This window comes from Lissotriton vulgaris, unplaced genomic scaffold, assembly GCF_964263255.1.
Source record: "Lissotriton vulgaris unplaced genomic scaffold, aLisVul1.2 SCAFFOLD_1926, whole genome shotgun sequence".
NCBI lineage: Eukaryota > Metazoa > Chordata > Amphibia > Caudata > Salamandridae > Lissotriton > Lissotriton vulgaris.
In genome coordinates, this window is record NW_028248033.1 from 170379 (window position 1) to 458736 (window position 288358).

General features: G+C 49.8%; 1 protein-coding gene and 1 long non-coding RNA gene across 2 annotated transcripts; both read left to right on the forward strand.

The window, feature by feature from the left end:
* The first annotated feature begins 32479 nt into the window (after positions 1–32479).
* On the forward strand, positions 32480–137729 carry LOC147664948 (uncharacterized). Its single transcript, XM_086949867.1, has 3 exons — positions 32480–33306; positions 50126–51132; positions 137281–137729. Exons 1-3 carry the CDS (start codon positions 32519–32521, stop codon positions 137727–137729), a joined length of 2244 nt encoding a protein of 747 aa, XP_086805993.1. The 5' UTR covers positions 32480–32518.
* Positions 137730–178472: 40743 nt separating this feature from the next.
* Positions 178473–217841, forward strand: LOC147664949 (uncharacterized). Its single transcript, XR_015305077.1, has 3 exons — positions 178473–178618; positions 185077–185136; positions 217712–217841. It is a non-coding gene; the product is annotated as an uncharacterized LOC147664949 (long non-coding RNA).
* The last annotated feature ends 70517 nt before the right edge of the window (positions 217842–288358 follow it).

The following is a 288358-nucleotide window of genomic DNA, read 5'->3' on the forward strand; positions in this document are numbered from 1 at the left end:
CCCCCCACCCTGCACCCCTGCATCAGACTATAATCCACCCCAACTAGCAGTGTGCCTGTCGCCCCTTAACTAATCTACAAGAAGTCTACAGAGGAGAAAGGAGACATCCTATCGCCCCCCGTCATCCCCCATATTAATGACAAAAAGAGTCAAAACCAATAGCAGCAAAGTCTGAAGTTGAGGTCCCATACGGTCACCCAGCTAGCGGAAAGTCAAACTGAAAACCATCACTCCCGTGCTTCCGCACCTCCGGTGGCCTCCTCCGTCTGGTCAGCCGATTCTTGTCGCTCCTGGGGAAGGGTGTCCAGCCAGTGTCCCACCTCATCCGGAAAGTCAAAAAACGAGGTCCGGTGGTCACGCTCAATCCGAAGCTTGGCTGGGTAGAGCATGGAGTACCGCAGGCCCATTTCCCTCAGTCGCCGTTTCACCCCAGTAAAACTCTGACGTTTTTTCTGCACGGCCTGGGTGAAGTCCGGAAAGAAGTTAACTTCGGAGTTTTGGAAACGCAGAGGGCCCGCGGTCCTCGATGCCTGCAGGATAGCGTCTCTGTCCCTAAAGTTAAAGAGCCGTGCGATAATAGGGCGAGGGAAGGCGCCCGACTTCGGCGGTCCCCCCGGTATCCTGTGAGCCCGTTCCACCGAGAAGAACTTACTCAAGCCTCCGGGCATCAAGTTCTTAAGCACCAGATCCTCCACGAAAAGTTCCACCGAGTCCTCCTCGGCCTTCTCTGGGACCCCAGTAATGCGGACATTCTGACGTCGCGCACGGCCTTCGAAATCGTCCAGCCGGCGCGCCAGCATACCGTTCGCCAGTTTCAAGTCACGCACCTCCGTCTGTATATCCGACACATCGGTGATCAGGCTAGTCGTTTTGAGGTCCAGCGATTTGACCCTGTCGTTGGTTTTTCCGAGGTCAGTTCTGATGAGGTTCAACTCAATCTTCAGGGAGTCGACCTTGCTGGACAGTTCTTCCCGGAGAGTATGCATTTCTGATTGCACTCCCGTGATTGCACCCATAACGTCCCGAAGCGTTATCTCAGAGTCCTCCGGCGATCGATCCCTAGTCGGGTCGTTAGCACGGCCTGCCAGAACCGGCGAGCCTTTCGACTGGGAGAAGCGCTCTGGGATGGTAGATTGGGACTGGGACGGTTTTCTGTTGACCCTTTGGGACTTGCCTTTGTCCAGGTCCCCCCTGCCCGCCATGTTGGCACGTCCAACAAGATGATCAACAGGGACCAAGAAGTCCAGTGGGAGGTGCGCCACACACTCGATGATGTTACCAGGGTCCGATACACCGGCCGAGTATCAGGGCGTTCAGATACTGGAGTCACACACCGCAGGGTCCAGGCGTAGACAAAGAAGCGCCCACATGGGAGCACCGCTGCGCACCACAGCAATAGACCAGTGTCACGGGCGGAGCCACCGAGGTCCGTCGAGCTAACGGGGTCCAGGAATGTCCGATTTTCACTCCGAAAGCGGGCGCCGCATCAGGACCCACTCAGCAATCGATTCCCACAATTGTGGGACAGGATAGGCATCAGGATTATTGCGGAGGATCGGGAGGTCTTCGGAGCTCCGAGCTCACGCGGCCATCTTGATCGCCGGCGAAGCTCCTCCCCCTGGGACGACTCTTGGTGGCCAGAGTCCCTTGGAAAAGCACCCATCCCGACAGACCACGCTCGGAACCTGGGCGTCATCCTGGACTCCTCACTCTCGATGACCAGACAAGTCAACGCCGTTTCATCATCTTGCTTCAACATTCTTCGTATGCTCAAAAAAACATTTCGCTGGATCCCCACCGAAACTAGAAAAACGGTCACCCACGCACTGGTTACTAGCCGCCTGGACTACGGAAACACCCTATACGCCGGTACCACCGCAAAACTTCAGAAAAAACTCCAACGCATCCAGAACGCATCAGCCAGACTCATTCTAGACATCCCGCGTAACGACCACATTTCTGGTCACCTGAAATCCCTCCACTGGCTCCCCGTCAATAAGAGGATAACATTCCGTCTCCTAACCCACGCACACAAAGCACTTTACGAACTTGGACCCGAATGCCTCAACACACGACTGTCCTTCTACACCGCCCCCGCCAGCTCCGCTCCTCCAACCAAGCCCTTGCTGCTGTACCTCGCATCAACAAAACCACCATGGGAGGAAGATCCTTCTCCTACCTGGCGGCTAAAACCTGGAACTCACTGCCCATTCACCTTCGCCTCACTCAGAACCACCTAGCATTCAGAAAGCAACTTAAAACCTGGATATTTGACAAGTAATCCCCCACCCTTTTCCAAGCGCCTTGAGACCCTCTGGGTATGTAGCACGCTATATAAATTTTGAATTGAATTGAATTGAATTCCCAAACCGGGAAAGGACCGAACGCAATGCGGGGCCTACCACCCTATCTCGTTACTTAACGTAGATCTGAAGCTTTACACCAGTATACTGTCGAAGCGGCTGGGTCAACTTATGCCGGGTCTGATTGATCCGGACGAGGCCGGCTTTATACCGGTGCGCCAGACGGTCGACAACACAAAAAGAGCACTCCACTTAGTGGAACGGGCCTCCAGGTTGCCGGGAGAGTTCATGATGTTGGCAATTGATGCGGAGAAGGCCTTCGATCGTGTCCACTGGCCGTACTTGGAACAGGTGCTCATCAAGGCAGGGTTAGGCGCGAGATTTCGTACGTGGGTTCTGAACTGCTATACCTTCCCCACGGCGTCGGTTCGGGTGAATGGCTGCTCATCGCCCGTATTCCCCATCGAACGCGGAACTCGGCAGGAGTGTCTGCTCTCGCCCCTGCTCTTCGCGCTGTATATGGAACCCCTGGCGCAGGCCATGCGATCGCATCCGACCATTAAGGGGATTAAATTCGGGGCTTATATCCACACGATTAGCTTATATGCTGATGACGTCTTGCTTTCCTTTGCTTCTCCTGCGGCATCCCTGCCGGCCGGGGCGGCCATCCTGGATGCGTTTGCGAAGGCCTCTGGCTTTAAGGTGAACATGACGAAATCAGTAGCACTTGACCTTTCCTTGGAGGCACACACGCGGGCCTCCCTAGAAGCACAATTCCCCTTCCAATGGGCAGACGGTGCAGTCCCCTACCTGGGCATACAATTGGCGGCCACGCTACCAGAAACGGTGCGTCTCAACTACGCTAACCTTAGTCGCACTATCCGCGCGGAGGTCGGGCGGTGGCGGCACATCCCACTATCTTGGCTGGGCCGAGTGGCAGCAGTAAAGATGACAATCCTCCCCCAAGTTTTATACGTTTTTCGGGCTAGCCCGCTACATCCCCCGGAGGGATGGATTCGCCGCACGCAATCGGAGCTGGCTCAGTTTGTGTGGAACGGGAAACGGCCCAGACTCAAGCTGAGGCTAGGGATGCTTCCCCCGGAGAGTGGTGGGCTGAGCCCGCCGGATTTGCGTCACTATTACCAGGCGACCCAACTCAGGACCCTAGTGGAATGGAGCAAATGGGAATCGGAGCGCCATTGGTTGTTCCAGGACCAAGCGGTCGCGGGGCGTCCACTCCAGGAGGTGCCTTTCCTGCGGGGACAACACCGGCGCCCTAACCTATACGCCTCCTTCGTCACGAGGGTACCGCTAGAGGTATGGGATCAAACATGCGTCTTACACGACCTGACGACCTTCCCGTCTTCCCTCATACCCCTGTTAGAGAACCCTGACTTCGGCCCGGGTAGGGATGTCCAGGCCTTGTGCACGGTGGCTCCCAGCAGGATGCCGATGCCTCTTTCACATGTATTCAGGTGCGGGAGTGATGCCTTTTGAGGAATTCCGGAAGACCCATGACCTCCCGGAGGCTGAACGCCTTAGGTATCTACAGGTCCGACATTGGGCGCTTTAACCCCAGATCCGTGGAGACGCTACACGCAAGCTCAGTAAATATGAATACTGGCTTCTCTCGCGCACCACAGATAAGCAACTCATTTCAGACATATATCGGCTCCTCTTGGACAGATACTCGCACGTTTATAATGCAGGACGGGCTAGATGGGAGAGGGAACTGGGGCGGACTCTGCGCAACAAAAAATGGGAGGACATTTACTACCGCGCCAGACACTCACGAGATGCGTGAGGTTTGGCACCTCACGCGAGATGCGTGAGATTCGGTATCTCACGCGAGATGCGTGAGATTCGGTATCTCACGCGAGATGCGTGAGGTTTGGCACCTCACCCGAGATGCGTGAGGTTTGGCACCTCACCCGAGATGCGTGAGGTTTGGCACCTCACCCGAGATGCGTGAGGTTTGGCACCGCACCCGAGATGCGTGAGGTTTGGCCCTTCACGCGAGATGCGTGAGGTTTGGCACCTCACGCGAGATGCGTGAGGTGTGGCACCTCACCCGAGATGCGTGAGGTTTGGCACCTCGCCCGAGATGCGTGAGGTTTGGCACCTCACCCGAGATGCGTGAGGTTTGGCACCTCACGCGAGATGCGTGAGGCTTGACACCTCACCCAAGATGTAAATGTAAATGTATGTAAATGTATAGGCATTTATATAGCGCACTACTTACCCGGAGGGTCCCAAGGCGCTTCGACCGCTGCGAAACCCTTCCTGGCTTCCCTTAGAGATGGTCCCTTAATGGGTATCTCCAGGGTGAGACCAGGCATCCCCGGCGGTCTGGTGGGGCCGTTAGTGAAGATGAGGCAAGCTAATGCCCAGAGTTGCCGAGTGTGATCGCTGATCAGAGTGGGCACCGAGGCGAGAGAATTATCGAGTCCGCTGACCCTGGTCCAGAAACCTGCCGCGCCGGGAATCGAACCCTGGTCCCGGGCCGTCCTCTGCTCTCGGGTCTGCCGCCTCTAACCAGTGAGCCACAATACTTCACTGAGGTACGTGTGTGGTTTGGCCCCTCACCCGAGATGCGTGAGGTTTGGCATCTCACCCAAGATGCGTGAGGTTTGGCACCTCAAGCGAGATGCGTGAGGTTTGGCACCTCACCCGAGATGCGTGAGGTTTGGAACCTCCCCGAGATGCGTGAGGTTTGGCACATCACCCGAGATGCGTGAGGTTTGGCACCTCACCCGAGATGCGTGAGGTTTGGCACCTCACCCAAGATGCGTGATGTTTGGTACCTCAAGCGAGATGCATGAGGTTTGGCACCTCACCCGAGATGCGTGAGGTTTGGATCCTCACCCGAGATGCGTGAGGTTTGGCACCTCACCCGAGATGTGTGAGGTTCGGCACCTCACGCGAGATGCGCGATGTTCGGCACCTCACGCGAGATGGGTGTGGTTTGGCACCTCACGCGAGATGCATGTGGTTCGGCACCTCACGCGAGATGCGTGAGGTTTGGCACGGGGCGTGCCTACGATGATGTCAGCGGCCGCGCCCAGTTCCCCGTGCTCACTATTCAGCGTCTTTTGGTGAAGGAGGAAGAGGATCTTGGGGCCCCGTTTCTCTGCGAGGCCAGCTTAGAATCTGCGGAGACTTCTCTTCTTGATGGGCTCCCGGTGAGGCTAGCTTCTGGGGGGATTACCTGTCACTAACCCAGATTCAGAAGTAGAGTCAATTCATCAATCAGGAGTTTGTTAAAGCGCAACTACTCACCCGTAAGGGTCTCAAGGCACTAGGGGTGGGGGGGTGCAGGTTCCATTCCATCAAGGAAGGGGTCTGTCGAAGAGCCAAGTTTTGAGGTTTCTTGCGAAGATGGGGAGCGATGTTGTCTGTCTGAGGTGGAACGGAAGGGCGTTCCATGCTTTGGCCGCGAGGAAGGAGAAGGAGCGGCCTCCCGATCTGGTCTTTCTGGTGCGGGGGACCACGGCGTAGGAGAGCTGAGCTGATCGTAGGGTCCTTTGGGGTGCCTGGAATTTGAGCCGGCTGTTCAGGTATGCTGGTCCGGTGCCGTGGAGGGCCTTGTGTGCGTGGGTGAGCATCTTAAAGGTGATTCTCGCCTCGACGGGGAGCCAGTGGAGTGTGCGCAGGAGCTGGGAGATGTGGCAGTGTTTTGGCAGGTTGTGGACCAGTCTTGCGGCGGCGTTCTGGATGTTCTGTAGCTTGCGGATGAGGTTTTTGTTTATTCCGGCGTAGAGTGCGTTGCCGTAGAAGAGTCTGCTGGTGACCAGGGCGTGAGTGACTGTCTTTCGGTGTTCGAGGGGGATCCATTTGAAGGTCTTACGAAGGAGGCGGAGGGTGTGGAAGCAGGAAGATGAGACAAGAGTTGATCTGGCGGTCCATTTTGAGCTCAGAGTCCAGGATGATTCCCAGGTTGCGTGCGTGGTGTGTGGGGGTTGGCGGGTTTCCGAGGGCGGTGGGCCACCAGGTGTCGCTCCAGGCGTCGGGGTTTGGGCCTATGATGAGTACTTCTGTTTTGTTGGTGTTTAGTTGTAGGCAGCTGTTTTTCATCCATTTGGCGATGGCTTCCATGCCTTCTCGAAAGTTGCGTCTGGCGGTGTTGGGCTCGTTGGATAGGGAGAGGATGAGCTGGGTGTCGTCTGCGTATGACACGATGTTGAGTCTGTAGGTTCTGACGATGGGGGCAAGTGGAGCCATGTAGACGTTGAAGAGCGTCGGGCTGAGGGAGGAGCCCTGGGGGACTCCGCAGATGGTAGGTGTGGGGTCTGAGAGGAAAGGGGGAGTCTGACCCGTTGCGTCCTGCCGGAGAGGAAGGAGCAGATCCAGTCGAGGGCCTTGTCCTGAATTCCTGCGTCGTAGAGTCTGCGTATTAGGGTGCGGTTGGAGACTGTGTCGAACGCCGCTGATAGGTCTAGGACAGAGGTCTTCAAACTTTTTGATGCCGAGACCCCCTTGTAAAACCTTTTTAGGCGTAAGGACCCCCTACCGACAAAAGTTTCTAGAAACTGGTACTCCTCATCATCAACTTTTGACAACCATAAATGCGCCTGTTAGACCTCATTGTGAGAAGGTGGCCTGATATGCAGTGCTCACTATTCTAGTGAACACTATGTATCAGTCCAGCAACCCTTATTGATGATTGGTTGTAAGTCAACCTTATAGACCAGCTATCCTAGTAGCGTGGATACGAGCAGTCTAAGGCTAAAGACTCGAGAGGGCGTGTTAAGCCAGCTGTTTACCACACATATACCCCTTGAATACCCAGTGAAAGGACACCACACAAGTGTTATGAAAATAAACAGTTATTTATTAAAGATCACAACAGCCCTGTACTCTTTATGAGGACAGGGTACTAAGCACAAATCAAAACTCTTACAAAAATACTTAAGTTCGCACAGTATATACAAATGCCCGAGGGGCACGGAAAACCATATACTTGAAAAGTGGAATGCGAAATTACTAGCAGGTAAGTACAGTACTAATAGCCTTTGGAATCGCTAGGACTTGACTAGGGAATCGTTAGATTACGTCTAGGAGACCCAGGGGACTCGGGTGCAGTGTGTGCACTCTCACGCGAGATGCGGGACAAAGTCTATGGTAGCTAGGAATTGCAAAGTTAGTGTTCTCGGGCGAACCCGACCTGGTAGGAGGAAAACGAAAGTGGATCCTGACCCTTAGATAGTGAGGCTATGCTGGGGCACCGAAATGCCGAAGTTACCTAGCCCAGGGGCTGCAGCTGCATAGGTCTGAAAGGACGTCGGGAATCCTCGTAGACGGACCAGGAGCCGGAAGAAAAGATGCTGGCCGGTGACCAGTGAAGAAAGTTCAGTCGGATCCAAGCCTGGATCTGGAAGAGGGATGACACCTGAAAGCAGAGGGGACCAAGTTCGAGACTACTAGCCAGTAGTCAGTGGGCACCAGGAGGGCACCGGATGGTAGCCACCTCGACTAGGTGAGTGGGTGACGCTGTGCTCGGAGATCTCACGGACCAGGAGGCGTTGTCGGCGACCAGGATGGAGGATCGAGCTGTCCCACGAAGATGGAAGCTGTCGGCGTCGCTGGACCCAGGATTGGGCAACAAAGCCTTGGCAAATTCAAGCCCACGCTGTGGACCTAAAATGGCGTCTGGAGTGGACCAGGAGGGTCCGGGGTGCCTCTCTTGAAAAAGGAAGCAAGGGCCAGCCTGGAGCAACCAGACCAGCAAAAGAGATGTCGTCGGGCGTCGTTCAGAAGGCCACAAGCCAGCCGGCTAGTAGCCAAACAACGCGGTGCACAGCAAACAGCAGAAGGGCCCCACGCAGATCGTGGAGATGCAGGGAGGCTGACCTTGGGTGCTGGAGCTGCGCAGGGTCGGGGCTTCTCGGACCCCAAAGCACTCACTCGTGGAGGACACGGGGGGCTTGCAGTAAAGATGTCGTGCAGTCTTGGCGATCGTCGGTCCCTCGAGGTCTCGTCGCACTCACGGTTCTCAGCTTTGCTGTAGAGGTGAGTAGAGGTCAGAGGTGCCAGGGAAGCCGGGTCTCGTCGAGCTGGGTCGTCGGATTCGTGATGAAGGACTTGCAGCAGACCGCAGTGTTCTTTAGGATGGTGCCCGCTTGATGCAGGGTGACTACTCCTTAGCCACAAGGGAGAATCTTGAAGAAGAAATCGTGAAGTCCTTTCGAAGAAAGTCGTGTCTTGATTCCAAAGATGATCTAATTTGAACAGGGGGCCCGCTCCTATCTTTATACTAAAAAAGGGGGCTGACCCGGTGACTAGGTCCTGCCTATGGGTGGGACTAGGTGGGGGGTGGTTACACCCCTCTCCCCTGCCGGACTTCCCCAGGCCAGGGGCTGGTGTGCCCCTGGAACTGGTTCTGACTGGCCTATGCGTAGTGAGCACCGGGGTGCCACTCAGCAGTCACCTTCCTGAAAAGCCCTGCCTACCCAGGATACACAAAACCATGTCTGGGATGGTGCTAGCACCGCCCCGGACAGGAAACCCTTTGTCCAAGCCTCCCTCGCTGGAAGGACTCTCAGCAGCAGGAGGTCAGACTCGTGTCTGTGGTGGCAGCATCCATTTTGTGGAGCTGAGGCTTCAGTTAACTTTAACCGGGGTTCACAGTTACGTACATGTCGTGTCCCTCTAGAAGGGTGGAATGCTAACCCCGTCGCCAGAATTGGCGAGGGGTTAGTATTCCAATTCGTATGACACCTTACTCGACATGTTTTGATAAAGCAATACCAAAGTTAGCATTTAACCGCGAGGATTGTAATGCACTTAAGAGTATATGGTATGCGATATCATGGAACAGCTATTAGGACTTGGTTCCGCAAGCTGCAGACAGGCTCAGCTCATGCCAGAGCACCATCTCACACGATTCCAAGCACTCTGCCTTCAGGATTGTCAAGGCCTGCCATAGGAGTGACTGATAGGAATCTGTGTGTCCATTTTAGGGTTAGGTATAGGTATACTACACCTACAGCAAAGCGTGTTTACACGACTTTGCCCCAGCTGTCATGCAGCCAGTTGTGTCAAATTTAAGAGGCCAGCCAGGGGTGGCATAATACATGCTGCAGCCCCTGGCAGCCCTGGGTACTCCTATGCCCTGAGTTACAGGGTCTGATAAGGTGGCCCAGTACCAATTGGTAAATGCACCTAGGGTACATGTCGTAATTTTAAAGAGAGAGCAGTAGGCCTGGGGTCCTGATTGGCAGGGTCCCAGGTCGACTATGTCCAAAACCAGCTAAAACACAGGGCAAAAAGTTGGGGGCAACCATAGTCAGGATGTACCTTCCTACACAACCCCCCCCCCCAAACGAAAGGAGATAAGGCTATCCTTGTCCAGGTAAGCCTCTATTACCTAAGTGGCCATATAAGGAAGGACCAGCTCTGGCTTGGTTTCCCCCTGTGTCATGGTCCACTAGGCAACCCCTCACCCTAAGGGTATCTGAGGGTCTCCACCATAGGGAATCTCTGTCTCTGGTGTGTCTTGGGAAAGTAAAAGGCTGATGCTGGGATGGAGTGCTGAAGTGAGGCTCCTCTACCTTTGGGCTCAACTTCCTCCAATCACCATCCATCATGTGTGCCTTTCTTTCTTTAGCTGAGATGCACTGAGCTCTCAGGGTCAGCCTCTGGCTACCTAAAGCTGGAGGCTGAGTCCCTCTGTTTGGCTTACTGGAGGGACAGGTCAGGTCTGGGGTTTTTAGGCCCCATGTTTGGCTGTGCCCAACAGTGTCCAGCTGTGGGAGGTCCCTAACTACTTTTAAGGGGGATCCCTCAGGAGTCTGTTCTATTTTCACTTGGCTAGGGTTACCAGCTTCAGTGATCCTAATCTTCTGATTAAGGGGTTCTTTTGGACAGGGGGCCCTTTGGGGTCCACCACTGGCCTCCCTGATCTCTTCAGCCCTGGGCTGACTGAGACAGGGTAGAGAGGTGCAGGTTACCTGCTCCAGACTGGGTCCCACCTGGGAAGGGTCTACTGCCATCAGGGGCTCTGCCAGGCTAGGCCTGACTACCTCTGGGGCAGTTCCTTCAACAGGGGTAGAGTCAGTTCCCTGAGGAGGCTGGCTCTCACCTAGTGTCTGGGAGGGGGAAGACTCTTCTTCCTCCTCAATGCTCTCTGTTTGAGTGGAGTGATCCATTGTTTCAGGCTTCACAACCTCACTATCTGTTTGAGTAGAGGCTGAGACCATTTCAACCTTGCCAACCTTTTCAGGAGGGCACTCAGTCTGTGTTTGGGCTGTGACTGTCACAGCCCTCCTATCCTGTGCTGGAAAATCTGTCTGAGCCTGGGCAGTGGCTACCACTGCCCTTCCAACCTTTTCAGGGAGGAATGGTGCTTGGACTGGGGCTGTAGCTATTACTGCCCCACTAACCTGTCTGGATAGGCCTATCATTCTGGAATGAGTTTCTTATTCCACCTCAGCCCATGCTGAGAGTTCCAGGTCATTCCCCAGTAAGCAATCTACAGGTAGGTTATCTGTCACTGCCACTCTCATGGGCCCTGTGACATTACCCCAGCTGAGCTTGACTACTGCCATGGGATGCCTTCTCTTCATTCCATGAATGTCTGTCACCTGATAAGTAAAACCAGGGGTCAGTTGAGCAGGGGGGACCAGATGGTCACTCACCATGGTGAGGCTGGCCCCTGTGTCTCTGAATGCCTCAACTTTCTGACCATTCACTAAAACTTCTTGTCTATACTTTCCCAAAATGTGGGGTCCAGTAGTGAAGTTGGCAAACCCCATGCCAGTCTCACAGACAAGAGTGTGGTCAGGGAACCTGGCTAGGCCATAGTCCTCCTGATTGCCCAAAGTAATGCCCACCACATTCTTGGGGGCACTCCCACCACCTGGGGGATTACCACTAGTGGTAACAGGAGGTTTAGGAGTATTACCTGGGGGTATATTTCCCTTATTACCATTTCTAGGGCAACTGGCATCACTTTTGTAATGACCCACCTGTTTACAGGTATGGCAATAAGGTTTCTTCTGTTCTGAAGGAGTGTTCTGGGACCCACCACCCTTGTTGGAGTTTTGGGGCCCTTGGGAAGTCTTCTCTGTGGATTTATCCCCACCCTTCTCTTGAGGCTTGGTTGATTCCTTTTTCTGGTCACCACCCTGGTTTTTAGGCCTAACCCTGGTTCTGACCCATTTGTCTGCCCTATTACCCAATTCCTGTGGAGAGGTCAACTCAGAGTCTACCAGGTGCTGATGTAATAGCTGGTTCTGACAATTATTTAAGATTTGCTCCCTCATAATCAGATTATACAATCCTTTAAAATCAGTAACCTTACTACCCAGTAGCCAGCCTTCAAAAGCCTTAGTGGCACAATCAACAAAGTCAGTCCAATCTTGAGACTGAGTTTTCTGGGTGTCTCTGAACAGCATCCTGTATTGTTCAGTGGTTAAACCAAACCCATCAACCAGTGTATTCTTCAAGACTTGGTAATTGTTAGCATCCTCCACCCTTGTGGTGAGGAGCTTATCTCTACCTTTACCATCAAAGGAGAGCCACAAGATAGCTGCCCACTTACTTTGGGGAACACCCTGCACAGTGCAGGCTCTCTCCAAAGCAGTAATCCATTTGTGGATGTCATCCCCTTCTTTAAAGGGGGGCACTATCTTATTCAGGTGCTTTGTATCAAAACTCCTTTCCCTATTGCTAGGTATGCTGCCACCAGTGGGTTTTGACCCACTCAATTCTTGCTCTCTAGCAAAGGCAAGTCTCTCTTTGGCCAGGGCAAGTTCTTCCCTTTTAATCCTCAGATTGACTTCCCTTTCCTTAGCTTCAAAGATTCTTCTCTGAGGGGAAGTCATCCTCCTCACAGCAGAATTCTGAGAGCCATTGGTGCGAATGGATCTGCCAGAATCTCTTGATAGAGACCTAGCTCGTCCATTCCCAATGTTAAGCTGGCCTGAGAGGGATCCCAGGGCTCTCCTAGTGTCACTCTCATGCCTGCTTAAGTTGTCCCTAGTTAGCTGACCAACTACTTCTGGACCTTTGTCTGCCTCATCCCCAGAGGGATCCTCATCCTCATCATCCTCTACATCTTCAGTCTCAGTTGAGAGGTGGATGAGGTCAGGATCGTCTCTGGTTCCCTCGAGGGGAGGCATGTCTCCTTCTGGATTAGAAGGGCTAAGAAGTTTCTCAGCCTTTCTGGCATCATAAGTCTCCAAGAGACCAATCAGAAAGGACGTTGTGGGGTTAGACCCCTGCTTGATCTTCCTGGAGTGACACAGCTGTCTTAACTCCTTGAAGCTCAGCACAGTATATCCTGAAGGGATGACCTGTGGAGGGTCAACTGACACAAGGGGAGACCCAGAGTTTCCTCCTTTGTCCGACATACTGTTTCTAGTGTGGTGTAAGTGATGCACCTACCTACACTATGTGTTTGCCTACTGATCCCTTGCTAAGAGTTGCAGCCAAGGTGTGCTAAGCCTTGAGGAGCTGCAACAGCTGGTTCAGTAGAACTCAGAGTATTCTAAGCTTGATTATATGTACTAACAGTACTTATGTGATCTTTCAACAAGATATTCTTAGGATACGTGTGGTAAAACAACAGCAAGCTCAAATCCCAACCGCTGCTCACCAATGTGAGAAGGTGGCCTGATATGCAGTGCTCACTATTCTAGTGAACACTATGTATCAGTCCAGCAACCCTTATTGATGATTGGTTGTAAGTCAACCTTATAGACCAGCTATCCTAGTAGCGTGGATACGAGCAGTCTAAGGCTAAAGACTCGAGAGGGCGTGTTAAGCCAGCTGTTTACCACACATATACCCCTTGAATACCCAGTGAAAGGACACCACACAAGTGTTATGAAAATAAACAGTTATTTATTAAAGATCACAACAGCCCTGTACTCTTTATGAGGATAGGGTACTAAGCACAAATCAAAACTCTTACAAAAATACTTAAGTTCGCACGGTATATACAAATGCCCGAGGGGCACGGAAAACCATATACTTGAAAAGTGGAATGCGAAATTACTAGCAGGTAAGTACAGTACTAATAGCCTTTGGAATCGCTAGGACTTGACTAGGGAATCGTTAGATTACGTCTAGGAGACCCAGGGGACTCGGGTGCAGTGTGTGCACTCTCACGCGAGATGCGGGACAAAGTCTATGGTAGCTAGGAATTGCAAAGTTAGTGTTCTCGGGCGAACCCGACCTGGTAGGAGGAAAACGAAAGTGGATCCTGACCCTTAGATAGTGAGGCTATGCTGGGGCACCGAAATGCCGAAGTTACCTAGCCCAGGGGCTGCAGCTGCATAGGTCTGAAAGGACGTCGGGAATCCTCGTAGACGGACCAGGAGCCGGAAGAAAAGATGCTGGCCGGTGACCAGTGAAGAAAGTTCAGTCGGATCCAAGCCTGGATCTTGAAGAGGGATGACACCTGAAAGCAGAGGGGACCAAGTTCGAGACTACTAGCCAGTAGTCAGTGGGCACCAGGAGGGCACCGGATGGTAGCCACCTCGACTAGGTGAGTGGGTGACGCTGTGCTCGGAGATCTCACGGACCAGGAGGCGTTGTCGGCGACCAGGATGGAGGATCGAGCTGTCCCACGAAGATGGAAGCTGTCGGCGTCGCTGGACCCAGGATTGGGCAACAAAGCCTTGGCAAATTCAAGCCCACGCGGTGGACCTAAAATGGCGTCTGGAGTGGACCAGGAGGGTCCGGGGTGCCTCTCTTGAAAAAGGAAGCAAGGGCCAGCCTGGAGCAACCAGACCAGCAGAAGAGATGTCGTCGGGCGTCGTTCAGAAGGCCACAAGCCAGCCGGCTAGTAGCCAAACAACGCGGTGCACAGCAAACAGCAGAAGGGCCCCACGCAGATCGTGGAGATGCAAGGAGGCTGACCTTGGGTGCTGGAGCTGCGCAGGGTCGGGGCTTCTCGGACCCCAAAGCACTCACTCGTGGAGGACACGGGGGGCTTGCAGTAAAGATGTCGTGCAGTCTTGGCGATCGTCGGTCCCTCGAGGTCTCGTCGCACTCACGGTTCTCAGCTTTGCTGTAGAGGTGAGTAGAGGTCAGAGGTGCCAGGGAAGCCGGGTCTCGTCGAGCTGGGTCGTCGGATTCGTGATGAAGGACTTGCAGCAGACCGCAGTGTTCTTTAGGATGGTGCCCGCTTGATGCAGGGTGACTACTCCTTAGCCACAAGGGAGAATCTTGAAGAAGAAATCGTGAAGTCCTTTCGAAGAAAGTCGTGTCTTGATTCCAAAGATGATCTAATTTGAACAGGGGGCCCGCTCCTATCTTTATACTAAAAAAGGGGGCTGACCCGGTGACTAGGTCCTGCCTATGGGTGGGACTAGGTGGGGGGTGGTTACACCCCTCTCCCCTGCCGGACTTCCCCAGGCCAGGGGCTGGTGTGCCCCTGGAACTGGTTCTGACTGGCCTATGCGTAGTGAGCACCGGGGTGCCACTCAGCAGTCACCTTCCTGAAAAGCCCTGCCTACCCAGGATACACAAAACCATGTCTGGGATGGTGCTAGCACCGCCCCGGACAGGAAACCCTTTGTCCAAGCCTCCCTCGCTGGAAGGACTCCCAGCAGCAGGAGGTCAGACTCGTGTCTGTGGTGGCAGCATCCATTTTGTGGAGCTGAGGCTTCAGTTAACTTTAACCGGGGTTCACAGTTACGTACATGTCGTGTCCCTCTAGAAGGGTGGAATGCTAACCCCGTCGCCAGAATTGGCGAGGGGTTAGTATTCCAATTCGTATGACACCTTACTCGACATGTTTTGATAAAGCAATACCAAAATTAGCATTTAACCGCGAGGATTGTAATGCACTTAAGAGTATATGGTATGCGATATCATGGAACAGCTATTAGGACTTGGTTCCGCAAGCTGCAGACAGGCTCAGCTCATGCCAGAGCACCATCTCACACGATTCCAAGCACTCTGCCTTCAGGATTGTCAAGGCCTGCCATAGGAGTGACTGATAGGAATCTGTGTGTCCATTTTAGGGTTAGGTATAGGTATACTACACCTACAGCAAAGCGTGTTTACACGACTTTGCCCCAGCTGTCATGCAGCCAGTTGTGTCAAATTTAAGAGGCCAGCCAGGGGTGGCATAATACATGCTGCAGCCCCTGGCAGCCCTGGGTACTCCTATGCCCTGAGTTACAGGGTCTGATAAGGTGGCCCAGTACCAATTGGTAAATGCACCTAGGGTACATGTCGTAATTTTAAAGAGAGAGCAGTAGGCCTGGGGTCCTGATTGGCAGGGTCCCAGGTCGACTATGTCCAAAACCAGCTAAAACACAGGGCAAAAAGTTGGGGGCAACCATAGTCAGGATGTACCTTCCTACACTCATCACATCCCTCCATCATTCATCCACCCACACTTTCACACATCCATCCATCCACCCTTTCATCCTTCCATCCATACATCCATCCTTCATCCATCCACCCTTTCATCCTTTCATTCATACATCCATCCTTTACCCATCCACACTTCCTTCCATCCACCCATCATTCATCCACCCACCTTTTCACACATTCATCCATCATTCATGCAACCTTTTATCCATTCATACATCCATCCACCCTTTCATCTTCCCATCCATACATCCATCCACCCTTTCATCCTCCCATCCATACATCCATCCTTCATCCATCCACCCTTTCATCCATCCATCCACCCTTTTATCCATCCATCTACCCATCATTCATCCCCTCACCTTTTCACACATCCATCCATACATCCTTCATCCGTCCACCCTTTCATCCTTCCAGCCATACATCTATCCTTCACCAATCTATCCTTCATCCATCCACCCTTTCATCCTTCCATCCATACATCTATCATTCATCCATCCACCCTTTCATCCATCCATTCACCCATCATTCATCCACCCATCTTTTTACACATCCATCCATCATTCATCCATCCACCCTTTCATCCATCCACCCTTTCATTCTTCCATCCATACATCTATCCTTCACCAATCTATCCTTCATCCATCCACCCTTTCATCCTTCCATCCATACATCCGTCATTCATCCATCCACCCTTTCATTCATCCATCCACTCATCATTCATCCACCCACCTTTTCACACATCCATCTATCCATACATCCATCATCCATCCATTCACTCATCCTTTACCCATCCACCCTTCCTTCCATCCACCCATCATTCATCCACCCACCTTTTCACACATCCATCCATCATGCATCCATGCAACCTTTTATCCATTCATACACCCATCCACCCTTTCATCCTCCCATCCATACATGCGTCCTTCATTCATCCTCCCATCCATACATCCATCCATCCTTCATCCATCCATCCACCCTTTCATCCTCCCATCCATCCATCCATCCTTCATCCATCCACCCTTTCATCCATACATCCATCCACCCACCCTTTCATCCATCCACCCATCATTTGTCCCCCCACCTTTTCACACATCCATCGATCATTCATATATGCAACCTTTTATCCATCCATACATCCATCCACCCTTTCATCCTCCCATCTATACATACATCCATCCTTCATCCATCCACCCTTTCATCCTCCCATTCATACATCCATCCTTCATCCATCCACCCTTTCATCCTTCCATCCATACATCCATCATTCAACCATCCACCCTTTCATCCATCCATTCATCCATCCATTCACCCATCATTCATCCACCCATCTTTTTACACATCCATCCATCCATCATTCATCCATCCACCCTATCAATCCACCCTTCATCCGTCCACCCTTTCATTCTTCCATCCATACATCTATCCTTCACCAATCTATCCTTCATCCATCCACCCTTTCATCCTTCCATCCATACATCCATCATTCATCCATCCACCCTTTCATCCATCCATTCACCCTTCATTCATCCACCCATCTTTTTAATCATCCATCCATCCATCATTCATCCATCCACCCTTTCATCAATCCATCCTTCATCCGTCCACCTTTCATTCTTCCATCCATACATCTATCCTTCACCAATCTATCCTTCATCCATCCACCCTTTCATCCTTCCATCCATACATCCATCATTCATCCATCCACCCTTACATCCATCCATTCACCCTTCATTCATCCACCCATCTTTTTACACATCCATCCATCCATCCACCCTTTCATCCATCCATCCTTCATCCGTCCACCCTTTCATTCTTCCATCCATACATCTATCCTTCACCAATCTATCCTTCACCAATCTATCCTTCATCCATCCACCCTTTCCTCCTTCCATCGATACATCCATCATTCATCCATCCACCTTTTCATCCATCCTTTCAACCTTCATTCATCCACCCATCTTTTTACACATCCATCCATCCATCATTCATCCATCCACCCTTTCATTCATCCATCCACTCATCATTCATCCACCCACCTTTTCACACATCCATCCATCCTTCAGCCTTTCATCCATCCATCCACTCATCATTCTGTCACCCACCTTTTCTGTGCCTCTCTCATGGGGGGGGGATCAGTATCTCTCTGTGTCGTCGTCCTTCTTCTTTCCCGCTCATGGGAGGGCATCTCTGTGCCTCCCTGCTGGGGGCGGGGGACGTGTCACGGGACCCACAGCTCCAGGTGCGCAACATCCATTGAACTCAAAGGGCTAAACTACACGCACTCCCCCAGCCCCCCCTCCAGCTTCCCCCAGCTCGTGTATGTGAGCCTGGCTGAAACAGCTTCAGGGACACACACACACACAGTCACACCCAAGTACTTGACAGGTCTTTAAAAGACCTTTTACTTGTTAATGAGGCATTGATGTTTTTCACACGGTGTGAATTAGGCCTCCGCCGTGAGCACCCTGGATCAGCCCGACGCCAGGAACTGCACTCTGCAGAATTTGTCTGCGACCCCCTTCCCAGGACTCCACGACCCCCCTGGGGGTCGCGCCCCACAGATTGAAGACCGCTGGTCTAGGAGGATGAGGGATACTGTTTCTGCTTTGTCCAGTTGGGTGCGGATGTCGTCTGTTGCGGCAAGGAGGGCAGTTTCCGTACTGTAGTTTTTTCTGAAGCCGGATTGGGAGGAGTCGAGGATGTTGTGTTCTTCAATGAATGTGGCGAGTTGGCTGTTGATGGCTTTCTCGATGACTTTCGCTGGGAAAGGGAGCAGGGAGATGGGTCTGTAGTTTTTGAGGTCGGTGGGGTCCGCTGAGGGTTTCTTTAGGAGGGGGTTGACCTCCGCGTGTTTCCAGTCGTCGGGGAACGAGGCGGTCGCCAGGGAGCGGTTGATGGTGTGGTGGAGCATGGGTGCGATGGTATCGGCGGCTCTGTTGAAGATGTGGTGGGGGCAGGGGTCCGTGGGGGCCCCTGAGTGGATTGACTTCATTGTCTTCAGTGTGTCTTCGATGGTGAGGGCTGTCCAGTCATCATTCGCTGGTTTCCGGGTGTCGGGGATGGTTCGTGAGGGTTCAGTGTGTTGGTTGTCTTTGTCGAAGTTGTCGTAGATGCTCTTGATTTTGTGGTGGAAAAAGGTGCTGAGTTTGTCGCAGAGGTCTTGTGAGGGAGGGATGTCAGTAGACTCGCTGGTGGGTTGGGCGAACTCCTTGATGATGCTGAAGAGTTCCTTGCTGTTGTGTGCGTGGGTGGAGATTTTGTCTTCAATCGCTTTTTTCCTCGTTTCTCTGATGAGTTGATGGTGGGCGTTGGTGGCGGCTCTGAAGTTATTGTGGGCTTCTGTGGATTTGGTGTTTCTCCAGGCCTTTTCGAGGTGGCGGCATGTGCACCTGGGCTCTCGAAGTTCGGTGGTAAACCATCTGGCTTTCTTGGCACGGGTATTGTTGTTTTTCTTGAGGGGGGCTATGGTGTTGGTGCTGTCCGAGATCCATCTATGCAGGGTTCGAGCTGCGGTGTTGGGGTCGTCGTTTTCCGCGATGGTTGGGTTGGAGTTGTTGAGTGAGGAGGTGAGCTGGTCGTTGGTGATTTTGGTCCAGTTTCTTTCTGGAAGCAGGTGCTGGTGTCTGTGGATGGTGTGTGTTCTGAAGGTGGACGCAACGATAGTCGGTCCATGGGAGTTCGGTGGTGTGGCTGAAGGTGATGGAGTTTCCTGTAGTGAAGAGGGGGTCGAAGGTGTGTCCTGCTGAGTGCGTGGGCTCTGTCACGATCTGGCAGAGTCCAATGTTGTGGAGGTTGTCCAGGAGGCATGTGGTGTTGGGGTCCAGTTGATTGTCGAGGTGGAAGTTGAGGTCTCCCAGCAGGGTGTAGTTGGTGGATGCGATGGCCTGCGGGGAGATAATGTCCGTGATGGAGTTGGCGAAGGGTCCGCGGGGTCCAGGGGGTCGGTAGATGAGGGTTCCTCGGAGGGCGGCAGTGGGGCTGGCCAGTATCTTGAAGTGAAAGGGTTTCCATCAGTTTTGTGGACTCGTCAGGGAGTGTGCTCAGGCGGAGGCTGGATTTGTGGATGATGGCGATTCCTCCTCCTGGGTGGGTGGGGCTGTCCTTCCTGGAGATCTTGTATCCTTGGGGGATGGCGATGGCGATGTCCGGTTCCGAGTTGGCGTTGGTCCAGGTTTCGGTGAAGAATGCTACGTCCGGGGTGGTGCTGTCGAGGAGGTCCCAGATTTCTGTGGCGTGTTTGTGGAGGGATCGGACGTTGAGGAGGATGCATTGCAGGGTCTTCGGTTTGGTTGTGTTCTTGGGGGCGGGTTGTGCTGGATCCGTGTTCTTGGCGGTGCTGCAGGTGTGCCGGCAGCGGTGACAGCTGAAGGGTCCATGGGTGTCGGCTGGTGATGCTAGCTTGCAGTTGTTGTTGCAGCCTGGGTTGAGTGCGTGGAGTGCTGCTGGGTCGTAGCGTTGGCGGGGCGGAGGTTCAGGGCTCCTGGTGCTGGTCGCGGACGGGCGCAGACGTGCGCCTTCGGTGCACCAGTGGCCGCCATTAAGTAGGGGTCGGGGAGGGCTGGGAGGCGGGAGCGGGGAGAGGAGCTGGATTGGGCCGGTCGCGCTGGGGGGGGGGGGGGGCGCGGGGGCAGCAGTGGCGGGGAAAGGTAAAGGGAGGAAAGAAGGGATAAAGAAAAAAGGGAAAATAAGCAGAAATAAGGCACAAAAGAGCAGAGATGCAGAAAAGGGCAGAAAGGTGAAAGATGGAAAGGGTAGAAAAACGAGTGAAAACGAGTGAAGGAGCAGAGGGAGAGAAAGGGAAAATGGGCAGAAATAAGGCACAAAAGAGCAGAGGTGCAGAAAGGTGAAAGATAGAAAGGGTAGAAAAACGAGTGAAGGAGCAGAGGGAAAGAAAGGGAAAATGGGCAGAAATAATGCACAAAAGAGCAGAGATGCAGAAATGTGAAAGATAGAAAGGATAGAAAAACGAGTGAAGGAGCAGAGTGAGAGAAAGGAGACAGAGGTCCACTCTACAGATAAGATTGCGAATCTTGTTAAAACCATTTCAGTGATTTATTAGGAACATTCAATTTGATTTTCAAGATCATTTACCTTATTCACAAGTGTGATTCTTGTTCAGTAGTGTTAAAACCATTTCAGTGATTTATTAGGAATATTCAATTTGATTTTCAAGATCATTTACCTTATTCACGAGTGTGATTCTTGTTCAGTAGTGTTAAAACCATTTCAGTGATTTATTAGGAACATTCAATTTGATTTTCAAGATCATTTACCTTATTCACGAGTGTGGTTCTTGTTCAGTAGAAATTCTATGCATGCTTTCTCTAGCTCATTACCATATTCACGAGTGCGATTCTTGTTCTATAGTAGTTCCATGAATGTTTTTGAGAACACTTTTAAGTCACATAAAATAAGGAAATATAAGACACTGATTGTTTAGGTGATTGAAAACCTAGTCATAGAAAGACCTAAACCAAATTCTGCCGCTTATGTCTTTGAGCAGTTGATACTGAAGTGAAGTATTATCGCCACAATATAGCGGATCTAAGAAAGGTCAACTAAGAGTCTGATTGTCTGAATAAATGCAAGCCACAAAGCTCTTAAGCTAGTTCCTGATTGAAGGACAGAATCTGATGTCCTAATTTACGTCTTTGTGCGAAGGAAAGTGCGTGTATTTTTCTTTGCGAGTAACTTTTCCTTTTCAGATCTCCTTCCCAGCTGTTCCCTTCCTAATTCCCTTTCCCCCGCTTAATCACTTCAATACTCTGTTTAATCATTACAATCAGAGTTGGAGGTATTGAGAGGTGGGCCCCTTATATCATCACTCCAGACCCTGAGGAAGAAGCAATCTGACAGAATAGTGAGCGCACGAATAATATTCCTCCCGGTCTGAGAGTTTTGACATTATGGCCACCATGGATGATTTAATGAGGGTTATTGTTCAGATGCAAACAGATTTAACTGAAGCTAGGAATGCCACTGCAATGCTCTCTGATAAAGTAGATAGGATACAGCGATTAAGTACTCCGCTTCCTCCTCTCCGTTCTCTGCAGCATACAGACTGAGAGAAATTACGCTGTTGGGGCAGCCGTCCGAACCAATCGGTGCTGGCTGCGGTGGAGGGGAGGGAGGTTGCCTGCAGCCTTCCTGTTGACGAGAGCCCAGACCACGTCAGACGCATTCAAAATCCAGGACGGCGGGAGTCGGAAGTCTGCAGTCTCGGGAGTCAGCGCGGGAAGCCAAGGTAAGTTTTATATAATATTTTATTATGTATCATTATCGCATATCGCAGACTTACATGACCATTGCGCGCTGCAGAATATATTGCCGCATTGCTGTTTTAATTATTTTAATCTACTTTACTGCGCGCTCGCGCTGTCGATCTTGGCAATAGGCGCTACCTCTCTCATAGCTTGTTATTAGTACCACTCTTACCCGCACCATAATTGTGACCTCATTCCGCACTTTGCGGGAATTCGAGCGCTTCAGGGCACCTTAGGGCTCCTGCGGACATCGCGCTGCGGTGTTGGTAGCCGCCATCTTGGGTGAGTGAGGGAACCAGGGAGTGCCGAATTGCTGGCGCCATCTTGGTTGGGGGGCTAGTGATCGCACTACAGGACAATTGCATCTGGAAGTGCATAAAAGCAGAACTTCCCCATCGACAGGTCAGACTTACATGACCATTGCGCGCTGCAGAATCTATTGCCGTATTGCTGTTTTAATTATTTTAAAATTAATCTACTTTACTGCGCGCTCGCGCTGTCGATCTTGGCGCTAGGCGCTACCTCTCTCATAGCGTGTTATTAGTACCACTCTTACCCGCACTATAATTGGGACCTCATTCCGCACTTTGCGGGAATTCGAGCGCTTCAGGGCACCTTAGGGCTCCTGGGGACATCGCGCTGCGGTGTTGGTAGCCGCCATCTTGGGTGAGTGAGGGAACCAGGGAGTGCCGAATTGCTGGCGCCATCTTGGTTGGGGGGCTAGTGATCGCACTACAGGACTCTTGCGTATACGGCTATATATGATAAACGCCCTAAAGCGTGCAGCGTAGGCGCGCAGCGGGCGCGCCGGCGGAGTGCCGGAGGTGCGCCAGAGGTAAGCCCGTTTCCACCCGTTAGCGCACAGGACGCGCCGGGCGCCGAAAGTTCTGCCTCTCGGAACCAAGATGTAACTTCTTACTCTTATTCCCGCGATGAACTTTTACGCCTTAATCTCGGTTCACTCAGTAACCGAAAGTATAATATCACCAGTAAGCACCCAGTTGCCTTGTCCTGTGGTTTGTTGAATGTGAGATCTCTCATCAAACACTGTGAAGAAATTGCGTTACTTATCGAGTCTTACCATCTAGACGTACTATTCATGACAGAGACTTGGACAACACTGACTAGCTTGGTGGAACTGGGGACAGCTTGTCCCACTGGCTTAAAAATAAGGCATAATCCCAGGGTGGGAGCCAGAGGAGGTGGAACTGGATTAATTTTTAGGCAGACTCTTGACGTCTCCCAGCTTATCATCAAGGCAATCGCTGGGTGCAAAACATTGGGTTTCTCCATCAAGGACCAAGGAGGCGTGCTATTCACGGGTCTACTATGTTATAGACCCCCGGCTAGCTCGTTATCTGCTGTACCTGAGCTCATAGACTTAATATACGATCTCTCCCACTCCCACACAAAGTTGATGGTGTTAGGGGATTTCAATCTTTGGTCAGAGGGACCGACCAAGACGGCCTATGTAGAGCTGGTCCAAGCTTGTCATAATATTGAGCTACAACAACTGGTACTCTCCAAAACCCATTCAAAGGGCCATATTCTTGATCTACTTTTTGCTGACGCTTGTCGAGCGGCTATACGTGACGTCCTGCCTCAGTGTTGGATGGATCACGCCCTCGTCCAGTTCTCCATCTCGTGCACTAGTGCTCCATTAAAGAAAGGGAGTGTGGGGGGCACTAGAATGGGGAGACAATGGTCTAGACTCCTCAAACAAACGATCTTGCCCTCTCTGCTGCCAGATGGCTTTGTATTGGGAGCGAATGTGGACGTAAGTTACGAGACTCTCTGTCAGCGAATCTCGGCTTCTCTGGACTCTTTGGCCCCGCTGCGAAAAATCAAAGATAGGACTAATCTTGCTATGCCATGGTACTCGGAAGAACTTCGGCAGCTCAAGCTCCAATGTAAACAGGCTGAGCGGACCTGGAGGAAACAGTACCTGGAATCACATAGAGTCCTCTTCAAACAAGCACTGGCGTCCTATAAAATCCAGATCAAGCTTGCCAAAGCTAGATTCTTAGAAGAATCTTTGATGGCAGCTGTAAATAAATCTCAGGCCTTATTTAAGATCGTAAAGGACCTGGCCCATCCTGGCTGTACCAAAAATGTCATCCGGGCCTCTCAAGCTCTCTGTGATTCGCTAGCACAGGCCTTTGAGGATAAGATTGCCAACATCTTAAACAATCTTCCCTCGTCAACTGGCCGTGCTGTGCACGATTCCATCTCGTTTGAGAATAGGAAGGAGTGGACTAAATCAGGTGAGCTGAGCAACTTTCCTCTACCATCTTTTGAGGACTTCTGCTCTTTGGCTGATAGGGTGTTCTCTGGCTCACCTTCTGATCCTCTTGCACCCAAATTCTGGAAACTTTTTCGTGAAGAGCTGTTTCCCCCACTTTTTTCCATCTGTCGCCAGTCTCTCACTTCAGCACGGGTTCCAGACTGCTGGAAATTGGCGGTGGTCTCCCCACTGCTTAAAAAGGAGAATCTGGACCCCACATGCCCAGCCAACTTTAGGCCCATCTCACTCTTGCCATTCCCTATTAAAATTCTAGAGAAACTGGCCACAAAACAACTCTCCAACTTTCTTGAGACTACTGATTGTTTGGATGTGGCTCAGTTTGGGTGTAGACCGGCACATGGGACAGAGCCGGCATTGGTGACTGTTCTCGATGACCTTCGAACGCGTGCCGACCAGGGTCGAGTAGCTCTTTTAGTGCTGCTCAACATGTCGGCCGCGTTCGACACGGTCAGCGATGCAATCCTGATCAGGAGACTGACGGAGGCTGGGGTGTCAGGCTTGGCCCTTGAATGGCTGGTGTCATATCTCGATCAAAGGCACCAGGTAGTTTCCCTGCCACCCTTTAAATCCAACATCAGGACGGTTGGTCAGGGAGTACCCCAGGGCTCGGCCATCAGCCCCATTCTTTTCAATCTTTACCTCCGTCCCCTGATCACGCTGATTAAATCTTTTGGCATAACAGTCACCAACTACGCTGATGACACCCAACTTATCTTCTGGTTTGAGGGTAAGGACGGGGTGTCACAGGAGGTCTTCCATCGATGCATGAGCACCACGGCAGAATGGCTGGGTAACAACTCCCTACAATTTAACAGCTCGAAAACCGAGGTGCTACATTGCTCTATGGATCGGACCCCCAGACCCCTACCACAGGGTTTTTGGCCTCCTGATTTCCAAGGTACTAGTCTGCCTGCCGAATCCATTTGGAATTTGGGGGTAATGTTTAGTTCCGACCTACAGCTGGACACATCAGTGAACAAAACGGTGGCCACTTGTATGGCATTACTTGGATCATTGCGAAAGATTCTACCCTTGCTCCCGGTACAGGCCAGACCAGGGGTAGTGCGGAGCATAATTTTAAGTCGTCTTGACTACTGCAACGCACTGCTGCTGGGGTCACCAGTTACTCTGCTAGGAAAACTCCAACGAGTACAGAATTTTGCTGCCAAACTGGCACTCTCGCGACGCCGCCTGGACTCTTCTGCCAAGGCACTTAGGGACCTCCATTGGTTGCCAATCTCTCAACGGGTGAACTTTAAAGCTTTGTGTTTGGTTTTTAGGGCTCTACACGGACAAGGCCCGTCTCCTCTGCAGGACCTTTTCTCATGGTACATCCCTCTAAGACCACTCCGGTCAGCCTCGGCTTACTTGGTGGTAGTACCCAAGTTTCTGAGGTCCCGGATGGGTGGTCGGTCCTTCAGGTTTACCGCAGCTCGGGTGTGGAATTCTCTACCGCTAGGTCTGAGGGGCCTGGAAGATTTTTCTTCCTTTAAAAAAGCATTAAAGACCCATCTGTTCCCCAGAACAATGTAAATAGATTGGAAGCTGGAAACATCATGTATTGTGTCATAACAGTCTAAGCGCCAGGATGCCCGTCGGGTGACAGTTATAGCGCTATAAAAGAACGCCTATACATACATACATACATACATATCGCATGTAAATTATACTTAAGTATTTAAATGTTGCCTGTCTCTGCCGGCTTCGGAGTGAGGGGGATTTCGTTAAGGAGGCGGGTTTCAGAGGGGTGAAGAAGAAGCTCTCTAGTCTGGGGGTTGAGGTGGTTTGTGTTGCGCCACGCACCGGGACTCCTTTACCCTGTCACCCGGGATGCTCAGCTCATGCATGCCTCCTTGTGCGCCAGCTCGGGTCCGTTGGCAGCGGCGTGCAGGTGCTTGGTGCTTCTATGGATGCTCTGAGCTCTTCTTGCGGCTGCGTTTGGCAACCCGTGCCTGACTGTGATGGGGCAGGTGGGACTGCGATATCGCCGTGCCACCTGCCCTTGCTCTGGGAAGAGATGGTCCTGTGCAGTGAGAGCGCTCACGCCTGATTCTTGGTTTCCCGTTCCGACTTCCTTCGCATGTGGTGAGTGCCATTGTGCATGTGCATACATTATAATTAAAAATGAAAACAATATAACATCGAATAAACTCTGAAGACTGTACATTGTTGGCACGTTCCTTGGGTTGCCTTATATAAGGGCCTCTGTGACTGTGTGTAAATGAGTTGTAACATGTAACCCAATTCAGCCGAAAATACAGTCATGCTTTGCATTCTGTATAAAAGTTCCGAGTAAATAAAGTGCGAGTTTCTCTCATCCGTTTGTGGCAGTAGTTTGTATGTTTGTTTCCATCTCTCATAGTCATAGTGCCAGTAAGCAGGCACAAACGCGTGTCTCGTTAATTCACTGACACAAGAGAACTGGCGTTCCCCTGCACACCGAACAAGTAGGGACATCAGTGGAGTGACTGGCCTCTGACTAGACACGAACTTGTCAGCACCAGCACCTTCGTCACTCGCCTGATTCACACAGTTTAGCTCAGTCATGCTGGTGCCAAATTGTATATTTGGGAGTGAGAGGATAAGGAGGGGCTGACGATCGACGGAGTGTTAAAAACAGTATCTGCGATAGGTTAAACATTAATTAAAATAATTTTAAATGGCGTCACTGGAGTCAATTGAGAGGGCTGCTACGGTTTGCACAGCGAACACGTTATGTAAACAGCTCCGTGTGAGTGCACCTCCGACCCAGCAAGAACTCTCTCAGTTCGGAGTGACACTGGACCAACAGGGCAATTGGAGCCACTGGGGGTTGAGTCATGTGTTATTTATTGATAAATTCACTCGGAATACGTGGAACAGCCAGGGTCGGACTAGCACAGCAAATACATCTGGGCATTAAAATGAAAGTGGCCCTCATTAGCGTGTTTCAGCTGGAAAAAAAAGGATCCCACATTTTCAAATCTGGGCAGTTTTCATCGCGTAAATTTAGCCTGTATATGTATTTGCAAGGTATAGAATATACAATGCATTGGTGCCCGCTGCAGGCAAAATTTGCTGTAATACCTGTTTTGTGTTTTCATTCTATTTGAAGCTACTCATAAGCTAAGCCTCTAACCCTGCATGATGGTTTCACAAAATGAATATTTTCTAAAATATGTGATCACTTTATGAACATGCTGAGTTCACTTTCACATAGCGCGCTTCATTAGTTTTGATGTGGAGTTGGTTTCTATTCTTTGTATGGTACTGTGTGGTGTTTGTTCCTGTATTTTGTTCTCCACCGCCAATTTTACGCCACACCAATTTCAAATGTCACCAGCCGCCACTGGTGACTCTGTCCGCAGATCGCAAACTATTACAGCTATGACAAGGGAATAGAGACCTTATTTCCTATTTGTCACATTTCAATAGGTTAATTGCAGAAACCTCGTGCCCTGAAGAAAAGAGGGCAGCACTCTTTTATCAAGGGTTAAAAGATGATCTGAAAGACGTTCTTGCGCAAATCGATCCTCAACCAACTACTTGTTCAGAGTTAGTCAATCTAACTTTACGTCTGGATCATAGACTGTCCGAAAGAAGAACTGACAGGAAAAAATATGATAAATCAAGTTGGAAGTTCGACAGTAAACCCAGAAATCAACTTAGTAGTTCAGAAACAACTACAGAACCAATGGAAATCGGGACTCTTAGGCAACCATTGTCTAAAGATGAAAAAGATAATAGACGTAAAAATGGCCAGTGTCTTTATTGTGGTGGAAAGGGACATTTCGTGAAAGATTGCACAATAAAACCTAAAGGTAAGACTGTGAGTGCTAACAAGTCTGTGACTGTGACTACAACTGAGCAAACGTCGGGAAACTATTGTGCCCAAGATGTTTAGAAGGGGATCTCTTGGGAACCATCGCCTTCCCTTCAATAAATTCCTGTGTATCCAACTACAAATCTCACTTTCGTTTGGCAGTACAAATTCAGTTGACTTCAAAAATATACCAAATGGAAGTCCTAATAGACTCAGGCGCAACAGGGAATTACGTAGATTTTGAAACAACTCAACGGTTACAAATTGCTTGTGAGAAAAAGGTCACTCCAGAAATTGTGCAAGCAGTAGATGGCAAAATGTTGTCTGGAGGCCCTGTTACCATGCAAACCTCTAAAATTCAGATGTTCTGCATAGATACAAATAACCAACAGCATAAAGAGGAAGTTCATTTCGATGTAATCTAAGCCCCACAATATGGCTTTATTTTAGGAATGCCTTGGCTTTGCTTGCATAACCCTTTAATAGATTGGCAAAAAAGGGAACTTATTTTTCTTTCTCAATATTGTCACTCCACATGTTTAACACCTTGGGTGCTTGAGAGATTCCCCTCCTGTGCTGCATTTCCTGAATCCCCATTGTTCATGACGAGCTCAGCTCGTCATGAGCACAGCTCAACCGTGCCTCGTGACGAGCTGAGCTCGTCATGAGCAGCGAAGGGGTTAAAGACCAAAGAATCTACAACGGGACAAATTGCAACCACGGAAGAGAAAGAAACCGTGCTACCAACTCCCTATGAGGAATTTAAAGAAGTCTTCAGTGAAGCAAAAGCAGCGACCCTCCCTCCTCATTGGTCATACGACTGTCAAATTGATCTTGTGCCTGGTTCATGTGTGCCTAACTGTCGGATATATGCATTATCAGAAAAAGAAAACCAACATTTGAGACAATATCTTGATCAGTACTTGGAAAACGGATTTATACGCCCATCTAAGTCACCTGCGGCCTCTCCGGTGTTTTTTTATTCCTAAGGCAAATGGGGAATTAAGAACTTGTATTGATTTATAGAGCATTGAATAAGATCACAATAAAGAACAAGTACCCCCTTCCATTGATCCCAGTTCTTTAGAACCAGGTGAAGAACGCTGTGATCTACACCAAATTAGATCTTCGAGGTGCGTATCATTTGGTGCGCATTCGTAATGGTGACGAATGGAAAACGGCGTCTAAAACCAGATATGGGGGGGCGTGGCCAAGATGGCGGTGTGAGCGGATGTGTCTCCGAGAGCTCCCACCGCCGGCCGTCTTTATAGCACCATTGCAGCGCTTCAATCCCCCATCAGTGGGCCCCGTTGGAGAGCGCTTACAGCCGGGAGAGGTCTGCACCCGGAGGAGAGAACCGAACGACGCTGGGGCCACCCGGAACAGAGGGAGAAGTGCCGCTGTGAGCGAGGCCGGGTTGGGCCTAGCGGAGAGGAGCCGCAGGGCGTGGCCTTGGGCCCCGGCGAGGCAGTCCGACTGGGTGGCGCCAGACTACGCGAGAGCCGACTCCGGAGCGGAGGGTCCGGCCCGCGCGTTGACAGCACGAGGCCCCTGGGACGACACTGTCCGGGGGCTACTGCGGACCCGCGAACACACGGTTGCGGTGGTAGCGGCAGAGACAGATCTCTGACGGCGGACGGGCTGGCGGCCAGGCGAAGTGGGCCCGACCGTGGAGCACGGCGGACGGAACACAGAACCCAAGCCCCAGGGACTGAGGTGAGGAGCAGCGGGGAGGAATTGTACCCGAGTGGTGGCTGAGAGTGTCGGCGCGTCGACCAGGCCCAGAGGGTTTCGGATGCGCCGAGGTAGAGCCCACAGGGGAAATCGAACGGAAGCGCCTGATTCGCTCTGGAGTTTGCTTCCGCTATTTTGAGCCACTCGCTTGTGTGGCATCCTAGAATCCCTACTAGGCCCCAAGACTGCGAGCAGAACACAGAGGCGCTCGGTGGGCAAATAGAGGCCAGTGCCCGGACAGGAGCAACCGGACACCAGTGACTGGTGTCCTGGTCCAGCTGCGGACACCCTGGGGTTTGGGCAGTGACAGAGTGTAGTCTCCTCGGCACCGGAGCGGGGAAAGGCGGGCTCCTGGAGCAGCCCTAGGTGAGCTCCCCTGAATACCGGACCGACCGTCGAACACCCTCGTTGCCGGAACCGACGCTGTCAAGCAGCACTGGTGGTGTCCGGGCCGGGGAGGCCCTGAGTGACATGTCCTCGGGGAGAATCCAGAAGGACAGGACTATTAAGGATCTATTCACTCCCAGCACAATGGGGAAGCGGACAGACACCGCCACATCCAGCCAACGGACCGGCACAGAAAAGAAGACCAGGGACTCTCCACCCTCTGGAAAGGCGGACATTGAGGAGACTATCACAAAGACCTTTCTAGAATCCCTCTTTGCTGGCCTGCGAGAGGACATCCACGCGTTGAAGAGGGAACTACAGGAGGAAATACGGGAAGTCCGACGCGACACTGACGCCATAGGAGAAAGAGTGGCGGACCTAGAGACCAAATGCGATGGGCGAGATGTAGAAATAGAGGCGCTGCGGCAAGAAATAGTCCGTATTCACGACCAACAGGTGGACCTCCAGTCTCACGCCGAGGACCTGGAGAACCGCTCCCGGCGGCACACCATCAGGATTCGGGGAGTGAAGCAGGCTCCCGACACAGATGACCTCTTCCATTTCACCCAAGGCCTCTTCAACCACATCCTGGGCCGACCAGCGGACTCAACGCTTCGGTTGGACAGGGCCCATAGGACGAGCCCGCCCAGGGCGGCCTCGTCCCAACCGGCCCACATCATGGTCTGCGTGCAGGACTTCCGCACGAAGGAGGAGATCCTTAGCAAAGCGCGCCAGATGGGAACCATCTCATATGGTGCCCACTCGCCGACTCTATATCAGGACCTCGCCTCCATCACCCTGGAGAAACGACGGTCATTCCGACCGATCACGGCAGAACTGCGACGCGACATCCCTTATAGCTGGGGTCACCCCTTTCGCCTGGTGTTTAAGCTGGACAACAAGGTTCACCAGTTGCGGTCTTTCAGGGATGCATGCAAATTGCTAGGCCTCGAGGAACCGACGGAGGATGACGATCAGCCTGGAGGGGGAGCAAATGGCACGGACGGCCCTGGGCAGTGGAAACAGCAACGGCGACGACGAAGACCGAGGCGCCCGGCCGCGCAAGAGACGGAAGATGGTCGCCGTGCTGCGGTAGAAACCGTAGCGCTGGGACTGGCAACCTCCAACAGCGGATAACTAACGATGAGGTGGCACGAGGGCTTTTGATGAGACAGTGGCGATTGGGGCCTACTGAGTCGGCGGCGGGGGCGGAGGTATTGGACTCCGACACATTCCCCCGAAGGTGTCCCAACCTCCTCGTCTACAACTATGGACGTTGGACAGGACTATTATCCAGTATTAGGGGTGTCTTTCATAGATTCACATGCCTGAATCATTCCCGGTCGTCGAGACGGGAGCCTCCGGTACATAGAAAAGTAATGTCCTATAGACATACATAGAGAAAATAGGCCTAAGGACCTCACCTTAGTAGCCTATCCTTGTCCTTATGCAAAAAGGACCAAAGTCTTAGAGTCAGCCAATCAGCTATGACCTCCCTCTAGAACCTTCCTGGGAGGAGCCTCAGTCCCTCAGATTTTCTACCGCACGTTGTGCTAGGGAGTCTCCAGCCTGAGCTCTCCTCAGGATTTATTTCAAACCATCTACTTAACTTTTGGAAGTGTTTCTTCATTCTACATCTTCAAGGATTACTTCAGTCCACTTATTCCTGCAGTAAGTGTTTTCTTTCAACTGCTTCTACAATGTCTGAATCCCAGAAGAAAGCCCTTTTCAGGGCCTGCACTTCATGTGGAAAGAAAAGGCTACATGTGGAGGATAAGCATGCCCTGTGCTTATATTGCCTCTATCCAGACCACGTCCCTGCAGACTGCAGAATATGTAGGTCTTTCCCTAAGAAGACCGTAAGGGACAGAGAAGGTCGCCTGCTCATCTGGCTTGACAGGCTCAAGGAGAGAGACAACTTGGAATCTTCAGAGGGCAGCGTTTCCAGGACCTCAGAAGTCTCTCTAAAGAGGCCAAGGGTAACTTCCCCTAGCCCCTCAGACACTCCTCCTAAGAAGGCACAAAAAAAGTCTTCAGAGGCAAGATCTACGACATCTTCAGTGTCTGCCAAAGATGCCCAGACTTTTAAGAAGCCTGCTCAGTCATCTAGCAGGCATGCGCAAAGGATTACCACGGCGACAACCACTGTGTTGACGACGACAGCGTCGACGGCTGCCTCATCGACGACGACAACCCCATCATCGTCGTCAGCAGGTAGACCTATTTCATCTATTGTCCTGCTAAAATCGTCATCGACGTCGAAAACCTCGTCGACGACGAAGATTACACCGTCGACGACGGCGTCGTCGATGAAGAGCCCACCGTCGACGACGGTGACGTCGATGAAGAGCCCTCCGTCGACGATCGCGTTGACGACGAGGGCATCGACGACATGGCATCGACGACGAAGGCGTTGACTACGAAGACGTCGAAGACGTCGACGACGGGCTCACCGTCGACGAGTGTACCGACGACGACCACACCGACGTCGAGGCCATCGTCGACGACCAAAATGCCGTCTATGGAGATACCGTCGACGAAGACCTTACCGTCGACGAAGACACCGTCGACGGATGACTCGTCGTCGACACTGGCCCTTTCTGAGCCATGGAAGAAGTCCAAGCTCGTAGAAGTGTCGTCTCTAACGCTGCCACCGTCGACGACACCAGCGACGACGGCAGGAACTTCTACATCAAGTTCTGCGTCTGGCAAGGTAGCCAAGCAGCAAATTACGCCGGAAACCACGTCTCCGAGTAAAGTGGAAGCGCAGTTGCCTTCAGAAATCTTCCAGAGTGAGGAATCTGAGGAAGAGGAACTCCTGGATCCAGCTACTACCATTTCGGACCTTCATGTCAAATGCCAGAGCACAGACGAAGAACAGGAGGAGATGACTTACCAGGAACACTCTGTCCACACTAGTGTTCACACGGAGGTCACCCCGATGATATGCCTGCCGGCATCTCTTGTCAGTGACCTGAAATACCATGTACAGGATTACAAGCAACGCTTCCCGGAAACACCAACAACGGAAAGTGGGAATCAGACGCCTGCAGTGAATAAACCAGCGTCAGCCCCAAAACAGTCTCAACCTCTCCCTCAAACCCACCGTGAGAGAATCCAACCTCAGGTGGTAGTATCGTCCGACGAAGATGATGATGAGGATGAATTGGAAGAAGGAGAGTGTAGGAGAGTAGGGTCTGCAATCCTATGATCACCCAGATTTTTTGCTTTTGTTTCACTGGTTTACGACTTTCTCTGGCTGTGGGCCTGCCAATCAGACCCACAGCCTGGCTGTTCTCTCTCTAAATTACGACATGTACCCTAGGTGCATTTACCAATTGGTACTGGGCCACCTTATCAGACCCTGTAACTCAGGGCATAGGTGTACCCAGGGCCTACCAGGGGCTGAAGCATGTATTATGCCACCCCTGGCTGGCCTCCTAAATTTGACACAACTGGCTGCAGGACAGCTGGGGCAAAGTCGTGTAATCACCCTTTGCTGTAGATATAGTATACCTATATCTAACCCTAAAAATGGGCACACAGATTCCTATCAGTCACTCCTATGGCAGGCCTTGACAATCCTGAAGGCAGAGTGCTTGGAATCGTGTGAGATGGTGCTCTGGAATGAGCTGAGCCTGTCTGCAGCTTGCGGAACCAAGTCCTAATAGCTGTTCCATGATAACGCATACCATATACTCTTAAGTGCATTATAATCCTCGCGGTTAAATGCTATCTTTGGTATTGCTTTATCAAAGCATGTCGAGTAAGGTGTCATAAGAATTGGAATACTAACCCCTCGCCAATTCTGGCGACGGGGTTAGCATTCCACCCTTCTAGAGGGACACGACATGTATGTAACTGTGAACCCCGGTTAAAGTTAAACGAAGCCTCAGCTCCACAAAATGGATGCTGCCACCACAGACACGAGTCTGACCCCCTGCAGCTGGGAGTCCTTCCAGCGAGGGGAGCCTGGACAAAGGGTTTCCTGTCAAGGGCGGTGCTAGCACCGTCCCAGACAGGGTTTTGTGTATCCTGGGTAGGCAGGGCTTTACAGGAAGGTGACTGCTGAGTGGCACCCCGGTGCTCACTACGCATAGGCCGGACAGAACCAGTTCCAGGGGCACACCAGCCCCTGGCCTGGGGGAAGTCCGGCATGAGAGGGGTATAACCACCCCCCTCCTAGTCCCACCCATAGGCTGGACCTAGTCACCGGGTCAGCCCCTTTTCTTAGTATAAAGATGGGAGCGGGCCCCCTGTTCAAATTAGATCATCTTTGGAATCAAGACACGACTTTCTGCGAAAGGACTTCAAGATTTCTTCTTCAAGATTCTCCCTTGTGACTAAGGAGTAGTCACCCTGCATCCCCAGGCACCATCTTAAGAACACTGCGGTCTGCTGCAAGTCCTTCCTCAGGAATCCGACGACACAGCTCGACGAGACCCGGCTTCCCTGGCACCTCTGACCTCTACTCACCTCTACAGCCAAGCTGAGAACCGTGAGTGCGACGAGACCTCGAGGGACCGACGATCGCCAAGACTGCACGACTTCTTCACAACAAGCCTGCCGAGTGTCCCTCTGGTGAGTGCTTTGGGGTCCGAGAAGCCCCGACCCTGAGCAGCTCCAGCACCGAAGTTCAGCCTCCCAGCATCTCCACGATCTGCGTGGGGCCCTTCTGCTTTTTGCTGCTCACCGCGTTGTTTGGCTACTAGCCCGCTGGCTTGTGGCCTTCTGAACGACGCCCGACGACATCACTGCTGCTGGTCTGGTTGCTCCAGACTGGCCCTTGCTCCCTTCCAAGAGAGGAGCACCCCGGACCCTCCTGGTCCGCGTGGGCTTGAATTAGCCAAGGCTTTGTTGCCCAATCCTGGGTCCAGCGACGCCGACAGCTTCAACCATCGTGGGACAGCTCGCTCCTCCATCCTGGTCGCCGACAACGCCTCCTGGTCCGTGAGATCTGCAGAGCACAGCGTCACCCACTCACCTAGCCGAGGTGACTACCATCCGGTGCCCTCCTGGTGCCACCTGACTACTGGCTAGTAGTCCCGAACTTGGTCCCCTCTGCTTTCAGGTGTCATCTACCTTCAAGATCCAGGCTTGGATCACTTCGAACTCTCTTCACTGGTCGCCTGCCAGCATCTTTCTTCCAGGCTCCTGGTCCGTCTACGAGGATTCCCGACGTCTTTTGAGACCTATGCAGCTGCAGCCCCTGGGCTAGGTAACTTCGGCATTTCGGTGCCCCAGCATAGCCTCACTATCCAAGGGTCAGAATCCACTTTCGTTTTCCTCCTACCAAGTCGGGTTCGCCCGAGAACACTAACTCTGTGAAATCTAGCTACCATAGACTTTGTCCCGCATCACGCGTGAGAGTGCACACACTGCACCCGAGTCCCCTGGGTCTCCTAGAAGTAATCTAACGATTCTATAGTCAAGTCCTAGCGATTCCAAAGCCTATTAGTACTGTACTTACCTGCTAGTAATTTCGCATTCCACTTTCAGAGTATATGGTTTTCCGTGCCCCTCGGGCATTTGTATATACTGTGCTAACTTAAGTATTTTTGTAAGAGTTTTGTTTTGTGCTTAGTACCCTGTCCTCATAAAGAGTACAGGGCTGTTGTGATTTTAATAAATACATTGTTTATTTTCATAACACTTGTGTGGTGTCCTTTCACTTGGTGTTCAAGGGGTATATGTGTGGTATAACAGCTGGCTTAACACGCCCTCTCGAGTCTTTAGCCTTAGACTGCCCGTATCCACGCTACTAGGATAGCTGGTCTATAAGGTTGACTTACAACCAATCATCAATAAGGGTTGTTGGACTGATACATAGTGATCACTAGAATAGTGAGCACTGCATATCAGGCCACCTTCTCACATTGGTGAGCAGCGGTTGGGATTTGAGCTTGCTGTTGTTTTACCACACGTATCCTAAGAATATCTTGTTGAAAGATCACATAAGTACTTCAGGTACATATTTTATTTATTTATTATTTATTAAGCAATTTGTATTGCGCAGACTAAACCCGAAGGTATCAAGGCGCCTATCAAAATCAATAAACAGAAAATATACAGAATATAGAATGCCACTAATGCAGAATGCCACTAGGGGTATGCAAGTATGAAAAGATGAGTTTTGAGCGCAGATCTAAAAGTTTGCAGAGAGGGGCTAGATTTTACTTCGAGAGGGAGGGCATTCCACCACTTGGGTGCCAAAAAGGAAAAGGCCTTACCTCCCCATCTTACTTTTCTGACACGAGGTACAGAGAGGAGGAGTTTGTGACCGGAACGAAGATTTCTACTAGGGTTGTGCCGAGAAAGAATGGATCCCATACTTGTAAGGTTGGGTTTAGCAAGAGCTTTATACACCAGGCACAAGGATTTGAAATGGATCCGGTATTCAACGGGGAGCCAGTGCAGTTGTTTTCGGGCTTCAGTGGCAGAGGCACGCTTAGGTAGGTCAAGAGCAAATCTCGCTGCCGCGTTCTGGACCACCTGCAAGCGCTGTAGATGACTCTTGTTCAACCCTGCATACAGCGCATTGCAGTAGTCCAGACGCGAGCCCAGAAAAGCGACAGCAAGTTGCTTTCTTGCCTGGGGTGACAGGAAATGCCTGATTTTCCTCAGTGTGTGGATAATCCCCCAGCAGGTCATATAACTTAGCTTAGAATACTCTGAGTTCTACTGAACCAGCTGTTGTAGCTCCTCAAGGCTTAGCACACCTTGGCTGCAACTCTTAGCAAGGGATCAGTAGGCAAACACATAGTGTAGGTAGGTGCATCACTTACACCACACTAGAAGCATGTCTAACCTCGGAGAGTCTACTGAGACCCCTCTGGTGGTTGAGGACCCTCCACAGGCCTCTTCTAGATATGCAGCCCTTAGCTTCCAGGAGATGAGACAAGTGTGTACCTCCAGGAAGCTAAAACAGGGGTCTAACCCCACAATCCCATTTCTGATTGGTCTCTTAGAGACTTAGGATGCCAGAAAGGCTGAGAAACTTCTTAGCTCTTCTCATCCAGAAGGGGACATGCCTGCCCTAGAGGGAACCAGGGGTGACCCAGATCTCATCCACCTCTCAGCAGAGGAGGATGATGATCAGGAGCCATCTGAGGACGAGGCAGACAAAGGTCCAGAAGTAGTTAGTCAGCTAACTAGGGACAACTTAAGCAGACATGAGAATGGTACTAGGAGATCCCTGGGACCCCTCTCAGGTCAGCTTAACATTGGGAATGGACGAGTTAGGTCTCTATCAAGAGGCTCTAACAGATCCATTCAAACCAATGGCTCTCAGGCCTCTGCTCTGAGGAGGATGACCTCCCCTCAGAGGAGAATCTATGAAGCCAAGGAAAGGGAAGTCAATCTGAGGATTGAAAGGGAAGAACTTGCCCTGGCCAAAGAAAGACTTGCCTTTGCTAGAGAACAGGAATTGAGTGGGTCAAAACCCACTGGTGGCAGCATTGTACCTAGCAATAGGGAAAGGAGTTTTGATACAAAGCACCTGAATAAGATAGTGCCCCCCTTTAAACAAGGGGATGACATCCACAAATGGATTACTGCTTTGGAGAGGACCTGCACTGTACAGTGTGTCCCCCAGAGTCAGTGGGCAGCTATCTTGTGGCTCTCCTTTGAAGGTAAGGGTAGAGACAAGCTCCTCACTACTAGAGTGGAGGATGCTAACAATTACCAAGTCCTGAAAAATACACTGATTGATGGGTTTGGCCTAACCACTGAGCAATACAGGTTGCTGTTCAGGGATACCCAGAAAACTCAGTCTCAGGATTGGTCTGATTTTGTAGATTGTGCCACTAAGGCTTTGGAGGGCTGGTTGCTGGGCAGTAAGGTTACTGGTTACACAGGATTGTATAATTTGATCATGAGAGAACAAATTTTAAACAATTGTCAGAACCAGTTGTTGCATCAGCATCTTGTTGACTCAGATCTGACCTCTCCCCAAGAATTGGGAAGGAAGGCAGACAGATGGGTCAGAACAAGAGTTAAGCAGAACCAGGGCCAGAATCAAGGTGGTCAGAAGAAAGCAGACCAGAAGGGTAAAGATTCTAAGGGGGAACAAAATGACCAGAAGTCTTCGACAGGTCCTCAACAACCCAAAGAGGGTGGGGGTCAGGCTCCCCAGAAAAAGAAGAATCAAGAAGGCCAATCTAAAAGGTGGTGCCAATACTGCAAAAGTAAAACTCACTGGTTTAGTGAGTGCACCAAGAAAGGAGGAGGGCAGACTCCTGCCACTGCAGCCCCTAAGGCACCTGTGCCCCCTAGTACAGTCAGCAGTGGTAGTGCACCTCCCAAGGGTTTAGTTGGGTTAACCTTGGGTTCTGAGGGGTATGACAACTTAGTTGGCACACTCACTCAGGCTGTCCTTGTCTGTACAGGGGATGTGGATATATCCCCTGATATAAGTCCCAATACTTTGGGCAAATACAGGCAGACACCTTTCATTAATGGAAAAATGGCTCAGGCCTATAGGGACACTTGTGCCAGTGTCACCATGGTGACACCTAACTTTGTGGACCCTGGACAGATCATGCCAGGTACAGATTTCCTGGTGACCAATGCAAGCAATGTCACTACCAGTCACAGTATGGCAATTGTAGCTTTCTCCTGGGGAGGGGTAACTGGCCAAAAGAAGGTTGTAGTTAGTTCAGACCTCCCAGTGGATTGTTTGTTGGGCAATGATTTGGAGTCATCACAATGGTCAGAAGTGGAGCAGAGGACTCACATGGAGATGTTAGGCTTGCCAGCACATGTGTTTGCTGTGACCAGGTCACAGGCCAGAAGATGCCCCACTGAACAGGTGCTGGATCCTGGAACAATGGACCAGACACCTCCCAAGAAGAAGAGCAGTAGGGTTAAGGCATTGCCTTCCCCCTTGCCCCAGGTTGTGGATCAAGTCTCAGAGGAGGCTGACCTACAGGAATTGAGGGAAACTGAGCCTAAAGAGTTCGAACTTGATCAAGTTGAATTTCTGGGTTCAGGTGGACCCTCAAGGGAAGACCTGGGGAAGGACCAGTTAGACTGCCCTTCCGTGAACCCCTGAGACAGCAGGCTGCTGCTGAGGCTGCTGGGAACGCCACAGGTACCCACAAGGTATACTGGGAAGGTGGACTCCTGTACACTGAGGCAAGAGACCCCAAGCCTGGCATGGCCAGGAGGCTGGTTATCCCCTTGTCTCAGAGAGGTTTCCTTCTTACCTTGGCCCATGAGATTCCCTTAGCAGGTCACTTAGGCCAGACAAAGACTTGGGACAGGCTTGTCTCACACTTTCACTGGCCTCACATGAATGAGGTCTCCATGAGGATACCAAGGAGTTTTGTCGCTCCTGTGTCACTTGCCAAGCCAGTGGTAAGTCAGGTGGCACAACAAAGGCCCCTCTTATACCAATGCCTGTGGTGGGGGTGCCCTTTGAAAGAGTGGGGATTGACATTGTTGGTCCAATGGAACCCCAGACAGCATCAGGGCACAAGTTTATACTGGTGGTAGTGGATCATGCCACCAGGTATCCTGAAGCTATTCCACTTAGGACCACTACAGCACCTGTAGTGGCAAGGGCCCTAGTTGGAGTGTTCTCCAGAGTGGGCTTCCCTAAGGAGGTTGTCTCTGACAGAGGTGTAAACTTCATGTCAAGCTACTTAACTGCTATGTGGAAGGAATGTGGTGTCAACTACAAGTTCACCACACCCTATCACCCACAATGCAATGGGCTTGTTGAAAGGTTCAACAGGACCCTAAAAGGGATGATTCATGGACTACCTGAAAAGCTCAGGCGAAGATGGGATGTCCTGATTCCCTGCCTTCTGTTTGCTTACAGAGAGGTCCCACAGAAGGGGGTTGGCTACAGCCCTTTTGAACTTTTGTATGGGCATCCTGTAGGAGGACCCCTGTGCTTGGTGAAGGAAGGATGGGAGAGACCTCTCAAAAAGCCTGCAACCAGCATAGTGGACTATGTACTTGGTCTCCGCTCCAGGATGGCTGAGTATATGGAGAAGGCATCTGAAAACCTTAAGGCCAGTCAAGAACTACAAAAAGCTTGGCATGACCAAAGGCTGTCCTGACTGTTTATCAGCCTGGACAGAAGGTGTGGGTGTTGGACCCAGTGGCCCCAGCAGCACTCAAAGACAAATGGTCTGGGCCCCACACAATTCTTGAGCAAAAGGGAGAGGTCACCTACCTGGTGGACCTTGGAACTCCCAGGAGCCCCTACAGGGTGCTCCATGTCAACAGGCTCAAAGCATATGTCGACAGGAAGGACATGAGCTTGCTCATGGCCATAGATGAGGGACAGGAGGAAGAGAGTGACCCTCTCCCAGACCTGCTCACTCAGAATCCTGATGATGGGTCAGTAGATGGTGTTGTCTTTTGTGGCAGCCTCTCTGAACATCAACAGAAAGACTGTAAACAGGTTCTTCAGTCTTTCAGACATATGTTCTCCCTGACACCCAGTCAGACCAATTGGTGTACCCATGAGGTTGACACTGGTGACAGCCTGCCAGTCAAGAGTAAAATCTACAGGCAGCCTGATCATGTTAGAAACTGCATCAAAACTGAAGTGCAGAAAATGTTGGAGTTGGGAGTCATTGAACCCTCAGATAGCCCTTGGGCTAGTCCAGTAGTTCTAGTGCCAAAACCTCACACCCAGGGTGGTAAGAAAGAGATGAGGGTCTGCGTAGACTACAGGGGTCTCAATGCAGTCACTAAGACTGATGCCCACCCAATACCAAGGGCAGATGAGCTTATAGATAGATTGGCTTCTGCCAACTACTTAAGCACATTTGACCTGTGTGAGAAGTTGGCCCGATATGCAGCGTTCGCTATTCTAGCCACCACTATGTATCGTTCCAAACGACCCTTATGGTGATTGGTTGTAAGTCAACCTTAGACCAGCTATCCTAGTAGCGTGGATACGAGCAGTCTTCGGGCTAAACTCTAGAGGGCGTGTTAAGCCAGCTGTAATACCATCACATACCCCTTGAACACCAAGTGAAAGGACACCACACAAGTGTTATGAAAATAAACAGTATATTTATTAGAATCACAACAGTCCTGTACTCTTTATGAGGACAGGGTACTAAGCACAGAGCAAAAGCTCTTAGAAAATACTTCAAGTGCACAGTTTAAAACAAGTGCCAGAGGGCACGGAAAGTTTAGTGGTCTCGGGCGAACCCGATAAGGCAAGTCGGAAGCGAGGGTCTCGGGACCCTAGAGTAAGGAGGCTATGCGGGCACCGAAATGCCGAACTTACCTAGCCACGAGGGCTGCGGCTGCACAAGTCTTACAGGCGTCGGGGGTCTTCGCTGACGAGCCAGGAGCCGGAAGAAAAGGAGTTGCTGGCCGGCGACCAGTGATGAATAGTTCGTAGAGATCCAAGCCTGGATCAGTGATCGTTGATTCCTGAAAGCAGAGGGGAACCAAGTTCGTACTACTAGCCAGTAGTCAGAGGGTACCAGGAAGGCACCGGTTGGCCGTCACCTCGACTAGGTGAGTGGGCGACGCTGAGCTCTGCAGTCTCACGGACCAGGAGGCGTTGTCGGCTACCAGGATGGAGGTGCGAGCTGTCCCACGAAGGTTGATGCTGTCGGCGTCGCTGGGCCCAGGATTGGGGCAACAAGCCTTGGCAGATTTCAGGGCCACGTGGTGGGCCTAAAATGGCGTCTTGAGTGGACCAGGAGGGTCCGGGGTGCTCCTCTTGAAAAAGGGAGCAAGGGCCGATCTGGAGCAACCAGACCAGCAGCGTTGGTTGTCGGATGTCGTCAAAGAAGGGCACAAGCCAGCGGCTAGTGACCAGACAACGTGCTGAGCAGCGAGCAGAAGGGCCCCACGCAGATCGTGGAGATGCTGGGAGACTGCACTTCGGTGCTGGAGCTACTCAGGGTCGGGGCTTCTCGGACCCCGGAGCTCTCACCAGAGAATTGCTTCGATGGTCGTGCGGATTAAGAAAGCGTGCAGGTTTTGATGATGGCCGGTCCCTCGAGGTCTCGTCGCACCCACAGATCTCAGCTGAGCTGACGACGTGGGTAGAGGTCAGAGGTGCCAGGGAAGCCGGTTCTCGTCGAGCTGGGCCGTCGGATCCTTGAGGAAGGACTTGCAGCAAACCGCAGAGTTCTTAGATGGTGCCTGCCGATGCAGGGTGACTACTCCTTAGCCACAAGGGAGAAATCTTGAGAAGAGTGCCAAAACCTCACACCCAGGGTGGTAAGAAAGAGATGAGGTTCTGCGTAGACTACAGGGGTCTCAATGCAGTCACTAAGACTGATGCCCACCCAATACCAAGGGCAGACGAGCTTATCGATAGATTGGCTTCTGCCAACTACTTAAGCACATTTGACCTGACAGCTGGGTATTGGCAAATCAGGTTAGCTGAGGACGCCAAGCCTAAGACCGCATTTTCTACCCCTGGTGGGCATAATCAGTTCGTGGTGATGCCCTTTGGTTTGAAAAATGCACCTGCCACCTTTCAACGGTTGGTGAATCACGTTCTTACTGGGCTGGATGACTTCTGTGCGGCGTATCTTGACGATATCGCTGTCTTTAGCTCCACCTGGGAGGATCACCTGGTCCACCTGCGGAAAGTGTTAGAGGCTCTGCAAGCAGCAGGTCTCACTATCAAGGGAACCAAGTGCCAGATAGGGCAGACACAGGTTGTATACCTGGGCCACCTTGTAGGTGGAGGCCAGGTTCAGCCACTGGAGAGCAAAATACAGTCAATCAGGGACTGGGCTCCTCCAACCACCCAGACTCAGGTTCGAGCTTTCTTGGGCCTGACTGGTTACTACAGAAATTTGTCAGGAACTATGGATCAATTGTGACTCCATTAAATGAACTGACAAGTAAGAAAATGCCAAAAAAGGTTCAGTGGACAGCGAGCTGTCAAAAAGCATTCGATGACCTAAAACAGGCCATGTGCACGGCGCCTATCCTCAAGAGTCCAGACTACTCCAAACCATTCATTGTCCAGACAGATGCTTCTGAGTTGGGTGTGGGAGCTGTTCTATCTCAACTGAATTTTGATGGTAATGACCAGCCCATTGCTTTTATAAGCAGACGGCTGACCCCCAGAGAGAAAAATTGGTCAGCTATAGAGAGGGAGGCCTTCGCTGTGGTGTGGGCCCTGAAGAAACTGAGGCCATACTTGTTTGGCACTCATTTCAAGATTCAGACCGACCATAAGCCCCTCCTATGGCTAAATCAGATGAAGGGTGAAAACCCCAAACTGCTTAGGTGGCCCATTTACCTACAGGGGATGGATTTTACAGTGGAACATAGACCTGGTACTGATCATGGCAATGCCGATGGGCTCTCCAGATATTTCCACTTAGAACAAGAAGACTCACCTGGTCAAGGTTAGCTTATTGTCCCAACGTTGGGGGGGGGGGGGGGTCATGTAGGAGAGTAGGGTCTGCAATCCTATGATCACCCAGATTTTTTGCTTTTGTTTCACTGGTTTACGACTTTCTCTGGCTGTGGGCCTGCCAATCAGACCCACAGCCTGGCTGTTGTCTCTCTAAATTACTTTAAATATTGGAAAAGGTGATGGACAGAGTTTCTGAATGATGCAGAATACTCCTACCCAGTCAAGAGATCAGGGCTTGATCCATCACCGTTTTTTAGCTCACTGCACCATCCCAGCTTCAGAACCTGGCTATATGCAAATTAGTCTGTTCCTGTCCCAGTGCATGATGGGAACAGGGCAGACCAAAATACCAAGCCAATTCTTCTACTGGGAAGGAGACAAGCTACCGGGGACCGGTTTCTGGCATTTCAGCCTCGTCGGCCCGGCTTGCTTGAATCCTGATGGTGCAATGAGCTAGGGACTCACGTCTGAGTATACCCTCCCACACATAGTGTGGATAAAATCAATTTTGGAAAAGGTGATGGACAGAGTTTCTGAATGATGCAGAATACTCCTACCCAGTCAAGAGATCAGGGCTTGATCCATCACCGTTTTTTAGCTCACTGCACCATCCCAGCTTCAGAACCTGGCTATATGCAAATTAGTCTGTTCCTGTCCCAGTGCATGATGGGAACAGGGCAGACCAAACTACCCAGCCAATTCTTCTACTGGGAAGGAGACAAGCTACCGGGGACCGGTTTCTGGCATTTCAGCCTCGTCGGCCCGGCTTGCTTGAATCCTGATGGTGCAATGAGCTAGGGACTCACGTCTGAGTATACCCTCCCACACATAGTGTGGATAAAATCAATTTTGGAAAAGGTGATGGACAGAGTTTCTGAATGATGCAGAATACTCCTACCCAGTCAAGAGATCAGGGCTTGATCCATCACCGTTTTTTAGCTCACTGCACCATCCCAGCTTCAGAACCTGGCTATATGCAAATTAGTCTGTTCCTGTCCCAGTGCATGATGGGAACAGGGCAGACCAAACTACCAAGCCAATTCTTCTACTGGGAAGGAGACAAGCTACCGGGGACCGGTTTCAGGCATTTCAGCCTCGTCGGCCCGGCTTGCTTGAATCCTTATGGTGCAATGAGCTAGGGACTCACGTCTGAGTATACCCTCCCACACATAGTGTGGATAAAATCAATTTTGGAAAAGGTGATGGACAGAGTTTCTGAATGATGCAGAATACTCCTACCCAGTCAAGAGATCAGGGCTTGGCCATCACCGTTTTTTAGCTCACTGCACCATCCCAGCTTCAGAACCTGGCTATATGCAAATTAGTCTGTTCCTGTCCCAGTGTGGGAGGGTATACTCAGACGTGAGTCCCTAGCTCATTGCACCATCAGGATTCAAGCAAGCCGGGCCGACGAGGCTGAAATGCCAGAAACCGGTCCCCGGTAGCTTGTCTCCTTTCCAGTATAAGAATTGGCTTGGTAGTTTGGTTTGCCCTGCTCCCATCATGCACTGGGACAGGAACAGACTAATTTGCATATAGCCAGGTTCTGAAGCTGGGATGGTGCAGTGAGCTAAAAAACGGTGATGGATCAAGCCCTGATCTTTTGACTGGGTAGGAGTATTCTGCATCATTCAGAAACTCTGTCCATCACCTTTTCCAAAATTGATTTTATCCACACTATGTGTGGGAGGATATAGTCAGACGTGAGTCCCTAGCTCATTGCACCATCAGGATTCAAGCAAGCCGGGCCGACGAGGCTGAAATGCCAGAAACCGGTCCCCGGTAGCTTGTCTCCTTTCCAGTATAAGAATTGGCTTGGTAGTTTGGTTTGCCCTGTTCCCATCATGCACTGGGACAGGAACAGACTAATTTGCATATAGCCAGGTTCTGAAGCTGGGATGGTGCAGTGAGCTAAAAAACGGTGATGGATCAAGCCCTGATCTTTTGACTGGGTAGGAGTATTCTGCATCATTCAGAAACTCTGTCCATCACCTTTTCCAAAATTGATTTTATCCACACTATGTGTGGGAGGGTATACTCAGACGTGAGTCCCTAGCTCATTGCACCATCAGGATTCAAGCAAGCCGGGCCGACGAGGCTGAAATGCCAGAAACCGGTCCCCGGTAGCTTGTCTCCTTTCCAGTATAAGAATTGGCTTGGTAGTTTGGTTTGCCCTGTTCCCATCATGCACTGGGACAGGAACAGACTAATTTGCATATAGCCAGGTTCTGAAGCTGGGATGGTGCAGTGAGCTAAAAAACGGTGATGGATCAAGCCCTGATCTTTTGACTGGGTAGGAGTATTCTGCATCATTCAGAAACTCTGTCCATCACCTTTTCCAAAATTGATTTTATCCACACTATGTGTGGGAGGGTATACTCAGACGTGAGTCCCTAGCTCATTGCACCATCAGGATTCAAGCAAGCCGGGCCGACGAGGCTGAAATGCCAGAAACCGGTCCCCGGTAGCTTGTCTCCTTTCCAGTATAAGAATTGGCTTGGTAGTTTGGTTTGCCCTGTTCCCATCATGCACTGGGACAGGAACAGACTAATTTGCATATAGCCAGGTTCTGAAGCTGGGATGGTGCAGTGAGCTAAAAAACGGTGATGGATCAAGCCCTGATCTTTTGACTGGGTAGGAGTATTCTGCATCATTCAGAAACTCTGTCCATCACCTTTTCCAAAATTGATTTTATCCACACTATGTGTGGGAGGGTATACTCAGACGTGAGTCCCTAGCTCATTGCACCATCAGGATTCAAGCAAGCCGGGCCGACGAGGCTGAAATGCCAGAAACCGGTCCCCGGTAGCTTGTCTCCTTTCCAGTATAAGAATTGGCTTGGTAGTTTGGTTTGCCCTGTTCCCATCATGCACTGGGACAGGAACAGACTAATTTGCATATAGCCAGGTTCTGAAGCTGGGATGGTGCAGTGAGCTAAAAAACGGTGATGGATCAAGCCCTGATCTTTTGACTGGATAGGAGTATTCTGCATCATTCAGAAATTTTGTCCATCACCTTTTCCAAAATTGATTTTATCCACACTATGTGTGGGAGGGTATACTCAGACGTGAGTCCCTAGCTCATATCACCATCAGGATTCAAGCAAGCCGGGCCGACGAGGCTGAAATGCCAGAAACCGGTCCCCGGTAGCTTGTCTCCTTTCCAGTATAAGAATTGGCTTGGTAGTTTGGTTTGCCCTGTTCCCATCATGCACTGGGACAGGAACAGACTAATTTGCATATAGCCAGGTTCTGAAGCTGGGATGGTGCAGTGAGCTAAAAAACGGTGATGGATCAAGCCCTGATCTTTTGACTGGGTAGGAGTATTCTGCATCATTCAGAAACTCTGTCCATCACCTTTTCCAAAATTGATTTTATCCACACTATGTGTGGGAGGGTATACTCAGACGTGAGTCCCTAGCTCATTGCACCATCAGGATTCAAGCAAGCCGGGCCGACGAGGCTGAAATGCCAGAAACCGGTCCCCGGTAGCTTGTCTCCTTTCCAGTATAAGAATTGGCTTGGTAGTTTGGTTTGCCCTGTTCCCATCATGCACTGGGACAGGAACAGACTAATTTGCATATAGCCAGGTTCTGAAGCTGGGATGGTGCAGTGAGCTAAAAAACGGTGATGGATCAAGCCCTGATCTTTTGACTGGGTAGGAGTATTCTGCATCATTCAGAAACTCTGTCCATCACCTTTTCCAAAATTGATTTTATCCACACTATGTGTGGGAGGGTATACTCAGACGTGAGTCCCTAGCTCATTGCACCATCAGGATTCAAGCAAGCCGGGCCGACGAGACTGAAATGCCAGAAACCGGTCCCCGGTAGCTTGTCTCCTTTCCAGTATAAGAATTGGCTTGGTAGTTTGGTTTGCCCTGTTCCCATCATGCACTGGGACAGGAACAGACTAATTTGCATATAGCCAGGTTCTGAAGCTGGGATGGTGCAGTGAGCTAAAAAACGGTGATGGATCAAGCCCTGATCTTTTGACTGGGTAGGAGTATTCTGTATCATTCAGAAACTCTGTCCATCACCTTTTCCAAAATTGTCTCTCTAAATTACGACATGTACCCTAGGTGCATTTACCAATTGGTACTGGGCCACTTTATCAGACCCTGTAACTCAGGGCATAGGAGTACCCAGGGCCTACCAGGGGCTGAAGCATGTATTATGCCACCCCTGGCTGGCCTCCTAAATTTGACACAACTGGCTGCATGACAGCTGGGGCAAAGTCGTGTAATCACCCTTTGCTGTAGATATAGTATACCTATATCTAACCCTAAAAATGGACACACAGATTCCTATTAGTCACTCCTATGGCAGGCCTTGACAATCCTGAAGGCAGAGTGCTTGGAATCGTGTGAGATGGTGCTCTGGCATGAGCCGAGCCTGTCTGCAGCTTGCGGAACCAAGTCCTAATAGCTGTTCCATGATAACGCATACCATATACTCTTAAGTGCATTATAATCCTCGCGGTTAAATGCTATCTTTGGTATTGCTTTATCAAAGCATGTCGAGTAAGGTGTCATACAAATTGGAATATTAACCCCTCGCCAATTCTGGCGACGGGGTTAGCATTCCACCCTTCTAGAGGGACACGACATGTATGTAACTGTGAACCCCGGTTAAAGTTAAACGAAGCCTCAGCTCCACAAAATGGATGCTGCCACCACAGACACGAGTCTGACCCCCTGCAGCTGGGAGTCCTTCCAGCGAGGGGAGCCTGGACAAAGGGTTTCCTGTCAAGGGCGGTGCTAGCACCGTCCCAGACAGGGTTTTGTGTATCCTGGGTAGGCAGGGCTTTACAGGAAGGTGACTGCTGAGTGACACCCCGGTGCTCACTACGCATAGGCCGGACAGAACCAGTTCCAGGGGCACACCAGCCCCTGGCCTGGGGGAAGTCCGGCATGGGAGAGGGGTGTAACCACCCCCTCCTTGTCCTACCCATAGACAGGACTTAGTCACCGGGTCAGCCCCTTTTCTTAGTATAAAGATGGGAGCGGGCCCCCTGTTCAAATTAGATCATCTTTGGAATCAAGACACGACTTTCTGCGAAAGGACTTCAAGATTTCTTCTTCAAGATTCTCCCTTGTGACTAAGGAGTAGTCACCCTGCATCCGCGGTCTGCTGCAAGTCCTTCCTCAGGAATTTGACGACACAGCTCGACGAGACCCGGCTTCCCTGGCACTTCTGACCTCTACTCACCTCTACAGCCAAGCTGAGAACCATGAGTGCGACGAGACCTCGAGGGACCGACGATCGCCAAGACTGCACGACTTCTTCACAACAAGCCCGCCGAGTGTCCCTCTGGTGAGTGCTTTGGGGTCCGAGAAGCCCCGACCCTGAGCAGCTCCAGCACCGAAGTTCAACCTCCCAGCATCTCCACGATCTGCGTGGAGCCCTTCTGCTTTTTGCTGCTCACCGCGTTGTTTGGCTACTAGCCCGCTGGCTTGTGGCCTTCTGAACGACGCCCGGCGACATCACTGCTGCTGGTCTGGTTGCTCCAGACTGGCCCTTGCTCCCTTCCAAGAGAGGAGCACCCCGGACCCTCCTGGTCCACTCCAGATGCCATTTTGAGTCCACCGCGTGGGCTTGAATTAGCCAAGGCTTTGTTGCCCAATCCTGGGTCCAGCGACGCCGACAGCTTCAACCATCGTGGGACAGCTCGCTCCTCCATCCTGGTCGCCGACAACGCCTCCTGGTCCGTGAGATCTGCAGAGCACAGCGTCGCCCACTCACCTAGCCGAGGTGACTACCATCCGGTGCCCTCCTGGTGCCACCTGACTACTGGCTAGTAGTCCCGAACTTGGTCCCCTCTGCTTTCAGGTGTCATCTACCTTCAAGATCCAGGCTTGGATCACTTCGAACTCTCTTCACTGGTCGCCTGCCAGCATCTTTCTTCCAGGCTCCTGGTCCGTCTACGAGGATTCGCGACATCTTTTGAGACCTATGCAGCTGCAGCCCCTGGGCTAGGTAACTTTGGCATTTCGGTGCCCCAGCATAGCCTCACTATCCAAGGGTCAGAATCCACTTTCGTTTTCCTCCTACCAGGTCGGGTTCGCCCGAGAACACTAACTCTGTAAAATCTAGCTACCATAGACTTTGTCCCACATCACGCGTGAGAGTGCGCACACTGCACCCGAGTCCCCTGGGTCTCCTAGAAGTAATCTAACGATTCTATAGTCAAGTCCTAGCGATTCCAAAGCCTATTAGTACTGTACTTACCTGCTAGTAATTTCGCATTCCACTTTCAGAGTATATGGTTTTCCGTGCACCTCGGGCATTTGTATATACTGTGCTAACTTAAGTATTTTCGTAAGAGTTTTGTTTTGTGCTTAGTACCCTGTCCTCATAAAGAGTACAGGGCTGTTGTGATTTTAATAAATACATTGTTTATTTTCATAACACTTGTGTGGTGTCCTTTCACTTGGTGTTCAAGGGGTATATGTGTGGAATAACAGCTGGCTTAACACGCCCTCTCGAGTCTTTAGCCTTAGACTGCTCGTATCCACGCTACTAGGATAGCTGGTCTATAAGGTTGACTTACAACCAATCATCAATAAGGGTTGTTGGACTGATACATAGTGATCACTAGAATAGTGAGCACTGCATATCAGGCCACCTTCTCACAGAGAGGTCCAGGAAATCCACTCTGCCCATGATGAGGAGGATGAGTATGTGGCATCTTCCCCAGCTTCACCCCAACCACGCCAAGCGGATTCACCACCTGTGGATATTGGCGGCTTCCATAAAATTGTGGAAAGGGCGGCAAAGCGATTCCATATGGTTATGGAATCAACTGAAACTGAATGCTTCTTGCACGATTTCAAGGAGCAGACGCAGAAGTCGACGAAATCTATTCCAATAATAGAATTCCTGTGGGAGCAAGGCAAGAAACTAATGCTGACGCCCGCTTCTGTACCTGCGGTTGTTCCACGGCTGGACAAAAAATATAAAGCCCCACTTACAGCGGCAGCTTGCCTCAATGGACACCCGAAACCAGATTCGGTGGTTACGCCGGCGGCCCAGAAGAACTCCCGCAACCCTTCCTCCCCTCTGTCAGCACCTCCGGACAAAGAGGGCAGGAAGTTGGACACGATCGTAAAACGATTTACGACAACATCGGCCATGATCATCAAGGTGGCCAATTCCATAGCTCTTTTGGGGCGTTATAATCGCCAACTCTGGGAAGACATAGTCCCCTATTTAGCGGAACTGCCTGACACAGTCCAGGGTGAAGTCAAGGCACTGCTTACGGAGGGTCAAACCTCAGCAGCGGAAATAATTGACTGTGCTATTGATGCAGCCATGACCGGCTTTCGTCAACTTGCTGGAGCAGCAGTCCTCCGCCATCAAGGATGGCTTAAAGCGACATCGTTCCGACAGGAGGTGCAATCAAAAGTGCTGGACATGCCCTTCGACAGCCAGCACCTTTTTGGGGACAAGATCGATGAAGCACTACAAACCATAAAGAAGGACACCGATACGGCCAGGGCACTGTGTACCTTGCAGGCGCGGAACCAGTCCTTTCGAGGCAACAGATCCAGAGGACAATCCTCTTACCGAGGTTCCTATCAGAATAGGTCCTCGTACTCCTACCAAAATAAAAATCAATACCAACAAAAACACCAACAGAGTCGTCAGTCTTCCTACGGAAGAACAAGCTTCAGGGGCAAAAATCAGAAGAGGGGCACTGGCGGCCGCCAGTGACCTTTTACTCCAGCCAGTCCAGCCACCCTATCCCTCATTACAAATTGGAGGAAAATTGACCCATTTCCTCACAAATTGGCAACTCATCACCACAGACCGGTGGGTTCTCCAAATAATAAGATTCGGCCATTCCCTGGAATTCACCACCATCCCTCCTACAACACCTCCCCGCAGACAGACACACAAACATCTACGCCTGCTTCTCCAAGAAATTTCTGTGATGCTACGGAAAGGTGCAATCGAACGAGTTCCAACACCTCTGAAAGGGAAAGGCTTCTATTCCCACTTCTTTCTTGTACACCGAAGGAGGAAAAATGGAGGCCCATTCTGGACCTCCGAGCGCTCAACGCTTTCCTACGGAGCCAATCGTTCAGGATGGTGACCATTCAAGAAATACTAGGCATGCTGGAAAAAGGGGATTTCATGACATCTTTGGATCTCCAAGATGCCTACTACCATATCCCCATCCTCAAGTGTCACAGAAAATTCCTGAGGTTCGAAGTCGCAGGACAACATTACCAATTCAAGGTCCTGCCGTTTGGCCTCAAGTCCGCGCCGCGGATTTTCACAAAGTGCCTTGCACCGGTGGCAGCTTTCCTGCGTCAAATGGGTCACCAAGTCTTCCCCTACCTCGACGACTGGCTGGTGAAGGCACCCTCAGCTATAGGCGCGACCGAATCCTCCAACGCCTGCACCAATCTTTTTCAAAGGCTAGGATTAACTCTCAATCTCAAGAAATCCTGCATGATCCCTACAACAAACATTACCTTCCTCGGGGCGACCTTGGACACGGAGTGCGCAAGGGCCTTCCCCTCGATGGAAAGGACAAACAAGATAATATCTCTGGCCACGGCTGTGGCGTCAAAGAAGAGCCTAAAAGTCCGGACCTACAAGTCTCTCCTGGGTATGATGTCTTCCTGCATACTCCTCATCCCTCACTGCAGACTCAGGATGCGCCCATTGCAGGAGGCCCTCACGAACCAATGGACCCAGAGTACAGGTTCTTTCGAGGACGTTGTAAAAATAACGCCAAAAATATCCAAGAAAATGGATTGGTAGAGGTGTCGCAAGAATCTATCTGTAGGGCTGCCATTTCTACTTCCGGCAACACCTCTGGTGGTCACCACGGACGCCTCCCTGGAAGGATGGGGCGCTGTCCTCCAAGACCTTCGGATAAGCGGCAAGTGGGCCACTCAGGAAAAACAGCTCCACCATGTAGGAGAGTAGGGTCTGCAATCCTATGATCACCCAGATTTTTTGCTTTTGTTTCACTGGTTTACGACTTTCTCTGGCTGTGGGCCTGCCAATCAGACCCACAGCCTAGCTGTTCTCTCACTAAATTGACATGTGTGCCTTAGGTGCATTAGCCAATTGGAACTGGGCCACCTTATCAGACCCTGTAACTCAGGGCATAGGTGTACCCAGGGCCTACCAGGGGCTGAAGCATGTATTATGCCACCCCTGGAGCGCCATCTAAATCTGACACAACTAGCTGCACGACAGCTGGGGCAAGGTGGTGTAATCACCCTTTGCTTTAGATATAGTATACCTATATCTAACCCTAAAAATGGACACACAGATTCCTATCAGTCACTCCTATGGCAGGCCTTGACAATCCTGAAGGTAGAGTGCATGGAATCGTGTGAAATGGTGCTCTGGCATGAGCTGAGCCCGTTTGCAGCTTGCGGAACCAAGTCCTAATAGCTGTTCCATGATAACGCATACCATATACTCTTAAGTGCATTATAATCCTCACGGTTAAATGCTATCTTTGGTATTGCTTTATCAAAACATGTCGAGTAAGGTGTCATACAAATTGGAATAATAACCCCTCGCCAATTCTGGCGACGGGGTTAGCATTCCCCCCTTCTAGAGGGACACGACATGTATGTAACTGTGAACCCCGGTTAAAGTTAACTGAAGCCTCAGCTCTACAAAATGGATGCTGCCACCACAGACACGAGTCTGACCTCCTGCTGCTGGGAGTCCTTCCAGCGAGGAGAGCTTGGACAAAGGGTTTCCTGTCAGGGGCGGTGCTAGCACCATCCCAGACAGGGTTTTGTGTATCCTGGGTAGGCAGGGCTTTACAGGAAGGTGACTGCAGAGTGGCACCCCGGTGCTCACTACGCATCTGCCGGCTAGAACCAGTTCCAGGGGCACACCAGCCCCTGACCTGGGGAAAGTCCGGCATGGGAGAGGGGTGTAACCACCCCCCTTCCTGGTCCCACCCCTAGGGCAGGACCTAGTCGCGTACCCACCCCTTTCTTTAGGATAAAGGCAGGAGCGGGGACCCTTCCAAATTAGATCATCTTTGAATCAAGAAACTACTTTCTACGAAAGGAACTCTCGACTTCTTCTCAAGATTTCTCCCTTGTGGCTAAGGAGTAGTCACCCTGCATCCGCAGGCACCATCTAAGAACTCTGCGGTTTGCTGCACGTCCTTCCTCAGGAATCCGACCAACCAGCACGACGAGACCCGGCTTCCCTGGCACCTCTGACCTCTACCTACCTCTACAGCTAAGCTGAGAACCGTAGGTGCGACGAGACCTCGAGGGACCGGCCATCATCAGAACTGCACGACTTCTATCCAGCACGACCGCCGAGGGATCTTCTGGTGAGTGCTTTGGGGTCCGAGAAGCCCCGACCCTGAGCAGCTCCAGCACCGAAGTCCAGCCTCCCAGCATCTCCACGATCTGCGTGGGGCCCTTCTGCTTTTTGCTGCTCACCGCGTTGTTTGGCTACTAGCCCGCTGGCTTGTGGCCTTCTTAACGACGCCCGACGACATCACTGCTGCTGGTCTGGTTGCTCCAGACTGGCCCTTGCTCCCTTCCAAAAGAGGAGCACCCCGGACCCTCCTGGTCCACTCCAGACGCCATTTTGAGTCCACCGCGTGGGCTTGAATTTGCCAAGACTTGTTGCCCCAATCCTGGGTCCAGCGACGTCGACAGCATCATCCATCGTGGGACAGCTCGCACCTCCATCCTGGTCACCGACAACGCCTCCTGGTCCGTGAGACTGCAGAGCCCAGCGTCGCCCACTCACCTAGTCGAGGTGACTACCATCCGGTGCCCTCCTGGTGCCCCCTGACTACTGGCTAGTAGTCACGAACTTGGTCCCCTCTCCTTTCAGGTGTCATCCATCTTCGATCCAGGCTTGGATCACTCGAACAATCTTCACTGGTCGCCTGCCAGCAACTTCTTTCTTCAGGCTCCTGGTTCGTCTACGAGGATTCCCGACGTCTTTTGAGACCTATGCAGCTGCAGCCCCTGGGCTAGGTAACTTCGGCATTTCGGTGCCCCAGCATAGCCTCACTATCCAAGGGTCAGGATCCACTGTCGTTTTCGACCTACCTTATCGGGTTCGCCCGAGAACACTAACTTTGTCTTTACTAGCTCCCATAGACTTTGTCCCGCATCCCGCGTGAGAGTGCACACTCTGCACCCGAGTCCCCTAGGCCTCCTATTAGTAATCAGAAGGTTCAGTAGTCAAGTCCTAGCAATTCCAAAGCCTATTAGTACAGTACTTACCTGCTAGTAATTTCGCATTCCACTTTCAGAGTATATGGTTTTTCGTGCCCCTCGGGCATTTGTGTAAATTGTGCAACTTAAAGTATTTTCGTAAGAGTTTTGTTGTGTGCTTAGTACCCTGTCCTCATAAAGAGTACAGGGCTGTTGTGATCTAAATAAATACACTGTTTATTTTCATAACACTTGTGTGGTGTCCTTTCACTTGGTGTTCAGGGGGTATATGTGATGGTATAACAGCTGGCTTAACACGCTGGCTTAGAGTTTAGCCCGAAGACTGTTCATATCCATGCTGCTAGGATAGCTGGTCTATAAGGTTGACTTACAACCAAGCACCATAAGGGTTTTTTTTTTATTTATTTATTTATGAACTGTGCGATTACTTAAAATCATTACAGTTTAGAAAAATACAGTTTGGTTCAATAAAATACAGTAAAATGCAGTAAAAAGCCCCCCCCCCCCCCGCTCGGTATACACTGGTCTGGCCCATTAGTACCGATATTTGTTCTCGGTGCGGACTATATTCACTGGTGCTATACATTATTAAAAGAATTAAAAATTTAGAGTCAACGTGAGACCTCGCTTACTAGAGTCTGGAGGGCGTATATAAGTTCGACATCCTCAGTTGCACTGTGGACTACCTTGGGCCCAGGGTCGGCACCGGTTGGATACCTCTGACCGATGGAACCCTTTTCTTTTCGGCGGCTCCCTGTATTATCTATGGATTGCCAACTTTGGGGCGGCGGGTCACAGGGCTCTTCGGGATGGTATCCTTTAATTGGTCTTCGAGTGCCATTTTAATTTGATGGATGAACTTGCCTATCCTAGCTAGTAAACATGTTGTGGTTTCAGAGAAACACCAATCCGAGGCCTCTTTGCAAGTTCTGTGGCCCAAGATGCGTAGTGCCGGACGTAGCAGACGCTGTTGGTCGCTGGCCAGCTTGGTACAGCAACATAGCAAGTGTAGCCAGGATTCTCTGCGATAATTGCAAAGTCGGCAGGCAGTGGCTCCGTCCGAGCGTGCCCAGCGTGGATTGAAGTCCGTTATCCTGAGGGCCAAGAGGCGCATAAACAGACTTTTCTGTCTTGCTTCGGTTGTTAGTGAGTCTTGTAAGTATGGTTGAGGTTTACCGGGAGTGTAGGACTTGTCCAGGGCCAACGTTAGTGGGTTGGGCCGGAGCGAGGAAAGGTCTAGCTCAAAGGAAATGGACTGGACTTGGCGCTTGACAGCTTTTGCCCAGGCGGAATATGGAATGTCGTGTAGGTGCAGACTCCGCCCCTCGATCTTCAGAAGTGTTGTTTGGACTGATACAAAGTGCTCACTAGAATAGTGAACATTATATATCAGGCCAACTTCTCACATTGGTGAGCAGCGGTTGGGATTTGAGCTTGCTGTTGTTTTACCACACGTATCCTAAGAATATCTTGTGAAAGATCACATAAGTACTTCAGGTACATATAACTTAGCTTAGAATACTCTGAGTTCTACTGAACCAGCTGTTGTAGCTCCTCAAGGCTTAGCACACCTTGGCTACAACTCTTAGCAAGGGATCAGTAGGCAAACATATAGTGTAGGTAGGTGCATCACTTACACCACACTAGAATCAGCATGTCAGACAAAGGAGGAAACTCTGAGTCTCCCCTTGTGTCAGTGGACCCTCCACAGGTCACTTCCAGATATGCTGCTCTTAGCTTCCAGGAGATGAGACAAGTGTGTACCTCCAGGAAGCTAAAACAGGGGTCTAACCCCACAATTCCTTTTCTGATTGGTCTCTTAGAGACTTATGATGCTAGGAGGGCTGGTAACACAGAACCTTCTCATCCAGATGGGAACATGCCTCCCCTAGAGGGAACCTCAGGTGACCCTGACCTTATCCATCTCTCTGCAGAAGGTTAAGAGGAGGATGAGGATCTAGAGCCATCTGGGGACGAGGCAGACAAAGGTCCAGAAGTAGTTAGACAGCTAACTAGGGACAACTTAAGCAGGCATGAGAATGGTACTAGGAGACCCCTGGGACCCCTCTCAGGCCAGCTTAACATTGAGAATGGACGAGTTAGGTCTCTATCAAGAGGCTCTAACAGATCCATTCGAACCAATGGCTCTCAGGCATCTGCTCAAAGAGGGATGACATCCCCTCAGAGGAGAATCTATGAAGCCAAAGAAAGGGAAGTCAATCTGAGGATTGAAAGGGAAGAACTTGCCCTGGCCAAAGAGAGACTTGCCTTTGCTAGAGAGCAAGAATTGAGTGGGACAACTCCCACTGGTGGCAGCATTCCCCCAAGGGAAAACAGGAGTTTAGACACTAGACACCTGAGTAAGATAGTGCCCCCCTTTAAACAAGGGGATGATATCCACAAATGGATTACTGCTTTGGAGAGGGCCTACACTGTACAGTGTGTCCCCCAGAGTCAGTGGGCAGCTATCTTGTGGCTCTCCTTTGAAGGTAAAGGTAGAGATAAGCTCCTCACTACTAGAGCTGAGGATGCAAACAATTACCAAGCCCTGAAGAACACACTGATTGATGGGTTTGGCCTAACCACTGAGCAGTACAGGTTGCTGTTCAGGGATACCCAGAAAACTCAGTCTCAGGATTGGTCTGATTTTGTAGATTGTGCCACTAAGGCTTTGGAGGGCTGGTTGCTGGGCAGTAAGGTTACTGATTACACAGGATTGTATAATCTGATCATGAGGGAACAGATTTTAAACAATTGTCCGAACCAGTTGTTGCATCAGCATCTTGTTGACTCAGATCTGACCTCTCCCCAAGAATTGGGAAAGAAGGCAGACAGATGGGTCAGAACAAGAGTTAAGCAAAACCAGGGTCAGAACCAGGGTGGTCAGAAGAAAGCAGACCAGAAGGGTAAAGATACAAAAGGTGAAAATGACCAGAAGTCTTCAACTGGTCCCCAACAATCCAAAGAGGGTGGGGGTCAGGCTTCCCAGAAGAAGAAGACTCAAGAAGGCCAGTCAAAAAGGTGGTGCCAGTACTGTAAAAGTAAAACTCACTGGTTTAGTGAGTGCACCAAGAAAGGAGGGCAGACTCCTGCTACTGCAGCCCCTAAGGCACCTGTGCCCCCTAGTACAGCCAGCAGTAGTAGTGCACCTCCCAAGGGTTTAGTTGGGTTAACCTTGGGTTCTGAGGGGTATGACAACTTAGTTGGCACACTCACTCAGGCTGTCCTTGTCTGTACAGGGGATGTGGATATATCCCCTGATGTCAGTCCCAATACTTTGGGCAAATACAAACAGACACCTTTTATCAATGGCAAGATGGCTCAGGCCTATACGGACACTTGTGCCAGTGTCACAATGGTGACACCTAACTTTGTGGACCCTGGACAGATCATGCCAGGTACAGATTTCCTGGTGACCAATGCAAGCAATGTCACTACCAGTCATAGTATGGCAATTGTTGCTTTCTCCTGGGGAGGGGTAATTGGCCAAAAGAAGGTTGTAGTTAGCTCAGACCTCCCAGTGGATTGTTTGTTGGGCAATGATTTGGAGTCATCACAATGGCCAGAAGTGGAGCATAGGACTCACATGGAGATGTTAGGCTTGCCAGCACATGTGCTTGCTGTGACTAGGGCACAGGCCAGAAGATGCCCCACTGAACAGGTGCTGGATCCTGGAACAATGGACCAGCCACCTACCAAGAAGAAGAGCAGTAGCGTTAAGGCATTGCCTTCCCCCTTGCCCCAGGTTGAGGCTCAAGTCTCAGAGGAGGCTGACCTACAGGAACTGAGGGAAACTGAGCCTAAAGAGTTTGAACTTGATCACGTTGAATTCCTGGGCTCAGGGGGACCCTCAAGAGAAGACCTGGGGAAGGAACAATTAGACTGCCCTTCCCTTGAACCCCTCAGACAGCAGGCTGCTGCTGAGGCTTCTGGGAACGCCACATGTACCCACAAGGTATACTGGGAGGATGGACTCCTGTACACTGAGGCAAGAGACCCCAAGCCTGGCATGGCCAGGAGGCTGGTTATCCCCTTGTCTCAGAGAGGTTTCCTTCTTACCTTGGCCCATGAGATTCCCTTAGCAGGATACTTAGGCCAGACAAAGACTTGGGACAGACTTGTCTCACACTTTCACTGGCCTCACATGAATGAGGATACCAAGGAGTTTTGTCGCTCCTGTGTCACTTGCCAAGCCAGTGGTAAGTCAGGTGGCACAACAAAGGCCCCCCTTATACCAATGCCTGTGGTGGGGGTGCCCTTTGAAAGAGTGGGGATTGACATTGTTGGTCCAATGGAACACCAGCCAGCATCAGGGCACAAGTTTATACTGGTGGTAGTGGATCATGCCACCAGGTATCCTGAAGCTATTCCCCTTAGGACCACTACAGCACCTGTTGTGGCAAGAGCCTTAGTTGGAGTGTTCTCCAGAGTGGGCTTCCCTAAGGAGGTTGTCTCTGACAGAGGTGCAAACTTCATGTCAAGCTACTTAACTGCTATGTGGAAGGAATGTGGTGTCAACTACAAGTTCACTACACCCTATCACCCACAATGCAATGGGCTTGTTGAAAGGTTCAACAGGACCCTAAAAGGGATGATTCATGGACTACCTGAAAAGCTCAGGCGTAGATGGGATGTCCTGATACCCTGCCTTCTGTTTGCTTACAGAGAGGTCCCACAAAAGGGGGTTGGCTACAGCCCTTTTGAACTTTTGTATGGGCATCCTGTAAGAGGACCCCTGTGTTTGGTGAAGGAAGGATGGGAGAGACCTCTCAAAAAGCCTCCAACCAACATAGTGGACTATGTACTTGGTCTCCGCTCCAGGATGGCTGAGTACATGGAGAAGGCATCTGAAAACCTTAAGGCCAGTCAAGAACTCCAAAAAGCTTGGCATGACCAAAAGGCTGTCCTGACTGTTTATCAGCCTGGACAGAAGGTGTGAGTGTTGGAGCCAGTGGCCCCAGCAGCACTCAAAGACAAATGGTCTGGGCCCCACACAATCCTTGAGCAAAAGGGAGAGGTCACCTACCTGGTGGACCTTGGAACTCCCAGGAGCCCCCACAGGGTGCTCCATGTCAACAGGCTCAAAGCATATGTCGACAGGAAGGACATGAGCTTGCTCATGGCCATAGATGAGGGACAGGAGGAAGAGAGTGACCCTCTCCCAGACCTGCTCACTCAGAATCCTGATGATGGATCAGTAGATGGTGTTGTCTTTTGTGGCAGCCTCTCTGAACATCAACAGAAGGATTGCAAACAAGTTCTTCAATCCTTCAGGCATATGTTCTCTCTAACACCCAGTCAAACCAATTGGTGTACCCATGAGGTTGACACTGGTGACAGCTTGCCAGTTAAGAGTAAAATCTACAGACAGCCTGATCATGTTAGGGACTGCATCAAAACAGAAGTGCAGAAAATGTTGGAGTTGGGAGTCATTGAACCCTCAGATAGCCCTTGGGCTAGTCCAGTAGTTCTAGTGCCAAAACCTCACACCCAGGATGGTAAGAAAGAGATGAGGTTCTGCGTAGACTACAGGGGTCTCAATGCAGTCACTAAGACTGATGCCCACCCAATACCAAGGGCAGATGAACTTATAGATAGATTGGCTTCTGCCAACTACTTAAGTACATTTGACCTGACAGCTGGGTATTGGCAAATTAGGTTAGCTGAGGATGCCAAACCCAAGACAGCATTTTCAACCCCTGGTGGGCATTATCAATTTGTGGTAATGCCCTTGTGAGAAGTTGGTCTGATATGCAGTGCTCACTATTCTAGTGAACACTATGTATCAGTCCAGACAACCCTTATTGATGATTGGTTGTAAGTCAACCTTATAGACCAGCTATCCTAGTAGCGTGGATACGAGCAGTCTAAGGCTAAAGACTCGAGAGGGCGTGTTAAGCCAGCTGTTATACCATACATATACCCCTTGAACACCAAGTGAAAGGACACCACACAAGTGTTATGAAAATAAACAGTGTATTTATTAGAATCACAACAGCCCTGTAGTCTTTATGAGGACAGGGTACTAAGCACAAAACAAAACTCTTATGAAAATACTTAAGTTAGCACAGTATATACAAATGCCCGAGGGGCACGGAAAACCATATACTCTGAAAGTGGAATGCGAAATTACTAGCAGGTAAGTACAGTACTAATAGGCTTTGGAATCGCTAGGACTTGACTATAGAATCGTTAGATTACTTCTCGGGGGACTCGGGTGCAGAGTGTGCACTCTCACGCGTGATGCGGGACAAAGTCTATGGTAGCTAGTAAATGCAAAGTTAGTGTTCTCGGGCGAACCCGACCTGGTAGGAGGAAAACGAAAGTGGATTCTGACCCTTGGATAGTGAGGCTATGCTGGGGCACCGAAATGCCGAAGTTACCTAGCCCAGGGGCTGCAGCTGCATAGGTCTCAAAAGACGTCGGGAATCCTCGTAGACGGACCAGGAGCCTGGAAGAAAGATGCTGGCAGGCGACCAGTGGAGAGAGTTCGAAGTGATCCAAGCCTGGATCTTGAAGATAGATGACACCTGAAAGGAGAGGGGACCAAGTTCGTGACTACTAGCCAGTAGTCAGGTGGCACCAGGAGGGCACCGGATGGTAGTCACCTCGGCTAGGTGAGTGGGCGACGCTGTGCTCTGCAGATCTCACGGACCAGGAGGCGTTGTCGGCGACCAGGATGGAGGAGCGAGCTGTCCCACGATGGATGAAGCTGTCGGCGTCGCTGGACCCAGGATTGGGCAACAAAGCCTTGGCTAATTCAAGCCCACGCGGTGGACCTAAAATGGCGTCTGGAGTGGACCAGGAGGGTCCGGGGTGCTCCTCTCTTGGAAGGGAGCAAGAGCCAGTCTGGAGCAACCAGACCAGCAGCAGTGATGTCGTCGGGCGTCGTTAAGAAGGCCACAAGCCAGCGGGCTAGTAGCCAAACAACGCGGTGAGCAGCAAAAAGCAGAAGGGCCCCACGCAGATCGTGGAGATGCTGGGAGGCTGTACTTCGGTGCTGGAGCTGCTCAGGGTCGGGGCTTCTCGGACCCCAAAGTACTCACCAGAGGGTCACTCGGCGGGCTTGCTGTAAAGAAGTCGTGCAGTCTTGGCGATAGCCTGTCCCTCGAGGTCTTGTCGCACTCACGGTTCTGTTACCGATATGATATGCGTTATCATGGAACAGCCATTGTGTCTTGGTTCCGCAAGCGGCAACCGGGCTCAGCTCGTGCCAGAGCCCAATTCACACGGTTCCATGCACTCTGCCTTCAGGATTGTCAAGGCCTGCCATAGGAGTGACCGATAGGAACTCGGGTGTCCATTTTAAGGTTAGGTATAGGGATACTACACCTACAGCAACGGGCGAGTACGCCACGTTGCCCCAGCTGTCGTGCAGCCAGTTGTGTCAGATTTAGATGGCCATCCAGGGGTGGCATAATACATGCTTCAGCCCCTGGTAGGCCCTGGGTACACCGAGGCCCTGAGTTACAGGGTCTGACAGGGTTGCCCAGTTCCAATTGGGTTATGCACCTAAGGTACACACATCAATTTAGCGAGAGAACAGCTAGGCTGTGGGTCTGATTGGCAGGCCCACAGCCCCAGAAAGTCGTAAACCAGTGAAACAAAAGCAAAAAGTCCGGGTGCTCACTACGCATCTGCCGGCTAGAACCAGTTCCAGGGGCACACCAGCCCCTGACCTGGGGAAAGTCCGGAATGGGAGAGGGGTGTAACCACCCCCCTTCCTGGTCCCACCCCTAGGGCAGGACCTAGCCGCGTACCCACCCCTTTCTTTAGGATAAAGGCAGGAGCGGGGACCCTTCCAAATTAGATCATCTTTGAATCAAGAAACTACTTTCTTCTCGAAATTTCTCCCTTGTGGCTAAGGAGTAGTCACCCTGCATCCGCAGGCACATCTAAGAACTCTGCGGTTTGCTGCACGTCCTTCCTCAGGAATCCGACCAACCAGCACGACGAGAACCGGCTTCCCTGGCACCTCTGACCTCTACCTACCTCTACAGCTAAGCTGAGAACCGTAGGTGCGACGAGACCTCGAGGGACCGGCCATCATCAGAACTGCACGACTTCTATCCAGCACGACCGCCGAGGGATCCTCTGGTGAGTGCTTTGGGGTCCGAGAAGCCCCGACCCTGAGCAGCTCCAGCACCGAAGTCCAGCCTCCCAGCATCTCCACGATCTGCGTGGGGCCCTTCTGCTTTTTGCTGCTCACCGCGTTGTTTGGCTACTAGCCCGCTGGCTTGTGGCCTTCTTAACAACGCCCGACGACATCACTGCTGCTGGTCTGGTTGCTCCAGACTGGCCCTTGCTCCCTTCCAAAAGAGGAGCACCCCGGACCCTCCTGGTCCACTCCAGACGCCATTTTGAGTCCACCGCGTGGGCTTGAATTTGCCAAGACTTGTTGCCCCAATCCTGGGTCCAGCGACGTCGACAGCATCATCCATCGTGGGACAGCTCGCACCTCCATCCTGGACGCCGACAACGCCTCCTGGTCCGTGAGACTGCAGAGCCCAGCGTCGCCCACTCACCTAGTCGAGGTGACTACCATCCGGTGCCCTCCTGGTTCCCCCTGACTACTGGCTAGTAGTCACGAACTTGGTCCCCTCTGCTTTCAGGTGTCATCCATCTTCGATCCAGGCTTTGATCACTCGAACAATCTTCACTGGTCGCCTGCCAGCAACTTCTTTCTTCAGGCTCCTGGTTCGTCTACGAGGATTCCCGACGTCTTTTGAGACCTATGCAGCTGCAGCCCCTGGGCTAGGTAACTTCCGCATTTCGGTGCCCCAGCATAGCCTCACTGTCCAAGGGTCAGGATCCACTGTCGTTTTCGACCTACCTTATCGGGTTCGCCCGAGAACACTAACTTTGTCTTTACTAGCTCCCATAGACTTTGTCCCGCATCCCGCGTGAGAGTGCACACTCTGCACCCGAGTCCCCTAGGCCTCCTATTAGTAATCAGAAGGTTCAGTAGTCAAGTCCTAGCGATTCCAAAGCCTATTAGTACAGTACTTACCTGCTAGTAATTTCGCATTCCACTTTCAGAGTATATGGTTTTTCGTGCCCCTCGGGCATGTGTGTAAATTGTGCAACTTAAAGTATTTTCGTAAGAGTTTTGTTGTGTGCTTAGTACCCTGTCCTCATAAAGAGTACAGGGCTGTTGTGATCTAAATAAATACACTGTTTATTTTCATAACACTTGTGTGGTGTCCTTTCACTTGGTGTTCAAGGGGTATATGTGATGGTATAACAGCTGGCTTAACACGCCCTCTAGAGTTTAGCCCGAAGACTGCTCGTATCCATGCTACTAGGATAGCTGGTCTATAAGGTTGACTTACAACCAATCACCATAAGGGTTGTTTGGACTGATACAAAGTGCTCACTAGAATAGTGAACATTATATATCAGGCCAACTTCTCACATTGGTGAGCAGCGGTTGGGATTTGAGCTTGCTGTTGTTTTACCACACGTATCCCAAGAATATCTTGTGAAAGATCACATAAGTACTTCAGGTACATATAACTTAGCTTAGAATACTCTGAGTTCTACTGAACCAGCTGTTGTAGCTTCTCAAGGCTTAGCACACCTTGGCAGCAACTCTTAGCAAGGGATCAGTAGGCAAGCATATAGTGTAGGTAGGTGCATCACTTACACCACACTAGAATCAGCATGTCAGACAAAGGAGGAAACTCTGAGTCTTCGCTTGTGTCAGTGGACCCTCCACAGGTCACTTCCAGATATGCTGCTCTTAGCTTCCAGGAGATGAGACAAGTGTGTACCTCCAGGAAGCTAAAACAGGGGTCTAACCCCACAATTCCTTTTCTGATTGGTCTCTTAGAGACTTATGATGCTAGGAGGGCTGGTAACACAGAACCTTCTCATCCAGATGGGAACATGCCTCCCCTAGAGGGAACCTCAGGTGACCCTGACCTTATCCATCTCTCTGCAGAAGGTGAAGAGGAGGATGAGGATCTAGAGCCATCTGGGGACAAGGCAGACAAAGGTCCAGAAGTAGTTAGACAGCTAACTAGGGACAACTTAAGCAGGCATGAGAATGGTACTAGGAGACCCCTGGGACCCCTCTCAGGCCAGTTTAACATTGAGAATGGACGAGTTAGGTCTCTATCAAGAGGCTCTAACAGATCCATTCGAACCAATGGCTCTCAGGCATCTGCTCAAAGAGGGATGACATCCCCTCAGAGGAGAATCTATGAAGCCAAAGAAAGGGAAGTCCAAAGAGAGACTTGTCTTTGCTAGAGAGCAAGAATTGAGTGGGACAACTCCCACTGGTGGCAGCATTCCCCCAAGGGAACCCAGGAGTTTAGACACTAGACACCTGAGTAAGATAGTGCCCCCCTTTAAACAAGGGGATGATATCCACAAATGGATTACTGCTTTGGAGAGGGCCTGCACCGTACAGTGTGTCCCCCAGAGTCAGTGGGCAGCTATCTTGTGGCTCTCCTTTGAAGGTAAAGGTAGAGATAAGCTCCTCACTACTAGAGCTGAGGATGCTAACAATTACCAAGTCCTGAAGAACACACTGATTGATGGGTTTGGCCTAACCACTGAGCAGTACAGGTTGCTGTTCAGGGATACCCAGAAAACTCAGTCTCAGGATTGGTCTGATTTTGTAGATTGTGCCACTAAGGCTTTGAAGGGCTGGTTGCTGGGCAGTAAGGTTACTGATTACACAGGATTGTATAATCTGATCATGAGGGAACAGATTTTAAACAATTGTCAGAACCAGTTGTTGCATCAGCATCTTGTTGACTCAGATTTGACCTCTCCCCAAGAATTGGGAAAGAAGGCAGACAGATGGGTCAGAACAAGAGTTAAGCAAAACCAGGGCCAGAACCAGGGTGGTCAGAAGAAAGCAGACCAGAAGGGTAAAGATTCGAAAGGGGAACAAAATGACCAGAAGTCTTCGACAGGTCCCCAACAACCCAAAGAGGGGGGGGGGTCAGGCTTCCCAGAAGAAGAAGAATCAAGAAGGCCAATCAAAAAGGTGGTGCCAATACTGTAAAAGTAAAACTCACTGGTTTAGTGAGTGCACCAAGAAAGGAGGGCAGACTCCTGCTACTGCAGCCCCTAAGGCACCTGTGCCCCCTAGTACAGCCAGCAGTAGTAGTGCGCCTCCCAAGGGACTAGTTGGGTTAACCTTGGGTTCTGAGGGGTGTGACAACTTAGTTGGTACACTCACTCAGGCTGTCCTTGTCTGTACAGGGGATGTGGATATATCCCCTGATGTCAGTCCCAATACTTTGGGCAAATACCGACAGACGCCTTTAATAAATGGAAGAATGGCTCAGGCCTACAGGGACACTTGTACCAGCGTCACCATGGTGACGCCTAACTTTGTGGACCCTGGACAGATCATGCCAGGTACAGATTTCCTGGTGACCAATGCCAGCAACGTCACTACCAGTCATAGTATGGCGATTGTTGCTTTCTCCTGGGGAGGGGTAAATGGCCAGAAAAAGGTTGTTGTTAGTTCAGACCTCCCAGTGGATTGTTTGTTGGGCAATGATTTGGAGTCATCGCAATGGTCAGAAGTGGAGCAACGGACTCACATGGAGATGTTAGGCTTGCCAGCACACGTGTTTGCTGTGACCAGGTCACGGGTCAGATGATGCCCCACTGAACAGGTGCTGGATCCTGGAACAACGGACCAGACACCTCCCAAGAAGAAGAGCAGTCGGGTTAAGGCCTCGCCTTCCCCCTTGCCCCAGGTCGAGGATCAAGTCTCAGAGGAGGCTGACCTCCAGGAATTGCGAGAAACTGAACCTAAAGAACTCGAACTTGATCAAGTTGAGTTTCTGGGGTCAGGGGGACCCACACGAGAAGACCTGGGGAAGGACCAGTTAGACTGCCCTTCCCTTGAACCCCTCAGACAGCAGGCTGCTGCCGAGGCTGCCGGGAACGCCACAGGTACCCACAAGGTATACTAGGAAGATGGACTCCTGTACACTGAGGCAAGAGACCCCAAGCCTGGCATGACCAGGAGGCTTGTTATCCCCTTGTCCCAGCGTGGTTTCCTCCTTACCTTGGCCCACGAGATTCCCTTAGCAGGACACTTAGGCCAGACGAAGGCGTGGGACAGGCTTGTCTCGCACTTTCACTGGCCTCACATGAACGAAGATACCAAGGAGTTTTGCCGCTCCTGTGTCACTTGCCAAGCCAGTGGTAAGTCAGGTGGCACGACAAAGGCCCTCCTTATACCAATGCCTGTGGTGGGGGTGCCCTTTGAACGGGTGGGGATTGACATCGTCGGTCCCATGGAACCACCAACAGCCTCAGGGCACAAGTTTATACTGGTGGTAGTAGATCATGCCACCAGGTATCCTGAATCTATTCCCCTTAGGACCACTACAGCCCCTGTGGTGGCAAGAGCCCTAGTTGGGGTATTCTCCAGAGTGGGCTTCCCTAAGGAGGTCGTCTCCGACAGAGGTGCAAACTTCATGTCGAGCTACTTAACTGCTATGTGGAAGGAATGTGGTGTTAATTACAAGTTCACTACACCCTATCACCCACAATGCAATGGGCTTGTTGAGAGATTCAACAGGACCCTAAAAGGGATGATTCATGGACTACCTGAAAAGCTTCGGCGTAGATGGGACGTCCTGATTCCCTGCCTTTTATTCGCTTACAGAGAAGTCCCACAGAAGGGGGTTGGCTACAGCCCTTTTGAACTTTTGTACGGGCATCCTGTAAGAGGACCCCTGTGTTTGGTGAAGGAAGGATGGGAGAGACCTCTCAAAAAGCCTGCAACCAGCATAGTGGACTATGTGCTTGGCCTCCGCTCGCGGATGGCTGAATACATGGAGAAGGCATCCGAAAACCTTAAGGCCAGCCAAGAACTCCAAAAAGCTTGGCATGACCAAAAGGCTGTCTTGACTGTTTACCAGCCCGGACAGAAGGTGTGGGTGTTGGAGCCAGTGGCCCCAGCAGCACTCAAGGACAAATGGTCCGGGCCCTACACCATCCTGGAGAAAAAGGGAGAGGTCACCTACCTGGTAGACCTCGGAACTCCCCGGAGCCCCCACAGGGTGCTCCATGTCAACAGGCTCAAAGCATATGTCGACAGGAAGGACATGAGTTTGCTCATGGCCATAGATGAGGGACAGGAGGAGGAGAGTGACCCTCTCCCCGACCTGCTCACTCAGAATCCTGACGATGGATCGGTGGACGGTGTTGTCTTTTGTGGCAGCCTCTCCGAACATCAACAGGAGGATTGTAAACAAGTTCTTCAATCCTTCCGGCATATGTTCTCTCTAACACCCAGTCAGACCAATTGGTGCACCCATGAGGTTGACACTGGTGACAGCTTGCCCGTCAAGAGTAAAATCTACAGGCAGCCCGATCACGTTAGAGACTGCATCAAGAGTGAAGTGCAGAAAATGTTGGAGCTGGGAGTCATTAAACCCTCGGATAGCCCTTGGGCTAGTCCCGTAGTTCTAGTGCCGAAACCTCACACCCCGGGCGGCAAGAAAGAGATGAGGTTCTGCGTAGACTACAGGGGTCTCAATGCAGTCACTAAGACTGATGCCCACCCAATACCAAGGGCAGACGAGCTTATCAATAGATTGGCTTCGGCCAACTACTTAAGTACGTTTGACCTGACAGCTGGGTATTGGCAAATCAGGTTAGCTGAGGACGCCAAGCCTAAGACCGCATTTTCTACCCCTGGTGGACATTATCAGTTCGTGGTAATGCCCTTTGGTTTGAAAAATGCACCTGCCACCTTCCAACGGTTGGTGAATCACGTTCTCACTGGGCTGGATGACTTCTGTGCGGCGTATCTTGACGATATCGCTGTCTTTAGCTCCACCTGGGAGGATCACCTGGTCCACCTGCTGAAAGTGTTAGAGGCTCTTCAAGCAGCAGGTCTCACTATCAAGGCAACCAAGTGCCAGATAGGGCAGACACAGGTTGTATACTTGGGCCACCTTGTCGGTGGAGGCCAAGTTCAACCACTGGAGAGCAAGATACAGTCAATCAGGGACTGGGCTCCTCCAACCACCCAGACTCAGGTTCGAGCTTTCTTGGGCCTGACTGGTTACTACCGGAAGTTCGTCAGGAATTACGGCTCGATTGTGACTCCGCTCAATGAACTGACGAGTAAGAAAATGCCAAAAAAGGTTCAGTGGACAGCGAGCTGTCAAAAAGCATTCGATGACCTAAAACAGGCCATGTGCACGGCGCCTATCCTCAAGAGTCCAGACTACTCCAAACCATTCATTGTCCAAACAGATGCTTCTGAGTTGGGTGTGGGAGCTGTTCTAACTCAACTGAATTTTGATGGTAATGACCAGCCCATTGCTTTTATAAGCAGACGGCTGACCCCCAGAGAGAAAAATTGGTCAGCTATAGAGAGGGAGGCCTTCGCTGTGGTGTGGGCCCTGAAGAAACTGAGGCCATACTTGTTTGGCACTCATTTTAAGATTCAGACCGACCATAAGCCCCTCCTATGGCTAAATCAGATGAAGGGTGAAAACCCCAAACTGCTTAGGTGGTCCATTTCCCTACAGGGGATGGACTTCACAGTGGAGCATAGACTGGCACTGATCATGGCAATGCAGATGGGCTCTCCAGGTATTTCCACTTAGAACAAGAAGACTCATCTGGTCAAGGTTAGCTTATTGTCCCAACGTTTGGGGGGGGGTCATGTAGGAGAGTAGGGTCTGCAATCCTATGATCACCCGGACTTTTTGCTTTTGTTTCACTGGCTTACGACTTTCTCGGGCTGTGGGCCTGCCAATCAGACCCACAGCCTAGCTGTTCTCTCGCTAAATTGATGTGTGTACCTTAGGTGCATAACCCAATTGGAACTGGGCCACCCTGTCAGACCCTGTAACTCAGGGCCTCGGTGTACCCAGGACCTACCAGGGGCTGAAGCATGTACTATGCCACCCCTGGGTGGCCATCTAAATCTGACACAACTGGCTGCACGACAGCTGGGGCAACGTGGCGTACTCGCCCGTTGCTGTAGGTGTAGTATCCCTATACCTAACCTTAAAATGGACACCCGAGTTCCTATCGGTCACTCCTATGGCAGGCCTTGACAATCCTGAAGGCAGAGTGCATGGAACCGTGTGAATTGGGCTCTGGCACGAGCCGAGCCCGGTTGCAGCTTGCGGAACCAAGACACAATGGCTGTTCCATGATAACGCATATCATATCGGTAACTTCGGTACCGCGTTATCAAGACATGTCGAGTAAGGTGTCATACGAATCGGGATGCTGCCCCCTCACCAATCCTGGCGACGAGGTTAGCATTCCGCCCTTCTAGAGGGACACGACATGTACGTAACTGTGAACCCCGGTTAAAGTTAAACGAAGCCTCAGCTCCACAAAATGGACGCTGCCACCACAGACACGAGTCTGACCTCCTGCTGCTGGGAGTCCTTCCAGCAAGGAGAGCTTGGACAAAGGGTTTCCTGTCAACGGCGGTGTTCGCACCGTCCCAGACAGGGTTTGTGTTTTCTGGGTAGGTAGGGCTTTGCGAGAAGGTGACTGCGGAGTGGCACCCCGGTGCTCACTACGCATCTGCCGGCTAGAACCAGTTCCAGGGGCGCGCAGCCCCTGACCTGGGGAAAGTCCAGCAGGGGGAGAGGGGTGTAACTACCCCCCTTCCTGGTCCCACCCTTAGGGCAGGACCTAGTCATGTACCCACCCCTTTCTTTAGGATAAAGGCCGGAGCGGGGACCCTTCCAAATTAGATCATCTTTGAATCAAGAACTACTTTCTACGAAAGGACATTCAAGACTCTTCTCAAGATTTCTCACTTGTGGCTAAGGAGTAGTCACCCTGCATCCGCAGGCACCATCTAAGAACTCTGCGGTTTGCTGCAAGTCCTTCCTTAGGAATCCGACGGCCCAGCACGACGAGAACCGGCTTCCCTGGCACCTCTGACCTCTACCCGCATCGTCAGCTCAGCTGAGATCTGTGGGTGCGACCAGACCTCGAGGGACCGGCCATCATCAAAACCTGCACGCTTTCTTAAACCAGCACGACCACCGAAGGAATCCTCTGGTGAGTGCTCTGGGGTCCGAGAAGCCCCGATCCTGAGCAGCTCCAGCACCGAAGTGCAGCCTCCCAGCATCTCCACGATCTACGTGGGGCCCTTCTGCTCGCCGCTCAGCACGTTGTCCGATCACTAGCCGCTGGCTTGTGATCTCCTTGACGACATCCGACAACCAACGCTGCTGGTCTGGTTGCTCCAGACCGGCCCTTGCTCCCTTTTACGAGAGGAGCACCCCGGACCCTCCTGGTCCACTCAAGACGCCATTTTAGGCCCAACACGTGGCCCTGAAATCTGCCAAGGCTTGTTGCCCCAATCCTGGGCCCAGCGACGCCGACGGCATCAACCTTCGTGGGACAGCTCGCACCTCCATCCTGGTCGCCGTCACCGCCTCCTGGTCCGTGAGACTGCAGAGCCTAGCGTCGCCCACTCACCTAGTCGAGGTGACGGCCATCCGGTGCCTTCCTGGTACCCTCTGACTACTGGCTAGTAGTACGAACTTGGTCCCCTCTGCTTTCAGGTATCATCGATCTCTGATCCAGGCTTGGATCTCTACGAACTATTCATCACTGGTCGCCGGCCAGCAACTCCTTTCTTCCGGCTCCTGGCTCGTCAGCGAAGACCCCCTGGGTTACCGTTTAGTAATTGACTAGCTGAAATTGCCTTTTGTTTGATAGCAGACTACAGTATCTTTTCACAATTTTGTAGAGCATTCCAAAAGATTTTGCATCCGTACCCTTAAGGGATACCAACTATAATAGCATATACGACTTAAAATATTTGGTATCTGCAGCGTTTCTCGGGTTAGAAGTTACCAGGATTCAATTTGACCTCGCTTTTTGTTGAATGGAGGAGCACAGTATTTTCATAACAAATAGCACCCTTCTTTTTGCTTTCCAAAATCATTTACTATGGGGATACCAAATATTATGGTTCACGCATTGCTGTAATATCTATTATCCCATTTGTTTCATGAGTTACACTTGAGCCATTGAATAGTTGAAAGTGCCTTTTGTTTGATAGCAGACTACAGTATCTTTTCAAATTTTGTACATCATTCCACAAGATTTTGCTTCCTTACCCTTAGGGGACACCAACTATAATAGCCTGTACAGCTATAAGATTTGGCATCCCTAGTGTTTCTCGGGTTAGAAGTTACTGGGATTCAATTTGACTTTGCCGTATGTTGGATGCGGGAGCACAGTATTTCTTTGCCAAATAGCACCCTTCCTTTTGCTTTGCAACATCTTTTACTAAAGAGATGCCAAATATTTTGGCTAACACATAGTCATATTATCTTGTATCCCCTATTTTTTTGGGTTAAAATTTAGCCATTGACCTATTGAATCTTTTCACATTTTGTACATCATTCCACAATATTTTGCATGCGATACCCTTAGGGGATACCAAATATAATAGCCTATATGACCTATAATATTTGGTATCCCCAGCGTTTCTCGGGTTAGAAGCTACCAGGATTCAATTTGACCTTGCCTCATGCTGGATGGAGGAGCACAGAATTTTCATACCAAAAAGCACCCTTCCTTTTGCTTTCCAAACTAATTTTCAATGGGGTTACCAAATATTATGTCTGTCCAATTGCTGTAATATATTGTATCCCCTATGTTTCATGGGTTACCATTTAGCCATTGACTAATTGAATTAGCCTTTTATTTGATAGCAGACTACTGTATCTTTTCACATTTGTACATCATTACACAAGATTTTGCATCCGTACCCTTAGGTGATGCCAAATTTAATAGCATATACCGCCTATAATATTTGGTATCCCCAGTGTTTCTCTGGTTGGAAGTGACCAGGACTCAATTTGACTTCACCTTTTGTTTGATGGGGGAGCACAGTGTACTGATACCAAGGAACACCCTTCCTTTTGCTTTCCAACACCATTTACTATGGGGATACCAAATAATATGGCTCACGTATTGCTGTAATATCTATGTTATGTTATGTTATGTTAATAGACATTTATATCGCGCACGGATACTCAAGAGTATCCCGGCGCGGTGGTGAACCATAACAACGCGCGGCGTATTTAAATTGGTTGATTAAAAAGGAAGGTCTTCAACTGTTTCTTAAATAGCATGGTGTCCTGGATGCTACGCAGCTCCAGAGGGAGGGAATTCCAGGCTTCCGCAGCTTTACCAGAGAGGGAGCTACCCCCTAGCCAAACCCTGTGGAAGCGGGGAACTGCCATCAGGCTCAAGGTGGTAGAGCGGAGGTTTCTGCGAGGCGTGTAAAAGGAGAAACGCCTCTGGAGATAAACCAGGCCTAGACCATGCAAGGCTCTATGAGCCAGCGTAAGGGCCTTAATCTGGATGCGGTAGACAACAGACAGCCAGTGCAAGTCTCGTAAGTGCTGTTTCATGCTGGGACGCCCAGGGATTTGTAACAGAACGCTAGTGGCCGCATTCTGAACTACTTGCAATTTCTTAGACTGATACCCCAGGAGTCCAATATACAAACCATTGGCATAGTCAATGCGGGACACGATAAGTGCCCGAGTGACCATTTCCCTGGCAGGTCTAGGTAGCAAAAGGAAGAACTTCCTGAGAGATTTTAGGATACCGAAGCACACCCCCGCCAGTCGCTTTATCTGAGCAGTGAATCTAAGATCTTCCCCGAACCAGATCCCCAGATTTTTAGCAGGGTTGCCAGATGACAGAGGCTGGGGTACTCTGGGGGCCACAAAGTCTCTCTAAAGAACGGAGGGAAGGAGCCATAGAGGAGAACCTCCGACTTGCCCTCATTACACTTCAGCTGAGCCCTGGCCAGCTAACCAAAGACCGCTGCAAGGCAGCGCTGGGCTGCTAAAGGGGACACTTCACCTTCCTTCCAAGTAAAGAGGAGCTGGGTGTCATCCGCATATGCTATGACTTTTGCACCCAGCTCCTCTGCGAGGAAGATCAGGGGGGTAACATAAATGTTAAAGAGCAGTGGGCTCAGAGTCGAGTAGCCACTCTCCGGGGGGTAGAGGAAAAAAGAGGCATCCAGACCTGCTGAGTACGATCTACCAGAAAGGATTCAAGCCACTTCCAGGCCTGCCCAGACACGCCAATGTGAGAAAGCCTAGAGAGAAGTTGTTGGTGTGGGACCGTATCGAAGGCGGCAGAGAGGTCCAATAAAATCAGGGCCGCTCTGCCGCCCCCATCCAAACACTCCCTTATGGCTTCTGATATTTCCACAAGAGCGGTCTCGGTGCTATAGGAAGCTCTGAATCCGGATTGGGCCAGATGGAGAGCACCCGATGGCTCAACAAAAGTGGATAGCTGCCCAAAGGCTGCTTTCTCACATATCTTGGCCACCACCGGAAGAAGAGAAATAGGGCGATAGCTAGTAAGTATGTCTGGATCTAAGGAGGGCTTCTTCAGGAGAGGTATAAGTTTAGCCTCCTTCCAAACCTTGGGTACAATGCTGGTCTGAAGTGATAGATTTATAATAGCATTCACCTCCGGATTAACTACCTCAGCAACCTCAGCAAGCAACCTAGCAAGACACGGATCAGAGGGAGATCCAGATTTGAGGGATGAGAGGATAGATAGGGAGTCCTTCAAAGTAATCGGCAAAAAAGCCATCAAAGAAGAAGCAGGCAGAGGGGGAGCTGGTGGGCATGAGGTGTGGGCATCGGCCTGCCCTATGCAATCCGACCCTAGAGAATCCTGTATTGCCTGGATTTTATCAATAAAAAAGTCTGACAGTTTCTCACACCACTCAGCTGGAAACAGGCAGGTCCATCCGCTCAGCACTGGTATTAAGGAAACTCTGTACGATGGTAAATATTTCCTTTGAGTTATTTCTAGAGCCAGCAGTGCACTCAGTGAAGAAAAGGCTTTTAGCCTCCTTAATAACTTTGTAGTACTCCCTCCGGGCCTTTCTAAGTGCAACTTTCGGTAATGGGCAGTAGTTTGAACTCCAACGGCGTTCAAATTTTTTACAGGAGTGTTTTAGTGCTCCAAGGTTGTTGGAGTACCAGGGTTTGGGCGGCGCATTTCTAACGCGCCTGTCCGGGAGGGGAGAGGTAACAGACTCCACCACCTGGGAGATCCAGTTGGTGAAGTTCACTAAGGCTCCCTGCAATGTCACATTGGCAGAAGGTCGAGAATTAGACAGGACCCTACCAAAAACAGAAGCATCAATCCTCTGAGAGGGTCTGCTTTGAGAAAGCTTTTTAAAAAACACAGGTTTGATGATGGACCAGGAGAACTGAGTCAGAAAATGATCTGACCAGAGTACTTGAAGAGGGTAAATGTCATACAGAGGAAAGTTAGAGCACACCAGGTCTAGGATATGCCCCCCCCCCAATGTACGTGGGGGAATTAATCCATTGAGTAAGTTGTGCCATTTTCAAGGAGTCCTTCTGTTCAGTCGTATCAACCCCTGACGGGCAGTCAAAATGTATGTTGAAATCCCCCAGTAATAAGAAGCTAGAAAAGCGAACAGCCCTAGGGACAATGATCTCATTGAGCGCCTTCAAGAAAGCTCCGGTGGAGCCCGGGGGTCTATATACAAGTGTCCCACCCAGAGTGAAGTGCGGGGTCAAAGAGATAGAGAAATCCAGTAATTCACCCCCCTCAATTCCTGGGGAGACTTCATTGACCAGAGTCCAGGAGTCTCTATACACCACTGCTAGGCCTCCACCCCTGCCAGCTTTCCTATCTACCCTTGTAATTTTAAACCCTCTGGGAATAGCCAACTCTATCATAGGGGCAGAAAATTCATTGAACCAGGTCTCAGTCACAAACAAGAGATCATACTGATCCTCGGAAAGGAGTTCATAGAGGTCTGGGGCATGCTTAACAAGAGAGTTGGAGTTGATAAGTGCCAACCGAATACAGACCCCCCTCCCCAGCTGTTGCAGAGGGGGTAATCTGAGGATCCGGGGCATCTAAGGAGGTGTTGAAGCTAAATTTGCACTTACTACACTTTCTAGTCAGATTATCGAGGACGTTCCACTGGCAAACACACTCATCCTTTAATTTATTAAAGCCCATTAAAACATCCCGATTATAACGTTTAGGGGCCTTCAGAATCTTTTGGGGGGTATGGGCATAGTGGCTAGTGCTGGTCGCGTTCTTGGCGCGGACCGGCGCAGAGGGGCTTGCCTTCGGCGCGACAGCGGCGCGCCTGCTGCGCAACCTAGTAGGCATGTGCCTTAAATAAACAGTACGCTCCCCCAACTAGAGCGCCAACTCCAGCTCAGGACTGTGAAGTGTGGGAAAAGTGCACTGCCCTCTGCACAAACGGCACCAAAAAGCCGCGGCAGAATGGGGCGTGCAGGTGAGCACAGAGGTAAGTCAGCAAACAATTAAAATATCATAAGAACACAATTTCCCTTTTTTTTAAAAAGCAATATGCTGACCGGTGCACCAAACGGATAGCAGGAGCTGCCACTATCCTGCTAGTATCCCATTTATTTCATGGGTTACTCTTGAGCCATTGAATAGTTGAAAGTGCCTTTTGTTTGATAGCAGACTACAGTATCTTTTCACATTTTGTACATCATTCCACAATATTTTGCATCCGATACCCTTACGGGATACCAAATATAATAGCCTATAGGGCCTATAATATTTGAAATCCCCAGCGTTTCTCAGGATAAAAAGTTACCAGGATTAAATTTGACATTGACCAATTGAATTAGCCGTTTATTTGATAGCAGACTACTGTATCTTTTCACATTTGTACATCATTACACAAGATTTTTCATCCCTACCCTAAGGTGATGCCAAATTTAATAGCATATACCGCCTATAATATTTGGTATCCCCAGTGTTTCTCTGGTTGGAAGTGACCAGGACTCAATTTGACTTCGCCTTTTGTTTGATGGGGAGCACAGTGTACTGATACCAAGGAGCACTCTTCCTTTTGCTTTCCAACACCATTTACTATGGGGATACCAAATATTATGGCTCACACATTTCTGTGATATCTAGTATTCCATTTGTTTCATGGGTTACCCTTGAGCCATTGAATAGTTGAAAGTGCCTTTTGTTTGATAGCAGACTACAGTATCTTTTCACATTTTGTACATCATTCCACAATATTTTGCATCTGATACCCTTACGGTATACCAAATATAATAGCCTATAGGGTCTATAATATTTGGAATCCCCAGCGTTTCTCGGGATAGAAAGTTACCAGGATTCAATTTGTCATTGACTTAGGTTGGCTGGAGGAGCACAGTATTTCTGTACCTAATAGTACCCTTCCTTTTGCTTTCCAACATCTTTTACTACAGGGATACTAAATATTATGGCTCATTCATGGTTGTAATATCTCATATCCCCGATGTATCATGTGTTACCTTTTGAGACATTGAATAGTTGAAATTACCTTTTGTTTGATAGCAGACTTCAGTATTTTTTCACATTTTGTACATCATTCCACAAGATTTGGCATCCGTACCCTTAGGGGATACCAACTATAATAACCTATACAGCCTATAATATTTGGTATCCCCAGTGTTTCTCAGGTTACAACTTACCAGGATTCAATTTCACTTCGCCGTATGTTGGATGGGGAGGCACATTATTCTTATACCAAATAGCACCCTTCCTTTTGCTTTCCAACATCATTTACTAAGGGGATACCAAATTTTATGGGTCACACATTGCCATAATATCTTGTATTCCCTATTTTGCAGGAGTTACCCTTAAGCCATTGACCAATTGAATTTGTCTTTTATTTGATAGCAGATTACAGTATTTTTTAACATTTTGTACATCATTCCACAAGATTTTGCATCCGTACCCTTACTGGATACCAACTATTATAGCCTATATCACCTATAATATTTGGTATCCCCAGTGTTTCTCGAGTTAGAAGTTACCAGGGTTCAATTTGACCTTGCTTTATGTTGGATGGAGGAGCACAGTATTTTCATACCAAAAAGCACCCTTACTTTTGCTTTCCAAAATCATTTTCTAAGGGGATACCAAATATTATGGCTGACTCATTGATGTAATATATTGTATCCCCTATGTTTCATGGGTTACCTGTTAGCCATTGACCAATTGAATTAGCCTTTTATTTGATAGGAGACAACAGTATCTTTTAACATTTTGTACATCATTCCACAAGATTTTGCATCCGTACCCTTTGGGGATACCAACTATAATAGCCTATATGACCTATAATATTTGGTATCCTCAGTGTTTCACGGGTTAGAAGCTACCAGGATTCAATTTGACCTCGCCTTATGTTGGATGGAGGAGCACAGTATTTTCATACCAAAAAGAACCCTACCTTTTGCTTTCCAAAATAATTTTCTAAGGGGATACCAAATATTATGGCTGACCCATTGCTGTAATATATTGTATCCCCTATGTTTCATGGGTTACCTTTTAGCCATTGACTAATTGAATTAGCCTTTTATTTGATAGCAGACTACTGTATCTTTTCACATTTGTACATCATTCCACAAGATTTTGCATCCGATACCCTTAGGGGATACCAAATATAATAGCCTATAGGGCCTATAATATTTGGTATTCTCAGTGTTTCTGGGGTTAGAAGTTACCAGGATTCAATTTGACATTGACTTATGTTGGCTGGAGGAGCACAGTATTTCTGTATCTAATAGCACCCTTCCTTTTGCTTTCCAACATCATTTAATATAGGGATACCAAATATTATGACTCATTCATTGTTGTAATATCTCATATCCCCGATGTTTCATGTGTAACCTTTTGAGCCATTGAATAGTTGAAATTACCTTTTGTTTGATAGCAGACTACAGTATGTTTCCACATTTCGTACATCATTCCACAAGATTTTGATTCCGTACCCTTAGGGGATACAAACTATAATAGCCTATACAGTCTATAATATTTGGTATCCCCAGTGTTTCTCGGGTTAGAACTAACCAGGATTCAATTTGACTTTGCTGTATGTTGGATGGCAAAGCACAGTATTCCTATACCAAATAGCACCCTTCCTTTTGCTTTTCAACATCATTTACTAAGGGGATACCAAATATTATGGGCCACACATTCCCATAATATCTTGTATTCCCTATGTTTCATGGGTTACCCTTAAGCCATTGACCAATTGAATTTGCCTTTTATTTGATAGCAGACTACAGTATCTTTTAAAATTTTGTACATCATTCCACAAGATTTTGCATCCGTACCCTTATGGAATACCAACTATAATACCCTTTACGACCTATAATATTTGGTATCCCCAGCGTTTCTCGGGTTAAAAGTTACCAGGATTCAAGTTGACCTCGCCTTATGTTGGATGGAGGAGCACAGTATTTTCATACCAAATAGCACCATTCCTTTTGCCTTCCTAAATCATTTTCTATGGGGAGACCAAATATTATGGCTCACCTATTGCTGTAATATATTCTATCCCCTATGTTTCATGGGTTACCTTTTAGCCATTGACCAATTGAATTAGCCTTTTATTTGATAGCAGACAACAGTATCTTTTCACATTTGTATATCATTGCACAAGGTTTTGCATCCGTACCCTTAGGTGATACCAAATTTAATAGCATATACGTCCTATAATTTTTGGTATGCCCAGTGTTTCCTGGGTTAGAAGTTACAAGGATTCAATTTGACTTTGCCTTATGTTATATGCAGTAGCATAGTATTTCTATATAAAATAACCCACTTCCTTTTGCTTTCCAACATCATTTACTATGGGGATACCAAATATTACGGCTCATGTATTGCTGTAATATCTTGTAGCCCCTATATTTCATTTGTTACCCTTAACCTATTGACCAGTTGAAATTGCCTTTTGTTTGATAGCAGACTACAGTATCTTTTCATATTTTGTACATCATTCCACAAGATTTTACATCCGTACTCTTTAGTGAAAATCAACTATAATAGCATATACGGCCTATAATATTCGGTATCACCAGTGTTCGTCCGGTTGGAAGTTACCAGGATTCATTTTGACTTCGCCTTACGTTGGATGCAGGAGCATAGTATTTCATTCTCAAATAGCACCATTCCTTTTGCTTTCAAACATCATTTACATTGGGGATACAAAATATTGTGGCTCACGCATTGCCGTAATATCTTGTATCCCCTATGTTTCATGGGTCACCCTTTAGCCATTGACCATAATTTGATAGCAAACTACAGTATCTTTTCAAATTTACAAATGGGGGTGGGGTCGCACACTACTCACACACCGGCGGTGTCGCCCCTAAGGACTCTGGTCAATGTAGTAAAGTGTTTGCGATGCATCATCTTTCGATCTTCTGCTATCTTCGCTGTCTTCGCCATCCCTGGACACGTGTTTCGGGGTATTACCCCTCATCAGCAGGGATAGGCCGTGTACTGGGGTTGCCGATGGTTGCCAATATCTGCCAGGTATAGTACCACTCAGGCGCGTAGGTGCGGGATCCCAGGCTTGTCAGCCCGCTGCTCAAGGGAGCTTTAAAGTTACAAATGGGGGTGGGGTCGCACACTTCTCACACACCGGCGGCGTCGCCCCTAAGGACTCTGGTCAATGTAGTAAAGTGTTCGCAATGCATCATCTTTCGATCTTCTGCTATCTTCGCTGTCTTCGCCATCCCTGGACACGTGTTTCGGGGTATTACCCCTCATCAGCAGGGATAGGCCGTGTACTGGGGTTGCCGATGGCTGCCAATATCTGCCAGGTATAGTACCACTCAGGCGCGTAGGTGCGGGATCCCAGGCTCGTCAGCCCGCTGCTCAAGGGAGCTTTAAAGTTACAAATGGGGGTGGGGGTCGCACACTACTCACACACCGGCGGTGTCGCCCCTAAGGACTCTGGTCAATGTAGTAAAGTGTTCGCGATGCATCATCTTTCGATCTTCTGCTATCTTCGCTGTCTTCGCCATCCCTGGACACGTGTTTCGGGGTATTACCCCTCATCAGCAGGGATAGGCCGTGTACTGGGGTTGCCGATGGCTGCCAATATCTGCCAGGTATAGTACCACTCAGGCGCGTAGGTGCGGGATCCCAGGCTCGTCAGCCCGCTGCTCAAGGGAGCTTTAAAGTTACAAATGGGGGTGGGGTCGCACACTACTCACACACCGGCGGTGTCGCCCCTAAGGACTCTGGTCAATGTAGTAAAGTGTTCGCGATGCATCATCTTTCGATCTTCTGCTATCTTCGCTGTCTTCGCCATCCCTGGACACGTGTTTCGGGGTATTACCCCTCAGCAGCAGGGATAGGCCGTGTACTGGGGTTGCCGATGGCTGCCAATATCTGCCAGGTATAGTACCACTGAGGCGCGTAGGTGCGGGATCCCAGGCTCGTCAGCCCGCTGCTCAAGGGAGCTTTAAAGTTACAAATGGGGGTGGGGTCGCACACTACTCACAGACCGGCGGTGTCGCCCCTAAGGACTCTGGTCAATGTAGTAAAGTGTTCGCGATGCATCATCTTTCGATCTTCTGCTATCTTCGCTGTCTTCGCCATCCCTGGTCACGTGTTTCGGGGTATTACCCCTCATCAGCAGGGACAGGCCGTGTACTGGGGTTGCCGATGGCTGCCAAAATCTGTCGGGGATAGCGAAGATAGCGGAAGATAGCGGAAGATCGAAAGACGATGCATCGCGAACACGTAACTACACTAACCAGAGTCCTTAGGGGCAACACCGCCGGTGTGTGAGTAGTGTGCGACCCCACCCCCATTTGTAACTTGTAACTTTAAAGCTCCCTTGAGCTCTTGGCTGACGAGCCTGGGATCCCGCACCTACGCGCCTGAGTGGTACTATACCTGGCAGATATTGGCAGCCATCGGCAACCCCAGAACACGGCCTATCCCTGCTGATGAGGGGTAATACCCCGAAAAACGTGTCCAGGGATGGCGAAGGCAGCGAAGATAGCGGAAGATCGAAAGACGATGCATCGCGAACACGTAACTACACTAACCAGAGTCCTTAGGGGCAACACCGCCGGTGTGTGAGTAGTGTGCGACCCCACCCCCATTTGTAACTTGTAACTTTAAAGCTCCCTTGAGCTCTTGGCTGACGAGCCTGGGATCCCGCACCTACGCGCCTGAGTGGTACTATACCTGGCAGATATTGGCAGCCATCGGCAACCCCAGAACACGGCCTATCCCTGCTGATGAGGGGTAATACCCCGAAACACGTGTCCAGGAATGGCGAAGACAGCGAAGATAGCGGAAGATCGAAAGACGATGCATCGCGAACACGTAACTACACTAACCAGAGTCCTTAGGGGCAACACCGCCGGTGTGTGAGTAGTGTGCGACCCCACCCCCATTTGTAACTTTAAAGCTCCCTTGAGCTCTTGGCTGACGAGCCTGGGATCCCGCACCTACGCGCCTGAGTGGTACTATACCTGGCAGATATTGGCAGCCATCGGCAACCCCAGAACACGGCCTATCCCTGCTGATGAGGGGTAATACCCCGAAACACGTGTCCAGGGATGGCGAAGACAGCGAAGATAGCGGAAGATCGAAAGACGATGCATCGCGAACACGTAACTACACTAACCAGAGTCCTTAGGGGCAACACCGCCGGTGTGTGAGTAGTGTGCGACCCCACCCCCATTTGTATCTTTTCAAATTTTGTACATCATTCCACAAGATTTTGCCTGTGGTACCCTTAGGGGACACCAAATATAATAGCCGATACAGCATATAATATTTGATATCCTCAGCGTTTCTCGGATTAGAAGTTACCAGGATTCCATTTTACATCACCTCATGTTAGATGGGTGAGCACAGTATATCTATGCAAAATAGCACCCTTCCTTTTGCTTTCCAACATCGTTTACTATGGGGATACCAAATATTATGGCTCACACATTGCTTTAATATCTCGTATCCCTTACATTTCTCGAGTTACCCTTTAACCATTCAACAGTTGAAGTTGCCATGTATTTGTAGCAGACTACAGTATCTTTTCACATTTTTTATACAATTCCCCAAGATTTCACATCTGCTTCCTTTAGGGGACACCATATATAATGGACTCTACCGCCTATAATATTTGGCATCCTCTGTGTTTCTTGGGTAAGTATTTACCAGGATTCAATTGGACATGGTCTAATGTTGGATGGGTGAGCACTATATACCTATGCCAAAAAGCACCCTTCCTTTTCCTTTCCTACATCATTTACTATGGGGATACGAAATATTATTGCTCACGTACTTCTGTAATATCTTGTATCCCCTACGTTCCAAGGGTACCCTTTAGCCATTGACCAATTGAAGTTTCCTTTTTTTTAAAACAGACTACAATCCCTTCTCATATTTTTTACATACTGCTCTCTTAGGTATACCAAACATAATGGCCTATACTGCCTATAATATTTGGTATCCCCTATGTTTCTCAAGTTAGAACTTGCCAGGATTCCATTTGACAAGATCTGATGTTGGGAGGGTGAGCACCCTTCCTTTTGCTTTCCAACATTGTTTACTTTGGGGATACCAAATATTATGGCTCACGCATGCTGTAATATCTTGTATCCCCTATGTTTCTCGAGTTACCCTTCAGCCACTCACCCCAAGAGTTGCCATGTATTTGATAGCAGACTACAGTATCTTTTAAAAAAATTTATATAATTCCCCAAGACTTCATATCTTTCCTTTAAGGGATACCATATATAATGGTCTATACCACCTATAATATATGGTATCCCTTTTGTTTCTCAGGTAAGAACTTATCAGGATTCAGTTTGACATGGTCTAATGTTGGATGGGTGAGCACAGTATTCCTATGCCAAAAAATCACCCTTCTTTTTCCTTTCCAACATCATTTACTATGGGGATACCAAAAAGGATGGCTCATGTATTGCAGTATTATCTTGTATACCCTACATTCCATGGTTACCCTTTAGCCATTGACCACCTGAAGTAGTCTTTTATTTGATGGCAGACTACAGTATTTTTTCATACTTTGTATATCATTCCACAAAATGTTACATCCGGTTCCCATATGGATACCAAACATAATGGTCTATACCGTTAGTAATATTTGGTATTCCCTATGTTTCTCAAGTTAGAACTGGCCAGGATTCAATTTGACATGGCCTTATGTCCGATGGGTGAGCACAGTATTTTTGTGCCAAATAGCACCCTCCCTTTTGCTTTCCAACATGTTTACTTTGGGGATACCAAATATTATGGCTCACGCATTGCTGTAATATCTCGTATACCTTACATTTCTTGAGTTACCCATTAGCCATTTCCGTGTTGAAGTTGCCATGTATTTGTAGCAGACTACAGTATCTTTTCACATTTTTTATACAATTCCCCAAGATTTCACATCTGCTTCCTTTAGGGGATACCATGATACCATATATAATGGACTCTACCGCCTATAATATTTGGCATCCTCTGTGTTTCTTGGGTAAGAATTTACCAGGATTCAATTGGACATGGTCTAATGTTGGATGGGTAAGCACTATATACCTATGCCAAAAAGCACCCTTCCTTTTCCTTTCCTACATCATTTACTATGGGGATACGAAATATTATTGCTCACGTACTTCTGTAATATCTTGTATCCCCTACGTTCCAAGGGTACCCTTTAGCCATTGACCAATTGAAGTTTCTTTTTTTTTAAAACAGACTACAATCCCTTCTCATATTTTTTACATACTGCTCCCTTAGGTATACCAAACATAATGGCCTATACTGCCTATAATATTTGGTATCCCCTATGTTTCTCAAGTTAGAACTTGCCAGGATTCCATTTGACAAGATCTGATGTTGGTTGGGTGAGCACCCTTCCTTTTCCATTTGCTTTCCAACATTGTTTACTTTGGGGATACCAAATATTATGGCTCATGCATGCTGTAATATCTTGTATCCCCTTTGTTTCTCTTCAGCCACTCACCCCAAGAAGTTGCCATGTATTTGATAGCAGACTACAGTATCTTTTAAAAAAATGTATATAATTCCCCAAGACTTCACATCTTTCCTTTAAGGGAGACCATATATAATGGTCTATACCGCCTATAATATATGGTATCCCTTTTGTTTCTCAGGTAAGAACTTATCAGGATTCAGTTTGACATGGTCTAATGTTGGATGGGTGAGCACAGTATTCCTATGCCAAAAAATCACCCTTCTTTTTCCTTTCCAACATCATTTACTATGGGGATACCAAAAATGATGGCTCATGTATTGCAGTATTATCTTGTATACCTTACATTTCTTGAGTTACCCATTAGCCATTTCCCAGTTGAAGTTGCCATGTATTTGATAGCAGACTACAGTATCTTTTCATATTTTTCATGTAATTCCCCAATACTTCAGATCTGTTTACTTTAGAGTATAGCATATATAATGGACTCTACCGCCTATAATATTTGGTATCCTCTATGTTTCGCTGGTTAGAGCTTATCAGGATTCAATTTGACATGTTCTTATTTTGGCTGGGTGAGCACAGTATTTTTCTGCCAACTGGCATCCTTCCTTGAGTTTTCTAACATCTCTTACTATCAGGATACCAAATATTAATGATTACGCAAGGCTACAATATCTTATATCCCCTACTTTTAATGGGTTACCCTTTAGCTATTGACCAACTGAAATTGCCTTGTGATTAATAGCCTATTACTGTATCTTTCAGTATTTTTGATGTCCTTCCACAAACATTCACAGAAGGTTCCTTTGGGGATACCAAAAATAAAGGCCCATACAGCCTATACTTTTTAAGGTTCACTGACAGAATATCGATGTACAAAATATAGGACCCGATTCCTATGTCATTGGGAAGGCTTGCGAGTCTGATTTGGCTTTCCCAGATCCGATTCTTAGCCCTTGTTTATGACCGAATCGTACACAGGTCTGAACGACCAAGTACAATGCGAAGATCACGTACGCATTAGCCAAATCGTTTCCGGGACCCAAACCTGTTCGTACGACTCGTTCTTATCTGAATCATGCAGTGCTATGGAGCCGAATTCTGACTGAGCGAGCACGATGCACGATTCAAACAGCTGCTTGCCCTCGGTCTCAGCAAGATGAAAAGTCTGTCAGAATCGTACTTCGGGGGCCGTAGCAGGCCCCCTTTCACCCCGGGTCCTCCGAATCTGTCACAGGGATGTGCCCATAGGTCCCCCCTGATCTAGGCATGCAGACCATGGTGCCCGCCACAGGGTGTATGCTTTTCTCCACCCACCACTTTTTGCTATGGGAGCAGATGTTCGAGTCTATACATGTGCTACAGAATGCAGCACACATAGAAAGAGAAAAGCAAGGAGAAATACAAGTATTTCTCCTTGTAATGCCATTCTAATGCCTGCTCTTGGATGGCGTTGGTTTTTGCTGCTGCCTTAGATGTACACCTCCTTGTAAATCTGGGGCAGCTTTGAAAGCAATGGGTGTTGCGGTTCATAGCCCACAGCAACTCCCATTGCACACCCCTTTCACACTAAGTGATGAGTGTAAAAGGGCCTTGTTAGACCTGGCACCATTGGCATGGGTTTCCCCAGTATTTTTGCCTTTGCTTCCTGTATTTTTGCTGTGTGTTGGAATTTGTTTTTGCTGGTCTAGATGCTTTGGGCAGTTTGCCACTGTTGTTCAGTGCCAAAGTCTAAGTGCTCCCAAAGTAAAGTATTGTTATGGATTAATGATTCCCTGTTTGGCATATTTGATTTACTAGTCAGTCCCTAGTACAGTGCACTGTGTATGCCCAGGGCCTGTCATCAAATGCTTCTAGTGGACCTGCAGCACTGACTGTGCCACCCACAGAAGCAGCCTGTAAATGTAACTAAGGCATGCCATTACAGAGCCTGTGTGCAGTCTAGTACCACCAAGTCGACTTGGCAAGTACACTCACTTGCCAGGCCCTACCCTTCCCTATTCTTACCTGTCAGTCATCCCTAAGTTAGGCCCAAGGTACCCCTGTGGGCAGGGTGCAGTGTATGTAAAAGGTAGGACATGCCCTGGTGTGTGTGGCATGTCCTGATAGTGAAGTACTGCCAATTTTGTTTTCACTATTGCAAGGATAGGATAGAATTTGGGAGTTTGCTTATAACATATAGTAAACATAACTACCCCTGTGAACAATGTAGGAAAATAAAGTTTAGTACGCCTGAACTCAGAATGTTAAAATGCATCTTTTAGTGAAGGTGGCTTTTACATTCTGTGTTTGAAAATTACACTTTTAGAAAGAAGGTATTTTCTTGCTTAGCCATCCAGTGTGCCTCTGCTAGGATGTGTATTGACTGGCTGGCTTAGGAGTGACAGAGGCTGGGGATGAACAGTGGCTTCAGAGAGTACGATGGGTCAGGGCTGGGCTGAATAGACCTGGGCTGCATTTAGAGTAGAGGATGAGTTTTTATTTCACCTGAATGGGCCTGGACTGCCTGACACACTGCTTTCTCAACCTCCTGCCAGGAAGCTGCGCCAGGGTGGACAGAACTGGTTCTGACTGAGCACAGGGATTCTCTGCCACCAGAGAACAAAGGATTTTGCTTTATAAAAAGAGGGGCCGAGACCCCAGGCATTTAGATCACTTCTGGGAAATCAAGAAGAACCTTTGCCAATGAGAAGAGCTGGAGAAACTGGAGGAGGAGTACTGCCCCTATCTTGTGTACTGTCTGGAATTGGCCTGCAGTGGCTGCTTCTGCAAAGGAAAGGAGATGGACGTTGCTGTGTGCTGTGTCCCCGGTTTGAGGAAGATCTTCAAGGGCTTGAAGTTGAGCTTGTCCCCTATTCATGAGGTCTCAGGAATATCATAGATCTCACCAAGCTTCTAGGCACAGTCTCTGGAACCGCTGGTTACAGTTGCCTGGAGAGGAAAAGGGTAACCAACTCTGTCATTGAGTCCGTCGCAGGATTCCGTGTCCTGAAGGCACCGTAGAGAGCACCGCCTCGTTTTACAATGCAACGCTGGTCTCACCAACTCCGTCAATGAGTCACTGCTTGCATCGTGTCCTGTGGGCATCGCACTCTGCAACGCTTTGCTACACGATGCACTGATGTCATCGACTCTGTCGCTGCCCGACTCGAACATCGACCGGCTCCGTCACCGCATCATGACCTGCCAGCACGGCATCGAGCACTATCTCACGCTGAAACGCAAGCCTTGGTCTCACTGACTCCGTCAACTAGCCGCTGCCTGTACCGAGCCGTGAGGACACTGCACACTGCAACACTTCCATCTCACCTCGCACCTGCAACAGTTGACCCGGACCGGCTTGTACCATTGTGCCAACCGCAACAATAAAAGGTACTGTCTCCGAGTCTGTCGACGCTTTAGGTAACCTGTATTGACGCTGTTGGCCGTAATTGTTAGATTCTGTCATATTCAGTATCGCGGTAGCCCCGGACAGAATTACTGAGTCAGAGGAACTGTATTTTCACGTTTTTCCTGCAATTTAAAGGTTATTTTACACAGTAACAATTTTTTCAAAGTATTGTATAATGGATTTTTGTCAGTTTTGGTCTTGTTGGTTTAGATAAAGTTTGCTTATTTTTCCAAACTGGTGTGGTGTCCATTTGTAGTGTTTTCACTTTGTTACTGTATGCATGGCCAAATTCTTTACACACTGCCTCTGAGATAAGCATGTCTGCTCCTGCCAAGCTACCAAAGGGTAGGGGTTATTTTAGAAGTGTATCCCCCTTACCCTGACTAGGAAGAAGGGTCCTTACTAGGACAAAGGTGCAAATCTCTGCCAACTAGAGACCCCCATTACTAACAGACCTTATTTTCAAAGCAGCTGTAAGTCACAAAAAAGTGGCTTAACGCTGAGTTATAAATAAGGAGAAGGACATATCGCCAACAGAACGTCGCTAATAGGGACATTCTGGTGGTGATCCCGTTGTAAATAGGCCCCCTGGGTTTCTCTTGCCGCAGTGTGGGAGGCCCTATATCCCTTGCAAAGTGATTGACAGTGCCAAGGTGTATAAAACATTAAACCACCTTGTGGCTTGAGCTGCATGGTGCTTGGTTGTGTAATCACATTGTACGTGTGATGCAATTCCTGTAATTTGCTTTCAATCACTGGCATACAGAAAGCTGCAGGCTATGTTTTCAGACCACAGATCACTAACAGATTGCAAGTGTGCCAGCAATCTATACAACACAAATAGTGCATGTGTGATAGGCTGAGCATAATGATGACAAAACAAACAGTAGGGGAGGGCTAGAGGGACGTTTAAAGACCAATGCCTAAGTATTGTCCCCCAAAGGACTAACTTATACACGAAAAACTTAGGGGTCTAGAAGCTAAACCTCCCCCTGACTCAATCACAGCTCGAGACAACGACGGACAGAGCGGGGTCTCACATATCCTGAGCCAGGTCCAGGAAGAGGTGAGGTCCACTCCCCGGAAGCACTGGTAACCAAGTACCTGCTTCCGAAGAGGAGTACGCACAGAAGAAGGAACACTATATCCTTTTCTGGCTCTTTTCACTTGTGTGTTTTTTTGTATAATTTTTCACACTCATTTATACACTTATGCAGGCAGTAGCACAACTCAGAACAGAGACCCTGAAGAAAGCCTGAGGTAACTCCCTCAGAGGCTGAAACATGTTGGTCTCCTCGCAGATATTTGTTATCAATGCGATAATTTTGCCAGTCTGTTCTTGTTTTTAATCAGGAAGGGGCCAACGCCTATTAAAAGTTTTTCTGTTAGTTCCCTATCCTATTTTAAATCACCACTCTTTCTTTTTGCACTGCACTTTTCCCACTGAATCAACAGCATTTGTGATACCTGTGTGATTGTGGTCGCTACCCCGAACCATCCGAGAGGGTATGCATGTGATCTCAATGGTCAGGAGACACAATACCCGCCAGGGATTACCAAATGATAATATTGATCTTGTAAGACTTTGATGGGAATCCAAAACAACTGGGGTGACTCACGGTTACAGGTGTTTCATTTATTGGCGATTTGGTCTGTTACTCTTTGTATTCCTATAGTACTAATTAGACATAGGTTTTACATTAGCAAACACTCTTCTGGTTTAGCTTCTAGACCCCTAAGTTTTTCGTGTATAAGATAGGCTGAGCATAGCCTGCCGATCATTCAAAGAGGCAGTTTGTTTTTTTCAGATCACTATGTGTGTCTGGTACTGTGGTGCTAAAGCAGTTCTGCACAACTTTGGACTGTTATAGTAAAATTGTAGCAAGTCTAAATGATTCACTTCATGAACCCCTTCGATGTGAGCCATCTCTGTTTCAGAGCTTGTGGCTGGAGTATCTTAACAAGGTCAGTATGCAAATATATGCTTTTTAAAGTGCACAACGACTCCCAGAGTGATCTCTTGATACTGATGACAATGTGTGCTGTTAAGTAATTCAGGAGTCCTCATTTTATCATTTTGGATAAAAGGTAGGCATGGGTAAAATTTAGTTTGCAGTGGCATAATCTCACAAACTTTCCTGCATTTCTTATGCACAAAATGCCATGATTACAGTATTGCACCATGTTGCATATTCAGTTTTCATTATTCAAAAATGTGATTATGGGAGCATGTTAACAATGTGAAATAATAGAAAATCAGTGGGTGTTCATGTGACATGAAATTAATAACTTTTTTAGTTTCAAATGGGCCCTAAAAATGAATGTAAGGAAGCATTTCATGCTAAAAATAACACAAAATGCCGGATCAGCATTTTGCATCATTTCTGAAAAGCAAATGTTTGAGACAGAAAAGTCCTCTGCATGGTAATCGATGTGTACCCCTACTCTGAGTGCCCAACTGTACTGTTGCCTGAATCCCATCTGCTGATTTTTGCTGTCATAGGCAAACATGGATCACACGTGCATGCTATGACATAAGCCTGTCTCACGGATGGTGGTCTTGTTGGACTTGGTGTTCCCACAGCGCTACCCTCATAGTGATGGACGGCTACCACCTTCACCAGGAGTTAAGCAGCCCAATGCAATGCTGGCAGTATAATGTGTAGTGATCAGCAGTAGTGAACAGGTACCTTTTACCCTTTCACTGGACTGAGGCCTACAGGTTCACTCACCTTTTTAAAAGTTTTGCAGCTGTGTGCTTAACTCACCCTTACCCTATATCAGGTAGACGTGGAATTGCTAGGCATTACAAGAGTTGTCACTCGGCTCTGGGTGTATGTGTGCCTGGGAAGGGTACAATACAGAGATTGGGAAGCCCTGAGAAATGCATGCAAGGTGAGTGTATGTGCTGGGTATGTGTGTACCTGTGAGGAGAACAGTATATGAGGATGGAGTGCTCTACAGTGCATGCATGGTGAATGCATGTACTGGGTGTATGTGTACCCACAAGAAGTACAGTACATGAAGGAAATAGTGTTGTGCAGTGTATACATGGTGAATGTGTGTGCTGGGTGTATGCGTCCCTGTGGAGGCACGATACATATAGGTAACAGTGCTGGACAATGAGTACAGGTTTGTCTGTAATTGAGGACCTTAGGTTCCATTTTAGAAGACCTGGGCATGTATGGTAAAGACATGAGGTGGTAGAGGAATCTTCCCAGACAGATTTGTGTATTGCTGCATTTATGTGAGCTGGGTGGGACACACTTGGTAGAGGAGAGCTAGGCCCCACCTATACACTTCAAAGGGTGCTCTTTGATTCAGTGAGACAGTGACTTTGTACAGAGGTACATCATTTAGGGTTTTGGTAGAGGAGTAAAGAGAGAGTGATGAGGCAGAAGAGGAGATATGATGATCTAAAGAGAGATATAGGACAGAACTTTTATTCTTTAACTTAATTACCACTAATTACCTATGAGCATGAGGGTTAGATGGGGTAGTTAGGTATGTGGTTTAAGATTCTCTGAAGCGTGCATGCCCATCAGACAAAGACAAATCTGTCCTTCTGGCTATCTTGATCACTTTACAAGGGCCCTTTGGATGCTGGAGGTCTTGTGCAATAAGCCAATTTGCCCATTCCTTAAAATGACCCTGCAACAAGCACCAGAAATCCAAGAAAGATCAGACTGGTGCAATTTCTCACATAATGATATGGAAGAACATGAGTGCACTCAAGAGCAAGGGGCAAAAGCTATGTGTATCAGGCGAGCATAGTGTGGTGTGCAACAAAGCCTCAAAGATGATATGCAGCAGATTGTGGTCAACAATAGGAAATCAGAGGTATTTGCTCTGGGTCGTGGGACCCACCAGGACTGCCCACTTTTGCCCTTACTCTTCACTCCCTCCCTAGAGCTGTTAGTGGCATGGATCCGTAGGGATCCAATGATTAGGGGACTCAGGTGGACGGAAGGATGGGAAGACCGCATCTCATTATACAACATTCTTCTGTACCTCGCCTCTCCAGAAAAATTGCCCCATATAGTGCTCCATATCTTCACAAACTTTGGGTAAAACTCATGGTACACGATTAACTGGAGCAAGTCCCTGCTGTATGTTCTTCATGTTGACCCTCCCTCTCCACCCAGGGGTTGTCCTATTCAAATAACAAAAGTGGGCTTCAAGTATCTCTGGGAGTCTTCATTACCTGAGACCCCAAACTTTGATATGAGTGCAATCTACTTCCCCCATTGCAGAGACTTAAGCAAGATGTCGGGAACTGGAAGGCACTGGCACTTTCATTGCTAGGAAGAGCAGCACTTTTTAAAATGATGTTGTTACCGTGCTTTCTCTAAGTCTTGCAGAGCACCTAGATCTGGTCCCAGCAAAATATTTCAAGGAGATAGAGAGCCTGCAAAGAGAACTGCTTAGCACAAACTTGTTCTTGGGTGGTATGATGGGGGTCTTGGGCTCCTGGACATCAAAAAGTATTATTGGGCCGCCCACCTGGCCGCCATCAATCATTGTACCTAACGCCTCAGGGACGACCCACAGAATGGATAAATGCCTACTCTTTGGCGGAAACCACTACAGGGCGATTTATTCTAGACCACGACAGTATCCCCTAACAGGACCAACAAAACAGTCACTTCAGGTCTGGCATGCAGGGAACCGAAGCCTGGGGTGGGTCCAGAAACTCACGCTAGCAACTCCCCTATGGGACTCAGAACAGCTGGGCACCCTAGGGACCTCAAGGGGGTTTGACAAATGGAACCTCATTGGGATTTCGAAGTTTAGGGACCTAAGGGAAAAGGGAGAGGTGGTGTCATTTGCATCACTCCAGCACGATCATGAGCTAGCCGACACCAAGTATTTTAGATACCTACAGGTCTGTCATGTCCTCCAGTCAAATCTTCCAGATGTGACCTCCCCACCGGAATCCTCTCCACTGGAGGACAGACTTTTAGATGGCTACCTTCCAGAAAAAGCAATAGCCCTGACTTACAAAAAGTTAATTAATAACACTGCTGATCCCCTAGGACCGATACGAGAGCACTGGGAGGGATATGGGCTGGAGCTGGATGACGAGGAGTGGCAGGAGGTGGTGGCCTCACCATAGGAAGTTGCGATCTTGTCTAGGTTATACCTCGTCCAACTCAAAATTTTACATAAGTATACGTCTCTGGACCCAGACTAGCGCAAATGGGAAGGGTGACTAAGGCACAATGCAAAGACAGTGTGGCCAAGTGGGCACCTTTATGCACACAATATGGGAATTTGGGGGTGTTCAGAAATACTGGAAGAAGATGCATGACTGTACGGGTGAGGTGTTAGAAACTGTAATTAGGCCCGAAGCACAAAGATGCCTCTTAAATGTGTTGGAACCCATGGCCCTCAACAGTAAAGACAAATTATGGGTCACTCTGGGTCTAATAGTGGCCAACAGAAATACAGTGCAGTTGTGGGCGGCAGTAGTGTCGCCAAAACTTGAGGCTTGGAAAGCGGATATGGACTGGTGTATGGTCAGAGTAAAAATAGTGTATGTTGCATGTGACTGCCCCTCAAAATGGTCCGTGTTAGATTTGGGGGTCTCTAGTTGACACAGGTAGGTACTTGTGACAAATAGGGACCCTTGCCTCTAGTCAGGATAAGGGGGTACACTCCTAAAATAACCCCTGCTCACCCTCTTGGTAGCTTGGCACAAGCAGACAGGCTTATCTCAGAGGCAGTGTGTAAAGCATTTGTGACCACATACAGTAACCCAGTGACAACACTACAGATGGACACCACACAGTTGTATATTAAAAATAAGTATTCTTTATATAGACTTAACACAAGACCACAAACAACAAAAATCCCTGCTGATGAGGGGTAATACCCCGAAACACGTGTCCAGGGATGGCGAAGGCAGCGAAGATAGCGGAAGATCGAAAGACGATGCATCGCGAACACGTAACTACACTAACCAGAGTCCTTAGGGGCAACACCGCCGGTGTGTGAGTAGTGTCCGACCCCACCCCCATTTGTAACTTGTAACTTTAAAGCTCCCTTGAGCTCTTGGCTGACGAGCCTGGGATCCCGCACCTACGCGCCTGAGTGGTACTATACCTGGCAGATATTGGCAGCCATCGGCAACCCCAGAACACGGCGTATCCCTGCTGATGAGGGGTAATACCCCGAAACACGTGTCCAGGGATGGCGAAGGCAGCGAAGATAGCGGAAGATCGAAAGACGATGCATCGCGACACGTAACTACACTAACCAGAGTCCTTAGGGGCAACACCGCCGGTGTGTGAGTAGTGTGCGACCCCACCCCCATTTGTAACTTTAAAGCTCCCTTGAGCTCTTGGCTGACGAGCCTGGGATCCCGCACCTACGCGCCTGAGTGGTACTATACCTGGCAGATATTGGCAGCCATCGGCAACCCCAGAACACGGCCTATCCCTGCTGATGAGGGGTAATACCCCGAAACACGTGTCCAGGAATGGCGAAGACAGCGAAGATAGCGGAAGATCGCCAGACGATGCATCGCGAACACGTAACTACACTAACCAGAGTCCTTAGGGGCAACACCGCCGGTGTGTGAGTAGTGTGCGACCCCACCCTCATTTGTAACTTTAAAGCTCCCTTGAGCTCTTGGCTGACGAGCCTGGGATCCCGCACCTACGCGCCTGAGTGGTACTATACCTGGCAGATATTGGCAGCCATTGGCAACCCCAGAACACGGCCTATCCCTGCTGATGAGGGGTAATACCCCGAAACACGTGTCCAGGGATGGCGAAGACAGCGAAGATAGCGGAAGATCGAAAGACGATGCATCGCGAACACGTAACTACACTAACCAGAGTCCTTAGGGGCAACACCGCCGGTGTGTGAGTAGTGTGCGACCCCACCCCCATTTGTATCTTTTCAAATTTTGTACATCATTCCACAAGATTTTGCCTGTGGTACCCTTAGGGGACACCAAATATAATAGCCGATACAGCATATAATATTTGATATCCTCAGCGTTTCTCGGATTAGAAGTTACCAGGATTCCATTTTACATCACCTCATGTTAGATGGGTGAGCACAGTATATCTATGCAAAATAGCACCCTTCCTTTTGCTTTCCAACATCGTTTACTATGGGGATACCAAATATTATGGCTCACACATTGCTTTAATATCTCGTATCCCTTACATTTCTCGAGTTACCCTTTAACCATTCAACAGTTGAAGTTGCCATGTATTTGTAGCAGACTACAGTATCTTTTCACATTTTTTATACAATTCCCCAAGATTTCACATCTGCTTCCTTTAGGGGACACCATATATAATGGACTCTACCGCCTATAATATTTGGCATCCTCTGTGTTTCTTGGGTAAGTATTTACCAGGATTCAATTGGACATGGTCTAATGTTGGATGGGTGAGCACTATATACCTATGCCAAAAAGCACCCTTCCTTTTCCTTTCCTACATCATTTACTATGGGGATACGAAATATTATTGCTCACGTACTTCTGTAATATCTTGTATCCCCTACGTTCCAAGGGTACCCTTTAGCCATTGACCAATTGAAGTTTCCTTTTTTTTAAAACAGACTACAATCCCTTCTCATATTTTTTACATACTGCTCCCTTAGGTATACCAAACATAATGGCCTATACTGCCTATAATATTTGGTATCCCCTATGTTTCTCAAGTTAGAACTTGCCAGGATTCCATTTGACAAGATCTGATGTTGGGAGGGTGAGCACCCTTCCTTTTGCTTTCCAACATTGTTTACTTTGGGGATACCAAATATTATGGCTCACGCATGCTGTAATATCTTGTATCCCCTATGTTTCTCGAGTTACCCTTCAGCCACTCACCCCAAGAGTTGCCATGTATTTGATAGCAGACTACAGTATCTTTAAATTTTTTTTATATAATTCCCCAAGACTTCATATCTTTCCTTTAAGGGATACCATATATAATGGTCTATACCGCCTATAATATATGGTATCCCTTTTGTTTCTCAGGTAAGAACTTATCAGGATTCAGTTTGACATGGTCTAATGTTGGATGGGTGAGCACAGTATTCCTATGCCAAAAAATCACCCTTCTTTTTCCTTTCCAACATCATTTACTATGGGGGATACCAAAAAGGATGGCTCATGTATTGCAGTATTATCTTGTATACCCTACATTCCATGGTTACCCTTTAGCCATTGACCACCTGAAGTAGTCTTTTATTTGATGGCAGACTACAGTATTTTTTCATACTTTGTATATCATTCCACAAAATGTTACATCCGGTTCCCATATGGATACCAAACATAATGGTCTATACCGTTAGTAATATTTGGTATTCCCTATGTTTCTCAAGTTAGAACTGGCCAGGATTCAATTTGACATGGCCTTATGTCCGATGGGTGAGCACAGTATTTTTGTGCCAAATAGCACCCTCCCTTTTGCTTTCCAACATGTTTACTTTGGGGATACCAAATATTATGGCTCACGCATTGCTGCAATATCTCGTATACCTTACATTTCTTGAGTTACCCATTAGCCATTTCCGTGTTGAAGTTGCCATGTATTTGTAGCAGACTACAGTATCTTTTCACATTTTTTATACAATTCCCCAAGATTTCACATCTGCTTCCTTTAGGGGATACCATGATACCATATATAATGGACTCTACCGCCTATAATATTTGGCATCCTCTGTGTTTCTTGGGTAAGAATTTACCAGGATTCAATTGGACATGGTCTAATGTTGGATGGGTGAGCACTATATACCTATGCCAAAAAGCACCCTTCCTTTTCCTTTCCTACATCATTTACTATGGGGATACGAAATATTATTGCTCACGTACTTCTGTAATATCTTGTATCCCCTACGTTCCAAGGGTACCCTTTAGCCATTGACCAATTGAAGTTTCCTTTTTTTTAAAACAGACTACAATCCCTTCTCATATTTTTTACATACTGCTCCCTTAGGTATACCAAACATAATGGCCTATACTGCCTATAATATTTGGTATCCCCTATGTTTCTCAAGTTAGAACTTGCCAGGATTCCATTTGACAAGATCTGATGTTGGTTGGGTGAGCACCCTTCCTTTTCCATTTGCTTTCCAACATTGTTTACTTTGGGGATACCAAATATTATGGCTCATGCATGCTGTAATATCTTGTATCCCCTTTGTTTCTCTTCAGCCACTCACCCCAAGAAGTTGCCATGTATTTGATAGCAGACTACAGTATCTTTTAAAAAAATGTATATAATTCCCCAAGACTTCACATCTTTCCTTTAAGGGATACCATATATAATGGTCTATACCGCCTATAATATATGGTATCCCTTTTGTTTCTCAGGTAAGAACTTATCAGGATTCAGTTTGACATGGTCTAATGTTGGATGGGTGAGCACAGTATTCCTATGCCAAAAAATCACCCTTCTTTTTCCTTTCCAACATCATTTACTATGGGGATACCAAAAATGATGGCTCATGTATTGCAGTATTATCTTGTATACCTTACATTTCTTGAGTTACCCATTAGCCATTTCCCAGTTGAAGTTGCCATGTATTTGATAGCAGACTACAGTATCTTTTCATATTTTTCATGTAATTCCCCAATACTTCAGATCTGTTTACTTTAGAGTATAGCATATATAATGGACTCTACCGCCTATAATATTTGGTATCCTCTATGTTTCGCTGGTTAGAGCTTATCAGGATTCAATTTGACATGTTCTTATTTTGGCTGGGTGAGCACAGTATTTTTCTGCCAACTGGCATCCTTCCTTGAGTTTTCTAACATCTCTTACTATCAGGATACCAAATATTAATGATTACGCAAGGCTACAATATCTTATATCCCCTACTTTTAATGGGTTACCCTTTAGCTATTGACCAACTGAAATTGCCTTGTGATTAATAGCCTATTACTGTATCTTTCAGTATTTTTGATGTCCTTCCACAAACATTCACAGAAGGTTCCTTTGGGGATACCAAAAATAAAGGCCCATACAGCCTATACTTTTTAAGGTTCACTGACAGAATATCGATGTACAAAATATAGGACCCGATTCCTATGTCATTGGGAAGGCTTGCGAGTCTGATTTGGCTTTCCCAGATCCGATTCTTAGCCCTTGTTTATGACCGAATCGTACACAGGTCTGAACGACCAAGTACAATGCGAAGATCACGTACGCATTAGCCAAATCGTTTCCGGGACCCAAACCTGTTCGTACGACTCGTTCTTATCTGAATCATGCAGTGCTATGGAGCCGAATTCTGACTGAGCGAGCACAATGCACGATTCAAACAGCTGCTTGCCCTCGGTCTCAGCAAGATGAAAAGTCTGTCAGAATCGTACTTCGGGGGCCGTAGCAGGCCCCCTTTCACCCCGGGTCCTCAGAATCTGTCACAGGGATGTGCCCATAGGTCCCCCCTGATCCAGGCATGCAGACCATGGTGCCCGCCACAGGGTGTATGCTTTTCTCCACCCACCACTTTTTGCTATGGGAGCAGATGTTCGAGTCTATACATGTGCTACAGAATGCAGCACACATAGAAAGAGAAAAGCAAGGAGAAATACAAGTATTTCTCCTTGTAATGCCATTCTAATGCCTGCTCTTGGATGGCGTTGGTTTTTGCTGCTGCCTTAGATGTACACCTCCTTGTAAATCTGGGGCAGCTTTGAAAGCAATGGGTGTTGCGGTTCATAGCCCACAGCAACTCCCATTGCACACCCCTTTCACACTAAGTGATGAGTGTAAAAGGGCCTTGTTAGACCTGGCACCATTGGCATGGGTTTCCCCAGTATTTTTGCCTTTGCTTCCTGTATTTTTGCTGTGTGTTGGAATTTGTTTCTGCTGGTCTAGATGCTTTGGGCAGTTTGCCACTGTTGTTCAGTGCCAAAGTCTAAGTGCTCCCAAAGTAAAGTATTGTTATGGATTAATGATTCCCTGTTTGGCATATTTGATTTACTAGTCAGTCCCTAGTACAGTGCACTGTGTATGCCCAGGGCCTGTCATCAAATGCTTCTAGTGGACCTGCAGCACTGACTGTGCCACCCACAGAAGCAGCCTGTAAATGTAACTAAGGCATGCCATTACAGAGCCTGTGTGCAGTCTAGTACCACCAAGTCGACTTGGCAAGTACACTCACTTGCCAGGCCCTACCCTTCCCTATTCTTACCTGTCAGTCATCCCTAAGTTAGGCCCAAGGTACCCCTGTGGGCAGGGTGCAGTGTATGTAAAAGGTAGGACATGCCCTGGTGTGTGTGGCATGTCCTGATAGTGAAGTACTGCCAATTTTGTTTTCACTATTGCAAGGATAGGATAGAATTTGGGAGTTTGCTTATAACATATAGTAAACATAACTACCCCTGTGAACAATGTAGGAAAATAAAGTTTAGTACGCCTGAACTCAGAATGTTAAAATGCATCTTTTAGTGAAGGTGGCTTTTACATTCTGTGTTTGAAAATTACACTTTTAGAAAGAAGGTATTTTCTTGCTTAGCCATCCAGTGTGCCTCTGCTAGGATGTGTATTGACTGGCTGGCTTAGGAGTGACAGAGGCTGGGGATGAACAGTGGCTTCAGAGAGTACGATGGGTCAGGGCTGGGCTGAATAGACCTGGGCTGCATTTAGAGTAGAGGATGAGTTTTTATTTCACCTGAATGGGCCTGGACTGCCTGACACACTGCTTTCTCAACCTCCTGCCAGGAAGCTGCGCCAGGGTGGACAGAACTGGTTCTGACTGAGCACAGGGATTCTCTGCCACCAGAGAACAAAGGATTTTGCTTTATAAAAAGAGGGGCTGAGACCCCAGGCATTTAGATCACTTCTGGGAAATCAAGAAGAACCTTTGCCAATGAGAAGAGCTGGAGAAACTGGAGGAGGAGTACTGCCCCTATCTTGTGTACTGTCTGGAATTGGCCTGCAGTGGCTGCTTCTGCAAAGGAAAGGAGATGGACGTTGCTGTGTGCTGTGTCCCCGGTTTGAGGAAGATCTTCAAGGGCTTGAAGTTGAGCTTGTCCCCTATTCATGAGGTCTCAGGAATATCATAGATCTCACCAAGCTTCTAGGCACAGTCTCTGGAACCGCTGGTTACAGTTGCCTGGAGAGGAAAAGGGTAACCAACTCTGTCATTGAGTCCGTCGCAGGATTCCGTGTCCTGAAGGCACCGTAGAGAGCACCGCCTCGTTTTACAATGCAACGCTGGTCTCACCAACTCCGTCAATGAGTCACTGCTTGCATCGTGTCCTGTGGGCATCGCACTCTGCAACGCTTTGCTACACGATGCACTGATGTCATCGACTCTGTCGCTGCCCGACTCGAACATCGACCGGCTCCGTCACCGCATCATGACCTGCCAGCACGGCATCGAGCACTATCTCACGCTGAAACGCAAGCCTTGGTCTCACTGACTCCGTCAACTAGCCGCTGCCTGTACCGAGCCGTGAGGACACTGCACACTGCAACACTTCCATCTCACCTCGCACCTGCAACAGTTGACCCGGACCGGCTTGTACCATTGTGCCAACCGCAACAATAAAAGGTACTGTCTCCGAGTCTGTCGACGCTTTAGGTAACCTGTATTGACGCTGTTGGCCGTAATTGTTAGATTCTGTCATATTCAGTATCGCGGTAGCCCCGGACAGAATTACTGAGTCAGAGGAACTGTATTTTCACGTTTTTCCTGCAATTTAAAGGTTATTTTAAACAGTAACAATTTTTTCAAAGTATTGTATAATGGATTTTTGTCAGTTTTGGTCTTGTTGGTTTAGATAAAGTTTGCTTATTTTTCCAAACTGGTGTGGTGTCCATTTGTAGTGTTTTCACTTTGTTACTGTATGCATGGCCAAATTCTTTACACACTGCCTCTGAGATAAGCATGTCTGCTCCTGCCAAGCTACCAAAGGGTAGGGGTTATTTTAGAAGTGTATCCCCCTTACCCTGACTAGGAAGAAGGGTCCTTACTAGGACAAAGGTGCAAATCTCTGCCAACTAGAGACCCCCATTACTAACAGACCTTATTTTTAAAGCAGCTGTAAGTCACAAAAAAGTGGCTTAACGCTGAGTTATAAATAAGGAGAAGGACATATCGCCAACAGAACGTCGCTAATAGGGACATTCTGGTGGTGATCCCGTTGTAAATAGGCCCCTGGGTTTCTCTTGCCGCAGTGTGAGAGGCCCTATATCCCTTGCAAAGTGATTGACAGTGCCAAGGTGTATAAAACATTAAACCACCTTGTGGCTTGAGCTGCATGGTGCTTGGTTGTGTAATCACATTGTACGTGTGATGCAATTCCTGTAATTTGCTTTCAATCACTGGCATACAGAAAGCTGCAGGCTATGTTTTCAGACCACAGATCACTAACAGATTGCAAGTGTGCCAGCAATCTATACAACACAAATAGTGCATGTGTGATAGGCTGAGCATAATGATGACAAAACAAACAGTAGGGGAGGGCTAGAGGGACGTTTAAAGACCAATGCCTAAGTATTGTCCCCCAAAGGACTAACTTATACACGAAAAACTTAGGGGTCTAGAAGCTAAACCTCCCCCTGACTCAATCACAGCTCGAGACAACGACGGACAGAGCGGGGTCTCACATATCCTGAGCCAGGTCCAGGAAGAGGTGAGGTCCACTCCCCGGAAGCACTGGTAACCAAGTACCTGCTTCCGAAGAGGAGTACGCACAGAAGAAGGAACACTATATCCTTTTCTGGCTCTTTTCACTTGTGTGTTTTTTTGTATAATTTTTCACACTCATTTATACACTTATGCAGGCAGTAGCACAACTCAGAACAGAGACCCTGAAGAAAGCCTGAGGTAACTCCCTCAGAGGCTGAAACATGTTGGTCTCCTCGCAGATATTTGTTATCAATGCGATAATTTTGCCAGTCTGTTCTTGTTTTTAATCAGGAAGGGGCCAACGCCTATTAAAAGTTTTTCTGTTAGTTCCCTATCCTATTTTAAATCACCACTCTTTCTTTTTGCACTGCACTTTTCCCACTGAATCAACAGAATTTGTGATACCTGTGTGATTGTGGTCGCTACCCCGAACCATCCGAGAGGGTATGCATGTGATCTCAATGGTCAGGAGACACAATACCCGCCAGGGATTACCAAATGATAATATTGATCTTGTAAGACTTTGATGGGAATCCAAAACAACTGGGGTGACTCATGGTTACAGGTGTTTCATTTATTGGCGATTTGGTCTGTTACTCTTTGTATTCCTATAGTACTAATTAGACATAGGTTTTACATTAGCAAACACTCTTCTGGTTTAGCTTCTAGACCCCTAAGTTTTTCGTGTATAAGATAGGCTGAGCATAGCCTGCCGATCATTCAAAGAGGCAGTTTGTTTTTTTCAGATCACTATGTGTGTCTGGTACTGTGGTGCTAAAGCAGTTCTGCACAACTTTGGACTGTTATAGTAAAATTGTAGCAAGTCTAAATGATTCACTTCATGAACCCCTTCGATGTGAGCCATCTCTGTTTCAGAGCTTGTGGCTGGAGTATCTTAACAAGGTCAGTATGCAAATATATGCTTTTTAAAGTGCACAACGACTCCCAGAGTGATCTCTTGATACTGATGACAATGTGTGCTGTTAAGTAATTCAGGAGTCCTCATTTTATCATTTTGGATAAAAGGTAGGCATGGGTAAAATTTAGTTTGCAGTGGCATAATCTCACAAACTTTCCTGCATTTCTTATGCACAAAATGCCATGATTACAGTATTGCACCATGTTGCATATTCAGTTTTCATTATTCAAAAATGTGATTATGGGAGCATGTTAACAATGTGAAATAATAGAAAATCAGTGGGTGTTCATGTGACATGAAATTAATAACTTTTTTAGTTTCAAATGGGCCCTAAAAATGAATGTAAGGAAGCATTTCATGCTAAAAATAACACAAAATGCCGGATCAGCATTTTGCATCATTTCTGAAAAGCAAATGTTTGAGACAGAAAAGTCCTCTGCATGGTAATCGATGTGTACCCCTACTCTGAGTGCCCAACTGTACTGTTGCCTGAATCCCATCTGCTGATTTTTGCTGTCATAGGCAAACATGGATCACACGTGCATGCTATGACATAAGCCTGTCTCACGGATGGTGGTCTTGTTGGACTTGGTGTTCCCACAGCGCTACCCTCATAGTGATGGACGGCTACCACCTTCACCAGGAGTTAAGCAGCCCAATGCAATGCTGGCAGTATAATGTGTAGTGATCAGCAGTAGTGAACAGGTACCTTTTACCCTTTCACTGGACTGAGGCCTACAGGTTCACTCACCTTTTTAAAAGTTTTGCAGCTGTGTGCTTAACTCACCCTTACCCTATATCAGGTAGACGTGGAAGTGCTAGGCATTACAAGAGTTGTCACTCGGCTCTGGGTGTATGTGTGCCTGGGAAGGGTACAATACAGAGATTGGGAAGCCCTGAGAAATGCATGCAAGGTGAGTGTATGTGCTGGGTATGTGTGTACCTGTGAGGAGAACAGTATATGAGGATGGAGTGCTCTACAGTGCATGCATGGTGAATGCATGTACTGGGTGTATGTGTACCCACAAGAAGTACAGTACATGAAGGAAATAGTGTTGTGCAGTGTATACATGGTGAATGTGTGTGCTGGGTGTATGCGTCCCTGTGGAGGCACGATACATATAGGTAACAGTGCTGGACAATGAGTACAGGTTTGTCTGTAATTGAGGACCTTAGGTTCCATTTTAGAAGACCTGGGCATGTATGGTAAAGACATGAGGTGGTAGAGGAATCTTCCCAGACAGATTTGTGTATTGCTGCATTTATGTGAGCTGGGTGGGACACACTTGGTAGAGGAGAGCTAGGCCCCACCTATACACTTCAAAGGGTGCTCTTTGATTCAGTGAGACAGTGACTTTGTACAGAGGTACATCATTTAGGGTTTTGGTAGAGGAGTAAAGAGAGAGTGATGAGGCAGAAGAGGAGATATGATGATCTAAAGAGAGATATAGGACAGAACTTTTATTCTTTAACTTAATTACCACTAATTACCTATGAGCATGAGGGTTAGATGGGGTAGTTAGGTATGTGGTTTAAGATTCTCTGAAGCGTGCATGCCCATCAGACAAAGACAAATCTGTCCTTCTGGCTATCTTGATCACTTTACAAGGGCCCTTTGGATGCTGGAGGTCTTGTGCAATAAGCCAATTTGCCCATTCCTTAAAATGACCCTGCAACAAGCACCAGAAATCCAAGAAAGATCAGACTGGTGCAATTTCTCACATAATGATATGGAAGAACATGAGTGCACTGAAGAGCAAGGGGCAAAAGCTATGTGTATCAGGCGAGCATAGTGTGGTGTGCAACAAAGCCTCAAAGCTGATATGCAGCAGATTGTGGTCAACAATAGGAAATCAGAGGTATTTGCTCTGGGTCGTGGGACCCGCCAGGACTGTCCACTTTTGCCCTTACTCTTCACTCCCTCCCTAGAGCTGTTAGTGGCATGGATCCGTAGGGATCCAATGATTAGGGGACTCAGGTGGACGGAAGGATGGGAAGACCGCATCTCATTATACAACATTCTTCTGTACCTCTCCTCTCCAGAAAAATTGCCCCATATAGTGCTCCATATCTTCACAAACTTTGGGTAAAACTCATGGTACACGATTAACTGGAGCAAGTCCCTGCTGTATGTTCTTCATGTTGACCCTCCCTCTCCACCCAGGGGTTGTCCTATTCAAATAACAAAAGTGGGCTTCAAGTATCTCTGGGAGTCTTCATTACCTGAGACCCCAAACTTTGATATGAGTGCAATCTACTTCCCCCATTGCAGAGACTTAAGCAAGATGTCGTGAACTGGAAGGCACTGGCACTTTCATTGCTAGGAAGAGCAGCACTTTTTAAACTGATGTTGTTACCGTGCTTCCTCTAAGTCTTGCAGAGCATCTAGATCTGGTCCCAGCAAAATATTTCAAGGAGATAGAGAGCCTGCAAAGAGAACTGCTTAGCACAAACTTGTTCTTGGGTGGTATGATGGGGGTCTTGGGCTCCTGGACATCAAAAAGTATTATTGGGCGGCCCACCTGGCCGCCATCAATCATTGTACCTAACGTCTCAGGGACGACCCACAGAATGGATAAATGCCTACTCTTTGCCGGAAACCACTACAGGGCGATTTATTCTAGACCACGACAGTATCCCCTAACAGGACCAACAAAACAGTCACTTCAGGTCTGGCATGCAGGGAACCGAAGCCTGGGGTGGGTCCAGAAACTCACGCTAGCAACTCCCCTATGGGACTCAGAACAGCTGGGCACCCTAGGGACCTCAAGGGGGTTTGACAAATGGAACCTCATTGGGATTTCGAAGTTTGGGGACCTAAGGGAAAAGGGAGAGGTGGTGTCATTTGCATCACTCCAGCACGATCATGAGCTAGCCGACACCAAGTATTTTAGATACCTACAGGTCTGTCATGTCCTCCAGTCAAATCTTCCAGATGTGACCTCCCCACCAGAATCCTCTCCACTGGAGGACAGACTTTTAGATGGCTACCTTCCAGAAAAAGCAATAGCCCTGACTTACAAAAAGTTAATTAATAACACTGCTGATCCCCTAGGACCGATACGAGAGCACTGGGAGGGATATGGGCTGGAGCTGGATGACGAGGAGTGGCAGGAGGTGGTGGCCTCACCATAGGAAGTTGCGATCTTGTCTAGGTTATGTCTCGTCCAACTCAAAATTTTACATAAGTATACGTCTCTGGACCCAGACTAGCGCAAATGGGAAGGGTGACTAAGGCACAATGCAAAGACAGTGTGGCCAAGTGGGCACCTTTATGCACACAATATGGGAATTTGGGGGTGTTCAGAAATACTGGAAGAAGATGCATGACTGTACGGGTGAGGTGTTAGAAACTGTAATTAGGCCCGAAGCACAAAGATGCCTCTTAAATGTGTTGGAACCCATGGCCCTCAACAGTAAAGACAAATTATGGGTCACTCTGGGTCTAATAGTGGCCAACAGAAATACAGTGCAGTTGTGGGCGGCAGTAGTGTCGCCAAAACTTGAGGCTTGGAAAGCGGATATGGACTGGTGTATGGTCAGAGTAAAAATAGTGTATGTTGCATGTGACTGCCCCTCAAAATGGTCCGTGTTAGATTTGGGGGTCTCTAGTTGACACAGGTAGGTACTTGTGACAAATAGGGACCCTTGCCTCTAGTCAGGATAAGGGGGTACACTCCTAAAATAACCCCTGCTCACCCTCTTGGTAGCTTGGCACAAGCAGACAGGCTTATCTCAGAGGCAGTGTGTAAAGCATTTGTGACCACATACAGTAACCCAGTGACAACACTACAGATGGACACCACACAGTTGTATATTAAAAATAAGTATTCTTTATATAAACTTAACACAAGACCACAAACAACAAAAATCCACAATACTATACTTAAAATGGTAGTTTTAGCTTAGTTCAGTTCAGATCTCAGGATGCAACACTTTAAGTCAATGTTCCTTTCAATGCGGGACGCTTCCACAACAAACAGTGTTGCAGCGATGGAAATGCGGCAAAGTTCTGGTGCAAAGAAATAAAGATGTGAAGATCTTCCAGATGCGGCACGCTTCTCCGATGATGTGAGAAGTCTTGGTTCGATGCGTCAACTGCAGCGGCGACATCCTTGTTCAGCGATGCGACAGCAACAGCCTCGGCTGCGACCCTCTTCTCTGACGTTGCGAGAGGCTTCCGCACAATGCGACAACTACAGAGGCGACATCCAAGATGCGACAGCAGCAACTCCGACGGCGGCGCGCTTCTCCATGGATGCGTGGCACTTTTCTTGATGCGGTGCAATGCGGCAGCTACAGCGGCGACATTCACGAAGCGATGGCGACAGGCTTCTTCCTCGTTGCGTGACGCTTCTCTCGATGCGGTGCAATGCGTCAGCTACAGCAGCGACACTCTCCTTGGGAGTTGCGACGGCAGCGGCTGCGATGGTGACACGCGTCCTCCTCTTGAGTCGTGCTTCCAGCTCCTTGCGACACGCAGTCCCTCAGAGGGCCCAAAAACATCAGCTGGCACTCCCAAAGAACTCTGGGGAGCTTGGGTTTGAAGTCTGGTGTCCCGGTGTCCTTTAGGCTGTACGATCATTTCCCTCCTGAGGCGGAGGCCGGGAGATTGTTGTGCCACGATATTGGTTTGCTTTTAAAATTGCTATTGCTTTTAAAATCTTAATTTCGGCTTGACTAACAAAGCTTTTACCTGCTACCACCTCCCCCCTCCTCCTCGCTACCTGGGCCACTCTCAGCCAAGTGTTGATGCTGAGAGCCCGGTCCCGGGTAGACGAAGAATATTAGCGGCCATTTTGGGTGTGTTCAAGCGCTGGGACACGCTCTAGCTGTGCATAAAATGGGCATCCCTTAGCCCTGCGCTCGATTAGGCTGTACGATCATTTCCCTCCTGAGGCGGAAGCCGGGAGGTTGTTGTGCCACGATATTGGTTTGCTTTTATAATTGCTATTGCTTTTAAAATCTTAATTTCGGCTTGACTAACAAAGCTTTTACCTGCTACCACCTCCCCCCTCCTCCTCGCTACCTGGGCCACTCTCAGCCGAGTGTTGACGCTGAGAGCCCGGTCCCGGGTAGACGAAGAATATTAGCGGCCATATTGGGTGTGTTCAAGCGCTGGGACGCGCTCTAGCTGCGTATAAAAGGGGCATCCCTTAGCCCTGCGCTCGATTAGGCTGTACGATCATTTCCCTCCTGAGGCGGAAGCCGGGAGGTTGTTGTGCCACGATATTGGTTTGCTTTTAAAATTGCTATTGCTTTTAAAATCTTAATTTCGGCTTGACTAACAAAGCTTTTACCTGCTACCACCTCCCCCCTCCTCCTTGCTACCTGGGCCACTCTCAGCCGAGTGCTGACGCTGAGAGCCCGGTCCCGGGTAGACGAAGAATATTAGCGGCCATATTGGGTGTGTTAAAGCGCTGGGACATGCTCTAGCTGCGCATAAAAGGGGACGGTCATGTCTCCGCGCAGCGGACGCGACCAGCGGACTTGCCGGACCTGTCCTGGAGTCGTGCCAGAGTCCTGCCCGTCAGCGCCAAGGAGGCGTATGGGGCCAGGGAGCCTGTCCCTATCCATATCCAAGCCTCATGTGAACCCCTGTATTCTCTACTTGCCCTAAGGTCCCTCGAACCTTCCTGGCAGTCCTGCCACCACACTTATCCCCCGGACCTGCTCATGTCTAACCCTGATTGTGGCTGTTACAAGGAAGGCAATCACCACAACTCCCCGGATCTCACCCATAAGCAGTTTACCCGTAAGAGGCCAGGCCCCTCCCCCACTTCTAACTACTCTGGGTTTCTTATCAACACCCGCTCGTTAGTTAAAAATAATGTTACTTTCAGGGAATGTATTCTGGAACAAAAGCCCACTTGGGTCTTTATTACTGAAACCTGGGCTTCGGACTCCTCTGAGCCCGACCTTATAAATGCGATTCCAGAAGGCTATGCCTTGGCCAGAATGGACAGAGTTGGTCTCAGGGGAGGAGGGCTGGGGATAGTTTATCACAACTCAACAAGATGTCGAATCGATCCCCTGTCCTCTCCGTCTGACCCCTTCCAGGCCTTATATTTTGCCCTTAATCCCTCTCCCACTGTGTCCTTCACTGGGATCCTGATATACAGGCCCCCGGGCCCTAGGTCCTCTTTCAGTCTCGGACTTCTTAAGACTCTTGAGCGTTACATGGGCAAACCCAACCTTACGGTTCTTAAGGATTTCAATTTCCATTTGGAGAATGCTACTTCCGCTGAAACTGTACATCTGCTGGACGCCCTTGCTTCCTGTGGACTCCCTCAGATAGTGGGTAGTCCGACCCACCTAGCGGGGCATACTTTGGACGGGGTATTCACCAACGACCCCCGGCTTCAGATTGGCTCTCCCCTCCCTCTGTCTTGGTCAGACCATCTAGCTGTTCCCCTCAACCTTGTTCTTCCTGCTCTATGGTGCCCCAGTTGGATAATAACAAGTGGGAACTGAGGAGGAATTTCAGAAGGATAAACAACGATACTCTTTCCCCTTTCATGTCCAATATTAAACCCCTGTCAGAGAGCGACGCCGATGCCGCGGCCCTTGACCTGTCAAATATCTTGGCAGGTGCCGTTGAATCTTTAACGCCGGTTAAGCATCACTATTCTGCTAGGAAACGACCTTCTGCCCCCTGGTTCTCTGACTCCCACAGAGTCCTCAGACAGGGATGTAGGAAACAAGAAAGATTATGGAGGCTATAACTGGACCCCATAGAGAAGGACAAACACAAAAGACTCCTCAAGGGCTATAAGGCTGCGGTTCTGGCAGAAAAGAAGGCGCATTTTGCCAAATTAACAGCCTCACTCAGTTCCCCTAGGGACCTGTTTAAAATTGTTGACACCTTGTCCCTCCTTCAGGCTCCGGACCCTATAGCCGCCTCCCAAGAACTATGTGATCAGATCTCCACCTTCTTTCACACTAAGATCATGGATATTTACACCGACCTGGAAGCTCTCAACCTTAGTCCTGGGAGACCCGTTGCGACCGTCGCACCCCCTCTGGACAGCCAGATACCCGAACCCTGTTGCCTCCTCACTCACTTTCCCCCCTCACCCCCGAGCTTCTTAGCCCTCTCCTGAACAAACTTAAGTCCGGATCCCCGCTTGACCCCTGTCCCTTGAAAACTCTCAAAGAGTGTAGGGAGGTAATATTACCTCCCCTTGCCGCGGTCATGAATCTGGCGATCTCGGAAGGCGTCTATCCCCTTCCTTGGAAATTGGCTATTGTCAAGCCCTTGCTGAAGAAGCCTACCTTGGATCCTGGGACATTGAAAAATGTCCGCCCAATCTCTCTCCTCCCAGCCCCTGCTAAGCTAATAGAGGCACACCTCAATTATCATCTGAGTTCCTTTCTCGATAGCTCCCTCTCTCTGGATCCCTCACAGCATGGCTTCCGGAAGGATCACAGCACTGAGTCTGCGCTTACAGTGGTTGTCGATAGCATCCGCACTAAGGTCGACACTGGCCAGACTGCCTTGTTGGTGCTGTTAGACCTTACTGCGGCTTTCGACGCCCTGTCTCCCTCCATCTTAGCCAGCCGACTCAGTGAGGTGGGAGTGGACGGCCTGGCATTCAGCCTCCTAACATCCTTCCTTGACCAGCGGAAGCAAAGGGTGAAGCTGGGCGACTTTCTTTCGCCCATCAAGCCTGTGAAGTGTGGGGTACCTCAGGACTCCTCCCTGAGCCCCACGCTCTTTAACATCTATGTGGCCCCTTTTGCCAGGCTTGTAAGATCCTTTGGGCTGGAAGTTCTTTCCTACGCCGACGACACACAGATTGTGGTTTCCATATCACAATCGGTAAACATAGCGGCCTCAAACTTTAAAAACTGTATGGAGGCTGTCGCAGGCTGGATGGTTCAGAACTTCCTCAAGTTGAACGGGGAGAAAACGGAGGTCCTTGTTTTTGGAGGTAAACACGAGACCTGGTCAACGGACTGGTGGCCTGCGTCTCTTGGTGCCTGCCCCATGCCCACTACTTCGGCCCGTAACCTGGGTGTTATCCTGGACACCACCCTTACTCTCGATAAACAGGTCAGCAGGACAGTTTCTACCTGCTGTGGGGCCCTAAGAATCTTAAGAAAAATTTCTCACTATCTTTCCATTGAAGCACGAAAACAGGTCGCGGTGGCTCTTATAGCCTCCCGGTTGGACTACTGCAATGCACTATATCTAGGCATTAACAACAGCTTGGTCCAACGCCTTCAGACTGTGAAAAATGCAGCGGCCCGATTTGTGGTAGATGCCCCCAAGCGCGCATCAGGCACTTCCATCAGGAAGAACCTGCACTGGCTCCCTATTCAGGCCAGGATCAACTTTAAGGCCCTCTGCCTTACGCACCATGCCCTAAATGGGACTGGGCCAGAAGACATTCGTCCCCTCGTGTCCTTCTATGTCCAAGGCAGGGCTCTTCGCTCCGCCGATAAAAAGCTTCTGACTGTTCCTCGAGTCCTCAAGGCCAGATGGGGTGGAAGGGCTTTCCGTTCCCTTGCACCTAAACTTTGGAACATGCTCCCTGTTGACCTCAAGGGACTTGCCTCTCACCCCCTTTTCTGCAAGGCACTCAAGACCTGGCTTTTCCAAGAAGCCTACCTATGATCTGTACTTCTCTTGTTCATGCAGCTCTACCATCTTCAGTGCCTTGATGCCTTTGGGTTTAGTTGCGCTCTATAAATTCAAATTCATTCATTCATTCCTGAGACTTCAGCAGGAGGCAAGCTCTGTTCCAAGCCCTTGGAGATCTATCACAAGTTGAAAATAAAGCACACAAAGTTCTTTTTCCTTTCTTTGGCAGTCCGGAAACCACTGCAGGCCAATCCCTCAGGCAGCACTTCAGCTTAGGGATAGTCTCTCCTCAGTTTTTTTTCTGGTTCCACTCCTCAGCAAAGGTTTCTTCTTGTTGTACAAAAGTGATCTAACTTCTTGGGATCAGGGTCCCAATATTTATACCCCAAAATCCTTTGTCCTCTGAAGGCAGAGGGGCCTTTGCCTAGTTCAAACCAGTTCTGGAGCACTCTGTTTACATGACTCTTTCTTTCCTTTCACAGTGCAGGGCAGAAACATCAGACGCACCACAGGGAGTGGAACCAGCACTGTGGGGAGCAGGCACAGACCTAGTCAGGTCCCAGGTGCAACTCCTTCCTCCCATCTAGATGCAGATCTCTCTATTCACCACTGGGCTGACTCATCCTGTCTCTTGGAATTCCCCAGACCTGTCACTCAAACTCCAGACAAGGAATAAACAACCCAGCAGAGGCAGGTTTGGATAGTTAGACAAGAAAATACCTACTTTCTAAAAGTGTTATTTTCAAATACAGAATGCTAAAACCAATTTCACTAAAAGATGTATTTTATCATTCTGAGTTCAGGCGTACTAAACTCTAATTTCTACCATGTTCCCTGAGTCAGTTAGGATTATAAAATGTAATAATCAAACTGCCCATTCTGGCCTGTGGAGAACAGTTAGCCTTGCAATAGTGAAACACGAAAATGGCTGTAATTTACTAATAGGACATGTTACACACACCAGGGCATGTCCTACCTTATTCTTACAATGCACCCTGTCCGTGGGCCTACCATAGGGGTGTCTGATATGAAGAAAAGGGAAGATTTAGGGACTGGCAAGTGGGTGCACTTGCCCAGTCTGCATGACAGTACCAGACTGCACACAGGCTCTGCAATGGCAGGCCTTAGACACACTTTTACAGGCTGCTTCTGTGGGTACAAAAGGGGGTGGTGATGGATGGAGCATCTGAACCAATCAAATACTGACACACAGTCAACAGATCTGGGTTTAATCCATCACCGTTCTTTAGCCCACTCCGCCACCCCGTCCATCACCACCCACCTTTTGTACCGCTTTGTTCGCCATAACTTGGCAGGGTATGCTCAGAAGTGAGTCCCTTGCTCACTTTGCCACTGGATTCAAGCAAGCCTGGCTGAAGACGGCTGTAATGCCAGAAACCGGTCCTAGGAAGCTTGAGTCCGGTCCAGGGAAGGCATGGCTTGGCGGTTCGGGCTGGACTGTTCTCATGATGCACAGGGTCAGACTGATTTGCATATGGCCATGTCTGAACTGGGGTGGCAGAGTGGGCTAAAGAACGGTGATGGATTAAACCCAGATCTGTTGACTGGGTGTGAGTGTTGATTGGTTCAGATGCTCCGTCCATCACCACCCCCTTTTGTACCGCTTTGCTTCTGTGGGTGGCACAACCAGTGCTGCAAGCCCACAGCAGCATTTGGTTCACAAGCGCTGGGCACACTCAGTGCACTATACTAGGGTCTAATAAGTAAACCAAACCAGCCAATCATGGAATCACTAATCCATACAACAATTTACAATAGGGAGAGCATATGCACTTTAGCACTGATCAGCAGTGGTTAAGTGCCCAGAGTCATAAATCCAACAAACACAGGTCAGACAAAATACAGGAGGAAGGCAAAGGGTTCAGGGATGGCCCTGCAAAAAGGGCCAAGTCCAACAGTCCGCTATATGGGGCAAATGGAATGCCTATTGGGGAAATATTTGTGTTGCACCTGCTCTGCCCCCCATGATAAACCAACATCACCTTAAATACTGTAACTTGCCTTGTCTCTTTGAAAGCTGCTCTGTCAGCTCTTTGTTGTCGTACAACTCTAATATTTGTAATACTCAATGGCGAACTCATTAATGGTTAATAAAAATTTATATTTTTTAAATGATAATATGCAGCAAAAGACTAACCAGTATTCTGCAAGATGGAAGTGAAGGTTAGCGGGCATTCAGCCCTGGAAAGTGAAAGCTGATGTACATTGGGAGCAAGGAATGGTGTGCATTTAGGAGGACAGGGTGATTGATGACAGTAAGGGGCACAGACTGGTATACATTGTAGACATAGCGTGATGTGGAGAAGTGAGCACAGGCTGATGTGCACATGCTTAATGTCCATTAGTAGATGTGCACATGGTGATATCAGAGCCTTCTGCAGAACAAAATAGTATATATGTTGGCCTGTGTACATGGAGCCCGTGTGTCTGCATGCTTGTGAGCATGAGTGTCTACATATTTGTTGATCAGCAGCAAGCATAAATACCTTATCTCATTGACAGAAAAGACTGCACCCCCCATCCATGACATTTATTAGATTTTAACAAAGAAGATATTTCAGCTCTAGGTGTTTGTAAGATCGAAATGTATAGACAGAAAGACGGACCTCTAACTTTAAAACAACACTCCCCTTTATCAGTAGTGCATTCTTTCAAACCAATGGCTCCATCCTTTAGAAACAATAACTATTGAAGGTTTTTAAATACCACTTCCAGTTCCACAATAAATTGCTACCAGAGGCATTCTACATAGCCACACGCTCACACATTTATCAGACTATTGGGAGGTGTGCATAGCGCCTGTATTTGTTAGGCCATCTGCATGAATGTTATTTGTGACTATATATACTGCATGTTGGTCTGTGTGATCGGATACCTTTATATTTGTGGTTCTCTTCTCTCTACACAGGTGGCTTTATGTATGTATGTATGGCTGTCCATATTTTTCTGTGTAAGTGTCTATATCTGATGTCTCTAGTGAAAGTTGTACTGAGGTTCTGTGCGAGACAGGGAAGTAAACTTAAAAGATGTAAAGCGTGGCTCTTGCTCAAGCTGGTATAACAAATTTAGCTGAGGCTCTGACCCCAACCAACCAGCCTGACTGGGATCTTACTGCTGTCAAAGTTGCGTGCCTAACTGTTTTATTGCAGAGTTGGTTGAAGTATACTATTTATGTGAGATCAGCAGAGTGAGTGAGGGTTTCATAAGGCAAGTGTACAAGTACATGTACACTGTTCTTCCACTACAGTCTTGTAGTTCTGGCTGTTTAATGAGCCTGTCCACAGACTGAAACACACCTTTAATAGAAATATAGTGCACATACGCAGGCCAACATGTTAACCCTTACAATGGCTTTACACCAGAGGGTCAGTGACAGCATTTTATTTTAGCTGTTTTGTTTTAAATGTGCGGTTAAAAAAACACTGCTGTTACATAGAAAACTAATGGCATGGGTCTGTACCGACCACATATCAATTGCCCATTTTGACCATGCTTTTAAACATGATGACTCCTCTACCATCTTTGCTGGATGGATAAGGGAGGCTGCCCAGAAGCAGTGTGTTCATGCTGCATGTCAACCTGCTGCCTGCATGCAGTGCCCTCGCGGATGGTAGTGAAGCTTCAGGAGAGGCATTTCTTATGATTCATAAATCATATTAGTATCATTCAGTGCACCAGGGTGTGCATGACAGCCTATGCTCAGCCCCCCTTCCCCCTGTATGTCTCCTTACCTCACTCTTACTCTGGAGACAGCAACAGTTCTTTCAGTTTCAGTATTAGTAATGCAGGCAGTGTTGAGGCCGCAGATCATGTGCACTGTCACAAATGTCAAGCGTAACCAAATTATTATCAAATAACAGATACAGAAAGGTGTGGGTTTTCAGTTGGGGGGCCAGAGCACATCATAGTCTGGCCAGGCCCCGCTCGTAATCCCATCCGTGGCTACGACTCTTAAGCGTCATTTTGGATCCTGCACACCCATGCAAAAGTGACGCTGCCTGCACTGAAGCCATGGACAATGCTCACCGAGTGCACAACGCAATGACCTTGACCTTGCCTTTCAACAAAGCCTCAAATTTGCCGCAGCACCTCCGAACAACTGCTTTTATGTGAGTCTCAGACACCACATCAGCGACATCAGTGGTGCACCGTCCCGGCTCAGATGCATTGGCCCTGTGTGGCTGTCGACCGGCGCATCGCCCTCAGCCCAGTGGTTCCACTACAAATTCGACCCACTGCACTCTTAACATTGACACATCACTGGCACTGCACTGCCTTTGCTAACCAAAGCCTCAAACCTGCAACTGGGGCATCACCTACTTTGCACAGTGCATCACCCCTGAGTGCCAACGCCTCAACGACCTTGCACTACCTTCAGATCCGACACATCACCTGCAACGGAAATGCATCCTCTCCATTGAGCATTGCATTGTCCCAAGCATCGACGTATCCAAGGTACTGTCAGAGGGTCTGCATGACTCCTGTCTCTGGCCTGTTCTCCATCACGTTCAGACTGAACTTTTCGGTTTACCCCAGTCAAGCACTACTAGATGGCCCCAGTACAAGAGGAGGCATGACCAACCCAACTTCCTGTACAACTACCAATGCAGCAAGCAACCACGTGAAACCGATAGTCAAACAGGGAGGGAGGGATAGGAACTCATGTGGCGAGGAAGACTATACTCAGAGTAATATAGATTACTGGTAAGTAACTGGGGCATTACCTCCTTGTAAGTCTTCCTCGCTGCCTGAGTTACACAGTGATTCAGAAAAGGGGGTGGTGATAAACAGAGTGTCTGAATTAAGCAGACCACTCTTACCCAGTCCAAAGATCAGGGCTTGATCCATCACCGTTTTTTAGCTCACTGCACCATCCCAGCTCAGAACCTGGCTACATGCAAATTAGTCTGTTCCTGTCCCAGTGCATGATGGGAACAGGGCAAACCAAACTAACAAGCCAATTCTTATACTGGGAAGGAAACAAGCTTCCGGGGACCGGTTTCTGGCATTTCAGCCGTCGTCGGCCCGGCTTGCTTGAATCCTGATGGTGCAATGAGCAAGGGACTCACATCTGAGTATACCCTTCCACGCTTATGGTGGACAAAATGATTCAGAAAAGGGGGTTGTGATGAACAGAGTGTCTGAATTAAGCAGACCACTCTTACCCAGTCCAAAGATCAGGGCTTGATCCATCACCGTTTTTTAGCTCACTGCACCATCCCAGCTCAGAACCTGGCTACATGCAAATTAGTCTGTTCCTGTCCCAGTGCATGATGGGAACAGGGCAAACCAAATTACCAAGCCAATTCTTATACTGGGAAGGAAACAAGCTTCCAGGGACCGGTTTCTGGCATTTCAGCCGTTGTCGGCCCAGCTTGCTTGAATCCTGATGGTGCAATGAGCAAGGGACTCACATCTGAGTATACCCTTCCACGCTTATAGTGGACAAAATGATTCAGAAAAGGGGGTGGTGATGAACAGAGTGTCTGAATTAAGCAGACCACTCCTACCCAGTCCAAAGATCAGGGCTTGATCCATCACCGTTTTTTTAGCTCACTGCACCATCCCAGCTCAGAACCTGGCTACATGCAAATTAGTCTGTTGCTGTCCCAGTGCATGATGGGAACAGGGCAAACCAAACTACCAAGCCAATTCTTATACTGGGAAGGAAACAAGCTTCTGGGGACCGGTTTCTGGCATTTCAGCCGTCGTCGGCCCGGCTTGCTTGAATCCTAATGGTGCAATGAGCAAGGGACTCACATCTGAGTATACCCTTCCACGCTTATGGTGGACAAAATGATTCAGAAAAGGGGATTGTGATGAACAGAGTGTCTGAATTAAGCAGACCACTCTTACCCAGTCCAAAGATCAGGGCTTGATCCATCACCGTTTTTTAGCTCACTGCACCATCCCAGCTCAGAACCTGGCTACATGCAAATTAGTCCGTTCCTGTCCCAGTGCATGATGGGAACAGGGCAAACCAAACTACCAAGCCAATTCTTATACTGGGAAGGAAACAAGCTTCCAGGGACCGGTTTCTGGCATTTCAGCCGTCGTCGGCCCAGCTTGCTTGAATCCTGATGGTGCAATGAGCAAGGGACTCACATCTGAGTATACCCTTCCACGCTTATAGTGGACAAAATGATTCAGAAAAGGGGGTGGTGATGAACAGAGTGTCTGAATTAAGCAGACCACTCCTACCCAGTCCAAAGATCAGGGCTTGATCCATCATCGTTTTTTTTAGCTCACTGCACCATCCCAGCTCAGAACCTGGCTACATGCAAATTAGTCTGTTGCTTCCCAGTGCATGATGGGAACAGGGCAAACCAAACTACCAAGCCAATTCTTATACTGGGAAGGAAACAAGCTTCTGGGGACCGGTTTCTGGCATTTCAGCCGTCGTCGGCCCGGCTTGCTTGAATCCTGATGGTGCAATGAGCAAGGGACTCACATCTGAGTATACCCTTCCACGCTTATGGTGGACAAAATGATTCAGAAAAGGGGATTGTGATGAACAGAGTGTCTGAATTAAGCAGACCACTATTACCCAGTCCAAAGATCAGGGCTTGATCCATCACCGTTTTTTAGCTCACTGCACCATCCCAGCTCAGAACCTGGCTACATGCAAATTAGTCTGTTCCTGTCCCAGTGCATGATGGGAACAGGGCAAACCAAACTACCAAGCCAATTCTTATACTGGGAAGGAAACAAGCTTCCAGGGACCGGTTTCTGGCATTTCAGCCGTCGTCGGCCCGGCTTGCTTGAATCCTGATGGTGCAATGAGCAAGGGACTCACATCTGAGTATACCCTTCCACGCTTATGGTGGACAAAATGATTCAGAAAAGGGGATTGTGATGAACAGAGTGTCTGAATTAAGCAGACCACTATTACCCAGTCCAAAGATCAGGGCTTGATCCATCACCGTTTTTTAGCTCACTGCACCATCCCAGCTCAGAACCTGGCTACATGCAAATTAGTCTGTTCCTGTCCCAGTGCATGATGGGAACAGGGCAAACCAAACTACCAAGCCAATTCTTATACTGGGAAGGAAACAAGCTTCCAGGGACCGGTTTCTGGCATTTCAGCCGTCGTCGGCCCAGCTTGCTTGAATCCTGATGGTGCAATGAGCAAGGGACTCACATCTGAGTATACCCTTCCACGCTTATAGTGGACAGAATGATTCAGAAAAGGGGGTGGTGATGAACAGAGTGTCTGAATTAAGCAGACCACTCCTACCCAGTCCAAAGATCAGGGCTTGATCCATCACCGTTTTTTTAGCTCACTGCACCATCCCAGCTCAGAACCTGGCTACATGCAAATTAGTCTGTTGCTGTCCCAGTGCATGATGGGAACAGGGCAAACCAAACTACCAAGCAAATTCTTATACTGGGAAGGAAACAAGCTTCTGGGGACCGGTTTCTGGCATTTCAGCCGTCGTCGGCCCGGCTTGCTTGAATCCTGATGGTGCAATGAGCAAGGGACTCACATCTGAGTATACCCTTCCACGCTTATGGTGGACAAAATGATTCAGAAAAGGGGGTGGTGATGAACAGAGTGTCTGAATTAAGCAGACCACTCTTACCCAGTCCAAAGATCAGGGCTTGATCCATCACCGGATGCACTGGGCCAGGGACAGACTGATTTGCATATAGCCAGGTTCTGAGCTGGGATGGTGCAGTGAGCTAAATAACGGTGATGGATCAAGCCCTGATCTTTGGACTGGGTAAGAGTGGTCTGCTTAATTCAGACACTCTGTTCATCACCACCCCCTTTTCTGAATGAGTTACACAGTGAGCATATCCCAAAGCCAAGCAGCTTCATGGTCACCAACAAGAAACCATATGCCAAAGGCCGAGGCAAACACCACAATTTAATCCAAACAGCAAAAAAGAGGAAAAAAAGAAACAGACACCCAACAGAAGAAGCGGCAGTCAAGTGCAGGCAGGGCTAGCCTGTAGAACAGACTCAGCAAAACCCTCAGAAGCAGGACCACCCAACATCCTCAGAAAATACCACAATAGTGGTACATGAACATGTGTGGAGAGGCCCACGTAGAGGCCCTACAGATATTCACAATCAATACCCCCTTGAAAGAGGCCCAGGAGACAGAAATACCCCAGGTAGCCCGTCCCTGGATCCAGGCCGGCACCTCCGACCACTGAGAACTATAGGCCTGAAGGATTGTCTGCTTAATCCATCTACTCAGGGTAGAAAGAAAAGGCTTATGACCCGATCTAACCGGGCCAAAAGTGACAGACTATCACACTTGCAAAAAGCCAAAGTCCGCTCCAGATAAACCAACACTGCCAGCCAGACTTCCAGAAGGGGGCGATTAGCTTCCACCCCAGACTCAGGCACCGGGGAGAAAGTCCGCAGAATGACCTCCCTGGAATGGTTGGCAACTGAGAGGACCTTGGGCTAGAACTTAGTGTCGGGCAAAGGACAGCACAATCCGGCAAGACACGCAAGAAAGGAGGAGACCGCAAAAACGACACCAACTATCCAATCTGAGCTGCTGACACAATGGCCATCAGAACCACCACCTTCATGGTCAAGAATTTAATGTCCACAGAACCTAGGGGCTTAAAAGGAGCCACCTGAAGGGCCTGTAAAACCAACGGGAGATCCCAGGCTGGGGCAGGACAAATCACTCTAGGACGTTGAAGAAAACAACTGCGTGTCAACCGGGCCACCAATGGATCCAGCGAATCCAAATGAGGACTGCAGAGCACCCACAAAGCCATCAACTGAGCCCGAAATATAGAAAGAAACGTAAAGCCATCCAACAGAAAATCTAGCAGCGAGAACAGGTCCACTGAACCAGACTCTAGGCATTTAGAAACACACCACCTAGAAAAGGACCCCCAATGTTGGAAATAAGACTGAAGAGTCGCCAGGTGTCTGGAACCCTGAAGAAAATCAACCATTTCCTCATCTAGCCACGGAACAAGATGCTCATCCTCTCAAGATCCAGGCCTGAAGATGGAGCCAACCCAGAACCCCCGAAGGGAGACACAAACCCCTCAGCGTATAAGGAAGATTAGGAATCACCCAACACTCCTGAATGGCCAGCTCCCTCGGAAGATTATACCACGAGCTGAGCTCAGCCCAGCACAATCAGCAGAACAAATGCCTTGCACAGAACCTGGGCAATCAAATGGATCAGAGGAAATGCGTAAAGCAGGATGTCTGGCCACTTGAATGACATCGCATTCACCCGCCATGCCTCTGGACAGGGAATACTCGTGCAGAAGCAGGGCAGCTGTGCATTGCCCTTGGCCGCAAACAAGTACACCAAACAAGTACACTGTCGGACACCCAAACTGCATTTGTAATAAACAGAACACCTCCCCAGACAGTGAAATCAAAAACATAGGGGGAAAAACCCTCCTCAGGTGATCTGCCACACAATTCTCTCTCCCTGGGAGAAACACTGCCAGCAGAGACAACACAGTGCTTTCCGTCCAAGTGAGAATTTACTGAACCAGGAGCCACTGGGACCGAACCCTGCAGCCCCCCTGGTGATTGAGGTAACCCATCGCCACCTGATTGTCCATCTGGACCAGAACATGATGCCCCTGAATGGCTGATGCAAACTCCAGACAAGCCATCTGAACTGCCTTCAGCTCCTCCTTGAAGTTGGGTGAGCAACCAGCCTGCAGGCGATACCAGAGACCCTGCACAGACCAGGAATCCAACGTCAATCCCCAGCCCAACTGGCTGGCATCCGTCATCACCTCCCGGGAGTAGCACACCTGAAAAGGAAGACCCCTGGTCAGATTGGATTCCACCATCCACCAACACAGGGCAATCTGAATCTGAGGGGACCCTACCACTGACTGATTTTAAGCAGCGGAACAAGGGGACCAATGGGACAGGAGATGGTTTACCAATGGGTACGGATGCAAAGGAGCCCACAGCAGTACACTTATTGCTGCTGACATCAAACCCTGCAACCTCAACCACTCATGCACTGGGGCAGAATCCAAGGCCAGCAGACAACCCAGGTCCCTCCTCAAGATTGCCCTCCTCACGGCTGGCAAAAACACCAGCCCCTAGACCATGTCCAGGTAACCCCTAATAAACACTAACTCCTGGGTGGGAACCAGATGCAACTCTTTGTGGTTGATCAGAAAGCCGTGCCTTTCCAGAATCTCACAGAGACGAAGAGGCAGAAATCAGCCAGTCATCAAGGTACGGGAATACCCAAATTCCCTCCCTATGTATGAGCCCAACCAAGGGAGCAGGACTTTAATGAAGACCAGCAGGGCAGAAGACAAACCAAATGGCAATGCCTGCAATTGTAAATGCTCTGGCCCCACACAAATCCTGAGGAACTGCTGGAATGCAGGGTGTATGGGCACTTGGAGGTAGGCATCAAGCAGATCCAATGAAGATACCATGTTGTGTATCGATTTAGATTCCGTATGAATTTCCCGATTCATTCCCTTATATAGGTAAATTTCACATTGCCCTTATATAGGCATCGAAATCCAGTCTTTATTTAGGCATAGTCCATGCTACCCAAATACAGGCATGGCTACTTACATCCGTTCATCTTTGTCACAACGATTTCTTGGAAAATCAGACTCTTAAGCTTTAGGGACTTCCCCTTGCCTGGATATTGATTTCTCCAAGAACTCATTTATTATGCATGAACATCTATTCCTTAGGAGTTCATTTATGACGTTCATATGCCCGACTTTTACGTCAATACCAGCATTCCTAAACACCTTCAAGGTATAAATATACCTTCACTTGCTATGGCAAAGCACGGTGTGGTTCGGTGCAGTTCAACTACTTACTTGCAGGACGCAGCTCGCCATAGCAAGTATCGAAGGAAGCCAACTCCCTAGCTGACGCACTGACTAGATGCTGTCATCCTCCTGCCGAGAATCCAGCTCCATTGTTTCTGACTCCCCTTGCGGGATTTTGGGAAATCGAGTCCCGGGAAAGAGATACCAAACTCTCTCATTCTAAGGTATGGAGCTGATTAGAACCAAGAGAAACCTTTGGCATTTCTTGGCAAAACTAAACCTATGCTAAACCAGCACCTACTTCTTCCCCCGTACTAGACCTGGGTTAGGTACAATGTTGTAGGCGTATTTTAGAAGCAGTAGTTGAGTATTTTAGCCTGTGTTATTTATGTATGCATTTTTATATATGTCATAGCAACAAACAATGCTATTACAGTATTATTTTCTATTACTGTTTACGCTGTACGCATTATACTTCGCACTTTGTCTAACGATTGTAGCAGTTCATATCTCTTGCATGAGAAATAAGACTGTTCAATAAAACCCTTTCATTGAAACCCCTGTCTCTCTATTTCTATGCAACTCTTTAGGAACTAAGCATGCACGATTGACTTAGTGAAATAGTCATCTATTGTTTCCACGACTCTGAATATCGTGTTCCGGCTCTAAGGGAAACAAAGTTGTCATGTTTATGCGGTTGTCAGAGATTAATCTCTTCTTGTTCATTCCAGAAAGTTTCTAGTGACCTCTGTGTAGGAGAGTAGGGTCTGCAATCCTATGATCACCCAGATTTTTTGCTTTTGTTTCACTGGTTTACGACTTTCTCTGGCTGTGGGCCTGCTAATCAGACCCACAGCCTGGCTGTTCTCTTTCTAAATTACGAGATGTACCCTAGGTGCATTTACCATTTGGTACTGGGCCACCTTATCAGACCTTGTAACTCAGGGCATAGGTGTACCCAGGGCCGCCAGGGGCTGCAGCATGTATTATGCCACCCCTGGCTGGCCTCCTAAATTTGACACAACTGGCTGCATGACAGCTGGGGCGAAGTCGTGTAATCACCCTTTGCTTTAGGTATAGTAGCTCTATATCTAACTATACAATGGACACCCGAGTTCCTATCAGTCACTCCTATGGCAGGCCTTGACAATCCTGAAGGCAGAGTGCGTGGGCTCGTGTGAACTGTGTTCTGGCCGGAGCCGAGCCGGTTGCAGCTTGCGGAGCAAAGACCCAATGGCTGTTCCATGATAACGCGTGCCACATCGGTAACTACGGTGTCGCGTTATCAAGGCATGTCGAGTAAGGTGTCATACGAGTCGGGATGCTGCCCTCTCACCAACCCTGGCGACGAGGTTAGCATTCCGCCCTTCTAGAGGGACACGACATGTACGTAACTGTGAACCCCGGTTAAAGTTAACGAAAGCCTCAGCTCCACAAAATGGATGCTGCCACCACAGACACGAGTCTGACCTCCTGCTGCTGGGAGTCCTTCCAGCGAGGAGCGCTTGGACAAAGGGTTTCCTGTCGAGGGCGGTGTTCGCACTGCCCAGACAGGGTTTGTGTATTCTGGGTAGGTAGGGCTTTTGCGAGAAGGTGACTGCGGAGTGGCACCCCGGTGCTCACTACGCATCTGCCGTTCAGAACCAGTTCCAGGGGCGACAGCCCTGGCCTGGGGAAAGTCCGGCAGGGGAGAGGGGTGTAACTACCCCCCTTCCTGGTCCAACCCTTAGGGCAGGACCTAGTCATGTACCCACCCCTTTCTTTAGAATAAAGGCCGGAGCGGGGACCCTTCAAAATTAGATCATCTTTGAATCAAGAATACTTTCTACGAAAGGACTTCGAGACTCTTCTCAAGATTTCTCCCTTGTGACTAAGGAGTAGTCACCCTGCATCAGCGGGCACCACCTAAGAACTCTGCGGTTTGCTGTAAGTCCTTCCTCAAGGAATCCGATGGCCCAGCTCGACGAGAACCGGCTTCCCTGGCACCTCTGACCTCTACCCACGTCATCAGCTCAGCTGTGATCTGTGGGTGCGACGAGACCTCGAGGGACCGGCCATCATCAAAACCTGCACGCTTTCTTAAACCAGCACGACCATCGAGGTAACTCTCTGGTGAGTGCTCTGGGGTCCGAGAAGCCCCGACCCTGAGCCGCTCCAGCACCGAAGTGCAGTCTCCCAGCATCTCCACGATCTGCGTGGGGCCCTTCAGCTCGCTGCTCAGCACGTTGTCTGGTCACTAGCCGCTGGCTTGTGCCCTTCTGTGACGACATCCGACACTCAACTCTGCTGGTCTGGTTGCTCCAGACTGGCCCTTGCTTCCATCTTTGCGAGAAGCAACCCGGACCCTCCTGGTCCCCTCAAGACGCCATCTTAGGCCCACCACGTGGCCCTGAGATCTGCCAAGGCTTGTTGCCCCATCCTGGGCCCAGCGACGCCGACAGCATCATCCTTCGTGGGACAGCTCGCACCTCCACCGTGGTCGCCGACAACGCCTCCTGGTCCGTGAGACTGCAGAGCCTAGCGTCGCCCACTCACCTAGTCGAGGTGACGGCCAACCGGTGCTCTTCTGGTACCCTCTGACTACTGGCTAGTATTACGAACTTGGTCCCCTCTGCTTTCAGGTGTCAACGATCTCTGATCCAGGCTTGGATCTCTACGAACTATTCATCACTGGTCGCCGGCCAGCAACTCCTTTTCTTCCGGCCCCTGGCTCGTCAGCGAAGACCCCGACGCCTGTAAGACTTGTGCAGCCGCAGCCCTCGTGGCTAGGTAACTCGGCATTTCGGTGCCTGCATAGCCTCTTTACTCTAGGGTCCTGAGTCCCTCGCTTCCGACTTGCCTTATCGGGTCCGCCCGAGACCTTAACTTTCCGTGTCCTCGGACACTTGTTTTAATTGTGCACTTGAAGTATTTGCCTAAGAGATTTGGTTTGTGCTTAGTACCCTGTCCTCATAAAGAGTACAGGGCTGTTGTGATTCTTAATAAATATACTGTTTATTTTCATAACACTTGTGTGGTGTCCTTTCACTGGGTGTTCAAGGGGTACATGTGTGGTAAACAGCTGGCTTAACGCGCCCTCTCGAGTCTTTAGCCTTAGACTGCTCGTATCCACGCTACTAGGATAGCTGGTCTATAGGTTGACTTACATCCAAACACCATAAGGGTCGTTGGAACGATACATAGCGGTCGCTAGAATAGCGAACGTTGCATATCGGGCCAACTTCTCACATTGGTGAGCAGCGGTTGGGATTTGAGCTTGCTGTTGTTTTACCACACGTATCCTAAGAATATCTTGTTGAAAGATCACATAAGTACTGTTAGTACATATAACTAAAGCTTAGAATACTCTGAGTTCTACTGAACCAGCTGTTGCAGCTCCTCAAGGCTTAGCACACCTTGGCTGCAACTCCTAGCAAGGGAACAGTAGATAAACACATAGTGTAGGTAGGTGCATCACTTACACCACACTAGAAACAGTATGTCGGACAAAGGAGGAAACACTGAGTCTCCCCTTGTGTCAGTTGACCCTCCACAGGTCATCCCTTCGAGATATACTGTGCTGAGCTTCAAGGAGTTAAGACAAGTGTGTCACTCCAGGAAGATCAAGCAGGGGTCTAACCCCACAACGTCCTTTCTGATTGGTCTCTTGGAGACTTATGATGCCAGAAAAGCTGAGACCCGTCTTAGCGCTTCTAATCCAGAAGGAGACATGCCTCCCCTCGAGGGAACCAGAGACGATCCTGACCTCATCCACCTCGCAACTGAGAACGAAGATGTGGAGGATGATGAGGATGAGGATCCCTCTGGGGATGAGGCAGATAAGGGACAGGTAGAAGTCGTTAGACTAAGCAGGTCCAACTTAAGCAAACATGATAGTGGTACTGGGGGACCCCCAGCGCCACTGTCGGGTCCGCTTAACCTTGGGAATGGACGAGCCCGATCTCTGTCGAGAGACTCTGGCAGATCCCTTCAAACCAATGGCTCTCACAACTCTTCTCAAAGAGGGATGACGTCCCCTCAGAGGAGAGTGTACGAAGCTAAGGAAAGGGCGGCTAATCTGAGGATCGAAAGGGAAGAACTTGCCCTGGCCAAAGAAAGGCTCGCCTTTGCTAGAGAGCAACAGTTAAGTGGGGTAGTCCCCACTGGTGGCAGCAATGTACGTAGCAATAGGGAAAAGAGTTTCGATACGAAACACCTTGGTAAGATAGTGCCCCCCTTTAAACAAGGGGACGACATCCACAAATGGATCACTGCTTTGGAGAGGGCCTGCACTGTGCAGGGTGTTCCCCAGAGTCAGTGGGCAGCTATCTTGTGGCTCTCCTTTGAAGGAAAAGGAAGAGACAAGCTCCTCACCACAAGGGTGGAGGACGCCAACAATTACCAAATCTTGAAAAATACACTCGTCGAAGGGTTCGGCCTAACCACTGAGCAGTACAGGGTGCTGTTCAGGGATACCCAGAAAACGCAGTCTCAAGATTGGTCTGACTTTGTCGATTGTGCCACTAAGGCTTTTGAGGGCTGGTTGCTGGGCAGTAAGGTTACTGATTACAAAGGATTGTATAATTTGATGATGAGAGAACAAATTTTAAACAATTGTCAGAACCAGTTGTTGCATCAGCATCTCGTCGACTCGGATCTGACCTCTCCCCAAGAATTGGGAAAGAAGGCAGACAGATGGGTTCGTACGAGAGTTAAACAGAACCAGGGCCAGAATCAAGGTGGTCAGAAGAAAGCAGACCAGAAGGGTAAAGATTCTAAGGGGGAACAAAATGACCAGAAGTCTTCGACAGGTCCCCAACAACCCAAAGAGGGTGGGGGTCAGGCTCCCCAAAAGAAGAAAGAAGGCCAATCCAAAAGATGGTGCCAGTACTGCAAAAGTAAATCTCACTGGTTTAGTGAGTGCACCAAGAAAGGAGGAGGGCAGACTCCTGCCACTGCAGCCCCTAAGGCACCTGTGCCCCCTAGTACAGTCAGCAGGGGTAGTGCGCCTCCCAATGGTTTAGTAGGGTTAACCCTGGGTTCTGAGGGGCGTGACAACTTAGTTGGCACACTCACTCAGGCTGTCCTTGTCAGTACAGGGGACGTGGACGTGTCCCCTGACGTAAGTCCCAATACTTTGGGCAAATACCGACAGACGCCTTTCATAAATGGAAAGATGGCTCAGGCCTATAGGGACACTTGTGCCAGCGTCACCATGGTGACGCCTAACTTTGTGGACCCTGGACAGATCATGCCAGGTACAGAATTCCTGGTGACCAATGCAAGCAATGTCACTACCAATCACAGTATGGCAATTGTAGCTTTCTCCTGGGGAGGGGTAACTGGCCAAAAGAAGGTTGTAGTTAGTTCAGACCTCCCAGTGGATTGTTTGTTGGGCAATGATTTGGAGTCATCACAATGGTCAGAAGTGGAGCACCGGACTCACATGGAAATGTTAGGCTTGCCAGCACATGTGTTCGCCGTGACCAGGTCACAGGTCAGGAAGTGCCCCACTGAACAGGTGCTGGATCCTGGAACAACGGACCAGACACCTCCCAAGAAAAGGAGCGGTAGGGTTAAGGCTGCGCCTTCCCCCTTGCCCCAGGTCGTGGATCAAGTCTCAGAGGAGGCTGACCTACAGGAATTGAGGGAAACTGAGCCTAGGGAATTCGAACTTGATCAAGTTGAATTCTTGGGTTCAGGGGGACCCTCAAGTGAAGACCTGGGGAAGGACCAGTTAGACTGCCCTTCTCTTGAACCCCTCAGACAGCAGGCTGCTGCTGAGGCTGCTGGGAACGCCACAGGTACCCACAAGGTATACTGGGAAGATGGACTCCTGTACACTGAGTCAAGAGACCCCAAGCCTGGCATGACCAGGAGGCTGGTCGTACCCTTGTCTCAGCGTGGTTTCCTACTTACCTTGGCCCACGAGATTCCCTTAGCAGGTCACTTAGGCCAGACGAAAACGTGGGACAGGCTTGTCTCACACTTTCACTGGCCTCACATGAACGAAGATACCAAGGAGTTTTGCCGCTCCTGTGTCACTTGCCAAGCCAGTGGTAAGTCAGGTGGCACGACAAAGGCCCCCCTTATACCAATGCCTGTGGTGGGGGTGCCCTTTGAACGGGTGGGGATCGACATCGTCGGTCCCATGGAACCACCAACAGCATCAGGGCACAAGTTTATACTGGTGGTAGTGGATCATGCCACCAGGTATCCTGAAGCTATTCCCCTTAGGACCACTACAGCACCTGTTGTGGCAAGAGCCCTAGTTGGAGTGTTCTCCAGAGTGGGCTTCCCTAAGGAGGTCGTCTCCGACAGAGGTGCAAACTTTATGTCGAGCTACTTAACTGCTATGTGGAAGGAATGTGGTGTCAACTACAAGTTCACTACACCCTATCATCCACAATGCAATGGGCTTGTTGAGAGATTCAACCGGACCCTTAAAGGGATGATTCATGGACTACCTGAAAAGCTTCGGCGTAGATGGGACGTCCTGATCCCCTGCCTCTTGTTCGCCTACAGAGAAGTCCCACAGAAGGGGGTTGGCTACAGCCCTTTTGAACTTTTGTACGGGCATCCTGTAAGAGGACCCCTGTGTTTGGTGAAGGAAGGATGAGAGAGACCTCTCAAAAAGCCTGCAGCCAACATAGTGGACTATGTGCTTGGCCTCCGCTCGCGGATGGCTGAATACATGGAGAAGGCATCTGAAAACCTTAAGGCCAGCCAAGAACTCCAAAAAGCTTGGCATGACCAAAAGGCTGTCTTGACTGTTTACCAGCCCGGACAGAAGGTGTGGGTGTTGGAGCCAGTGGCCCCAGCAGCACTCAAGGTCAAATGGTCCGGGCCCTACACCATCCTGGAGAAAAAGGGAGAGGTCACCTACCTGGTCGACCTGGGAACTCCCCGGAGCCCCCACAGGGTGCTTCATGTCAACAGGCTAAAAGCATATGTCGACAGGAAGGACATGAGTTTGCTCATGGCCCTAGATGAGGGACAGGAAGAGGAGAGTGACCCTCTCCCCGACCTGCTCACTCAGAATCCTGACGATGGATCGGTAGATGGTGTTGTCTTTTGTGGCAGCCTCTCCGAACATCAACAGAGCGACTGTAAACAGGTTCTTCAGTCGTTCAGACATATGTTTTCTCTAACACCCAGTCAGACCGATTGGTGCACCCATGAGGTTGACACTGGTGACAGCTTGCCCGTCAAGAGTAAAATCTACAGGCAGCATGATCACGTTAGAGACTGCATCAAAAGTGAAGTGCAGAAAATGTTGGAGCTGGGAGTCATTGAACCCTCGGATAGCCCTTGGGCTAGTCCCGTAGTTCTAGTGCCGAAACCTCACACCCAGGGTGGTAAGAGAGAGATGAGGTTTTGCGTAGACTACAGGGGTCTCAATGCAGTCACTAAGACTGACGCCCACCCAATACCAAGGGCAGACGAGCTTATCGATAGATTGGCTTCGGCCAACTACTTAAGTACGTTTGACCTGACAGCTGGGTATTGGCAAATCAGGTTAGCTGAGGACGCCAAGCCTAAAACCGCATTTTCAACCCCTGGTGGGCATTATCAGTTCGTGGTGATGCCCTTTGGTCTGAAAAATGCACCTGCCACCTTCCAAAGGTTGGTGAATCAAGTCCTTACTGGGCTGGATGACTTCTGTGCGGCGTATCTTGACGATATTGCTGTCTTTAGCTCCACCTGGGAGGATCACCTGGTCCACCTGCGGAAAGCGTTAGAGGCGCTGCAAGCAGCAGGCCTCACTATCAAGGCCACCAAGTGCCAGATAGGGCAGACACAGGTTGTATACCTGGGCCACCTTGTAGGTGGAGGCCAGGTTCAGCCACTGGAGAGCAAGATACAGTCAATCAGGGACTGGGCTCCTCCAACCACCCAGACTCAGGTTCGAGCTTTCTTGGGCCTGACTGGTTACTATAGGAAGTTTGTCAGGAACTATGGTTCAATTGTGACACCATTAAACGAACTGACAAGTAAGAAAATGCCAAAGAAGGTTCAGTGGACAGCGAGCTGTCAAAAAGCATTCGATGACCTAAAGCAGGCCATGTGCACGGCGCCTATCCTCAAGAGTCCGGACTACTCCAAACCATTCATTGTCCAAACAGATGCTTCTGAGTTGGGTGTGGGAGCTGTTCTTTCTCAACTGAATTTTGATGGTCAAGACCAGCCCATTGCTTTTATAAGCAGAAGGCTGACCCCCAGAGAGAAGAATTGGTCAGCTATTGAGAGGGAGGCCTTTGCTGTGGTTTGGGCCCTGAAGAAGCTGAGGCCATACTTGTTTGGCACTCACTTCAAGATTCAGACCGACCATAAGCCCCTCTTGTGGCTAAATCAGATGAAGGGTGAAAACCCCAAACTGCTTAGGTGGTCCATTTCCCTACAGGGGATGGACTTTACAGTGGAACATAGACCTGGTACTGATCATGGCAATGCCGATGGGCTCTCCAGATATTTCCACTTAGAACAAGAAGACTCACCTGGTCAAGGTTAGCTTATTGTTCCGACGTTTGGGGCGGGGTCATGTAGGAGAGTAGGGTCTGCAATCCTATGATCACCCAGATTTTTTGCTTTTGTTTCACTGGTTTACGACTTTCTCTGGCTGTGGGCCTGCTAATCAGACCCACAGCCTGGCTGTTCTCTTTCTAAATTACGAGATGTACCCTAGGTGCATTTACCATTTGGTACTGGGCCACCTTATCAGACCTTGTAACTCAGGGCATAGGTGTACCCAGGGCCGCCAGGGGCTGCAGCATGTATTATGCCACCCCTGGCTGGCCTCCTAAATTTGACACAACTGGCTGCATGACAGCTGGGGCGAAGTTGTGTAATCACCCTTTGCTTTAGGTATAGTAGCTCTATATCTAACTATACAATGGACACCCGAGTTCCTATCAGTCACTCCTATGGCAGGCCTTGACAATCCTGAAGGCAGAGTGCGTGGGCTCGTGTGAACTGTGTTCTGGCCGGAGCCGAGCCGGTTGCAGCTTGCGGAGCAAAGACCCAATGGCTGTTCCATGATAACGCGTGCCACATCGGTAACTACGGTGTCGCGTTATCAAGGCATGTCGAGTAAGGTGTCATACGAGTCGGATGCTGCCCTCTCACCAACCCTGGCGACGAGGTTAGCATTCCGCCCTTCTAGAGGGACACGACATGTACGTAACTGTGAACCCCGGTTAAAGTTAACGAAAGCCTCAGCTCCACAAAATGGATGCTGCCACCACAGACACGAGTCTGACCTCCTGCTGCTGGGAGTCCTTCCAGCGAGGAGCGCTTGGACAAAGGGTTTCCTGTCGAGGGCGGTGTTCGCACCGTCCCAGACAGGGTTTGTGTATTCTGGGTAGGTAGGGCTTTTGCGAGAAGGTGACTGCGGAGTGGCACCCCGGTGCTCACTACGCATCTGCCGGTCAGAACCAGTTCCAGGGGCGACAGCCCTGGCCTGGGGAAAGTCCGGCAGGGGAGAGGGGTGTAACTACCCCCCTTCCTGGCCCTACCCTTAGGGCAGGACCTAGTCATGTACCCACCCCTTTCTTTAGAATAAAGGCCGGAGCGGGGACCCTTCAAAATTAGATCATCTTTGAATCAAGAATACTTTCTACGAAAGGACTTCGAGACTCTTCTCAAGATTTCTCCCTTGTGACTAAGGAGTAGTCACCCTGCATCAGCGGGCACCACCTAAGAACTCTGCGGTTTGCTGTAAGTCCTTCCTCAAGGAATCCGACGGCCCAGCTCGACGAGAACCGGCTTCCCTGGCACCTCTGACCTCTACCCACGTCATCAGCTCAGCTGTGATCTGTGGGTGCGACGAGACCTCGAGGGACCGGCCATCATCAAAACCTGCACGCTTTCTTAAACCAGCACGACCATCGAGGTAACTCTCTGGTGAGTGCTCTGGGGTCCGAGAAGCCCCGACCCTGAGCCGCTCCAGCACCGAAGTGCAGTCTCCCAGCATCTCCACGATCTGCGTGGGGCCCTTCAGCTCGCTGCTCAGCACGTTGTCTGGTCACTAGCCGCTGGCTTGTGCCCTTCTGTGACGACATCCGACACTCAACTCTGCTGGTCTGGTTGCTCCAGACTGGCCCTTGCTTCCATCTTTGCGAGAAGCAACCCGGACCCTCCTGGTCCCCTCAAGACGCCATCTTAGGCCCACCACGTGGCCCTGAGATCTGCCAAGGCTTGTTGCCCCATCCTGGGCCCAGCGACGCCGACAGCATCATCCTTCGTGGGACAGCTCGCACCTCCACCGTGGTCGCCGACAACGCCTCCTGGTCCGTGAGACTGCAGAGCCTAGCGTCGCCCACTCACCTAGTCGAGGTGACGGCCAACCGGTGCCCTTCTGGTACCCTCTGACTACTGGCTAGTAGTACGAACTTGGTCCCCTCTGCTTTCAGGTGTCAACGATCTCTGATCCAGGCTTGGATCTCTACGAACTATTCATCACTGTTCGCCGGCCAGCAACTCCTTTTCTTCCGGCCCCTGGCTCGTCAGCGAAGACCCCGACGCCTGTAAGACTTGTGCAGCCGCAGCCCTCGTGGCTAGGTAACTCGGCATTTCGGTGCCTGCATAGCCTCTTTACTCTAGGGTCCTGAGTCCCTCGCTTCCGACTTGCCTTATCGGGTCCGCCCGAGACCTTAACTTTCCGTGTCCTCGGACACTTGTTTTAATTGTGCACTTGAAGTATTTGCCTAAGAGATTTGGTTTGTGCTTAGTACCCTGTCCTCATAAAGAGTACAGGGCTGTTGTGATTCTTAATAAATATACTGTTTATTTTCATAACACTTGTGTGGTGTCCTTTCACTGGGTGTTCAAGGGGTACATGTGTGGTAAACAGCTGGCTTAACGCGCCCTCTCGAGTCTTTAGCCTTAGACTGCTCGTATCCACGCTACTAGGATAGCTGGTCTATAGGTTGACTTACAACCAAACACCATAAGGGTCGTTGGAACGATACATAGCGGTCGCTAGAATAGCGAACGTTGCATATCGGGCCAACTTCTCACACTCTGAGTTAGCTGGCATACACAATTAAGTTGACTGTAATCGATAGAGACACACTGACCTCAGATCTATGTCAAATCTCTAGTGTATATTATTCCAATGAGCAGAGCCTATTAGGGATTTTGGAACTACACTACAACCACATCCCCCTGAACCAGTAAGGGAAGGATCTCCTGCACAGACAGCATCTTAAACTTAACATGAAGGACAAACAAGTCCAGCCTTTTCAAATCCAGCACAGGATGGAAGTCCCCGGAAACCTTCCTTACCAGAAAAAGAATGGAGTTGACCCCTTGACCCCTTTTACAGGCTGGAGCAGGACGAATAGCCCCTTTCTCAAGAAGATCCCCAACACCCACCAAAAGTGCCTCCCGCTTTGGCGAAGGAGATGGTGAGAGAGTGTGGACAAAGAATACTGGGGGTGGAGAGTTGAAGACAATCGAGTAACCCTCCCTGACAATATGCAGGATCCAGTGGTCGGAGACAGACCGTTCCCAAGTCTCCACAAAAGTCAACAATTGCAGGCCCCCTCGGATAGTCCGGACTTTTCTATGAAAAAAAAGGGGCAGGTTTTGGAGCAGTGCCACAACCACCGACTGCGGTGCATGGCCCACACACCCCAGAATTAGCCCGCTGTAGCAGGGCTTCCAACCTCCACAATGAGCATGCTCTGCCGAGCCTTCACCGAAAACCCAGTAGAATAAGGTAAAAATAAGGGGTACAACAAGAGCCCGCTTCGCAGGGCCTCCACCCCGGGCGTTAGGGCCAGCTAAGGCGTAACCTCACACCAATTGCCTGAAAATCGTGCTCAGAGAGTCTGCAGGCCAGAACAAAAAAACAGGAAGTGCGGTAGCTCGTGCTTCCACTTGTACTGGGTCAGGGGTGAACGTGGCCGGCTATGTTGGGGAGGGATGGGAGGACTGGTGCGTAAAATTACTTTGAAAGTTCTGTTGCGGAGCTGAAGATCATTGTGTAACTCAGGTGTTGAGGAAGGCTAATGAGGAGGTAATGGCTTCTAAGCACTGCATTTTGAGTTAATCTTGAAAAATTAATATCTTGACTTGGTCTTGTTTTACCCAGATAAATATTGGCTATTAGTCTAAACTGGTGTGGAGTACTTTTGTGATGTTTTTGCTGTGTTACTGTATGTGTGCACAAATAATTTACACATTGCCTCTTTAGTTTAGCCTGACTGCTCTGTGCCAAGCTACCAGAGGGTGAGCATAGGTAAACTTTAAGTGTGTACTACCCTTACCCTGACTGGGAATGTGGTTCCTGCTTGGACAGGGTGCATACCTCTGCCAACCAGAAACCCCATTTCTAACAGTGTGGACGAAGCATATTTTAGCTTAAGAATGTGAACAGGTCATAGCCCTTCTTCTTCTGTTTAAAATACTGAGTTACAATACTGTAAGAAATAGGGTTATTGTTTGAGTTGGATGAAATGCTACTCAAGCAACAACCAGAATCATTGTCAGCATGAACCACAAAAGTCACTGAATTTACCTGTGCTTAGCCATCTGGTAGCATGGTTCAAAAGCTTTAAAACTTAGTGTCAATGTGTAAAGTTTTTATGCAGCAAATAGTAATAAAGTGAAAACACAACACAAGGAAAATCCAAACCTAATTTTAAAAAAAAGATACATTTTAATAAATAAAATAGCACCAAAACAAAATTAGATCCTATTAGGGGCGTGGCATGGCAGGCCAGCATGGCAGATGTGAGCTGAGTGTGCTCCGTCCAGCCTCACATTGATCCTTACAATATCCTGCCTATTTGGCTTTCAACTTGGTCCCTGGACTGCCCTGCTAACATCTCCCGCTGAGAACTGCCTCGGAGCTGATTTTTGGAGCTGCCGTAGGTTCGCAGGCGGAGGTGGGGTGATCGGCGGCGGCATGCGTGTGCGATGCGGCCGTATCCTCAGCCGCAGCGTCCTTGCCACGTTGCCCGACCGCAGCCGTGGCCAAAGTGGGGGTGCGGGGCTTGCGGTGCAGGGCTCGCCCTGCAACATTGGTGGTCCTTCAGTTCCCAGCCGAGGGAGTGGATTCTGTCGGCGGCCTGCTCCGGTCGCAGTGCTGATTGGTGGAGACATTGGGAGTGCGGGATGCGGCCGGCTGGCCGCCATCTTGGTGCCTCAGCTCCAGCCTGGGCAGCTCCTGGGGAGAGGGGGCCTCCTGGGATAGCCGGGGTTTCTACTAATCAGGCACCCAGCACATGAGTACCGCCGCACTTCCTGGGAGGATGCCCGGCAGCGGCGGACTCCTCCCACTCCTTCATCTCACCCCTCCTCTTATTCCTCCCATTTGTAATCTCTTTGGGGGTAGCACCACCAGGGGTTCGGCGGCCTTGTCGGGCCGCAGGGGGTGTACCACATTTCGGGGGTGCCTTTGGGAGGTTCAGCAGGGCCGGCAAGACAAAAGGCGGTTTGGGGAGCGGCCTGCCTCCACCTAGATGACACCGGGAGTGGGACCCCGACCTCCATCGGAATGGCTACATTGTCCCCTCCTGGAGGTTTTCCGGCCGGTGTCGGTAGCAGTGATTGGGCCACTATGACCAGAGACAAACCCAGCGGTGGCTCAGCTAAACAGTACCATGGATAAATTCATGGGCCAGGGGGTCTGGCGGCGCTGCCCGGGGGGTCTGAAAATGCTATAACAGATAATGCAGCCCTCATGGCCGCCATTAAGCAATCCAGAGACGCCTTGGAAGCCAAGATCGGGGCGGTCGGCTCCGATGTAATGCTCCTACGCCAGGACCTGAGGAATGCAGTAGCTCGCATTTCAGAGACAGAGCCAAGAATCTTGGGTATAAAAGATGTGGTCGCCACTCTGCAGCAGAAAGTATCGTCACTAGAGACTACCCAACGGGGCCTAGCACTGAGAGTGGAAGACATGGAGTGGAGGGCGCAACTCAACAACCTGCGCTTTGTTGGTTTTCCGCAGGACTGCGAAAAGGGGAATATGGAGCAGTTTCTTACGGACTGGCTTGTGGGCTGGGTCCCTTCTGGGGAACTATTGACTTGCTTCGTGGTGGAACGTGCTCACAGGGCTCTGAAGCAGAAGCCCCCCACTCCGGGTGCACGCGGACTGTCATCGCCAAGCTCCTCAATTACCACGACAGGGACACCATCCTGAAATAGGCCCGGGCAAAGGAGCTATTGCTGTTCACGCATCTTATTTTTTCTGGACTATACTAAGTTGGTGCAAAAGCGGCGGCCGTCGTTCCTAGCCACCAAGGTTAGCGTCCGTGAACTCAAGCTCCCTTATGCTCTACTTTATCCGGCCAGGCTGTATGTAGTATACCGGTCCCGCACCCACTTCTTTGACACACCGCAGGATGTATTTCACTGGATAGATGAAACTGTGCGGCTGCGTCCTCACTCTCCCCTGGGAACAGAATCCCACTCCTCTTCAGGTGGGCCTGCCGGGAATCAGCACGGGCCGAGGGGAAGAAGGGGTAGACGCTCCAAATCCAGGCGCCGCTCACAGTCTGCAGGTCCCATGGCCCAGGAGGGGTCCGTTTATCGGCCATGTGTCTCATCGGACTGATACCAGTATGACCATGCTACTTTCCAAATTCGAGTATTGTTTATAGGCCGAAGTGGCATGTAGGTTGGCCAGTCTCTCAATGGGGCTCCACAGAAGGAGAGAAGGCCACCAGACAATGGGCTGTGATTTGGGAATCAGTTGGTGAATGTGGGGTGGGACCTCCTGTTGGGGTCAGGCTGCTCTGCCTGCCGCGACAGGTACTTCATTGTTTTGGAGGTACAGGGTAGGGGGGGAGTTGTGGGGTGTGTTTTTTTAGGGGGGGTTGTGGGGTTGCTGCACTGTCTACTTGTGTTCTGTTACGTATTGTGGAAGATTCTTGCTGCTGCCATGGTACTGTTAGTATACAGGAGGCCCCTGGTCTTATTCGGGTTCGTGGCTGGAATGTTAGAGGGGCACCAGACAAGATCAAACAGGGGCTATTCTGAAGTCAGCCAAGTGAGCCTGCACAGATGTATTATTGTTGCAGGAGACCCACCTAATGGGGACCAAGGCAGTATACTTTCAGCGCCTCGGATTTGCACAGGTCTTTCATCCCGGGTTTGTGAGGAGTTCCAGACGGGTTGCTATTTTAATATACCGTAGGATTGCATACACACATGTTAAGACTTGCTGAGATCTGCAGGGCAGATACTTGTTTGTACAGGGCATGGTAGGGGGTGAGATTTTGGTACTGGGAGCGTCTATGCCCCCACCTCTTTCCTTAGGGTTGGCGGAAAAGATTCTGACCCTGTGGACAGATATACCCGAGGGCCTTGCGGTGGTGGGAGGGGATTGGAATGGTGTGATGGATGTGGCCAGAGATAGATGGAGGTCAATGTTTATCTGAGGCCCACCATTCTACTAAACAGTACTCCTTAGTGACGAGTCTTGATTGGGTCGACCCATGGCGCAGGATGCATGGTAATATGCAGGGCTTTACATATCTTTCTGCAGTCCATGGTTCCTTTTCCCGCCTAGATTATCTGTTCATCCCATGGGTCTTTGACAGCAGAGTGGCAGCGGCGGACATTCTGCCGTGGGGACTTTCTGACCCCTCTCCAGTGGCACTTACTATACGAGACGGGGGAGCCTGTGGGCCATTCCGATGGCGCCTATCAATCTGGAAACTTCAGAAGGAGGACTACAAGGAACGAATAGAAGATGCGCTTGATCAATATTTGGCCATTAACTTGGGATCGGTCTTGGGGGCTGGGACTCTTTGGGAGGCCTTGAAGCCCACCATTCAAGGGGTAGATATTTCATTTTGCGCTGCGGCCCAAAGACGGCATAAAGAGGCCCTGGTTCGAGCGGAAGCTACTATTCTTAAGTTGGAGGCGCACGCCAGAGAGGAAGGTGGGCGGCTGGCTCAACATCGGTTACTTCTAGCGCAGCAGAAATATTCTCATATCCGCTTATATGAGGCTTGACAGGCCTGGCTTACTACACATAGTAGGATCTACCAATGGGGTGACAAATCTAGTAAAATGCTGCACCGATTGTGTCAGGGTTCGATTCGCCCCCAGGCCCTTCCGGGCATTGTGGGGTCGGATGGGCTACCTGTGTCAGGCACGTCGGCTATTGCATGCAGTTTTGCAGAGTATTATGCTCAGTTATATGCCCCTACGGAATGCCTCCCAGCGGAAGTCATTGATTGTTTCTTGGAAGATCTCCCACAGAAGGCACTCTCGGATGTGGTTAGGGAAACATTGGAAGGCCCGCTTACTGAAGAAGAACTGAGGTGGCCTTGGGTGATCCTAAATCTGGCAAGGCCCCAGGCCCTAAAGGCTTTCCCTGCAAATTAAAAAAAAAATATTTTTTGCAGCTGGGACCCCACTACCGCAGGGTGGTGGAGGAGGCTAGGGACTGGGGGTGTCTGCCCAGCGACTGGAAACATGCGGAGATAGTAGTTTTTCATAAGCCTGGTAGACCGCCGGAGCACCACGCCTCGTATCACCCTATCTCCCTCCTGAACTTGGAAGCCAAGATATTAGCTAAAGCTTTGGCGAATCGCCTCTGCCTTCACATAGCCTTACTGGTACACCCGGACCAAGCTAGGTTTATGTCCCAGTGTGCAACACGCAATAATATTAGGCAGGCTCATGTGGCAGTCTTGACGATCCAGGGACTGGGGGAACGGGCTGCGCTTCTGTTGGCAGATATGGTCCGGGCGTTTGACTCCTTGAGTTGGGTCTATTTATTTGTGCTACTGCGGTGACTGAATATTGGACCGCGTTTTTTGTCCTACCTCACCCTCTTGCCTACTGACTTACCGGCCTTGGTGCGAGTGGCAGGCTTTGTTTCTTCTGCATTCCCTATCGGGCGGAGTACCATGCAGGGGTGTCCATTAGCCCCATATCTTTTTGCTTCAGCAATGGAACCCTTGGCTGCTTGGTTTCGGATGGACGTTCAGGTGTCCTCGTTTGAATGGGCGCATGGACTGTCCGATCGCATCACCCTTTATGCAGAGGATGTTTTGTTCTTTCCTACCAACCGAGAACGAACGGGCCCTCTGCTGTTGCGTATTATGCAGATCTTCAGGGAAACATCTGCTTTATATATGAACCCTCAGAAGTCCACCCTGTGGGTGTTGGGAGGTCGGGCTAGCTTGGTTCTTGGGCGTCGTCTGTACAGGTGGTACAAGGGGGCATGAAATATTTGGGGGTGTATTTGTCTGATTCTCCCACCACGCCCTGGGAAAATAATCTTGCACCTGTATGGAGCGGGTGCGTGAGGACATTAAGACCCGGTTCCACATGACCCTGTCCATCTACGGCCGGTAAGCCATCTTTAAGATAGTGTCACCCCGCGACTACTGTATCAATTAAAAAATCATCCCTATCCGATTAACCCACGGTGGTTCCGGCAGGTGAATTCAGTTCTGGAACAGTTCCTTTGGGAGGGTGGGACGGTGATGGTGGCAGTCTGGACGTGCTTCCTATCTACATATAGCGGGGGACTGGCAACCTCTGATATTTGGTCCTATTATGCTTCATTGCATCTATTTGTCTTAGGGCAGACCCAGCGTATGCCGTGGAGCGGCGCTGCTTGGGGGACCAGTCCCTACACACTATTCTTTACTCAGCTCCGTTGAGGCGTCTCCTTCTGCCTGTCACGCAGATTGTTTTATAAATCTGGAGGCAGGCATTGCTGAAGATGGGCTGGTGGAAAAGATTGACTAGGGAGACCCCATTATGGCAAACCAGAAGTTTTCAGCAGTTGCTGAGTCTCTCCGGGTTTCGCGATTGGGATAACATCGGGATATCTACTCTGGGGGACGCTATGCACGGCATGGTGTTGAAATCCTTTCAAGACATCCAGACGGCTTTCAGTTCTTTAAATATTTACAATTTCTGCATGCTTTTGCTCCCAGCCTGGAGGGTCTCGACTTGCTGCCGGAGTTTGGCCCGGCTAAGGTTTTTATGGGGGACCTCCTACACCATAAGATCTCCAAAATCTATCAGTCCCTTTTGTGTGGGCCTCGAGCTCCCCATTTTTGAGGCTAGAGAGTGCCCTAGGAAGCACTATAAGATCTGGAGGCGCTGGGTGGATTATCGAGGCCTAGAGCCGGAGCCGCCACAGGGGGCCAGAGTCGAGATCTAGAGTAACCAGTATCCCTCTCCCATTTCTTAGCACTCCCTTATGTGTGGCTCACGATTCCTCAGTAGAAAATAGTATTGTGGATGTTGAGCTCTAGTGTAGATTAATGGCAGCCTGGGTCAGTAATATGTTGTTCCGTAATATGGAGACGTTGCGCTGGGGGGTGGGGAAGTTGTTTGTTTGCAGGAATTGATTTTATTTGTATTGCCTTTCATATTCTCCTGTCCTTAAATATGCAAAGAGGTCAAAGTCAATGTTTTGTATTTTACATGTGGCAGCTGTCTCTTTGATTCAGAGGTCTGCATTACTTGTGCTATTTTGACAAATAAAATCTGTTTACAATAAAAAAAAATCCTATCAATACAACCAGATTCTTTTTAAGATTTCAGTGAAATCTAGCACCTAAAAGACTAACATGCCAACCACATGTATCTTGTTGTGTGAGACCCGGACAAAGTCGAAAGTTAAGGTTGACCACAATGGAGCACAAGTGAGATACTCAAGGTGGATTAGGCCTGGTTTTGGCTGAACTTCAGACTGAGAATACCTTTTGAAGTAAAAGTCCAGGAGAAGGTAGAGTTCACCGGGGCAAGGCAGCAGGCTGCATTCAAAGAGGAGTTGCCAACACCAGGGAGCACTGGACGAAGTCTCGGTAAAGCCATTGACAATGGCAGGAAAAAGCTCTGAGAAAATGAAGCAGGATGTTTGTCGTTGTAGGAAAGTGCCCTCTTTTTGCATGGTTGCACACCCCCCCCCCCTTTTATTGTCAATTTTGATGTGCTTTGACAAGTGCGCTCTGGGTTCCTGCCACCAGATTATTATTATACTCATTTGTAGGGCGCAGCGAATCATCCCCAGGGGGTCTCTTGGCGCCAGAGCCATGCAAAAGTGACGCTGCCTGCACTGAAGCCATGGACAATGCTCACTGAGTGCACAACGCAATGACCTTGACCTTGCCTTTCAACAAAGCCTCAAATTTGCCGCAGCACCTCCGAACAACTGCTTTTACGTGAGTCTCAGACACCACATCATCGACATCTGTGGTGCACCGTCCCGGCTCAGATGCATTGGCCCTGTGTGGCTGTCGACCGGCGCATCGCCCTCAGCCCAGTGGTTCCACTACAAATTCGACTCACTGCACTCTTAACATTGACTCATCACTGGCACTGCACTGCCTTTGCTAACCAAAGCCTCAAACCTGCAACTGGGGCATCACCTACTTTGCACAGTGCATCACCCCTGAGTGCCAACGCCTCAACGACCTTGCACTACCTTCAGATCCGACACATCACCTGCAACGGAAATGCATCCTCTCCATTGAGCATTGCATTGTCCCAAGCATCGACGTATCCAAGGTACTGTCAGAGGGTCTGCATGACTCCTGTCTCTGGCCTGTTCTCCATCACGTTCAGACTGAACTTTTCAAGCACTACTAGATGGCCCCAGTACAAGAGGAGGCATGACCAACCCAACTTCCTGTACAACTACCAATGCAGCAAGCAACCACATGAAACCGATAGTCAAACAGGGAGGGAGGGATAGGAACTCATGTGGCGAGGAAGACTATACTCAGAGTAATATAGATTACTGGTAAGTAACTGGGGCATTACCTCCTTGTAAGTCTTCCTCGCTGCCTGAGTTACACAGTGATTCAGAAAAGGGGGTGGTGATGAACAGAGTGTCTGAATTAAGCAGACCACTCTTACCCAGTCCAAAGATCAGGGCTTGATCCATCACCGTTTTTTAGCTCACTGCACCATCCCAGCTCAGAACCTGGCTACATGCAAATTAGTCTGTTCCTGTCCCAGTGCATGATGGGAACAGGGCAAACCAAACTACCAAGCTAATTCTTATACTGGGAAGGAAACAAGCTACCGGGGACCTGTTTCTGGCATTTCAGCCGTCGTCGGCCCGGCTTGCTTGAATCCTGATGGTGCATAGAGCAAGGGACTCACATCTGAGTATACCCTTCCACGCTTATGGTGGACAAAATGATTCAGAAAAGGGGGTTGTGATGAACAGAGTGTCTGAATTAAGCAGACCACTCTTACCCAGTCCAAAGATCAGGGCTTGATCCATCACCGTTTTTTAGCTCACTGCACCATCCCAGCTCAGAACCTGGCTACATGCAAATTAGTCTGTTCCTGTCCCAGTGCATGATGGGAACAGGGCAAACCAAACTACCAAGCCAATTCTTATACTGGGAAGGAAACAAGCTTCCAGGGACCGGTTTCTGGCATTTCAGCCGTCGTCGGCCCGGCTTGCTTGAATCCTGATGGTGCAATGAGCAAGGGACTCACATCTGAGTATACCCTTCCACGCTTATAGTGGACAAAATGATTCAGAAAAGGGGGTGGTGATGAACAGAGTTTCTGAATTAAGCAGACCACTCCTACCCAGTCCAAAGATCAGGGCTTGATCCATCACCGTTTTTTTAGCTCACTGCACCATCCCAGCTCAGAACCTGGCTACATGCAAATTAGTCTGTTGCTGTCCCAGTGCATGATGGGAACAGGGCAAACCAAACTACCAAGCCAATTCTTATACTGGGAAGGAAACAAGCTTCTGGGGACCGGTTTCTGGCATTTCAGCCGTCGTCGGCCCGGCTTGCTTGAATCCTGATGGTGCAATGAGCAAGGGACTCACATCTGAGTATACCCTTCCACGCTTATGGTGGACAAAATGATTCAGAAAAGGGGGTGGTGATGAACAGAGTGTCTGAATTAAGCAGACCACTCTTACCCAGTCCAAAGATCAGGGCTTGATCCATCACCGGATGCACTGGGCCAGGGACAGACTGATTTGCATATAGCCAGGTTCTGAGCTGGGATGGTGCAGTGAGCTAAATAACGGTGATGGATCAAGCCCTGATCTTTGGACTGGGTAAGAGTGGTCTGCTTAATTCAGACACTCTGTTCATCACCACCCCCTTTTCTGAATGAGTTACACAGTGAGCATATCCCAAAGCCAAGCAGCTTCATGGTCACCAACAAGAAACCATATGCCAAAGGCCGAGGCAAACACCACAATTTAATCCAAACAGCAAAAAAGAGGAAAAAAAGAAACAGACACCCAACAGAAGGAGCGGCAGTCAAGTGCAGGCAGGGCTAGCCTGTAGAACAGACTCAGCAAAACCCTCAGAAGCAGGACCACCCAACATCCTCAGAAAATACCACAATAGTGGTACATGAACATGTGTGGAGAGGCCCACGTAGAGGCCCTACAGATATTCACAATCAATACCCCCTTGAAAGAGGCCCAGGAGACAGAAATACCCCAGGTAGCCCGTCCCTGGATCCAGGCCGGCACCTCCGACCACTGAGAACTATAGGCCTGAAGGATTGTCTGCTTAATCCATCTACTCAGGGTAGAAAGAAAAGGCTTATGACCCGATCTAACCGGGCCAAAAGTGACAGACTATCACACTTGCAAAAAGCCAAAGTCCGCTCCAGATAAACCAACACTGCCAGCCAGACTTCCAGAAGGGGGCGATCAGCTTCCACCCCAGACTCAGGCACCGGGGAGAAAGTCCGCAGAATGACCTCCCTGGAATGGTTGGCAACTGAGAGGACCTTGGGCTAGAACTTAGTGTCGGGCAAAGGACAGCACAATCCGGCAAGACACGCAAGAAAGGAGGAGACCGCAAAAACGACACCAACTCTCCAATCTGAGCTGCTGACACAATGGCCATCAGAACCACCACCTTCATGGTCAAGAATTTAATGTCCACAGAACCTAGGGGCTTAAAAGGAGCCACCTGAAGGGCCTGTAAAACCAACGGGAGATCCCAGGCTGGGGCAGGACAAATCACTCTAGGACGTTGAAGAAAACAACTGCGTGTCAACCGGGCCACCAATGGATCCAGCAAATCCAAATGAGGACTGCAGAGCACCCACAAAGCCATCAACTGAGCCCGAAATATAGAAAGAAACGTAAAGCCATCCAACAGAAAATCTAGCAGCGAGAACAGGTCCACTGAACCAGACTCTAGGCATTTAGAAACACACCACCTAGAAAAGGACCCCCAATGTTGGAAATAAGACTGAAGAGTCGCCAGGTGTCTGGAACCCTGAAGAAAATCAACCATTTCCTCATCTAGCCACGGAACAAGATGCTCATCCTCTCAAGATCCAGGCCTGAAGATGGAGCCAACCCAGAACCCCGAAAGGAAGACACAAACCCCTCAGCGTATAAGGAAGATTAGGAATCACCCAACACTCCTGAATGGCCAGCTCCCTCGGAAGATTATACCACGAGCTGTGAGCTCAGCCCAGCACAATCAGCAGAACAAATGCCTTGCACAGAACCTGGGCAATCAAATGGATCAGAGGAAATGCGTAAAGCAGGATGTCTGGCCACTTGAATGACATCGCATTCACCCGCCATGCCTCTAGACAGGGAATACTCGTGCAGAAGCGGGGCAGCTGTGCATTGCCCTTGGCCGCAAACAAGTACACCAAACAAGTACACTGTCGGACACCCAAACTGCATTTGTAATAAACAGAACACCTCCCCAGACAGTGAAATCAAAAACATAGGGGGAAAAACCCTCCTCAGGTGATCTGCCACACAATTCTCTCTCCCTGGGAGAAACACTGCCAGCAGAGACAACACAGTGCTTTCCGTCCAAGTGAGAATTTACTGAACCAGGAGCCACTGGGACCGAACCCTGCAGCCCCCCTGGTGATTGAGGTAACCCATCGCCACCTGATTGTCCATCTGGACCAGAACATGATGCCCCTGAATGGCTGATGCAAACTCCAGACAAGCCATCTGAACTGCCTTCAGCTCCTCCTTGAAGTTGGGTGAGCAACCAGCCTGCAGGCGATACCAGAGACCCTGCACAGACCAGGAATCCAACGTCAATCCCCAGCCCAACTGGCTGGCATCCGTCATCACCTCCCGGGAGTAGCACACCTGAAAAGGAAGACCCCTGGTCAGATTGGATTCCACCATCCACCAACACAGGGCAATCTGAATCTGAGGGGACCCTACCACTGACTGATTTTAAGCAGCGGAACAAGGGGACCAATGGGACAGGAGATGGTTTACCAATGGGTACGGATGCAAAGGAGCCCACAGCAGTACACTTATTGCTGCTGACATCAAACCCTGCAACCTCAACCACTCATGCACTGGGGCAGAATCCAAGGCCAGCAGACAACCCAGGTCCCTCCTCAAGATTGCCCTCCTCACGGCTGGCAAAAACACCAGCCCCTAGACCATGTCCAGGTAACCCCTAATAAACACTAACTCCTGGGTGGGAACCAGATGCAACTCTTTGTGGTTGATCAGAAAGCCGTGCCTTTCCAGAATCTCACAGAGACGAAGAGGCAGAAATCAGCCAGTCATCAAGGTATGGGAATACCCAAATTCCCTCCCTATGTATGAGCCCAACCAAGGGAGCAGGACTTTAATGAAGACCAGCAGGGCAGAAGACAAACCAAATGGCAATGCCTGCAATTGTAAATGCTCTGGCCCCACACAAATCCTGAGGAACTGCTGGAATGCAGGGTGTATGGGCACTTGGAGGTAGGCATCAAGCAGATCCAATGAAGATACCATGTTGTGTATCGATTTAGATTCCGTATGAATTTCCCGATTCATTCCCTTATATAGGTAAATTACACATTGCCCTTATATAGGCATCGAAATCCAGTCTTTATTTAGGCATAGTCCATGCTACCCAAATACAGGCATGGCTACTTACATCCGTTCATCTTTGTCACAACGATTTCTTGGAAAATCAGACTCTTAAGCTTTAGGGACTTCCCCTTGCCTGGATATTGATTTCTCCAAGAACTCATTTATTATGCATGAACATCTATTCCTTAGGAGTTCATTTATGACGTTCATATGCCCGACTTTTACGTCAATACCAGCATTCCTAAACACCTTCAAGGTATAAATATACCTTCACTTGCTATGGCAAAGCACGGTGTGGTTCGGTGCAGTTCGACTACTTACTTGCAGGACACAGCTCGCCATAGCAAGTATCGAAGGAAGCCAACTCCCTAGCTGACGCACTGACTAGATGCTGTCATCCTCCTGCCGAGAATCCAGCTCCATTGTTTCTGACTCCCCTTGCGGGATTTTGGGAAATCGAGTCCCGGGAAAGAGATACCAACCTCTCTCATTCTAAGGTATGGAGCTGATTAGAACCAAGAGAAACCTTTGGCAATTCTTGGCAAAACTAAACCTATGCTAAACCAGCACCTACTTCTTCCCCCGTACTAGACCTGGGTTAGGTACAATGTTGTAGGCGTATTTTAGAAGCAGTAGTTGAGTATTTTAGCCTGTGTTATTTATGTATGCATTTTTATATATGTCATAGCAATAGACAATGCTATTACAGTATTATTTTCTATTACTGTTTACGCTGTACGCATTATACTTCGCACTTTGTCTAACGATTGTAGCAGTTCATATCTCTTGCATGAGAAATAAGACTGTTCAATAAAACCCTTTCATTGAAACCCCTGTCTCTCTATTTCTATGCAACTCTTTAGGAACTAAGCATGCACGATTGACTTAGTGAAATAGTCATCTATTGTTTCCACGACTCTGAATATCGTGTTCCGGCTCTAAGGGAAACAAAGTTGTCATGTTTATGCGGTTGTCAGAGATTAATCTCTTCTTGTTCATTCCAGAAAGTTTCTAGTGACCTCTGAGTTAGCTGGCATACACAATTAAGTTGACTGTAATCGATAGAGACACACTGACCTCAGATCTATGTCAAATCTCTAGTGTATATTATTCCAATGAGCAGAGCCTATTAGGGATTTTGGAACTACACTACAACCACATCCCCCTGAACCAGTAAGGGAAGGATCTCCTGCACAGACAGCATCTTAAACTTAACATGAAGGACAAACAAGTCCAGCCTTTTCAAATCCAGCACAGGATGGAAGTCCCCGGAAACCTTCCTTACCAGAAAAAGAATGGAGTTGACCCCTTGACCCCTTTTACAGGCTGGAGCAGGACGAATAGCCCCTTTCTCAAGAAGATCCCCAACACCCACCAAAAGTGCCTCCCGCTTTGGCGAAGGAGATGGTGAGAGAGTGTGGACAAAGAATACTGGGGGTGGAGAGTTGAAGACAATCGAGTAACCCTCCCTGACAATATGCAGGATCCAGTGGTCGGAGACAGACCGTTCCCAAGTCTCCACAAAAGTCAACAATTGCAGGCCCCCTCGGATAGTCCGGACTTTTCTATGAAAAAAAAGGGGCAGGTTTTGGAGCAGTGCCACAACCACCGACTGCGGTGCATGGCCCACACACCCCAGAATTAGCCCGCTGTAGCAGGGCTTCCAACCTCCACAATGAGCATGCTCTGCCGAGCCTTCACCGAAAACCCAGTAGAATAAGGTAAAAATAAGGGGTACAACAAGAGCCTGCTTCGCAGGGCCTCCACCCCGGGCGTTAGGGCCAGCTAAGGCGTAACCTCACACCAATTGCCTGAAAATCGTGCTCAGAGAGTCCGCAGGCCAGAACAAAAAAACAGGAAGTGCGGTAGGTCGTGCTTCCACTTGTACTGGGTCAGGGGTGAACGTGGCCGGCTATGTTGGGGAGGGATGGAAGGACTGGTGCGTAAAATTACTTTGAAAGTTCTGTTGCGGAGCTGAAGATCATTGTGTAACTCAGGTGTTGAGGAAGGCTAATGAGGAGGTAATGGCTTCTAAGCACTGCATTTTGAGTTAATCTTGAAAAATTAATATCTTGACTTGGTCTTGTTTTACCCAGATAAATATTGGCTATTAGTCTAAACTGGTGTGAAGTACTTTTGTGATGTTTTTGCTGTGTTACTGTATGTGTGCACAAATAATTTACACATTGCCTCTTTAGTTTAGCCTGACTGCTCTGTGCCAAGCTACCAGAGGGTGAGCATAGGTAAACTTTAAGTGTGTACTACCCTTACCCTGACTGGGAATGTGGTTCCTGCTTGGACAGGGTGCATATCTCTGCCAACCAGAAACCCCATTTCTAACAGTGTGGACGAAGCATATTGACTTCAAGCTGTAATGAAGAACATATTTTAGCTTAAGAATGTGAACAGGTCATAGCCCTTCTTCTTCTGTTTAAAATACTGAGTTACAATACTGTAAGAAATAGGGTTATTGTTTGAGTTGGATGAAATGCTACTCAAGCAACAACCAGAATCATTGTCAGCATGAACCACAAAAGTCACTGAATTTACCTGTGCTTAGCCATCTGGTAGCATGGTTCAAAAGCTTTAAAACTTAGTGTCAATGTGTAAAGTCTTTATGCAGCAAATAGTAATAAAGTGAAAACACAACACAAGGAAAATCCAAACCTAATTTTAAAAAAAAGATACATTTTAATAAATAAAATAGCACCAAAACAAAATTAGATCCTATTAGGGGCGTGGCATGGCAGGCCAGCATGGCAGATGTGAGCTGAGTGTGCTCCGTCCAGCCTCACATTGATCCTTACAATATCCTGCCTATTCGGCTTTCAACTTGGTCCCTGGACTGCCCTGCTAACATCTCCCTCTGAGAACTGCCTCAGAGCTGATTTTTGGAGCTGCCGTAGGTTCGCAGGCGGAGGTGGGGTGATCGGCGGCGGCATGCGTGTGCGATGCAGCTGTATCCTCAGCCGCAGCGTCCTTGCCACGTTGCACGACCGCAGCCGTGGCCAAAGTGGGGGTGCGGGGCTTGCGGTGCAGGGCTCGCCCTGCAACATTGGTGGTCCTTCAGTTCCCAGCCGAGGGAGTGGATTCTGTCGGCGGCCTGCTCCGGTCGCAGTGCTGATTGGTGGAGACATTGGGAGTGCGGGATGCGGCCGGCTGGCCGCCATCTTGGTGCCTCAGCTCCAGCCTGGGCAGCTCCTGGTGGAGAGGGGGCCTCCTGGGATAGCCGGGGTTTCTACTAATCAGGCACCCAGCACATGAGTACCGCCGCACTTCCTGGGAGGATGCCCGGCAGCGGCGGACTCCTCCCACTCCTTCATCTCACCCCTCCTCTTATTCCCCCCATTTGTAATCTCTTTGGGGGTAGCACCACCAGGGGTTCGGCGGCCTTGTCGGGCCGCAGGGGGTGTACCACATTTCGGGGGTGCCTTTGGGAGGTTCAGCAGGGCCGGCAAGACAAAAGGCGGTTTGGGGGGCGGCCTGCCTCCACCCAGATGACACCGGGAGTGGGACCCCGACCTCCATCGGACTGGCTACATTGTCCCCTCCTGGAGGTTTTCCGGCCGGTGTCGGTAGCAGTGATTAGGCCACTATGACCAGAGACAAACCCAGCGGTGGCTCAGCTAAACAGTACCATGGATAAATTCATGGGCCAGGGGGTCTGGCGGCGCTGCCCGGGGGGTCTGAAAATGCTATACCAGATAATGCAGCCCTCATGGCCGCCATTAAGCAATCCAGAGACGCCTTGGAAGCCAAGATCGGGGCGGTCGGCTCCGATGTAATGCTCCTACGCCAGGACCTGAGGAATGCAGTAGCCCGCATTTCAGAGACAGAGCCAAGAATCTTGGGTATAAAAGATGTGGTCGCCACTCTGCAGCAGAAAGTATCGTCACTAGAGACTACCCAACGGGGCCTAGCACTGAGAGTGGAAGACATGGAGTGGAGGGCGCAACTCAACAACCTGCGCTTTGTTGGTTTTCCGCAGGACTGCGAAAAGGGGAATATGGAGCAGTTTCGGACTGGCTTGTGGGCTGGGTCCCTTCTGGAGAACTATTGACTTGCTTCGTGGTGGAACGTGCTCACAGGGCTCTGAAGCAGAAGCCCCCCACTCCGGGTGCCCGCGGACTGTCATCGCCAAGCTCCTCAATTACCACGACAGGGACACCATCCTGAAATAGGCCCGGGCAAAGGAGCTATTGCTGTTCACGCATCTTATTTTTTCTGGACTATACTAAGTTGGTGCAGAAGCGGCGGCCGTCGTTCCTAGCCACCAAGGTTAGCGTCCGTGAACTCAAGCTCCCTTATGCTCTACTTTATCCGGCCAGGCTGTATGTAGTATACCGGTCCCGCACCCACTTCTTTGACACACCGCAGGAGGTATTTCACTGGATAGATGAAACTGTGCGGCTGCGTCCTCATTCTCCCCTGGGAAGAGAATCCCACTCCTCTTCAGGTGGGCCTGCCGGGAATCAGCACGGGCCGAGGGGGAGAAGGGGTAGACGCTCCAAATCCAGGCGCCGCTCACAGTCTGCAGGTCCCATGGCCCAGGAGGGGTCCGTTTATCGGCCATGTGTCTCATCGGACTGATACCAGTATGACCATGCTACTTTCCAAATTCGAGTATTGTTTATAGGCCGAAGTGGCATGTAGGTTGGCCAGTCTCTCAATGGGGCTCCACAGAAGGAGAGAAGGCCACCAGACAATGGGCTGTGATTTGGGAATCAGTTGGTGAATGTGGGGTGGGACCTCCTGTTGGGGTCAGGCTGCTCTGCCTGCCGCGACAGGTACTTCATTGTTTTGGAGGTACAGGGTAGGGGGGGAGTTGTGGGGTGTGTTTTTTAGGGGGGGTTGTGGGGTTGCTGCACTGTCTACTTGTGTTCTGTTACGTATTGTGGAAGATTCTTGCTGCTGCCATGGTACTGTTAGTATACAGGAGGCCCCTGGTCTTATTCGGGTTCGTGGCTGGAATGTTAGAGGGGCACCAGACAAGATCAAACAGGGGCTTTTCTGAAGTCAGCCAAGTGAGCCTGCACAGATGTATTATTGTTGCAGGAGACCCACCTAATGGGGACCAAGGCAGTATACTTTCAGCGCCTCAAATTTACACAGGTCTTTCATCCCGGGTTTGTGAGGAGTTCCAGACGGGTTGCTATTTTAATATACCGTAGGATTGCATACACACATGTTAAGACTTGCTGAGATCTGCAGGGCAGATACTTGTTTGTACAGGGCATGGTAGGGGGTGAGATTTTGGTACTGGGAGCGTCTATGCCCCCACCTCTTTCCTTAGGGTTGGCGGAAAAGATTCTGACCCTGTGGACAGATATACCCGAGGGCCTTGCGGTGGTGGGAGGGGATTGGAATGGTGTGATGGATGTGGCCAGAGATAGATGGAGGTCAATGTTTATCTGAGGCCCACCATTCTACTAAACAGTACTCCTTAGTGACGAGTCTTGATTGGGTCGACCCATGGCGCAGGATGCATGGTAATATGCAGGGCTTTACATATCTTTCTGCAGTCCATGGTTCCTTTTCCCGCCTAGATTATCTGTTCATCCCATGGGTCTTTGACAGCAGAGTGGCAGCGGCGGACATTCTGCCGTGGGGACTTTCTGACCACTCTCCAGTGGCACTTACTATACGAGACGGGGGAGCCTGTGGGCCATTCCGATGGCGCCTATCAATCTGGAAACTTCAGAAGGAGGACTACAAGGAACGAATAGAAGATGCCCTTGATCAATATTTGGCCATTAACTTGGGATCGGTCTTGGGGGCTGGGACTCTTTGGGAGGCCTTGAAGCCCACCATTCAAGGGGTAGATATTTCATTTTGCGCTGCGGCCCAAAGACGGCATAAAGAGGCCCTGGTTCGAGCGGAAGCTACTATTCTTAAGTTGGAGGCGCACGCCAGAGAGGAAGGTGGGCGGCTGGCTCAACATCGGTTACTTCTAGCGCAGCAGAAATATTCTCATATCCGCTTATATGAGGCTCGACAGGCCTGGCTTACTACACATAGTAGGATCTACCAATGGGGTGACAAATCTAGTAAAATGCTGCACCGATTGTGTCAGGGTTCGATTCGCCCCCAGGCCCTTCCGGGCATTGTGGGGTCGGATGGGCTACCTGTGTCAGGCACGTCGGCTATTGCATGCAGTTTTGCAGAGTATTATGCTCAGTTATATGCCCCTACGGAATGCCTCCCAGCGGAAGTCATTGATTGTTTCTTGGAAGATCTCCCACAGAAGGCACTCTCGGATGTGGTTAGGGAAAAATTGGAAGGCCCGCTTACTGAAGAAGAACTGAGGTGGCCTTGGGTGATCCTAATTCTGGCAAGGCCCCAGGCCCTAAAGGCTTTCCCTGCAAATTAAAAAAAATATATTTTTTGCAGCTGGGACCCCACTACCGCAGGGTGGTGGAGGAGGCCAGGGACTGGGGGTGTCTGCCCAGCGACTGGAAATATGCGGAGATAGTAGTTTTTCATAAGCCTGGTAGACCGCCGGAGCACCACGCCTCGTATCACCCTATCTCCCTCCTGAACTTGGAAGCCAAGATATTAGCTAAAGCTTTGGCGAATCGCCTCTGCCTTCACATAGCCTTACTGGTACACCCGGACCAAGCTAGGTTTATGTCCCAGTGTGCAACACGCAATAATATTAGGCAGGCTCATGTGGCAGTCTTGACGATCCAGGGACTGGGGGAACGGGCTGCGCTTCTGTTGGCAGATATGGTCCGGGCGTTTGACTCCTTGAGTTGGGTCTATTTATTTGTGCTACTGCGGTGACTGAATATTGGACCGCGTTTTTTGTCCTACCTCACCCTCTTGCCTACTGACTTACCGGCCTTGGTGCGAGTGGCAGGCTTTGTTTCTTCTGCATTCCCTATTGGGCGGAGTACCATGCAGGGGTGTCCATTAGCCCCATATCTTTTTGCTTCAGCAATGGAACCCTTGGCTGCTTGGTTTCGGATGGACGTTCAGGTGTCCTCGTTTGAATGGGCGCATGGACTGTCCGATCGCATCACCCTTTATGCAGAGGATATTTTGTTCTTTCCTACCAACCGAGAACGAACGGGCCCTCTGCTGTTGCGTATTATGCAGATCTTCAGGGAAACATCTGCTTTATATATGAACCCTCAGAAGTCCACCCTGTGGGTGTTGGGAGGTCGGGCTAGCTTGGTTCTTGGGCGTCGTCTGTACAGCTGGTACAAGGGGGCATGAAATATTTGGGGGTGTATTTGTCTGATTCTCCCACCACGCCCTGGGAAAATAATCTTGCACCTGTATGGAGCGGGTGCGTGAGGACATTAAGACCCGGTTCCACATGACCCTGTCCATCTACGGCCGGTAAGCCATCTTTAAGATAGTGTCACCCCGCGACTACTGTATCAATTAAAAAATCATCCCTATCCGATTCACCCACGGTGGTTCCGGCAGGTGAATTCAGTTCTGGAACAGTTCCTTTGGGAGGGTGGGACGGTGATGGTGGCAGTCTGGACGTGCTTCCTATCTACATATAGCGGGGGACTGGCAACCTCTGATATTTGGTCCTATTATGCTTCATTGCATCTATTTGTCTTAGGGCAGACCCAGCGTATGCCGTGGAGCGGCGCTGCTTGGGGGACCAGTCCCTACACACTATTCTTTACTCAGCTCCGTTGAGGCGTCTCCTTCTGCCTGTCACGCAGATTGTTTTATAAATCTGGAGGCAGGCATTGCTGAAGATGGGCTGGTGGAAAAGATTGACTAGGGAGACCCCATTATGGCAAACCAGAAGTTTTCAGCAGTTGCTGAGTCTCTCCGGGTTTCGCGATTGGGATAACATCGGGATATCTACTCTGGGGGACGCTATGCACGGCATGGTGTTGAAATCCTTTCAAGACATCCAGGCGGCTTTCAGTTCTTTAAATATTTACAATTTCTGCATGCTTTTGCTCCCAGCCTGGAGGGTCTCGACTTGCTGCCGGAGTTTGGCCCGGCTAAGGTTTTTATGGGGGACCTCCTACACCATAAGATCTCCAAAATCTATCAGTCCCTTTTGTGTGGGCCTCGAGCTCCCCATTTTTGAGGCTAGAGGGTGCCCTAGGAAGCACTATAAGATCTGGAGGCGCTGGGTGGATTATCGAGGCCTAGAGCCGGAGCCGCCACAGGGGGCCAGAGTCGAGATCTAGAGTAACCAGTATCCCTCTCCCATTTCTTAGCACTCCCTTATGTGTGGCTCACGATTCCTCAGTAGAAAATAGTATTGTGGATGTTGAGCTCTAGTGTAGATTAATGGCAGCCTGGGCAGTAATATGTTGTTCCGGAATATGGAGACGTTGCGCTGGGGGGTGGGGAAGTTGTTTGTTTGCAGGAATTGATTTTATTTGTATTGCCTTTCATATTCTCCTGTCCTTAAATATGCAAAGAGGTCAAAGTCAATGTTTTGTATTTTACATGTGGCAGCTGTCTCTTTGATTCAGAGGTCTGCATTACTTGTGCTATTTTGACAAATAAAATCTGTTTAAAATAAAAAAAATCCTATCAATACAACCAGATTCTTTTTAAGATTTCAGTGAAATCTAGCACCTAAAAGACTAACATGCCAACCACATGTATGTTGTTGTGTGAGACCCGGACAAAGTCGAAAGTTAAGGTTGACCACAATGGAGCACAAGTGAGATACTCAAGGTGGATTAGGCCTGGTTTTGGCTGAACTTCAGACTGAGAATACCTTTTGAAGTAAAAGTCCAGGAGAAGGTAGAGTTCACCGGGGCAAGGCAGCAGGCTGCATTCAAAGAGGAGTTGCCAACACCAGGGAGCACTGGACGAAGTCTCGGTAAAGCCATTGAGAATGGCAGGAAAAAGCTCTGAGAAAATGAAGCAGGATGTTTGTCGTTGTAGGAAAGTGCCCTCTTTTTGCATGGTTGCACACCCCCCCCCCCCTTTTATTGTCAATTTTGATGTGCTTTGACGAGTGCGCTCTGGGTTCCTGCCACCAGATTATTATTATTATTATACTCATTTGTAGGGCGCAGCGAATCATCCCCAGGGGGTCTCTTGGCGCCAGAGAAGAGAACACCAATGAGCAGAATAATCCTAAAACAGCCAGGTCTTGAGCATTTTCTTAAATCGAGACAGATCGGAACAGGCTCGGATGTCCTCAGGGAGACTGTTCCAGTGGCTGGGGGCTAGACGAGAAAAAGCTCGACCACTCATTTTAAAGCAGATTGTGATTACTGTATCTTAACTGACGCACGGGTCGATACAGGGCCAGTTTATTTTTCAAATAGGCTGGGCCATTCCCCTGCAGAGACTTGAAGACCATACATAGCTGCTTGAAAATGGCTCATTTCCGAATAGGAAGCCAATGTAGTTGGCGTAGGAGAGGTAAAGAAGGAGTGCACGCCGGTTTGTTGAAGGCGAGGCGGGCTGCTGTGTTTTGCACCACCTGTAGTTTTGATAATAAGTCTTCCCTTATTCCAACCAGCAGAGAGTTGCAATAATCCAGTCGACTAATCAAGAGCGACTGAATGAGGGTTTTTCTTGCCGAAAGTGGGATTCAAGGAAGATCTTTCTAAGCATCCGCATTGTTCCAAAACAAGTGCCTGACAACGTCTTCACCTGTTCCTCCATTGATAACTTATACAGATACCCAGGGCCTATGTTCTTTCCCTAAAATATAATGTCACCAAACCCAATTGACAACTCTCTGGCCACATGTGGGTCCCTTGTAAAAGGCACTCAAGGTACCAAGGGCACTGTGATCAGGTAAAGCCTCTGAGGGCTGCAGCACTTATTGTGCTATCTTTAGAGGCCCTGTACCTTTACACTCTGACACTGCCATTGCAGGCTGCTTGTTTTGGTGCAGAGCAAAAGTGAAGAGTTGGCATGGCCCACATCCCTGTGAGCCATGCCTACAAACCACGGCCCAGGCAAGCCACCCCTCTAGCTGGGTACACTGTGCCAGTGGTAAGGGTACGTGTTCATGAGCCCTCTACCCCTACAGTGTCCAAGTCCATTCTTTGGCATTGTAAGTGCAGCAATGCCATTAAGTGTATATGGTATGGGCGGTCGTCATTACGAACTCCACAGCGCAATAATGGCCTTAATTGGGAAGTTGGGTATCAAACTTCTCAGCAAATTAAACCCATACTGATGCCAGTGTAGGATTTAATGAGAAATGCACTCAGAAGGCATCTTAGAGGTGTCCTGGCTGAGTGGCTGCTTGCCAGCTGCCACCACCAGACATGTTTCTGGACCCCTGGGTCAAGAGCCTGCGACTCTCTGGGTCCTGAAACAAAGCCATCCTGGGGCGAGGTACCAAGCATCCTACCTCAAGGTACGTCTGGGTCCACAAAGGCGAATCTTCAAAGGTCTGCCGCCTTTGGTGGGCTACCCCAGCCATTTGCTGCTTTCAGCAAATGGCCCCCATCGGTTCTGACCCCCCACTCTGTGCGGGAGAGTTGGTGGGAAAACCAAGACAGGAACAGAGGTGTGACCACCTTTGCCAACGCCACCCCTCGGGGGGAGGCGAGATGAAGCACAAATTTCAGTCCCCGCCATCTTGCAGATGGGGGGGACCCCACCAACCAGAAAGAGGCCTGGGTCCCACTCCCACTGGAGGGTGGCACCATATGGGTTGTACCCACCCCAAGGAAGGGGCCCATCGGCCCGACCTGTCCCTACCGATAACACCCCAAAATTTTGTATTTAGGGGCAACCTCAAACTTTGCCTCCTCAGACCAGAGCCAAATAGGAGAAAAGAAGAAGAAGGACCGAAAAGCCATGTGACGAGGAGGACAACTACTGACTTGGCCCCATCCCTACCAGCCTTTCCCAACCTCAGACTCCTCCAAAAGAACTTCGGTGTGTCCTGCAGTCCTCAAAAACCCAGAGAACTCACCCTGCCTTCAAATCCTAAAAGGACTTTTGTCAACTGTGAGCATCGGACTTGCTCAAACCAAACCAACATTGACTCTGGCCGACTCCGTGGGTCACCGTCACTCTATACCTAACAACCCGAGCCCGAGCAGGAGTGAATCAAACTCTCAAGGAGGTCATACTAGTGATCCAAGCCTGGATCATAGTGACGCCCGACAAGCAAGCTCCTGAAAACCAACAAGCAGTTGTCAACTGAAGATCTCCCCTCAACCGCAACCGAAGGCAAACACACCAAACGACTCTGAGTCGAAGCAGTCCAGAGGAACCAACCACAACTGTCCAACTGATTCTGTCATCGAACGAAGCAGGTCCAAAATCAGAAACTCCTAAAGATCTCATTCGCCTACAGCCACTGACCGATACAGAGGAATCCTTGACCGATGCCTGCAACCACAGCAGGACTGCATCCTACACCCAGTCTCTGTGCCACTGGCGGTGTAGGTCTTGTGTGGGCCATTTTGCCTTTGTGTTGTCCCTAACCCCTGGAGTCCTTGTTTATCCAACTTGGTGGCCTGCTTGCCGCAGTCCACCACTACCACAGCCATGCTAGCCCATTGGCTAACATATGGGCCGGGCACTCAGCACCTGGTCGCCTCGGTCCGCTGGTGGTGCAACTTGTTACCACACTGTGAGCCTATTCTTACCCATGGACCCATAAACCCCAGTTCTGCTTTCAGAGAACTCAATATATGCTCATGAGTACATTATAAAAACTGAAACAAATTTGCAGAAACATTGATCGTGTTCTTCCTACTCACAGGAAATGTACCAGCCTGGTATCTTGCAATACCTGACTGAGCAGGAAAAGTTATTACAAAGTAATCCAACTCTATATTGATTCACTGCATTTGAACTGTCATTTGATTGCATATATTTCTACAAAGTATTGCTATACATACCTGTACCAGACCTGGCTTGGATCTAGAAAAATAAACTACAACTAAATAATATTTTTATACAAACAAATTGGTCTGAGTTTAGTCCTTGAGTGTGTGAAATCATTCTTCGCCTGAGTGTGTACAATAAATGCTTAGCACTACCCTTTCATAAGGCCTTGCTGCTCGACAACACAACCACAAATAGAGAGTAAGGTACTATCTACTTTTACCTCTGCCTACCTTTGGGGATCCACTGGACTCTGTGCACACTATACTTCACTTTGGTATAATATATACAGAGCCAGCTTCCTACAGCTGTTATCAATTGGGAGCTGGTCACCATCGAGCCCGGTGAAAATGTTTACCTTCAGACTTAGACAACATTTTGGAAGACCAAAACCTCCAGCGTGACAGAGTTACAATCTGTAGCAGAAGAGGGCTCCATGAGGCCAGAGACTATCACTGAGAGGTCCTGGTGAGCAGGATTTGCTGCTGCATAGAATAACGTAGCAGGAGCTACTGCATAGTCAGGCCAACTGGCAATTCACCTTGGGTGGATCCACTGTCAGGTAGCTCCTAGTCTTCTGTCAGTTCTTCTAGTACTTTCAGTGACATTTTTTAGAAGTCCCAGGTTTAGGGCTAGGCAGGAGCAGGACCTCTAGTACCACTTCCAAGAGTCCAAGACTTGGAAGACACCATTTGGTGGGGTGAGGATTAACACTCAGTCCAGCATAGATGAGGTGTAGAGTTCAAGGTCTCTGGAGCGTGTTATTCCCCTGTAGCTCAAACAGAAGGCTAGCCAACTATCCCTTGCACTCATGTTTGGTGGTCCTGTGTTCATGGAGATGGTACAGTTCTCCTTCAAGCATCAAGGTAGGCCTCTAGCAGCAGGGAAGTCCTCTTGGAAGCAAGGTCCTCAAGCAGCAGAGCAGTCCTCTAGTAGCAGCAGTGCAGACCTCGGGAACCAAGGCAGGCCTATAGCAACAGGGTGGTCCACTAGGGGTCCAGGAAGTCCTTCTGAAGTCTTCCACAAGGTCAGAAATGCCCTGAAGAGGTATTCTGGGGATGCAATATTTATACTTAGTGCCAGCCTTTGAAATGGGGGAATTTCCCAAGCTACCCCAACATCTGGTTCTGGAAAGTTCTTCACTTAACCTACCAAGGCTCCCAGAAGTCTGGGGTGAAAAAAGGCCAATACTAGGTTCCTTAGTGTGTGTGTGCTGGAGACAGCCCTTTGAACTGTAGGTGGGCAGGGAATAGCTTTGGCCCCAGCCATCCTGGCAAGCTGGCCAAGTCTGCCAACACCTAATCCCCTTTTTTCTCACTGAGAGGAATACACAAAGACCAACAGCAAGTAAATCACAGTCATGTGACCAGCCCAGCCAACTACCACGCATAAGGCAGTAGATTAAGGCATTTGAGTGTGGTGGTCCACATCCCCGCACTAAAAAGCATTGTCATGCATTTATAGCGCCTCCTTATGTTATGTTATGTTATGTTATGTTATGTTATGTTAAATGGGTACTTATAAGCGCACAGCTACTCAATAGAGTGTCACCCCTCTGAGGCGTGAGAATAAACAGTTTGCTATGCAGTGTGACAACCATGGTTATTGCAGGAATAGCCAGGTTTTCGGTGATTTCCTAAACGCTAGGAGATCTTGCGTCAGACTTAATTCCACCAATAGATTGTTCCACAGTTGCGCCGCCTGAACCTGGAAGGAGCGCCCTCCCTATCCGCGCTCAGTGGTATTTAAGGGCACGTGCCAACTGAAGTGTTGAGGACCTTAATGTACGGCAAGGGCAATAGAACTGGACTCTCTTCATGATTTACCCTGCACCTATGCCGTGGAGAACCTTAAAAGCCAGAACCATGGCCTTAAAATGGATCCTCTTGCGGATTGAGAGCCAATGCAGAGATTGCAAACATGTGGACGTCCGTGCTCTTGGGCCCAGCATAAGTATTGCCCTGGCTGCCACATACTGGGCCACTTGCAGCCTTGACAATAGATACTCTGGCAACCCTAGATACAGTATGTTCACGTAGTCCAACCTAGAGACTATCATATCTCGGACTATCGTTTTTCTATGAATGATAGGCAGGAGAGGCAGGAACTGCTTTAGCATCTTCAACACGCCAAAGCAAGAGCCAACCACTGCCTGAATCTGGGCCTCCATAGAGAGGTTCTAGTCCAGCTTCACCCCTAGATTTTTCACTGTTATGACGGAGGTGGAAAGGGGAGACATATCAGCTGGCCACCAAATACGCCATACACTGCTGGGGGGGTGGCCGAAGAAAATGATCTCTGACTTTTCGGGATTACATTTAAGCTGATTAGCATGTAGCCAGAAGAACACTTCAGTCAGACAGGAGTTAAACATATCTATATATATAACAAGCATTGGAAATGCAATAGGTCTCGCATTAGGAAAGTTTGAGCAATTGTTATTGTAAAGGACACTTTTTTTATTTATGTGTTGGTTTTGAAAATAGCAAAAGTAATAGCTTTGTCAGTTACAATGTCAATAGTTTTAAGTTTTGCAAATGTGACACCTATAGCATTTGTAATGCAATGTGTGTTGTCTTTACGTGACTTAGATGTATTGATATTGCAAATAACAATGGCTTTTAATTTTGTAAATAATTAATACTTAAATAAAATTTATTGTAATTTATAATGGCAATAGCTTAAACGTTTGTAAATTAATTTTGTGAAGATTATGTTCAGTGTATTTTATTGTGACGAAAATCCAAGAACATTGCATTTGCACCTGGTGGTGGATGTGGTGGTGGATGTGGAGGTGATGGTGGATGTGGTGGTGGTGGTGGATGCGGTGGATGTGGTGGTGGATGTGGTGGTGGTGGATGCGGTGGAGCATGTGTTGGATGTGGTGGTGGATGTCATGGTGGAGGTGATGGTGAATGTGGTGGTGGATGCGGTGGTGGATGTGGTGGTGGTGGATGCGGTGGAGCATGTGGTGGATGTGGTGGTGGATGTCATGGTGGATGTGGAGGTGATGGTCGATGTGGTGGATGTGGTGGTGGATGCGGTGGTGGTGGTGGATGCGGTGGTGCATGTGGTGGATGTGGTGGTGGATGTCATGGTGGATGTGGAGGTGATGGTGGATGTGGTGGTGGATGCGGTGGTGGTGGTGGATGTGGTGGTGGATGTGGTGGTGGTGGATGCGGTGGAGCATGTGGTGGATGTGGTGGTGGATGTCATGGTGGATGTGGAGGTGATGGTCGATGTGGTGGATGTGGTGGTGGATGCGGTGGTGGTGGTGGATGCGGTGGTGCATGTGGTGGTGGTGGATGGGGTGGAGCATGTGGTGGATGTGGTGGTGGATGTCATGGTAGATGTGGAGGTGATGGTCGATGTGGTGGATGTGGTGGTGGATGTGGTGGTGGATGTGGTGGATGTGGGTGTGGTGGATGTGGGTGTGGTGGAATTGAAACATTTTTGATATTAATTACTGCCAACGAAATTATTGCTGTTACTCAACAGCAAACGACCATTGAGAAAGCCAAACTCCCCACCTGGCACATACCCCCTCATTTCAGGTCATGAACCCGATTGTTACATGACACTCAGGAGAGCTACTAGGACCCTCTGTCTCAATTTTATAAATATATATTATGTAGCTGTGCAGCCTTGATCGCTCCAATTTTACTTAATATGTAATCTTGAGTGAATATGTAATTTGTTAATCTGTAACTCACGTCACGAGTAACTGCTGTACATATAAGTAGTGTTGTCTACTACCATGTCACTTTTTCCTTATGTAATTTACTTCGCTCTAGTCTAAAGCGCTCTGACAACTCTGGGTAAAGTACGCGCTATGTTAAAAACACATAAATAAATAAATTGCAATAGTCCTGTTAGGTTTTTGGTGCACGTAAAGTTTTGTGTTCTATAGCTGGATGCAATAAAGGAAAGCTGGGAGAGGAACCAAAATTCAGGTTAGGTGGCACATACTATGGAAATAAATTAAATAGGCCAAACACCTTTTGGTGACCCCCTCCCCCAAAAACCTTTGCATCCCACTTATAGCCCAGTGACGAACAGTATTGGGAGGGGTGATCTGTTGGAATTGGAAAGGAGGGGGAATTTGTGAGGGAGAGCAAAAAAGAGCTGTAAAGGGAAGTGATGGGAAATGAGGGGGAGAGTAATTGAGCTGGGAGAAGTTCAAAGGGAGGCGAAAGAAGTGTGTGAGAAAGAGAGGGGGGGGAGGAGGGAGGGGGCCGTCTGAGGCGAGGTGGCGTCGGTGCGGTGAGAGGCGGATGTGGGGCGACACAACAACAAAGAAGCATCGAAAATAAAGCAACATATGGCTGGGGAGTTGCAAAGACCGTAAATTAATTATAAAGGGAGGTGAGATAATGAGAGCACGTGCTCAGTCCCCTTGAAGGGGAGGGGGCAATGGCGGGCGCGAGGCAGAGACTGCAGAGTGATGCGAGGCTCCGGCGAGGTGGATTGTGCGCGAGAGAGATTGAAGGGGAGGGGGCAATGGCGGGCGCGAGGCAGAGACTGCAGAGTGATGCGAGGCTCCGGCGGGGTGGAGTGTGCGCGAGAGAGGAGGGAGGCTAAAGGGCGAAAGAAGTGTGCGAGAAAGAGAGGGGGGGGAGGAGGGAGGGGGCCGTCTGAGGCGAGGTGGCGTCGGTGCGGTGAGAGGCGGATGTGGGGCGACACAACAACAAAGAATTTATTACCCATATCATTGAATGTTTTAAAGGTTATATAGTCCACATTGTTTATATTTGCGAAGAAGGGCGCAGTTCAGCGACTTCTTCCGCCTTTATACAAGCGTTGGTGGAGGTCTAATATGCTTTTTGATTGGCGGTAAAACGTCCAATCCGGAAAACGTTACTATGGGAACACGACGCGTTTTTCTTCGCGTTAATCACAGCTCTTTGATATTATCGTGTAAAGCAGCGAAAACAAAGCAACATATGGCTGGGGAGTTGCAAAGACCGTAACACGGCGGGCAGGGGAGGGGGCGGAGCGGGGAGAGGGGCGACACGGCAGGCAGGGGAGGAGAGTAGGAGGAGGGGGGAGGAGAGTAGGGGAGGCACGGCCTAGCGGCCGTGCAATCAAGAAGTGAGGGGGCGGAGCTGGGGGAGGCTGTGAGAGAGAGAGTAGGCAAGGCAGGCGGCTGGGGCATGTGCACGCGCTTTTAAGCTCAATGCGCATGCGCATTGAGCTTAAATTTCTCGTGCACTGCAAGGAATCGCCACGATTCCTTGCAAGTTGGTTAAAGAGTGGATAAGCCCCCATAGTCTCGCAAGCTCGATGCGCATGCGCATCGACAGGCGAGACCTAAAAACGAATGTATGTCTGTCTGTTTGTCCTTTATGCATTAGTACACCATTCATCCGATCGGCATGAAACTTTGGGAAGTTGTTGAGTACACTCCCGCAAAGGTTTCTGGCAAAAAAAAAAAAACATTTAAAAAAATAAATAAATAAATAAATAATGTGTTAAAAGTTGTTGAGTACACTCCTGCGAAGGTTTCTGGCAAAAAAAAAAAAATGGGTAAATATCTGCCCCCGGCCCCTCCAGGGCCCTCATAATCTTTCCAATACTGAACGTTTACAGTTTCCGGTGCGACTCCCTTTTGCAGTGACCATCAACAAAGCACAAGGACAATCGCTGCAAGTGTGTGGACTAGATTTGGAGAATCCGTGCTTCTAACATGGACAACTGTATGTGTCCAGCTCAAGCGTCTGAAAACCTTCTGATTTATTCATGTACGCACCAGACGAAAAAACTAAAAATACCATGTATCCACTAGCACTCGAATAAATTAACAGAATTAAAACAACACTTTAAAATGTTTTCCATATTAAAATTAATATGTTTCAATAAAAATGACACAATGTAAATTGAATGTTATCATAACAAGTTTCCTTAAATGTCCTGTCTTCTGAGCAACGCACGATGGGTAAGCTAGTCTCCTATAAAATCTGAGTCTTTTTCGCAGGTGAAGAGAAGCTGTGTGTCATCCGCATACGACACAATTTTTGCTCCATGAGCCTCGGCCAAAGATGCTAGTGGTGCCATAAATATATTAAAAAGGGTAGGGTTCAACTTTGATCCCTGTGGAACTCCCACCACCAAAGGGGGGATGGGGCCCCTAAAAGGCAGGGACCAAACTATTTGATTGCGGCCTTTTAGAAAGGTGGCAAACCAGTTGAGTACCGTACCCCCAAAACCGCATTCCTTTAAGTCTCGCCAGGAGTAGGTCATGGGGGACAGTATCAAAGGCCGCTGATAAGTCCAATAAAATCAATGCAGCCTTCCTCCAAAACTTTCTTTATGGCTTCCGACACTTCCAGCAGTGCTGTTTCAGTGCTGAAGTTCACCCTGAAACCAGACTGACTCTGGTGAAGAATTGAATATTGGCCTGTAATTAGAGGCCAATTCTGGGTCCAAAGTTGATTTTTTTAATAGGGGAAGAATTTGCGCCCTTTTCCACCTATCGGGGAACAGGTCAGACTGCAAAGACAGGTTAAGGATCTGGTTAACCGCAGGATTGATAATCTCCACTATTGATGCTATAATGATGGCCGGGCATGGGTCGGAGGGAGAGCCGGATTTAAGGCCTTTCATGATTTCTAATGATTTCTCCAAAGGAACCAATGGAAACTGATTCAAAGATGGTTCTCTCACATGAGTTTAGGAGAGGTCTGACTCACAACTGTCGCTTAGCACAGGGGACATCATCAGGAAGGTTTCCTGAATATTTTTAAACTTGCCATGGAAATAGGTGGCCAAACTGTCCGTCCATGCCTCAGTAGGGATGAATGACTTGGCCACCGCTATAGGAGAGGAGAATTCACTGACAATTCTGAAAATTTCCTTATTTTTGTTCTTTGCTAGGTCTTTTTTGAGGAGATAAACTGTTTTTTTCTCCTCAAGGACTTATTTATAGTGGGTCTTCAGCGCCGGAGCTGAGCACTGCTAATTAAACCACACTGACAGAGTAAAGAAGGTTAGCTGGCAGCAGCATGTCTGCACTGCTTTTGGCAGGCTTGGGGTCTGAGTCAACTCGCTCAGCTGCTTACAAAGTATAACATGATATTCACCTGACACTCCGGCGCAGCACCTCTGATTAACTCAGGATGTCATGAGCGCCATTGCCCAATCGTTACTGCTGAGAAAGCCTTGCAGGGTTCACTTTGTGATACCCAGACCTGTAGGCCGCAGATGCAGCATAGTTTAACTTTAGAAGCCTGCCAGCGCAGCTGGGAGCCTGCTGGCAGTGCTGCAAATCCTACTGCATTGTATCTCTTGGGCCGTACGAGACCCAGCAGGGTAATGATCACCCGGATTGCCTCCCAGCGTACTTGGGGCCGCTGCTGGAATGGTGGTCTGGAGCCTTATCACTGCAACCTCGCCCCAGGTATGTGATTTTCACAGCTTCAAAGCCTGGCAGCTTTCTGTAATGTCATTCCTTTTGTAATTCATATCTGTTCCTCTAATATCAAGGTACAAGGTCCTGTGTCTTTCATAAAGCTACCAATTCCTTTGGGCAATGCTCCCTGATGTAATTTTGGTCACTGTGTTGATACAATACACTGCGAAGGCCTCGGGGTGAGCCCAGAAGAAGGAGCCAGTGACAGGAGATCCTTGGGAGGGGGCGCAGTGCGTTCGACCTCTGCTTCTGAATCCCAGGTGTAATGTAGAACCTCCTCATTCTGTTGGAGTAGGTACTGCGGGGCAGAGTGCATGATCTTGCAGCCTAGTCTGGTGCCATTGGATGGTCTAGAGGAACCCTTGCTCGCCTCTGAGGGGTGAGAACCGCCACTGTGGAGCAATCGATCCCCTGCGGCTGGCTCCACCTGGCCGAAGCTGTCAGCAGAACTATGGGTCAATCTGTACGCATGTGTACGCCCCCAACAAGAGGATCCCTCTGCAACCCCCAGAAAGGTGAGAGATGCCACAGATGTTGCAAGGGTTGCAAGCAGTAGCACCTATATATAAGGGTAGTGACCTGTCTGTGATGTTATATGTGCAGGAAGGGAGAACGGCGTACTCTAATTAATAACCGGGAGATCTAGTGGGAGGTAATAAGGGGCCATGCACAGGCAATAAGAACATGCTGAGTTAATTCTTTCTCAGAATAAAGGATATGCATGCTTTAAAGAACCAAAGATGTGGCCTCGATGCTGTGGTGTCAGCAACATGTACAAATGGGCTCTCTCATGAGTACACAATATGCGGAGCATCATGTTTCAATAACGGAATACATTCCATGTCTTCTTGTCTTTAAAACAACTTTTATTTACCATTGCGTAATCTGTCGTATCACACATATTCAGGAAGGTCTGGCTTTTTAGTCAACAGTACAAAGAAAAGTTATACTACATGTCCCATAGTGCAATTTTATATTGGATAAGAAATGTCATCAATGGCTGAAAATGAAACACATTATAAGGCTACTTTTGGAAAGCAGTTCACCTGCCTTGGCACAACTTAATGTTGCTCTATAGATATCAGCTCAGGTCTAACTCCCTGACCTTCACATGTGTGCACCCAGCTCCTGAAGGTGATCAAAATCAGGAATGCAGCTTTTGTTTGTACTTTATGCTGTAGTTCATATTTGCATTTTCCAGAAATTATTTGATGCTATTGATCTGTTCACATCACCAATCCTGCAGTCTGTTATTATCATGATTACACATTTGTTTAACTACAATCAAGCTGCATGGTCACTAACACTCTTCCATTTCTGGTGCCTTCCAGCAGTTTACAGATCTTTTTAGAGTTCCTTGTTGCTCAAATGGGTGTCATTTCTTTTTCTTTTTTTTTCAAAACCTTTATTGACAGGTTCAATGCAGTCAAAATACAGTTTGCATCAGATCGGAACGACAAACACAGCACATTTTGAGTCGAATAACGAAAATGTAAAGACATTCCCAACATGCAAGAGAGAGATTCCATGAGACACTGCCATAGTACCAAAATTAACATGATAATTCGCACCCTAGAGGAGGCATGGCACAGCCGCAGTGATGGTGAGGAGTTCAGTGAACAGGGGAGACAGAGGGAAAGAGGGAGGTAGTTACTGACCAGCACCGGCGGCCACTGCGGGCGGGGTGCTGGCGGGTAGCGCAGGAGAGGCAGCACAGCTCAAAGGATTTCGGGAATGAAGGCATGCCACTGAAGGTCCCCATATGTCAATTGGGCGAGACCTCGCAGGGAGTAAGTCCCAGAATTCCGATAGCAAGGTCTGGCATCTCGAGGCGTCCTCTAGCCAGTGAGTAAACCTGGGCACTGGTCTGCGACCCTAGCACATGGCCACCCTACGCCTAGCCAAGACAAGCAGCATTGCAATCAGGTGGTGAGAAGCATCCGGGCAGAATTTTACAAAGCCCAGCAGACACAATGAAGGTTCAGGCTGCACCGGCATGGAGGTAATCTCGGAGATAGTGGTGCATACCGCCTGGCAAAACTCCGACACCTTGGATATTTGGATATTTGGATATTTGGAGGGGTATTTATAGAGCGCAACGTTCGCTCCGGAAGGAGCATCATGGCGCTGAAAATTCTTGAAACCAGGTCACAGAGAGAAAGGGGAAGACTAGATGGATGCTTTGGTCCAGTCGTCGGAGAGATTTTTAAGAAGTTTCCTAAAGGGTTTCTCAAGTGTCTGAAGTCTGAGGTGTCTCGGCATACTGTTCCAGACTCTAATAGCCAGGGTGCTAAGGGTTTTTCCGCCTTTAGACTTCAGGTTGAACTTGGTGGAGATCATGACGTTTTCATGAAAAGATCGGAGGGAACGGCTCGGATTGTAATGAGGGAAGCGCTTGGTAAGGTAAAAGGGGCCTGTTTTGTTAAAGGCTCGGAAAGCAACAGTGAGAATCTTAAAAAGTATTCTCTTATGCAAGGGGAGCCAATGTAAAGTCTTCAGGGCTGAGGAGATTGAGGATTTGCGTGGGAGTTTTAGAACAAGGCGGGCGGCAGTGTGTAGAACACTTTGAAGTTTAGAGAGAGTGGACTTCTTGGTCCCTGCCAGAAGGCTGCTGCAGTAGTCTACACGTGAGAGTATGAGGGCTACTGTTACTGCCTTTCTAGAGTCGAGGGGGAGAAAATCAAAGAACTTTCTCAAGGATTTGATTATGCCGAAGCATTTTCCTGCTACGGACGTGACATGGTGGTCAAAAGAAAGGTCAGAGTCAAAAAGGACTCCGAGGTTCCGGGCAGAGGTGACGGTCTGGGGGGGAGCTACAGAGTTGTCAGGCCACCACAGGGCAGGACAGAAAGAGGCATTCTTTCCAATGGGGAGGATCTCAGTTTTGTTTGAGTTACAACGGAGGTGGTTAGAGTCCATCCATTGGAATACTGCAGTTAGGCAGTGTTTCAGATTGAGCTCTGCCTTGTTGGAATTGTCGTCAAGGGGGATGATCAACTGAGTATCATCGGCATATGAAGTGACAGTTATGCCGAATGATTCAATCAGTGTGAGAAGAGGGATAAGATAAATGTTAAAAAGGAGAGGGCTTAAGATGGACCCTTGGGGGACTCGGAGGATACCTTTTTCTCATTGGATTGAAAGGAGCCCAAGGTGATGGTTTGGGACCTATCGCTAAGAAAAGATCTAATCCATGACAGGGCTGAGTTGGTGTTGCGGTTGTCCATAAGTCTATTGATCAAGATGGCGTGGGATATGGTATCGAAAGCTGCCGTAAGGTCAAGGAGGATCAGAATGGCCTTCTTCCTTTGGTCTTGCAGAGTTTTGATGGTGTCGGTCAGTTCGATTAGGGCAGTTTCGGTGGAATGTTTAGACCGGAACCCGGATTGCTGGGGATGGAGTATGTTGTGGGATTCTAGAAAGGTTTTGAGTTCTTTGTGAACTAGCTGTTCTGTTATTTTGCCCAGGGCGGGGAGGAGGGTGATAGGGCGGAGGTTGGTCAAGTCCGTTGGGGATTTGTTGGCTTTTTTCATCAGTGGCTTGACCACGCCTTTTTTCCATGAGAGGGGAACGGAACCAGAGCTGAGAGACAGGTTGATGATGTCATTGACGATAGGGTTGATCTCATCAATGATGAGATGGAGGATCTTAGGGGGGCAGGGGTCAGAGGGGGATCCGGATTTGCAGGAAAGGATCGCTTCTCTGGACTGGGCCAGAGTCACCGGAGTGAAGTTTTTGAGACTGTTAACAGTCAGGCAAGGTTGGTCGGGGTCGAGGATTTTGTGAGTTGAAGGGGGAGGGGGGAAGTTTTTTTGAATGGAGGTGATTTTATCGTCAAAGTAGTCAGAAATTTTGTCACATAGCTCTTGGGATGGGGGGATTTCGGGTTGGAGAGCTTTAGGGTGGGTGAAAGTCTTCACAATTGAAAAAAGAGTTTTTTGCTTTTGGCTGGCTTCTTTGATGGCATTTACGTAGTATGTTCTCTTGGCCTATTTGATGGTAGAGAGATAGCTTTTCCTCTGAAGAATATAGGCGTTACGGTCGCCACTATCGTAGGATCTGCGCCATTTACGTTCCACTTTCCTGCAGAGTAGATGAGCGGAGGCTAAGTCAGGAGTGTACCAGGGAGCTTTGATTTTAGTGTTCTTCAAAGTTCTATCCTGATGATTGGATGGGCATCGTTTTGCAATTTCTTGTGAGAGCCAATTGTGAAGGCGGTCTGCATCTCTGTCGATGTTACCGGATAGCGAGGGGGCGTTGGTTAGGGAAAGGGGGTTGAGAGTGAGATTTTTCTGGACAGTTTTCCAGTTTGAAGAGTGAGCATGGTGAGAAGTGCGTTTATTGCTGGTGGGAGGGTGGCAACTAGAGATGTGGAAGGGGATCAGGCAATGATCAGTCCATATCTGGGGTAGGGGGGGCACGGTAGTGATGGAAGGGAAATTGGAGCAGACACCGTCCAAGGTGTGGCCAAGAGAGTGAGTAGGCAACGTGACACTTTGTTGTAAGTTAAAGATTTCAAGTGTCCGAAGAAAGTTGCTAGTTTGAGAGTCGGCGAAGGTCTCAAGGTGTAAATTAAAATCTCCTAGCAGGGTAAAGTGTGGGTAACGTAATAGGAAGTGTCCAAGAGCGTCATTCAGGGAGTCGAGAAATTTAGCAGCGGTGCCGGGAGGGTGGTAGATCAGGCCGCCGGAGAGGGAAAGGGATTGGCTGAGTTTGATGGAAAAGCTTAATCCCTCTGCGTCAATGAGGGGGTCGAGGCAGAAGGTGTGACAGTTAAAGGTGTTCTTCAGTATAATTGCAACACCTCCTCCTCTACCTTTCTGTCTGTCCTGTCTGTGGAAGGAGTAACCTTGTGGAAGGGCTACGGCTATGTCGGGGTTACTGTCTTCAGAGAGCCAGGTTTCAGTGATCATGAGGCAATCGAGGTCATAGTCAATGATGAGATCGTGAATGTCTTGACTATGTTTACACATCGACCGGGCATTTATCAGGCCACCTGTGAAGAAGGGACGTTGGTGTTTGGGGGGGGTTGGCTGGTCGTGGTCAAAAGTGAGTGACCAGCGGCATTTGGTGCAGCTGGTAGGACCGACTACTTTTGATATATCAAACTTGCATGAGCAGCCGGAGCTGTCTCGGAGTCGGAGAAGGTTGATGGGTGCACATCTGATACTAGGGGGGGTTTGGGCAGGGGTTCCTGCGCCTGGCGCGGTCTTGGCGCGGACGGGCTTGCCTTAGGCGCTCCCGCTGCGCTCGTCCGCTGCGCGTCCTGTACATGCACATTTGTAGGAAAAGAGGGGGGTGTGGCCTCAGAAAGGGGCGGAGTCAGCGTGCACGCCGGTGGTGATGGCGGCGGCAGGCAAAGAGCTAGGAAGGGCGCGAAGCAGCTATTAAGATCAGCTGTGCGCAAAGGAGAAATGCGAGCGCTACGTTGTGCTTTAAGTTTAAAAGCAGTCAGGAATCGTGACACCACACAAACAAATTATTAAAATAAACAAAGTACCTCCAGCTCCCGGCTTCCGCCTCAGGACTGGGTCAAGGGTTTCTGGTTGCCGCTATTGGATCAGCGGTTTATATACTGTGATCAGGGGGCGTGGCCTCAGAAAGGGGCGGAGTCAGCGTGCACATCGGTGGTGATGGCGGCAGCAGGCAAAGAGCTAGGAAGGGCGCGAAGCAGCTATTAAGATCAGCTGTGCGCAAAGGAGAAATGCGAGCGCTACGTTGTGCTTTAAGTTTAAAAGCAGTCAGGAATCGTGACACCACACAAACAAACTATTAAAATAAACAAAGTACCTCCAGCTCCCGGCTTCCGCCTCAGGACTGGGTCAAGGGTTTCTGGTTGCCGCTATTGGATCAGCGGTTTATATACTGTGATCAGGGGGCGTGGCCTCAGAAAGGGGCGGAGTCAGCCTGCACGCCGGTGGTGATGGCGGCGGCAGGCAAAGAGCTAGGAAGGGCGCGAAGCAGCTATTAAGATCAGCTGTGCGCAAAGGAGAAATGCGAGCGCTACATTGTGCTTTAAGTTTAAAAGCAGTCAGGAATCGTGACACCACACAAACAAATTATTAAAATAAACAAAGTACCTCCAGCTCCCGGCTTCCGCCTCAGGACTGGGTCAAGGGTTTCTGGTTGCCGCTATTGGATCAGCGGTTTATATACTGTGATCAGGGGGCGTGGCCTCAGAAAGGGGCGGAGTCAGCGTGCACGCCGGTGGTGATGGCGGCGGCAGGCAAAGAGCTAGGAAGGGCGCGAAGCAGCTATTAAGATCAGCTTGGGGCACAGCCATGCTGGGGCAGCTCAGCGCATGCAACTATTGCACGGCATTAGTAACGGGAAGTTGGAGAGTCAGCGTAGTCCGGACCAGGCCCAACGCCATGTCTCAACAGTGTCCACTGCCGCACGCGGGCGACTCGCCGGGGCAAATAAGGCTGTGGCCAACGGCCAGGGGGACGCGATGTAAGTCTCCACAGCCACGTGCGGTTGATAAGGAGAGGGATGGATCCAGAAATGCAGAAAACTGGCCTGAGCGCATAGGACGTATAGCTTAAAATTAGGAGCACCCATACCCCCTACCGACATAGGAAGAGTGAGAATATCATACGCGACTCTAGATTGTTTACCGGCCCAGACGAGAGAGATGATCAAAGAACGTAGTTTGTGAAAGAAATGAGCAGTGAGGAGGATAGGGTTATTCAAAAAAAGGTAAAGGAATTTTGGCAGAACAACCATCTTAGCAATGGCTATGCAACCGGTTAGAGACAATGGAAGCCGACTCCAATGCAGAATTTTGGATTCCAACCAGTCCACTGCACGCCCGACGTTAGACCTCCAAAGGTCATCCAAGTCCCTACTCAGCCAGATACCCAGGTAGTGGGTGAGGCCGGAGGCCCAAATAAAGGGAAAGTCTGGTGTAACTGGTCTGGTGGCATCCGTAAGAGGAAACAGCATGAGCTTACTCCAATTCACCTGTATCTCAGACAATCCACCAAAGCGTACTATCTCATGTACAAGAGGGCTAAGATTGTCTTGAGGGTGGCGAACATACAGAGTGATACCATCCGCATACATAGAGACCAGGAGGGAGTGGGCCGAGAAACCTATGACCCTCTGAGTGAGATGCTGCTGGAGTCTGGTTCCAGAGGCTCCATCGCGATGGCGAAGAGATTAGGTGATAGAGGACACCACTGCCGGGTGCCGCGTTCAATGAAGATGGGATCCGACATCTGCCCATCAATTCGGAGACGAGCCGAGGGGCGCAGTATAAAGAAGAGATAGCTTTCATATAACCATATTGCTACAACTGATATAAGGTACGAGAAAAAATAAAAAGGGCCATTCAAGCGTGCGAATGCCTTAGTGGCGTCTAGAAGAGTGGCAACTGCAGGGAGACTAGGGTTGATCTGGTGAAGCACCGAGAAAATGGTCCGGAGATTGGTTTCATTCCTGGCTGGGCCACCTCGCACAAACTGTTCAGGGAGAGCAATGAGAGGCATAAGTAGTAGAAGGTGAGAGGCCTTCTACTACTTATCCTCTCAAGAGGGGGCGATAGGAGTCGCGACAATCGGCTGGCTTGTCCGGCTTGAGTAACAGCGTTATCATGGCCTCACGTAGAGACTAAGAAAAGAGTCCATTATCAAAAGAATCATTGTACATAGATGACAAATGTGGTTCTAAAAGCGATGCATACGTTTTATAAAAAGAAGCTGGAAGACCATTGAGACCGGGAGCCTTGTCACCAGGCAAGCCATTTATGGCAGCAAGTATCTCCTCCTTAGTGAAGGGCTCTTCTAAGAATTTCCGATGATAATCCTCCAGCCATACCAGTGCGATAGTCTTAAAATATTGTTCGAAGGCCTCACGCGAGGAAGGTGGGGGGGGGGGGGCAGCAGTATAGTGCTGCGAGTAAAAATCCTTGAAACTGGCCTTAATTTCTTCAGAAGTGGTGGTTCAAGTGGTGCCCCCATCACTAAGAGCTGCAATATATGTTGCAGCACGGGAGGGACGTAAGATGTTGGCTAAAGACTTTCCAGGCCGATCACCCTCCCCAAAGATATGGGCTCGGACCTTTCTGCCCAGGAAGGAAAGCTCTCTATCAGCCTCTTCCGTAAATTCAGTGTGTTTTTGTCTTAGAAGTGCGAGGGTCTCAGGCCTGGGGTGTGCAGCCTGTGCGGCATCCAGTGTCCTAATTTCAGTTTCCATTTTTGCCAGAGTGGTACGGATAGAACGGAGGACACCGGCCTGTTTAGAAATACACTCGCCCCGTATTACTGTTTTGAAGCCTTCCCAAAGTACGGAAGGAGAGTCTACCGAACTCACATTTAGATCGAAATAATTGGTGATGCCTGTTTGGATCTCATCGCAGAAGACAGTGTCGCGGAGCGCAATCGGAGGGAGTCACCATGTGGGTAGTGAGGGAGACGAAGACCGATTTGAACTGGTGCATGATCCGAGAAGGTACGCACCATATGAGTGGCAGAGTGAAGCCAGGTAAGGACATCCGGGGAGGCGAGACAAAAATCAATGCGCGACCAGCAGCCCCGAAACCCCGAGACACAAGTTCCCTGGCGGGCGTCGGGCCACATATGACGCCAGGCTTCATAAAGCAAGTTGTCAGTAAGTATGGACTGAAGTAAAGTGGTAGCACGCTAATGGGACCAGTGGGGACCAGAACGGTCCATTTCCACTGAAAGAGTAACATTAAAATCCCCCCTCCAGAGGATAGCCACCAGGCCAAAGGAGGAGATAAGATGCCAAATGTGAGTAAAGAAATCCGGATCGTCTGAGTTAGGGCTGTACACAGCAACGATCATCATGGGTTGAGTCAACAAGGAGCCATTCAGAATTACGTATCTACCATCAGGGTCCGTAATTGCCTGAGTGGTTTGCCAGGGGAGACCCCTGCATACCAAAATGGAGACCCCCCTTGCGTAAGAGAAATAAAAAAAGGAATGTGATTCTCCCCAGTAAAACGACAGGAGTCTGGAGGCAGACTCAGGCAAGAGGTGCGTCTCCTCAAGGAAACATATGTCTACCCTGTGTCGCTGCAAGTAGAGTGAATGAGCCTGGTTTTTCAGTGATCGTTCAGACCGCGGACTTTCCAGGTCCAAAAAATTGTGTCAGCCATGTCATACTATATCTGAATAAAAAGTGGTGCAGTGCAAGTAGGACAGACATCGTACAGAACTAAATAGTATGCAGCAGCGCTGGACCACCCACCGAAAAGGGAGCAAGGCAGGCGCCCATAGCAAGAGGCAAGGCAAATCGGAAGCAGGTCGCTTGGACAGGCCAGGAGTTCGAGGAAGCCCCCAATGCACTAAGACCCAGAGGGAAAAATAAAAAGAGGGGAAAGGGAAGAGCAGTACCATTCGGACAAGGGGGAATGTTGTGCACGAACTTGCTGCAGAAGGGAACAATAAACACAGTACAGTGCAGTGATCCGACCACACAGAACCAATAAAAATTAAACGAAAGGTAACGTACCAAAACCCCACCACCCAGCTAACCCTTCCATGATAGCAACTCAAAAAACAATCCCAGATGCTTTTCAAATGCCTCAACCACCACCCAGCAATCCCATTCCAACAGACCAAACAGCAGCATTAAGAGGACCCCAAGCCCCACACTCACTCCCGCCCCCAAATCAGACCCCAGTAGACCCTCCACCCTGACACCCACTCCAACCCCCCAGGCTGAGATACCACCCTTCCCACCCCAGGAGCCCACAACTTGGAAGAGGTGAACCATAAGGAGAAAGGGAATTATCCTGTAAGGGCATGGCAGAGCTCGGCGTACACCCCTGCAGTTAAGCAGGGTCGCCAAGCTACCAGAGCATCAGACAGCAACCAGCGATTAGTAAACCAAGAAAGTACAACCAGTCAGTCATTGTTGCTAAGGCGATCATCCCCAGCAGGCTGGGAGCTGGATGGAGAGGGGCGTGTTGATTTGTCGAGTTTCTTTGCAAAGGCAAGGGCATCTCTGGGATCCGGGAAAATAAGCGTTTTTGCGCCCTGCCGAACTCTGACCTTTGCTGGGTATGCCAATGAGTAGGAGACCTTGTGTTTTTGCAAAATCCGCTTTGCAGAAAGGAATTTACATCTGGCAGCCTGAACAATGAGAGTGTAGTCTGGAAAGAAAGAGAGCTTATTGCCTTGATGATTTATTTTGCCCATGTCCCGCGCCGCAGGGAGAATGGTATCACAGTCTCGGAAATTTAGTATTTTTGCGATGATAGGGCAAGGAGGTGGACCGGGGCGTGGACCAAGGGAGCAGTGTGCGCGTTCAACAATAAAAACTGAGGAGAGCACATCACTGAATTGTTCCTTGACCAGTTACTCCATGAAGTCCTCCATAAAGGCTATGTTGGTGGACTCTGGAAAGCCAGTTATGCTAAGGTTACTCCGACGGGAGCGCTCCTCCAAGTCCTCGTTTTTCTCCCGGATAAGAGCAAGAATTTTGTCCATCTGTAGCAGCTTCTGATGATTCTGCATGGCAGCATCCTCAGCGTCCGAGACCCTGGATTCGACGTGGAGGAGATGATTGTCGTGGGAGTCAAAACGGGCCTTCACAGAGTCCAGCCAGGCAGAAAGCTGGTCCCGTTGAGTCGCTATTTCTGTGACCGTCGATTTGACATCCAACATGAGAGGTTTTAGGTCATCATCGCAGGAGGGGGGTGAGTCCATAGTTGCTGCGGGGTCACCAACGTCCAAGCCAGCGCCGTCCTGGCGGTTCGACCTGCGATTTTCTAATGCAATTTTGGGCTGTTTGGGTCGGACTTCCCCATGGCGGAGGAGTCACACAGCAGGCGCCACCAAGAGATGAGGGTGCAACAGAGCGCCCAAGATGAGCAGATTTGGCACCAGGAGGAACCGCTAACCCTCCTCCGAGCACCCACAGTGACTGGAACAAAGGGCACCTGGACAGAGGAGAACGGCCTGCAGGGTGGACCTCAGGGTGGCAGCCCAGTCGGGAGGGCTCCACCATCGCGACTCTTCAGCGAACAAAAGCCTGGGAGAAAGACAAATGGGCAGGTAGAGAGCAGATAGAAGATTTGAAGGATCCACAGGTCCCCAAGAAGGAAGTACAGTCACCCAGCTCGACAAGGGCTCAGAGATCAAGACGTGCGCCACACTGCGCCAAGGCCCTACAGATGAAGCCTCCGCTGAGATGGGCCCAAGAGGAAAGAGGCCACCGCAATGCCAGGAGTTCAAATGCAGCACCTCAGCAGGGGTGTGATGAACCAGTCTCAAGAGGCACCAGAAAGCAGCTCCGCAGCGGGACTGTGGTGATACAAGATCTAGCTAAAAGGCAGGCCCCCAGCAGCAGCTTAGGCACAGGCCCCGCACGGCCAACGGCGGGAGCAGCACTAATCGCCCGGGGCCAATTCCTAGGGGAGCCGGCAAACCTCGCCTTCAATATCAGCGGCAGCAGACGTGGCGGAGTGGGCAGGCCCAGCAACAGGATGCACCTAGCCCGCACAGATCCAGCGTGCAGCGTCAGGGCACAGCTTGGGCACGGGGAGATATAATAGGCCTTTGGGAGGATAGGCCCCTGATGTTGTGTGTGGTGGGGACGGTGGCATCACAATCCGCCGGGTGAGGCTGCAGAGGTAAAAGCGGGACCAGAGATCCCCGCACAGCACCGCAGCAGTGGAGCGAAGTGCGCACACAACCAGGGGCAAATGCGATGGGGAGGTGCGGGGGCCACACCGCTCGGGTTACCAAGCCGGGGTGGCTCCAAGCAGGAGCGAGGGTGGAATATGGTGCCGGAGCACCCTAGGCCCGGGCCAGGCAGTTCAGCAAGTGCGCCCCCAGCCCCGCCACCGAGAGCCCCCGGCGGCGGCAACACTCATCGGATGGCAGCGAAAAACCACCAACAACCCTCAGGCTGCACAGAGCCCCAGGCAGCCCTGCTGGTGGAAGAAGCAAAGTGGTCAGGCCCCCGCAGGCCTGCGAGGCGAAAGCCCAGCGCCTCAGATTGGCGGCAGCTCCCAGTCTGTGAACGATCTCGGGAGGCGAAAACAGCTCCAAGCGATGCCGCAGGTGAGGATCTAACAGGGTGCAGAGCCCACTTAGAGTGCAGCCATCTTGCAGCTGGCCAAGCCATGCCCCCATCGGTGTCATTTCTGATCTTTATATATGTTTCCCTCATTTTCATTGCTTGATTTTGCTCGTGAGAAAGTGTCACTCATGGCCGTTGAATGTCACTCATAATTACACTGAAATTATGAAAGTGTCACACATACGCAATCTGAAAGCTTGGTGGCTATTCTTGACCCAGGACACAGGCAGCAGGCACCAAATGCTCTACCCTTCTGCTTGTCTCTGCTCTACCCTGACATTTACGGCCAGAGCTGTCGGCAATGGAACTGAATAACCAGGTTCAAGTCTCAACACCTGCTCAATGTTCTGGGATTCTAGGCAAATCACTTAACCTACCCATGCCAAAAGAAACGAGACCATGTTTAATGTAAATATTGCTGATATAAAGCGCTCCAGTATCTTAGGAGTTGAGTTTGCGTTATATAAAAACTGCAGAAAAATGTACAAAGAGGTCAAAACAAAGCCTTAACGTAATAAGGGGAGAACATTATACCCATTTAGTGACTGATTTTAACAAAGTGAAACCAGAAAGCCTGGATAAATCACGGCTTCCCTGCTTACATTTTCTGATCTTAGGCATAGCACTTTCAAATGTGTGATTTCAGAATACCAGCTGCACAAAAAAAACCTGTGATTGATTTAATAGACCATAATGCTGCTTGATAGTGATCTAGGACACAGACGGGTTCAAATAAAAACTACCCTGCCTCTTATTTTAATATTGGTACTGCCACCAGTTTAAGGGCGGAGAGAAATGGTTCTAAATCTATGTTGAAGGAACTCTCACTTTTAAGAAGTACCTCTCAATACAGCACTGTCATGTGACCTATTAATGTCTAAGCGTACAAATCTTAATTCAAATATTTTCAAGGTCCAGCTCATGCACAGGCTCTTCTTTCCATGTATTATCTTTAAGGCTTTGAGTATGTTTTTTAATTAAAAAGCCAAAATGTTTTTTTCTCCACTTTCCTGTCATGCTTTCTCTCTGTTCTTTTCCAATCCTGAAATTATTCCTTGCTCCCTGTTTAATGTTTGCATGATTTCCGTGCATTTTCCATTTCTGTGAAACTGTCATCTCCCTTTTAATTGTGTTTAACTCATATTGATTTAATTCCATTTCCTTTCGTTTCGTTTTGCATTCGAGATATCCTGTTATTTTTGTCCTTTGTTTTAAAAGTAGTTAATATCTCGAGGGTGTCCGTTTAAATAGTCAGAGGTCACGGCAGAGTAAATAAATAAAAGGGTTAAGTTATATATTGACACCGTTTTCGAGTGTCCCAGTAAGCGTGTAAAGCAGATAGATGCATCCATTACTGACAGCTCGGTGCGCTGCTGCTTCTGCCTTGCTAAAGCCGAGGCTGCCTCTCCTGAGGGTGGGCGGGACTGCTTGTGGGCTCGTCCGAGGTGTCCAATAGGCAGGACGTCCGGAGTCTGCCGAAGCAAAGGGATACAGGATCCCGAGGAGATACCACATATTACACAACACCTGTTTGGGCAAGAAAGTGAGTCTGGCGAATCAGGGTCCGTGGTAAACAAAAGTCTCCTGACAAAACGTTCCGTTGCGTCGCGTGTTCAGTCTGATCGGGAGTCCCTTGTTGAAGAGTTCGGGTTTTGCGCGAGGCACTACATATGGTTCCGCGCTGTGGGAGGTCGTTCCTTCTTGAAGGTACAGTAATGGAGGCAGCGGTTGGGACCACCACGAGCGCCCTGTCTGTGCTGCGGGGCCAGGCGCAGACCCTGCGTAGCATACTGGAAAAGTTGCGTGGTAAGTAAGTGAGCATACCACAAGCCTTACTTGTTGGCCAACTCTGACGACCAGCACATGTCACGTTTCCAACTTAACAGCATGTTACATACAGCGTGGCCTATTTAGCAAAGATCCGAAAATGTAGAGACAGAGAAAGAGGAAAAAGAAAGGAGAGAGAAAGAGTAAGAAAACAGGCAACGGAGAGCTGGGCTGCACAACTTTAGAAACTAACAGGTACATGCATCAAACTCGGCATTTGCGATTCTTTAATTGCGATTTTTAAGGAATCGCAATTAAGGAATTGCAAATGCCTATGCATCAAGAAATCGCTAAATAAATTGCGATTTCTTAGAATTCCTTAATTGCGATTAGCATTTTGCGAATCGCCATTAAGGAATCCCTTCCCATTCATTCCTATGGGCCTAGAGGCCCATAGGAATGAATGGGAAGACAATCTCAATTTGCGAATCGCAATTAGCTAATCGCAAATTGAGATTGCGATTTCAAGGGTGCAGGGGTGTCCAAAGGACACCCTGTTGCACCCCTGAAATCAAACAATGCACATATGTTGTGTACACACATGCCCTAAGGGCATGTGTGTGCACAACATGAAAGTTAAAAAAATGCAAAAAATAGCATTTTTCTAACATTTCGCAAAATTACCATGAGGTCCAACCTCATGGTAATTTTTTCTCTCTAATTGCGAATTCACAATTTTTTTTAGTTTCATGCATTGCTTTTGAGGAATCGCAAATTTGCGATTCCTTAAAAGCAATCGCACTTGAAAAAAATCGCTAAAATAGCGATTTATTCACTTTTAAGTTGATGCATCCCAAATAGTGATTTGGAAATCGCAAACGGCCGAATTTTGCGATTCGCACCGTTTGCGATTCCCAAATGGCTTGATGCATGTGCCTGTGACTTGCTTACAGTGTAGATTTATAAAGTGCAATAGTCTCCCTTCGGTTTCTTTAGTGTTCTGAATGTTTTGATATCAAAGTCAATCTTTATCATGGATTGCGGAAGTTGGAGTTGCTTGAAGTGAACTAGGAAACTGGCTTAAATGTTCTTTAGTTTCATCCAAGTACTACTTCTTTAAATGTATTACATGCTTCCTGAGGACCATATATTACTCTTAGTCCAACTCGTTCTCGTCACAGTCATTACATTTTGAGGTGATTCAACCGCTCAGCCAGAAAAAAACCAGGAGAATAGCAAATCCAGCCATCCTCTCATCATCGATCCGTTCACTCATCCATCCTTCCTTTCTCCCGTTCACTCATCCGTCATACCTTCTTTTCTCCCGTTCACTCATCCGTCATACCTTCTTTTCTCCCTTTCACTCATCCGTCATACCTTCCTTTCTCCCTTTCACTCATTCGTCATTCCTTCCTTTCTCCCTTTCACTCATCCTTCCTTCCTTTCACTCATCCATCCTTCATTTCTCCCTTTCACTCATCCTTCTTTCCTTTCTCCCTTTCACTCATCCATCGTGGAGAAGCGTGGCTCGATGATTAGAGCGGCAGACCCTGATGCAGAGGTCTAGCCCGGGACCAGGGTTCAATTCCCCGCGTCGGCGGGTCTTGGGCTCAAAATTCCACGGGCCTGATAATTCTCGCCTCGGTGCCTATTCCAATCATGGAGTCCCACTCTGCAACTCTGGGCAATAGCTTGCTTAATCTCCACAACGACCCCCACAACGCTAAGGATGCCTGGCCTCCACCTTGGGGGTGACCAGGAGTGGACGTCTCACAGGGAAAGCCAGGATGGGTTCCACAGCGGTATTCGTACAAGCGCCTTGAGACCCTTGCGGGTGAGTAGTGCGCTATACAAGTATCAATTTACAATTTTTCCTTCCTTTCTCCCTTTCACTCATCCATCCACCCTTCCTTTCCCCCTTTCACTTATCCATCCACCCTATCAATCTGTCCATCAACGCCGCCTTTCACTCCATCCGTCATCCATTTACCCTTTCACCCATCATCTAGCCTTCCATTCACCCACCCTTTCACACATCCATCCACCTATCCATCGATCCATCCCACTCAACTTCCCACCCTTTCATGTTAATTTTGAACATTTGTCCGCCGAGTTGCAGACAGAAGAGGACCATCAAACCCACTAAGCCTGCTGTAGCTGCCAAGGCAGGAGGTTGACGATGCCTTTTTGGAGTGCCGGGGGTGGAGTGGCGTAGATTAGAGTTGCATAGATTGGAGTTGCGTGTAGTAAAGTGGCGTGGAGAGGTGTAGAGTGCTGTGGGGTATTGTAGAGTGGAGAGGCATTGAGTGGAATATAGCGTCATAGAGCAGAGGAGTATAGAGCGCGGTGAAGTGGAGTAGAGTTGAGTGGAATAGAGTAATGTTCGATGAAGGGGCGAAGAGTGGGCTAAAGTGTCTTAAAGTGCTGTAAAGTTCGAATGCAGTGGCGTAGAGTGGAGAAAAATGTAGCGTAAAGTGGAGTAGAGCGGCGTAGTGCCATGGAGTGGCATAGAGTGTAGTGCAGTGTCATAGTTTGATGTAGAGTGGAGTAGAGTGGAGTGTCTTATAGTGGAGTGACATAGAGTGTCGCAGAGTGAAGTGTCATGGAGTGGAGTGGAGTATGCTTGCTGTGGTCATTACAGGCAACACTTTTTCAATTGAGTTAGCCATTACATTTGCACAGATACAGTTTTACTGATAGAATTATACAGCGCACAAACAATAATGTGTCGAAATGGCATCGCCTAGTATATTGATTTGTTTTGATTGTATTCAGATATCTCTCAAGCACACTTTAGAATTACAAAAAAATGTGCTTTGTTTCTGCTTTCGTAATTCTGATTTATTCTGAAGTATTTGCATAATTTACAGACATTTAAATTGTATTGTGTGCTTAAAAAAGCCTTTATTAATTAAGTAAAATCCATTTGTGGAGCGTACAATACTTAAAGTTTTCACGCGCTAGCAAAACCTAGAAGCTGCGACAAAGGCCGGTTGAGCAAATGAAAAAGACCAAAAAACTGTACACAGAATTAAAGGGAAAAAACCACCCCCTTTCACACCCCCAGATTATCATATAAAGCCTCTCACTTTGAAGTCAGAGAAAGAAAATTAAACACCACTCTCCTTTGGAAGACAGAGGCTGACATATGACCTCTGTATTTGAATACACTGCAAATGTGATAAGAACAAAATGTAAAGGCCTGTTTACAGAAAGCTTTCACTCTTGAAAGCATACAGTAAAAAGGCTATGCTTGCTCCAAATGAGGAACAAAGCCATACTGGACATCCTAAAGCAAGGAGTGATAGTTATCAGGCTATATATACTCCATGGGAAGAATGAATACATGGTTGACAGCTTAAAACAAATAAAGCCAGCAAATAGAAAGCAAGCACATGTGAGTTAAAAACCAAAGCCAATAGTAATCAGTAAGCGGAATGCATTCCCAGATCAGCTCTCTGAATATCCCCAACATGTCTTTAGCAAACCAGACAGCTTTGCTGTATGGTAGTCTTAGATCTAAAAAAGAGTGCCTGCGGCCAGTGGAAGGACACTGGCTACAGGAAGCAGTACGTGGTCCATGTGCCACAGCATGAACGAAGACTCGGAAGCCCAGGAATAATCCGGAGTCCAGAAGGAGCTGCTGGCCAAAAGGCATGAACAGAGAGTGGCGTGGGAGCCACCCAACAGTAAGGTAAGGTAAGTAATGGGCCTATTTAAGATTCTTTTTGTATCATTACAAGATATTTCGCAAGCGATGTGCAGGCGAAACCTAGAAAGGAGGGAAATCTGTTCACGAGGTGAAAAGAAACATGAGCTTGGTCACTGTAGAATCAGCAATTATAGAGGATCGAGTGAAGGGACACACAGTCAGAACCATGAGAACAGGATCAGCATTCCTCAAGGAGCGCCTTGGGTTTAAGAAAGTATATGAAGCCTGTTGTAGAGAAGAGAATGCTGTGTGTCATTGTGGCAATTCTCTAGACCGGGTGAGACACAAAAGCAGCAAGGGGCTGAAGTTTCTGATCTTCCCATTCGTAGCTGATTCTGCTATAAACAAGTTTACATGTCTTAAACCCACCTTGGAGAAATTGGAGACTGAGCCGCTCATAGTTCTTGAAATAAATGCACCTGTTATTGTGGTAACATTAAGTGGAGGGCCAGTGTTGATTTAAGCCTCCCATTCAATTGGCACCATAACTGTTGAGGTACTGCCAGCCGTACCATCAAACAACTAAACACTGAAGACATAGCCACTCAAGAGCCAGGCTGCACATTGTAGCTTGCTGAGGGAGTATTTCTGAAGGGTCGAGGACCTCTGTTTACATGGATTCATTGGCAGAACCCATTCCTTCCTAAATGGACCATGAGTAACTATAGAGGTGTATCATTAGTATTGTTGCCCTAACCTCATGATTCTATAAGAGGCTTGGAAAGGAATTGAAAACTAGCCAGCATCGACTGAAAAAAAAGTGAAATATACGTGTCCCGTGTGATGATGTGGACGTTTATACACTTATGAGTATTGACGCCACAGCAGCTCCAGTAAGATGTTGTATTTGCGTACGTGCATTCCTCGTATGTGCGTATATGCGTCTTATCAGCAACTGATCAAGAATGGAAGTGGAAAGACACTTTAGTGAGGCAGCTCTGCTCAGCAAAACAAGCTCTCGGCATTGCGTGGCGGGGCGGGGGAGCGGCATTGCGTGGCGGGGGGGCTGGGGAGCGGCTTCCTTTGAAGTCTGATGCCGAGGCTCAGACAAATGGTGTGCGATGTGGCTGGCGATGTGCACGCTTCTGGCTCACATGAACTGTACCCAATCGGGAGTTTGGGTAGACTTTTGAAAGCCTTACTATAATCTCGCCAAAACAAGCAATGCTGTAGGCGAGACCTAAAGAGGAACTGCGTACAACAGGCAAAGTGGCTACGGACAGGTCAGATCTACCATCCCTATGAACGATGTTTCCTGAAATGGATAGCAAAAGCGAGGAAGAAGTGCATCTTGGAAGCCCAGAGGACCAGAATTTACCTATCAAACCTTGTTTGATACTCTAAAAGGATTTGGGTAGCAAGGGATGTCTTGAAGCAAGGGAAAGTTGTGCTTGAGGGACTGTTCCTTAAACACTATTCAGTCTATCCACCTTGTACGTATACACTGTAGCCCCACTCATAACGCAATCTTTTTGCTACCCACACCATATGAAACTTTAGACAGCTGTCCCTCGTTCCGCCTAGAAGAGATGTTGGTTAACGTCTATCTGCTGCGCCTCTAAAAGAGTCACGTTTGGGACCGTATGTCACCCAAAGATTATCATTAAATGACTCCTTCTTCAGTAGATATAGTACTCCATATTCTGAATCCTAAAGAAACAGTTGCCCCGTTCACATAGCCTATTACTTCGCCTCCTCACATCAAAACCTTGACTGAATGCATATTTTGAACCTGATCATACTCATACTAATTTCACTTAGTCATCTTCCTCTTTTCCTGCACTGCATTTAATTTCAGAGCTGTGAAAAATATATATTAGAAATGTCTGAGTCATTGTTTTCTTTATTTTTAGAAATCTTTTTTTTTATTGTCAGATACTTAATACATTCATCTAACAGTACTACAATCATTGGTTGCATTAACACCCTGCATTCTTCTACAGAAGCCCTACCTTTCCCATTACTTTATGGTATTTTATTTCAGTACCGTTGCTCTTTTGTAAAAACTACTCTCCCCTTTGGGCCCCAGAGTAAAGAATGCCTGGGCACACTCTCTACTCGGGCTGTTCTTAGTTACTTAACCGTAGGGGCCCCCAGTGCTGCTTGCGGCATGGATTGTTGTGTGTCATCCCATAGGTCAGGCCCAAAATGTTGTCCCCATGGACCCCATAATTTTGCAGAATTTTCTTGGGCATCCCCCTACTTAGGTATGTGGTGTGCTTCGCTGCCATATAAAGGTCCATCCCTCTTGGCCATTCCAGGACTGTGGGATTCTCTGTCACTTCCCACCGCCTGGCCACATCTCTCTTGGCCACCAACAGTCCTAGGGAGGCGAAGATTAGTTGGGCCCTCAAAATGTCTACCTTACTTGGGATTCTCAATATGACGAATCTAGGGTTGACCAGCAGTGTCGTTCCCAGTATTGTCCCCAGTGTCTTGATTACGGTCTCCCAATATGCCTGTATCTCTGGACATGCCCATATTGTGTGGAAAAAAATCACCTTTGACAGTTCTTCAGATGGGACAGTATGGTGTCTCTGACCATCCCATTTTGTGTAGTTTGTCTTTATCATAGTAAAGTCTGTGTAGCTCCTTATATTGTACAAGGTGTAACCTTGCCTTGATAGCTATCTCTCTGGGGTGCATCAGTACTACCTCGCAATCTATGTCCTCCAAGGGCCCTGCCTCTTTCCCGCAGCCCCCCCCCCCTCAGTCTGGCGTGTTATTATTTATAGTTTTGTATGTGATGTCCAAGTCATAGTTAACATTTGCTCTTTTCCTACAGAAGGAGAATCTAGGAAGAGCCGTGATGAATTTGATCAGAAGCACTTCTGGGATTTGTTGGGTAAGAATTGCTCCCTCTCTTTAAGGTGGAAGTGGCAGAATGATAAGGATGTGTACAAGGAAGATGGGTACATGATGTTAAATTATTATGTTTTAAAAAATGTACATGGAACTTTGCTAGAGTTACATTTAGCTGACCAGGATACTGAAACTCCTTAAATCGCACCATTACAACCATTAATTAAGGAAAAAATATGGTATACTTCCGAGATAGCTGCTTAGGCATTGTTCTTTAGAGGCAAAAATAACATTTACTAACTGAATAGTTATAAGTTATTTATAATGCCTATTATTTATCTAATAGGCATCTAATCAATACTTTGATACCACAACCTGGTGCACTGTTTTAACATTAAGTAAAATGCACAACCTCAGGTGGCTAAATATTATATACAAGTTCAAGTATGTCTTGTATTAATGTTTGAAGATTTAGTTTGACCTGGAGCAGTTCAGAGAAATTAGTTTACAGTAGATCAGTAATTCCCTCCAGAACTAAACATGTTACTTGGCCTTGTACTTGAGGCTCAGCTGACTTATTACGAGGGCTCCTCGTTGGTCTCTGTTCCTGCCATGATGTGCTTCCTGTGACATAACTCCTTTTGCCGCTATCACCGACTCCTTTTCCTATCATGGGAGGGAGATATGCTGCAGGTGTGGGGAGATTAGGTTAGATAGTTGTTCATACACTTTTTATTTGTTTGCTTTTCTGTGCCTAATATGTCTTACCTGACACACAGCAAATCATTGATCACAGTACCTTTTGTTGATATATAAACATTTCGACTTACAATGGTGACTTTGTTTATAATTCACAATTATTTACTTTTGGTGTTCCTGACGGTGAATGTTTAAACATCATATGATGTATGTGCATGCTACATATTATACATTTTAAAGTGCTGCTTTTTAAAATCAATAAATCTTTGTTTAGAAAACAAACATCTTACTAAGCTTTGTCAAAAATTCAAACTGTGTAATTACATGTGAGAAGCAGAAAAATGCCAAATATAAGCCTGTTGTATCATTCATTTGCTGCTGTAACCCTAACACCACAGAACCCACCTATTTAAGAAAGGCCTGTGGCAGGTGAACTGCATTAATTCCTTATCTAGAGAACTGGTGTCATACGATTGCAATGAATAAAGTAGGACTGTTTATCTGAACAACATAACCGTCGGAATATGGTGGGCTAACTCCACATATATCATTTGAGTATGTTGGCCTAATTCCTAGCTGGCTCACTGTGCGTCATAAGTGCTCCTAGTCCTAACCTTCCAGGGTACCATATGGTATCTGGAACCTCAGAACATGACCACTTTAATTCACCAAGGAAATTGGGGAAACAGATCTACCCTTTCGTTGTTACTCCGGCATGCCCAAGGGAAACACATGAATGATACGAATTGGCTTTTCAAACACTTATTGAAACAATTATATTCTTGTGTAAAAAGCATGAGCTGCAATTATTAGTTGGATGAAACAAAGCATTTTAACCAGCATTACAAGAATGGTGGAAATTATAAACAGTTCAATCATTATAATGTTACAGTGTAATTGATTATATTTGTACTTTTACTCTTACCAAAAACTACGTACACTATCGAAAGCATAGTGGGAGTACCCCCTGCCAGATCCCTTACTACAACCCAAACTCCCCCCCACCCTCCCAATAACTGTGTATGATGTATCAGGAAGCTGATCTGGTGGAAAGCAGGCTACCGTTCTTTGCAGGATAGAGTCTGCTTGGCTGCATCTCAGTCACAGGCACATTGTTCCAGGATAATATGCAGAAGTGCTCCTCTGCCGAATTTGGAACAGATGTGGTTTAAATAATAAAAATACTGTTCCAGTCGCACTGTCGGGTGCAGCACTGATGTGATTATTTGTCTTGCGACTCAGAGCTGTCTCCAACTTGACAACCAAATGCAAAGGAATCGCTTTCAGTGCTCCTTAGGGGAGACACTCTAGGGAATCTTGCTATCATATTAACTTACTTTGTTATTAATCACCAATCACCCCGGCAATGGGCCAGTTAGGGTTATTGAAAAACTGAATAACATAACTATGAAGTTGAACAGCTTCTTGTTTGCTTCCTGGATTCAGGCACCTGCCTTTCAACTACCATAATGCACATTCTCCGTGGCTCCCTTTCTATCTCTCTACCTCTCCGTTCTGTTCCTGCACCCCCTGCACCTTTCATTCTAGGTCTTGCCGCTGCTCAACCCTGTCTTCCCCCTCTTTTGCTTTCCCTGCCTACTTTCTATCTCTCTCCGCCCCTGCTTTGGATCCTGGGGTCACTGTATGCAACTGGGCTGTATCAGTATTTTATGGGTGCTGCTGGTTACTAATGGTGTACCAGTGTCTCAATTATCATTAAACTCCAGATGCAATGTATTCCCCATAGGCACCTGATTCCCCATTCATACCAAATTTAAGTCAACATGGCTTACTCTCTTAGGTGGTTGTAACATTGTAACATGGATAATGCATGACACATTAAACCTCACACAATAAACACAATGCCCAGTGAGATCTATTAGATCTGGAATGATTATGTCCTTATTCACAGTTAGAACAAGGGGAGCTTGGCCCTTAGAGGACAAGTGAGGAGGCTGGGCCTAAATATAGTAATCAAACAAGAGTGCCTCTCACTTTTCAATTATAGCCAAAAATCAAGGCAGGTTGAAGACGCTATTTGTCGTTTTCAACACGGTATTTTTATTTATACCAGTTACTTTTATAGTTTGTTGAATATTTGTCGTACACAACGTATGATAAGCAGACAAAGACCTGTACAGAACATCAATTTTAAACAAATTATGAATTATTCATTGCAACAAATTGTCAAAATTAAACGTGGACCTGAATGAGGTCAACAGATAGAAACATTAAACATATGTGAAAAAGTACATAGTGTAACACATATTTACATCAGTGCAAGATTTGATTAAAGCAAAAAACTAGCAAAGAAAGGAAAGATTAGAAAAAAGGAGCGCGAAAATGAATTCGAGACTCTATTTTATCGTCAGCAATGGCTTGAATTTGAATTGTCCTTTTCTAATTCGCCGACGCGTTTCGAATCCAGAGATTAACTGTCAGGATTCTCATCAGGGCATGGTTAATCTATCTGTGGATTTAAGGAAAGGGGAAAGGGTTTCAGTGTGATGATTTGACGTGGAGACAACACTCCTTATGTTGTGACAATCAGCTATGACCTACCGCTTTTAGAAGAAGCTGATTTCAGCAAGGAAATAAAGTGCAGACTTGCAAGTGGGTCCAAGTGTGGAGCGCCTACAATTAAAATGAACGGACATTATAGCACAAACCGGACATTTGAATGCTAACACTTAGAAAATAAATCTCCACTAAGCATACCGTCATTAGTTTCAAAGTCGATCAGGACGGCTGCTTATTGCGGGATGAGGGCTCCGCAGCGTGCTCGCAGTCGAGGAGGGGGCAGTGGCGCTGTGTACAAAAAAGTAATTGTATGTCGGTACTTGTAAATTAAACCTGGGTTTTAAAACAAGTCTCTTGTGACAAGCGGGAATAATACCTTTTCCGCTTGCCACTGTAGGTCCAAAAGGGGATCCTGTTGCCTGAGGGGACGTCTTGACGAAGTCGACGTGTTAAGGTTTAGTGGACGGGCTCCAATTCCGCTAAGGAAAAACGGAGTTGTTGTTAGTCTACAGCTAGCCTCAGTCCTAGCGGGCGCGCTGGGACGCGGCGCTGGGCCGCAGGAGCATTGCTTACCTCGTAGTGATTCTGTTGGCGGCTCACAGCATTCTGTCTGGTTTCCCAAGATGGATGCTGCTGTAGTTGCTATGGCAATGAATCATTGAGATATTGCTTTGCATTATGGGATTTGTAGTTTGTGCAAATGTCAATTGTTAAATGGGGAAAACCGGGTTACATTGAAACGTACTGAGACGCGACCGAGTCGGTCGTCTGGAAAACAAGACACCATTGGATTAGAGTCTAGCGACTTCAGACAAAGTGTTGAGGCCCCTCTGCACACTGTTAAATTTCAATATTAAGTAAGCTTCTGTTTTCAAAAGCATCCTATCAACATCCACATTACTTTGTGCCGGGCGTAGTGTGTACAACACTGTCCATTTGAGATGATTAGCGTCATGGCTGGCATTTATGAAGTGCTCCACCATGGGGGCAGTCATGATTTTATTCTTGATCCTGGATCGATGTTGGCAAATGCGTGTGTTCACTTGTTGTGTAGTCTTGCCAATGTAAATTAGATCGCAGGGGCACTGAACCAGGTAAACAACATTCTTGGTCTTACAATTTGAAAAGTCCGAATGCTTCCATCTGGTAGTTCCATGTTGGAACTCGTCACCCTCGATAGTGTTTGGGCATACAACACAGGTGCCGCACTTATGGTGCCCTGTGATTGGTTTAAGGTTCCATTGACTGAGAAGGTCACTTTTCTTTTTTGGTAAAGTGACGTCCGCCCTCATGATATGTTGGCCTACATTTTGATTCCTCTTGTAGGCAAACAAAGGATTGGATAGTGGGCAGTCTAAATTCGCCAATAAGTGCCAATTGCTCAGCACTGTTTTTCTCAATTTGTGGGTGTCTGGTCCAAAGGTGGTGACACAGACCAATCTTTCAAGTGTGGGTTTGGGCCGTACTTGCAGTAGAGTTTCACGGGGGGTGAAGCGTGCTCTTGTTAGGGAGTGCTTGAGTAATTTTTTAGGGTACCCCCTCTCCTGCATTTCTTGGCAAAACGTCTCAGCGTGAGACGTGAAGTCACTCAGGTTCGAACAGTTCCTCCTAATGCGCAACAATTGCCCATATGGAAGGTTAGATTTCAAGTTCCTGGGATGAGCACTCTTATGGTGCAGAATGGTATTTCTGTCTGTGTCCTTTTTATGAAGAGAGGATTTCAATACTCCATTGATGTTGATGATCTCTACATCAAGGAAAGTCATCCTTTCATTGCTTTGTGCCATCGAAAATTTGATGTCAGCATGCCGGTTGTTAAGCCAGTCATGGAAAGCTACAAGGTCAGTCTGGCTCCCCTGCCACAGGAGCCAGACATCATCTATGTAGCGGAGCCATTGTAAGATGTGCTGTTTGAAGGGATTATTGCTGTCAATGAACATCTGTTCGTACTGCGCCATGTACAGCACGGCCATTTCAGGGGCATAAGGGCACCCCATCGCGGTGCCCTTGACCTGCATAAAGAACTCCTCATTAAATGAAAAGTAGTTCTTTTTTAATGCAATCTCGGCCAGTCTTAAAATGAACACTGTGGGTACTTGGTGGGGCCTCTCTCTCTGGTTCAGGTAAATTTCCATCACCTCTAATGCTTCTTCTTGCGGGATCTGTGTATACAGGGAGGTGACGTCCATTGTGACTAGCAGTTGGGTCTCCGGGTTGAACGCTGTGTCTTCAACCTTGAGGAGAAAATCAGTCGTGTCTCGTAAGTACGATTTGACCGTCTTTAGGAAAGGTTTCAAGAAGAAATCCACGTACTGGGATAAGGGCTCAAGACATGAGTCGCACCCGGACACGATTGGGCGTCCTGGGGGATCTTGGAGGCTCTTGTGGATTTTTGGCAGGAGGTAAAGCATCGGAGTTCTTGGGTGTTTCCTTAATAAATAGTCATACTCTTTCTTGCCCAGAAACCCACCGTCTAAGCCAATCTGTAATGTGTCTGCAATTAGTCTTTGAATCTCCTTAGTCGGATCTTCTTGGAGGCGTCTGTACCAGGTTGCATTGTTTACCTGTTTGTTGCCTTCTGCTAAGTATTTTTCACGGGCCCATACCACCACCGCCCCGCCTTTGTCGGCCTGTTTTATGATGATTGAATTGTCTTCTTTTAAGGTTGTAATTGCTGTACGCTGTTTGTGGCCTATGTTTTGTTGTACAAAATGTCTACCTTTTTCCATTTTCTCTATCGATGACAGGAGGACTTGTTCAAATGCGAGAACCTCCTTGGGGATATTTTGGTAAGGGACAAATGTGGACTTATTACGTAGTCCAGTGACCTCTGTGGTGGGTGAGGAAGGATGATTCCAAAAGAAGACCCTGAGGCGAATTTTACGGCAGAACTCAATAGCTTCCAGCTTGAGTCTTGTGTAATCAGTTTTCCTGCCAGGCACAAATTTGAGGCCCAACGCTAAGACTGAGTATTCGTCTGGTGTTAATGGTCTGTTGGATAAATTAACCACCGCATTGGAACCCTCTACGACTTGTATGAGCGGTTCCTGGTCCGCATCTCCCACGGTTGTTTGAACCGGGCCTTTGGCTGTTGGCCCTGGTCTAAAAAAGCCACCTGTTTTTTGTTTGGATTACGATTGTCAGACCCAGATGAATCGGAAGAGGAGGTTTCCGAAAATGTTGTGAATCTGTTCCTTGAGCGACCTTGAAAGGTTGAAAGAGCTCTCCGGGATTCTTGTTGGGTGTAGTAATCCTCTTTTAAAAAGGGGTATACTTGTTCGATTTTAAAGGCCTTCACGTCTCTTTCATATTTAAAAGTTTTGTCATTAATAGTGTTGTCTCTGAAGGTTCTGATGTCTTTCTCAATTTTCTTCAATAGTGTCTTGGCGTCCGTTACAGCCGGACTGGTCTTAATCGTCTCAGTAAGTTCCTCAATCTCTTTTTGTTCTTCTAAGCACAACCTCTGTGCGGTCTCTATGGTGTGGACCATGAGGTCCCTGCTGCACTTCGTATTGATGAAGCTGAAGCCTTTTTTATATTCTGCATCTTCCACGAATATTACAGGGACATTTTTCACCTGTAGGCCCCAGGGGATTGTGCCCCCTTTCAAGTGCCTGAGGAGAAAATGTCCATGCAGTTCCGTGCGTACATGCTTTTTTTGTAATCGTATTAAACGATCTGATTCATTTTGTTGTTTGGCGGTAGAGCTGAGTGTCACATTTGAGAAAGGAGAGGTGTCAATCAAATTCTGAATATGATTCTCGCTAAAAGATAGCGTGTCTTTGTCTGCCATATTGATATGGAAACTGGGGTTCCCAAAGGAAATTTCTCGCATCGGAAAAGCAGACGACAGGGGTGTCCGTAAACTCTCGCGGGTAAATTACCCGCACTAACTGACAGAACAAGGGGAGCTTGGCCCTTAGAGGACAAGTGAGGAGGCTGGGCCTAAATATAGTAATCAAACAAGAGTGCCTCTCACTTTTCAATTATAGCCAAAAATCAAGGCAGGTTGAAGACGCTATTTGTCGTTTTCAACACGGTATTTTTATTTATACCAGTTACTTTTATAGTTTGTTGAATATTTGTCGTACACAACGTATGATAAGCAGACAAAGACCTGTACAGAACATCAATTTTAAACAAATTATGAATTATTCATTGCAACAAATTGTCAAAATTAAACGTGGACCTGAATGAGGTCAACAGATAGAAACATTAAACATATGTGAAAAAGTACATAGTGTAACACATATTTACATCAGTGCAAGATTTGATTAAAGCAAAAAACTAGCAAAGAAAGGAAAGATTAGAAAAAAGGAGCGCGAAAATGAATTCGAGACTCTATTTTATCGTCAGCAATGGCTTGAATTTGAATTGTCCTTTTCTAATTCGCCGACGCGTTTCGAATCCAGAGATTAACTGTCAGGATTCTCATCAGGGCATGGTTAATCTATCTGTGGATTTAAGGAAAGGGGAAAGGGTTTCAGTGTGATGATTTGACGTGGAGACAACACTCCTTATGTTGTGACAATCAGCTATGACCTACCGCTTTTAGAAGAAGCTGATTTCAGCAAGGAAATAAAGTGCAGACTTGCAAGTGGGTCCAAGTGTGGAGCGCCTACAATTAAAATGAACGGACATTATAGCACAAACCGGACATTTGAATGCTAACACTTAGAAAATAAATCTCCACTAAGCATACCGTCATTAGTTTCAAAGTCGATCAGGACGGCTGCTTATTGCGGGATGAGGGCTCCGCAGCGTGCTCGCAGTCGAGGAGGGGGCAGTGGCGCTGTGTACAAAAAAGTAATTGTATGTCGGTACTTGTAAATTAAACCTGGGTTTTAAAACAAGTCTCTTGTGACAAGCGGGAATAATACCTTTTCCGCTTGCCACTGTAGGTCCAAAAGGGGATCCTGTTGCCTGAGGGGACGTCTTGACGAAGTCGACGTGTTAAGGTTTAGTGGACGGGCTCCAATTCCGCTAAGGAAAAACGGAGTTGTTGTTAGTCTACAGCTAGCCTCAGTCCTAGCGGGCGCGCTGGGACGCGGCGCTGGGCCGCAGGAGCATTGCTTACCTCGTAGTGATTCTGTTGGCGGCTCACAGCATTCTGTCTGGTTTCCCAAGATGGATGCTGCTGTAGTTGCTATGGCAATGAATCATTGAGATATTGCTTTGCATTATGGGATTTGTAGTTTGTGCAAATGTCAATTGTTAAATGGGGAAAACCGGGTTACATTGAAACGTACTGAGACGCGACCGAGTCGGTCGTCTGGAAAACAAGACACCATTGGATTAGAGTCTAGCGACTTCAGACAAAGTGTTGAGGCCCCTCTGCACACTGTTAAATTTCAATATTAAGTAAGCTTCTGTTTTCAAAAGCATCCTATCAACATCCACATTACTTTGTGCCGGGCGTAGTGTGTACAACACTGTCCATTTGAGATGATTAGCGTCATGGCTGGCATTTATGAAGTGCTCCACCATGGGGGCAGTCATGATTTTATTCTTGATCCTGGATCGATGTTGGCAAATGCGTGTGTTCACTTGTTGTGTAGTCTTGCCAATGTAAATTAGATCGCAGGGGCACTGAACCAGGTAAACAACATTCTTGGTCTTACAATTTGAAAAGTCCGAATGCTTCCATCTGGTAGTTCCATGTTGGAACTCGTCACCCTCGATAGTGTTTGGGCATACAACACAGGTGCCGCACTTATGGTGCCCTGTGATTGGTTTAAGGTTCCATTGACTGAGAAGGTCACTTTTCTTTTTTGGTAAAGTGACGTCCGCCCTCATGATATGTTGGCCTACATTTTGATTCCTCTTGTAGGCAAACAAAGGATTGGATAGTGGGCAGTCTAAATTCGCCAATAAGTGCCAATTGCTCAGCACTGTTTTTCTCAATTTGTGGGTGTCTGGTCCAAAGGTGGTGACACAGACCAATCTTTCAAGTGTGGGTTTGGGCCGTACTTGCAGTAGAGTTTCACGGGGGGTGAAGCGTGCTCTTGTTAGGGAGTGCTTGAGTAATTTTTTAGGGTACCCCCTCTCCTGCATTTCTTGGCAAAACGTCTCAGCGTGAGACGTGAAGTCACTCAGGTTCGAACAGTTCCTCCTAATGCGCAACAATTGCCCATATGGAAGGTTAGATTTCAAGTTCCTGGGATGAGCACTCTTATGGTGCAGAATGGTATTTCTGTCTGTGTCCTTTTTATGAAGAGAGGATTTCAATACTCCATTGATGTTGATGATCTCTACATCAAGGAAAGTCATCCTTTCATTGCTTTGTGCCATCGAAAATTTGATGTCAGCATGCCGGTTGTTAAGCCAGTCATGGAAAGCTACAAGGTCAGTCTGGCTCCCCTGCCACAGGAGCCAGACATCATCTATGTAGCGGAGCCATTGTAAGATGTGCTGTTTGAAGGGATTATTGCTGTCAATGAACATCTGTTCGTACTGCGCCATGTACAGCACGGCCATTTCAGGGGCATAAGGGCACCCCATCGCGGTGCCCTTGACCTGCAGAAAGAACTCCCCATTAAATGAAAAGTAGTTCTTTTTTAATGCAATCTCGGCCAGTCTTAAAATGAACACTGTGGGTACTTGGTGGGGCCTCTCTCTCTGGTTCAGGTAAATTTCCATCACCTCTAATGCTTCTTCTTGCGGGATCTGTGTATACAGGGAGGTGACGTCCATTGTGACTAGCAGTTGGGTCTCCGGGTTGAACGCTGTGTCTTCAACCTTGAGGAGAAAATCAGTCGTGTCTCGTAAGTACGATTTGACCGTCTTTAGGAAAGGTTTCAAGAAGAAATCCACGTACTGGGATAAGGGCTCAAGACATGAGTCGCACCCGGACACGATTGGGCGTCCTGGGGGATCTTGGAGGCTCTTGTGGATTTTTGGCAGGAGGTAAAGCATCGGAGTTCTTGGGTGTTTCCTTAATAAATAGTCATACTCTTTCTTGCCCAGAAACCCACCGTCTAAGCCAATCTGTAATGTGTCTGCAATTAGTCTTTGAATCTCCTTAGTCGGATCTTCTTGGAGGCGTCTGTACCAGGTTGCATTGTTTACCTGTTTGTTGCCTTCTGCTAAGTATTTTTCACGGGCCCATACCACCACCGCCCCGCCTTTGTCGGCCTGTTTTATGATGATTGAATTGTCTTCTTTTAAGGTTGTAATTGCTGTACGCTGTTTGTGGCCTATGTTTTGTTGTACAAAATGTCTACCTTTTTCCATTTTCTCTATCGATGACAGGAGGACTTGTTCAAATGCGAGAACCTCCTTGGGGATATTTTGGTAAGGGACAAATGTGGACTTATTACGTAGTCCAGTGACCTCTGTGGTGGGTGAGGAAGGATGATTCCAAAAGAAGACCCTGAGGCGAATTTTACGGCAGAACTCAATAGCTTCCAGCTTGAGTCTTGTGTAATCAGTTTTCCTGCCAGGCACAAATTTGAGGCCCAACGCTAAGACTGAGTATTCGTCTGGTGTTAATGGTCTGTTGGATAAATTAACCACCGCATTGGAACCCTCTACGACTTGTATGAGCGGTTCCTGGTCCGCATCTCCCACGGTTGTTTGAACCGGGCCTTTGGCTGTTGGCCCTGGTCTAAAAAAGCCACCTGTTTTTTGTTTGGATTACGATTGTCAGACCCAGATGAATCGGAAGAGGAGGTTTCCGAAAATGTTGTGAATCTGTTCCTTGAGCGACCTTGAAAGGTTGAAAGAGCTCTCCGGGATTCTTGTTGGGTGTAGTAATCCTCTTTTAAAAAGGGGTATACTTGTTCGATTTTAAAGGCCTTCACGTCTCTTTCATATTTAAAAGTTTTGTCATTAATAGTGTTGTCTCTGAAGGTTCTGATGTCTTTCTCAATTTTCTCCAATAGTGTCTTGGCGTCCGTTACAGCCGGACTGGTCTTAATCGTCTCAGTAAGTTCCTCAATCTCTTTTTGTTCTTCTAAGCACAACCTCTGTGCGGTCTCTATGGTGTGGACCATGAGGTCCCTGCTGCACTTCGTATTGATGAAGCTGAAGCCTTTTTTATATTCTGCATCTTCCACGAATATTACAGGGACATTTTTCACCTGTAGGCCCCAGGGGATTGTGCCCCCTTTCAAAGAGATTGAGGAACTTACTGAGACGATTAAGACCAGTCCGGCTGTAACGGACGCCAAGACACTATTGGAGAAAATTGAGAAAGACATCAGAACCTTCAGAGACAACACTATTAATGACAAAACTTTTAAATATGAAAGAGACGTGAAGGCCTTTAAAATCGAACAAGTATACCCCTTTTTAAAAGAGGATTACTACACCCAACAAGAATCCCGGAGAGCTCTTTCAACCTTTCAAGGTCGCTCAAGGAACAGATTCACAACATTTTCGGAAACCTCCTCTTCCGATTCATCTGGGTCTGACAATCGTAATCCAAACAAAAAACAGGTGGCTTTTTTAGACCAGGGCCAACAGCCAAAGGCCCGGTTCAAACAACCGTGGGAGATGCGGACCAGGAACCGCTCATACAAGTCGTAGAGGGTTCCAATGCGGTGGTTAATTTATCCAACAGACCATTAACACCAGACGAATACTCAGTCTTAGCGTTGGGCCTCAAATTTGTGCCTGGCAGGAAAACTGATTACACAAGACTCAAGCTGGAAGCTATTGAGTTCTGCCGTAAAATTCGCCTCAGGGTCTTCTTTTGGAATCATCCTTCCTCACCCACCACAGAGGTCACTGGACTACGTAATAAGTCCACATTTGTCCCTTACCAAAATATCCCCAAGGAGGTTCTCGCATTTGAACAAGTCCTCCTGTCATCGATAGAGAAAATGGAAAAAGGTAGACATTTTGTACAACAAAACATAGGCCACAAACAGCGTACAGCAATTACAACCTTAAAAGAAGACAATTCAATCATCATAAAACAGGCCGACAAAGGCGGGGCGGTGGTGGTATGGGCCCGTGAAAAATACTTAGCAGAAGGCAACAAACAGGTAAACAATGCAACCTGGTACAGACGCCTCCAAGAAGATCCGACTAAGGAGATTCAAAGACTAATTGCAGACACATTACAGATTGGCTTAGACGGTGGGTTTCTGGGCAAGAAAGAGTATGACTATTTATTAAGGAAACACCCAAGAACTCCGGTGCTTCACCTCCTGCCAAAAATCCACAAGAGCCTCCAAGATCCCCCAGGACGCCCAATCGTGTCCGGGTGCGACTCATGTCTTGAGCCCTTATCCCAGTACGTGGATTTCTTCTTGAAACCTTTCCTAAAGACGGTCAAATCGTACTTACGAGACACGACTGATTTTCTCCTCAAGGTTGAAGACACAGCGTTCAACCCGGAGACCCAACTGCTAGTCACAATGGACGTCACCTCCCTGTATACACAGATCCCGCAAGAAGAAGCATTAGAGGTGATGGAAATTTACCTGAACCAGAGAGAGAGGCCCCACCAAGTACCCACAGTGTTCATTTTAAGACTGGCCGAGATTGCATTAAAAAAGAACTACTTTTCATTTAATGGGGAGTTCTTTATGCAGGTCAAGGGCACCGCGATGGGGTGCCCTTATGCCCCTGAAATGGCCGTGCTGTACATGGCGCAGTACGAACAGATGTTCATTGACAGCAATAATCCCTTCAAACAGCACATCTTACAATGGCTCCGCTACATAGATGATGTCTGGCTCCTGTGGCAGGGGAGCCAGACTGACCTTGTAGCTTTCCATGACTGGCTTAACAACCGGCATGCTGACATCAAATTTTCGATGGCACAAAGCAATGAAAGGATGACTTTCCTTGATGTAGAGATCATCAACATCAATGGAGTATTGAAATCCTCTCTTCATAAAAAGGACACAGACAGAAATACCATTCTGCACCATAAGAGTGCTCATCCCAGGAACTTGAAATCTAACCTTCCATATGGGCAATTGTTGCGCATTAGGAGGAACTGTTCGAACCTGAGTGACTTCACGTCTCACGCTGAGACGTTTTGCCAAGAAATGCAGGAGAGGGGGTACCCTAAAAAATTACTCAAGCACTCCCTAACAAGAGCACGCTTCACCCCCCGTGAAACTCTACTGCAAGTACGGCCCAAACCCACACTTGAAAGATTGGTCTGTGTCACCACCTTTGGACCAGACACCCACAAATTGAGAAAAACAGTGCTGAGCAATTGGCACTTATTGGCGAATTTAGACTGCCCACTATCCAATCCTTTGTTTGCCTACAAGAGGAATCAAAATGTAGGCCAACATATCATGAGGGCGGACATCACTTTACCAAAAAAGAAAAGTGACCTTCTCAGTCAATGGAACCTTAAACCAATCACAGGGCACCATAAGTGCGGCACCTGTGTTGTATGCCCAAACACTATCGAGGGTGACGAGTTCCAACATGGAACTACCAGATGGAAGCATTCGGACTTTTCAAATTGTAAGACCAAGAATGTTGTTTACCTGGTTCAGTGCCCCTGCGATCTAATTTACATTGGCAAGACTACACAACAAGTGAACACACGCATTTGCCAACATCGATCCAGGATCAAGAATAAAATCATGACTGCCCCCATGGTGGAGCACTTCATAAATGCCAGCCATGACGCTAATCATCTCAAATGGACAGTGTTGTACACACTACGCCCGGCACAAAGTAATGTGGATGTTGATAGGATGCTTTTGAAAACAGAAGCTTACTTAATATTGAAATTTAACAGTGTGCAGAGGGGCCTCAACACTTTGTCTGAAGTCGCTAGACTCTAATCCAATGGTGTCTTGTTTTCCAGACGACCGACTCGGTCGCGTCTCAGTACGTTTCAATGTAACCCGGTTTTCCCCATTTAACAATTGACATTTGCACAAACTACAAATCCCATAATGCAAAGCAATATCTCAATGATTCATTGCCATAGCAACTACAGCAGCATCCATCTTGGGAAACCAGACAGAATGCTGTGAGCCGCCAACAGAATCACTACGAGGTAAGCAATGCTCCTGCGGCCCAGCGCCGCGTCCCAGCGCGCCCGCTAGGACTGAGGCTAGCTGTAGACTAACAACAACTCCGTTTTTCCTTAGCGGAATTGGAGCCCGTCCACTAAACCTTAACACGTCGACTTCGTCAAGACGTCCCCTCAGGCAACAGGATCCCCTTTTGGACCTACAGTGGCAAGCGGAAAAGGTATTATTCCCGCTTGTCACAAGAGACTTGTTTTAAAACCCAGGTTTAATTTACAAGTACCGACATACAATTACTTTTTTGTACACAGCACCACTGCCCCCTCCTCGACTGCGAGCACGCTGCGGAGCCCTCATCCCGCAATAAGCAGCCGTCCTGATCGACTTTGAAACTAATGACGGTATGCTTAGTGGAGATTTATTTTCTAAGTGTTAGCATTCAAATGTCCGGTTTGTGCTATAATGTCCGTTCATTTTAATTGTAGGCGCTCCACACTTGGACCCACTTGCAAGTCTGCACTTTATTTCCTTGCTGAAATCAGCTTCTTCTAAAAGCGGTAGGTCATAGCTGATTGTCACAACATAAGGAGTGTTGTCTCCACGTCAAATCATCACACTGAAACCCTTTCCCCTTTCCTTAAATCCACAGATAGATTAACCATGCCCTGATGAGAATCCTGACAGTTAATCTCTGGATTCGAAACGCGTCGGCGAATTAGAAAAGGACAATTCAAATTCAAGCCATTGCTGACGATAAAATAGAGTCTCGAATTCATTTTCGCGCTCCTTTTTTCTAATCTTTCCTTTCTTTGCTAGTTTTTTGCTTTAATCAAATCTTGCACTGATGTAAATATGTGTTACACTATGTACTTTTTCACATATGTTTAATGTTTCTATCTGTTGACCTCATTCAGGTCCACGTTTAATTTTGACAATTTGTTGCAATGAATAATTCATAATTTGTTTAAAATTGATGTTCTGTACAGGTCTTTGTCTGCTTATCATACGTTGTGTACGACAAATATTCAACAAACTATAAAAGTAACTGGTATAAATAAAAATACCGTGTTGAAAACGACAAATAGCGTCTTCAACCTGCCTTGATTTTTGGCTATAATTGAAAAGTGAGAGGCACTCTTGTTTGATTACCTTATTCACAGTTAGCCAAAGTAGGGCAGTTAAAATTTAGAATGGAAAGCACCTTCCGGAGCTTGTTATAAAATGATAGGCACTTGATGTTAATAACAAGTAGCCATATTGCCACTTTTTAAAATGGAGGGAAACCTTTGATGTTCTTGGCGGGCTTCGGAAGTCCTTTTGTTAAGTAACATTTGATTGCTTTCAGGCAGTCAATGGAGCAAAAATAAAGAGCACCAGAAATAAAGAAACAAGACTTCAAGTTGCTTTTCATATGTCTGATCTTTGCCCTGATTTCGTCCTGTCTCTATATTCAAAGTGGGATACCCTGTTTGATTTAAGCCTGCATGCCAATGTTCCCCACTAAACATACTAAAACATTTACACCCTAAAACCTGCCATTCAAACTGAAACAGCAATCCCACAAAAGACAGCAAATAATATGGCGTGCCAAAGTCAAGTTCACCAAATAGACTGTCAAATTTAATGTGGCTACTGGTGGTGCGCTGGGCGCAATCACTGGAAGGGGAGACCAGTTAGGGTCACATCAGGTCTGATGTTGCATCTGGAATGGATGCTAGTTGAAATAGATACCAAGAGTAAAGTCCCCAGGAAGATGCAAGGATTGAGTGTTTTGCCCCATTAGATGGGTGCAACCAATGTATACATAGACTCAACCAGTACCAACAGGGATTTATGGTCAGTGGCCAACCTTGACCGTAAATGGATATTGCACAATGGCTAGGAAAACAATTCTTGTTACTCTGGATTCAGGTTGGCTTGCTACAGCCAATGGGACACTGCTGTAGACCTGGGATGTGAGGAAAAACACTTTTGCTCCTGTGCTGCTGGATTTTAGCAATCCAACGCTCCCTTGGAGTACCAGGCAGATTAGCGTTTATGCAGACTCGCCACATGGAAAGCAATACCCTTATGGCTTCTGGGCAACTTATATCCTCGAAAATCCTCCACATAGGCTGGACCTTCCTTTTTCACTTCTTGGTCAGGAGCGCGTCTCTTTCTGGTTAAGTAGCAGTCAGGCTCCTCTTCTTACAAGCTGTGATTCAGTAGCAATGTTACTCACCCATGGATGTAGATGGGGCAGAAATCATCTACCAGCAAGATCCAATCCATGACTTGTCTACTACTAAGAGGCTTCACAAAGCAGAGATGTCTCACTTGGTGGTACATCATTCTACTTACATTTACATTATTGTACATCAGTTCCCCTGTGCCTGACCGCCCCGCTCCCCGCTTCCCGCCGCCGTGCAAGCGGCTACGCCCCCTTTTCGTTTTGTATTTCACAACATAAGTACCTCTGACACCATAAATGATAGTCACTAGTATCACAGAAGTCCCTTTTATTGACTCTGCGTTATTACACATTTAACTTTACTTTGTATTTTTTTGTTATATATTGGTATCTACATTCATTTCAAAAGCTCTCCAATTTTACAGAACAAATTGTATTTACATCACAAAACACAAAACATATATGCACTTTCTATGCAGTTGGTTTGATTCATCTGTACATTTCAATTGATTAGTTTAATCGGATCATTTAAATGCGTCCTACTATGTATATTCAAACATACGCTAAATCTGGGGTTGAGTTATTTGTCCCTCGGATTTAGACTGTATTTCTAGTCCTGGATAGTGTAGGAGAGAATTACTATATACAATTATGCTCCACTCGAGAAATGTCTATTGTTCCTCATACATGTATACATGTCGTTGTAGAGCATAAATATCTCCAATCCACTAGTTTGTGCCAACGCGTTTCGACCGTCTTTAGTTAGGACAAGATAAACTTTTGTTGTGCGGTCTTCATCAGGGCTGTTTATTGGTTGTAGGACATCACCATTGGTTTTCTGTATCCATTATAAAAAATACTGTTGTCCCACTTCGGGGTTCCTGATGTGTCTTGGATCACTGTCTTGGCTTTATCTTTCCTTGTAGTCTTCGGTCCCGTTGATTATTTCTTTCTTGTTTCTTGCTTTGCCGTCGTCTGCGTGCAGGATGTGGATCTGAATCGTTGTTCGGGAGGTAGCCCTCCCCGCTCCCGCCTCCCAGCTGCTCCTCCCTCCCTCCCACTTGGCCATAAATGGCGACCGCGCGGCGCAGGTGAGTGTGACCTGTTCTCAGGACACCCCCGCGCCGCACGGCCACCAGCTGTGTGTGTGCACCTCACCTCACTGCTGCCCGCAGCCTCGTTGAGCCTGCCTCGCTGATCCCTGCCCCTCCGCCGTATTTGCGTGTGCTTGAATAATCTTTTTTGTTTCCTATTTGTTTTTATTAGCCTTTTGTTATTGTCACTACTGTCCCCTTGCACGTTGTTGTTTTAGCTTTTGTTTTATTGTACATCAGTCCCCCTGTGCCTGCCCGCCCCGCTCCCCGCTTCCCGCCGCCGTGCAAGCGGTCACACCCCCTTTTCGTTTTGTGCCCTCCCCGCTCCCGCCTCCCAGCTGCTCCTCCCTCCCTCCCACTTCGCCATAAATGGCGACATCGCGTACGCGCAGCGGGCGCGCCGATTGTGCGCCAAAGGCAAGCCCGTCTGCGCCCGTCCGCGCCTGGACCTCGCCCAGCGCCAGGACCCCTGGCCCCCACCGACGCAAGACGACCCGACAAACCTACGACGACGCCGCCCTCAACGCACTCAATACCGGCCGGAGGCCCACCTGCTGCCGGGCCGCCCCGAAACGCTTCCACGGACCCTTCAGCTGCACAACCTGCAAGTTCACCTGCCTCCGAACAGGCACCGCACCCGCCAAGCCAAACTCCAGCAGCGACCTCAAGTGCATCCTGCTCAACACCCGCTCTGTCCACAGACACGCCGTCGAACTCTGGAACCTGCTCGACACAACCTCACCAGACATCGCCTTCCTCACTGAAACATGGATGAATGCCTTCTCAGCCCCCGACATCGCCATCGCCATCCCGAATGGGTACAAGATCATCAGGAGGGACCGCGTCAACCAGACCGGAGGAGGAATCGCCATCGTCCACAAGAACACCATCCGCTTCACGACCGACGCCGACGACACCTTCACCGCCGCCGAACACCTCCACTTCCAGATTCACACCAACCCAAAGACGACCCTCAGAGGCACCCTCATCTACAGACCCCCAGGACCACGCGCACAATTCAGCGAAGACATCACGGACTTCATCAGCCCACACGCCCTCGCCTCCGCCGACTACATCCTCCTAGGGGACCTCAACTTCCACCTGGAGAACAGCAAGGACCGCAACACCGTCACCCTGCTGGGCAACCGTGCCAACCTCGAACTCAAGCAACTGGTCAACACCCCCACTCACTACGCCGGCCACACACTTGATCCCGTCTTCTCATCCAGCAAGCACATCACCTTCAGCCACTCCACCGGACTTCACTGGACGGACCACAGCTGCGTCCACTTCAGCTTCAGAAAAACCACCATCCACCACCACCCGCAACAGATCCCTCACAGAAGCTAGAGCAAGATCACCGCCGACCAGCTCACCACCTCCCTCAGCCAAAACCCACGGCCAGCACACCGGACCCCAACGAAGCAGCCTGCAACTTCACGCAGTGGCTGACCGCCTGCGCCGACGACCTCGCACCACTGAAGAACCCTCTCAGCAAACCCAGAAGCAAGAAGGGTCCCTGGTTCACCGACGAACTCAAGGACTCCAAGAAGACCTGCTGCACCCTCGAGAAAGCCTGGCTCCTCGACCGGACCACTGACAACATGACCGTCCTCAAACACGCGACCCGCAAGCACCACCAGCTCATCCGCACCACCAAGAAGAAATCACTAAAGGATCGACTGGACAACAACGCCCACGACAGCAAGGAACTCTTCAACATCGTCAAGGAGTTCTCCAACCCCAGCACCAACAACATCGACATCACCCCTTCACAAGATCTCGGCGACTCCCTCGCCTCATTCTTCCACCGCAAGATTGCCGACATCCACAACAGCTTCGGCGCACCATCCACGCACCCAACCTTCGAACCAACGCACCCCACCGCCACCCTCCGCACCTGGACCACGGTGACCACCGAAGACACAGCCCGCGCGATGAACACCATCCACTCCGGATCCCCGACTGACCCCTGCCCCCACCACGTCTTCAACAAGGCCGACTCCACCATCGCACCCCAACTCCGAGACGTCATCAACACCTCCTTCGACACCGCCACCTTCCCGGAGAGCTGGAAGCACGCCGAGCTCAGCGCCCTACTGAAGAAACCAACAGCGGACCCCACCGACCTCAACAAAAACTTCCGCCCCATCTCGCTCCTCCCTTTTCCTGCCAAAGTCATAGAGAAGATCGCCAACAGACAACTTGCCGCCTTCCTCGAGACGAATGGAGCCCTCGACCCCTCGCAGTCCGGTTTCAGAGCCAACCACAGCACTGAGACCGCCCTCATCGCAGCCACCGACGACATCCGAGCCCTGCTCGACAACGGGGAAACAGCGGCACTCATCCTCCTGGACCTCTCTGCAGCGTTCGACACTGTCTGCCACCGCACCCTAGTCCCAACGCCTCAGCAACACCAGCATCCAAGAGAAGGCACTGAAGTGGGTCATCTCATTCCTTGCCGGAAGAACACAGAGAGTCCGCCTCCCCCCGTTTCGATCCGAGGCCACTGAAGTCATCTGCGGCGTCCCGCAAGGATCATCACTCAGCCCCACCCTCTCCAACGTCTACATAAGACCTCTTGCCACCATCGCACGCCAACACAACCTCAATATCATCTCCAACGCCGACGACACCCAGCTGATCCTCTTCCTCACCAGAGACCCTGACACCGCCAGAACCAGCCTCCACGAAGGGATGAAAGACGTCGCCGAGTGGATGAAGAACAGCCGCCTGAAACTGAACTCAGACAAGACGGAAGTCCTCATCCTGGGACCATCACCCTCCGCCTGGAACGACTCCTGGTGGCCCCCAGCCCTGGGCATCGCCCCCAAGCCTACAGACCACGCACGCAACCTGGGATTCATCCTGGACTCCTCCCTCTCGATGACCAGACAAGTCAACGCCGTCTCCTCTTCATACTTTCACACCCTCCACATGCTCCGCAAGATCTTCCGATGGATCCCGACAGAAACCAGGAAGACGGTCACCCAGGCCCTCGTCACCAGCCGACTGGACTACGGAAACACCCTCTATGCCGGAACCACAGCCAAGCTACAGAAAAGACTCCAACGCATCCAGAACGCCTCCACCCGACTCATCCTGGACATCCCCCGACGCAACCACATCTCCGGCCACCTGAGGGACCTGCACTGGCTCCCCGTCAACAAGAGGATCACGTTCAGGCTCCTCACCCACGCACACAAGTCTCTCCACGACCTGGGCCCCAAGTACCTCAACGACCGCCTGACCTTCCACACGCCCACCCGCCAGCTACGGTCTGCTAGCCTCGCCCTCGCCGCCGTACCAAGCATCCGAAGAGCCACCGCCGGAGGCAGATCCTTTTCCTACCTGGCGGCCAAGACATGGAACACCCTCCTCATCCACCTCCGGCTGACCCAGGACCACCTCTCCTTCAGGAAGCAACTGAAGACCTGGCTGTTCGAGCAATAGCGAACCCCTTCCCCAAGCGCCTTGAGACCCTCCCGGGTGAGTAGCGCGCTATACAAGTGTCATGATTGATTGATTGATTGATTGGTGGTTGAAGGTGACTGGTATTTGGACTACTCAGGAGCAAATACTGGAATCCTTTGTCGGGCAAGGTGCAAGGTCAGTTTGAAATCCAAAAACTCCCCAGTCAGGATTTTTCTAATACATTTCCATTTCCTTCCCAGGCTTTGGGCTTGTGGGCAGAGGAAGAGCTGGTTACAACTGGTCAAAGTAATTGTATTGTATTGTAATTGCATTTATATAGCACTTACCACCCCTGACGAGGCGTTATAGCACTTTTTCTGCGAGTAGCACCCTACTCCGGGACCCATAGAGGATTAGTGTTGAATTAGTATAGTGAAAATGCAAGTACATTTTAAGTGGTGGATAGGTTAGTCCGTTATTTGGATTTGGAATGATACCAGAAGGATAGAGGAGGAAAAAGGTTTGTATTTATATAGCGCTTGTTGACGCATGCTATTCAGGAAACCCATAAAGGATTAGTGGTGAATTAGTATGGTGAAATATAAAGTAATTTCAGTGTTGGATATTTAGTCAAATTATTTGGAGTGAAAGGGATAGCGGAGGGATAAAGGGGAAGAAAGGTTTGCCTTCATATAGCACTTGTTATCCCTGATGGGTGTTGAAGCGCTTTTCTGGCGAGTAGCACACCCCTCTGGAACCAATAAAGGATTAGTGTTGAAAATTAGTATAGTAAAATATGAAGTTATTTGAGTAGTGGATATGTTATTCAGTTATTTGGGTAATGGTTGCTAGATGATGGTCAGTAAACCATTGGAAATGAGACTGGCAGGATTTAGGTAGAGTCAATGGAAGCTTGTTTTACTGGGAAATGGGTGTAGATTTACACCCAGTTCACTTGTCAGCTACCATTTTGGAGGGGGGCCAAGGTAACAACAAACAGCCATATTGTCATATCAACAGGAGGATAAAGTGATCCTTTTAGGAACGCATCCCTGTGGCAGCTTATTCAATGTGTTTTTTGTGGACACCATTTATACTAAAGGGAGGGGATGGGGTAGCAATGTGTGAACATGTGTGTGTTAGATGCACACCCTACTTCCACATGATATATGCAAAGAAACAAAGCACATTGCACTACATACCCCTGGAGGATGGCAAGGTCACTAGATATTGGAGAATGTAAAGATATTACAGTAGTGTGTCACCTGCACTAGTATTCAGTTGGCAACAGTTGGAAATGGCCCTTTCTAGGAGGCTTTCCCTTGACTTTTTGCTTTTCTCCTTCCCATTTGTCCACTGATCTGGATGCTAGCCGTACGACTTTGAGCACTGTGCTCGTCATATACAAGATTGGCTGAGTCAAGTTAGCTGTAAGTCTCTTGTCAAGGGGTGAGACGTATACCCAGGGCAAGTATCTTGAATGCTCCTCCGTGGGCCTGCAGTACTGGTTGTGTGTCCACTGAGGTATCTGGTCGATTGTACCACAGGTTTGCCCTGGTGGGGCCTGCGTGCACAGGTGACTGTTTCTTGGGTTGGCATTTAAAAAGCTACGTGCCAGGGTTCTGCATGTCTCTTGCTGTATCGGAGTTTTCCCTGGGTACATGGTGCGTTGTTGGGATGGGTGTAGTGCGTGTGAGTGATATATGCAAAGCTTGTGAATGGCACCAGCACGACGGGACTTCTTCTCACATTGGATTAGCATGTGGGAATGTACAGAAAGGCTATTAAGCAGCATTTCCTACAGGCAGAGTAGTAGCAGTATCGTGTTTGATATCGATTAGTTCTTAATGGTGAATCCTCTCTGGTAGTGCAAGTGGATCTGACATAACTTGCGTGGAAATGTAACTTTTGGGAAAGTGGGGATTTCGATGCTCATGGCTCAGTGTGCCTGTCTCTCAATTCACATCTGGGTGCTAGAGGGACAGCTACATCTGTGCATTCCTGATTAAAGGCCATTACCTAGGGGCTCAAGGGAAACTGTGGACCTCTGACCTGCCTTTCTAGTGTGGTTATGTGAGGGTGGAATTGGCACCTGCATTCCGAGGGACAGGATTAGGATGGCAGACAGGACGGAATTCAGAGAGGGCCTGTTTATTTCAAAGGTGGCCTCTTGACCGGATTCCATCTTAAAAGGCCATCGTGGGTTATAACTACTGGGGCTCTGGCCTCAGCAGTTAGAGACGCTTTTGGATTTGGAACCGCTAGTAATATGTTGGTTTGACACTGGTACATCGACACAAGGGATTCTTTAGGCACGAGGGACTGCAACTGGATTATCCGCAGACTTGTGGTGGCCTGGGCTGGTCGTGCTCCAGGAAGGGGAATATCTTTTGGTGGATTTTGCTTGGACGTTGCTGGCCTGCAGCTTATCGACAACTGTTGTGGGGTGGGTCCCTAAGTACTCTCCAAGGGCCGGTTAGCAGACCTCATGTTCATGAGATCCCAGGACACACAGGATCTCACTATTTCCACAAGACTGTAAGGGCGCTACTGGGTGCGGCGGAAACGGGTGGAAGTGATTGTTGGTTGGGACAAGGACCATCCTGACATACACCATCATCAAGCTGTGCAGCAGAGTGTGTTTGTAAAGATCAGTAGCCACTTGAGGTGATAAGACGTGAGGAGTGCGGGGGAAGCTGGCAGAGTCTGGGGGACCTGTGCTAGCTTGTGCTCCAGAGCTTGTGGTGTTTGAGGGGTGTTGGGGGAATCTGAGCCGGGAGCCGAGACTGTCTGCGACTTCCAGATCGGCACAACAGTGACTGACATCGCAGCCATTGTCCGAGGTCATTCGCTTCTTCCCCCTGGATCCACACATCAAGGTACTTTGTTGTGGAGAACATTGTGACAAAGCCTGAGGGGTTTTGTGTGCCTTGCAGGCACCTACAGTTGACTCTCGGGGGCTACTGCAGTTCACACCTCCGCCTGAGGCGAAACATTTCTCCAGACTTGGATGTGCGCCAACTTCCTGGGTCACAACCTATTGTCTACGGGGGTTAACAATCCTGTACTCGTGCAGGTGCCTTTGGGTGCCTGGAGGTCTAATCCGGTTGGACGGAAATAAGTAACCGTTTCTTTACGTGTTAAGTGGTTCCGACTGTTTAGTCAATGGGGCACCAGCAGGGGCAGCGTGTAAAGTTGTCTGGTGTAATTGAATGACTGAGGGACTGGGTCACGAGGCGTAGTCAAGGGCCTGAGACTGTTTGACTTTTCTGCGAATGGGAAAGTCCGACAATTACATATAACTGCTAAGTGTATCTTATTTTGATTTCAATGGTGAAGTTTGACCATATATAACAAATGCGTTGCTCATACAATTGAAGCGCACACTCGACGTTCACGTTTCATCTCGTTTATTTCAGCAGACAGCAGCGCAAATCGGCACACAGTGGAAGCACAGTTTCTTTAGCCTTTCGCCTGACGCGTTTGTGGATACAGTTCATCCCTTCTTCAAAGGCATGCCATGGGGGAAGTAACGGCAGCTCTTGTTAAATACTAACTTTGATTGATCAGAGTCCCGCCCACTTGGGCGTGAGCGCCGCATGGCATTCTGGTTCTTGTAATCTTTATTGGTGAAACCGTAGTGGTAGCAACTGTCACTCCCTTCCTAATAATAATGTTCCTTCGGGTTGCATTCGCAATGTTGCGTTGTTCTCGCGGCTTATCTTGTTTCCGGTGTTTGAAGATGATAACACCATGTAGGAACGACGTTGCCTCTTTAATTATATAAAGAATACAAGAACCAGAATGCCATGCCAAGTGCCAAGTCGGAAAGCGGAAAGTATTTCACCAAGCCGCTATTGTGACTGTGAGTGCGCATTGCGCGTGTTAAACACCTGGGAAGCGCCATGTCAGCAGAGGCGATATGTGGGAGGGAGTTGGCAGCCCTCAACGCATTTGACGATTCCCCGGCCGGGGACGTGACTGTGTCCACACTGCAGGAAACGGCGGAAAGTGACAATGCCAGCACCCGTGAGAAGTTTAAGAAACTTGAAAAACTAATGAGGCTTGAATAATCGAAGTGGTGGGAGCACCGCTCCCTGAGCCGCTATCTGGAGGTTAACAGAATACCAAGGGGGCTGCGAGTCATGCTAGCCCCCAGCTATGAAGACCCTGACCCAGAGATGCTCAGGGAGTGGGCAGAGTGCAACCTTGACTCCTCCCGTCGACTGGTGCAAATACTGGTGCGTTATGCGGACAGTGACCTTGTCAAAACTCAGGCTAAAATTGAGGAATTGAATGCAGAGATTGAAGCTATGTGCAGTGAAGAAACAGCTGAATGCACTAAGCTAAGAAGTGAAATGATGGCAAGACTACAGAAAGAAGAAGAGACGATTAGAAAAAGGAAAACCTACAAGTTCCAACGTGATAAGGCTGACTATGCTGAGGGGCGAATTTTTACGTTTTCGAAAAAATATGACGCCATAAAAGCAAGCAAAACGTTCAAGCCTGTCCCTCCTCCCCAACCATCTACTTCTAAAACCATGCCTGGCTTAGCCCAAGAAGACAACACCTCCGAATCCAATCTCAGCTCCAGTATGAATAGTGACACGGACCCTAATATTTCGCAGGTTGAACCCCTGTTGGGGTTTACCAGGCTTTCGCTGGCCCAGGAGGTGGAGTGTCTACGGAAGGACAGACGCGAGACTCTTCGCCCCAGGATTCCAGCGCTACAAAAAGTAAAAGCCGCAACGCCAAGCGCTACGAACGCCGAAAAGCCAACTCAAGGAACAAGTATACAAAAAAAGAAGAAATTCAACAGGCGGTGGAACAAGAAGTAAGCGATTCAGCGGCAATAGCAGGTACTGCCCTCTCTGTGTTAAACCTTACCAATACTGTATTTTCTGCATCTGAACTACGTATTTTATCGATGGGACTAACTTATTGTCCTCCTAGTGACTTCAATTATGCTAACACTAGGATAGATTTGTTCAAATTTGTCCGCAAATTGGAGCTACAAAAACATTTTGCTGTGAGTAAAACACGGACAATTGGGGCGCGAGTAGAAACAGATAACCAAGGGCTCTTGGCGCGTGATGCCCCGTTGTTACATGACATGGAGTCCCTCAGATTTGAACAATCAATATCACAGATCACACCTGCACAGCCGAATACCAACTTAGGGGGCTTAACGAACTTTAAACGACGCTCTACATATACTCCTGTTATGGTATATGACAATATAGACATTTTCCATGAGGCGGCTATCAAAGACATCAAGGTGCTGTATACCAAAATGCTCAAAACCAAGCAACACAAATACCAGCAGAACGATCAATATTTAAAACTGGTTAGAAAGATTCAGCAAAATGACAATATCATTTTCAGGCAGTCAGATAAAGGGGGCAATATTGTACTGTGGCCCAGACAACTCTATCTGGATGAAGCCCTCTCCCAACTGAACAATCCCGATTGCTATAGATACTGTGATGTGGTGGCGGTGAGAAAAGCCCAGACAGACTTCTCCTCCTTGTTGATGGGGTGGCGATCATATGGGCTCATCAGTATGGATGAACTGAAATTTTTGAAAAATGACCACCCCATCACGCCTGTTCTGTACCTGATCCCAAAAATTCATAAGAATCCAGATAAACCTCCTGGCAGACTGATTATTTCAGCCTGCGGGGGATTATTGGAAAATGCAACAATTTATGTGGACTCATTCTTACAAGAACATGTGCAGAATCTTCCATCTTTTGTCCAAGATTCCAATGATTTCCTCCGAAAAATTAAGGATATCGAATGGGATCCAAACTGGTGGCTGATAAAGTTAGATGTAACATCATTGTACACCAGTATTGCCCACCAGGATGGCATTAGAGCTATTGATTTTTATTTGGGACAGAGACCTTTAATCATGTCAGAACACAATCGGATGATTTTATCTATGATTACTTTTTGTCTGAATCATAATTTCTTCATGTTCAACAACCAGTATTACCAGCAAGTCAGGGGTGTAGCCATGGGGACCTGTTTCTCTCCCAGTTATGCCTGTCTGCATATGGGCTATTGGGAGAGACAGGTCCTCTATGGTGAGCACGCAGACATTGCTGTAAGTTCTATTGTTCAGTGGTATCGTTATATTGACGATGTGTTCTTAATTTGGCGTGGTACACTGACACAAGCTGAGCAATTTATTGGCGCTCTCAACTGCAACAATTACAATCTGGCGTTTACATCAGACATTAGCCAATCGCAGGTACACTTTCTTGACATCACTATTGAGATTAGCAAGGGGAATCTACAAACCAAACTATACCGGAAGCCAACGGCAGGGAACACTGTGCTCCATGCCAGCAGCCATCACCCCGCCCACCTCATTCCAAGCATCCCCTATGGGGAGATGCTCCGAATTAGACGACTCTGCAGTACTGATGCACAATGTAGCCAAGCTCAGGAGGCCAGCAAAATTAGATTCTATGTCAGGACCGGAGGCTTCAGATTATGCTTTTCCCTCTTCGCTGTTTATTAACATCACATCGCACAGCAGCCAGAAAAGCATCAAAACTTGAAACATTTTAGTATTCCCAACACAGGAATATCAGAAAACATTGTAATAACATCGTTTAATAACTACAAATCCCATGAGATGAACATTTAGGCAGTCCTTCTTTAGTGTCCATAAATCCCAATATAAGGCGTCCAACTAACGAACTCCTCCTCTTTCTTCGCTGCTTCGCAGCCAGTTAAGTGCTATTATCCCTCTCTTGCACTTTTGTGTTTGTTGAGGTTTTTTGTGTTTTCTTCTATTCTATTTGCATTTGTTGTTGCTTTGGGGGGCCTGTGGGGTTTTTCTTCCCTTCCAGAGCCCCTTCCATCGCGGGGACGCCTTCGCCCCTTATGCGATGTCCCCGTGTATTCCGCGGTGTTGAGTCACCGCTAGAGGGCGCCGTTGCGTATCGCCTGCCTGCGCGCAGTTTTCGTCTCATTGATTGGAGCTGCGCTGGGGAGTCGACATCGCAGGTGCCCTGCTGCCGCCTAACCCTGACGTCCTCTTGGGTTGTACTGTCCCGTGCTTGAATGCCCCGGTGGGGTCTGTATAGTGGTTGTACCCACGTTGAAGCCTGCGGGCGATTTCAGCACCTTTTTTCTGCAACAGCTTCCGCTGGGGTGCTCCCCGCTCGAGCGCGCTGGGAGGCGGTGCGGCCCAGTCTCTGGAGAGAGGGTCGGCGCGCTGTAAAGGCTGGTGCTGCCTTTTAATTGTCCGGTTCCACCGGCCTACAATCTTTGCCAACCTTCGGTCGGCCCACACGTGGCGGTCTGTGTACGCCATCGGAACCCTCAGTTTCACTTTCTTATCTACTGCGTAGCGCCATGGCTGAGGGGTACTACGTCGAGGAGGAGGAGTCTCACCAATACCTCCAGGACGACGAGTTCTATGCGGCTGTGGACCAGTCGATTTACCGGTGTGTGCAGGAAATCGTTGGGCCAATGGAGGACAGACTTTCAGCCCGCATTGTCTTGGAATGTGCCAAGTTGGCACCGGCCCCAGGGGGTTCCCCCGCCAACGATCCTGGCCAGCCTCCGGCGGCCAAAAAGTCACGTGGGGACGCGGGTCCCAGTGGTTTGCAAGGTGTGGACAAGGACGCTTTCGAGCGCCTACGCGACGCTTTCCTGGCTAAAGCGTCTGGGTCGACCCCCGAGGCGCCTCCGCCTCAGACACCTTCTACACCGGCGAACGTTGTCCCGGCCTCCCCGGGGGGGCTTCCCCCGCGGATACGGACGACGACGACGAGGACTCCGTGCGGTCATGGCGACCGTCGTCCAATTCGACGGAGTTGCCCAAGGACACTTCGGGCATGCTGGACCCGGACGAGATCTTGCACCCGCGGTCGGCCGCCTGGGCGCCTGGTGATAAGGTGGCGCAGTTTGTGGCGGGCCGCCTCCGCAAGCCCTTGGAGAAGGAGGCGCGCAGCTGTTTGAGGGGCGAATGTCCTCGCCCGACTCTGGAGGGGAAGGTGGCCATGACGCCGGAACTTGATGGGAAAATGGCCACCTTCATGGCGAAGTTCGTCAAGGACCCCCGGAAGGGGATCGACCGTTCCTGGCGCTCCTGCCAGGACAAGCTCTTGGACACCATTGGCCCCCTCACCAAGATTCTCGATATGGCCGAAGAAGCCAAGGTGTCGGGCAGCGCCATTTGCCCGGAAGTATTGTCCAACTGGGCGCAGCGGGCGGTTATTTTCTTGGGGAATGCCAACTGTGCCCTGTCGACCGAGCGGCGTCGGTCGCTACTGATAAAATTGGATCCCAAGTTGGGCGATTTGGCTTCGTCGGAAGCTGGCGCTGTCGCCCAAGGAGGACTCTTTGGTGAGCCATTCATTAAAGAACTGGGGAAGTTTGTTTCCACCTTCACCTCCCTGGATAAGGCCCAGTCGACCATCAAGCGGGTCTTCCACCAGCGGTTTTCCCGGGGGGCTGGTCGTGGTAGGGGCCTCACGACCGGCCGTGGTGGTCAGCAACAGCCCGGAAAAGGGCATGGCTCCGGCAGAGGAGGCTACAACTCCTCCGCGAATTATAACAACTTCTACCCCACCAGAGGTCAGCGTTTCAGAGGACGCGGAAACTTCCGGAACGACTCCGGCGGCAACAGTTCACACGGTGAGTGTTATCCCTGCAGATCAGGTGGTTATTGGGGGGAGGTTGGCGTGTTTCCACCAAGCGTGGGAGGCTATTACAACGGACGCATGGGTCCTTCAAACCGTGCGGGGGTTCCGCATAGAGTTTTACGACCAGCCGTGCCAGGCGGAGCCTCCCCGGCCCATAACGTTTTCTCAATCGGACGCGCTCTTGATCGACGAAGAAGTCTCGGCGCTGCTGCGCAAGGGGGCTATTTGTCGAACAACGCGCTACCCCCGGGGTTTCCTGAGCAATATTTTTCTTGTGGAAAAAGTGGACGGGGGCAGACGACCAGTCATCAACCTCAGGGAGTTCAATGGCTGGGTGGTGTACAACCACTTCAAGATGGAGGGCATCCATCTTTTGAGGGACGTTTTGCTCCCGAACGACTGGATGGTCCGTCTGGACCTCAAGGATGCGTATCTGGTGGTTCCGATTTACCCCCTGCATCGTCGTTTCCTTCAGATCTGCTGGAAAGACATGGTGTTCGAGTTCAAGGCCCTTCCGTTCGGTCTTTCCTCGGCCCCTTGGTGCTTTACAAAAATTCTGCACCCGGCCATAGAAACCCTGCAGAGTCAGGGGATTCGGCTTATCATCTATCTGGACGACATCTTGCTGTTGGGCCAGGACCCGAGCAAGTTGGCCCCCCATCTGTCTCAGACAATCTCCCTGTTACAAGGTCTGGGGTTTATTGTCAACAGGGAGAAGTCAGTTTTCACCCCCGCCCAGCAAATGGTGTTTCTGGGCTTTGTGGTGGACTCGGTGAAATCGACTCTCAGTTTGCCGTCCAGAAAGATGGCCAAAATAAAGCATCTGCTTCGGCAAACTATCTCCAAATCACACACCTCCCTCCGGCAGGTGGCCAGAGTAGTAGGCCTTCTCTCATCGTCCATTCAGGCGATATTCCCGGGCCCTCTTCACTATCGGGCCCTTCAGCGACTGAAGGCGCACCATTTGCGCAGAGGGCTTTCCTACGACCACTTGATTCCCCTGTCGGTGGAGGTCAAAGAGGAAATGTCTTGGTGGCTAGCCCACATGGAAGCGTGGAACGGGCGCGCGATTTTCGGGTCCGTCCCGGACCTGGTGATAGAGTCCGACGCCAGCAGGTCTGGCTGGGGCGCCCGCTGCGGGGATTTCTCCACAGGCGGCGCTTGGTCGTCAGACGAACAGCGACTTCACATCAACTGCTTGGAACTTCTAGCAGGCTCGTTCGCCGTCCGTTGCTGGAAGAGGGACTCGGTGAAGTCATGCGTCCTTCTGCGGATGGACAATGTCTCAGCGGTTCGGTATGTGAACCACTTAGGGGGTCCGCGGTCAAGAGCCCTTGCGGACCTGGCGAAAGACTTTTGGGATTATTGTCTCACTCATCAAGTCTCGGTTCAGGCGGAATACCTGCCGGGTCGGGCCAATCAGGTGGCGGATTGGCACTCGAGGTATCTCCGAGACTCCAGCCTGTGGAAGCTGGATGTTCAAGTGTTCCGCTGGCTGGCGGCATGCTGGGGTCCGTTTTCCATAGACCTGTTTGCGTCCCGTCTGGACTTCCAGCTTCCGAGGTTCTTCAGCTGGAGACCGGATCCCTTGGCGGAAGCGACGGATGCGTTCCTCCAAGACTGGAGTCAGGAACGGCCGTATGCCTTCCCGCCTTTCTCCATGATAGTACGGGCCGCGGCCCAGATTCGCCGTCAGATGGCGGACGTGGTGATGGTGACGCCCGTTTGGAGGTCGCAAGTGTGGTTTCCAGTTCTTCTGGAACTTTCCTGGGATTCTCCAATCCTACTCCCCCGGCTTCCTCGTCTTCTCCTCAATCCAGACGGGGTCCCTCACCATCTCCTCCAGGGTTCTCTCCGCCTCATGGCATGGAGGCTTTCAGGCGACGTTGGTCGCTCCCTGGCCTTTCAAACTCAGCTCAGCACTTTTTGTCCAAGGCCTGGGCAGGCAGCACTGCCAAGAGGTATAGATTGGCTTGGATCTGGTGGGTTCGTTGGTGTCTTCGACGGGGTTTGGATCCCATGGTCGCAGGCCTCGTTCCTATCCTGAATTTTCTTGCAGAACTCTCTACAGCCGGCTTGGCATACCGGACGATTAATACGATACGTTCTGCCATATCAGCGGCTCATGTACAGATAGATGGAGCGGCGGTTGGGGAGCATCCCCTGGTATGTCGACTCCTTAGAGGAGTGCGTCTGGCTTTACCGCCGGAGCCACGGTATTCCGTCCTGTGGGATGTTAACGTGGTATTGAACCTTTTTCTTTCCTGGCAGCCTAACAAGTATCTTTCCTTAAAAGAACTGTCAGCTAAACTGGCGATGCTCTTGTGCTTAGTATCTTGTCGCAGAGTGTCTGATGTGCGTGCCCTGGATGTCACGGCGAGAGCGCTCTCCCCGGATTGGGTGACCTTTACCGTGGGTCGACGCACGAAATCGGCTACAAGGTCTATTTCCTATCCGGCATTTGCAGATGCCCCCAAGTTGTGTGTGGTACAGTGTTTGAAAACCTATGAGGATGTTACAACGGAACTTCGCCCTCCGGGCGAACGGCAGTTACTGATTGCGCTGCGCAAACCGTACAAGGCTGTCTCTTCCCCCACTATAGCCCGGTGGGTGCGTTGGGTAATGCAGGAAGCTGGTATTGATACGAGGCAGTTCGGAGCTCACTCAGCAAGAGGGGCCATGGCCTCAAAATCTTTTGCCCTTGGGGCACGATTAGAAGACCTCATGCGCGCTGCGGATTGGTCTTCGGATTCCACCTTCAAAAGGTTCTATTTTAAGCCAGTGGTGGATATTGCTAGTTTGATGGTGAACAAGCTTTAAACAAGCATAATCTGAAGCCTCCGGTCCTGACATAGAATCGAAATTTGCCTAGCGTAGTAACGGTAAGTTTCAATTCTATTAAGGACACGGAGGCGAGGATTATCCCACCCATACCTCCTGCGGAGATCCCGCCCGTACTGGAGTAAGTAATCCGTTTTCCGATTTGCAGTATGGTTAGTGTTTTCTTGGGTTGTATGTCGATGACTTGACGCTCTGCTTTGTTGATTTGCCTTCATGCTTAGCGGTATGGCTTAGCTCACGCTGTTCTTTTTTCCGCCAGGGAATGATGGTGCGAAAAGAGATGCTTGAGACTTTGGCCTGACTCGCCACGAAGAAAGAGGAGGAGTTCGTTAGTTGGACTCCTTATATTGGGATTTAAGGACACTAAAGAAGGACTGCCTAAATGTTCATCTCATGGGATTTGTAGTTATTAAACGATGTTATTACAATGTTTTCTGATATTCCTGTGTTGGGAATACTAAAAATTTTCAAGTTTTGATGCTTTTCTGGCTGCTGTGCGATGTGATGTTAATAAATAGCGAAGAGGGAAAAGCATAATCCTTGCCTCCGTGTCCTTAATAGAATTGAAACTTACCGTTACTACGCTAGGCAAATTTCGATTCTTGGCCAGGGGCTACAAAGCGGGCGAGATTGATAAGGCTATGCGTAAGGCAAATGCTTCAACTCGCAATCTGACCCTGGAACGCAAGCAAAAACCCTAACCTGTGGTAACTCAAGAACAATCTGTGAGATTGATTTGGGCTTACAATAGGCAACATGGCGCACTCAGAAAAACTATAATGAAATATTGGGATTTAATCAGATGTGACCCCGTTATAGGAGGAAAAATGCCGGGCAAGCCCTCAATCACCTTCAGGAAAGCATATTCCATGCAGGATGCCCTGGTCAAGTCCAGTCCTGAGGTGGTTGCACAAAAAAACTGGCTGGACAAAAGCAAGGGCTTTAGGAAATGCTCCAGCTGCAAGGCCTGCCTCCATGGGGTTAGCAAATCAGAATATACTGTCCCCTTTTCAGCTACCCCACGCAAGATCAACAAACAACTTACTTGCAAAAGCGAATATGTGGTATATGTGCTGGAGTGTCCTTGTGGCCTGCGGTATATTGGTAGTACCAAGCTGCAGGTTCACAAGAGGATACTCCAGCACATACGAGCCGCCATTAACACCAATGACTCCGCATACCCGGTAGCACGACATTTCAAAGAGTGCCACAATAATAACAGTGCATTATTGAAATACTATGCTATTGATTCTGTGGGCCCCCTGAGAAGAGGAGGAGATAGAGAGGGAACCCTGAGAAAGTTAGAGACCAGGTACATCCTAGAGATGGATAGTAAAACCCCAGGAAGTCTCAACTCTACAGAGGATTTTTACACCTGCCTTTGAACTTCTCTCCCCTCGTTCTTGATCTATAAGCACAGATGTACCAAACTCCATGGGCTCAGCTCATGATAGACTCTAGAATAGTGTACATAGGGTCAGCATATTGTTATGGCATCATAGGCCCTAAGTCTGATAAGCAATGTGGATACAGCAGCTGAACACCTTAGCCTAGGATTAGGCTATGGTCTAAAAATGAAAATATGTAAAAAAGAAAACACATTTTTATGTACACATCACCGGGCACTGTCATTCTGGTTACAATATCATATGCTCTCTGTATAGGCTGGTTAAGAGATGATATTACCATTTCATTGTTAACATCGGAGGCTGCGATAATGTATTTAGACTGATATTATCTCCTCCATGGCATAGATACAACAGCATGTGCTGACTATCACCAATGTGCAATATGTAAATATGTATATAAGGGTTTTTTTCATCATATATTAAGTTGCATTTTAACTTTTGTATGATTTTATCCGGGTTTTATATATTGATGTACTTTATTTGATATATATTTATTGCTAACATTTTATGGTGTATATTTCCGAATGAAAATTAACTTATTGATTTTTTCATGTGAATATATATTATTGCTTGTTCTGCATAAAACGTAATCCTGGATACAACTGTTTACACCCTAATTTGCACATGCATAGCCATTTAAATGGGGATTACCCCACAATTTTGAGCAGCCGAGTAGTATGTCATTTATGTCTATATATCTACTGGAGAAGCATCTGATCAATGTAACCATTCACGGCGCAATTATCCTGCACTTGCACTTTAAATTTTGCCTTCCCTCCCCTATGCATCATGTGACCAAGGCCTCTGTGTAGGCCGAAACGTTATGCTGAGGTGGGCCTTCCACGCCATTGAATAAAATCACTGCTCACCTGCACCATGGGTCTTCCTCTTTTCTTCTGCGCCGATGGTATCCAGAATATGGGCTCCTGGTGAGAGAATGCTGAGATTGTGCATATATATATATATATCTATATATATATATATATATATATATATATATATATATATATATATATATATATATATATATATATATATATATATATATATATATATATATATATATATATATATATATATCCTTATATATATAATATAAGGAGTCCAACTAACGAACTCCTCCTCTTTCTGCCAAAGTCTGCAGCCCCACAGACCTTCAATCAGATGTCAGCGGCGGTGCATCTTCCACGGCCGGAGTAGCCGTGTTAATATTCCTTCCAGAAACCCCCAAGCATTTGGAAACGCACTCCACGAGGAAGAGTTCAACTGAACCTTTATTCACAGAGGCAGCAAATGACAACTTGATTGGTTCCAGTCCCTGACGCGTTTCGATGCCACAGGCATCTTAATCATAGGGCGGGGCCTTTGGAAAGTCAGGTAACGGACTGCTGCTCATTTTCCTGCGAGGCAGAATTGCTAACTTGAGACCCACTGGAGGGTATTGAACATTTTCTTTTAAATTGGGAGCATAAACAGTATTGGAAAAAACGGACCCCACCGAAGGGGAAGAATTGGGACTACTGCAACTAGCATGCAATTCACTGGAGAATGCATGTGATAGGAAAATGAGCAGCAGTCCGTTACCTGACTTTCCAAAGGCCCCGCCCTATGATTAAGATGCCTGTGGCATCGAAACGCGTCAGGGACTGGAACCAATCAAGTTGTAATTTGCTGCCTCTGTGAATAAAGGTTCAGTTGAACTCTTCCTCGTGGAGTGCGTTTCCAAAAGCTTGGGGGTTTCTGGAAGGAATATTAACACGGCTACTCCGGCCGTGGGAGATGCACCGCCGCTGACATCTGATTGAAGGTCTGTGGGGCTGCAGACTTTGGCAGCCTAATTCCAGTACGAGGAAGTCAGCAAATGCGAGGCAGAATTGCTAACTTGAGACCCACTGGAGGGTATTGAACATTTTCTTTTAAATTGGGAGCATAAACAGTATTGGATAAAACTGACCCCACCGAAGGGGAAGAATTGGGACTACTGCAACTAGCATGCAATTCACTGGAGAATGCATGTGATAGGAAAATGAGCAGCAGTCCGTTACCTGACTTTCCAAAGGCCGCGCCCTATGATTAAGATGCCTGTGGCATCGAAACGCGTCAGGGACTGAAACCAATCAAGTTGTAATTTGCTGCCTCTGTGAATAAAGGTTCAGTTGAACTCTTCCTCGTGGAGTGCGTTTCCCAAAGCTTGGGGGTTTCTGGAAGGAATATTAACACGGCTACTCCGGCCGTGGGAGATGCACCGCCGCTGACATCTGATTGAAGGTCTGTGGGGCTGCAGACTTTGGCAGCCTAATTCCAGTACGAGGAAGTCAGCAAATGCGAGGCAGAATTGCTAACTTGAGACCCACTGGAGGGTATTGAACATTTTCTTTTAAATTGGGAGCATAAACAGTATTGGAAAAAACGGACCCCACCGAAGGGGAAGAATTGGGACTACTGCAACTAGCATGCAATTCACTGGAGAATGCATGTGATAGGAAAATGAGCAGCAGTCCGTTACCTGACTTTCCAAAGGCCCCGCCCTATGATTAAGATGCCTGTGGCATCGAAACGCGTCAGGGACTGGAACCAATCAAGTTGTAATTTGCTGCCTCTGTGAATAAAGGTTCAGTGCGTTTCCAAAAGCTTGGGGGTTTCTGGAAGGAAGATATATATATATATATATATATATATAATGTGTATTCTCGTTGATTTCAGTGTATGTGCAAATACAAAGACAAGTGTTTTATACATACTGTGTGGAGTCTTTTTGTGATTATGCAGTGTGTTGCGAGAGTGGTGAGCCAATATTTTACACTTGGGCCCGAGGATAAGCCTGACTGCTTGGTGCCAAGCTAAGGGAGAGCACAGGTTATCGGATACGTGTATAGTACTTATCCTATCTAGAGCGATGGATTCTGACTGGCTTTGATGCGTCCCTGCCAGACGGAAACCACTGGGTTTAAGTATAACTTATGCAGGGGCGTGGCCAGCTGCATGGCTGAGTAAGACGTGCCTCAGCGCAGCTCCTGGCATGACTGAATGAGATCCGGCATTACATTGACCCAAACAGTGGGCAATTAACAGGAAAATCGGCTGTGACGGCGTCGGAGGGTGAGAGACGCCTGGATAGCCCATCGGCTTCGATTTCCGCTCAGGCAGAGGCGAACTGTCCGCTGGTTTCTCACTGGAGCCGAAGACCCTGCGTCCTAAAATGGCGGCGCCCGGAGTCGTCGGGTCCGACTACTGACGGGGGAGAGGCGGTGACACAGGAGAGGCGGTGAGGACATCGGAGGACGCCCTACCCCTACGCGACGACGGGCGGCCCGGAGATTTGCCTCCTCCTACCCCCCCCCCCTTGTTGATACGGCGGCCCCGGGAGCGGGAGCCATCTGCGGCCTGAGACGCCGGGGCCTTGATTTCCTGCCCGCCGCCCCTCAGGTGAGCTGCTCGGCCGGCGTGCGCTGTGCGGGGCCACGTTACCCTGGGCCTGGCACTGCCTCGTGGGGGCCGCGGAGGGCCGTGCAGCGGCGATCGGAGGCTGTCCGCCCGGAGATCGAGTGGGGCCTGTGAAGCCGGGACCCAGATTTGTTGCCTGTGGCCCGCCTGGTGAGCTGGGGCGCGTGCGCAACAACACGCTCCCCTGGGCCTGGAGCTACCTGATTGGAGCTGCGGGGGGGCTCACAAACGGACTCCGTTCCCCCCCCCCCCCCCCCCTCCCCCTTCAGAGACTGTGGTGCGAGCCCTGCGGGGTCCTGAATCGGGCTGACCACCCGGAGATCGAGTGGGGCCTGTACAGCTGGGACCCGGATTTATTGCCTTTGGCCCGCCTGGTGTGCTGTGGAGCTCGTGTGCCAGTGCACGCTCCCCTGGGCCTGAAGCTGCCTGGTTGGAGCTGCAGGGGGGCTCACCAACGGACTTCGTCCCCCCCCTAACCCTCTGGGGCGTGCGAGAACCCATCGGGGACCCCGCATCGTGAAGAGGACCCGACCTGGATTTGCCCGTCTAGCTGGGGCCCACGGGAGGGGACGTGGCGCAGAGAATCCCCGGTGGTGAGAGGAAACCCACAGGGCTGGTCCTGCCCCTGGGCCGTTGTCACCTTGACGGGCCGTGCTCCTTACCTCCCCAGTCCTCCTACTACATTGGGGGGCCAACCGGCAGCCACCATGGGCAAGAGGGATCCGGTGTCAAGGCCACTGTGAAAGCCAAACTACGAGAGCTAAACATATCCTATATGCTCCTCTTCCCTGCGAAACTGAAAGCCCTGTTCAAGGGCAAATCACACTTCTTCACTCGCCCTGAGGAGGCCTGGCACTGGCTGGAGGAGAGGCCGCTGTTGAGAGAAGCGGAGGAAGAAGGTAGCAGAATTCGGGATGAGCAAGCGGCGGCCAACTTTAGGAGGAACCCGAACGGATCGCAGAGGACACGACACCACCAGACGGACAGGCAGTCACAGAGAACACCTTACCCGCCTCAGCAAATGGCGACCGGAGGACCTCGGAGAGACGGCGCCGCTGCAACCACGGGAGATACCACTCGAGATTCGCGATTCAGGTGCCTCCTTCCGGAATCAGAAGCTGCCACAGATCAGGAGGATGGCACAAATGTTTCGGATCTGGAAGATCAGACGGAGCAATCCTTACACCCACTAGCTGTTGCCATCCGAGACTTGGAGCAGGGAGGGCCAAGCAACGCGGAGGCTACAGACCCTGACACGCAGGACTCCCACTCCTGAGAAGCTGAAGGGACGGCGATGCACCGAAGCAGTCCTCTGCCATGGGGCGCACAAGTAACTTTTCTTTGTTTTTTTTTTGGGGTGGACACGCGCCACTACCAGACTTGAACTCTGAACAGCTAGACTTTTCTTAGCTTGGGTTGTTTGCAGGGCAGGCGACAGACCTTGCTGCCTGGTGGCCCACACCGTCAATGGTTGCACGGGAGGGACGGCCGGGGGGTACAGGTGGGGTGGGGGTGGGGGGCTTGGAGGTTGTTCATGCAGTTCGGTTGTTTGAAGGGGGAGAGGGGGGGGAGATGTGATGTTGTGTGAAGTGCAGTCACGGGGATCAACACAGTCTTTGGTTCTTCCTATATGGGCGCTGACCCGCCTGCCTGATTCCTCGAACTGGAATAAACATGCCTCACCATTGTACCCATGGCCGCTGAAAAACTGAGTATATTGACGTGGAACGTAAATGGCCTGGGCAACAAAATTAAACGGGGTCTGGTGAACAACTTCCTCAAGAGAATAGGCCCCGATATAATTTTTTTGCAAGAGACACACCTGAGGGGCACGGCGTGCGCGTTCATAGCACGGGGTAGGTACAAGGTCTTGGGTCATGCGGGATACACAACTGACTCCAGGGGCGTAGCTATTATTGTTAAGAACACTTTCCTGTTTCAGGTCACGCGGACATGGGGGGACCCTCTAGGTACATGTGTAGGAGTGCAGGGATCTTGGCGCAGACGTACTTACACCCTAGTCTCAGTGTATGCACCACCTAAACTACAGGCGACCGCACTAAAAATGTTAGCTACCATACTTCTAGACACCTCAGACACCATACAGATAGTGGGTGGCGATTTTAACGATGTAATGGACTGAGACATGGATAGATCGGGAACGGCTAATCACCAGCGTACTCAGACTCCCCTGGCTCAAATGATATCAGGGATAGGGCTGACAGATGTATGGCGATTGTTCCACCCGAATGTTATGGCCTACTCCTCCTACTCGGCAGTACACAAAGTATTCTCCAGATTGGACTACGTCTTTATGTCTAGACCGGAGCTGACTATAGAGGGCACGGCGGAATACTTGGCTAGAGGTCTTTCAGACCACTCGCCACTGCTGGTATCGGTGGGAAGACCTGGACACAAGAATGAGGCACAATGGCGCCTCGCCGCTTGGGACTTGGCGAACAAGACAATACTCAAGGGTGTTAGAGCGGATGCTCGGGATTACTTGGCTGAAAATATTGGGTCGGTGGACTCGGCGGTAACTCTGTGGGAAGCAATTAAACCGGTGTTGAGGGACAGAATAAATACTAGACTGAGGGAAGAGAGACAGAGGATACTGGAAGAGGTAGTAACTGTGGAACTAAAACATGGAAAAAATCAAGCGTGACCGCTTGTCCTCTACGCACTGTTACAGTCCTGATCAAAGATCAGAATCATTCATAAATAAGCATTTAACCCAATATTTAACATATTTCATGCACAAAAAAACTTGTAAATTTTAAGGTTTCAAAATTTATTGTCAACTAGCATATCACTTTTTATGAAGCACATTAAACATTAAATGTACATGTATGCCATGAATTCATTTTTTTAAACATATCATCACAGTGATTGTCAACATCACATGAACATAAATATAATTTTACTGATAAGTTTGCCCTGCCCAATGCATTTCGGGCCCCAAGGCCCTTCGTCAGGGGCGGTACCTGAAATGACACAAAAAATTGAGGGACTCTATTGCTTAGATGAAATAGGCTCTTCTAACATGCATTTTCGTAATTTGTCACTGTTCAAATTTCACAGTCAACATAACTTTTTAGAGTTTATGCAAATAAACCTTTAGGTCTGTTATGACATCCCTATGACAGCCTTATGTTCCAAGACACTCACTTGTATATATGTGTATAGGTGATCACATCTAAGAAACGACTGAAGAGGGCTGGTCCCTGGAGTAAACTGGATCAAGCACTCTATAAAAAAATGACCGTGGTGAGTGATGACAATATGCAAGGTTTTACTACTAACTGGCACGATACAGAAGCCAAGCACTTACAGAGATAAACGGGCGATTTTGATCATAAGCGTGATAATTGGTTTTCTCCGAGCTGTTCGTGATCTGTTAATCCAGCGCAGACCATTATCTTTCACGACAATTCACCGCATGCAAGGCGTCGATCCTACTGACAACAAACTAAACGTTATCCCACAACTTACATACACGCCTATGTTTGTTCAAATCTGTTTCACACAGTTATTATTGCCAGAGTTCTAACGACACATACCTTGTAAAAATAGCAAAATGCGGGAGAATTTAGCCCTCCTATAAAACACCTGATCGTGTCAACTGTCCAAAGTAGCTAAAGAAAGAGAAAACCAACATTAACTCCACTCTCAGGCACCTACATCTCATAAGATCTTGGATGCATTCGAAAAACTAGTGATGAATGATCTTACAAAGATTAAAACAAACAAAAAATGTCGATACAATTTATCCAAACAAGAAAAGAACACACTAAAAGAACTAGCAGAAAATTCTAGAATTCACATTCAGAAAGCTGGATTAACAGATCACGAACAGCTCGGAGAAAACCAATTATCACGCTTATGATCAAAATCGCCCGTTTATCTCTGTAAGTGCTTGGCTTCTGTATCACTGTGATGATATGTTTAAAAAAATGAATTCATGGCATACATGTACATTTAATGTTTAATGTGCTTCATAAAAAGTGATATGCTAGTTGACAATAAATTTTGAAACCTTAAAATTTACAAGTTTTTTTGTGCATGAAATATGTTAAATATTGGGTTAAATGCTTATTTATGAATGATTCTGATCTTTGATCAGGACTGTAACAGTGCGTAGAAGACAAGCGGTCACGCTTGATTTTTTCCATGTTTTAGTTCACAGATGCAAATTGGACGTTGCATCTTCCTCCACAGCACGCATATTTAAATTTTGAACATAGTACACTTATTTGACTAAGTAAAGGAGTGCCTCTCCCCAAACTAACTGTTGTTTAGTAACTGTGGAACGCACTATAGTGGAGTTAGAGAGGGATCACCTGCGTACAAAGAACTCGATCACCTTACGTACACTGCTAGATAACCAGCGACGCTATCGAGACTTGGTATCGGATGAGGCAAAGACCCAACATTTGGCCACGTTACATCGTCTTTACGACGTGGGGGACAAATCTGGCAAGCTTCTAGCTTGGCTTAGCCGTAAGGAGAGGGCGGCGAGATGGGTGGAGGCAGTCGCAGACGAGAGGGGGAACACGTTATGCTCAGACCTTCACATAGCAGACGCATTTGCAGCTTACTATGGCCGCTTCTACGAGGCCAGGCAACTGGGCTCATGTGAGGACTCACTTCTCTATATGTCACGGGTTGACCTCCCCGTGGTGGAAGCTGAGGCCCTACCCGCCTTGGAGGCCGACATCTCCCTAGAAGAAGTCAAAACTGCCATTGCTGGACTGAAGTCGGGTAAGGTGCCAGGTCCGAACGGTTTTCCCCCGGAATTCTTTAAGTGCACGGCCGACATCTTAGCTCCACATCTAAAAAACCTCTATATTGAGGCGTACCGCGACGGCAGCCTACCCGATGATCTCACCCTGGCGATCATAGTTCCCATCCACAAAGAGGGCAAACCGCGGGACGACTGCGCGTCCTACCGTCCCATTTCCCTATTGAATACGGAGGTGAAAATCCTAGCCACAATCCTGGCGCAACGCCTTAGGACGGTCCTACCTGATCTAATACACTTAGATCAGACCGGCTTCTTACCGGATAGAGCCACGAAATTCAATCTCGACGCACGCACAATTGGCTGCAGGAGGTCAAGGATAGGGACCCACCCCATTGGTTCCTCTCATTAGATGCGGAAAAGGCCTTCGACTCCATACACTGGCCATTCCTCGAGGCTGTCTTAGAAAAATTTGGTCTCTGCCCTAAATTCCGCTCATGGGTTCGCCTGCTGTACACCAACCCACGGGCAAGAGTGTGGGTGAACGGGAGACTCTCTCGCCAATTCTCGATCCAACGAGGCACCAGGCAGGGGTGTCCCCTATCACAGCTTCTCTTCACAATGACCATTGAGGTATTGGGGGCCAAAATCAGGCAAAATCAGGGGATTTCCGGCTTCCGCCTTACAGATGCGGACGGCCCGCAGGAGAAACTGTCCCTATATGCGGACGATGTACTCCTATATATCACAGCCCCACAAACCTCAGTGCCTGAACTGTTCTGGGAGCTGGACGGCTATGGCAGCCACTCCGGATACGCAATAAATTGGCACAAATCCGTCCTTTTCGACCCCAAGGGGGACACGAGTGAAAGGGACCTCCCGGACAGACTAGTGATATCCACAGAAGGCTTCCAGTATCTAGGAGTATTCATCACGCTAGATAGGCACCTGTCACTTCTCAGAAATGTCGAGAGAATACTTGTGAACTCCGCGGCTGATATGGCCCGTGGCGCCAACTTCCTCTGACGCTCCTAGGTAGGGCGGCGATGTATAAAATGATCGTATTGCCCAAATATTTATATGCCCTGCAGAACGAATATTATCAGATGCCAGACAGTCTCCTCCGTAGAATACACGCCGACCTCAGATCTTTTATATGGCTGGGTAAACAGCCAAGAATAGCTCTGACCACCCTGCAACGCCACCAGTACAGTGGGGGTATCTCGCTGCCGAACCTCGAAGCGTACTATTGGGCGGAGCACTTGTCCCCCATTAACGACTGGCTCCACACCCCCGGGGACCACCCAACATATGCGTTGGAACGCACCAAATTGGCCTCACGTCCTATGCTTTCATACCTATACGGTGATGCGGCGAGCCGGTCCTTACTCCCAGCCACGCATATTACTCTCAGGGCTTGGAAACTGGCGATGAGACGTACGAGATGGGATAAGAAACCCACCCGGCAGACTCCACTCTGGCACTGCACGTGGCTCTCTGAACTCCACAAACTTACAGGATTTAAGCAGTGGGATGACATTGGGATTTCCACGGTGGGCGATGTCATCGCCAGAGGGGAGCTAAAATCCTACGCCACCTTAAGGGCGGAATATGGGCTCCATCGCTCGCAGTTTTTTAAATATGTTCAACTGCGCCACGCATGGAGGGCGCAGGCTCTGACTCTGGAGGGCCTGCCGGAATATGCGCCCCTGGAAGGCAGACTGCTGCAGGAACAGATACCACACAAGGCCGTGTCACTCACCTACAAAACACTCACAAACAATATGCTGGGGGACCTGACGAAGCTTAGGGCCACTTGGGAGCGGGAGGTGGGGGCCCTGGAAGACATTGACTGGGACTTAATCCTTATGCACCCGAGGGAGGTGGCCATCAAATCTCGCCTGCGCCTGATCCAATATAACGTGCTCCACAGGACGTACTTTGATCGAGTGCGGCTGTTCAAAATGGGGAAGACACCGGACGATAGATGCCTGAGATGCCATCAAGGGAGAGGGGATTTCTTCCACATATTGTGGGCTTGCGTGAAAATACAACCCTACTGGACACTTATTTTCACCGAACTGCGGGAGGTCCTGTCCGTGCCGCTCGACCAGGAGCCCAAGCTGGCCCTACTGGGAATGACCAATGATGTTGACCTTCCCCGCCCCTTACTGACGTTCCTGACATTAGCCCTAGTGGTGGCAAAACGTGACATTGCCAAATATTGGGGGGCAGAGACGATACCCACTATAGATGAATGGAGAAGGGGACTAGACCTCTACATGGCGGCAGAGCGAGTGACGTACAAATCAAGGGGATGCCCGAATAAGTTTAAAAGGGTTTGGTCAAAATGGAGGCAATACCATGGGCTGGATGGTGGACTTGGGGAGGGGGGCCCGTGAGGGGACCTGGGACAGGAGGAGGAGGAGAGAGATAAGCGGGAAGGCCATGCTAGGAATGGACATTGCTCAACAATTACGCTATGCATGCTTAAAGATTTTTCCGGCCATTGGCTTACCAGGAAGGGGGGGGGGACGGGGACGGTGGGAACTGTATGTGCCCCTACTGTGACTGTGATGTTAGACCTTGACTGAGCGGATGTTATACCAACTTTGCACTCACATCTAAACTTGTTGGGGAGGGGAGGGGGGAGTTCAACAAAATAAAAAAGTGGATGCCCAGCTGATTAATATGCCCACTGATTATACTGAGGCGGGGATGCACCGAGAGAGACCCGAAGACTCGGTCGGACTGATTTATGGACTATGTATTGTTATGACATTGGGGGCTCTAAGAAGTGTATCCTGAATGTATTTGTCTGGCCTGAATAATGCTGCCTCTGTCACCCTTTTCATGTCTGAGCATCTGCAATAAAAATTGTTTAAAAAAAAAAAAGTATAACTTATGCAGGTCATCCCATAGCCTACTGAGAGGTAACAATACTACATTTCTTCTTTGTAAAGTGTTATACTTTGTGCATAGCAGTAAAATCGCAAGAACAAAGGCACTTCTCACAAAATGTCAGACAAAATCATGGATCATCTTAGGTTAACATGCAGATTGTAAGTCCACTGGAAAAAACATAAAGCAGGTAAGGAGTATGTCTAGCAGAGCAGTACAACCTTTCCAAGCCTTGCTGGGACATCTGTTTATCAAAGGTGTGCATTTCAGCCCTCGCATTACCTACTCAGACAAATCTCAGCATAACCCTTCCTTGTCATGGATGGAGTATGGCTAATGTTTTCACAGGAGTGAAACCAGTGTTTCTATTAAGGATGGAAGCAATGACACTTGTTATTTTTTTAATACGCCTGCACAGAACTATTTTAAGTAACTTGGCAGAAGCTTCTTAAGCCACTGCAAACCTTAAGGTAATCGAGAAATACTTCTTTCGATGAAGCAACATGAACGGAACAAATATTTTACTATTCCACACAAACTTTCTGTTACCATACACAAAACCAGAAAACGAACATTAATTAATGCCTAAACCTCCGGCATAGATCACTTATGCTAAGACACCATTCATCCTGTTCAATCAAATACTCAAACATAGCTAGTGTGCATCAAAGCTTATAATGCCTATTAGCTTTAAAAAACATATAGAAGTATCTCACTCACGTTCAACATTAGTCCAAGTGCGGTTTCTTTACTGGCTTCACATTTGTGGCTAGGAAGGCCGTCGGTTCATCTGCGGTCAAGCCGGCTGGGTAGATTATCTTACTAAGAGTGAACTAGAAGCATGTAACTTGAAAGGTCCTGCAATGGAAAAGATTTGCCAAGTTCTCACCTTTCCCATTTCCTTATATTAAGTATTCTTGTCAGTCGGATGACTCCATGGGACCTTTCCCCATGTTACATAGCGGCTTATAGTTAGGGTTTGGTAGTTTGAAACTTCCTCCTTTTGTAATCTACGCTCCTTTCTTCTGGTTAACTGTTTTCAGGACAATAGTATTGGGTCTTTCCACAGCTGTGTTGTCTACGTTCTCCAACCACTGATCATGTTTCTCTGGAGTTCCTGGTGTCCTCTCCTATCCTTCGACTTGGGCCACATTGGGCTTACGAAGTGATAGCTGCAATGATAGGCCCTCTCTTTCTCCCAGTAGTCACCTGACCCATCATGTCCCCCAAGTGGAATCACTGTATTGGATGGCCTTTGCAGTTATTCTTTTGTTTTTGATCAGCATCCTACATCTCTCCTCATGAAACTTTCCCCTTCAGGCTCCCTCCTTTCCTCATTGACACTGGTTTTTAGGTCTCGCCTGTCGATGCGCATGCGCATCGAGCAAGCGAGACTATAGCGAGTTATCCACTCTTTATCCACACTGCAAGGAATCGTGGCGATTCCTTGCAGTGCACGATAAATTTAAGGTCAATGCGCATGCGCATTAAGCTTATGCGCATGCGCATTGACCTTAAAAGTCACATGCGCGTGCACGTCCGTCGTGTTTTACCCCCTCCGCCCCCTCCCGCCGTGTCGCATTTCTCCTCCCCCTCCCCTCTCTACCTTCCGTCTTCCTGCCGTGTCACCTCTCCCCTCTCCGCCCCCTCCCCTGCCCGCCCCCTCCCGCCGTGTCGCATTTCTCCTCCCCCTCCCCTCTCTTCCTTCCGTCTTCCTGCCGTGTCGCACCTCGCCTGCACGTTTTCGGCAAGGAACTTTGCCAGCGCTTGTTTTTAACGATACTGAGGTACGTCACTAATAGGTATGGCTTTTTGACTGATTCATAAAAAGCCTTCTCACGTCACTGCTGCACATTCAGCTTCGCCTCTAAGCAGATATGACAAAGGCATAGATTAATGCCGTCTGGTCTGTCAGGGGATTATACTGGAATCAAACGGAGGGGCCCCTCTGCACTACTGAATTCAGCTCCACACTGCACAGCAAACGGCACACAATGTTCAGAGCTAGAGAAGAGAGCGCTAAACTGTAGAATGAATAAAGGAAAACTAACCTAGGCATGCACGGGCTCTCACCAACCGTTTAACGAGAGATCAAATATGCAGAAATAGCTTCTCGGATCCGCAATGATTTCCTAGGCGCCCCCTGGCACGGCATCCGTAAACTCAGTAATTCTCTCTTCCCATTAACGGCAGTAATGGAGTCCCTCCTGAGGGCAGTGTGCACCTGGTCCCACACATTTTAGAATTCGTATTTTAATATTGTAGTCCGACTCCCCAACAAGGGGCACACGAGCACAACGAGCGCACATTAACACTGTAAAACTGGAGGAACACCGAGAGGGCTAGTAAACATTTGAAACATTACACATTCTCACCCTCTCCTGATATGTGCGCAGACAGGCATACCCAACCCTTTGCATCAAGCCGCACTAATCTGACAACAACTGCTGTGAAGGTTGCAAAGCTGTGCCCTTCTCCAGTAACATGCCATTTTCAGTCCGGTTCTGAGAATTAGTTGTGTTAGTCCTCCAGAAGTAAGCCTTTAGCAGAAGGTGGGAACAGTGATACCTCAGAACAGGAACGTGCCCTGCCATCCTCCAATAGTAACCAATATACAAAATGTCCCCCACTCTCCATGTTACTCCTCATCTCAATGAAAATCTACACGTGTCTCTCTGAGCACCTACACACAATCAACATCATGGTTCACTTGCTAAGAAGATTATAATTCAATACATAAAAAATGTACAATACCATATGAATTTTACGTAGGCTTGATAAATCAGAAGTGATCTAACTGACCGAGTGTTTCGTGACAGATACTTCTGCAACACCCCCTCACCTGCTCCCTCTCCATTTTTCACCAGCTCTGCCACTTCTCCTGCCAAAAATGCAACATTAAATCACAAAGCCCTTCTTGGTATAGCACACCCTGCTCTTTGATTTATTATGCACTGTAAATCAGATTGGTTTAGGTACTGTCTGCAATCAGTAGGAGCCATGTAGAACTAACTACAGAACATAAAACACTGGCACACCATTCTGAATCAGCGACATAGAAAGATAAGTAGGAAACCACAATGTTGAGCCGGAAATACAGCACGGCCAATAAGTTACCAACCCAAGTCCTCAAAAGTCTACTCTCCTAGCTAACAACAGTTTTCATCAAAATCACCCAGTTCTGCTGCCAACACATCCATCTACTGACTACTGTTCCACCCTCCAATGATCAGTTTAGAATTTGTTTTATTAGCTTTACCCTTTCCCATGATTTTTCCGCTCCTAATTTCTGAACCTAAAAAAAAAACAAAGCATGTATAAAACTCTTGACAAAAAATAAAAACATTCAGCACAGAAAGATTGGGGGAGGCTTCAACAAATATATTTGTTAAGAGTATGGGTTCCTCTTTGAAGCACGTATCTATTTCTCCCTGTTAAACTACAGTTACATTCTTATAAAATAAAAACAGATGTGAAATATTTTAAGATTTGGACAGGGAATCTCCTCAGTGTTTTCAGAGGTCACGTCCTTTGCAAAGAACCTCTGCAAGAGCTCAAGATACAAAATGGAGCATCATTAGGTTATACAGGCTGTGTTTGTCCAAGTGAAAAAGATTCACAGCCAAAGCATGTTCTTTTTTCAAATGCAGATTTCTGCTTTATTCCTCAAAACGCGGAGAGAAATTTACTATAAAGAAAATTCGATCCTCAGCAGAAAATAAATTATGACTAGGTTTGTAAAGCTCTTATTCAACATCTTTAGCCGTGCCCTCATTCATCCCCCACGCTGCATGCCCGTGCACCATCACCGTTTATTTACCCTGGCAGCCTCACTAATGCAGGTAAGTCTGCATTACATGGAACCTCAGCTGGTTCAACAAAAGAATGGCTTTTTAGTTTTGTGTACACATAAAAAAGCACAACAAATTGGTCCCTGTGTCAATGTCGGCTTACTCATAGCTTCACTCTGTACCACACAGCAGTAGGGGACTTGTCACAGCTTCCTATCCACTATTTAAGACTGAATTACTGTAGAAAAGGTATGTGTTATTATGATGTCGTGGTTCACTATAGAAAAAGGGCATGTTTCTGCAATATATTTTAGGCACTGGCAGAATTGCTGATGAGCCCCTTATGATTCGCATACTGCTTGCTCTAGCCCCCCTCCCCCCCCCCACTTCCTTTATGCAGCTCAGCACTTCACGTGAGCTAACATGGGCACACATGAAACACAGAAATGCAGTGTTATTGTAAGAGAAAGTGTGAGTGTGTGTTTGTTGTAAAGACTATGTCCCCACATGGATAAACCTATGCCGGACAGACCATCCAATCAGTGGTTATCTGTGCCAGATGTGTATTGCAGGACAAAGGCTTCTTCGGGCTGTGCAGTTTTCCCTGGACCTCTAACGCGCAAAGCGATCCGAGGAGTCTGGTAGAACCAGTACTTTAGTTGAGCAGCTGCTCGCATGTACTGAAAGGGAGAGTACCTGCACTTCTCAGCAGGGATGCAATACTTTTAGTATGAGAGTACCAGTGCTTCTCAGTAGCAAACAGGTACTCTGGGACAGTGAGCACCTACACTTTTAGATTTCCATTTCAAGCATTTGGTAGAACAATTAAGCCTAAAATGACCAGAAGGCTCCATTTTACCAAGCCATCACTTACTCATGCTTAGGTTCAGTGATATTTGTAACAACGATGACAACACCAAGGTGGGGGCATCATGTATTTGGTCAGGTTACATTCTACATTTCCACCAATCTTCGGACACAAGCCACGCCTTGCTAGTGGCAGGTGGGCTGGGTGATGCCTCAAAGATGGGCGTCTTGCCTGACAAAGGCATCACTTATGTTGCATTTGTCACAATTGGAGGTCCTGGCTAAGTCCCTGGTGCTCCTCAGAAGCCGAACTCTAAACCGCGAACACAAAGGTCACTCATACGCACTGCCGCCAATGCTCTCGATATGAGTGCTGCTGTGAAAGATTATCAGCTGTATCCAGGAGACATGGGATAGTTTGGCGTGGGTGGTACTCTGTTGCCTGTAGTACAGCATGCAGGCAAAATACTAGTTAGCGGGCCACTCAAAGATGGCCGCTCCTTCAAACCTAGGGTACGGAGTCACCCTTGATATGAGGTGGACTTCCGGTCTCTATTCTTTGTTCTAAAGATGACAACAAGTCCATCTTCACTGTTGAAGGCAATGGGCTCAATTTGCACAACAATAGCAAATTTACTCATATAGCCTTGCAACCAATTTAGTAGTATATTTAAAGTTTATTTGGAATTCTCAAACAAATCCAGGAGTACGCTTTGGAAGCTGTGACAGTTGCAGCTTTCCTAGAGTACTCGTATTATTTGTGTACATTCATGCATGTGCCAGTATTTAACAAAATGTACTTTCTGTGCTGACTTTTTATTTTAATGTTTAAAGAGTGGATAAGCCCCCATAGCCTCACCCTCACTCACCCTCACTCACCCTCAACCCCTCACACTCACTCACCCTCGCCCTCACTCACCCTCAACTCCTCACCCTCACTCACCCTCAAACTCTCACCCTCACCCTCACTCATCCTCACACTTACTCACCATCACTCACCCTCACCCTCACTCACCCTAACTCACCCTCAACACATCACCCTCACCCTCACTCACCCTCAACACCTCACACGCAACTACTCACTCACCCTCACTCATCCTCACTCAACAACACTCAACTTCACTCTCTCAACGCCTCACCCAACACCTCACCTTCAATCACCATCGACATCTCACCCTCACTCACCCACAAAAAATCAGCCACAACACCTCACCCTCAATCACTCACCCTCAAACATTCACCCACACTCACCCTCCCTCACCCTCAATTCCTCACCCACACCCTCAACACTTCACCCTAAACACATCACTCATCCTCAACGCCTCCCCCCTCCCCCTCACTCACACTCACCCTCACTCACACTCAACACCTCACCATCACTAACACTCAACACCTCACCCTCACTAACTCTCAATACCACAATCACACTTCCCCTCACTCACACTCAATACCTCACCCTCACTAACACTAAAACACTCAATCACCCTCACTCTTACTCTCACTCACACTCTACACCTCAGCCTCACGCTCAACAACACACCCTCAACACCTCACCCTCACACCCTCAACACCTCACCCCCTCAACTTCACTCGCCCTCACCCTCAAACACTCACCCTCAACACCTCACACCCTCACCCTCAAATCCTCACCCTCAACACCTGAACCTCACTCACTCTCCACACCTCACCCTCACTCACTCACCCTCAACACCTCACCCTCACTCACTCACACTCAATCACCCTCAACACCCTACCCTCAACACCTCACCCTCAACACCTCACCCTCAACACCTCACCCTCAACACCTCACCCTCAACGCCTCACCCTCAACGCCTCACCCTCAACACCTCACCCTCAACGCCTCACCCTCAACACCTCACCCTCACTCACTCTGACTCACCCTCACTCACCCTCACTCACAATCACTCACACTCAGTCACCCTCACTCACCCTCACTCACCCTCAACCCCTCACTCACCCTCACTCATCCTCACTCATCCTCAACACCTCACCCTCACCCTCATCCACCCTCATCCACCCTCAACCCCTCACCCTAACTCACAATAACACTCTCTCACCCTCACCCTCAACTCCTCACTCACCCCCACCCTCACTCACCCTCAACACCTCACCCTCACACAGTGCAATAGGTCTCGCAGGATTTTTAGTTAAAGCTTTTACATTTGCTTATTGCTTTTTTGATTTGTAATTCTTTTGCATTGCCTACAAAAAAATAAAATGCAAAAGATTTACAACAAAAAACCTATAAACAATTCTAAAAGCACTAACTCTAATGCTGCGAGACCTATTGCATTTCTAATGCTTGTTAATATTTCTTCACAAGCTAATTAGCGCTCCCCTATCTTTGGCAGACCACAGCTACTACATCTGCTTACTGAAATCCTCAGAGGTGGTTTTGGTTTCTGTAGGAAGCTGGCTCTGTATGTGGTGTATCAAAAATCTGATATACAGTGTAAAGATTCCAGGGGTTCCCTTATAAGTGGACATGGGCTTGCTATGCAATCCCAATGTGCTCTATTAGGGGGGTTAGTGTGGTTGAGCAGCCTTAGGCACACAGAGGAGTGCAAGACATTTGCAAAATTCACAAAATGATTAATAAATGACAACACGACTCCAGAAGGAGATCCACACCAATCTATGACAAGCATTTGCAATGCAATAGGTCTTGCATTTCTGAAAGTTTGAGCTATTGGCGTTGCTAATAATAATGCAATGCCAATAGCTTAAACTTTCAGTAATGCGAGAACTACTGCATTGCAAATACTTTTTTTAGGTCTCGCCTGTCAATGCGCTTGCGAGAATATAGGGGCTTATCCAGAGCTTATCCATCAGGCGATTCCATGCAGTGCCCGTGATAAGCAAGCTCAATGCGCAAGCGCATTGACATAAAATGCGCGTGCACATGAAAGCCAGCCATCTGCCACCAGCAGCTTCACCGCCCCCTGCTTTTATCAAAGGTTTTTCGGCCGTGTCGCATTTCTCCTCCCCCCTCCCCACAGCAATGCCAAGAGCTTTCACTTTCACGTCCGCCAGGCCGTGTCTCTCGTTTCTCCTCCCCCACTCGCTCATCAAAGGATGCTCACTCTCCTTCTCCCCCGCCCCCCACCCGACTTGCTTTTCTTTTATTTCACAGCCGATTTTGCGCCACACTCGCGTTTTTTCCCCGATTTTCGTTTCACGGCCGCCAATGCTTGTTCTGTTAGCTCCTTGTTCGCCACTGACTGTTTCATCTGTAAGAAACTATTTTGGCATATTTACAGAAGATCGGCGGTGCCTGCAGCCGCCTCCCACCACAGCCTGCCCAAGTGCTATCGGCAATGCCTACAGACCCCTCCCGCCTCCCACCACAGCCTGCCCCAGCGCCATCGGCAGTGCCTGCATACCCCTCCCGTCTCCCACCACAGCCTGCCCCAGTGCCATCAGCAGTGCCTGCATACCCCTCCCGTCTCCCACCACAGCCTGCCCCAGCGCCATCTGCAGTGCCTGCATACCCCTCCCGCCTCCCACCACAGCCTGCCCCAGCGCCATCTGCAGTGCCTGCATACCCCTCCCGCCTCCCACCACAGCCTGTTCCAGCGCCATTGGCAGTGCCTGCATACCCCTCCCATCTCCCACCACAGCCTGCTCCAGCGCCATTGGCAGTGCCTGCATACCCCTCCCGTCTCCCACCACAGCCTGCCCCAGCGCCATCGGCAATGCCTACAGACGCCTCCCGCCACAGCCTGCCCCAGCGCCATCGGCAGTGCCTGCATACCCCCCCTGCCTCCCACCACAGCCTGCCCCAGGGCCATTGGCAGTGTCTGCATTACCCTCCCATCTCCCACCACAGCCTGCCCCAGCGCCATCGGCAATGCCTACAGGCGCCTCCCGCCTCAGCCTGCCCCAGCGCCATCGGCAGTGCCTGCAGACCCATCCCGCCTCCGACCACAGCATGCCCTAGTGCGAGATGCGTGAGATTCGGCACCTCACGCGAGATGCAAGAGATTCGGCACCTCACGCGAGATGCGTGAGAATCGGCACCTCACGCGAGATGTGTGAGGTTCGGCACCTCACGCGAGATGCGCCACCTCGCGCGAGATGCGCCACCTCGCGCGAGGTTCGGGGTTCGGCACCTCACGCGAGATGCGCGCGGTTCGGCACCTCGCGCGAGATGCGCGAGGCTCGGACCCTCACGCGAGATGCGCGAGGCTCGGACCCTCACGCGAGATGCGCGAGGCTCGGACCCTCACGCGAGATGCGCGAGGCTCGGCACCTCACGCGTGATGCTTGAGGCTCGGCTCCTCACACGAGATGCGTGATGCGTGAGGTTCGGCTCCTCACACGAGATGCGTGATGCGTGAGGTTCGGCTCCTCACACGAGATGCATGATGCGTGAGGTTCGGCACCTCACGCATCACGCGTGATGCGTGAGGTTCGGCACCTTACGCATCACGCGTGATGCGTGAGGTTTGGCACCTCACGCGAGATGCGTGAGAATCGGCACCTCACGCACCTCACCCGAGATGTGTGAGGTTCGGCACCTCACGCGAGATGCGCCACCTCGCGCGAGGTTCGGCACCTCACGCGAGATGCGCGAGGTTCGGCACCTCACGCGAGATGCGCGAGGTTCGGCACCTCACGCGAGATGCGCGAGGTTCGGCACCTCGCGCGAGATGCGCGAGGTTCGGCACCTCGCGCGAGATGCACGCGGTTCGGCAACTCGCGCGAGATGCGCGAGGCTCGGACCCTCACGCGAGATGCGCGAGGCTCGGACCCTCACGCGAGATGCGCGAGGCTCGGCACCTCACGCGTGATGCTTGAGGCTCGGCTCCTCACACGAGATGCGTGATGCGTGAGGTTCGGCTCCTCACACGAGATGCGTGATGCGTGAGGTTCGGCACCTTACGCATCACGCGATATGCGTGAGGTTCGGCACCTCACGCGATATGCGTGAGGCTCGGCACCTCACGCGTTATGCGTGAGGCTCGGCTCCTCACGCGAGATGCGTAAGTCTCGGCACCTCACGCGAGATGCGTGAGATTCGGCACCTCACGCGAGATGCGCGAGGCTCGGACCCTCACGCCAGATGCGCGAGGCTCGGCACCTCACGCGTGATGCTTGAGGCTCGGCTCCTCACACGAGATGCGTGATGCGTGAGGTTCGGCTCCTCACACGAGATGCGTGAGGTTCGGCACCTCACACATCACGCGATATGCGTGAGGTTCGGCACCTCACACATCACGCGATATGCGTGAGGTTCGGCACCTCACGCGATATGCGTGAGGCTCGGCACCTCGCGCGTTATGCGTGAGGCTCGGCTCCTCACGCGAGATGCGTAAGTCTCGGCACCTCACGCGAGATGCGTGAGATTCGGCACCTCACGCGATATGCGTGAGGTTCGGCACCTCACGCGAGATGGGCGAGGTTCGGCACCTCACGCGAGATGGGTGAGGTTCGGCACCTCACGCGAGATGGGCGAGGTTCGGCACGTCACACGAGATGCGTGAGGCTCAGCACCTCACGCGTGATGCTTGAGGCTCGGCTCCTCACACGAGATCCGTGATGCGTGAGGTTCGGCACCTCACGCGTGATGCGTGAGGTTCGGCACCTCACGCGAGATGCGTGAGGTTCGGCACCTCACGCACCTCCCGCGAGATGCGTGAGGCTCGGCTCCTCACGCGAGATGCGTAAGGCTCGGCACCTCACGCGTGATGCGTGAGATTCGGCACCTCACGCGATATGCGTGAGGTTCGGCACCTCACGCGATATGCGCGAGGTTCGGCACCTCACGCGACATGCGCGAGGTTCGGCACCTCACGCGAGATGTTATGTTATGTTATGTTATAGGCTTTTGTATTGCGCACAGCTGCCCCAGCTAAGGGGCGTCCTGGCGCATGGCAAGAAAAAAAGCAACACCTACAGGGAACATAACAGGGAAAGGAACAGAGGCAAACTATTCAAACAGAAAAGTTTTTAAAGCTTTGCGGAAGGCTAAAAGGTCACCGAGCAACCGCATCTCAACAGGAAGAGAATTCCAAAGCTCGGCCGCTCTAACCCTGAAGGAGCGGCGCCAACCCGACACAGCCTGTATCGGGGAATCACCATAAGAGCTTGACCCAGGGATCTCAAGGACCAGGTAGGCACATACCAAGTCAGAAGATTCGCAAGAATTTGAGGGCTCCCACCCCTCAGAATCTTGAATGCCAGACACAGCACTTTAAACTGGATTCTTGCCCTGATGGGCAGCCAGTGCAGGGATCTCAATGTGCCGGAGACGGAACAGGCTCGAGGTAGGTCAACAATGGCTCTCGCCGCGGCATTCTGAATGCGTTGGAGGCGAGTGACCTCCGCCACGTTAGCCCCTACCAGGAGCGAGCTGGCATAGTCCAGGCGAGATAGCACTGTAGCCTGGACTATCAGCTGCATAGTGTGATGGTCAAAGAACTTCAAAACAGGGCGCAGCGACCGTAGTATGCCAAAGCAACAGGCCGCGTTTTTTTTCGTATGGCCCACAAAGCTGAGAGAGGGATCCATCCATACTCCAAGGTTCTTCAGTTCTGTAACCGGAATGGGGGCTGGGCCCAGCTCCACTGGCCACCATCTGTCCCCCCAGAGTTCCGGCCTCCTACCGACGATCATGATCTCCGTTTTCTTTGCGTTGAGCTGGAGACAGTTGTTCTTCATCCAGCTCGCCACCGCCCTAAGTCCGCTCTGAAACCTGGGGGCATCCCGGTCCGCATCCCCGCTGATCGTAACCGCTAGCTGAGTGTCATCGGCATATGAGACCATGGTCATGCCCCATTGCTTGACGACCTCAGCCAGCGGTCTCGCGTAAAGATTAAACAACGTGGGACTCAGCGAGGAGCCTTGCGGCACCCCCTGTTTCAAAGGATGGAATTGGGACTGGAACGGTGGGATGGCAACGCTAAAGAAACGATCGTCTAAGAAGGATCGGAACCATTGGAGAGCCAAAGCACTCAGACCAATCTCCTCCAGGCGATGCAATAGGATGGGATGCGAGACAGTATCAAACGCGGCGCTCAGATCTAATAAGACAAGCGCCGCTGTCTGCCCCGCATCCATCACCCTGCGAAGGTGTTCAGCCATGGAGAGAAGGGCGGTCTCCGTGCTGTGCCCAGCACGGAACCCGTTCTGGGTGGGATCCAAGATGTTAGCATGGATGAGGTGGGCTGAAAGAACTTTGTTGACGTGGGCCTCCAACACCTTGGTCGGCCACGGGAGCAGGGAGATGGGCCGATAATTTTCGGGTTTCTCTGGATCCAGGGAGGGTTTCTTTAAGATGGGAGAGACCACCGCCCGCTTCCCGCTAGCAGGTGCCATGCCTGACTCCAGCGAGATATTAATCAAGGAGTGTACCGCAGTCCGGCCCACGAACGCCTGATCTCTGAAAACAGTCGGTCTGAGCGGATCAGCGGGGGACCCTGATTTAACCTGCTGAGCCAGCAGGTCAAACCCCTCGGATGTCAATGGGGGCAGCACGTGCAGCGAGGTACCTCCATAGATGTTAATCGGAGACTCAACTGGAGGCCCTGTGTAAGGGAACGTCTTATAGATGTTCTGGACCTTCTCCAGGAAAAACATAGCAAGAGCCTCACAGTGAGTGGTCGAGCCAGTCGTCGGGGCACAGGCTCGCTTAGCTAGAAGATCTTTTATCACTTTAAAGATGGTTTTGGAGGGGTTAGAGCTGTTGCCGAATTCAGCGGCATAGTAGGCTGCCCGCGCTCGACAAACAGCCCGATGGTATGTTTTGACGGCGGCAAGATATATAGCTTTTTTACCGTTATCATACACCTTCCGCCAAGCCCTCTCTGCACGCCGACAACTACCCTTGAGTGTACGTAAGGCGCCATCGTACCACGGACTTGAGTCCCTGGAGCTGATCTTACGAGCGGTGATAGGAATAAGAGCATCAAGCGCCTTGGAGATCCAGGAGCAGAACCTATCGTAGCCTGTGTCAACGTCGACCAATGCGAGATGCGCGAGGTTCGGCACCTCACGTGAGATGCGCGAGGTTCGGCATCTCACGCGAGATGCGCAAGGTTTGGGACCTCACGCAAGATGCGTGAGAATCGGCACCTCACGCGAGATGCGTGAGAATCGGCACTGTAGCGATTACATGGCAGACAGGGGGCGTCCCATACCACTACCGAAAGTTTCATTGTTTTCCTGTCCGATCTCAGAGGCAGGCAGTAACCCTGAAAACTACAACTCCCAGAATGCCTAGAGGCAGGAACCATGTGGCCTAGGGAGGAACTCACATAAGCACCTCCTTTCCGCCGCGACGGTGCTTGTCAATTTGTTCTGGTTTTCTTCGAGGGATGGCGGATGGTGTTCCCCGCCGGATTTCAGCTGGAAGACTTCAAGCCTTGGATGTTCGGGACTTTGTTGTTTATGGTCGTATGGAATACAGGTATTGAGGCGGCAGGAGCGTGGGCTCGCCTCCTACTCCCCTGGTAATGACTTGTATGTGTTAATTAAGGGAGCCGCGGTGCAGTTCTGAAAAACGCTTGCACTCGCTTTTTTTGATATTGCGCGTAGCGGGTGAAACAGAATTGCTTTGAACGCGTCTGACTTCGAAGACGCGTTCCGAGTCTATTTTTGGTTTCAGGGTTCAGTTCGTGAACGGTGCTTGCTACCACGGACTCGTGGTGAACTCCGCATAGGAGATACGTCTGTAGTAGCGTGATTTCTAGTGTCGGGTTGTGCAGGAACAACGCTGACATTGAGGACAACTTTTATTTTGTGTTTCACTGTGCCCTGCCTTTTGGAACCCTCCTGTTATGTTTGCCGAACCAAGAGACCTACCTTGATATTGCTGGTTAAGCATTCCCTGGAACTTTGCTAAGGACAATACAATCCTGGGGTCTTTTATTTTTGTATGTGAAGAAAGGGAAGGAATAGCCCTGGTTTGCGGTATCTTTCCTGGTAAGGTCATACCACGTTATCTTGCATAACTTAATACCCCTCAGATGATATAGAGGTTACATATTGTGCATTCTCTCCCCTACTGCAGAGTGGATATCCTGCCTGTGTAAAGCAGTTCTTTTGACCAGACTTGAGGGACCCACTGGAAACACCGCTCTTTAATATTCTGTCCACTTCCCTTTTCCCCGGGGCGCGAGTCCACACAGAGGTTTCCTCATCCTTTGTTGGGTGTCGCGCTCGGGAGGAATTGGGAGGCATCTCTTCTACCATAGTCTCCGCTGGTCACCAGGTGAAGGTTAGTGGCAATTATATCCTTGAGCTGCTGCCAATCCCGACAGATTGACAAGCCCAAGAATAACGCCCGGCCTAGACGATGGATATAGAAGGAGTGATGGCTTCCATGGCGGAAAGCCTGCATGCATCTAGAACCGAATCTCAGGTCTTACATAAGGAGGTGGGCTCCTTAAGAAGAGAGGTTGCAGGGCTAATGCGTAAGGGTACAGGAGGGGTCACTTTACTGAAACCGGCCACCCTGCCACCGCCTGGCCCCCCCACGTCCATGCCCACTGTAGGAGCAGAAGGGGGTGGGTTTGCTATACCCCCTCCTCACACAGTTCCCCCTGCTGACCCTACACATACAGTACACATAGTGCAAAACCTAGGTATCCCTTTGGCACCTCCTGAACGCTTTTTTAGGGATCCCCGTAAATTCGAGACCTTCCTTAATCAATGCAGACTACACTTCTTATGTTACCTGGGGTGTTTCAAGAGGATTCAGCAAAAACGGCCTTTCTGATGTCCTATATGAGTGGAAATGCAGCAAGTTGGACAGTGCCCTTATTAGAAAGAAATGACCCCGTGTTGCATAGCTTTCCTGCTTTTTGCTTGGAACTACGGAAGTTATTTGATTGGAAATCCCACATGATGACCCTTGACCGGGAATTGTTAACCTTACGTCAGGGTTCTCAGGACCTGTTGACTTACATTACATCCTTCAACCGGCTGGTGGTGGAAACCGACTGGCCTCCTAGTAAGCGCATTACACTATTCTATCAAGGATTGAGAGGGGAGCTTAAAGACGTCCTGGCACAAGTAGTGCAGCTTCCTAACACCTGTGAAGAGATCATTGATTTGACCGTCCAATTGGACCACCGTCTCCTGGACCGTAAAGGGGATAAAAACAGGATGGGGGATGGTAGATATCCGATTCCTCGTTTCAGAAACATCCCTGAAGAGCGGCCCAAAGTAGCTGAAGGTACTGAACCCATGCAAATAGGCGGAATCCGCGGGCCCCTTTCACAAGAAGAAAAAGAAAAACGGCGCAGACTCAAACAATGCCTATATTGCGGAAAAGGGGTTCATTTCATTAAGGACTGTAGAGCAAGGAACGCATTACCGGGACGCCCCTTTGTGTCTCGTGTGCAGGCGATTGTACAAGCAGGAGAGCCGGCGGAAAACTAAAGAACCCAAATCAGGAAGAGGTCTCTGCTTTGGGTTCTCAAACATCCAAGATCTCACCAGTCCTCGCCAATACACTACACCCAGCGGTTGCTCATATGAATCTCCAAGTTAAGCTATGGGTCTCTGCCCGGGAAGTCTTGGATATCGACGCCTTACTGGATTCTGGGGCTACGGGAAATTATATCGACCAGGAATATGCTATGAAGCTTGGTATCATTTGTGAGAAGAAGGAAAAACCTGAGTTGGTAAAGGCAGTTGACGGTACTGTCCTGTCATCCGGTCCTGTATCATATCATACGAGTGCACTATTAATGCAAACCAGCCAAAACCATCAGGAATACATCCAGTTCGATCTCATCGACGCACCTCAGTTCCGACTCATATTGGGGATGCCCTGGTTGACCCTTCATGATCCGAAAGTCAGTTGGGCGGCACGTACCATCACTCTGTCATCTGACTATTGTAAGGAACATTGCAAACGGAATAATCCAGACCTCAACAGCCCAGGACTCACCCCTTCAGTGTGTCTAGCGGGTGAAAGTCCCTCAGAGCAGTTTTGTTGCGCTACCATACTTCCTGACGAATACAAGGCATATCTCCCAGTATTTAGTCCACAAAAGGCCACAACCCTACCTCCACATCGGGTATATGACTGCTGTATTGAACTGGTGCCAGGAGCAGACATCCCATGCAGCAGGGTGTACACCTTGACTGAGAAGGAGACACAGTACTTAAAGACTTATATCGAGGATAATCTTGCATCCGGCTTTATCAGGCATTCAACGTCACCAGCCTCATCCCCTATGTTTTTCATTTCTAAGAAAGATTGCGCGGAATTGAGACCATGTATCGATTACAGAGCAATTAATCGTATAACAATCAAAAATCGATACCCTCTCCCCTTGATACCTGTATTGATGGACCAGTTGAAGGGTGCTCGCTTTTTTACCAAACTCGACCTCCGCGGCGCCTACCATTTGGTCCGCGTCAAAAAAGGGGATGAATGGAAGACGGCATTCCGAACGAAATTTGGGTTGTTTGAATACAGGGTGATGCCCTTTGGGCTGTGTAACGCCCCTGCAGCGTTCCAGTTTTTTATGGACGAAGTACTGCGAGGATGCCTGGAAACGTTTTGTGTTGTCTACATTGATGACATTTTGGTCTACTCGTCTACCTTTGCGGAACATGTGAACCATGTGAACATTGTGCTCGGCAGGTTACAACAGAATTCGCTTTATGCGAAGTTGGAGAAATGCCTGTTTCATGTTCGGGAAGTTGCCTTTCTTGGCTATGTGATAAATGAACGTGGATTCGAGGGCGGAGCTAGCCGGCGTCGATTGCGGACGCGTGAGCCTTCGGCTCCTCGCATAGCCCCGGAATTATCCTGTTAAACTGTCCTTGACTGTGCCGAAAATGTTATAGCGGGCTCTCGAACACCTGCTGGCACCCCCGGCTGCCTTTGGAGAACTTTTGGACCGGCTGTGTGTGAGCCTTCCCGACCATTTGAGGGTCCTGCTCCCAGAGAAGCGGCAGTGGTGGACTAGGCCGGCAGCCGCGCACTATCCTGGAGAGGTGGCCGGGCGACGTCATCGGACGTGCGGCCTCAACGCTGAGAGTGACCGGGCTGGATGCGGACCGGACCGAAAATTGGATTTCTCACTGCTTGAGGAGTTCTCCCCCTCCTATTCGGCGACTGCTCATAAGTGAAGGGCCCGGAGGCTCCGCGATAGGGGGTAGCACACAACTCTGAACTTCTGCGCCACGAGGCTGAGCGCCCATTAAATTGGTGCCATAACTGATCTGGTTCCCCGCTGCGACGGACCGCTATCCTGCCGCCCCCTGGAGAGAGGTAGACAGGGGCAGGAACTGTGGTCCTGACTGCCTTCTAAGCCACGAGGGTGAGAGACTTGCTGTAGCGCAGGGAAGGGCTTCATCCGCCATTGCGGACGCCATCTTGGTCGCGTCGGAAACCCGGTGCCTGGCGGCAGTACTCCGCTTGCTTACGAAGATCCCAGGGTTGCATACGTGGCCTGCTGCCGTAGCGGGGCTCCCCCGCTCTACACCTCAACACATAAGGGACTGCGATGGGGAAGAACGACGCGGCCCAGGGGAAACTCTCCTTCGAACGGCGCCGTCCAAAAGGGTCGGAAGCGGCGGCGCCGGAGACATCGCCGAAGGGAGCCACGGCGACCACCCCGGCACCCACAGAACTCAGAGATATGTTAGCTGCAATGGAGAAAGGCATCCAAGATAGCATTGCAACCGTGGGCACCAAGATAGACGCTCTGTTCTACCGCATGGATCGCATGGCGGAGCGTGTGGATAAACATGCGGAGCGCCTCGACATGGCGGAGCGCCGTCTCACTGAAGCGGAGGAGGCTCAAACAGAGTGGGACAAGGAAAGAAAGCAGTTCGATAGGCTTCTTCATGTTATCCGGGACAAGACCAAGGACTTGGAGGCGCGCTCCCGCAGATCCAACCTCCGCATCACAGGCGTGGCGGAAACTACGCAGACGGGGAAGATGGAGTTGTATGTGGAGAAACTGCTGAAGCTTCTATTGGGTGAGGAAGTGTTCTCCCCCATGTTCATTGTGGAACGCGCGCACCGCACGCTGGGCCCACAACCTCAGCCTGGCGCGCCTCCTCGCCCCATTATCGCGAAGTTACTTAACTACCGCGACAGAGACACGGCCCTACGAATTGCGAGGGAGAAGGGCAAACTACAACATGAAGGGATGGATATCTCCTTATACCCGGACTTCACAGCCAGGGTGCAGGAAGAGAGGCGACAGTTTGCACCATACAAGAAACAACTCAGAACTTTGGGCCTGGACTATGCGATGTTGTATCCCGCCAAGCTCCGCATAAACATCGGTGGGAGGTCGTATTACTTCACATACCCTAAGGAACTTCACAAGTCCCTGAAAACTTGGACACGGGAGCGGAAGGAGGCCCGGCGAGGCCAGGACGACGAAGCCGGCTCGGCATCGAACCTGGAAGAACAGGACTAGAGGTCACCGTAGAGAGGTTTGGTACTCTTCCATGGTGGCGGTCACCGGACCCTGGCACCACAAGGACTCCATGTTTGCTGAGGCCCGAGAGGTCTACATTCGCTACATAGGGGTTGCTCTGTTAGGGTGTGGAGATGCTGATCGGACATAGATACCACACACTGCTGGTAAGGTAGCGGAAGCTACGGGGGAAGGTTTCATGGACAAATACTGCAGAACTGGGGGGACCAGTACGGGTGGGGGAGGGCGATTATACTCGCTATTAGATGGGCACTGTTACATAAGAGGGGCCGGTCTGAGGCGCTGATCGCACATTCCTTCGGAACACTTGGTGTGAACTATTTTGGCGCGCTCTGCCCTGGTGCCTTTGGTTGAGAAACTCTCTGAGGGGTTAGTGTTGGACTGTTGAACACTACACTTGTGGAGGGTTGATGGGGGAGTTTTTGGGTCCTGTCTGACCAGGTTGGGGGAGGTCGGCTGTGGGTGGGTTGGTGCTCGAGGGGTGGGAGCTGGGATTTGGTTTGTTGGGGTGAGATGTTGCCAGGGGTTGTTCATGGGGTGTAACTGTACGGTGTGTGTACTGCGGTGTGAAGCTGTCCCTGCTCGGAGACGCTGGCTGGCGTTTTTGGAATTGCGTGCACTGCTGTGTCCTTATTCGCCTATCCTTGATACATATGCACGAGTGAATCCTTGTAATGTCTAATGCTGCACCGAATTTGCCCACACATGCCCCGGATACACTGAAACTTCTGACTTGGAATGTGAGGGGTCTGAACGACTTCCGTAAATTGAGGAAGGTCCTTAGCTATCTCGGCAGACATCACGTTGACCTAGCCCTATTACAGGAAACGCACTTACCACAATCCAGTAGGATGTTACAGGCTAGGGGATTAGCTGGGAACATAGTCGCTGCGGGCTTCACGACACACGCCCGTGGGGTGTTGATTTGGGCCAATCCCTCCTCACAGCTGAAGCTCATCCCAGTGCACTCGGACCCGGAGGGCAGGTACGTCCTGGCTAGATGTGTGGGTAAGGGTCTGGATCTATTAGTAGTAAATGTTTATGGCCCCAATTATGACCACCCTGAATTTTACGCGACTTTGTCAGCTCTCGCCAGGTCACACACGCAGCCTTGGACGTTATGGGGCGGGGACTTTAACTTTGTATTTGACCCAACTTTGGACCGTTCAGCGGGCGTTGTTCGGCGCCCGGTGGCTTCGGCCTCGTATATGAGGGCCGAGATGACTAAGGCAGACCTGGTGGATGTTTGGAGGGAAAGGCACCCCACGAAGGGCGGTTTTACACATTACTCGGCCTTCCATGATGTCCACACTAGGATAGATTACTGGTTGGCATCCCCCCAGGTACTTGGCAGTACTAGCGCATGCGAGGTCCTTCCGCGCACACTTTCGGACCACTCCCCTATCCTACTACACCTCTTAACAGCCAGGAGGGGGATCCCGGCCTTCACCTGGAGGTTCCCCCCTTTTGCGTTGCTAGATGAAGCCTTCAGGGGGGAGATCGCGCAGGATATAGACCAATTCTTTGTGACGAACATAGGTTCGGTAGACGACTTCTTTATGGTCTGGGAAGCTTTTATGGTGTACATCAGGGGGTGGCTATGTCAAAGCATTCGAGTGTGTTACGCTCTATAAGACGGGACCTCACCACTTTGGAGAATAGGATAGCGGGGTTGGAGGATAGACGACTGCAATCCGGCGGCGATTCTGAGGGGCCGGAGATCACCCAACTCCTGTCCGAGTTTCAGGCCCTGGCAGACAGGGAGATCCTATATATGGGTAAATATGCCACTGCCAGAGTGTATGGGGAAGGGGAAAGGCCTGGAGCGCTACTGGCACGCATGGTCCGGAGCGCTAGACGCCCACTGGTTGTTGAGGAGCTGAGGACTCCGGAGGGAGACACAGCCACAGACGAGGAGCAGATCCTAGAGACCTTCAGGAGATATTACGCGGAGTTGTACCAATCTAAGACGCAGGGAGTGGAGGAGGAAATGGAGGATTATTTAGATCACATTGCTATGCCGTTTCTCAAGAACTTGGATAGGGAATTCTTAATGGCCCCCTTCCACCAGGACGAAATACTGGAAGCACTAGCGAGTATGAGATCGAGCAGTGCCCCGGGCTCGGATGGCCTCACCGTGAGTTTTTATGAAGCCTTTAAGGACCTACTGCTGCCGCACTTGGTTACCCTCTTTGATGCAGTTTGTGAGAACGGTGAAATGCCGCCCACTATGCGTGAGGCACTGCTCATCACTATCCCTAAACCGGGGAAACCGCCTGACCTTTGCGGCTCGTACAGACCGCTCAGCTTGCTGAATGTCGATGCTAAGATTTATGCTAAGGTCATAGCCACTCGTCTGGCCCTATTGGTCCCTGGGCTGGTCGCCCCGGAGCAGTCCGGGTTTGTCCCGTGCAGAAATTTGACCTACAATATACGCACGTACTGGGCACTATGCAGCATGTCAAGCAGGAGAACAGCGCGCTGGCAATCTTCCTTGACATGGAAAAGGCATTCAACTCGGTTGAGTGGCCCTTCATGGTACGTGTACTGCGGAAGTTGGGTTTGGGCGAGCCGTTCATGCAGCGGATTGGGGCGCTGTACCACCGTCCCGCTGCCAGGCTACGTTTGGGCGATAGAGTGTCGGAGCCGATCTACATTGGAAGGGGCACACGACAGGGTTGCCCCCTGTCGCCGCTGCTCTATGCACTGGTGGCGGAACCCCTGGCGTGTGCCATTCGGGAATACCACAGCCTCGAGGGCATTAGTTTCCCCACTTATAAAATAGGGATATCAACCTATGCAGATGATACACTGCTGTATGTTAGGGACCCGGAGGCTAACTTGGCCGCAGTTCTTCGTGAGGTGGTCCGCTTCGGCTCGCTTTCGGGCCTGAAGGTGAACTGGGATAAGTCAATTGCTTTTCCGCTCACCCCGGTGACACGGCCGTTCGCTATGGAGTACCCGCTTCAGTGGTCCTCCGACTCTGTTCGTTATCTGGGCATTCGCCTTCATACAGATCCCGAGATTCTAATCCGGGACAATTACGGGGTGGCATATAGCAAACTGGTCGATGACGTCGATACCTGGGTCAGGCTTCCGCTCTCCCTCTCGGGCAGAATCGCTTTAATGAAAATGGTGGTGCTCCCCCGGTTCCTGTTCCTCTTCCTGAATTTGCCTGTGGTATTGTCGAAGGTCTTCTTTAAACAGCTTACCAAAGTCATGATAAGACTGGCCTGGGGTGGCAAACAGCCCAGAGTTCGATGGACGACCCTGATACTCCCTTGCGAGATGGGGGGACTGGGAGCTCCGGACCTAGAACGCTATTACAGGGTGGCGCAGGCATCGCATTTACACTCTTGGATTCATGGTGATGCTCGGACACCGCACCTTATACTGGAGCGGCTGTTTGCGGACCCGCTCCCTCTGCCTGCCACTGTCTGTCTGCCCACGGACCGCACGGTTGGACACATGGGCTCGCTTAAGGCGACCAATCATGCCTGGAACCAATTGGTGAGTTCTCGTGGCAGCACATTGCTATACTCTCCACTGATGCCCGTCGAGTGGGCCCTCTGGCTTGACCGGTTGGGTGAAAAAGGAGTGATCAAAGCCCTGCGGACCCTTGGCGTAGAGAGAATGGAGGACCTATTCGCGGATGGCACGCTTAAAACCTGGGACCAACTGACTTCTACGGAGTCAGGCCACACCCTGCTACAGAAATTCCAATATCATAGACTCCGCTCTGCGTTCCGTGAAACACTGGGCCAGGACTTGGAGGAACCGGAGGAAGTCCCGGAACTGACCTATGTTATTAAATCTACCTCGCCGGCGAAGCTCGTTTCGCAGGTTAACAAGTTGGGTGTAGCGCATCAGCGATGGCAACCCTCTAAGGCCAGGGAGGCCTGGCAAGCTGATCTTCAATCCCCCATAGACGATCTTATGTGGCGATACTGCTGCTCTAGCACGCGTAAGATTTCTTTGAATAGCAGGCACCGGTTGGTGCATTTTAAATACCTACAGCGGGTGTACTACACACCTGAGCGTCTGCACCGTTATGGCCTTCGCCCCACAGCTGAATGCGAGCGCTGCCGGACAATGGTGGCCGACTTTTTCCATTTGGCATGGTTATGCCCTGGGGTGCAGGCATTCTGGGGGGAGGTCTTTGCCGAACTGGATCAGATTCTGGGGGAGACCCTACCCCGCACACCGGCGCTGGCGCTTATTGGTTATTCTAAGCCACTGGCTCCTTCTCTGCGTCGCCTGGTGGACATGGCACTACTATTAGCGAGGAGAGTGGTGGCGGCTTGCTGGACGCGAGGGCCCCTGCCAACCAAAACTAGATGGGTGCGGGACCTACAGTACTGCTGCACTCAGACGGAACTATATAGCGACCTGTTACCGCCCAGGAGTAGGCCCAAGAATTTCTGGGATCTTTATAAAGAACACCTGCAGAAGGGGGAGGTGGAGGACTCTGACACATCTGAGGCGGTTGAACTCCAGGATAGGGTGGAAGAGTAGGCACTGACTGGGTTCCTTGCTACACCGGAGGGGGACGGGCTGGGAGCGCTCCGAGTTAGGTGGGGGATGTTGAGGCTGGGAGCTGCCGGGGGGGGGGCTGTTCACTGAGGGTGGATAGACACTGGACACAGAGTAGGTACACGTAGGTTAACAGGGGGACATGTTGGTTAGGACTGGGTTGGCGGACACACAGACACACTCTAGAGGGTGGGATGGGAGTTTAGTTGGGGTTGTTTATTTTGACCTTGTCTTGGTATCAGATCTGTTGACCGCGATTGCAGTAGTAGATTGCCATTTGCCACACCGAATCAACACATGGTTCACGACAAAACGCTAATAATGGCACAGTTATACAGTCGTTGCATTACCTCGCCGCCGGGCCCCCGGGATGCCGGCAATAAGGCTGTGTTCGAAATGATCCTTTGCTGCTCATGTGATGATCATACTTTATGTGGAGATGCACTGTGCGCAGGTGTTACATTTGGTGTTGTCAATGGCTTTGCTATCAATAAAGATCTTTAAAAAAAAAAAAAAAAATGAACGTGGATTCCAGATGGATCAGTCGAAAGTGGAGGTTATTACCAATTGGAGCACTCCTCAAAATGTTAAAGCTGTGCAGAGCTTTCTTGGCTTTGCCAATTACTATAGGAGATTCATTAAAGATTTCTCAAAAATCATACATCCTATCTCGAGCCTTTTGAGGAAGAACACTCCCTTTGTTTGGAGCGAGGCTGCGGAAAACTCGTTCCGATTTTTAAAGAAACAATTCACGCAAGCTCCAATCCTTCGTCATCCTAATCCGCAAATGCCTTTCATACTGGAAACGGATGCCTCTCAACATGCGGTGCGAGGTGTACTATCTCAAAGACATCCAGTGACTGGCCAAGTACATCCTGTTGCCTTCTTTTCGAAAAAACTGACACCTTGTGAGATAAACTATACTATTTCAGACAAGGAGCTTCTCGCTATTAAAAGAGCGTGCGAGGAATGGCGTCATTATCTCCTGGGAGCAGCACACACCGTAGAAATCTATACAGATCACCGGAATTTGTTGTTTCTGAAAACGGCCAAGGCACTAACCCCCCGACAATTAAGATGGACATTGTTCTTTTCAGACTATGATTTTATCATCAAATATAAACCAGGACCCCAAAACGGGAAAGCGGACGCCCTTTCCCGCATCGGAGAATCAGAGGATCAGGGGAGGATCGGGAACCCCGAGCCTCCTTTCATATTACAGAATGTGAGTGTTCCACATCCTATGGTAGCACTGCTGTCCTCGCAGGATTTCTTGGAGGACTTGAAGGTAGCCCTGGCGAATGAGAACTTACAGGAATGGGTCCAGGAAGATCCGGAGCATCGCGCCGAAAAAGATGACCTAGCCTACCAGGGCGTAGCTCTCTTTGTCCCGACGGAAGCTCTACGACAACGAGTATTGTCATGGGTCCATGATTCCACTCTGGGTGGGCATCTGGGAACGTATAAGACTATTGCCAGTGTAGAACGCTCCTTTTGGTGGCCTCGACTACGAGAAGATGTACGACATTACATTATGAACTGTTCGATATGTGCACAAGGAAAAGCGATCCATGTGAAACCTGTGGGACTACTGAGGTCTTTGCCTATACCACCTCAGCCGTGGCATACGCTGTCTATGGATTTCATTGTCGAAATGCCCCCCTGTAATGAGAAAACAGTGATTTTGGTCGTTATCGACCATCTGACAAAAATGGGACATTTCGTACCATTGAGAGGATTGCCCACGGCGGCGGAACTGGCAGAGGTGTTTCTCCAACATATTGTAAGAGCTCATGGCATCCCTTGTGTTCTAATAACTGACAGGGGAACCCAATTCACTTCCCGATTCTGGAAGGCTCTTTGTAAAACATTGGACATAGATGCACGGCTCTCCTCCAGTTACCACCCCCAGACAGATGGCAAAACCGAACGCCTGAACCAGACGCTCGAACAGTACCTCCGATGCTTCACTCTGCAGAACAAATTGGACTGGACTACCCTGTTATGGATGGCAGAATTTGCCTATAACAATGCTGTGCACTCTACTCTGGGTTGTTCTCCCTTTTTCTGCCCCCTGGGCTACCACCCCAATGTCCTCCCTTTTGATTGGCCTGTTTGTTCCCCTGTCCCTAGTATACACGAACATCATGCACATCTCAGAGCAGTGCTCCTAGCTGCGAAAAACAATCTGGCGGAGGCACAAGCGTCTCAGAAAACATTTGCAGATAAGAAAAGGACACCTGAACCTGATTACAGGGTGGGGGATAAGGTCTGGCTCTCCACCAAACATCTTCATTTGAAAGGGGTCTCCAAACTGAAACCTAAATATGTGGGTCCTTATGCTATTGTGGAGGTCATTAACCCTGTGGCGATGAAGCTCTCCCTCCCCGATTCCTGGCAGATCCATCCCGTTTTCCATGTATCCCTACTCCGGCCCTGTCCTCCAGGTATGAGACTTCCCGATCGAAATCCGCCTGTTGAGGTAGATGGTCAGGAGGAGTATGACGTGCAGGAGATTCTTGATTCCCGTATGGTGAGGGGTAGGGTTCAGTATCTGGTGGTTTGGAAAGGCTATGGGCCTGAGGAGAGGACGTGGGAGCCTATGGACAACCTGCATTGTCCTGAGTTGGTGGCTCTCTTTCATGACACGCATCCTGGTAGGCCTGGGCGACCGCCGGGTCGGCGGTCCTCGAGAGGGGGTTCTGTAGCGATTACATGGCAGACAGGGGGCGTCCCATACCACTACCGAAAGTTTCATTGTTTTCCTGTCCGATCTCAGAGGCAGGCAGTAACCCTGAAAACTACAACTCCCAGAATGCCTAGAGGCAGGAACCATGTGGCCTCGGGAGGAACTCACATAAGCACCTCCTTTCCACCGCGACGGTGCTTGTCAATTTGTTCTGGTTTTCTTCGAGGGATGGCGGATGGTGTTCCCCGCCGGATTTCAGCTGGAAGACTTCAAGCCTTGGATGTTCGGGACTTTGTTGTTTATGGTCGTATGGAATACAGGTATTGAGGCGGCAGGAGCGTGGGCTCGCCTCCTACTCCCCTGGTAATGACTTGTATGTGTTAATTAAGGGAGCCGCGGTGCAGTTCTGAAAAACGCTTGCACTCGCGTTTTTTGATATTGCGCGTAGCGGGTGAAACAGAATTGCTTTGAACGCGTCTGACTTCGAAGACGCGTTCCGAGTCTATTTTTGGTTTCAGGGTTCAGTTCGTGAACGGTGCTTGCTACCACGGACTCGTGGTGAACTCCGCATAGGAGATACGTCTGTAGCAGCGTGATTTCTAGTGTCGGGTTGTGCAGGAACAACGCTGACATTGAGGACAACTTTTATTTTGTGTTTCACTGTGCCCTGCCTTTTGGAACCCTCCTGTTATGTTTGCCGAACCAAGAGACCTACCTTGATATTGCTGGTTAAGCATTCCCTGGAACTTTGCTAAGGACAATACAATCCTGGGGTCTTTTATTTTTGTATGTGAAGAAAGGGAAGGAATAGCCCTGGTTTGCGGTATCTTTCCTGGTAAGGTCATACCACGTTATCTTGCATATCTTAATACCCCTCAGATGAGATAAAGGTTACATATTGTGCATTCTCTCCCCTACTGCAGAGTGGATATCCTGCCTGTGTAAAGCAGTTCTTTTGACCAGACTTGAGGGACCCACTGGAAACACCGCTCTTTATTATTCTGTCCACTTCCCTTTTCCCCGGGGCGCGAGTCCATGCAGAGGTTTCCTCATCCTTTGTTGGGTGTCGCGCTCGGGAGGAATTGGGAGGCATCTCTTCTACCGTCGTCTCCGCTGGTCACCAGGTGAAGGTTAGTGGCAATTATATCCTTGAGCTGCTGCCAATCCCGACAGGCACCTCACGCAAGATGCGTGAGAATCGGCACCTTACGCGAGATGCGTGAGAATCGGCACCTCACGCGAGATGCGTGAGGTTCGGCACCTCACGCGAGATGCGTGAGGTTCGGCACCTCACGCGAGATGCGTGGGGTTCGGCACCTCACGCGAGATGCGTGAGAATCGGCAACTCATTCGAGATGCGTGAGAATCGGCACCTCACGCGAAATGTGTGAGAAACGGCACCTCACGCGAGATACGTGAGAATCGGCAACTCATGCGAGATGCGTGAGAATCGGCACCTCACGCGAAATGCGTGAGAAACGGCACCTCACGCGAGATGCGTGAGAATCGGCACGTCACGCGAGATGCGTGAGAAACGGCACCTCACACAAGATGCGTGAGAATCGACACCTCACGCACCTCACGCAAAATGCGTGAGGTTTGGCACCTCACGCGAGGTGCGTGAGGTTTGGCAGCTCACGCGAGATGCGTGAGGTTTGGCAGCTCACGCGAGATGCGTGAGGGTTGGCACCTCACGCGGGACGCGTGAGGTTTGGCACCTCACGCGAGATGCGTGAGGTTTAACACCTCACGCGAGATGCGTGAGGTTTAACACCTCACGCGAGATGCGTGAGGTTTGGCACCTCACGCGAGATGCGTGAGGTATGGCGCCTCACGCGAGATGCGTGAGGTTTGGCACTTCACGCGAGATGCGTGAGGTTTGGCACTTCACGCGAGATGCGTGAGGTTTGGCACCTCACGCGAGATGCGTGAGGTTCGGCACCTCACGCGAGATGCGTGAGGTTCGGCACCTTACGCGAGATGCGTGAGGTTCGGCATCTCACGCGAGATGCGTGAGGTCCGGCACCTCACGCGAGATGCGTGAGGTCCGGCACCTCACGCGAGATGCGTGAGGTTCGGCAACTCACGCGAGATGCGTGAGGTTCGGCACCTCACGCGAGATGTGTGAGGTTCGGCACCTCATTCCGCACTTTGCGGGAATTCAAGCGCTTCAGGGCACCTTAGGGCTCCTGGGGACATCGTGCTGCGGTGTTGGTAGCCACCATCTTGGGTGAGTGAGGGAACCAGGGAGTGCCGAATTGCTGGCGCCATCTTGGTTGGGGGGCTATTGATCGCACTACAGGACTCTTGCGTATACGGCTATATATGATGGACGCCCCTAAAGCGTGCAGCGTAGGCGCGCAGCGGCCGCGCCGGCGGAGCGCCGGAGGTGCGCCAGAGGTAAGCCCGTTTGCGCCCGTTCGCGCACAGGACGCGCCGGGCGCCGAAAGTTCTGCCTCTCGGAACCAAGATGTAACTTCTTACTCTTATTCCCGCGATGAACTTTTACGCCTTAATCTCGGTTCACTCAGTAACCGAAAGTATAATATCACCAGTAAGCACCCAGTTGCCTTGTCCTGTGGCTTGTTGAATGTGAGATCTCTCATCAAACACTGTGAAGAAATTGCGTTACTTATCGAGTCTTACCACCTAGACGTACTCTTCATGACAGAGACTTGGACAACACCGACTAGCTCGGTGGAACTGGGGACAGCTTGTCCCCCTGGCTTCAAAATAATGCATGGGACAGAGTCGGCATTGGTGACTGTTCTCGATGACCTTCGAACGCGTGCCGACCAGGGTCGAGCAGCCTTTTTAGTGCTGCTCGACATGTCGGCCGCGTTCGACACGGTCAGCCATGCAATCCTGATCAGGAGACTGACGGAGGCTGGGGTGTCCGGCTTGGCCCTTGAATGGCTGGTGTCATATCTCGATCAAAGGCACCAGGTAGTTGCCCTGCCACCCTTTAAATCCAACCTCAGGAGGGATGGCCAGGGAGTACCCCAGGGCTCGGCCATCAGCTCCATTCTTTTAAATCTTTACCTCCGTCCCCTGATCACGCTGATTAAATCTTTTGGCATAACAGTCACCAACTACGCCGATGACACCCAACTTATCTTCTAGTTTGAGGGTAAGGACGGGGTGTCACAGGAGGTCTTCCATCGATGCATGAGCACCACGGCAGAATGGCTGGGTAACAACTCCCTACAATTTAACAGCTCGAAAACCGAGGTGCTACATTGCTCTATGGATCGGACCCCTAGACCCCTACCACAGGGTTTTTGGCCTCCTGATTTCCAAGGTACTAGTCTGCCTGCCGAATCGGTTCGGAATTTGGGGGTAATGTTTAGTTCCGACTTACAGCTGGACACATCAGTGAACAAAACGGTGGCCACTTGTATGGCATTACTTGGATCATTGCGAAAGATTCTACCCTTGCTCCCGGTACAGGCCAGACCAGAGGTAGTGCGGAGCATAATTTTAAGTCGTCTCGACTACTGCAACGCACTGCTGCTGGGGGCACCAGTTACTCTGCTAGGAAAACTCCAACAAGTACAGAATTTTGCTGCCAAACTGGCACTCTCGCGACGCCGCCTGGACTCTTCTGCCAAGGCACTTAGGGACCTCCATTGGTTGCCAATCTCTCAACGGGTGAACTTCAAAGCTTTGTGTTTGGTTTTTAGGGCTCTACACGGACAAGGCCCGTCTCCTCTGCAGGACCATTTCTCATGGTACATCCCTCCAAGACCACTCCCGTCAGCCTCGGCTTACTTGGTGGTAGTACCCAAGTTTCTGAGGTCCCGGATGGGTGGTCGGTCCTTCAGGTTTACCTCAGCGCGGCTGTGGAATTCTCTACCGCTAGGCCTGAGGGGCCTGGAAGATTTTTCTTCCTTTAAAAAAGCATTAAAGACCCATCTGTTCCCGAAAACAATGTAAATAGATTGGAAGCTGGAAACATCATGTATTGTGTCATAACAGTCTAACCGCCAGGATGCCCGTCGGGTGACAGTTATAGCGCTATAAAAGAACGCCTATACATAACATACATACATACATAATCGCATGTAAATTATACTTAAGTATTTAAATGTTGCCTGTCTCTGCCGGCTTCGGAGTGAGGGGGATTTCGTTAAGGAGGCGGGTTTCAGAGGGGTGAAGAAGAAGCTCTCTAGTCTGGGGGTTGAGGTGGTTTGTGTTGCGCCACGCGCCGGGACTCCTTTACCCTGTCACCCGGGATGCTCAGCTCATGCATGTGAGAAGTTGGCCTGATATGCAGTGCTCACTATTCTAGTGATCACTATGTATCAGTCCGAACAACCCTTATTGATGATTGGTTGTAAGTCAACCGTAGACTAGCTATCCTAGTAGCATGGACAAGAGCAGTCTTTAGGCTAGACTCTAGAGGGCGTGTTAAGCCAGCTGTTATACCATCACATATACCCCTTGAACACCAAGTGAAAGGACACCACACAAGTTGTTATGAAAATAAACAGTTATTTATTTAGAACACAACAACCCTGGACTCTTTATGAGGACAGGGTGCTAAGCACAATACAAAGCTCTTAAGAAAATACGCAAAGTTGCACAATTTACACAAATGCCCGAGGGGCGCGAAAAACCATATACTCTGAAAGTGGAATGCGAAATTACTAGCAGGTAAGTACTACTCTAATAGACTTTAGGATCGCTAGGATTGGACTACTGAACCTTCAGATTACTAGCAGGAGGCCTAGGGGGATCGGGTGCAGAGTGTGCACTCTCACGCGGGATGCGGGAAAAAGTCTATGGTTGCCAGAAATTACAAAGTTAGTGTTATCGGACGAATCCGACTAGGTAGAGCTGAAACGAAAAAGGATCTGGACCCTTGGATAGTGAGGCTATGCTGGGGCACCAAAATGCCGAGGTTACCTAGCCCAGGGGCTGCGGATGCATAGGTCTGGAAAGACGTCGGGAATCCTCGTTGCAGTCTATGGAGCCTGAAAGAAGAAGTTGCTGGCAGGCGACCAGTGTTGAAGTTCGAAGTGATCCAAGCCTGGATCGAAGATGGAAGACACCTGTAAGCAGAGGGGACCAAGTTCTGAATCACTAGCCAGTGATTAGCTGGGCACCAGGATGGCACAGGACGAAGTCACCTCGACCAGGTGAGTGGGCGACGCTGGGCTCTGCAGTCTCACTGACCAGGAGGCGTTGTCGGCGACCAGGATGGAGGTGCGAGCTGTCCCACGATGGTATCTGCTGTCGACGTTGCTGGACCCAGGATTGAGGCAACAAGTCTTGGCAAATGCAAGCCCACGCGGTGGACTCAAAATGGCGTCTGGAGTGGACCAGGAGGGTCCGGGGTGCTCCTCTGTTGGAGGGGAGCAAGGGTCAGTCTGGAGCAACCAGACCAGCGGTGTTGTTGTCGGTGGGCGTCGTCAAGAGGGCCACAAGCCAGCAGGCAAGTAGCCGGACAACGCGGTGAGCAGCAAAGAGCAGAAGGGCCCCACGCAGATCTGGTGGATGCTGGGGGGCTGGACTTCGGTGCTGGAGCTGCTCAGGGTCAGGGCTTCTCGAACCCCAAAGCACTCACTCGAGGATCCCTCAGCGGTCGTGCTGGATAAGCGTCATGCAGTTCTGAAGATGGCCGGTCCCTCGAGGTCTCGTCGCACCCACGGATCTCAGCTGAGCTGAGGATGTGGGTAGAGGTCAGAGGTGCCAGGGAAGCCGGGTCTCGTCGTGCTGGTCGGTCGGATTCCGGAGGAAGGACGTGCAGCAAACCGCAGTGTTCTTAGATGGTGCCTGCGGGTGCAGGGTGACTACTCCTTAGTCACAAGGGAGAAATCTTGAGAAGAAGTCTTGAGTTCCTTTCGTGGAAAGTAGTTTCAGGATTCAAAGATGATCTAATTTGGAAGGGGGCCCGCTCCTATCTTTATACTAGTAAGGGGGCTGGCACGCGACTAGGTCCTGCCCATGGGTGGGACCAGGAAGGGGGGTGGTTACACCCCTCTCCCATGCCGGACTTTCCCCAGGTCAGGAGCTGGTGTGCCTCTGGAACTGGTTCTAGCCGGCCTATGCATAGTGAGCACCGGGGTGCCACTTGTAGTCACCTTCCTCTAAAGCCCTGCCTACCCAGGATACACAAAACCCTGTCTGGGATGGTGCTAGCACCGCCCCTGACAGGAAACCCTTTGTCCAAGCCTCCCTCGCTGGAAGGACTCCCAGCAGCAGGAGGTCAGACTTGTGTCTGTGGTGGCAGCATCCATTTTGTGATGCTGAGGCTTGAGTTAACTTTAACCGGGGTTCACAGTTACATACATGTCGTGTCCCTCTAGAAGGGTGGAATGCTAACCCCGTCGCCAGAATTGGCGAGGAGTTAGTATTCCAATTCGTATGACACCTTACTCGACATGTTTTGATAAAGCGATACCAGAGTTGGCATATAACTGCGAGGATTATAATGCACTTAAGAGTATATGGTATGCGTTATCATGGAACAGCTATTAGGACTTGGTTCCGCAAGCTGCAAACGGGCTCAGCTCATGCCAGAGCACCATCTCACATGATTCCAAGATTCCAAGCACTCTGCCTTCAGGATTGTCAAGGCCTGCCATAGGAGTGACTGATAGGAATCTATGTGTCCATTTTAGGGTTAGATATAGGTATACTATATCTAAAGCAAAGGGTGATTACACCACCTTGCCCCAGCTGTCGTGCAGCCAGTTGTGTCAGATTTAGATGGCCAGCCAGGGGTGGCATAATACATGCTGCAGCCCCTGGTAGGCCTCTTTAACCACATCCTGGGCCGACCGGTGGACTCAACGCTTCGGTTGGACAGGGCCCATAGGACGGGCCCGCCCAGGGCGGCCTCATCCCAACCGGCTGACATCTTGGTCTGCGTGCAGGACTTCCGCACGAAGGAGGAGATCCTTAGCAAAGCGCGCCAGATGGGAACCATCTCATATGGTGCCCATTCGCCGACTCTATATCAGGACCTCGCCTCCATCACCCTGGAGAAACGACGGTCATTCCGACCGATCACGGCAGAACTGCGACGCAACATCCCATATAGCTGGGGTCACCCCTTTCTCCTGGTGTTTAAGCTGGACAACAAGGTTCACCAGTTGCGGTCTTTCAGGGATGCATGCAAATTGCTAGGCCTCGAGGAACCGACGGAGGATGACGATCAGCCTGGAGGGGGAGCAAATGGCATGGACGGCCCTGGGCAGTGGAAACAGCAACGGCGACGACGAAGACTGAGGCGCCCGGCAGCGCAAGAGATCGAAGATGGTCGCCGCGCTGCGGTAGAAACCGTAGCGCTGGGACTGGCAACCTCCGACAGCGCATAACCAACGATGAGGTGGCACGAGGGCTTTTGATGAGACAGTGGGGATTGGGGCCGACTGAGTCTGCGGCGGGGGCGGAGGTATTGGACTCCGACACATTCCCCCGAAGGTGTCCCAACCTCCTCGTCTACAACTATGGACGTTGGACAGGACTATTTTTGGTATTCTTCAAGTTGGGGAAGGGGAGGGAGGGTGGTCTCCTTGGCAGGTGGAGGCGTGGGGTGAGACTGTTTGCTTCTTTGGCCAGTCAGGAAAAGGGGGTTTCTGGACTGGGAGAGACCTTTCCCATTCATCTCTGGATGAAGGACTATCAATGTTGGCATCTTGGGATTGCGGGGGGGTGGGGGGCTGTCAAGGGTTTTGTTCATTGTGGGGAGGAGGGTGTTGTTGGTAAGGGGGAGGAACTCCGGATCCGAGTGAATGTTGGACTTAAAGGGTGTGGCGAATTCCGCAGATCTGAGGGTCCTGGGTGGCCGGGGCAGCTGCGAGACAGGGCTTGGCTGCTGTTTTGGCCACTGGAAGTTTTCTCAGAGAGCGTGTGGGGTATGACTCCTTATGCCTGCGACTGAGTTGAGTGTGCTCACGTTGTATGTGCGTGGGCACAGTCCGGTTAAGCGGCGAGCGGTGCTGTCCCTGCTGGAGAATTCAAAAGCAGATATCTGTCTCCTCCAGGAAACGCATTTGCTAACTAAGGATTGTCATAGGCTTAAATCCCGTCACTTTCCGACACAACTTTTCTCATCCACGACCACAAAGACTGCTGGGGTGGCGCTCCTGGTGTCAAAGCGATTTAAGGGGAAGCAGTTACACCGGGGGACAGAGGTTAAAGGGCGACTCCTATCCTGCAGGTTCTCACTGGGTGCTCACACCTTCACGGTGATTGCGGTTTATGCGCTAAATGAGGGGCAGGAGAAGTTCTTCCACCAAGTGCTTACTGAAGCAGCGGCGGCACCTGATAGACACGTTCTGGTTGGGGGGGGGACCTCAATTTAGTTTTTGACAACCTACTTGACAGGTCAGCGCAGCGATCCACGCAGGCAGGCACTTTATCGGAGGGGGGACGGAACAGATTGTCAGAACTGGGTATGACGGACTTGTGGCGGTCCCTCCACCGGGCGACCGGGACTACACATATTACTCCAACGCCCACAAAACCTATGCGCGCCTAGATTATTTTCTAACATCCACTTCATTTAGAGCGCTGGCGTCAAGCGTTGAGATAAGAGCAGCAGCCCTTTCCGATCATGCACCACTCACAGCAGTGTTTACCTTCCCACCGGTGGGGCGCAGTGCCCATTGCTGGAGACTGAGGGACACGCTGCTGCAGAGACAGGGGGTTGTGGCCAAGATCAAGGAAGCTATAGCTGAATACCTGGTACACAACACACCGACGGACACTTCACATGCAACACATTGGGCAGCACTCAAGGCAGTCATACGGGGCGAGTTCATTGCAATCGCGGCAGCAGAAAATGTGGAGAGGGCCCGTAAGAGAGACGAGCTCTCTGCCCGCACGAAGGAATTGGAGCAGGTACACCAGAGGACAGGGGCGCCGCGGGTGTGGAAACAGTTGTGAGTGGCACGTCAACAGTTAGCAGCACTAGATCAAGATAGAGCAGAATACGCAGTACTACGGGTACGACTTGCATACTACACGGGAGGCGACAGATGCGGGAGGCTGTTGGGTCGGGCACTCCGCGAACAGCAGCAGCGACACTCGGTGCAGGAAATGCACACGCAGGACGGAGTCACAGTGACGGAGGACTGAGCTATAGCGCAGGCATTTAGTGACTTTTATACCACACTATACGAGGGGGCTGCTCTGGATCCAGCGGACGGGGCGGCCTTCCTGGACTCGGTGTCCATACCGGCTTTATCGACGGAACAATCAGAACTCCTTGACAGGGAGATCCGTCCTGAAGAAGTCATTGCCGCGATCTCCCGCCTCAAGCTGGCCAAGGCGCCGGGACCGGATGGCTTCACCGCCGCCTTTTACAAAACATTCTGCCCCCAGGTTGCTCCGTTGTTGACTGCCCTCTTTAATTCCTTCTTGGAGCCCGGCGCCATCCCAAGAGATCTGATGAGTGCCATGATCTCGGTCATTCCCAAACCGGGGAAGGACCCAACGCAATGCGGGGCCTACCGCCCAATCTCGTTACTTAACGTAGATCTGAAGCTTTACACCAGTATACTGTCGAAGCGGCTGGGCCCACTTATGCCGGGTCTGATTGATCCGGACCAGGCCGGCTTTATACCGGAGCGCCAAACGGTCGACAACACAAAAAGAGCACTCCACTTAGTGGAACGGGCCTCCAGGTTGCCGGGAGAGTTCATGATGTTGGCAATTGATGCGGAGAAGGCCTTCGAACGTGTCCACTGGCCGTACTTGGAACAGGTGCTCATCAAGGCAGGGTTAGGCGCGAGATTTCGTACTGCTATACCTTCCCCACGGCGTTGGTTCGGGTGAATGGCTGCTCATCGCCCGTATTCCCCATCGAACGCGGAACTCGGCAGGGGTGTCCGCTCTCGCCCCTGCTCTTCGCGCTGTATATGGAACCCCTGGCGCAGGCCATGCGATTGCATCCGACCATTAAGGGGATTAAATTCAGGGCTTATATCCACACATTTAGCTTATACGCTGATGACGTCTTGCTTTCCTTTGCTTCTCCTGCGGCATCCCTGCCGGCCGGGGCGGCCATCCTGGATGCGTTTGCGAAGGCCTCTGGCTTTAAGGTGAACATGACGAAATCAGTAGCACTTGACCTTTCCTTGGAGGCACACACGCGGGCCTCCCTAGAAGCACAATTCCCCTTCCAATGGGCAGACGGTGCAGTCCCCTACCTGGGCATACAATTGGCGGCCACGCTACCAGAAACGGTGCGTCTCAACTATGCTAACCTTAGTCGCACTATCCGCGCGGAGGTCGGGCGGTGGCGGCACCTCCCACTATCTAGGCTGGGCCGAGTGGCAGCAGTAAAGATGACAATCCTGCCGCAAGTTTTATACCTTTTTCGGGCTAGCCCGCTCCGTCCCCCAGAGGGATGGATTCGCCGCACGCAATCGGAGCTGGCTCAGTTTGTGTGGAACGGGAAACGGCCCAGACTCAAGCTGAGGCTAGCGATGCTTCCCCCGGAGAATGGTGGGCTGGGCCTGCCGGATTTGCGTCACTATTTCCAGGCGACCCAACTCAGAACTCTAGTGGAATGGAGCAAATGGGAATCGGAGCGCTATTGGTTGTTCCAGGACCAAGCGGTCGAGGGGCGTCCACTCCAGGAGGTGCCTTTCCTGCGGCGACAACACCGGCCCCCTACCTATACGCCTCCTTCGTCACGAGGGTACCGCTAGAGGTATGGGATCGAACATGCGTCTTACACGACCTGACGACCTTCCCGTCTCCCCTCACACCCCTGTTAGAGAACCCTGACTTCGGCCCGGGTAGGGATGTCCAGGCCTTTGCGTGGTGGCGCCCAGCAGGATGCCGATGCCTTTTTCACATGTATTCAGGTGCGGGAGTGATGCCTTTTGAGGAATTCCGGAAGACCTATGACCTCCCGGAGGCTGAACGCCTTAGGTATCTACAGGTCCGACATTGGGCGCTTCAACCCCAGATCCGTGGAGACGCTACACGCAAGCTCAGTAAATATGAATACTGGCTTCTCTCGCGCACCACAGATAAGCGAATCATTTCAGACATACATCAGCTCCTCTTGGACAGATACTCGCGCGTTTATAATGCAGGACGGGCTAGATGGGAGAGGGAACTGGGGCGGACTCTGCGCAACAAAGAATGGGAGGACATTTACTACCGCGCCAGACACTCACGAGATGCGTGAGGTTTGGCACCTCACGCGAGATGCGTGAGATTCGGCATCTCACGCAAGATGCGTGAGGTTTGGCACCTCACGCGAGATGCGTGAGGTTTGGCACCTCACGCGAGATGCGTGAGGTTTGACACCTCACGCGAGGTGCGTGAGGTTTGGCACTTCACGCGAGATGCGTGAGGTTTAGCACCTCACGCGAGATGCGTGAGGTTTGGCCCCTCACTCTAGATGAGTGAGGTTTGGCACCTCACGTGAGATACGTGAGGTTTGGCACCTCACGCGAGATGCGTGAGGTTTGGCAGCTCACGCGAGATGCGTGAGGTTTGGCAGCTCACGCGAGATGCGTGAGGTTTGGCACCTCACGCGAGATGCGTGAGGTTCGGTACCTCACGCGAGATGCGTGAGGTTCGGTACCTCACGCGAGATGCGTGAGGTTTGGCCCCTCACTCGAGATGAGTGAGGTTTGGCACCTCACGCGAGATGCGTGAGGTTTGGCAGCTCACGCGAGATGCGTGAGGTTTAACACCTCACGCGAGATGCGTGAGGGTTGGACCCTCACGCGAGATGCGTGAGGTATGGCGCCTCACGCGAGATGCGTGAGGTTTGGCACTTTACGCGAGATGCGTGAGGTTCGGCACCTCACGCGAGAAGCGTGAGGTTCGGCACCTCACGCGAGATGCGTGAGGTTCGGCACCTTACGCGAGATGCGTGAGCTTCAGGGCACCTTAGGGCTCCTGGGGACATCGCGCTGCGGTGTTGGTAGCCGCCATCTTGGGTGAGTGAGGGAACCAGGGAGTGCCGAATTGCTGGCGCCATCTTGGTTGGGGGGCTATTGATCGCACTACAGGACTCTTGCGTATACGGCTATATATGATGGACGCCCCTAAAGCGTGCAGCGTAGGCGCGCAGCGGCCGCGCCGGCGGAGCGCCGGAGGTGCGCCAGAGGTAAGCCCGTTTGCGCCCGTTCGCGCACAGGACGCGCCGGGCGCCGAAAGTTCTGCCTCTCGGAACCAAGATGTAACTTCTTACTCTTATTCCCGCGATGAACTTTTACGCCTTAATCTCGGTTCACTCAGTAACCGAAAGTATAATATCACCAGTAAGCACCCAGTTGCCTTGTCCTGTGGCTTGTTGAATGTGAGATCTCTCATCAAACACTGTGAAGAAATTGCGTTACTTATCGAGTCTTACCACCTAGACGTACTCTTCATGACAGAGACTTGGACAACACCGACTAGCTCGGTGGAACTGGGGACAGCTTGTCCCCCTGGCTTCAAAATAATGCATGGGACAGAGTCGGCATTGGTGACTGTTCTCGATGACCTTCGAACGCGTGCCGACCAGGGTCGAGCAGCCTTTTTAGTGCTGCTCGACATGTCGGCCGCGTTCGACACGGTCAGCCATGCAATCCTGATCAGGAGACTGACGGAGGCTGGGGTGTCCGGCTTGGCCCTTGAATGGCTGGTGTCATATCTCGATCAAAGGCACCAGGTAGTTGCCCTGCCACCCTTTAAATCCAACCTCAGGAGGGATGGCCAGGGAGTACCCCAGGGCTCGGCCATCAGCTCCATTCTTTTAAATCTTTACCTCCGTCCCCTGATCACGCTGATTAAATCTTTTGGCATAACAGTCACCAACTACGCCGATGACACCCAACTTATCTTCTAGTTTGAGGGTAAGGACGGGGTGTCACAGGAGGTCTTCCATCGATGCATGAGCACCACGGCAGAATGGCTGGGTAACAACTCCCTACAATTTAACAGCTCGAAAACCGAGGTGCTACATTGCTCTATGGATCGGACCCCTAGACCCCTACCACAGGGTTTTTGGCCTCCTGATTTCCAAGGTACTAGTCTGCCTGCCGAATCGGTTCGGAATTTGGGGGTAATGTTTAGTTCCGACTTACAGCTGGACACATCAGTGAACAAAACGGTGGCCACTTGTATGGCATTACTTGGATCATTGCGAAAGATTCTACCCTTGCTCCCGGTACAGGCCAGACCAGAGGTAGTGCGGAGCATAATTTTAAGTCGTCTCGACTACTGCAACGCACTGCTGCTGGGGGCACCAGTTACTCTGCTAGGAAAACTCCAACAAGTACAGAATTTTGCTGCCAAACTGGCACTCTCGCGACGCCGCCTGGACTCTTCTGCCAAGGCACTTAGGGACCTCCATTGGTTGCCAATCTCTCAACGGGTGAACTTCAAAGCTTTGTGTTTGGTTTTTAGGGCTCTACACGGACAAGGCCCGTCTCCTCTGCAGGACCATTTCTCATGGTACATCCCTCAAAGACCACTCCCGTCAGCCTCGGCTTACTTGGTGGTAGTACCCAAGTTTCTGAGGTCCCGGATGGGTGGTCGGTCCTTCAGGTTTACCTCAGCGCGGCTGTGGAATTCTCTACCGCTAGGCCTGAGGGGCCTGGAAGATTTTTCTTCCTTTAAAAAAGCATTAAAGACCCATCTGTTCCCGAAAACAATGTAAATAGATTGGAAGCTGGAAACATCATGTATTGTGTCATAACAGTCTAACCGCCAGGATGCCCGTCGGGTGACAGTTATAGCGCTATAAAAGAACGCCTATACATAACATACATACATACATAATCGCATGTAAATTATACTTAAGTATTTAAATGTTGCCTGTCTCTGCCGGCTTCAGAGTGAGGGGGATTTCGTTAAGGAGGCGGGTTTCAGAGGGGTGAAGAAGAAGCTCTCTAGTCTGGGGGTTGAGGTGGTTTGTGTTGCGCCACGCGCCGGGACTCCTTTACCCTGTCACCCGGGATGCTCAGCTCATGCATGTGAGAAGTTGGCCTGATATGCAGTGCTCACTATTCTAGTGATCACTATGTATCAGTCCGAACAACCCTTATTGATGATTGGTTGTAAGTCAACCGTAGACCAGCTATCCTAGTAGCATGGACAAGAGCAGTCTTTAGGCTAGACTCTAGAGGGCGTGTTAAGCCAGCTGTTATACCATCACATATACCCCTTGAACACCAAGTGAAAGGACACCACACAAGTTGTTATGAAAATAAACAGTTATTTATTTAGAACACAACAACCCTGGACTCTTTATGAGGACAGGGTGCTAAGCACAATACAAAGCTCTTAAGAAAATACGCAAAGTTGCACAATTTACACAAATGCCCGAGGGGCGCGAAAAACCATATACTCTGAAAGTGGAATGCGAAATTACTAGCAGGTAAGTACTACTCTAATAGACTTTAGGATCGCTAGGACTGGACTACTGAACCTTCAGATTACTAGCAGGAGGCCTAGGGGGATCGGGTGCAGAGTGTGCACTCTCACGCGGGATGCGGGAAAAAGTCTATGGTTGCCAGAAATTACAAAGTTAGTGTTATCGGACGAATCCGACTAGGTAGAGCTGAAACGAAAAAGGATCTGGACCCTTGGATAGTGAGGCTATGCTGGGGCACCGAAATGCCGAGGTTACCTAGCCCAGGGGCTGCGGATGCATAGGTCTGGAAAGACGTCGGGAATCCTCGTTGCAGTCTATGGAGCCTGAAAGAAGAAGTTGCTGGCAGGCGACCAGTGTTGAAGTTCGAAGTGATCCAAGCCTGGATCGAAGATGGAAGACACCTGTAAGCAGAGGGGACCAAGTTCTGAATCACTAGCCAGTGATTAGCTGGGCACCAGGATGGCACAGGACGAAGTCACCTCGACCAGGTGAGTGGGCGACGCTGGGCTCTGCAGTCTCACTGACCAGGAGGCGTTGTCGGCGACCAGGATGGAGGTGCGAGCTGTCCCACGATGGTATCTGCTGTCGACGTTGCTGGACCCAGGATTGGGGCAACAAGTCTTGGCAAATGCAAGCCCACGCGGTGGACTCAAAATGGCGTCTGGAGTGGACCAGGAGGGTCCGGGGTGCTCCTCTGTTGGAGGGGAGCAAGGGTCAGTCTGGAGCAACCAGACCAGCGGTGTTGTCGTCGGTGGGCGTCGTCAAGAGGGCCACAAGCCAGCAGGCAAGTAGCCGGACAACGCGGTGAGCAGCAAAGAGCAGAAGGGCCCCACGCAGATCTGGTGGATGCTGGGGGGCTGGACTTCGGTGCTGGAGCTGCTCAGGGTCAGGGCTTCTCGAACCCCAAAGCACTCACTCGAGGATCCCTCAGCGGTCGTGCTGGATAAGCGTCATGCAGTTCTGAAGATGGCCGGTCCCTCGAGGTCTCGTCGCACCCACGGATCTCAGCTGAGCTGAGGATGTGGGTAGAGGTCAGAGGTGCCAGGGAAGCCGGGTCTCGTCGTGCTGGTCGGTCGGATTCCGGAGGAAGGACGTGCAGCAAACCGCAGTGTTCTTAGATGGTGCCTGCGGGTGCAGGGTGACTACTCCTTAGTCACAAGGGAGAAATCTTGAGAAGAAGTCTTGAGTTCCTTTCGTGGAAAGTAGTTTCAGGATTCAAAGATGATCTAATTTGGAAGGGGCCCGCTCCTATCTTTATACTAGTAAGGGGGCTGGCACGCGACTAGGTCCTGCCCATGGGTGGGACCAGGAAGGGGGGTGGTTACACCCCTCTCCCATGCCGGACTTTCCCCAGGTCAGGAGCTGGTGTGCCTCTGGAACTGGTTCTAGCCGGCCTATGCATAGTGAGCACCGGGGTGCCACTTGTAGTCACCTTCCTCTAAAGCCCTGCCTACCCAGGATACACAAAACCCTGTCTGGGATGGTGCTAGCACCGCCCCTGACAGGAAACCCTTTGTCCAAGCCTCCCTCGCTGGAAGGACTCCCAGCAGCAGGAGGTCAGACTTGTGTCTGTGGTGGCAGCATCCATTTTGTGATGCTGAGGCTTGAGTTAACTTTAACCGGGGTTCACAGTTACATACATGTCGTGTCCCTCTAGAAGGGTGGAATGCTAACCCCGTCGCCAGAATTGGCGAGGAGTTAGTATTCCAATTCGTATGACACCTTACTCGACATGTTTTGATAAAGCGATACCAGAGTTGGCATGTAACTGCGAGGATTATAATGCACTTAAGAGTATATGGTATGCGTTATCATGGAACAGCTATTAGGACTTGGTTCCGCAAGCTGCAAACGGGCTCAGCTCATGCCAGAGCACCATCTCACATGATTCCAAGATTCCAAGCACTCTGCCTTCAGGATTGTCAAGGCCTGCCATAGGAGTGACTGATAGGAATCTATGTGTCCATTTTAGGGTTAGATATAGGTATACTATATCTAAAGCAAAGGGTGATTACACCACCTTGCCCCAGCTGTCGTGCAGCCAGTTGTGTCAGATTTAGATGGCCAGCCAGGGGTGGCATAATACATGCTGCAGCCCCTGGTAGGCCTCTTTAACCACATCCTGGGCCGACCGGTGGACTCAACGCTTCGGTTGGACAGGGCCCATAGGACGGGCCCGCCCAGGGCGGCCTCATCCCAACCGGCTGACATCTTGGTCTGCGTGCAGGACTTCCGCACGAAGGAGGAGATCCTTAGCAAAGCGCGCCAGATGGGAACCATCTCATATGGTGCCCATTCGCCGACTCTATATCAGGACCTCGCCTCCATCACCCTGGAGAAACGACGGTCATTCCGACCGATCACGGCAGAACTGCGACGCAACATCCCATATAGCTGGGGTCACCCCTTTCTCCTGGTGTTTAAGCTGGACAACAAGGTTCACCAGTTGCGGTCTTTCAGGGATGCATGCAAATTGCTAGGCCTCGAGGAACCGACGGAGGATGACGATCAGCCTGGAGGGGGAGCAAATGGCATGGACGGCCCTGGGCAGTGGAAACGGCAACGGCGACGACGAAGACTGAGGCGCCCGGCAGCGCAAGAGATCGAAGATGGTCGCCGCGCTGCGGTAGAAACCGTAGCGCTGGGACTGGCAACCTCCGACAGCGCATAACCAACGATGAGGTGGCACGAGGGCTTTTGATGAGACAGTGGGGATTGGGGCCGACTGAGTCTGCGGCGGGGGCGGAGGTATTGGACTCCGACACATTCCCCCGAAGGTGTCCCAACCTCCTCGTCTACAACTATGGACGTTGGACAGGACTATTTTTGGTATTCTTCAAGTTGGGGAAAGGGGAGGGAGGGTGGTCTCCTTGGCAGGTGGAGGCGTGGGGTGAGACTGTTTGCTTCTTTGGCCAGTCAGGAAAAGGGGGTTTCTGGACTGGGAGAGACCTTTCCCATTCATCTCTGGATGAAGGACTATCAATGTTGGCATCTTGGGATTGCGGGGGGTGGGGGGCTGTCAAGGGTTTTGTTCATTGTGGGGAGGAGGGTGTTGTTGGTAAGGGGGAGGAACTCCGGATCCGAGTGAATGTTGGACTTAAAGGGTGTGGCGAATTCCGCAGATCTGAGGGTCCTGGGTGGCCGGGGCAGCTGCGAGACAGGGCTTGGCTGCTGTTTTGGCCACTGGAAGTTTTCTCAGAGAGCGTGTGGGGTATGACTCCTTATGCCTGCGACTGAGTTGAGTGTGCTCACGTTGTATGTGCGTGGGCACAGTCCGGTTAAGCGGCGAGCGGTGCTGTCCCTGCTGGAGAATTCAAAAGCAGATATCTGTCTCCTCCAGGAAACGCATTTGCTAACTAAGGATTGTCATAGGCTTAAATCCCGTCACTTTCCGACACAACTTTTCTCATCCACGACCACAAAGACTGCTGGGGTGGCGCTCCTGGTGTCAAAGCGATTTAAGGGGAAGCAGTTACACCGGGGGACAGAGGTTAAAGGGCGACTCCTATCCTGCAGGTTCTCACTGGGTGCTCACACCTTCACGGTGATTGCGGTTTATGCGCTAAATGAGGGGCAGGAGAAGTTCTTCCACCAAGTGCTTACTGAAGCAGCGGCGGCACCTGATAGACACGTTCTGGTTGGGGGGGGGACCTCAATTTAGTTTTTGACAACCTACTTGACAGGTCAGCGCAGCGATCCACGCAGGCAGGCACTTTATCGGAGGGGGGACGGAACAGATTGTCAGAACTGGGTATGACGGACTTGTGGCGGTCCCTCCACCGGGCGACCGGGACTACACATATTACTCCAACGCCCACAAAACCTATGCGCGCCTAGATTATTTTCTAACATCCACTTCATTTAGAGCGCTGGCGTCAAGCGTTGAGATAAGAGCAGCAGCCCTTTCCGATCATGCACCACTCACAGCAGTGTTTACCTTCCCACCGGTGGGGCGCAGTGCCCGTTGCTGGAGACTGAGGGACACGCTGCTGCAGAGACAGGGGGTTGTGGCCAAGATCAAGGAAGCTATAGCTGAATACCTGGTACACAACACACCGACGGACACTTCACATGCAACACATTGGGCAGCACTCAAGGCAGTCATACGGGGCGAGTTCATTGCAATCGCGGCAGCAGAAAATGTGGAGAGGGCCCGTAAGAGAGACGAGCTCTCTGCCCGCACGAAGGAATTGGAGCAGGTACACCAGAGGACAGGGGCGCCGCGGGTGTGGAAACAGTTGTGAGTGGCACGTCAACAGTTAGCAGCACTAGATCAAGATAGAGCAGAATACGCAGTACTACGGGTACGACTTGCATACTACACGGGAGGCGACAGATGCGGGAGGCTGTTGGGTCGGGCACTCCGCGAACAGCAGCAGCGACACTCGGTGCAGGAAATGCACACGCAGGACGGAGTCACAGTGACGGAGGACTGAGCTATAGCGCAGGCATTTAGTGACTTTTATACCACACTATACGAGGGGGCTGCTCTGGATCCAGCGGACGGGGCGGCCTTCCTGGACTCGGTGTCCATACCGGCTTTATCGACGGAACAATCAGAACTCCTTGACAGGGAGATCCGTCCTGAAGAAGTCATTGCCGCGATCTCCCGCCTCAAGCTGGCCAAGGCGCCGGGACCGGATGGCTTCACCGCCGCCTTTTACAAAACATTCTGCCCCCAGGTTGCTCCGTTGTTGACTGCCCTCTTTAATTCCTTCTCGGAGCCCGGCGCCATCCCAAGAGATCTGATGAGTGCCATGATCTCGGTCATTCCCAAACCGGGGAAGGACCCAACGCAATGCGGGGCCTACCGCCCAATCTCGTTACTTAACGTAGATCTGAAGCTTTACACCAGTATACTGTCGAAGCGGCTGGGCCCACTTATGCCGGGTCTGATTGATCCGGACCAGGCCGGCTTTATACCGGAGCGCCAAACGGTCGACAACACAAAAAGAGCACTCCACTTAGTGGAACGGGCCTCCAGGTTGCCGGGAGAGTTCATGATGTTGGCAATTGATGCGGAGAAGGCCTTCGAACGTGTCCACTGGCCGTACTTGGAACAGGTGCTCATCAAGGCAGGGTTAGGCGCGAGATTTCGTACTGCTATACCTTCCCCACGGCGTTGGTTCGGGTGAATGGCTGCTCATCGCCCGTATTCCCCATCGAACGCGGAACTCGGCAGGGGTGTCCGCTCTCGCCCCTGCTCTTCGCGCTGTATATGGAACCCCTGGCGCAGGCCATGCGATTGCATCCGACCATTAAGGGGATTAAATTCGGGGCTTATATCCACACATTTAGCTTATACGCTGATGACGTCTTGCTTTCCTTTGCTTCTCCTGCGGCATCCCTGCCGGCCGGGGCGGCCATCCTGGATGCGTTTGCGAAGGCCTCTGGCTTTAAGGTGAACATGACGAAATCAGTAGCACTTGACCTTTCCTTGGAGGCACACACGCGGGCCTCCCTAGAAGCACAATTCCCCTTCCAATGGGCAGACGGTGCAGTCCCCTACCTGGGCATACAATTGGCGGCCACGCTACCAGAAACGGTGCGTCTCAACTATGCTAACCTTAGTCGCACTATCCGCGCGGAGGTCGGGCGGTGGCGGCACCTCCCACTATCTAGGCTGGGCCGAGTGGCAGCAGTAAAGATGACAATCCTGCCGCAAGTTTTATACCTTTTTCGGGCTAGCCCGCTCCGTCCCCCAGAGGGATGGATTCGCCGCACGCAATCGGAGCTGGCTCAATTTGTGTGGAACGGGAAACGGCCCAGACTCAAGCTGAGGCTAGCGATGCTTCCCCCGGAGAATGGTGGGCTGGGCCTGCCGGATTTGCGTCACTATTTCCAGGCGACCCAACTCAGAACTCTAGTGGAATGGAGCAAATGGGAATCGGAGCGCTATTGGTTGTTCCAGGACCAAGCGGTCGAGGGGCGTCCACTCCAGGAGGTGCCTTTCCTGCGGCGACAACACCGGCCCCCTACCTATACGCCTCCTTCGTCACGAGGGTACCGCTAGAGGTATGGGATCGAACATGCGTCTTACACGACCAGACGACCTTCCCGTCTCCCCTCACACCCCTGTTAGAGAACCCTGACTTCGGCCCGGGTAGGGATGTGCAGGCCTTTGCGTGGTGGCGCCCAGCAGGATGCCGATGCCTCTTTCACATGTATTCAGGTGCGGGAGTGATGCCTTTTGAGGAATTCCGGAAGACCTATGACCTCCCGGAGGCTGAACGCCTTAGGTATCTACAGGTCCGACATTGGGCGCTTCAACCCCAGATCCGTGGAGACGCTACACGCAAGCTCAGTAAATATGAATACTGGCTTCTCTCGCGCACCACAGATAAGCGAATCATTTCAGACATACATCAGCTCCTCTTGGACAGATACTCGCGCGTTTATAATGCAGGACGGGCTAGATGGGAGAGGGAACTGGGGCGGACTCTGCGCAACAAAGAATGGGAGGACATTTACTACCGCGCCAGACACTCACGAGATGCGTGAGGTTTGGCACCTCACGCGAGATGCGTGAGATTCGGCATCTCACGCAAGATGCGTGAGGTTTGGCACCTCACGCGAGATGCGTGAGGTTTGGCACCTCACGCGAGATGCGTGAGGTTTGACACCTCACGCGAGGTGCGTGAGGTTTGGCACTTCACGCGAGATGCGTGAGGTTTAGCACCTCACGCGAGATGCGTGAGGTTTGGCCCCTCACTCTAGATGAGTGAGGTTTGGCACCTCACGTGAGATACGTGAGGTTTGGCACCTCACGCGAGGTGCGTGAGGTTTAGCAGCTCACGCGAGATGCGTGAGGTTTGGCAGCTCACGCGAGATGCGTGAGGTTTGGCAGCTCACGCGAGATGCGTGAGGTTTGGCACCTCACGCGAGATGCGTGAGGTTCGGTACCTCACGCGAGATGCGTGAGGTTCGGTACCTCACGCGAGATGCGTGAGGTTTGGCCCCTCACTCGAGATGAGTGAGGTTTGGCGCCTCACGCGAGATGCGTGAGGTTTGGCAGCTCACGCGAGATGCGTGAGGTTTAACACCTCACGCGAGATGCGTGAGGTTTGGCACCTCACGCGAGATGCGTGAGGTATGGCGCCTCACGCGAGATGCGTGAGGTTTGGCACTTTACGCGAGATGCGTGAGGTTCGGCACCTCACGCGAGAAGCGCGAGGTTCGGCACCTCACGCGAGATGCGTGAGGTTCGGCACCTCACGCGAGATGCGTGAGGTCCGGCACCTCACGCGAGATGCGTGAGGTCCGGCACCTCACGCGAGATGCGTGAGGTCCGGCACCTCACGCGAGATGCGTGAGGTTCGGCAACTCACGCGAGATGCGTGAGGTTCGGCACCTCACGCGAGATGTGTGAGGTTCGGCACCTCATTCCGCACTTTGCGGGAATTCAAGCGCTTCAGGGCACCTTAGGGCTCCTGGGGACATCGCGCTGCGGTGTTGGTAGCCGCCATCTTGGGTGAGTGAGGGAACCAGGGAGTGCCGAATTGCTGGCGCCATCTTGGTTGGGGGGCTATTGATCGCACTACAGGACTCTTGCGTATACGGCTATATATGATGGACGCCCCTAAAGCGTGCAGCGTAGGCGCGCAGCGGCCGCGCCGGCGGAGCGCCGGAGATGCGCCAGAGGTAAGCCCGTTTGCACCCGTTCGCGCACAGGACGCGCCGGGCGCCGAAAGTTCCGCCTCTCGGAACCAAGATGTAACTTCTTACTCTTATTCCCGCGATGAACTTTTACGCCTTAATCTCGGTTCACTCAGTAACCGAAAGTATAATATCACCAGTAAGCACCCAGTTGCCTTGTCCTGTGGCTTGTTGAATGTGAGATCTCTCATCAAACACTGTGAAGAAATTGCGTTACTTATCGAGTCTTACCACCTAGACGTACTCTTCATGACAGAGTCTTGGACAACACCGACTAGCTCGGTGGAACTGGGGACAGCTTGTCCCCCTGGCTTCAAAATAATGCATGGGACAGAGTCGGCATTGGTGACTGTTCTCGATGACCTTCGAACGCGTGCCGACCAGGGTCGAGCAGCCTTTTTAGTGCTGCTCGACATGTCGGCCGCGTTCGACACGGTCAGCCATGCAATCCTGATCAGGAGACTGACGGAGGCTGGGGTGTCCGGCTTGGCCCTTGAATGGCTGGTGTCATATCTCGATCAAAGGCACCAGGTAGTTGCCCTGCCACCCTTTAAATCCAACCTCAGGAGGGATGGCCAGGGAGTACCCCAGGGCTCGGCCATCAGCTCCATTCTTTTAAATCTTTACCTCCGTCCCCTGATCACGCTGATTAAATCTTTTGGCATAACAGTCACCAACTACGCCGATGACACCCAACTTATCTTCTAGTTTGAGGGTAAGGACGGGGTGTCACAGGAGGTCTTCCATCGATGCATGAGCACCACGGCAGAATGGCTGGGTAACAACTCCCTACAATTTAACAGCTCGAAAACCGAGGTGCTACATTGCTCTATGGATCGGACCCCTAGACCCCTACCACAGGGTTTTTGGCCTCCTGATTTCCAAGGTACTAGTCTGCCTGCCGAATCGGTTCGGAATTTGGGGGTAATGTTTAGTTCCGACTTACAGCTGGACACATCAGTGAACAAAACGGTGGCCACTTGTATGGCATTACTTGGATCATTGCGAAAGATTCTACCCTTGCTCCCGGTACAGGCCAGACCAGAGGTAGTGCGGAGCATAATTTTAAGTCGTCTCGACTACTGCAACGCACTGCTGCTGGGGGCACCAGTTACTCTGCTAGGAAAACTCCAACAAGTACAGAATTTTGCTGCCAAACTGGCACTCTCGCGACGCCGCCTGGACTCTTCTGCCAAGGCACTTAGGGACCTCCATTGGTTGCCAATCTCTCAACGGGTGAACTTCAAAGCTTTGTGTTTGGTTTTTAGGGCTCTACACGGACAAGGCCCGTCTCCTCTGCAGGACCATTTCTCATGGTACATCCCTCCAAGACCACTCCCGTCAGCCTCGGCTTACTTGGTGGTAGTACCCAAGTTTCTGAGGTCCCGGATGGGTGGTCGGTCCTTCAGGTTTACCTCAGCGCGGCTGTGGAATTCTCTACCGCTAGGCCTGAGGGGCCTGGAAGATTTTTCTTCCTTTAAAAAAGCATTAAAGACCCATCTGTTCCCGAAAACAATGTAAATAGATTGGAAGCTGGAAACATCATGTATTGTGTCATAACAGTCTAACCGCCAGGATGCCCGTCAGGTGACAGTTATAGCGCTATAAAAGAACGCCTATACATAACATACATACATACATAATCGCATGTAAATTATACTTAAGTATTTAAATGTTGCCTGTCTCTGCCGGCTTCAGAGTGAGGGGGATTTCGTTAAGGAGGCGGGTTTCAGAGGGGTGAAGAAGAAGCTCTCTAGTCTGGGGGTTGAGGTGGTTTGTGTTGCGCTACGCGCCGGGACTCCTTTACCCTGTCACCCGGGATGCTCAGCTCATGCATGTGAGAAGTTGGCCTGATATGCAGTGCTCACTATTCTAGTGATCACTATGTATCAGTCCGAACAACCCTTATTGATGATTGGTTGTAAGTCAACCGTAGACCAGCTATCCTAGTAGCATGGACAAGAGCAGTCTTTAGGCTAGACTCTAGAGGGCGTGTTAAGCCAGCTGTTATACCATCACATATACCCCTTGAACACCAAGTGAAAGGACACCACACAAGTTGTTATGAAAATAAACAGTTATTTATTTAGAACACAACAACCCTGGACTCTTTATGAGGACAGGGTGCTAAGCACAATACAAAGCTCTTAAGAAAATACGCAAAGTTGCACAATTTACACAAATGCCCGAGGGGCGCGAAAAACCATATACTCTGAAAGTGGAATGCGAAATTACTAGCAGGTAAGTACTACTCTAATAGACTTTAGGATCGCTAGGACTGGACTACTGAACCTTCAGATTACTAGCAGGAGGCCTAGGGGGATCGGGTGCAGAGTGTGCACTCTCACGCGGGATGCGGGAAAAAGTCTATGGTTGCCAGAAATTACAAAGTTAGTGTTATCGGACGAATCCGACTAGGTAGAGCTGAAACGAAAAAGGATCTGGACCCTTGGATAGTGAGGCTATGCTGGGGCACCGAAATGCCGAGGTTACCTAGCCCAGGGGCTGCGGATGCATAGGTCTGGAAAGACGTCGGGAATCCTCGTTGCAGTCTATGGAGCCTGAAAGAAGAAGTTGCTGGCAGGCGACCAGTGTTGAAGTTCGAAGTGATCCAAGCCTGGATCGAAGATGGAAGACACCTGTAAGCAGAGGGGACCAAGTTCTGAATCACTAGCCAGTGATTAGCTGGGCACCAGGATGGCACAGGACGAAGTCACCTCGACCAGGTGAGTGGGCGACGCTGGGCTCTGCAGTCTCACTGACCAGGAGGCGTTGTCGGCGACCAGGATGGAGGTGCGAGCTGTCCCACGATGGTATCTGCTGTCGACGTTGCTGGACCCAGGATTGGGGCAACAAGTCTTGGCAAATGCAAGCCCACGCGGTGGACTCAAAATGGCGTCTGGAGTGGACCAGGAGGGTCCGGGGTGCTCCTCTGTTGGAGGGGAGCAAGGGTCAGTCTGGAGCAACCAGACCAGCGGTGTTGTCGTCGGTGGGCGTCGTCAAGAGGGCCACAAGCCAGCAGGCAAGTAGCCGGACAACGCGGTGAGCAGCAAAGAGCAGAAGGGCCCCACGCAGATCTGGTGGATGCTGGGGGGCTGGACTTCGGTGCTGGAGCTGCTCAGGGTCAGGGCTTCTCGAACCCCAAAGCACTCACTCGAGGATCCCTCAGCGGTCGTGCTGGATAAGCGTCATGCAGTTCTGAAGATGGCCGGTCCCTCGAGGTCTCGTCGCACCCACGGATCTCAGCTGAGCTGAGGATGTGGGTAGAGGTCAGAGGTGCCAGGGAAGCCGGGTCTCGTCGTGCTGGTCGGTCGGATTCCGGAGGAAGGACGTGCAGCAAACCGCAGTGTTCTTAGATGGTGCCTGCGGGTGCAGGGTGACTACTCCTTAGTCACAAGGGAGAAATCTTGAGAAGAAGTCTTGAGTTCCTTTCGTGGAAAGTAGTTTCAGGATTCAAAGATGATCTAATTTGGAAGGGGGCCCGCTCCTATCTTTATACTAGTAAGGGGGCTGGCACGCGACTAGGTCCTGCCCATGGGTGGGACCAGGAAGGGGGGTGGTTACACCCCTCTCCCATGCCGGACTTTCCCCAGGTCAGGAGCTGGTGTGCCTCTGGAACTGGTTCTAGCCGGCCTATGCATAGTGAGCACCGGGGTGCCACTTGTAGTCACCTTCCTCTAAAGCCCTGCCTACCCAGGATACACAAAACCCTGTCTGGGATGGTGCTAGCACCGCCCCTGACAGGAAACCCTTTGTCCAAGCCTCCCTCGCTGGAAGGACTCCCAGCAGCAGGAGGTCAGACTTGTGTCTGTGGTGGCAGCATCCATTTTGTGATGCTGAGGCTTGAGTTAACTTTAACTGGGGTTCACAGTTACATACATGTCGTGTCCCTCTAGAAGGGTGGAATGCTAACCCCGTCGCCAGAATTGGCGAGGAGTTAGTATTCCAATTCGTATGACACCTTACTCGACATGTTTTGATAAAGCGATACCAGAGTTGGCATATAACTGCGAGGATTATAATGCACTTAAGAGTATATGGTATGCGTTATCATGGAACAGCTATTAGGACTTGGTTCCGCAAGCTGCAAACGGGCTCAGCTCATGCCAGAGCACCATCTCACATGATTCCAAGATTCCAAGCACTCTGCCTTCAGGATTGTCAAGGCCTGCCATAGGAGTGACTGATAGGAATCTATGTGTCCATTTTAGGGTTAGATATAGGTATACTATATCTAAAGCAAAGGGTGATTACACCACCTTGCCCCAGCTGTCGTGCAGCCAGTTGTGTCAGATTTAGATGGCCAGCCAGGGGTGGCATAATACATGCTGCAGCCCCTGGTAGGCCTCTTTAACCACATCCTGGGCCGACCGGTGGACTCAACGCTTCGGTTGGACAGGGCCCATAGGACGGGCCCGCCCAGGGCGGCCTCATCCCAACCGGCTGACATCTTGGTCTGCGTGCAGGACTTCCGCACGAAGGAGGAGATCCTTAGCAAAGCGCGCCAGATGGGAACCATCTCATATGGTGCCCATTCGCCGACTCTATATCAGGACCTCGCCTCCATCACCCTGGAGAAACGACGGTCATTCCGACCGATCACGGCAGAACTGCGACGCAACATCCCATATAGCTGGGGTCACCCCTTTCTCCTGGTGTTTAAGCTGGACAACAAGGTTCACCAGTTGCGGTCTTTCAGGGATGCATGCAAATTGCTAGGCCTCGAGGAACCGACGGAGGATGACGATCAGCCTGGAGGGGGAGCAAATGGCATGGACGGCCCTGGGCAGTGGAAACGGCAACGGCGACGACGAAGACTGAGGCGCCCGGCAGCGCAAGAGATCGAAGATGGTCGCCGCGCTGCGGTAGAAACCGTAGCGCTGGGACTGGCAACCTCCGACAGCGCATAACCAACGATGAGGTGGCACGAGGGCTTTTGATGAGACAGTGGGGATTGGGGCCGACTGAGTCTGCGGCGGGGGCGGAGGTATTGGACTCCGACACATTCCCCCGAAGGTGTCCCAACCTCCTCGTCTACAACTATGGACGTTGGACAGGACTATTTTTGGTATTCTTCAAGTTGGGGAAAGGGGAGGGAGGGTGGTCTCCTTGGCAGGTGGAGGCGTGGGGTGAGACTGTTTGCTTCTTTGGCCAGTCAGGAAAAGGGGGTTTCTGGACTGGGAGAGACCTTTCCCATTCATCTCTGGATGAAGGACTATCAATGTTGGCATCTTGGGATTGCGGGGGGGTGGGGGGCTGTCAAGGGTTTTGTTCATTGTGGGGAGGAGGGTGTTGTTGGTAAGGGGGAGGAACTCCGGATCCGAGTGAATGTTGGACTTAAAGGGTGTGGCGAATTCCGCAGATCTGAGGGTCCTGGGTGGCCGGGGCAGCTGCGAGACAGGGCTTGGCTGCTGTTTTGGCCACTGGAAGTTTTCTCAGAGAGCGTGTGGGGTATGACTCCTTATGCCTGCGACTGAGTTGAGTGTGCTCACGTTGTATGTGCGTGGGCACAGTCCGGTTAAGCGGCGAGCGGTGCTGTCCCTGCTGGAGAATTCAAAAGCAGATATCTGTCTCCTCCAGGAAACGCATTTGCTAACTAAGGATTGTCATAGGCTTAAATCCCGTCACTTTCCGACACAACTTTTCTCATCCACGACCACAAAGACTGCTGGGGTGGCGCTCCTGGTGTCAAAGCGATTTAAGGGGAAGCAGTTACACCGGGGGACAGAGGTTAAAGGGCGACTCCTATCCTGCAGGTTCTCACTGGGTGCTCACACCTTCACGGTGATTGCGGTTTATGCGCTAAATGAGGGGCAGGAGAAGTTCTTCCACCAAGTGCTTACTGAAGCAGCGGCGGCACCTGATAGACACGTTCTGGTTGGGGGGGGGACCTCAATTTAGTTTTTGACAACCTACTTGACAGGTCAGCGCAGCGATCCACGCAGGCAGGCACTTTATCGGAGGGGGGACGGAACAGATTGTCAGAACTGGGTATGACGGACTTGTGGCGGTCCCTCCACCGGGCGACCGGGACTACACATATTACTCCAACGCCCACAAAACCTATGCGCGCCTAGATTATTTTCTAACATCCACTTCATTTAGAGCGCTGGCGTCAAGCGTTGAGATAAGAGCAGCAGCCCTTTCCGATCATGCACCACTCACAGCAGTGTTTACCTTCCCACCGGTGGGGCGCAGTGCCCGTTGCTGGAGACTGAGGGACACGCTGCTGCAGAGACAGGGGGTTGTGGCCAAGATCAAGGAAGCTATAGCTGAATACCTGGTACACAACACACCGACGGACACTTCACATGCAACACATTGGGCAGCACTCAAGGCAGTCATACGGGGCGAGTTCATTGCAATCGCGGCAGCAGAAAATGTGGAGAGGGCCCGTAAGAGAGACGAGCTCTCTGCCCGCACGAAGGAATTGGAGCAGGTACACCAGAGGACAGGGGCGCCGCGGGTGTGGAAACAGTTGTGAGTGGCACGTCAACAGTTAGCAGCACTAGATCAAGATAGAGCAGAATACGCAGTACTACGGGTACGACTTGCATACTACACGGGAGGCGACAGATGCGGGAGGCTGTTGGGTCGGGCACTCCGCGAACAGCAGCAGCGACACTCGGTGCAGGAAATGCACACGCAGGACGGAGTCACAGTGACGGAGGACTGAGCTATAGCGCAGGCATTTAGTGACTTTTATACCACACTATACGAGGGGGCTGCTCTGGATCCAGCGGACGGGGCGGCCTTCCTGGACTCGGTGTCCATACCGGCTTTATCGACGGAACAATCAGAACTCCTTGACAGGGAGATCCGTCCTGAAGAAGTCATTGCCGCGATCTCCCGCCTCAAGCTGGCCAAGGCGCCGGGACCGGATGGCTTCACCGCCGCCTTTTACAAAACATTCTGCCCCCAGGTTGCTCCGTTGTTGACTGCCCTCTTTAATTCCTTCTCGGAGCCCGGCGCCATCCCAAGAGATCTGATGAGTGCCATGATCTCGGTCATTCCCAAACCGGGGAAGGACCCAACGCAATGCGGGGCCTACCGCCCAATCTCGTTACTTAACGTAGATCTGAAGCTTTACACCAGTATACTGTCGAAGCGGCTGGGCCCACTTATGCCGGGTCTGATTGATCCGGACCAGGCCGGCTTTATACCGGAGCGCCAAACGGTCGACAACACAAAAAGAGCACTCCACTTAGTGGAACGGGCCTCCAGGTTGCCGGGAGAGTTCATGATGTTGGCAATTGATGCGGAGAAGGCCTTCGAACGTGTCCACTGGCCGTACTTGGAACAGGTGCTCATCAAGGCAGGGTTAGGCGCGAGATTTCGTACTGCTATACCTTCCCCACGGCGTTGGTTCGGGTGAATGGCTGCTCATCGCCCGTATTCCCCATTGAACGCGGAACTCGGCAGGGGTGTCCGCTCTCGCCCCTGCTCTTCGCGCTGTATATGGAACCCCTGGCGCAGGCCATGCGATTGCATCCGACCATTAAGGGGATTAAATTCGGGGCTTATATCCACACATTTAGCTTATACGCTGATGACGTCTTGCTTTCCTTTGCTTCTCCTGCGGCATCCCTGCCGGCCGGGGCGGCCATCCTGGATGCGTTTGCGAAGGCCTCTGGCTTTAAGGTGAACATGACGAAATCAGTAGCACTTGACCTTTCCTTGGAGGCACACACGCGGGCCTCCCTAGAAGCACAATTCCCCTTCCAATGGGCAGACGGTGCAGTCCCCTACCTGGGCATACAATTGGCGGCCACGCTACCAGAAACGGTGCGTCTCAACTATGCTAACCTTAGTCGCACTATCCGCGCGGAGGTCGGGCGGTGGCGGCACCTCCCACTATCTAGGCTGGGCCGAGTGGCAGCAGTAAAGATGACAATCCTGCCGCAAGTTTTATACCTTTTTCGGGCTAGCCCGCTCCGTCCCCCAGAGGGATGGATTCGCCGCACGCAATCGGAGCTGGCTCAGTTTGTGTGGAACGGGAAACGGCCCAGACTCAAGCTGAGGCTAGCGATGCTTCCCCCGGAGAATGGTGGGCTGGGCCTGCCGGATTTGCGTCACTATTTCCAGGCGACCCAACTCAGAACTCTAGTGGAATGGAGCAAATGGGAATCGGAGCGCTATTGGTTGTTCCAGGACCAAGCGGTCGAGGGGCGTCCACTCCAGGAGGTGCCTTTCCTGCGGCGACAACACCGGCCCCCTACCTATACGCCTCCTTCGTCACGAGGGTACCGCTAGAGGTATGGGATCGAACATGCGTCTTACACGACCTGACGACCTTCCCGTCTCCCCTCACACCCCTGTTAGAGAACCCTGACTTCGGCCCGGGTAGGGATGTCCAGGCCTTTGCGTGGTGGCGCCCAGCAGGATGCCGATGCCTCTTTCACATGTATTCAGGTGCGGGAGTGATGCCTTTTGAGGAATTCCGGAAGACCTATGACCTCCCGGAGGCTGAACGCCTTAGGTATCTACAGGTCCGACATTGGGCGCTTCAACCCCAGATCCGTGGAGACGCTACACGCAAGCTCAGTAAATATGAATACTGGCTTCTCTCGCGCACCACAGATAAGCGAATCATTTCAGACATACATCAGCTCCTCTTGGACAGATACTCGCGCGTTTATAATGCAGGACGGGCTAGATGGGAGAGGGAACTGGGGCGGACTCTGCGCAACAAAGAATGGGAGGACATTTACTACCGCGCCAGACACTCACGAGATGCGTGAGGTTTGGCACCTCACGCGAGATGCGTGAGATTCGGCATCTCACGCAAGATGCGTGAGGTTTGGCACCTCACGCGAGATGCGTGAGGTTTGGCACCTCACGCGAGATGCGTGAGGTTTGACACCTCACGCGAGGTGCGTGAGGTTTGGCACCTCACGCGAGATGCGTGAGGTTTAGCACCTCACGCGAGATGCGTGAGGTTTGGCCCCTCACTCTAGATGAGTGAGGTTTGGCACCTCACGTGAGATGCGTGAGGTTTGGCACCTCACGCGAGGTGCGTGAGGTTTGGCAGCTCACGCGAGATGCGTGAGGTTTGGCAGCTCACGCGAGATGCGTGAGGTTTGGCAGCTCACGCGAGATGCGTGAGGTTTGGCACCTCACGCGAGATGCGTGAGGTTCGGTACCTCACGCGAGATGCGTGAGGTTCGGTACCTCACGCGAGATGCGTGAGGTTTGGCCCCTCACTCGAGATGAGTGAGGTTTGGCACCTCACGCGAGATGCGTGAGGTTTGGCCCCTCACTCGAGATGAGTGAGGTTTGGCACCTCACGCGAGATGCGTGAGGTTTGGCAGCTCACGCGAGATGCGTGAGGTTTGGCAGCTCACGCGAGATGCGTGAGGTTTGGCACCTCACACGAGATGCGTGAGGTTTGGCAGCTCACGCGAGATGCGTGAGGTTTGGCACCTCACGCGGGATGCGTGAGGTTTGGCACCTCACGCGAGGTGCGTGAGGTTTGGCAGCTCACGCGAGATGCGTGAGGTTTGGCAGCTCACGCGAGATGCGTGAGGTTTGGCAGCTCACGCGAGATGCGTGAGGTTTGGCAGCTCACGCGAGATGCGTGAGGTTTGGCACCTCACGCGAGATGCGTGAGGTATGGCGCCTCACGCGAGATGCGTGAGGTTTGGCACTTCACGCGAGATGCGTGAGGTTCGGCACCTCACGCGAGATGCGTGAGGTTCGGCACCTCACGCGAGAAGCGTGAGGTTCGGCACCTCACGCGAGATGCGTGAGGTTCGGCACCTTACGCGAGATGCGTGAGGTTCGGCCTCTCACGCGAGATGCGTGAGGTCCGGCACCTCAAGCGAGATGCGTGAGGTCCGGCACCTCACGCGAGATGCGTGAGGTTCGACAACTCACGCGAGATGCGTGAGGTTCGGCACCTCACGCGAGATGTGTGAGGTTCGGCACCTCATTCCGCACTTTGCGGGAATTCAAGCGCTTCAGGGCACCTTAGGGCTCCTGGGGACATCGCGCTGCGGTGTTGGTAGCCGCCATCTTGGGTGAGTGAGGGAACCAGGGAGTGCCGAATTGCTGGCGCCATCTTGGTTGGGGGGCTATTGATCGCACTACAGGACTCTTGCGTATACGGCTATATATGATGGACGCCCCTAAAGCGTGCAGCGTAGGCGCGCAGCGGCCGCGCCGGCGGAGCGCCGGAGGTGCGCCAGAGGTAAGCCCGTTTGCGCCCGTTCGCGCACAGGACGCGCCGGGCGCCGAAAGTTCTGCCTCTCGGAACCAAGATGTAACTTCTTACTCTTATTCCCGCGATGAACTTTTACGCCTTAATCTCGGTTCACTCAGTAACCGAAAGTATAATATCACCAGTAAGCACCCAGTTGCCTTGTCCTGTGGCTTGTTGAATGTGAGATCTCTCATCAAACACTGTGAAGAAATTGCGTTACTTATCGAGTCTTACCACCTAGACGTACTCTTCATGACAGAGACTTGGACAACACCGACTAGCTCGGTGGAACTGGGGACAGCTTGTCCCCCTGGCTTCAAAATAATGCATGGGACAGAGTCGGCATTGGTGACTGTTCTCGATGACCTTCGAACGCGTGCCGACCAGGGTCGAGCAGCCTTTTTAGTGCTGCTCGACATGTCGGCCGCGTTCGACACGGTCAGCCATGCAATCCTGATCAGGAGACTGACGGAGGCTGGGGTGTCCGGCTTGGCCCTTGAATGGCTGGTGTCATATCTCGATCAAAGGCACCAGGTAGTTGCCCTGCCACCCTTTAAATCCAACCTCAGGAGGGATGGCCAGGGAGTACCCCAGGGCTCGGCCATCAGCTCCATTCTTTTAAATCTTTACCTCCGTCCCCTGATCACGCTGATTAAATCTTTTGGCATAACAGTCACCAACTACGCCGATGACACCCAACTTATCTTCTAGTTTGAGGGTAAGGACGGGGTGTCACAGGAGGTCTTCCATCGATGCATGAGCACCACGGCAGAATGGCTGGGTAACAACTCCCTACAATTTAACAGCTCGAAAACCGAGGTGCTACATTGCTCTATGGATCGGACCCCTAGACCCCTACCACAGGGTTTTTGGCCTCCTGATTTCCAAGGTACTAGTCTGCCTGCCGAATCGGTTCGGAATTTGGGGGTAATGTTTAGTTCCGACTTACAGCTG

Excerpts from the sequence above, each read along its gene's own strand:
- LOC147664948 (XM_086949867.1), top strand. The coding sequence starts at position 32,519 with ATGGCATCGACGACGAAGGCGTTGACTACGAAGACGTCGAAGACGTCG. Across the intron at positions 33,307-50,125 it reads GATGAATTGGAAGAAGGAGA|AGAGGTCCAGGAAATCCACT; the intron begins GTGTAGGAGAGT and ends ACCTTCTCACAG. Across the intron at positions 51,133-137,280 it reads ACAAAAACACCAACAGAGTC|ATTATCTGTTCATCCCATGG; the intron begins GTCAGTCTTCCT and ends TTTCCCGCCTAG.